Genomic DNA, 288,358 nt, shown 5'->3' with positions numbered 1-288,358 from the left:
TATTGAGATTGAACCTGATTGGGGCTGACTTTCCCGGTCGCAATTGACTTTCCCGTCGCAATCTTTTGGTCGCCATTGCGACCAAAAGATTCGATCCTGATCAGGCTCACTGCAATGGAAAGTGTGCCATGTCACACCCGTATTAGTCGTTTAAATGGCCGATCATCATATGTCGGCAACAAGTAATCCAAACAGAATGTTATCAAGTTTCATTATTCTAACAGACTTCCTGTTGAAAGTGGTCGTCGTCGTTTCTCGTTTGTCCCAGGATCAACTGCCTCTTTTGTGGTGCTTGGTGCTCTGACGCCTCACATTCCCGTCTTTCTCGGTCCTTACCCTCCAGCCGCTGCATTGATCGGTGGCTGCCGACATTACCAGGTGCTATTCTGCTTGCAGAATAACAGTGCATTTCCATTCACGTGTAACTCCATCAAGACCGAATTGTGCAGAAACCATCGACAATGATTGTCAATGTAAACGAATAGCCCGAACGAGACGGCAAAAGAGAGAGCAAGTGAGAGAGCGCACAAATGTTTTTCTTGCCAAATCCAACCATCACCAGCAACCACAAAAATGGCCAAAAGAGCCAAGGAAAGTTATTTACTTTAAAATGCCTTCAGTGCAAATCAGATCACACAGCTTACATGAGTCTTGCGCGCTGCATGGTCTTTCTGCCAAGGCACAGATATAGCGTGCAGTGGTGTTGTTAAATCTGAATTGTCATGTAAAAATCCAACCTGGTAGGGGTCAGGGTCAGATTCGTTATGGCTGTCCATGGGAATCTTAAATGCCCTTAATGAAAAGTTGTGGTATTCAAAGCTCATCTTCAGTTCGAAATCACATGTCTGGAGCTACTCAATAAAAGGTTGAGCGTCATTCACGCCTCCTTGTAGGATGCGTAATCGGACTAGGAGGTTGTTTACATCCTTAAAGCAGCGTGGTGATCTGCTTTCGCTGATAGCGAATGGCCACAGTTTGCACGATTGAGCCATCCTTCTGTGCAGCGAGCAAATCTTAGATGCACACCATGCTTTTTTCTTCATTACGTGTCAACCCATCGGATTCAATGTCATGTTTGACACCATTTGCCGCAATAGTGGCATTTCAAATTTGCCATAATTGAATACTTATGATAGCATAAGAAGTGATTGTATACTCTTTAGGAGAAGTGCACTTGCTGGGGCATGGTGCAGTGTACAATAGATTAAGGCGTTGAACGGGAGTTTGATATATGCATAGTACAGTGCTGTACTTTTGCATGGGCTTTCCAAGGGGATGTTACAACTGTTTGATATAGGCATTAACTCGCTATACTTGGGTTCAACATGACTGCATTCGACCGTACACACATGTCAGATATCTATTCTAGCTACATATACACGGAAAACAGCACTTGTCTGCAGTGCCTTGGTACCTAATTAGCAGAGCACTAAAATAGTCTGACAGTCATGCGACGCAGCAGAAGCTGCCCCGACGTGGCTCAAGAAGACGCCGCTGTTGCAACTCCATTGAGATGAAGACATCGGCTTCCATCGCTGTTGCTTCACGGTGCTGGTTTCCAACTTGTGAATTCATGACCCGTGTGGCATAGCACATGACCGGTAGTGTGCCAGGCCACATCAGTATCATGGCAGTTGGCTCTGTAGCTTAGAAGGGTGGTGGTTTTCCATAAGGCTAAATGGCGCAGCGCGAAGCAGGGCAGAGGGACACAAAAAAAGACGAAGACGAGCACTTACTGCCAACTGAAAATTAATTCTTTGATACAGAGGTTTATACAGAAGGACAGAAGAAATAAAAGTTATACCAACTGCGAAATAAAACAGAGATATCGTCATCGCCCACTGTTCACGCCGATTTTGTCATGAAATGCCAACTCAATTTGGGATAAAGTCAGGGATGGCTTACTTATGCATGGACATCATTATCGAACGAGCCATGCTAGCTCCTTCGTTAATGAAGCGCATGCGGTTGTCCTTGTGCGTAAAAATTACTTTTGTTTGCTCGAATGCCGGGATGCATCCACATGCACTATAAAGCAGGGCTATAAAACCTTTCCTTCCGTTTCTAACATTGTTGGCGTTCTCTCGCAGGTGATCATATAAACACCTGTTAGTCTGGCCCACATGCACCACAGCTCAAGGGAATTCTGTACATGACCCTTCCGCACACATTCCACATATCGGTTACTAATTAGCACAAGTGCCTCTGTGGCACTCGATGGTGTCTGGTGATGGTTGCTGAGGACTGGAATGGGACCGTGGAGCAGTGTCACAGTGCTGGGTAGCGTTGCTCAGGAGCTGGAACTGTCATCATCTCCTGGTTGGCCCCTCTTTGATCGAGATCTCCTACGCTGCTCGTTCATGTCCCAGAGCACAGATGTAAGTGTGCAAGTCCACACCAGCAGTGCCAGCTCAGCAACCATCGCCTTCTTTTCTCCTCCTCTCTCCTTGGCAGTAAGGTAGCGGCAGCATGGCATCCCGATAATCGTCGTTTCCGGCTAGAGTTACTGTACATGCTACCAAAGGTAGTATATACACCGTTTTTTCATGGGCGCCACCATATTGCTACGCAGTGGCGTCATCTATGGGCAGTCTGCATGCTGGCTTGGGCGAGCGCTCCGTTTTTGCATAGCAGGTATACGTTCGGCAATAGTTTCTGGTGTTTGTTTTTGCACTCGCTTGGTCTATTTAGCATGACGCGCATCATCTACGCACTAAACAGTTCTGTGAGACGTACTGAAGTGGTTTAAGTCGGTATGGCCGGACTTTCTGCTGGCGTTGAGGCGGACGGAGCACGCAGCGCAATGTGTGCGCGCATATATTTGAGCGCACAATCAGTCTCGGAGATCAATTGCATATTTCTTAATGTACCATTCGCTAATGGGACCTTATTACAGTATTATGCTCTAGTTCTAAGCTGCGGTTTAGGAGAAATGAAACATATGCGACAATTGTAACAGCGTGGGTACTGTTCTGCTACAATAGGAGCTGTGCTGTTATACTTTGACAAGTGTTCAAACTGTTCGCTGCAGGCTACATTGCGTGACTACTTGGTTCGATGGATGAGGTTTCCACCCATGAATAAAATAGTTTTGGCTGGTAATAGCAGCATACCTTACAGTCTGAATTAAGCTTGTCCAGCAAAGCGACCGTTTATGAACTGTGCGAGCGTCCTAAGCAGTGGTAGGTGCTAGATTACCTATATCTTTGTTCTATATAGAGCATGTCCAAGCATACGGCATCAGCGGTTATGTATCTATAAACATTGTGCGCCATGACTATGCGAGGTCGTATTGCGGCGTTAGCCCGTTTTCTCTTGCTTTCTCGAGAAAGAGGATAACCGAATTTTTTTTTTTTTTTCGGTTGTGTTCGTTCCGTTCTCTACGACGCACTCACACGTAATACGGAAATTTCGTCCTCAAAAATAGCCATCGCATTCTCTTTACGCGATCCCTTTCATATATTATGGCTGTATACAGGCCAAAAAGGCAATGCCGAAGCACTCGGCTTATGTATCATGCTCGTTCACCAACCGCAGTGATCACTGTGTTGAGCAGTGCCATCGGCCTCATGCAGGAAGGCTAGCGTAGACATATAGTAATTTCGAGCCTACTGGACTTTAAATGCGTGAGAACGATGCCGGTGTATCACAAATATTTGATAGCGCTTGCCGCTTAGATGTATCGTGGTTGCCTTAGGTTCGCCGTGCACGAGCATGCACTATTATGTTTTATGTTTTACTACCTACGCCAAGCGATCAGGCAGTGAGCTGATTTACCATTTAATGCTGTTAATACAGAGACGCCGGTTTTCTTTGTTGAATTAAAACCGATATAAGCAAAATAGTTCACATGCACACACCACGACTGATTATGCGCGTCACATTTTTGCGCCCCCAAGACATATTTCTGCCTACTGTAGTTACCGATGCACCGAAAGGCTTCACTGATGACCTTATATAAACGGACATGGCATAGATTTCACAAAATACAATCTAAAACATTCCGAAATCGTTCCTCAGCACGCGACAGCAATACTTTAAAGGGACACTAAAGTGAAAAATGATTTCTTCTGCATCAATAAATTACCGTTCTACAGCACCAAAAACATCACTCTTACAACGATAAGACATTTGGTAAGCCAGAAAAAGTGCAAGAACGAAATACAGGTGGCGATGCCTACTTAAGTTCCCGCACCTGGGGGTTGTGATGTCTTGGGTTTTGATGGCATCTTCTAGGGCCTACTAATTATATATAGCGGTACAGATTGACTACATTGTGTTCTAAAGGAACCAAATGTTAAACATGGCAAGTTTCGGGAACCTTTATTCAGCCAACGCGGCCCAAATGCGAAAACATACTTTGGAATCCCTGACGTCACGCTGACGTACCGGCGCTTGGGTTTCGGCGCGCAATTCAAATACTGATACTTGGACCTTCCTTTTCTCATCTAATAATCAAACTATTTTTTTTTAAATGACTGCCTGCAGGGTTCTCAAACAATGCTTCATTAATCTAAACTGATTTATTGTTCCGCTTAGTGCCGCGCCGGATCGCCCAAGCCAGAGAGAAGGAAAGGCTCGCCGCGCGCCCTACACTCCTCGCCCGATGAAAAGGAGTGGGAGCAAAAATGGAGCAAAAGCCCCCAGATTTTCTCTCTCGCACCCGCTCTTACTCGCGCCTGCGCACAAACGACTGGCGATCCCTCAAACGAACGTCTCGTCATGTCTCGTGTAAATTGGCGCTTGCTCGAAGTGAAGGTGGATCTGTATGCGAAGCGGGGACGTGAGGCTGAGGCTACAGCCACATCAGAAACAGTATTTTTCTATCGTTCTTGCGAGTTTTACTACTTATCCAGCACCTACGAAGATGGTCAACGAAGGCGGCAAGCCGGTGTACCGTCCCAGACCTCATCAGTGCGTGCTATCGCCACGAGAAACGAGACGGAGCGCAGTGTGTTGTGTTTACAGGAGCGCCGGAAGAAATTTGAAGCCGTCGACTTCGTGATTTTTGTGTCTAGCTTCGTATGTGCATTGCAAGCGAGAAGTCCATCACATACACGTGCATTCTAAGCATGTTCAGGGCGTGGCTAAATGAAGTTTCCGATCGGCGCACCCAGCATACGCGGCTTGGGTGCGTTCTTTGTCTGCGGTTCGTTGCCGCGAAGTGGCGAGTGCCAGTCCTTCACGACTTTCAGAAGTGTTGACACTGTCAGTAGCGATAAGTTTTACTGCCTCGTGATCGCTGTCATTCCCTGTGGGCTATACTGCGTGTGAGCCGTTTCGCCGGCTGCGATGCGCCGTGGTGGTCGCGACGTTCTTGCTGGTACGAGTTGTGTTCGCAAGATCGTGATATATATGTGCGGTGTGTCGCAGCTGTGCTGGACGTAAAAGTGCTCGTTTTGTGCCATGTGCGTGTGCTCAGAAGTGAACTCTGCAGAAGTGTTGCCGATCACGTTTTCTTATGTACCCCGAGAGAGAAGCCCTACCACACCGGCAATTCCTGCTTCGTGCATAATCAAAGGTAAACATTCGACACGTGCATACAGGTGCCTGCTTGGGCACCTGTATGCACGCCTGTCAAAGCGCCGAACACGCATAGAAGCACTGCTGCGCCTCACTCCGTCTCGCCTCTGAAGAAGCCGGTTGGGCTCCAAAACGTCGGGTCTTTAAAATAGGCAACGGCTATAGTCTGCCGGCAGCCGGGAGTAATATGCAGCATTTGCCGACAACTGCTTAGATGACACCGACTTATCCCGACAGTCAAGTCAATGAATGATGTGTTAATATTGCGGAGTTCGGTTGACTGACGGAGCGAGCCACGATCCCAATCGGGCGTTTGTACGCAGTCACTTTCCGAGTCTCAATCCGTATTCAGTCAATCGCGATCCGCGCGTTGCACACTTGGAAGCGCGAGCAAGTGCCTGAGTGACTAGAAATTAGGTGGGGGGAGGAACGAAGATCCTTGCGTTCCGATGGCACCCCCGAATGTAAAGCTTTGTAAAAGTGGCGGTTAGCGTTGCTGTGAGGTGCGTTGTCCTGGCTACAGTGCTCCGGTGGCCACCGTAATTTTACAACTCGAATGAGTAGCAATGTTACTAAAAAAGCACCTTATCACACGAAGATGGCTGATGTGTCAACGCAGTGTGCACTCTGCCCGTAGTAAATTTGGACTAGCAGTTATCTTGCAAGAAATGCTGGTACCATAACGTATTGTTTAGACTACATACAAGACCTCCGGGATTCCTGCCGACAGCCACACTTTAGGAAAAATACACTTTCTCCCCAAGCTGCGTTCTCGTACATGCCTTGATAAACTTGCACAATAAAGTGGTGCGAACATTCACGGAAGCTTAGGTACAACTAATGCAGAGCAAAACCAACGAAGAAAAGAACTTAAACATATCTTTGGTGGGATTTACATTAGCATCGTGCCACTTTTCCTTTGCAACATAACGAGCACTCTTTTTTTTTTAACTTATCAACATTTGCTTTCCACTTATTTTGTCCATGTCTAGCTCAGTAATTTTGCCCCTTGTGAGGTTTCTAGAGTGATTTCACCAGTACACAAAGGGTTGCCTAAACACATATGGTACAGGCACCTGCTTTTAGGAGGCACTTTAAATCGGGCATGACAATTAGTGGCAGTGAATGACTGCAGTCCGGTCACGTATCAACTTTGTTTTTGTTTTTTTTTTTCAACTAAGCATGTAGGCTCATCAAACTGTACACAGTTTGATGAGCCTGCATGCTTAGTAGAAAAAAACAAAAACAAACTTGATGCGTGACCAGACTATATAGTAAATATTTGCACAGGGAATCTCAAGGCACTTTTGTAGATGTTAAACACTCACGAAACAAGTAGGCAAGCTCATCAAACTGGAGTAAACACTTTTACAACATATGTCAATGCACTTTGCATATTTTATACACGAAACAAACAAACAAAGGCATGCATACAGCAACATAAGGACAAGGACTCTTAGAAGTTTAAGTGGCAATACAACGTTAAGACTTCGAATGTTTGGTTTTTGGAGTTTGCTTAACCCTTTCAGGCGTGTACACAATTGTGTACAGCAAGATAGTGCATCAACAGCCAAAGCATTGAGAAAATTAACAATATTTAAAATGTGTTTCATACATCTTGAAACACTTAAGATTGGAATTGTACTGCAATTTCGAATAACATGCAGATTGTTTTAGCAAAATGGGTGGGTGCGACCGTGGTTGGGTATTTTTCTTCCGTGTCGGTATCTTGTATGCAGCGGTTTTACTTCTTTCATTGTTTTTCACCATTTCATGCACCAGGTATAATTTTCAAGTGGCTTCATAAGTGCTTGTCAAGCTTTTCAAAACAATATGGTTTATGTTTTGGTAGTGAGTTTTCTCATCAAGTCCACATTCTCTAAACTTGACACAACTCTCAAAACAATTGAAAATTCTTAAGATTTTCTGCAGCTGTACACTTTCTGTGATTCTGAAGATGCAAGAAAGGTTGTGAAAGCATGTTGTCAATCAACGGGATAAAGTGGCGCCTTAAAAGGGTTGACACATGGCGGATGGCTCCAGCCCATGTGCCGTTAACAGAAAATCAAGTCATGGTGGTTTTCCAAGTTTGTTACATTTGCAGTGGTGGAACAGCTGCGCCGAGAGCGGTTCTTTGTGCCATCCTGCGCCAAAGCATGTATAAGAGCGGAACCCTCCTTCGGTCTGGGCTTTGCAGCAAGAAAACCTGAAATCAAAACCAACAGCACGCTATTGTCATCATCATCATATTGAGAAACTTTGTGGGCTTGTCGGAGTCTCCTGGTTCGTCGTTCGTGCATTTTTCTCTTACGGACATATACAGTGTAGTGCTGCCGTACCGTCTTGCTGGTGCTTTATTGCGGTATTTGTCGAACCTGCCCGCGTGATACTGCGAAGTTTGCCGAAGGAGGATGTTGCATTTTAGGATTAAAGGTGAGCTTTCCCAATGTTTATAGGTGATAGCGGGGCTTTGCAAAACAGCTGCTGCCATCAGAATCGCATGTGGTGAATAGTTAAGAATGGTATTAGCGAATAAGGTCGAATGTGGTACACTACCAGAGCCGCCACTATGATGGGTGCCACCGTGTGTGGTGAGGCAAAACTTTTTGTGTCAAGCTTGGGTCACTGTGATATTTCGGTGAAATAGCGTTGCTGATGCAAACACAAAACCTTATTTGTGTCTCGCACATACGCAGAGGCACGGGCTTTTTCTTTTCGTTTTATATTTCTTTCTTTTTGTGGCAGCAGAACCTTCGCGGCCCCTATTCGTAAGCTCCCTAATGTGCTTGGCATGACATCAGTATATTGCATGATGTCATGTACATTGCAGTCGCACATACTCGATCGGTCTTGCGGTGAGCCTTTGCCCACAAGCCATAACTGTTGCACTGTGTTGCATCCTGGGCTAATAAACATGCATTTGTTAACAATCTGTGCCTCTCTGCGCCATATCGAGGAACCCGGTTGTAGCGCCCTTTGCATCACAGTGTGGAGGGGCGTCGCTTCCTTACCTGACCGCTCTTGCAGGGTAAGCCTCGCGCAAACCTGTCTCCACAACATATCAACTATATCGGTTAAAATTTGCATGGTATATGGGATGCAGATGAGCATTAAACCCAGCGCCAAAAGTGCTTGCTGCTGCGCCAAATCGGCCTTTTGCCTCCACCAGGAACTGCACCGAAAAGTGAAATGGCTGTCCCACCACAGCATTCGTAACAAGTATTTATTTGCAGTGGGGTATACAACCACAGGCATGGCGGATGCACAACTAGAGGTTTTGGTTGTGCTGGAGTCCTCACGCTTGGGGTTGCTAGGTGACACACCACAGTTCACGATAACATTGACATTACACCTCCCCATACTTGCATGAAAACCGCTCCTACAGTTCTAACCAATTCAGAAGTTGGTGAGACTGTAGTGGTCAGTTATTCATGGCTGGTTGGTACTGCTTTTGTGGTACTTTCACTGGGACTGAAGCGTTTTGCTCTGGTTTCTCTAGTTGCTAATTAGGGAAGAATTCCTGTGCTGGGTCTTCATTTGGCTCTGCCTGGGAGCTTATTGGGTCTGCTGCATGTCTCCGACGTACCTGGTCCAGATGTTGCCTAAGAACTCCTTTCCTAGTTTTTACCACCATAAGCCAATTTCCTTGCAGTTCAACCACCTCTCCCGGCAGCCAACGTTCACCAGCGCCAAAATTTTTGCAGAACACTGGATCACCTATTTGGTAGTCACTTGACTTTACTGGTAATGATGCTTCTGGTATCCTTATGGCCAAACCTAGCTTGGTTCTTGGTATGAGTGAGAGCATCAGTTCTGCTGGTGAATGTGTCCGTTGCCCTGATGGTGTTCTGCGGTGAATGTGCAGCCAGCTGGCCAATCTTGTGGTTAAAAGGCCCCTGAAACGGTTTGGACAAACTTTGTAGACGCGTAGGGTACAACTAAAGTTAATCATTCGCACCACAATTTGTGTGAAACGTCTCATATTAAGAGAGCTATGGACGATTACAAGTTACCCTCCTCCATAGTCATGTATTTTTTCCTAAAGTCATTCGACGAGTGATCGGGGCTAAGCTCCGCCTTCACTAGCTCTGCATCATAATGGCATGTCGTGTCGTCGACCTCTGGTTCTATAGGAACGAGCGCGTGAAGCCTCTCCAAACTCAACGCCAGCTGCTTGGCAGTCGACCCAAAGCGAGAGCTATCGAAGCAGCGTGCATTGCGAGCATTCTTTCGCAGCGTCGAACGTGTCTGGTATTCCGGTAACCACAGGCGAGCTGGGTGTTTCGATGGATGGCCAGAGGCATAAACTCAAGCTGATGAAGGAACTTTAGCGCAGACATACGTGAGCTGCCTGATCGGTCTCCACGATCCAGCCACCCGTTGGCGCAGAGCTCAACCAGCCAAACAAAAAGGTACTATTGCTCTAACCAAGTGTAAAACATTTTAAACATTTACAAAACAATGTGTTAACGATTACACTCCTGCGAAAAATTTACACCTGCAGCAGAGAAGAATACATTTCGTTACTGCTACTGTGTGTGGTTGAGCTCTGCGCCACTAGGTGGCTGCACCTTGCAGACCATTCACATTTGTGCTTCTGCTCAACCCGTGAGATGATATGGCCAAGCAGCCAGGTCCTGTCCCCTGCACCTGCGTTTACCCTAATACCGGACTCGCGAAACGCTATGGCGTTAGTAATCTTCCGGTGTAAAGGGACGGCCGCAAACGTGCAAATCCTGGCGCCGATCGGATAGCGGCAGCCCAATGCACTGCAGCCAGTCCACTCATCTGCTGCCTTGCAGAGGGACACGATGTCGCAGCTTGGCATATTGCCAGTCGCTACGTTTGCATGCAGTCCACAACGCAACAAAGTCTAAATGTAGTGCTCGCGAAAGACTGAGACCGACTCTGACCGCGGAGCTCTCGTCAAAATGGAGCATGTTCTAACACAAGCAGATTACGCTTGCTGTGTGCTGGAAGTACTTAAGTGTAGTAAGAAATTGTTCTTGTGCATTCTCTTTTTGTTACTTTCTTTTTATAGAAACAAATTAACTAACACTCCAACTGTTACATACATCATTTGTTCACCATAAAGGTGGAAAAATTATCGATGATGCGCCCTGGGCAGCCAATCGGTTAGCTCGCCCTAATGAAGTCAATTGGGTGATTTACATCATATGGGTAGGGGCGGCTGAAGCTTCCGCCGAGCAGTCTGCTGCAATCGGCAGTGATATACATTTTTGAAACCTTATAATAAATTACACGCCTTACACGGAGCACTTAGATGCATCAATTAATGATCAGAAGGACCTACTCTAACGACTCAGTACGTTTGTACAAAATCGTTTCAGGGTCCCTTTAAGCTTTCCCCAGCAACATGTTTCAGCCTTTCCTTCAGGGAATCATCAGCTCTTTCAGCGAACCCATTTGATTGTTTCATGTAAGGTGCTGTGCAAATGTGTCGGATGCCATTTTGCTGCAGTTTTAGAATTCGTCTTCCGTGAATGATGCCCCATTGTCCGTCACCAAGCACACAGGTAGCCCAAAACATGCAAAATCAATTCGTAACTGTGCTACTGTTGCTGTTACTGTAGATGAAGGGGTTGGAATGGCTTCTATCCATCCCGAATAGCTGTCCACAATCAACAGGATCATTTTGCCTTCTACTAGGCCTGCATAGTTAACATGGATGTGCGGCACCATGGCTGCACACTAGCTGGCCAACTCAATGGTTCTTTCCATGCAGGCATCGCTCCCTACTTGTTGACACACATTGCATTCATGCAAGAGCTTTTCCACATCCGAGTCATTGCCAGGCCACCACATGAGTGCCCCTGTGAGAGCCTATCGTAAATTCCAAAACATGTATTATGTAGTTCTAACAGGAAAGCTTTCCTTGCCTGCTGCGGAATCACAACGCAGTCACCTAGACGGATTTCCAATGTGAGTTCTTGTTGTAGTTTCCAGAAAAGTTGCAACTTTATTTCGTCCCTGTCAAGATATGCGCTCTTCTGTTTAAAATGGCTTACCAACTCGCCCAACCGTCTGTTTTAACGGTTTCAACTTGTTGCCTTTAACTTTCCTTGGCCATCCTTGTTAGATTCAGTGACACAGGGTCTTCCCGGGTGAACTCCTCAAGCTGTTGATGTGACAGTGGGCTGTTGTCCAGAGGACTTGCAGAAAGTACTTGCTCATTCTGACTATCAGAGTCTTCCGCTTCTGCACGAAGTTGAATGCATCGGCATTCTCATTCTGATGCCCTGATTTTTATTTAATTGCGTACTGATGCACTCCAAAGATGAGTCCCCATCACTGGATTCTGGCTGCTGCCACCGCAGATACCACCTCAGTTTTACAGCAAAGCTGTTCATGCAGACCCTGTGCTGTCGTTGGAGTTAGCTGAAACTGTTGTCATCAGCAATGGCTCGAGCGTTGTCTGCTTCCACAGCTGGCTCACTGGCAACCCGCAGCACTACCGTGCAAACATGCTCATGACACTGCTCCAAAGTTCGTCGTCTTCTTCCACAGCTGGCGCTGTTGCCGCTCATCATTCCAGAATATAATTTCACTTCTGTTGTCATGGGGAGGCCGCGTTTAGAGGGGTGTGAGCCATTGCTTAAGGGGGTATGAGCCATTCATTGTCTTATGGGACGGGCAGATTTAATTTTGAAGCAATTTTGAAGAATCGCAAGCAGCAATGCCGGGCGGTTGTGCTAACCATGCCACCAAGCAAACTTGAGACATCGAACGCAAGCAAAAACAGTGTACTGCAGGCATACCGTCACTGACGTCATTCTCTCCATCGCAGCCAAATGTATGTGTAACGTCATTAAGAAACATAAAGACGTCAATCGTCAAAACAATTGCAGCACCCGCATCTACAGTGGTGGGCCTTGCACCCAATATATGGCGCTTTGGATTAGTGGTTATGCACATTCCATCTCGACTACAACAATGGGAGGACCACAAGTAGTGCTTCTTCCTGAGGAAGAAGTCACTTACCATGAGCATCAGAACGAGTTGGCTCGTGAATGGGCTCGTCGTTGTAGGGCCTGTATCATGCGCAAACACACAAAAGCACACACTGGAAAAACCGCAAAAAAAAACTCCTAAAGCATGCTCGCCATGTGAAGCTCGCAAAGGCGAAAATGAGGTGAAAGAATGGTGAAACAAAGCATTTACAATATAGACTGCTTGCAAAGTTTGACTTGCATGGTGTAACACTCGGTATAACTAACACGGCTTTGCTGTTCGACCATCTTCACGGACTGGAAGGGGCCGTAATTTTTTTTTCAACAATCCAACGAAAGGCTCATGATCATTCTTCAGAATACATGATTAACCTAACAGATAGTCTCTGAACTTTGTGACTGCAAAGACAAGTGCTAAGGCTTCCCATTTAAGTTGCAAGTAGTTCTCTGCCTTTGTAGGTGTTCGGGAATGAAAAGCAATGGGCCGTTCCACACCACCGATGATGTTTGAAAGTGCTGCTCCAACCCTCTTGGGTGATGCGCCACATTACAAGATGACTTGTTTGTTTGGGTCAGTTTTACTTAAAGGTTAGAACTTCGCAGTGTTTGCTTGACTTTTCTAAATGCTGCCATTTATTCTTGGCCCCATTTCCGTTTTGAGTCCTTCCTTGGAAGCTCACACTGTGGCAAAAACATTGTGGACATATTTGGCAAGAAACTCCTGAAGTAGGAGATGAGGCACAAGATATTAACAAAGTTCCTGTATGTTACGTGGCTCGGGTGCCTTCATGATGGCTTCCATTTTCTTTTCACAAGGATGACCTTTCCTATCAATTCCCTTCCCTAGGTAATTCACTCCTTCTTCATCAAATACCCATTTCTCCTCCTAGAGCTTGATACCATTGTCCCGAAGAGCTGACAAAAGCTTCTTTAGGGTTGTGCCAAACTCATGCTGGCATTCAGCTACCAGAATGTCATCCAGAAACACTTGTGTACCTGGACTGTCTTTGAGTACTGTCTTTGTTTTCCTCTGGAAAATTGCGGGCGCTGATGCTATTCCATAGGATAAACAGTTGTATGAAAACAGTCCTTTGTGGGCATTTATCACTGTTGCCTTCTTTGTCTCTTCGTCCAAGGGGACATGGCAGTATGCCTACCTCAAGTTTCATAAACCAATAGCTAGCCACCTTTCAACGTGGTGAACATGTCCTCCACTTTAGGCAGTGGGTACTGATCTACATCGCATGCTGTGTTCAATGTGACTTTGAAATCTCCACACAAGCTCCAACTACCATCACTTTTAAGCAGCGGGACCACTGGCAAGACCCACTCACTGTGGGTGAATGGTGACAGAATTCCTCCCTCACACAGCCTGTCCAACTCTATAGCCACCTTCATAAGAAGCCAACAAAGACACCAAGGACAGCATAGGAGAAATTACTTGTACTTGATAATTTAATTAAAGGAATTATAAATAATGGAAATGAAAGTGGATGAAAAAACTGGCCATAGGTGGCATACAAACCCACATCTTCGCATTGGGCATGTGATGCTCTTGCCTAATATTTACTAATAAAAATCGGGCCCCTCAGTTCCCTTTCTTCTCATTCATAGCCACTTTGTCACGTATGGCATACGGCAGTGGACATGCTTTCAAGAATGTCAGGTTTGCATCCTTCAAGTAATGTGTGCTGGTGGACAGTCCCTTCATCAAACCAGTCCTAGGTTGGAAGAAGTAACTGAATTCCCTCTTCAGCTTTGCCTGTTTCCTGGACGGAACTGTCCACCTGCACAAAAGTGATGTTTTGCCTGAGAATGTTCAGTTTCTGTATGAGGTCACAATCACAGAGCAATGGACCTGGGCACTTGTAGTGCTCCCCCTCCATTTCACCAATTTGTTTATTAAAGCACCACTTTTCTTGCCTTGTCCTTCGACTTTCCCACTGCTTGTACTGCTGCTGCTGTTGCTGTCCAGCACACTGCTTCGGGGCGGGAGGGGGGGAAGGGGGTTCAGAGCATGTATATACATGGAAGGAGCGTGGTAGAGAAGAAAAGAGACTCAAGGAACTCGTTTAGATTACACCACTTCGAATGTGCACAATGCCCTCAAGAGCTCTCGGGTTGTCGCCACATTAGCCTCTTGACAACTGTAATTATCCGTGGCTCCCCGTAAGCGCTTACCTTTCCACCAACGTGCAAGTCCAGAGGGAAGCTAGATAGAATGGAAGAGAGGAGGGGGAGAGGAGGCAGAGCATGGGTAGAACTGACACAGTTGTAAAACGAGGGATGTGGAGTGTAAGAAAGGCTTGTATAAATGCATTTCGCGTACTGCATGACAGGGTTCTGGAAAAAGCTTCTTACAGGCTAAATCAAGGTTTATAAATGGTGGGACACTCTGTGTAGATATTTCATATCGTAAATCTCTGTGCTAGTCTTTATTTAAAGAATAAAACATCTGTTCCTGAAGGCTATAAGCTTTCATAACCAGCTGTTCTTGCAGTTGCATTTAATCAGGCCATCACAAGATCTGAATGGGACTTTTGGTAGTACTTCATGTACTTGAATTTTCTTATTGTGCTATCTTGTACATTCCAAAAGATACCCAACTTTATTGATACCTGTAATGAGTGCAGTGCACAAGTGAATACAATAAGTGGCGTAGTAAAGAAGAGAAAGAAGACAACAAAGAGTACACGTGCGTACGTAAGTGCTATGCCCAGAAAAAGCCAATGACAGCAAAGAGACAGGCACGAGAACATGTGGTGCAAGTAAGAAATAAAACAAAAAGGAGCTGATTGCGGATGTCCACGAAGCCCCAACAAACCTATTGGTGAAACACACAACGTTAAAAAAAAACAGTTGTGTGGACGCACGAGGCCCAAGGAGAAGAAAAAGACTAAGCACATTGTAGATTGGGGTGGAGTTCCAGGAAGCGATGCAGGAAGAAGGCCGACCACCGGACTGGGAATGGAAGATGGGCCACTGGGATCCGGAACCGAGCCAATAAGGCTTCACCCCGTTGGGGCTTCCTGTCAGCCTGTTCCTGTGCTTCGTGACTTCGCCAGGCCACAGAACTCTACCACGGGGCCTGTGGATGCCAGTGCATGCAGGTGGAACGAAAGTGGTTGGTCTATGGGCCCGGGCTTGCGTGCAACTGCCTTTCCAGGACGTCCCAGTCGCCTGCCACTTCCATCCTCAAGGTTTCCATTGCGTCACATCCTTATCCTCAGCTGACTGGGCGCAACGGCACTCCAGCCATCACCAACACACCCCTCAGCCTCATCCCTAGTTTGGTGAGAACACCACTGCTACTCATCACTTCGCCTCGCCCTCTTATGCAGCACTGAACTGCTTTGTTGGACTGTATCGTGTTGGTCCCGCTGGCTGCACTGCATATCACTTCTTATTTATTCTCTCTTGTTAATGTTAGTTTCTCGCTGTTAAATGTTTTGTTGATGTTAGTCACCCACATCCCCTATATTTTTTTTTCTCGTGTGCATTAAACATCTTGTGTGTCAGTATGATCAAAACAGCTTTGTCCTTGATTGAATACACTAAGGTTCTGCCTCGGGAACCTGTTTGAAGCCTTAAAAAGATGCTTCATCACAATACTTTTCTTTTTTTGCAGATGGATCGGAAGTTCAGTATGATCACTGTTCCTCTGCATTGTGCTTATGGTGGCCTGCGTATCGAAGATTGCAGTGTTTGAACTTCCTTTGCTGCGTATTATGAGTTATGCATGTGTCCAACACTGAAAGTTTCTTTTGCAGGCATATGAACAAACACACAAGAGACGAAGAAAGATATTTGAACAGAGCCATGAGTATTGGACCAAAAGAAAGGTTAAAGGAGCCCTGAAAAATTTTTCTATCTAATCATAGCATGGCCTTATTATTAAGAAATGTCACCTCAGAAATCAGTTGCAATAATTTTTTTAACCTTCATGTACAAGTGAAGTTAAGGTAGTTATTGCAATGATGTGCAGCTTTCTCCCCTTTCGTCTTCACTAGCGCACTGGAGGATAGGCAGGGCAGAGACAAAGGCCGGGCCAAAAGTAGGGCATTTTCACTTTTTTTTTATTGCCATGGCCATTATATATACACTTCTGCCAACGCCGTCAGCATCGCTGTGGTGTTCTGCATAAGGTCCCCACTACACTGTATCATGTGCGCTATACACATGCTGTTTCTTTGTTTAATTACTGTCATGGTGCAATAGAGGTACGACCACCTTCCAATTGTTTCTCATTTACAAACTCCATTTCAGCTTAAATTAAGGTGGTAACGGCATTGCATGTATCAGATAACTAAACTAATCCTTTTGTTGCCATACAGACGCCACCAAAATCCTTATATTTCACTGTGTTTAGAAATTGGAAATATTTGGTACTTGATTCGGTGTTCGGAGGCAGTTTCTGTCGCATATGTGTGCTTGATTAGATTTGAAAACTTCATTTTTCTAGCTTCTCCATTGTGAAGAAAGTGGTGTCCAGGTGGCTGATATGGTTATGTTTTCTTAACTCTTGTCACAGGAAGATGTCATTACTGCCGAGCAACAGTCAAGAATAACGTGTAGTTGCAGCAGAAGCACTTTGATCAGTTGTCGAGATCGTTGCGACTACGTTATTACCGTGAGAGCTGTCGGCTCTCATCACACACAAGTGCAAGCAGACGGGTGGGAAGTTGCTTCGCTGCAACTAGTGCTGCCCTTGGAACTTTTTGCAGGAGAGCCACTCCAAGTCGCACCTCTGCACACACACAGTCGAGCGACGTTTTCTCTACACTTATTGATGCTCTTTGATTGTCTGAGCAGCCACTTGATTGAACACACACTGCCTGAATAGGCACTACGGGAACTTGGCACCTTGCAGAGTAGGCAACTAGTAGTCTAGGTGCACCTCGTAGAACAAGCAGAATTGGACTGACGACTGTGCAGTGACGTTCGAAATGAGCTGCAACGTGGTGTCCATGGTCTATAGGGCTTCAAAACTGCACAGCAGCACCAACATATGAAAAATTGAACTAAAGACAGTCTCAGTTACTGGTATTTATTAGACCAATTTTTCGTATGTCGGTGCCACCATGCAGTGCAGTTTTGTAGCCCCTTTGACCATGGGCACCGTGATGCAGCTCACATTGAATGCAGCCGTACAAACCCTATAGACTCGTGCAAAAGCCGCACGTTCTTTTCCACAATTTTCATGAGTTGCAGGCCTTACATGGGACCGAACCTTTTGGTTCGGTCCCATGTGAGAGTCACGACTAGATCACTTTAGGTACTAGATGTCACAACTAGATGGCTCTCACCAGCTAGCTAGTAGCGGCACGCAGAAGTACGCAGTGTGCGAAAATTTGCCGACGTGCGCATGCAGCATTGGGGCACCAAATGTAATTGCTTCTCCGTTGTAAATTATTTTTTTCCAGATTTTGGGCTGCCAAGTTAGGGATGCGGCCCTTACACGGGTGCTGGTTTTACACGAGTCTGTATGGTTTATAGGGTGTCCTGGCTGACTTCAGTCTAGCTGTTCAACAATTGAAAAAAGAAAACACTGTGCAAGACACGATTTTAAGGCCTATGGTGCTCACTTATCAGAGGTCCGACGACTGAACACCATAGGTTTTATAATTGTATCTTGCACCACATTTTTTTAACCTATTTTTTCATTGAACAGTTAGGCATAAGTTAGCTGGGACACCCTGTATGTGTGATAAGCTGCATGAGCATGTTCACATTCTTGTGCATCGAGAAGGACAAGTGTGACTATGTGCTGTCATAAACTGAACCGTAAAGTCTCTTCAAAGGATATTCCAGCAGGAGTTGATAAGGTGTTTCATCACGTTAGAATGCAGCTGTGACTGGCTGCAGTGAAGGTTACATATGCACTTGTTTTAATAAGATTATGTGTGTATAATGAAAGAAACTGTGCTCATGTGATATTCATGTGATGTAATGACAAAGAAGTGTTCATTTGTTGTGTTCATGTAGCAATGCAGGACAGCAAGGGTCTAAAAAGACTTCTGTTGATCTACCACACCTCACATAGTGACTTTTCACATCGGGTGGCAGTCAGAGTTGCAGAGTGGGAACTCTGCAGTTGGTATGATTCTGGAATCATTCCACATGTTCAGACACCCAGAATGTAATGGGAGTCTGAGATTACGCAGTAGAGTTGGAATGTAATGGGCACATAGTTCTGGAGTGCTATCTTAAGTGATACTATGAAACCATTAAATTTTCCAGTTAGGCTACACTACATTAGACTTGGCCAATTTTTTAAATTTATTAATTTGTACTCAATATGGCTATTTCAGTATCGACCCATAGGTGACTACCTCTCTAGTGATAATTATGAACAACATGGTGTTCTACACATTCTTGCCATCTGATGACTCGAGAAGCTTTTCTTACTATATTGTTATATTGTTGAAGTGCATTTAAAGGCAGCAACTTTTGTCAAGTCTTTAGTTTTAGTGAACTCCTTAACGTACAGTGATGGAGTTAAGTTGCCAAGAATTATTATATCTAGCAAGAGCATGCTTGACATTCTAAACAGGGATGCAGACCAAAAACAACCATGTAGGAAACTGTTCCACAAAAACGCAAGTAGTGAACAATTTATAGAAGAAGTGCTTCACCTACTTGAATTGGAGGAATGGCTGAATCATTTCAGTCACTCCAGGAGTGGAAATAGTCCAACTCTGACCATTCTAAGGAGTTAAAAGGAGTGGAATTGTGAGGATCTCCACTCTCCGGAATGAAGTGGAATGGAGCACTGCACTCTGGGTTGTGATTGGAGATTGTTGTTCGGAGTGTGTGTTCAGTTAAGCCGTGTGCGATGGGTCTGAGCCGCACCGACATTGTCAACCGCGGGGTGCAGCCACGTTTTTGGTGACATCAAAATTACTACATGCTCCTCTGAATCATTTCGAAGCCGAGCACGTCATCTGCTGGGATCAAAATGCGACAAGATATGTGAAGTTTGCACGGTCATGCACTCGTTACGAGACCGGCTTCGCATAGCACGTCTGGTGGATTGAGTTGGATCCACACGGTGGCTGCGGCTACGGAATGCCATGTTCAGATCCAATCCATAGTCTAATTTGAGAAAATGGTGCTTGAAATGAGGCTTCGGTTATTGCATTGGCTTTGCTTGAGGAGGAAGCAGGTTGGTTGGAGGTGTGAAATTCGTTTGAAGAGATGGGAGAAAGTGAATTCTGGCGTCACTTTTGTTTCCAGAAACAAACAGGGCGTTGGCTGTGCAGTGAACTCGACCCCATCATGGGGTGCCAGTGAAATGTTCTTGTTGTCGCTTGAAAGCGCGCCTGTGTTGCCGTCGTTTATTTTTCTTTTTCTTTTTGTGCTGTGTGCAGTACCACCTAGCGACCACGCAGAACAACTTATAGTTATAAATTGTAGTAGCCATACGTATTGCTATTTAAAAATGTGTTTAAGCTTGAGGAGAAAAAATACATTCTTATATATAAATATTTTATTCATTGGAAGGCGCGAAACATTTTGTTTTGTACATTGTTTGCAAGCAGATGACAAACAAGGCATGTATACTTCCAGGGAGTTCACCGCTTGCTGACTGGTCTCCCTTCCGTCCTCACAAGTTGTGCATTCTTCTTACTTTGTGACGATGCGGCAACTGAACAGAACGCATTTCAAACAAAAATCTCCGAGCCCCCGAGGTGGCAGTTTAGGCATGTACGTATTTCATGAGGAACTGAAAAAAGAAGTGTGAACTGGACATGGTCAGAAAAAGGACTCATAAGTGCATGCGTGCCTGTATGTGCTTTGCCTTCTGTCCGCAAGCACTCTGCACTTCCTTGTTCTTCCATATAACAAAGGCTGCGCCTGCAGTATTGTGTCTTAGCCAGACAAGTTCATTGTTGATAAAAACCTTTGTTTTCCTCTTTCTCTACCTGCATGTGTGTCACTGGTATATGGAAAATATTATATCTGCACTCCTACTAAACAACATATTTACAACTTGGTATATTAGTTCTTGGTTAGCGGCTGCAGCTTTGTAAGTTTTCCACAACCTGTGTGACTGGTCCATCAGTTGTTTGGTTCATGACGTGGTGCAGTCTTTTTATGCTAGTCTCTTCTTTGTCTTCTCTCTAAGTTCAGGTACTTCTTGGATATATGTTTATCAATCAATCAATCAATCAATCAATCAACTTTATTTCCCGTGGAATAGGAGGAGTATGGGACTAAAAGCTTGAGCAGCTCGACGAGGTCCCGACACCCTTTACAGCTGGCAAAACAGCAGCATGGCGGTCAGTCATGCACAGAGAGTTCACATAAATCAACGAATATTACATAACATCGAGAAGCACAAAATTTTGTAACAAAGTGCAGAAACAATACATAGGCTTGAAATGGCATCAACATGAAAAGCAGCGATCGACAAGTAGAGGGACAAAAAAAAAAATTCGAAAGGATGTACTATTCCTGAAAATAAATGGACTGGGTGAAACGTTTAATGAGACAATTTTGATTATGCAAAGGATCAAAATCTTCATGGTTTAATAGGTTTAGAAAGGAAGGTAGCTTGTAGGACAAAGATCGCTCATCATAAGTTCTAGGGGTGGGTACAGTTGTGTACTTGTACTTGTTGGTGGGTACACTTGTGTTTGCTTTTAACTGAGCAAGATTAATTATAGTATCGGTACCATACTTAACAATGGCTTTATAACACAACATAAGCCAATAATTATATAAACAGAACACTGGAAGGATTTCGTACTTTGTAAAAAGAAGTTTTGTAGAATAAGCAATATGTCGTATGGCTCTTTTCTGTAGCAAATACAGCTTGCGCAAATTTATTACACCAGCGGTACACCACACTATGCTGTAGTACTGCAACATAGAGGACACTAATGCATTGTAGATCATAATCTTCACCTTTGTAGGAAGAATACATCACACACGTGCAAGGACACCAATGGCAGATGATATATTTAAATGGAGGTTTTTAACATGTACATTCCATTGGAGCAGTTAGCATACTATTCTATTCAAACCTTCTCATTGTCTTCAAAGGCATAAGGGTTTTGTTACAACAGAGGAGTGTTTAACTTTGATTAAGGCTTCAGTTAGTACAGCTTGTTTTACAGTGCTAAATAATAAATGTATAGTAAATGTGAATTGTTAATTCTTGTTGGTATTTTAATGCTTGCACTAATAACGTCTAATCTTCTTTCAGTACCGTTAACTAGTTTTAGAGCTGAATCCACTTGCAACAATATTCATGTGCCAAGAGAGTTTTATTGTTATAGCTTGGTTGCACAAAAAAAAACAAAGGACAGACGTCAAAGCATTTTATGCAAACAGAGATAAGTACTGTCAAATCACTACAACATGACCAACTTTAACAACACCCAGATGTAACAGGGACCAGCTGCAGCACTGTGTGAAATTTTGTGCTTGTTCTGTGGCAAAATAAACCACTTATATTAATGTTTCCATACTGCATTTTCGGTTATAACAATTAAGTCTCCCTACTGGGTGTCTGAAGCCAAAAAGAAAAGGAATGCAAAATCTTGGAAAATAAGAACGAAAACCCATGAGCTGCCACCTCTTCCTGTGAGGTGTGCACTTTCGCAGCAGCCACCTGTGTGCTGCATCGCTAGCCTCACGTGCCTCTCTCCCATCTCCATTCCACCTCTTTGAAACACTAGTCGGCATCGCCGATGCCTGCTGACACAATCGACTCATGTTTCGGAGGGGTGGAAGGGAGGTGGGAAAGAGGCACGCAAGGCTAATGATTTGAAGAAAGTGCGGCATGAAAATAGGTGCAGCAGTTCGCATTTTTTAATTGGATTATCATTCTTTGCCTACTTCAGCCATTCTGAACCTATCAATCATCTATCTAGCCTCTTACGCTGGCCCACTGACCCGAGTTGTCTGCCGGCTTGGGCCTTTAGGCATGTGCTAGTGGTCGTGATTTTATCCCGGTTGTTCTATCATTGTGATTTCATCTTTATCATGGGACTCCTCATGTCGTCATCATGACGCCTTCTACGCCGACTCTGACTCTAGTTGTCTAATAGCCAGGGCCACTAGGGATGCACTTGTGGTCATTGCATTGTTGTCATTTTAGCTGTGTTGTTCAACACTCTTCGTGCTGTCGCTGTCATGACATCGTCGTCATACAGTCATGCATTCGTTGTCATACCATTGTGAGATCGTCGCTGTCATTCCATCCTCCTCACTACAGCCTTGTTATTTGACTCTTGTCATGCTGTCACGGTCATGCCAACTTCTTCAGGCAGTCTTCGTGATACAGTTCTCATTATGCTATCATCATAATACATTCATCATCATACCTTTGTCCTCATACCGTTGTCATGCCATCGGCGTTATTCTGTTGTGGTCATGCATTTGTTATCATACCTTCGTCACGATTGTTCTATTGTTGTCCTTCTGACTTCGTCATCTGATTCTCCCCATGCCGCCATCATCACACTGTCAATTAATCATCATCATCACTTTAGAAACATGATCTCATTGTCATCGTAGCGCCTTCTGCATTTCTTCATCATTCCATTGTAAGCATGTTGTCTTCATTCAGTTGTGATTATGCTGCCATTGTTGTGATTCCTTCATCATCAGACAGTCACTGTCACGCATTCATTGTCATAGCATCATTGTCATGCTGTCATCGTTGTCACAGAGTAGTCATCATACCAGTGTCGTCATGCTGTCATAGTCAGGCCTTTGTTGTCATGCCATTGTTGTCGTTACAGCTTCATCATCCGGATGTCGTTATACTGTTGTCACGCCATCGTTGTCATACATCCGTCGTCATCTTATTGTTCTCGTGCCCTTGGGGCGAAATGCGAAAACACCCGTGTGCTTAGATTTAGGTGCACGTTTAAGAACCCCAGGTAGTCTAAATTTCCGGAGTCCTCCACTACGGTGTGCCTCATAATCAGAAAGTGGTTTTGGCACGTAAAACCCCAAATATTATTATTATTATTGTTCTCGTGCCCTTGTCATTGTGTTGTCATTGTTATACTATCGTCGTCATTTCAGAAAGGTCATATCGTTGTTGTCATGCCATCGTCTCATTATTATCTTTCTTGTTTCATTGACATCATTTTTTCTTTGTCATTTCATTTTCATCACTGGGTCGTCATCAAGCACTCGTGACACCGTCATATTCATGACCGATCTTGGCATGCAAGTGTCATAGCAAAGTGAGCCTATACCTAATTAGGGAATGCATGTCACACATTCATGAAGCAACAGAAGTTTCATAATCACAAGTACAGATCTTAAATAAACATATCTTCAGCTATACTGTGTGTCGCTACCTTGCCTGAATACCTGCCGCGGTAGCTTAGCAGCTGTAGTGTTGCTCTGCTAAGCACGAAGTCGTGGGGTCAAATCCTGGCCACATTTCGATGGGGGCGAAATGCGAAAACACACGTGTCCTATGCATTGGGGGCACATTAAAGATCCCATGGTGGTTAAAATTAATGCAAATTCCCCCACTATGGTGTGCCTCTTATTCAAATTGTGGTTTTGGCATGTTAAACTCCATAATTCAATCCAATCCTATGTTGTCCGAATGCTAATTGCTTTAGTGTCGACAGTCATTGTGAAATGGGCTCTGCCAAACTTCTTTTCATTTTCCAGGATCTCGCGTTCCTTTTCCTTTCAGTTCAAACAACCAGTAGCCATATTTAATTGTTATAACCAGTAATTTGCCATGGGAACATTGTAGTAAGTGGTTTAATTTACCGTACAACTCAAATTCATTGTGCCATGGCTGCTCTTTGGCAATTCGATACATTATTAAAACCGCTATTGTTATAAGTGGGTTTCACTGTAATTGAGTTGCATGCTTCAAGAGCTATTTCATTATTGCCATTCAGTTAATGCACACTGTATGAAATATTTATCAGGAATGAAAATTTTGAGTGGAATGTTATGATGGAGCCACTGATTGCAAAGTTCCCAAACACTAGAATCACTTCACAGCACGTGCTTTCTTGTTCATAAACTCCAAGAATTAGTTGTGCTTTGCCTACTATGTTCATACCGTGCAGTAAGCACCTGTTTGAGCAAAATAACCATGGGAGCACGTGAGCACTATAAGACCACTGGCCCATTTAGGTACTGTACGGAGTACTACAAAGAAGGATACCTCTCACAAGTTATTTTATGCTGTGCGATGACTGTTGTGTTGTATTCTTTTGTCTTCTAGGGACGATCGTATACTATGGCACATTGTTAGTTGTATTCTCCACATTGGACATGACTGCAGAGTTCATTGATAGAGTGCATTGCTTGTTCTCTGTTAAGCTAGCCCTTGCATTGCGAGATGACATGCCTAGTTTACATTTTTACAAAGTGTGCATCATCTTATTGTTAAGCATATGTTATTGATCCATGTACTTCTTTCTTGGTTGTTGATGTCTTTCATGCTTAGAAACACAAACACCGACGGTGCTAAAACAACTCGAGTGATGAAAATAAATGGGTAAATGGTAAAACTATGCAGAGGCAATAATTATGGCATATTGCTGGTGTTCTAGGTATTATGTATGTATTGAATAGCTCAGGTGACAATGTGCCAGAAAATACTTGTAATAAAGCACTTTGGACCAAGGGCATCTGGTCTCATTTCAAGACTTCACCTTGCAAGCTTGCCTCTTGTCATCTCAGTAACCATATGGTGATGCATTCATTCGAAGAAAAAAAAGGCTCATACTTTTGTATAGTCAGTGTAAAGGTGTGGCCTCGCGTTTATAATTTTGTGTTGCAAACAACTGTGTTTGGAGAGGTTATACTTGACCAAGAGAATGGATAGTTTGGCATTTCACTGTTAACACCAGATGCTCAGTATTTGAAATATTTTGACAATTGCACTTTCACTTATCTTGCAAGTGTTACTGGTGCATAGGCTATGGTAAAAGGCACAGGCTTGAATAAGAATGCCGACATGGTCACAATGCGTAACACACACAAATACCATGGTGTACAAATGTCTGTACAACAAGTGTATCATTTAGGCAGAAAGTATCCCAAATAGCCGGCAGTGACAATTTTTTTTCTGCTCGGTTGTACATTTATTGTTTCTATGTGATAAATATCGAGGGTAGATGATGGCTGAAAACATTGTTATTTCATCTGTTTGAAGTGGCAGCATATGCAAGTGCCACTTCATCTCTCAGTTTGATCAGTTTTATAACACACTTTTTTTTTTAAAGTGTGCTCATATTTGAGAAACATGGTCATTAAGCAACCGCATATTCCCTTCAGGTGCTGTTGTACATACCAAAATGTAGCATAATAAGCAAAAGCGCTGATGAAAATAATATTTAAAACATGTTGCATACATCATGATATGCTTCTGATAGGCCCTGTGCAGCAACTTTGAATATTAGGTAGAATGTGTAAAGTGTTTAGTAAAACAAGTTAGGTAGACTGGGTGCTTGCTTTCAGTGATAGTATGTCATCATGTAGCTCGCACTGCTTCTTTCATTGTTTTTCGACAGTATTTTGCATCAGGCTTATTTTTCAAGTAGCTAGGTGGGGGTCTTCAAATTATGCTTTACAGGAAATAACTGATGTTCTCATATCTGACACACCTGTAGAGAGATCCCACATGTAGCCCATTCTGTAACCTTGATTAAACTGGCTGAGTTGAAAATTCTAAAGCCATTCTGTAGCCGTAGGTTTTTTAATGATTATTAAAATGCAATAAAGGCACTGAAATTCTATTTTCAGTGGAGAAAACAATAGATGCCTGAAAAGAATGTATAAACATTGAGCAAATCAGAAATGTGGACCAACACTGCTTTGTTTTGTGTTTTCTGAGGTCACCCTCGAAAACTGCTGGATGAGCAAAAGGCTCATCATTAGCACCAGCATCTGTGTGTTTCTGTTTTTGGCATTTGGTAAGCGCACCTTTGTTTTCATTGTCCAGGATCAAGGCATTCTACCTCTCCCACAACATCTGAGGATGACAGGTCGCAGCTGGAACATCTCCACCGCTGCGACTTCTGCGACTATGAAACTAGAAGAGTGTTCGACTTGAAAATACACATCAGGGTCCACACAGGCGAGCGCCCATTTCAGTGCCATTTGTGCCCTCAGAGCTTCTCACAGAGATCCACCCTGAATGGTCATTTGCGCATTCACTCGGGCGAGAAGCCATTTCAGTGCCCTTCGTGCCCTCAGAGCTTCTCAAGAAAGGGCACTCTTAACCGACACCTGCGCGTCCACACTGGTGAACGGCCCTTTCAATGCCATTTGTGCCCTCAGAGCTTCTCGCACAGATCCACCCTGAATTATCACTTAAGCGTCCACTCAGGCGAGCAGCCATATCGGTACCATAAAAACACAGCATCATGACAGCCCTGAGTAAGTTACCAGCCTTGTAGGTGTGCATTATGTATTAGGCAGAGCCTAAATTATAAATTTACTACCTACGCTGTATGCGGCACGACATTCTGGTGCATCAGGAAATGAGTGTTATGCTCTAATATGTTAAACTGCCAAGCGACTTCCCAAGATGTTTCATCATAATCTATCATGTTGCAGGGAGAGTGTGCTGATATTCCTTTCATTATACTAACCATATTGCTGTGATATGCCTTCATGTGCAGGCATAACAAATTCAGCAGCGATCATCCCTCAACTATGCCTTCAAAACACTCCTGTTTGCTGTAAAATAGGCATGATAAATTCTGAATGCTTGGCCAATCGTTGAGACTTGTTGATGCCCTCAAAATATACCACTGCCTAAACGAAGTCTTGAGTTGGAGAGCCCTTCTCCACGTTTGGGCATTTCTGACAAGCGTGTTGCATAGGCCACATGACGACTTTTTATTCAGCAAACCGTGCTTGAGAGAATACCATGCTTTCTGCTGCAGAATCAAGGTCACATGCATTAACGCACTGTCTGCCAGATCAATTATCGCATGTGACTTTGACAAAGCGTCGAATGCAGAATGCGCCAAACCACCATGGGGGATGCACAGTGCTCTGAAACGCAAAGAAGAAAAATAAGAAATGAAGCTGGGCTTGTGACGTACATGTGGTGCAGTTCCTTGTCTCCAGTATTGGAAATTGCAGGAAAGGAATCTGACTTGCGGGCACTATTCGTGGTAAGGAAGATGTTTATGTTGACAGCGAAGCTTGCCTCCCGACGACGGGGTAACAGGACATTTCAATTCCTTCTATTTCCTTTAATAATGAATCAGTTTGAAAAATGCTTCTTGCTCCCCATGCTCCCCAGACGGTACTTTACAAGTTGAAGTGGAAGATCGAAATTTTGGATTGGGCCTGGTGGGGTGCCTTTCAAAAGGTGCTTATATGTGTATTAGAAAAGGTAACTGCATATCGTTTTCATTGGGTGTTATTGCTCCCAGACATAAATAAACCTTGTGTTCTGAGGTACGACTTGTATGTGGGTGCCTTGTTGTTTTAGAGCCTAACAGTATTCCATTTTTGTCAAGAACTTACAGAAGGATGTATTTTGTCATCTTGTTGGCATCTTTTTCTCAGCATTGACCACTCCTTTGCTGCACACAATAATTTGAAAGTTTGAAATGACCAGCAATCTTGCAAGATTTTTTTAATGAATTTTCTCAATAATCGACACTTTGAAGCACTCATTTATCACTTCAGCTTGCATATGTACTTCTCTTGTTTTCCTCTCGTATAATCTGCCAGATTGCTCCATGTCTTAGGATTCAGACTAGTGAAGCTGAACTGATATGAAAAGGTCAAATCGAATCGTGGTCCTCTGGTCCAATACCGTGTGGCACCTTGTTCATAGCAACCCTTATTTGAGACTTTATTCCGGATAATACCCGTAAACATTTCTTCCATTCATTATTTAGTCATAGAATTTTATTGACTCGTTACTTTGAATGCTAACTTTAGGCACTTACTCTCTGCCTTGCTTTTGGGGGAAACTGAACTTTGTCACTTTTTCTGCAGGTGTACCAATGAATCTCCTGTTCTTCAGCTTCAGGGTATCTTAATCCATTTGTGCTTACCTATATGGATTATGACGCACTCAAGATGAAATACATCGGATTTATAGGTTCATGCTGTCATGCTATGTAGTGCTCCCTTTTTTTTTCTTGCTGTGGATTGCGTGAGGACATTGTGGTAGCATGTGGAACTCTGTCGAGTCATGTGAATCCTACTGTGACAAAGTTTCGTAACATATTCAACGTACAGCTTTTGTCAAAAGAAATGAAGCCAACAGGAGCGCAAGTGATGCTTTGTTCTTGAGTAATTCTTGGTGCTAGAATTCGGCGACAAATGAGTGAGTACTTTTGGATGCTTTGACAAACACAGAAGGAAGCCGACAAGACATTTCATATTCAGCTGCTATCAACAACATACTGGCTCTGTTCCTTTGGACAAAGGCTGCATATTTAGTGTTGTGCAATTATTAATTAATAAATTTATTTATTTATATGGGGTCTTATGTGCCAAAACCACAATCTGATTATGAGGCATGCCATAGTGCGGGACTCCGGGTTAACTTTGACCACTAGGTGTTCTTTAACATGCACCTAAATCTAAGTACACGCGTGCTTTTGCATTTTGCCACCATTGAAATGTGGCCGCCATGGCCGGGATGTGATCCCGCGACCTCGTGCTTAGCAGCCCAACACGAGAGCCACTAAGCAACCACGGCGGGTGGCCGGTGTAAGATATATTAATTCTTGACGGCACTGCTGTTCTCCACTTTCTCCGCCGGCTTGTGTGCGAATAAAAGATGAAGAACACTGCATTCTCAACTCCACTGTGTAGCATTTGAGGAGTGTGTGATAGCTTTTTTTAGTGACTGTACATGTGCGAATTTTCTTTAATCTGTGAGACTAGTTTCTTCCATATTTTTACTGGGGGCATGATAAGATTTGTGTTTCCCATCTATCTCACACTTTTATTGCCTGTTGGATCTAATACGTGTACTCATTCTAGGAGCATTTTTCTTAATGGCTCTGAGCCACATCGTCGTTTTGCATGTAAACATTCCTTTACAAAAATTAATTTATCTGTATTTATTATGAATTGAGAGTGTCTGTTGCGGAATACTTATGTGAGCTTACTGAAGGCATTGGCAGTTGTTGTTTATATGTTTTCTATTTGCTTGGACTTATAGAAATAGCCTTCCTCGTAATTGTGTGTGAATTCATAGTGCTCCTTTTTGCTCCAATGCTCCTTTTTCTTACTTTTGCTATGTTTTACATTTCATTGTGTTGGGTGTTCAGAGAAGTTGAGTGACAGCACTTGGAAGTTATCTTTTTTTCTTCACTTAATACAAGTCTTGTGAAATACTCAACAGCAATTAAAGTTTTGATCAGAGCGTTGTAATTCATGTCATTCATTGTTTATTCAGATAATGAAAAAAATATTTGCCTTGTCTAGGAGGCTGATAAAAAGGCATGAATGCCCGACAGAGTATCTAACCTCTTTCAAATATACACATCGCTCAGTCAACACAGTAGTTTAACATGAGGTCAAAACAGGACTATATCCAACCATTGATTGGAAAGAATGTACACATAATATGCACTTCAAGATACAATTTGCATATATAAAGAAACAGAAAATACATGCACATACCGCATCGACTCATGCAACGGCCAAGCTTTTTTTCCGCAATTTTCGACGAGGCGCGGCCCTTACACAGGACCGAACCATTTGGTTCAGTCACATCTGAGAGCCGCTACTAGATGGTTCTAAATACTATATGTTGCTACTAGATGACTCACCATCTAGTAGTGGTAGAGTCTTTTTTTTCAGTGACTCAAAGTAGTGGCACGCTGAAGTGTGCAGCGCATGAAAATTTGCCGATGTACACACGGGGCATCGAACGCGATTGCTTCTCCCCTGGAAATGTCTTTTACAAATTTTGGGCTGCCAAGTTGGGGGTGCGGTCTTTACAAGAGTCTATACGGTATGCACACTTATGCATAGAGTGACCCATAAAAACTAACTATACAGCAATAATATTTCAATAAAAAAGTAAAAGGCATAGGTGAGGCTGAACAAACAGCAACAGACATAATTTAAAAGGGAAGTTTTGCCAGGTACAAAAATAGATTTGTTCCCGAAGTGACAAAAGGTAAGTGTTTATGGTTTCGCTAAAACATTTGAAGTGAATCCATTTTTGTACCATAACAATGACAACAGAGTGACGGTTTACAAAATCTGCCATTATGGTGGCATGCTTCTGCATGCCATAGTTGGTACACATAACACCTCTGTCACAAAATACTTTCCTCGTGTTGTGTGTCCCTTCAGTGAGTCAGTCAACAAACTTTATTAAGGTCCTAAGGAACTACTAAATCGTAGTTGCGGGCCGCTCCCACGTTGGGGCAGGAAGACCATGGTCCTCCGCCCGTTCGCGGGCTCTTTGGATAGCCTTTAGTTGGTCCTGAGAATCGCCGCTTTTAAGGGCCTCTTCCCAGTCCTTTTGTTTATTAAAAGATGCGTTTTGTAACGCGGAGCATTGCCAGAGCATGTGTGCTAACGAGCAATACTCTTCATTGCACTTGGGGCAGTGTGGGTCGATGCCCGGAGCAAAGCGGCTAAACTTTCCTCTCGAAGGGAAAGTTTAGCCGCTTTGTTCAGAAATATTTTTGCAAGAATTGATTTTCGATTCGTTTGATTTTGTGAAGTATGGTAATTGCTGCTTTTTTATTTATTTATTGCTGCATCGTTAATACATTATTCGCTTTGAAGAGTGGTGCTGGGCGAGTACGATAAGTTAAGTTTTCAGTCACTCGCATTATTCGTTTTTGTACGATATAGAGCTTGTTGGCATTCGTTTTTGTTCACCACATAATGAGGCAGTATTGCAAACGTGATTGGACTAGTGCGTAATATAGTTTGAGCTATACTGACAAAAGCTGCCTTAGCCTGCTATTGATGCTGACTGAACATGAAATATGGCTTCCGACATTGTCAACATGATATAGTACCAGTTGAGATTTTCTTCAATAAAGAAAGAAACATGCCGATAAATTTATGCAGTGTAACATGCTCGATCACTTCACTGAGGAATTTCACGTGCGTCTTGTTCTGGGTGCGCTCGCTTTGAGGCTGGAAAACAATGTGCTTAGTTCTTTTAGTTTTTTAGCTCAAGTTTATTTAAGCTAAGTCATGATGATAAATTATCGAGCCATTTATTAGCGTGTAGCTAAATATTATCTAGTTTCTGCTCCGAGTAAAATACATTTGTATCATTGGCTTACATTAATATATCTGGTATAAGTGAAATGTTAATAATATAATTTATGGATATTATTAACGTTTTTCTTAGCTTTTTATTGAAACTAAAAAATAATTGTATTCCCCAACAGGGTTTGTCAAGCAATGAAATTCGGTCCATGTCCCACTGCTGACATATCTTTCAAAAGCTACGATATTGCTTTTATTATTCACTCATTTTAGATGTATGACTGACATGTTGGTGTACTTTTGACAGGTGCAAAGAATGTGAAGATGGGCATGTGATTGCTAACATCGGACATTAAAGAGCCTGCGTCTATTACATTTGCTTGTGTCATATAAAATAAATCAAATAGTGTTTCGGACATTTCTGTTACCCTTGTCAGTACACTAATTGCATTTTCTTGGCTAAACGATAGGGAGAGGTGAGTAATTGCTTATTGAATTCTAAAGATAAAATGTGAATATCAAAATCACCCATAATAACAAGTCAGACCAAGAATAACAAGTCAGACAAAGATAAGTATAAGATTTCTGCATATGTTCAAGGAAATTAAATGCATCTATGGCACCAGATGGCAGTCTGTAGATTGCCACAACTGCACTGCTCTGGCATTTTGTCATGAGGGATTCGTAGTACAGGTTTGTAAGAAAAACTCTACGTCTTTCCATGCAACTCATTTTTTTATGAGAAACTGTCTGTAGTATGCATATTGTTTTTATGTGACTGTTATCAATAACATCAAGAAAACCCTTTTTTCACCATGTCAGGTTATGAAAATTTTGCCGTTTTTATTTGGCTGAAAAATTAGCTGCATGTGTCAGTGCTACACTCAAACCCAGTTTAATAAATTTTAATGAGCAAAAGTTCATGCTGTAAAAGTTTGTTCGTATATCACTAACCTGGTTATTAACCAATCACATATATAATTGATTGGTTATTAAGCAAGTGAGAAAGGTCGACCAGCTTTGCTTTATTTGATCTTTTCCGAGACCAACCTTAAGAATTAATGGATCAACAAAGTGCTCATCATTAGCACTAGCATCTGTGTGTTTCTGTTTTGGCATTTGGCAAGTGCGTCTTTGTTTTTATTGTGCAGGATCAAGGCACTCTACCTCTCCAACAGCCAAGGATGACAAGTTGAAGTCGGAGCAAGGACACCTCCACTGCTGTGATCTCTGTCACTATGAAACTAGAGAACTGCATCGTCTCAAAACGCACATGAGGGCCCACGCAGGCAAGCAGCCATTTCAATGCCATTTGTGCCCTCAGAGGTGCTCGCAGAGGTCCAACCTGAATAAGCATTTGCGCATTCACTCTGGCGAGAAGCCATTTCAATGCCATTTTTGCCCTCAGAGCTTCACACAGAGGTCCACCTTGAATGGTCATTTGCGCATTCACTCGGGCGAGAAGCCATTTCAGTGCCCTTCGTGCCCTCAGAGCTTCTCAAAAAAGGGCAATCTTAATAGACACCTGCGTGTCCACACTGGTTAACGGCCGTTTAAATGCCATTTGTGCTCTCAGAGCTTCTCGCACAGATCCAGCCTGAATAGTCACTTGCATGTCGACTCAGACTAGCGGCCATATCAGTGCCCCTTGTGCCCTCACGCTTTTGTGAAAAGGAGCAACCTGAAAAATTACCTTCGCATACACACAGACGAGTGAACATACAGCTGCACTGTCTGCTCCAAGTCCCTTGTGCAGGCTGAAAAAGTCGTATGAAAACACGCTACTGTGACAGTACCGAGTAGGTGGACTGACATGCAGGTGTGAATTATGTGTTTCGTAGAGTAAATTTTGAAACTACATACCTTTGCAGTATGCTGCGTGGCATTCTGGTGCATCAAGATGGAAGTGTTGGTACATTATTGTATGTTGAACTGCCAAGCGACATTGCAAGATGTTCTGGCATGACCAAACAAGCTTCAAGGAAATTTATTGCAGCGATATTACTTGCATTACACTACGTTCATGTGGCATGCTTTCATGTGAATGCATACTACATGAGCATACCAGAGTTGGAAGTGATCATACTTCAACTATCCTTCAAAACACGTGTGTTTGTGATAATATAGTTGTGAGAAATCATTGGGACTTGTTGGTGTGCTCCAAGTGTACTGCTGCCTAAATGAACACGCTTGTGAGTTAAATTACCTTTCGCCAGGTTTTGCGCATTGTCAAAAGACAAGCATGGCCACAGGATGACAATTATTTAGCGAACCATAAAACAGTTCCACAACGCGAGAACTTAAATTTCAAACAAACAGATGCGTGCTCTTGCCCTTGGGGGAGCCCGGCTTTCTCCAGAGTAATCAGTCACACGCATAAATGCTTCTATAGTTAAACACTTTTGTCTGCCCCATCACCATTGTTCAGATGTGACATTGGGGAAAAATTGGATGCATAACACGCTAAACCACCACTGGTAGTGTAATGTGCTGTGAAAAACAAGAAGGACGAGGGAAAATAATACAGGAGGCTGCACTTCTAAGATAGATGTGATGCGCTCCCTAGTCTCCTGTATCGAAGAAAGCAGGGCAGCGATGTCACATGCGGGTGTTAGTCTTAGTGAAGGTAAGCTTGCTTCCTGCAGCATGGCAACACAACATTCCAATTTCTTCTGTCTCTGTAATAATAAACTACTTTCATATTATTTTGGGAATACATACCGTAGAGTGCACTATACAAGTTCCAGTTCATGACCGGAATTTCAGATTGGGCCTGGTGAGAAACCCTTCAAGAAATGCTTACATGTGTACTAGAAAAGCTAACCCCATATTGCTTTTCTGAAGCGTTAATGTGTTCAATTATACAAAAGACCTCTGTGCTCCAATACAATGAGTATGTGGGTGCCTTGTGCTTGAGCTAAACGGTATTTTGAAGTTGTCGTGATTTGAAACAGTACGGCTGCACTAATAGAACAACCCATTTCATCATATTGTGGGTGTCTTCTCATTGACCAAGCCTATGCTGCATACCATAATTTGTGATGCAACCAGCGATCCTGTCTCGTGTTTACTACATTTTGTCATTTACGAACATTCTCAATAAAGGACAGCTTACACTCGTATGTTACTTTAGCTTGATTATGTACTTGTCCTTTTTTTTTCCTACGCAGAGGCACCTGTGTCAACAGGTGTTTGGCGTTGCGACACCATGTACCCGAGCGTATAGGGGTAGGACGCTCCTGTACTTAGCCGTGTGCTGCTTAGCTCTGTCATGGGATAAGGGGACTTTCCGAGCTGTTGATGAGTGCTAGGACCTTTAAGGTACCTTGGCAGAGTCAACATACCATTTGGACTTTGCTTCATGTAGACGGCAAACTAACCCAGACTAACCTATATCTGAGGAACATAGGTAGTTGTCTTTTCCTGTCCGCCTGTTCAACATTTGTCTTTTTATTTTGTTCTCGATCTTTTCTGTCTTCTGTACCACTTCCTTTCCTTTCCAATTTTCCAGGCAGCAGGAGTTACCCTTGTGTGGCATAAGCACTGTAGATATTCATATTAGGTTATAGTAGTCACCTACAGTTGGCGTTTACAAGACTCGACATTTACAGGTATTGCAGCGCACTGTTGCAGGTCGAGGAAGTGCTTAGGCCAGGAATACTGCAGGCACAGGGATGAGTACATCCGGGAGTAGGAGCGAAAGAAAAAGGGTTTGTTTTACATATTTACACTAGTTCCAGATAGGAGAACTTTAGATGTCTGGGCTCACTACATATGTCTGACCACTCGTCAGGATATGTCAGGACGCGACCTCACTGCACCAAAGCCATCCGCTTTTTAAAGCAGTTCATTTCCTTAAGTGACTAGACCAGGGAATCTGATGACTGTGTCTTGACCAATCACAATTGTCAAATCGTTCCGCCAGACTCCGCCTGCAATGTCGTGCGCAATTGCCCCTGCATATGGCGCAACCACGTGGCAATCTGGAAACCTGAAGTCGACACCATTCCCACAGAAGACGTTGGCCTCTTGCATTAATTAGTGGGCTCTGCATGATGATCAGCTTGCAGCGACCAGGGAAGCCTGGCCTCCAGGATGGTTATTGCATTTACAAAATCCAGTGGTCATTGTCACCTTGAAGGGAGCTTTGTTAACCCGTAAACAGTCGGCACCGAAGGCGCTCCGAGTTTTCCCCTAAGTGTGAAACAGACTGTACATTATCCTAGTTCACTGTACCGGTGGCAATGCCATCCACCCCCTCAGTGGCTACAGCGAGCATTGCCTTGTCTTCCAAGAAGAGTCCATCAACTCTTGGGTTAGTGGCCTCCAAGGGAAACAAATTGCTCACTAGAGGTGATGGACACAACTCTCTGTAAGATAGCGCAGCCAGTCCCCAAGGAGTGGGAATGGCACGATTCTGTTGACTGCTAAAAAAAAAAAGAAAAAAAAACTCGTAACGAGGCTCGGAACGTCAGCAATCTTCTTCAGTGTCTTAATGGTGTTAGAGAAGTATTTCGTACATTTATTTTCGTGGTGTTGTGTTCAGTAAACAAACCTCAAATCTACACATTTTCTGCAGCCTTGTGTCACTTTTCGTAAAGACGTGATGGCATTGTTGTATTGTTTGGCTGTGTGGCTATAATAGCCATTAAAGATCTTGTCTGCCAGGAATTGCAGCTCTGAAAGCCCCTAGAGGTAGTTGCCATCCAAGCGCTGCTGTTCAATAAGCTACTAGTCGCCATCAGCTCTGTGTATATACATCCCTCTTATTTATTAACGTCATGAAACAGAATTTCAAAACTACATTAAAGGGACTGACAACCAATTTTTATCGTAAGGTACGGTATGGTACTTGTCGCCACACTTTTCGGCGACAAGGTAGCCTAGCCGCCTGCGGGATTATCTTACTGAGCTATGTCTTATGCTCGGTTGCGGTAGTCGGAAGTTTAAATCCCCCCTCCTTGTTTTTCTAAATCTACAATGGTGTATCTGCGTATGACATCCTCCAGTGCACTACATCTGCAGGCTTGGAATGGTGCCTGACACCCGTGAAAAATGTCGAGAGCGAATGGGGCTATACTAATCCAGGCACATCCAAATTAGGAAGGCCCACTAAGCTTGAACAAAGACACTCCCTCACCAGAACATGAATTGGCTTCAATGGTGCAGTATTTGGCCACAACCTCCCTAATGATATCTACAATTAACTCACGGCCCTCAGTCCCCAGCAGCTGCGGAGCACCTGTCCCATGTGGCGGTCAGACCTTAACGCAGCAGAGGGTGCTAAGGATCTCTGGATCCGGACAGGCTGCCAATGGAAACTGACCCTATGAACCTTTAATTTACGAACTCCGTCGACTGAGGCTAGCTTAGCAGTACTGTTCGAGGAACTATCAGACATTTTTGGCGATATCATGGCCTTTGTGAGATTAGAAGAACTGGTGAGGCTTATGCGTTGCTGAATAACAGCCGTGCCCTCTACTATAAAGGTCTCCCTGATAAGAAGCAATACGGAGTACGATTCTTAATCCATAAGACATAGCAGGCAACATTGACGAATTATACAGCATGAATGATAGGGTAGCCGTAGTCGTAATCAAACTTAATAAGAAGTATCGATTAAAGGTAGTACAAGCCTACGCTCCAACATCCAGCCACGATGATGAGGAAGTAGATCAGTTTTATGAAGATGTTGAATTAGCGATGAGAAAAGTGCAAGCTCAGTATACTGTAGTAATGGGAGACTTCAATGCAAAAGTGGGGAAAAAGCAGGCTGGGAAACAAGCATTCGGCAACTACGGTGTCGATTCTAGAAATGCTAGAGGAGAGATGTTGATAGAATTAGCAGAAAGAAATAAGCTTCGAATAATGAATACCTTTTTCAGGAAGCGTAGCAACCGCAAGTGGACCTGGAAAAGCCCTAATGGTGAAACAAGAAATGAAATTGCTTTCATACTTTCTGCCGATCTCAGCATAGGGCAGGATGTCGAAGTGATAGGTAGTGTAAAGTGCAGTGATCATAGACTAGTGAGGGCTAGGATTCACCTCAATTTGAAGAAAGAGTAATTGGTCAAGAAGAATTGCAACAAGAATTGGTAAGAAATTGGTCAAGAAGAAACAGGGCAACCTAGAGAAGCAGTAAGGGTAAAAGCAGACAAATTCAGGCTGGTACTTGCCAACAAATATGCAGCTTTACAACAGCGAGATGAAGATGACATAGAGGTAATGAATGAAACCGTAACTAGACTGGTTTCAGAGGCAACAATTGAAGTAGGAGGCAAGGCACCAAGGTAACCAGTAGGCAAGCTCTCCCAAGTAACAAAGGAAGTAATAAAGAAATGACAAAGAGTGAAAGTGTCCAACTCAAGAGATAAGATAGAACACGCGGAACTGTCAAAACTGATCGACAAGGCGAAAATAAGCGATATTCGAAACTAATGTGAGAAAGAGTGAAGAAGCTGTAAAAAAGTGGACGCAGCCTGAAATCAGTGAGAAAGCAACTTGACATAGGACAAACCAAGATGTATGCACTGAAAGATAAGCAGGGTAATCTCTTCAGCAATCTCAGAGGTACAGTAAAAGCAGCGGAAGAATTGTATACTGACTTGTACAGTACCCAGAGGATCCACGAAACCTCCATTCGAAGCAGCAATGAACAGGTTGCAGAGACTCCTCCTATAGCTAGCGATGAGGTCAGAAGGGCCTTGCAAGACATGAAATGGGGAAATCGGCAGGAGAAGATGTAATAACACTAGATTTAATCAAAGAGATGAGGAGACATAATGCTTGGAGAACTGGCAGCTCTCTATACAACGTGTCTATCGACTGCAAGGGTCCCAGAAAACTGGAAGAATGCATACATTATACTAACCCACAAGAAGGGAGACATTAAAGAATTGAAAAACAATAGGCCCATTAGCTTACTCCCAGTATTATATAAAATATTAACCAAAATAACCTCACCCGCCGTGGTTGCTCAGTGGCTATGGTGTTGGGCTGCTGAGCACGAGGTCGCGGGATCGAATCCCGGCCACGGCGGCCGCTTTCGATGGGGGCGAAATGCGAAAACACCCGTGTGCTTAGATTTAGGTGCACGTTAAAGAACCCCAGGTGGTCAAAATTTCCGGAGTCCTCCACTACGGCGTGCCTCATAATCAGAAAGTGATTTTGGCACGTAAAACCCCAAATATTATTATTATTAAAATAACCTCAAATAGAATAAAGCCAATATTGGACTTTAGTCAACCAAGGGAGCAGGCTGGCTTCAGGAAGGGATACTCTTTAATGGGTCATATCCATGCCATTAATCAGATAATCGAGAAATCCGCAAAGTATAATAAACCTCTCTATATGGCTTTCATAGATTACAAAAAGGCATTTGATTCAGTAGAGATACCAGCAGTCATAAAGGTATTATGCAATCAAGGAGTACAGGCTGCTTACATAAATGCCTTGGAAAATATGTAGAGATTTCACAGCCACCTTAATTCTACACAAAAAAAGTAGGAAGATACTTATAAAGAAAGAGGTCAGACAGGGAGACACAATCTCTCCAATGCTACTCACGGTGTGCTTGGAAGAAGTATTCAAGCTATTAAACTGGGAAGGCTTAGGAGTAAGGATCGACGGCGAACATTTCAGCAACCTTCAGTTTGCTGATGACATTGTTATATTTAGCAACAAGGCAGACGAGTTACAACAAATGATTGAGGACCTTAACAGAGAGTGTAAGAGTGGGGCTGAAGATTAATATGCAGAAGACAAAGATAATGATAAATAACCGGGCAAGAGAACAAGAGTCCAAGATCGCCAGTCAGCCTCTAGAGTCGGTGATGGAGTATGTTTACCTAGGTCAATCAATCACAGGAAACCCTGATCATAAAAAGGAAATTCATAGAAGAATAAAAATGGGTTGGGTCACATAAAGCAGACATTGTCAGCTCCTGACTGGAAGCTTGCCATTATCATTGAAAAGGAAGGTATACAATCAGCGCATTTTACCGGTGATGACATATTGGGCAAAGACTTTGAGGCTGACAAAGAAGCTTGAGAACAAGTTAAGGACTGTGCAAAAAGCAATGGAACGAAGGATTATAGGCATAACTTTAAGAGACAGAAAGAAAGCAACTTGGATCAGAGAGCAAACGGGTATAGACGATATAGTGCACATCAAGAGGACAAAATGGAGCTGGGCAGGTAATGTAATGCGCCGGTTAGATAACCGTTGGACCATTAGGGTGACAGAATGGGTACCAAGTGAAGGGAAGCGCAGTAGGCTGCTGATGATGATGACGGTAACACTTTATTGAATTTTTATGGTACCCGTTCTTTTTTAGTGCAACAGAAGGCTTACTGTTTTGAGTGTCCAATCATACAGTGGTAATGTGTAAAACATCATGGAACACTTTATTGCAATTATGCGATCTGCATTGAGGATATACAGTCGTGTTCAAGAAACATGCTGGAAACAGTGACAGGTGAGCTCGTAGCAACTGTACTAGGGCCCCTAGAATATTGGGCAATATTCTAGGGACCATTATAGGGGCACGAAACTGTACAGGCTTTATGAAACTTGCTCATGACGATGCGTGCCGAGATATGCCGAGATTGTGTTACTGTATGCAACACTGTAATGTCTTCGAAATGCTCTTATGTGTAGCCAAAAAGATGTCGTAGTTGCGCCTGAAAGGCGGAATGTAAATTGCGGTAGCAAATTGTAGACAGCTATATGAAGCAACGATAGTAGTTTTATCAGCCGTATAAACTCCTACACATTTGATTACTAACTAAATCAACAAGTATGGTGTCATGCGTGCACAGGTAATCATGAACACATCTCACTCGATGACCGCAGAAACTGGCTGTCAAAATGCTGGAATGAGGAAGAGCGGAAGCAGCAGTGAGCAACTAGACCATCGTGCTGCCTCTTGCTTCAATGCAAACTAAGCGTTGAAAGCACAGTGCCTACGAAGCTACCAGCACTCTGCGCCCTTGGTCCACATAGCAGATCACTTTGAAGATAAATGAGTAAATGAATTCTATGGTTTTACGTGCCAAAGCCACAACTTAATTATGAGGCACGCCATAATGAAGGACTCCAGAGGAATTTTGACTACCTGGGGATCTTTAATGTGCCCCCAATGTGCTTGACATGGGCATTTTCGCATTTTGCCACCATCAAAATGCGGCTGACGTGACCGGAATTCGATCCCACGACCTCATCCTTAGCAGCGCAACATCAAAGTTGCTAAGCCACTACGGCGGGTTCTTGAAGATGAGGCCCACACGACTGTGCACTTTGTCCACATTTATATAGTTACTTTACCTTTACCCACAGCGCCGATTTGGCATTACAGTGGATGAGGGGGGGGGGGGGGGAACATAGCACATACATGCACGCATATGGCAACAGAAAAATAGAGAAAAAAAGATCAGAAAGAAAAACAGCATGGTCATCAACAATATAACTGAAAAGAATGACATACATCAAGCAGTACACAAGTGTGCTTTAAAATCCAAAAGTGTGTTTTAAAGCAAAAGAAAACAAACACATATATATGTAAAATCAGAAATACAGTTACATAACTTCAAACGGGTATTACACACAAGAAATCTTTGCAAAGATAAGCACAAACAGGGTGCACTGTGAAACGCATGAAGCATGGCAGCTGCAATAACAGCTTTGAATCTAACGATCAAATAATTTGGCATGGCTCAGAGCAGAATGAAACGATTCATTTGATGAGATAGCACTAATAGCAGCCAGGTTTCATTGACGAATGATTTTTGGAAAAAAAGAATAGTTGCTGTATGCTACCGTCCTGCATTTATATTCACGTACCTTTTGAGCAGGGTCAAGGCATGCGGATACGCACTATGGTTTGAAAATATATGTTTTGCATAAAATGCCAATGTAGGAATAGTGTATAGTATTATGGAAAAGTTGGAGCCTTCGCATGTTTCTGCAGTGGCCTAATGATTCCCATGCCAGAACTTTCTTGGCTATTGTTGCAGTGAAGTTAGTACGTTTAAATGATTTCCGAAGTATGTATCAAACCACCAAAGTTTGAACTTTCTAAAGTTCTTCTTTATTAGTTACGGTTGGCGGATCCTATACAGTACTAGCATACTGTAGTACTGACTGTACGTAAGTTTTGTAAAGGAGCTCGCAGGTAGCTTGCGGAAAGGAACCCATATTTCGACCGAGAAATCCTAAGGATTTGCAGGCCTTTCCAACTGTGTAACCTACAGGGGCAATGCCAGCAGAGCGATGACGTGAAATAGACACCTAAATACTTATATTCTCGCATTATTTTCAGACAAGTATTATTGTGTATGTGGATACTAGCTTTGTATGCTTCCTTGAAAACACCATGCACACAGTTTTAAGCTCCATTTTCTATTTTGCGCACCACTCATAGTGTCAAGATCATTTTGAAGCACATCGTGGTGAGTATCGCATTATGTTTTATACAGGATACAATCATGTCCAAAGATTCTCATTTGGGACACTATATTTTCATCGATATCATTAATGTAGAGTAAAAAAGGAAGAGGACTTAAAACCGAACCCTGGGGGACACCTGACATCACATTGATGACACTGGATTCAGCTCCATGCATGATCACAAATTGGCGTCTCGCCTGCAGATGGTCTGCAATCCAGGCAATTTGGCAATGATTAGTGTTATATAAATACAGCTATTGTATAAGCAAATTATGCAGAACAGTATCGAAAATTTAGAACGACAGAAAGCTGAGCTAGTTGGTAAGTATTCATTATGCAAAATAGAAGTGAGGTTTTGAACTTCCGATAGGACGACACGATTACGACTAAACCACGACATGGTTCTAGCGCGGAACAAACATATCGCAATTAGGGAAGCTAACGAAGCAGGATTGTGCAGATAAGTAGGGGAACAAGGAAAAGGGCTGAGAGTACTAGAAATGAAGCTTAGAACGACAGAAAGCTGAGCTAGTTGGTAAGTATTCATTATGCAAATAGAAATAGGGCCCCCTTCAGTTGATAGTCGGCGTTCGTGTTGTCCACTTCTCTACTCTTGTGTCCTGTCTGCACGCCTCACTTCTATTTTGCATAATGAGTATCGAAAACCTTACGAAAAACCTTACAAAAAAATGCAGTCAACAGTAGTGCTGTTATCTAAAGGCTGCGGCAACATCACGGGCGAATTCGGTCAATTGAGCGACATGCAGCCCCTTTCGGAATCCGCGAGCATTAAGAAATTTTATAACATATGAATACAAAAAAGTTCACAGGAAACTGAGGTAAGTGAAATAGGATGGTAGTTTGACACTTTGTTTCAAGGGCCGGACTTATGTATTGGAACTACTGAAGCGGCTTTCCAATCATCAAGAAGAGAACTATTTGCTAGCGATTTTTCAAATATTATTTTCAAGAATGGAGCTTGGGAGTGCTGTGTGTTGCAGTCTTCAGAGACTGCAATGAATGTTCCTGTTGAGACTGGGCTTGTGTTTTCAGACCTGCCAAGTTGCAATTTCCATATTCCCAGTTTTCCAGGTTTTCCCTGAGTGCCTTTGCAAAACTTCCCAAGTGACACAGAAATTTGTTTTAATACAAGATGGGCTGACACCATGTCACGCGATGTTGTCACTCACTAGTAAGCCTGGTAAGACATAAAGAAGCACCACTTAATCCAGTTTAAGCAATAAGGAGTAGTGTTTATTTTATTCCAAAGGAAAATGAAAGGAAGAGGCTAGAAAAATGCTCAGCGAATAAAATATCCTCGAAAAACATGGTAAAGCTAGCTCATTGCAAATCGATTCGAACATTTTCAAATAGGAATAAAAACGGATGCATGCAGAAGAAAATATTGTCGGATACATCAGCCACTAGCTACTCAGATAATACTACTCAATAGCAAGCTCATTTGCATCAAGTGAGATTCTCTCTCAGCAGCTGGAAAGTCAACCACAACTGTCCTAGACATGCTCTCAGCTCAAGCACAACGCCCCAGTGTTGCGTACCACTACGTTGAAGAGTTTATTCTGGTTTGGATCAACACCTGCATCTCGGCGTCAGCCGGCACTTTGTTTTTTGTGCTCAGGTCTTTCAAAGAAGCGGCGGCGTGCGTAGGTTCCTTGTGTTCTTGTCCTCCTCTCGCCGCTCGTTCGCCCCGCGGACCATTTGAAGCATCCTCTTGGTCAGTTGCACATTCAACGTTCGATTTTTTCGGACTCCCTAGGGGCTGCGAAAATGTTCGAAGAAGACTGCATGCACTGCCCTTAAGGGCTCAAATCGCCACAAGGACATAAAAAAAAGAAAAACTCTGAAGGCCTGTCAGTACGCTTATTACGCATATCGGTACTCGTACTGCGACAGGAGATGGCGGGTGCACGCGTGTATAATTAAGAAACGTGCCGTGAAAATTGCCCCTTCCCACGTTTATGTTTCACCGCAATACTTTCGAGTATGATTCACAGCGTAACATTGTTCTATTGAGGCGAAGCTTACTTCCGGAAACTGACATTATGCAACGCGCCGTGCTTTCCGCGCTTGGAAGCCAATCGCGTGGATTACAAAGGCGGAGTCGGTGCCGCTGCTGACAGCGGCGGATTCTTTCAATGAAAAACACGGCACTGAACAGCAAGAAGCTTAACAGCGAAAGTCGAAGCAGCTAGGCCACCGCTGCCGCGGTGGTGGGTACGGCTGCCAGCGGATGTGCGTGCGAGCATGCGCGAGGGCGCCGGTTGGAGGCGGCGAGGTAATCAAAACGGCGACGGTGGCGGCTGTGATTAATGTCGCTTCGGATATGGTGGCCACCATACTTCGGACCTGCGGTGATGGCAGGAAGTATGAAATTTCAGACGTTCTTATACAATGACTATATGAGGTACGTGGTGGCGGTGCCGCGAAGCCGTCCGAATGATCGGGCGTTCGGTAAGTCTGTTGTCACGATCCGCCCGAGTTCGTGAACAAGGGAGGGCTCGAGGCACCCTCCGTTAGACGGACGCTCCGCAGCGTGGTGGTGATGAACGATGAGTGACCCAAGCACGGACCCAATTGACCGCCGAGCAGCTGTTCTCGACGGTGTTTAATGGGTGCGGTGACCGATGTTGCCTACCGAGCCTGGCAGGCCAACGAAGATTAGACCCGAGGAGGCGCGTCACATGCTTGTTACAACCCCCTTACCCCCGGTTTGTTTGTCGACAACAAACGTCCAAGTTAAAAGTACCGGGCTCTGCCTCTGCCCTAGCCGGGTCGACGGTGCCTGCTACCTAGGCGAGTATTAACCGTCCGGTGGCCTCCTTCGTCGAGTACTCCGCCTGGGCACTCCATGGTGTTGACGGGCCGGGTGTGGCAAGGCCAGGTGCTGCCTGAGCCCGCCTCGCTCCATCCGGAGGATCCTCAGTGGTCGGCCTTGTAAATGGTGACGGGCTCGACACCAGCCCAACGGGCGCCGTACCACTGGCAACACCTGCCTCCTCCGCGGTGGGCGGTGCTCCGCTGGAAGCGACTGGTGCTGCCGCTAGTCCTCCTGCGGGCTGGAACTCGGAAGTGGCAGTCGAGGGTGCTGGTCAGGTCCCGAGGCGAGGCCTAACATGGTCGGCGTGTCTGTGCCACGTGGCCCCGTCTGGTATGCGGACGAGCAGCGATGAGGCGCTGGCATGAGGCACCACCTGTCCGGCAGACCAGGGTGGGCCAGGACGGAAATTCCTGGCGAAAACTGGAGCTCCCGACACCGGCAAAGGCCTGGGACGGCATCCTTGGTCAGCAGCCAGCTTCTGCTTCAGCTGCTTCAGGAGTACTGTGGATCGGAGGTCCGCATGCAAGACGTCCAAGGGTGTCTTGACCATGAGACCCAGCAGAAGCTCACAGGGGGCACAGCCAGTGACATCGTGGCGCATAGTCCGGTAGTGGAACAGTATCCGGGCAATCGGCGTCTGGAAATCCCCAGTCTGGCTCTTCTTGAGCTTGTCCTTGATGGTTTGCACCACCCGTTCGGCTGCACCGTTTGAAGCAGGGTCGTCGGCGGAACCATCATCCGGCGGATTCCATTCTTCGTCAGCCAGGTCAGGTACTCTGTGCTGGCGAAAGCAGGACCACTGTCAGACACGATGACGTCTGGCAACTACTGGGCAATGAAGACCTGTCGTAGCGCTGCAATGGTCGCACCCAGCTGCTGATGTAGTGGTGACAGGTAGAACCTCCACCCACTTCGTAAAAGCGTCCACCGCCACCACCAGGAAGTAATGACCCTTGAAGGGCCCCCCAAAATCCACATGTAGGCGGGACCAGGGTCTGTGTTGGAACGGCCAGGGGGTGATTTCCACATGACGTGAGGCCCACTGATGCTCCTGGCAGATTTGGCAGCTCTGCACCATGTGAGCGATGTCCTGGTCCAGACCAGGCCACCAAACACGGGACCAGGCCACCATCTTGGTATTTTCCATGCCAGGATGACTCGCGTGCAGCAACTGCAGGACCCTGGACCGGAGACTTTGTGGGATCACCAGCCTGGAACCCCACAGTAGGCAGCCCTGCTGCAAGCTCAGCGGCCTTGTGGCTATAGGCCTGCTGAACCAATTCCTCCCCACGGGACACCGCCTTGACCATCTGAGACAGGACTGGGTCCCGGCTGGTCGATTGCGATACATCAGATCTGGAGGGTACCTCCGGGTACGCATGCTCCAGCATGAACACTTCAGCAGGTTCCGGAACAGCATCAGGCACCTCTGACAGGGGCAGGCGGCTCAGGGTATCAGCAGGTCCCAGGTCCTTTTCCGGACGGTAAACCAACTGGTAACTGTAAGCTGCCAGCCTCAAGGCCCAGCGTACCACTCGAGGTGATGCCTGCACAGGAACTGCCTTGTCGGGCCCCAGCAACCCCAACAGCGGCTTGTGGTCCGTGACCGCCTCGAACTTCCGGCTCCACAGATGCTGGTGGAAGCGTTCGACACCGAACATGAGGACCCAGCCTTCCTTGTCCAGCTGGCTGTAGCGTTGCTCTGCAGCATGAAGCCGACGAGAAGCAAACGACAACAGGGCGTTCCTGGCCATCCTTGTCCCTGTGCACCAAGACGGGTCCCACGCCGTACGGCGACACATTTACGGCCAGTACGACAGGCTTAGTGGGATCGAATTGTACCAGCACTGGAGCCTTGATTAGTTCCTTGCTTTGCTGGAAGACTCGGTCCTGTTCCTTATGACAGACCCATTGCTGACCATCTCGCAGCAGAAGATGGAGCGGCTGTAGATGCTCCGATAGGTTTGACAGGAAACTCCTGTAGAAGTTGTTGAGGCCGAGGTAGCTCTGAAGCTCCTATAGAAATAAAAATTGATAGACTCCAGAAAACAGTTGACAGATACAAATCAGAATTATAAAAGGTCAAGGAAGACTGCAACTTTGCGGATATGTCATACATAATGCAGCAAGTCAAGCAAAAAGACACATCGGCTGTCTTCCTTTGGAATCAAATAATTAATTTCAGACGAAAAAAACCAACGTGGTTGGAATATGTTGTGCGTCACTGCACTATATTCAGGCACCTGTCCACCAAGGCCTATCAGCATGCTAGGAAAGGACTGCTCAAGCTGCCCGGCAGTACCACCCTTCAAGAATTCCTCGGGGGCACGAGTGGTGAAGCAGGCTTTATATCATTTATAAAGCTCGCTTAAAAGCAGAGAGTGAGAAACTGACGTCGCCTGCTTCAAGGCATTGCTCCCTCATCATGGATGAAATGCGCATAAAGCCAAAGCTGCAGTACAACAAACAACAATATTGTTTTGTTGGCCATGCTGACGTAGGCGAAGTGGACGACCCAGCGAATGAGCCCTTGCTGGCAAATTCGTTGTTGTTTTCTCATAAATGGCCTGTCAACATATTACAGGATTAGTCTTATTTCTTCACGAAGAGTTTCTCTGCTTCTCAGCTGTCGCAGCTGTGTGATCAGTTATCAAGAACGTTGAAGAATATGGCTTCAGAGTAGATGGACTCATGGCTGACAACCACAAGATAAACGTGAGTGCCTATAGGGACCTCTGCGGCGGATTTCTGACTTACAGAATTGAACACCCGGTTGATCCCGCCAGACTTTGATTTCGCAGCTTCAACTGCTGCCACGTCCTGAAAAATGTAAGATCTCAATTTTTAGAAAGAGAAATTGGCCCGGACGGAGAGATATCTTTTCGTTCCTTGAAGAAAATATACGACTTGCAGAAAGAACTGATCTTAAACCCGTGAGAAAACTTACTAGAAAACATGTCTTCCCGAACAACATCAAAAATATGATTGCCAAAAAATTTTTTCTCCAAGGGTAACGGCGGCCTTGGAATTTTTAAGAGTCACAGCTATGACTACTCTGCTGCAGCATGCAGGGCCAACAACCACTTTCAGGACCAACTTTCATGAACATCTACCGTTGTTCACACTTCACGGCACCAGCAACACGGCGCAATACATCCACCAAAACAATCCCGATGTCAGACGCTATGATGACCCCGACGATAGCCGCCTCGAATGGCTTGAACTACCTTTTCCCATGTATGTGGAAGAATTGAAAAACAGATCGCCTTCCGCGCACAACTTTCTCACGGCAGAAACCTACGAGGCGCTTCTCCTGACGACCTACTCCACGGTCGCTTGCGTTCGGCACTTGCTTGCAAAAGAAAAAAATATTGCTTTGTGCTGAGAAGGAAATTTAATAGCGACCCCATCGAATCTCTTTTTGGCACGTTGAGGCGATCGATCCTTGGGCTCTAATGACCAATTGGAGGTGCGCTTCGCGATGAGTGGCCTTGAGAAACTGCTCAAAACAGGCATCGTAGCCGTGCCTGAATGTAGCAACATCCTACACGAGCAAGAGCTCGTACAAAGCAAGGCGCTCCCCGCTGCAGTTCGCACACACAAGGAACCGTCCATTCTGCTTTCAGCTGCCATTAACGTCCTGGAGCGCTTCTAAATGCAAACCGTGCCAGCAAGTTTGCCGACCCTGCATGCAGGCACGTACCCAAGGGGGGCCCTCCCCCGAAATTAAGCGGCATAACCCCCCCCCCCCTCCATCAACCCACGCCACCACTCCTCAGACACATTCCTAAAGCGCCGACAAATCAATCTACTTGGCGGTCAACATTTTACAGTCTTTTACTGCGGAAGCAGTGTATGACTACCTTCTGTAGTTTTTTTCGGCGTCCGTTCACAGAAAGAAATTATCATGTGGGCCGATCCTGCATGGTGATAGTGAAGAAAGGGTCCAAGATCGGTGGCACATACCCCTTTGGACTCGGGAACCTACAACGCGCCCTTTGGAATCTTTGGGACGGGCCCATGTATGGGGAGCTCTTAACGCCTGCTTCGCCTCCGCCGCGGGTGGGCCTGGTATTGCAATATCTTCGGGATCGGCCTACGTGTGGGGAGTTCTTAATACCTGCTTCACCTTGCCCGTGGGTAGTTCCGGCATTGCACTACCTTTGGGGTCGACCCACGTATGGCGAGCGCTTAACGCCTGCTTCACCTCCGCCGGGGGTCGACCCGATATTGCATTATCTTCAGGCCGACCTGCAGCGGAGGTGAAACACTTTGCTTTTCGTTTCAGAGCTTTGACTGTCGTCACCTTTCGCTGCCATTCCAATCTTCACAGAGTGGAATGGTTGTCAGTTTTTAGTTATCTTTAGGCGGTAGTTATCGGCATCTCTTGGGGTGTGGAGACCAGTCTTCTGATCGATTCGGTGCCCGCACTGCTATCTCAAGATTAATTCAGGCAGGGCGTAGTTTATTGTTTTAATTATATTTTATTTTGTTTATAATGCCCAACAAAATTTTTATCTGACCATCTATTCAACGATCACGCGCATCGCTGTTGCTTCCTTAGTTCAACCTTCCTTATTTAGACTGATCCAGGGGCCAGGAAAGGGATTCGGTTCATAGTAAGCTGTTCTGTATGATCGTGGAACGAGTTGTTGACGGAGAAACTGTCAGTTGCATATAACTTTTTTTTTGCTTCATTATTTCCTCAAGTCACAGCTCGCCGCGACGCTGGTAGATCTTCGGAACCATATATCCGCGATATGGGTTAGATAAGATAGCAAATTAGGTATTGAGAAACAGCGTCCATCATCAGAGCCCGCAATAACCGTTAAACCCATAAGCAATATATGACTGTCACCCGTTCCCTCGTCTCGTTTTTCCCTAATTGTACAGCACTTTTCGTGCAAAATTGGCAACTGGAAACAAGAGTCGCAAGGAGATGAGAAATTAAGCGATCTACTAAGGGAAAAAGCCACGGCAACAGCCAAACAGGGAGGAAAAGCGAAAATTGTTCGTGAAAATATTTATGGATCAATATCTTTTTATTTAAAAAGGAAGTAGAGAAAACGACACTGGAAGTTGAGAACGATTCCGCGTGTTGAATGACGCTTCTGCAGTTATGAATCGAGCCAATTGACGTATCCACTTCCCTGCTGTGCTAATAGGGGTGTTTTTCTAACCTTCCGCGGTGGCCTCAGTACGTCTAGAACCCCACAGCGTCATGTGCTCTACGTGGTTGTACGGGGCTCGGGACCACGAATCGTTACGCAACTTCCCAAATAACAGCACGAATCGGTTTTGGAACTTGGTAGAGCAGTAAACGAGGGATGCAAAAGAACTGTGCTTGTTCCGCAAATATACACTTCTCTATAATTCTTCCAGAGCTAATTAAAAAAAACGCTACTAGAAATCTTTATTTGGCACTTTCGCTTGTTAACTTGTTCGTGGCAAGGTTCTTCCTGCGCATCTTTCATGCGCGAGTCCATTTGATGTGGTTCTTTGTTTGCCAAGTAAAGAAGAGTTGTATCTCACAGGTGTACCTGTGAAATACACGTGATTTCAATTCTCTTTTGCGGGTTTACGCGTCTTTATGGCGAATGGTGGGCATTATCCACATTTGTACTAGTGAAAGTACCCTCCCCCTCATTTGCATAGAAATATTACCTTGGGTTGCCCCCCCCCCCCCTCCCGAAAAAAAAAAAATCCTGCGTACGTGCCTACATGCAAGTAACAGCAACGGTCTACATGGGCGGATACATAGCATGAGTGGTAAGAGAGCACATGGAATGTGATAACTGCGGTGGACTAACAAGCAAAGTTCCGAGCAGCCAGCCACTTCAACAGCTCACCAAGAATCAGGACAGAGACGGACTGCTGTACCCCTCAGACGAACTTCTTTGCGTCCTAGAGACGCTAAGAATGTTCACCAACAGTGCACTGACGGAGACACCGAATCTCCGAAGGCCCCTGGCATCGCTCTTAATGTAGCTGTACCAGCGCTGATAGATTCAGCCCTTCTGCGATGCACGATTGGTGACGACCAGCACCGCCAAAAATTGGATGAACTTGTGTGCTCCCGATTCATGAAGCCCCTGCTCGGAAACTACGCCTCCGCTGTGACCGACAAAAGCGATGTATGCAAAAACTTCGCTCGGAAACCGCTGTCGAGAAAGTACCTGAAGTTGTAAATCGAGCGGGCACAGTGAACACGGCCGGGCGTCCGTCGTGCGAAGTGAGCAACTTCGACGATCGACCTTGTAATAAAGTATTCTTTGTACAAATGGTCAAGTCAATTTATTTCTTCATTAATATGACGAGCGGCGAGTTTTTAATTAGTATGTAACAGTGAATAAATATGTTTCAAAGCTTCAGAAGTAGACGACGCACTCACGTGGTACATCTGTCCAATATCACAGTTAAATACTAAGGAGGATATATGGGGAGCTCATGTGCAAAATCCACGACATGATTGTAAGGGATGCAGTATGGTGGGTCTCAGGATTATATTTGACCGCCTGGTGTTCTACACCATGTACCTAAATTTAAGTTCACGTATATTTTAAAAATTTCTCCCCAGTTGAAATGCACGCGTGCTGCCGAGAACCGGATTGCTTACGGAGCCGTTTTTCTTTTCTGATGAAATTCTGACCGACGAAAAAAAAAAAAAGATTTCATCTTCATGCCAAGCACGACAATCACTTATAATTTGTTTTAATAGAGAAGCGCGACGAGCGCTCAGTTCGCAAACTTTCAAAAAGCGCGCCTTAGACGAATACGTAAGTGGCGTCCCCATCACAAGTTTCGACGACGACCACTTTATATTGCTATATTATTACCACACTAACATATATATGTACTTACACAATTTGATTCACTTTTACCTTTGTTTTGTCATCTATGAGCACCAAAAACGTAAAAAGTTCGCACGATACAACCCTACGTAAGTGTCGCCACCGCCATACTTCCGACGGTGGCCGCTATCTATGGTATCGCCGATAATCCGGCAGGCATAGAATATATATTGGCCCCTCCTTTTTTTTGTTTCGTTTTTTTTTCTCTCTCTCCGCTAAGTAATAGGTTTTTTTTTCATTTTTGCTTGTTAGTTTTGGGTTTATATGCTCTCTTATTTTTAACCGGATTATTCTAATGAGTGCCAGATCCGAACGCTTGTTGATCACCGATGCAAAGAGGAAGGCCTTGGAAAAGGCCGCGTAGCTCATCATCATCATGGTTGCCCTCCTTCATCCACGATTGTTTTGTTACGGTAGTCGGAGGCATGCGTTTTACACGTGCTTCCCCTATCCTATCCGCATTCTGTGTCAGTCCCCTGGTACGCAGTTGTGGAGAGTTGTAGCTGTGATTGGACCATATTGAACTATGTCACCCGCCGGGTTGCAGCCGTTGGTGAAAGCTTTCGACGCCATTCTCAACACGGGCATCACAGTACACCTGAGCCACTCCTGCAACACGCGCGGTGCCGGTGAGTGGCGGTGCTGTTTTGAAACGTGGTTTTCGCTGAGTGTTATATTCGTAAATCGATGTGAGCGCTGCTGTGATAGCGCGTAAGCACGCCGTTACGGCACAATCAAGCCCCAGCCACAATGACGACGGCGGGAATCGCGAAACTTCGTGGCGGCATGCCGACAGCACGATTCTTTTTTTCGTTAACATTGGTATGGCTGTCGTCTTGCGTATGCCATTCCATTGTGTTCATTGCCTGTCATCAATTTCATGCGAAGGTAACTACGCCTTAGTATTTCAGCGTCATTCAGTAAGGATGCTTTTGTCTTTAGTCAGCCTACGAATCTGTCGAGGCTAAGACAAAGGAATCTCACCGCATTGCGAAGGGGGCGAAATGCAAAAATGCCCTTGTCCAGTGCATAGATGGGTGGATGGATGATTGTGGCTCAACCCTTTGAATCGGGCGGCGGCGGCGCGCGCCACCTAGCCTTTAATGGTTCTATTCGCACTTTCCAGCGACTATAGGGGGCGCGGAGAACGTTTCAATATGGCGGGGATAGAGGTGATGGGGCCGACACGAAAGCGTGCGCGTCTCCAGGTGCAGGCGGCTCACGGGCCTCTAGTATCTCTAAGCGCGATCCTTGACCTTGCAAAGGAAACGCAGAGATGTGTTGTAGAAGGAGAGGCTGCGTTTAACGCTGGCCATATAATATGCTGCGGTATACGAGCGACGACAAGCGCGGCTGTCGAGGTCGAGTTACTATGCCTGCAGACAAGCGCCGTGAGAGGCCCCCCGCATACTATAAAAGTTCAAGTCTGCAATGAAACCGGCGCCGTAAAGGTCAGTATTTCACCTTACGTTTTTTTTAAAGATATACGTGATGTACGAGAATTGACACCAAGCAGTTAATTGGTGGCGCTCGGATGTAAACAAAGCGCAGTACCCCTCATGCCGCTGCATAAAATAAACGTTGTGTATATTGATGACGTTATGTGCATTCATGGCTCCCTGCAATGGCTTATTTGTGGAATGCTTGTTAAAAATGCCAGGTAACACGGAAACGTTTCAGTAGTGCCGATTTAGAAGCTATGAGCGTGAGGTGTGCCAGCGCGCCCCGTTTCCAGCATGATTAGCGTTTTCGCGTGCTGTACGGCGATTTCGCCAAAGTGCAACGCGTTAAATGCAATTATTTTTTTACTTACTTCTCGGGCTTAAACACGCAATTTCGTCGTTCTAGTGTCAAAGCACCAATGTGTTGTTTTCGGCTTCCAGAATTCAATGTGCATGTGGGAGCCTACGCATTTGCCCTGTAAATAATTAGCGCGGTTTTAAGGTCGTTTGCGTGCTTAACATTGGTTTGATTGTTTTCAGGTTGAATGCACGTGCAAGGCCGGTCTCTCTGGTCAATGCAAACATTTGTTTGCCACTTTGATATATTTGAACAGGTAAAACTTTATACATCATGTGTTTATTTATTTTCATTAGTTGGCTTGCCTGTAATGTGCATCAAGTGACAGCGAATATGTTTACCTTATGTCGAACTAAGAGCCACATTGTAAAAGGCGAACATAGAAGTCAGTGGCAATGATGCCTTTTCAATGCCATCTGGGGCTTGTTGTTGCACTAGGAACCGAGTTCCAAGAACATGCACACAGCAATCAATTGAGTATGTGTTGCTTCAGTCACTTCAGGTGGGCACAGGCTGTATTAATAACCACAGAATGCCCAGAAATGTTTTAAACGTTCTGGGCTTTTTTATTTGTTTACTGTAGGATTTTGATTCTGAATCTGCTGTAAAATATTGTTGATGTAACTTACTAACACGGAAACAAAGGATGAAACAAAATGGAACCAATGTACACAAGCGCTAACTCAAAACTGAAATGGTTCCCGTCTGTCTCATTTTTTTTTCCGCACTACCAAGTTGCATCATAGAATTCCAACTAGCCCCATCGCGACACTGTTAGGAAACATTTTCTTGAATCATATGAAAGATGCAGAAAAAAGCCAATACACAGAGTATTTCAGCAAGGTATGTTTATTTTGATGTACAGGACAAGTGCCACTTCCCTGGATTCATTGTCATGCACGGATGTGCAACAACAGTGGGGACTTGCCAGTGCTGCCAGCATCTACAAACCAAGGCCAATTAGTTTGTTTTGCCACGTCGAGCAGCTTCAACCAATAAGTGTCCCTGAAGATGTTCAAGCCCTGATTAGGAAAGAACTTATCGATGCAGTACCAAATTCTGCACTGGCAAAACACAAAACTCGTGCAAGAAAGTCAATCCCTTTCACTAGCAATTTGAACATAGTCCGCGCCATCGACAATTTTCACACAAGGTTGCTACTTGAGAGAGCACACAAAATTTTCGTTTTTTGAATCGGTGCTAGATGGTGAAAAAACAGTACTGAAAAGGTTTACTCTTGAACATCTCAATGAAAATGAAAAGAGTTTCTATCTTCAAAATGTGTGCCTCTCCTATGCCAAAGCTAGGGAAATATGCCGCGAGACAACTGATCAGTCATCCACTCTGTGGCACAGCGAAAGAAAAAAAAGAATTACTGGAAGCATCTGCAGAGAACTCTACACGTTTGAAGAAAGAGGTACACGCAGTTGGGAAGCAAAGCTGGACAGGCTGTACTGCAGGGAGCCTTTCAAGGGAAATGAAGCCACAATGTATGGAAAAGACAACGAGCCTCTTGCACTTGAAGAGTACGAGAAGACTCATAACGAAAGCGTGAGCAAGCTGGGACTCGTCGTCATTCCAGATGTTCCTTGGCTTGGCTACAGCCCGGATGGAATAAGTGAGCAGAGGGGAACGAACATCTTGCTGGAAGTGAAGTGTCCTGTTCTAGACAAGCACTCTAGCATACAAGACCTTGTAAATGCTAAGAAGCTGGCATTTATTGTGTGTGATGGAGAAAATTATGCATTGAGACGTGCTCACAAGTATTATTCCCACGTTCAACTGGGCATGCTCCTCCTTAACATGAATCTGTGTCATTTTATAGTATATTCGAAAGTTGAGAGCCTTGTCATTCATGTGCCGAGAGACACCGAGCATATTCAGGCACTTGTAGACAGGCTGCAGTATGTCTACTTCAAAAGGGTACTACCTAAGCTTGTGCAGATTAGCAAGGCTTGAAAGTATGTTGGTGTTCATAGGTTTTTTTCGTTGTTGATCACTTCCATTCAGTGGGAGGGGGGATACTTAGAAGAAAAGCTATTCAGTACTTTGTAATATTTACGAATTGCAATATATTAAAAAATTAAATTATGGGGTTTTACGTGTCAAAACCACTTTCTGATTACGAGGCACGCCATACTGGAGGACTCCGGAAATTTCAACCACCTGGGGTTCTTTAACGTACACGAAAATCTAAGTACACGGGTGCTTTCGCATTTCGCTTCCATCGAAATGCGGCCGCCGTGAATTGCAATATATGTAGCAGCAATTAAGCAATTGTTAATTATATTTACTGTTCAATGTCTGATAAGGAAAGAAAACAAATTGTGAGAACTGAAATGGCAAGAGTTTTTGAAGCATCGAAGAAGCAAAATGAGGAGTTCAAGTTTGGTTCTAGGTTTTGCAGCATATGCATAAATGGCCAGCTGCAAATTTTGCTTGTATTCTGTCATTTAGTGCTTTTGGATGTCTAGTCATGGAGTTTAATTTTTTACTCTACAACCTGTGATGTTTTCTCTGCAAATGACACCTTTACAAGTGTCTACAGTGCACATGTTGCAAAAAAGAGAAGAAAGCTGTTGATCCTTTTTTTAAGCAACTATTTATTTTGCATTCTTCGAAAAGCTAGTCACACAGCAGCTCATAATTCCTGAAGAGCTTGTTTGCAGTCACTCTAAAGTACTTGAGCGAATACAAGTACTTTTTTACTTGAAAATTAGTGCTTCTGTGTTTATAACTGGTCCTTTGTACCTGATATACTTGGCTGCTTTTTTTTTTACTTGTCAGTACACGTATCACACCTATAAACATACCACAATAAACATTCCTCCTGTAAATGTGTGTCTGCGTTTTGCTATGTGATATTCAATATTTACTATTTGTTAGAAAATGTTGATATTCGCCCTCCTCTCAACTTTCATATGTCTCTTAACTGAATGTGTACACATCACTTCCATTTGTATAGGTTGTCTGCAAATAAATGTATGCCACATGCGAGGCTCTCGCATGCTCGTATATTTGCCACCTGCTCTCGGTTCACATTCTTCACGTCTTTGTGGTTGCAATGCCCACAAGTTCACAACTGTACTTAGTCACACATTGCAATGTACACGACAAAGTGATGAAAAAATAAAAAAAATAACCATCACGCCTATTTGACCCAACAGCGCATACTATAGACAGTATGTATAATTGAACAGCTGATGATGTCGCACAAATTAAGTGGAAAATACACCAAAAGAGATTGTTCTGTTAAAGTAACATTAACATTCGCCAGTTTGTGTTCCGTTAACCATAGCAATATGTGTCTGATCAACACTGATAGGTTAGTGAGGGCTAGGATTCACCTCAATTTGAACAGGGAAAGATTAAAATTGGTCAAGAAGAAACAAGCCAATCTAGATGCAGTAAGGGTAAAAGCAGACCAATTCAGGCTGGTAGTTGCAAACAAATATGCAGCCTTAGAACAGAGATGAAGATGACATAGAGCTAATGAATGAAACCGTTACGAGGATGGCTTCAGAGGCAGCAATTGAAGTGGGAGGCAAGGCACCAAGGCAACCAGTAGGCAAGCTCTCCCAAGTAACAAAGGGCCTAATAAAGAAGCGACAAAGAATGAAAGTGTCCAACTCAAGAGATAAGATAGAATTTGCGAAACTGTCAAAACTGATCAACAAGGCGAAAATAAGTGATTCGAAATTATAACGCGATAAAGACTGAAAAAAGCCGTAAAAGATGGACGCAGCATGAAATCGGTGAAGGAAGCTTGGCGTAGGTCAAACCAAGATGTATGCACTAAAAGATAAGCAGGGTAATGGCACCAGCAATCTCGAAGTTATAGTAAAAGCGGCAAAAGAATACAAATGGGTTGGAGCACATGCCAGATCCTGGCTGGAAGCTTACCATTATCATTAAAAAGAAAGGTATACAATCAGCGCATTCTACCGGTGCTAACATATGGGCAGAAACGTGAAGACTGACAAGCTTGCGAACAAGTTGAGGAACGCGCAAAGAGCGATGGAACGAAGAATGTTAGGCATATAGTTAAGAGACAGGAAGATAGTGGTGTGGATCAGAGAGCAAACAAAGATACCGAATATACTTATTGACATTATTAGAAAAATTTGAGCTGGGCACATCATGTAATGCGTAGGTTAGAAAACCGGTAGACCATTAGGGTTGCAGAATGGGTGCGAAGAGAAAGGAAGCGCAGTCAAGTACGGGAGAAGTATAGCTGGGGTGATGAAATTAAGAAATTCGCAGGCACTAGTTGAAATCGGCTGGCACAGGACAGGGATAATTGGAAAGTCGCAGGGATAGACCTTCGTCCTGCAGTGGACATAATATAGGATTGCAATGATGAGGATGAATTGTGTCAGCTTTGCAAGCGTGCTTACTGAAATTTATCATCAGCCAGTATTGGTGCGCACAAGTTAGTTAGCCCACACGCAACTGTGAACAGCTCATTGATATAAGGCAGCATTTCCCAGGACAGAGTTGAGTTGAAGAGCTTAAATATTTTAACTCGTTGTATTGCTCGTTCTACATGAACCCGTGCCCTAGCAATATCAGCTGTCCTAAGGGCATCATTGCGGTCAAACTGGCAGTCCTTTTTAGCAAAAGGTGGCCGAATTACGCCAATTGCACGGGCAGTGCACAAGTCATCAATGAAAAAACCCCTATCGACCATAATGTCATCTGTGAATGACTCGAACTTCTCCAGTATTGCACACTCAGCTGTAATGGCTTTGTCTGAGGCTCGTCCACCAAATGCTTCACTGATGAATGTTATTGTGCCAGCTGGACTTACACATATGAGAAATTTTACAGTGTAAGTCGACTTGTATTGTGAATATGTCAGTAGCTGACATTTCACACAGCGAGATCTTTCAACTGGGATTTCTGTGCAATCTACAACACCTCGCACTCTCGGATACTGTTTAAAGTGCGAAGGCATATTGTTTAAAATTTCCTCCTTTGAAGGCCACTCAATGGCAGCTTTCAGCACTGCAGCAACAAGAGGCAGTGTGTGCGCAAAATATCTGTGTATGGACGAAATGCTGCATTGAAAAAGTACACTGAGACAGGAAAATGACATAGCCTGTTTCAGAACTATGAACACCAAAATAACTCTGTCCCTCACAGAAGCTTCCATCCTATTTGCCGCCTCATACTTCTCTACGAGTGAAACAATCTTGTTTAGAAGTGCATGAGAAGGTACGCCAGTCAAAGTGTTTAGGTGAGCATCAGAAAGAAGCACGTCCGAAATCCAAAATTTTTGTGTGAAGTCCAGTGAGTTCACTTTAACGGATTTGTTTAGCTCAGGTGTGTGGCCCAGCTCTTGAAGTTCAACAAGTGCCCTTGCAGCGTCTCGTTCTGTAACGCAAGAAAAAATTTAGAGCGAAATTGGTACAGTTTTAAGCAAAAAGTTACCTGCTGTTGTTCGTGAGCAAGAGCTTGAAAGGGGGGGAAGCCAATCCTGCACAGGTGGGTCTGCAATACAATGATGGTGAACTAAATCCTTCATAAAACCATGTGAATGAAGTGTCCTACAACACGGTGTATTCAGTCCTACGGCAAAATAAAACAAGATGCATTGCACTGGCTTGCCTTTGCTCTAAAATTCAAGAGCAGAGAGAGAAAGTATCAGATGCGAAAGGCGGGGAGGTTGGCAGGGAGGTTACCTGGAAGGTAAACATCCACTTTGCTAACCTGGTGCACAGGTGAAAGGGTAAGGGGGGTGCCGAAATATTACAAAGAAAAGCACAAAAAGTGAGAAAGATCATAGAAAAAAAAACATTCACACACACAGAACACTATTGCATCAGAGTCACTCCAGTAGGTTACTTGCCTAAGGTGACATTAGAAAAGCCTTAGTCTCTTAATAGTAGAACGTGTATTTATCTAGGTGCCCAAAATCTTTCGGCGATACCACTCTCGATATATTGCCCTTTGCAGTTGCACAACCGGACTCGCCTTGTTTGGTGAAACGGCAAACTTAAACATGCGGTAACGCCTATGCATCATCAAAACTTGGGTGCGAGGGTCGGAAAAAAAATTCTCACCATTGTATTCACTTTCTTCCAAATTATCAGGAAGCTCGCATGCGCAATCTTCATTAATGACGACTTCAGATACGTCGTCCTGTTGGCCCTCGTTTCCTGCAACATTGTTAGGTCAATAGAAGAGATGCTTTAAGACCAAGCAAAACAAATACAAGATCACAAACGCTTGCGCAGTACCTCCGATCGGTACACAACTTTCACTACAGCCAAAAAAAGTAGCGAACGCCTTGCACATTGACCGCCTGTTTGATTTTCACACAGAACGACTAAGAACAGATGCAGAATACGTTCGCTAGTGTGAAATGCTCACTACGCAGCGTCAGGCACCGTCGAGGAATATTTACCGAAACAGCGCGAGTGCAGGCAGAACATTTAATAAACGGTGACACTTGCGTACTTAAACTTACCTTGAGAATCTGTGGGGGGCTTTCTTCGGGGAACCCTAGGCCTCACACTTGCTTCGTGGGAGCGCATAGGGATCTTTTGCGAAGGCACGGCGTTTCTTTTCAGCCGCTTTCGTAAGGGCTTCAACCCGTCTTTAAGGCAAAATTTCACAATCAGCTCACCACAAGAATAAAATGAAATCATTGAGAGCATCGCAACAGTCACTTACTCACCAAGGTGGCCCCAAAAGAAGTCGTCTTTGTTAAAATGATCGCTACATACGACCATTTCTTCGCTCACTTGCTTCCCGATGCGGAGCTTGATCGCCCACAACTTCCTCCGTTTTTTATCTTTTGGAAAGTGGTGCAGGCTCACTTTTCCGGAAATTGCACGATTTGTGCATTGTGGCACACTGCACATGCGGTTGCTCTTCGCTCGTCGACTGTTTTCTTCCATGACGAAGAGCACAAGTACGCCAACGCAGCTGCAGAAACCGCGTGAGCGAGAAATCCATCACCCCCTCCCGGCTTCCGAAAAGATCCGCGCGGCGGCGCTAGCGTTTCTGGAAAGCGCGAATATGCATGCATACCTATGTATTTACTCCTTTACTTTTGCGTTGATATTGTCCACCAATCAGATAGCCTCCGTTTAGTTATTTCTACCTGTTCAAAGTCTATTCTACTTTCACTGTCTTTAAAACCCAAGGCTTTGAATAGTTCCCCGTTAGATTCAACTGCAGGGTGAAGTTGTTTACAAGCAAGTATCAGGTGTTCCGCCGTTTCCTCCTCCTCTCTACACGCCTCGCACACCAAATCTATCTCCTGGTATCTGGCTCGGTACGTTTTAGTCCTCAGTACACCTGTCCTGGCTTCGAACAACAATGAGCTTCCCTTAGAGTTATCGTAAATATTTTCTTTGGCCATTTCTTGCTTAAACGTCCTGTATGTCTCCAATGCCGATTTGGTTTGCATCTCTGTACTCCACATACCCTTCTCTGCCTCCTTAACCTTTTTCTTGACAGATGATTCCTTACTTGTTCCCCCGCTACTGCCCAAGTATTTGCTTGTCAATTTTCTAGTTCGCTTCCTCCACTTCGTGTCAACATTCCTCGTGTATAAGTAACTGAAAACCTTCCTAGCCCACCGAATTTCCCCCATTTTTCTCAATCGCTCCTCAAATGCTATCTTGCTACTAGCCTCTCTGCCCTCGAAAGAAGACCATCCCAGATCCCCCTGCACTCCAAGATTTGGTGTCTTGCTATGTGCTCCCAGAGCGAGCCTACCCACACCACGTTGCCTAATTTCCAACTGTTGCCGGGTCTCTGTTCTAATACATAGAACTGCATTGGCAAAAGTCAGGCCTGGTACCATTACCCCCTTCCATATCCCTCGTACTACCTCGTACCTATTGTGGTTCCACAGTGCCCTACTCTTCATAATCGCTGCACTTCTGTTACCTTTAGTCGTTAGATATTTTTCGTACTCTGTCAGATACTCAATGCCATTATTTATCCACACCCCAAGGTACTTGTATTTTTCGACTATCTCCAGCGTGGCCTCCTGTATCTTATGCTCGCCGTAAATGTTATCATTAAAAATCATGACTGCTGATTTTTCTTTGCTAAATTAACTTCAAGCCTAACCTGTCTCCTTCTGTACCACATATGTCCATTAATTCCTGCAGATCTTCTGCACTGTCAGCCATTAATACAATATCATCCGCGTACATCAGTCCTGGTAATGACTGTTCAATCAATTTTCCTTGCTTGAGAAATGATAGGTTGAAGCCGAGTCCGCTTTGCTGTATTTTGGCCTCTAGACCTTGTAGGTACAGCATAAACATCAGAGGTGACAATGGGCACCCCTGCCTAAGCCCCCGCCGAATCATCACAGGCTCCGAAACCTGCTTTTCCCATTGTATAATCACCCGGTTACCTTTGTAGATATCTTTTAAGAAATTGGTTACTCCATCTTGCACTCCTAAAGTTTCCAGAATGCCCCACAAGCCCTCTTGAAGTACACTTTCATAGGCTCCCTTGATGTCCAAAAAAGCCAGCCATAGGGGTCTGTGTTCCTTTTGAGCTATTTCAATGCACTGTGTTAGCGAGAACAGATTGTCTTCTAGCCTCCTATGCTTCCGGAACCCATTTTGTAGCTCACCAAGTACCCCCTCGTTCTCTACGCATGCCTGCAGTCTGTCCTTTATAATCTGCATAACCACCCTGTAAACCACTGACGTCACTGTTATAGGCCGGTAGTTATTTATGTCAGCTTTGTCCCCCTTTCCCTTATATATCATTCTCATCCTACTTAGCCTCCATTCGTCAGGTACTTTACCATCCACTAGCATTTTGCTCACCACCTCCCTCAATGCTTTCTTAGATTTCGGGCCCAATTTCTTTATTAACATAATTGGAATACCATCGGGGCCTGCCGATGTGCTACTTGGTACCCTCTTCTCCGCACTTTCCCACTCTTTTTGTCCAAGCGAAAGCAGTGGGTTGACCGGGCTATCCCTCTCCGACTGCATGTACCATTTGTCTGTTTTGTAAATTTTTCCCTCATCATGGTTCCTATATGCTTCATTGCCGCCTCTCCTTCTAACCGAGTACCTTGAGCTGTTACTATATACCTCTGCTCTAGGCTTGTCCTATTACCCAAGGAGTTCAGATGTTGCCAGAATTTTCTAGCTGCCTGTTTATCTTTTTTATTGCTTATTTTTGACAGCCATTGGGACCCTTTTGTCTTGATTTTCTCGTTGATCAAATAAGATGCTTCCCTTTTGCATTTTATGTAGTTTACCCATTTCCTCTCTACTTCTGCTTCAGGTTCTCCCTTACTTTTGGAATACCTGTGTTCCCTGGAGGCTTCCTGACGTTTCTTTATGGCCTTCTTAACCTCTTCATCCCACCAGCTCTTTAGTTTTCGTATCCCTTGCCTTGTTTTCCTGACTCGCGCCTTACCTAGCTCACGCTCAAATAGTCTCATTAACTTTGGGTAAGTCCAATCAGTTTCAGTACTCTCTGATATTTCCTCTTCAATTTGTTTGGCCGCTATTTCCACTTCGTCTTCTGAGTAAAAAATCACATCTGGCGTTTCCTCGCGCGTCGTTCGTGCTTTAGTTTCCCTCTTAAAACTCAACTTGATATGTTTGTGGTCGCTACCTATACTTCTGGAGCCCTGTTCATCTATAATCATGGCTCCTAATCTATCGTACATCCTATGTGACATCAACGCATAATCTATTGTCGAGTGTTGACCCCCTACCTCCCATGTTATGATCCCGTCACACTTTTCAGTAGAGTTACAGACAACTAAGTTAAGCCTCTCACACATATCCAGCAGCATGTTACCTGTGGAGTCTGTGTACCCATCCATATCTTCAACATGCGCATTCATGTCTCCTAATACAATTACTTCACATCCTTTTCCTAGCTCATTGATGTCCGCTGCTATACAGTCCAACATTTTTTTGTTTTCCTCTTTAGCATTTGATCCTGTCCAAAGGTATACAAAGCCCAGAAGTGTTTTCGCCCCTGCTACTTTTCCTTCTAGCCATAAATGCTCCTTGCATTCCTGTTTGACCCTTTGCCAATTTGTATTTTTATGAATGAATGCTCCAATTCCCCCACCCTTTCTGCTACCCTGCACTCTGTTGCAGTATTCCCATGCATAATCAGGGTTACAGGGCGGTTGTTCCATGTCCCTAAGATGTGTCTCTACAAACCCATAAACCATTAAGTTCTCCTGCCTTAGTTGTTCTTCGATTTCCTCCCATTTTAGCCTATTTCTGCCACCTTGCATGTTAATGAACCCTATGTCTGACTTAATTTGGCTCTTGCGCTTATTCCTGTCACCTCTCCTACTGTACCGATGTTCGCGTGTTTGTGGCTCCTGCCTCGAATCGTCCACGCCTACACTGCTTCTTTCAGGGCTCTGGGTCCCCCTAAAAAAGCTGTTGCCTGGCGACCCATCCTGCCCCCTATCCTTTTGCCAGTGGCAACACTGTAGTGAATACCATCCTGCACAAAAGGTCGGAAGCCGGTTCCGTACACGTCCCTGTTGACCTCCATCACGCTGTACCCGAGTCGTCCGCTCAGACTCCTAATGACCCGATTGGCCTCAACCACCCTCCTTTCTACCTGGTAAGCCTGGCCCTGGACCTCTGGGATAGTGCATATGGTCACATGCACCCTCCCGGAGGCCTCTCTAAGCTTACTCAGCCCAGTCTCAATGTGCCTCTCAAGGTCCTGGCTTCTCCCCTTAAGCACGTCATTGAGCCCAGCATGCATAATGACCAAGCTGTCGCTCTCCGTGCTGACCCCAATTACTTCCCGCGCCTTGGTCATTGCTTCCGCCATGCCCTTGCCCGCTTGCACCTCCACCTGTACTCACCCGTCCGCCTTCACTCTCGCCATCACGCCCTGCTCGGCCCTCCCCACATTGGAGTCCCCTATCACCAGGACCCTTCTACGTGCAAACCGTTCGACTGCAGCCTGTGCCTGCTGCCCCTCCCTTTGCGGCCCGCTGGCGCCCCTGTGGCTGCAGCGTCGCCTCACTCGGGGCGCGTTGTGCAGCTTCACTATAACTACGCCGTTTCACCGGCGGCGAGCTGACGACGGCTTGCTTTGGCTCCCTGCCTCCCACTTCGCCTGTAGGGTCTACCCTACTTTCCGAGTTTTTGCCAACACTTTGTTGTCCTGACCCGACCTTCTCCGCTGCCCGCGTCTCCAGCGCGTCGAGCCGCCTTTCCAGTTCGGCGCTCCTTTCTTTTTCTGCCTCAAGCTCGGCCACGGTCCGTACTAACTGCGCGGCCTGGGCCGCCTCCACCTTGACAAAATTGTCAACTTTCGCCTGCAGTGCTACCCGCTTCTCCTGTTCCTCCCTCAGTTCTGCCTTAAGCTCGTCGAACTTAGCCGCCCAATTCCCTTCCAGTTTTTGGACGGCTTCCCTGACGCCCTCGCACGACCTGCACGTGAAGCTAGACCCCTCCGCGTCTGCTAAATTCTGGAACTTAGTTTCGTCGAGGAAGCACCATCGCAGGCACTCGTCGCACTGCACTTGCTCCCCGTCCCCCGCGGCCTTCGCGTTCTTCGATTTCATCGCTAGGCCTACGTCCCGAGGCCCAACGAGGAACTTCGCCAAATCACTCAAGCAAAGCCGACCTCGACCGCTATCCCAAACTAAAATAAAGAATTGTCACTCCCTACCCCATGCAAGAATCTGAGGAGCTAGCTGAAATAATTAACGAAGCCTATCAATAGGTCCCTCCTACCAACTAGGCCTAAGGGGAGAGTCGCCAGACCTAGACAAAGCCGGTGCGTTTGCTACTCTTACCAAGAATTCAAAATTTGCGCCCCTACTCCATGCAACAGAAAATACTTCAAAACACTAGCTAATAAAGATAAAAAGGTACTTAGCTACGAACGAAGTCGCTGAAGCCTCGACCACAGGAGCGTCCGTACCGCCGTCCGCGCGATGAGACGAGATGCAGCTAGGCGGCACACGCCACCTACACGCCGCCTAGCCGCGACTATACCCAGGTGAAAATATCTCAAGTGGTCCCACTTGATTCCAGCTGTTCCCCATTGAACTGGCTTATGGTGAAATTCCCAGTTGGTTGTGGTCCCAGCTGGATTCAGTTCAGCTGCCCAGGTGAAAATTCGTAACTGGGATGCTACGTGTCCCAGTTCTAATGGTTTATTAGCCAATTCCCAGCAGGCCTAGTGGGACCAGGAGCTAGTGGGACCAGTAGCTACTGGAACCAGTAGGTACGTATGCCGAGCTGTTAGTGCCAAGCTGGCCTCAGCAGCCAACTGGCCATGGCCTCAATATATCAAGAGATGCATAATCGACAATGTCGGACAGCTTGCCAGGTTTTATTGAAATTTGAGCCTGCGCTTTGATTTTAGGACGTCCTGGATCTTTTCCGACAGCAGGTGGCCCAGGTTCAGGAGTGTTGCTTCCACATCTATGTTCTTCTCTGCACCCCAGTGCTTCAGTGTGGCTGTGAAAAGAGCAAATGTAGAAACAGAAACAGATTAAAAAGCTCCAGTGACAGCTGCCACAGCACAACTCAGAAGAAGCTTGAATGGAAGCTGCAATTAAGCTAGTGTATGTGAATTAAACCACTGGCACTGTTTGTGGCAGCCGTCAATACATTGCAACTTGGCAATAGTTCGACGTTTTCTAAATATTTTTTTCAATTCACCTGCAACAACAGCAACCTTCTCAGGTGTTAGAGGCTCTTTAGCCACTTCGCCCAGGGATTTCTTCCGTGGTGCCACCATCCCTGTGACGCTTTTCTTTTCCAAGACGTCCTTCCCCCACACAGCTTCAGCCGTGTCCTTCACGACAAGTGTTGGCTTCAGATTCCGCATGATTTTGAAGGCAGCTTCGGGACGCACAACAACTCCCTTGGCAAGGTGGAACTGCGAGAAAAAGCAATATAATACATACAAAGTCATAATGAGGCAGCAGACCGTGAGGAAAGTGAAAGAAAATATAAAATAATAGAAGGCATCGGCTTTCTGCCTAAGGTCAGAGGTGTACCTAGCTGGAATTGTGGTAATGGCTTATAGACTAATCTGCTTGTACTCACAGTGCCATTGTCCAAGTACGAGAAGTTAGCAACTGTTGTAGCGTTGCTGATTTGGCCTGTAAAATAAAGGTCACTTGATTACGTTTTGTTTTTGTTGCATTCTGCAAATTAGTGCAATGAAGTAATGTCAGTCCTATTAATACAATTTTGGCCTGTGCCAAAATTGTAATGGGCCAATAAAAAGAAAAATTGCTTTCTAGATAGAAACACCAGGTGAACACCTACTGGCATTTCCATTTAAGAAGTAATTTTCAGCTTTTATTGCTCGATTTATTTGCTTGAAAAAGCTATAGTTATGCAATATGTTGCGTCTTCATTTGATCAGCACAGAAAACTGTGTCCCTGATTTTGCTTTTAGCACTGTCAACACTTTTACAAATAAGGAAATAGCAACATAATAGGTGGCTGCTCATTGCATGAGAATATGCATTCACCACGTGTTCCCAGCGACACGGATAAATGTTAAAATGTGGCAAGGCGTTTAAGGTTCATGTACTGTAGACATCCAAAACTGCAAAAGGCAAACGAGAAAACATGGAAGTGCATGGATGGGTACTGACAATGTCTGACCCTTAGCAAGAACCTTTAATTAATGATAATGGAATGGCAAGCAGTGCTTCACCTGTCTGTTTCACATGTTATATTTATTTACCAAGGTGTTATGCTCAATGCATCTGCACTATATCTTAAAACTTCTCAGCTTTAGCAATGTTGATAGCCAACGAGGAAGCCCCACTCTAAGTAACACGGTGGTACATGATGAAAGTGAACAGAGACTAATATCTTGCTTTAGGTGGGCACAAATGTGAGAATGCAGAGGAAGCGCAGCTGTTGCTGCATTGGTATTCAAGAGGGTGCACGCTGATTGAGGTCGTCATTTAAATTAAAATGTACAATTGCCTTCCATTTAATTTTTACTGTATTTAACTGAGAATACTGAACCCTATTCGGCATGAACAAGGATAAGCATACTTGGTGGTGGAGGCAACATTGGCTGCTGCGAAGCACGGGGAGCCGTGGATCCAGGGGAACCTAAACAGAGAGCCAAACGTGGTTTAGAAAAGCACATGAAATAATTGGTTCTTATTCACCCTGCCTTTGGATGTGCCAGCCAGAGAAGGAAAAGAGACTCACCACAAGCCAACTCGTCACCCAGTGAGGTTTCTGCAGTAAAACCAAATGTAATACAACGTAAATTTTCAGACATGTTATATCAGTGCTCTCAGCAGCAATATTTCTTAACTTTGGCTACAGCTGAGCTCTGCTCCATGATCTCACAAGTTAAAAATGCATACACAGCTAGGTGAGACGATTGTGAAGTGATTATACAGTTTACAGTTAGTACCAACAAATGTAGGATATAAAACAAAAGGTCAAACCTCTGTCACTGCTTTCTACTTCCTTAGGCATTTTGGCAGCAGCTTCAAGTCTGCCCACTGTCACAGATGGCGCCGGGGCTGAAAGGCATAAATTTTTGTAGCATCAGCACTTCTCTTAAGGAGCAACTGCCCTGCATAGCGGTATGTGCTAAACACCGGTAACAGAAAAAATTACCACATACTTCTAAGTATATGCATGGTAATAATTCAAATGGCCATATACATTCACTTCATTAGAAGTAATAATAAAATATGAAACCTTTGCTGCTGCTGCAGCCTTGAAAGAGCTGCTGGGGAAGTGTGCCTTCCACTATAAGAAAAGCAGTTAAAGGGTAAGCAATAGTGCGCCGCTGCCGCATCTCAGGGCACTTATAGAACGAATTAGTAATAAAATATGTCACACTTACACTGAAAAATCTTGCTCTCCAGGCACTTCTCTAGAGAAATCACTCGCTCCCTGAGATAATCCCTCTCTTCCCTGTACTCCATGGCCCTCGCCTTCCACACCTGCGCTTTTTCTTGCGCTGCCTTCAGCTCGCTCAGCGCGCACAATGAATCTGAGTCGCTGTCCGAGCTCCCCGACTCGCTCACAGTGCTTGCGCTGCAGTCAGTAAAGTGGGTCATCGATTACACTAGCAGCGCACAGTTCTCAACTTTTTTAGCCTAGCGTGAGTTCATTCACGTGACTTAGATGTTGGCGAGTGCGCGCAACTTTGCCTTGGGGGCGCTGCGCCGCTTGCTGCAAATTCGCATGTGCGTCTTCCAGGTTCTTGGTTACGATGCTTTCATACATCGAATCCCTCGCCGTCTCCCGGTTTTTTTTCTGTGTCTATGAGGTATAAACAATTCACGTGAACTCAGTCAATGTGTGAAATTAAACACACAAACTGTTTTGGTAAAATTAGGACTATCGCATGCATCTTTGTTTTCACACATATTTCTGATAAGCACTAACTATACCGCAGTCCTGCATATTTATATGGCAGGCACTAACCTTTTTCTCCGCTTTTTTTCTTTGCGTTGTACTCTTGGCCGTCTCGGCCCCTTCGTCCGAGCTGCTGTTGAGGTCCGGCCGAATCTTTGGCTTTTGCAGCCGTTTAGTGTCCATTCTTCGACGGACCTCGGCTTCGGTTTCTAAAGAATGCATAGTAACGGTAATAATGATTAACAAGAACTCACATTGGATTCAAAGCACATACCTGCCAGCATCAGGACTTGGGCGTTGTAGTAGCCGGTGTTTTCACCGTCTATCGGGTCCCGCCAAAATACTGAATAAACAGACTTTTTATCAAAATATAAATTGTTCTTCGGCGTAAAATTTTTTACGTCTGAAGCAGGAATTACGTGAAGCTTTCCGTCGAAATCGCTCGTGTACCTTACGACGGCAAACATCCTTAACGTAAGCTCGACCGATGCAAACGCACGCACAACTCAAGGCGTAGTTCTCACGTGGGTCGACTCACCGAAAACTTGCCCAGATCGGATCGGATTGCATTGAATTTAAGCGCTCGGTAAAGTAAAATAAGTTGTAGTAATAAATATAAAAATCTACATATATAAAAGTGACAAAACAAATGTTAGAGTAACAAAAATACTTACATGTCAATAAAAGTAACAAATATTAGTGCAGTTGTTTCAACAAAGATATTTCTTTTCGCAACTACCATCCAGTGCGATCCAGTCCGATCCAATCATCCAGCTCCCGCTGTTGTGTTAGCCGTGTTGGCCAGTTGGCCATTGCTAGCTCAGATTTTCGCGACCATGGGTCCTCGGAAGCAGTATTTAGGGCCCATGAACAATGCTCACGACCTTCCGAGATCCACAAGAACGTATCTTCAAAGACGTACAATGTCACAGTGCGATTCCTATCAAGCCATGTCGCAAGACAACGATGCAAACGGTGATGCGGTGTCGGCGCCAGGTAAGCCGTGTACCGGCAGCGACTCGGACATTGAGCAAATGATGCAGGACAATAGCTTTTACATGGGTGTTTTTGCACTTTGCCCCCACTGAAATGCGGCCGCCGTGGCCGGGATTCGATCCCACAACCTCGTGCTTGGCAGCCCAACACCATAGCCACTAAGCAACGGCGGTGGGTCGTTTCAGTGACTGAAACATCAGGGAATAAACTTCAATATGATAAGTAAGGTTAAAACTACTGCCATACAAAATGGGTGAATAAGGTTTAGGCAGCTTCAATTTTTCCCATCTCGTTAGGACAGTGACAACCTTATGGGCTGTTTGAAAGGCTAGCATGCCAATATTACCTTTTGAAGCTCTAAACATGAAAAGAATGTGAAAATAATGTGCAATGGTACTCACTGATCTATCAGGGAGATGTACGAAGTCTTTCTCAGGCACTAGATAAGAATAAAAACTCTTTGCGACACCTTTAATGCCGCTGTGTGTGCAAATAAGTGTTTTAAAACAAGCTTAGCATTGAAGTAATGCTATCTAGACACAATTACATCACATTCGACGCAAGAAAATTGCATGGCTGCTATAAGAAACAAGCTGAGCTATACAACATTTAGAGAGCAGAGAAAAAAATTCTGGCAATTACTTCGGCATAAAAACTAAACATTTGATCAGTTGCTTTATGAATGGTGGTATGGGTGGCTCAAGGCATTTACATTTATTTGTTAGATACAAAGTGCATGTGAGCACTCAGGTAAGAGTAAAGCAGATGTACTTGTCCCACAGCAAATAGCAACAGAAGCAGGATTAAATGAGCGTGATGGAATTCGCTAGCACAGTTTAAAGCATACTAATATTTTCGCATTCACGAAAGCATTGTTCAGAGAGAATGGGAATAAAAGAAGGTACTCTGTATGCCAGATGTGTCATCCCCCTGGGCGTTGTCATTAGGAAGACGCCAGTAATCATCTGTAATCCCAGAGTGCATGCTAGTTAATTAAAAATCACACTATGAAACTGGTGTTAAAAATACTTAAAATTGAAGGGTTTAACAGAGAGTGTTAGATTAGGGGGACGCAAGTGTCAGGGCCCCTAACTGTAAAATGGGTAATGAGGGATGCTGTAGTAGTGGAGGGCTCTGGATTAATTTTGGTCGCATGGCCATTATTTAGTATGTATCCAAGCACGGTACACGAGCATTTTTACTGTCCGAACTGGAGTGCGACCACTATGGCCAGGAGTCGAAGTTGTGAACTTGTGCTCAGCAGCAGAATTCCATATCCACTGAGCCTCTGCAATGGTTAATGTGTTTATATGCTCTCTACCTTTCTTCAGAATCATTTTTCAAAGGCCTTTGGCTCAATAGTGCCCATATTACACAGGTACACATCTCTGCAAATAGTTTACTGAAAATTCATATGCCTTAAAATGCTTTTAGCTGAATGTAAGAGGAACTGAAAGCACTTGCCTTCTGTCATAGGACTTTGTCCTACGTGATCTGCTTCTGCAGGAAAAGCATCGAATTATTGTCGTTAGGTATTAGAACTTTGGGTCATTATGAAAAGTTTATCTGCCCAGTAATTAAGGCTATAATCACACAAAGAGAAGGAAAAAGATCTTTTCTGCCAAACCACAGCTCTCCATGTACTAACCTTGTCTGGTGCAAATGGCTTGTTCTGGAATGAAGTGCAGTAAAACACTTAGTAAAACACTAAAGAAAACGGAGTCGCTTTGAAATAATACAACTATTCCAGAAATGATCCCAGAAGTATAGAAGAAATGAAACAGCTCACCCATCCTGCCATGGCCTTTGGCATTATGATCGTGCTTGGCATGAATGCCTTCCACTATAACAGACAGGTTTAAATATTAGCATAACACGTAACACACAGTTAATCATGAAAACTACTAAAACAAGTCACCAATAAGGCGTGTATCTGATAAGGAATGTAGGCTTTAGCCTTTCAACTTGATTGCTAGATGGAAGAACTTACCTTCCAATGGAAGGTAAGTGCTTTCTATGGTTCTTGATATATGGTCCCATCTCTGGAGAGAAGCTTTCACTAAAACAAAATGTACATGCCAATTACACCCATATACTTAATGCACAACCTATGAACACACTATGAGCATGCCTGTGTCAAAGTATATACGATTCTTGTAGCGCGTCTCTCTTACACACTCCTGGCAGTATGTATTATTCAGTGTGTTCAAGCCAAGGTGATTACGCTTACCTTGAAATATTTTGCTTTCTAGGCACCGCTGGAGCGATGCCACTTGCTCCAGCAAGATTTGATTTTCTTTTTCTAATCTTTGAGCTTTTTCCTTCCACATTTTTTTTAGCTATTTCTTTTTGCAGCTCTGACTCGGATATCAGGGATTCATCCTCGTATGATGAACTGTTGCACTCCCAATGGGATTTCGGGCTCGGAAAAATTGAATCAATTAGAAGATTATCAATTGCAAATACACAGTGTACAGACATACTTACATGGTTTTGTTGATTGGGCTAGCTGCATGACTCACCCCTGGCTTTTTTTTTGCATTTTGAAGATGCCTTGCCAGAATTCTACTATAGTTTGCAGTTTTGCATTTGTTTGCACAATTTTGCGCTTTTGTGATACCTAGTAAAAACAGTAAAAAATACTGAGTTGGTAAAGCTTTAGGTCACGAAATAATAGGAAACTGCACCCTAAGCTCATGGCGTACCTGCTTGTCTTGCTTCTTGGCACTAGGCCTTTCATCCTCACTGTCGTCTTCCATTTGTATTTTAGGCATGGGCACTCTTTTGCTTGTCTTCTTATTTTCCAGCTCCTCCCGGGATTCTGAGTACGGCATATAAAGGGGATTACATGAACAGTAAAATGAAAGCAGTAGTATTAATTAAATGCAGGCACAAGTAGTACAATTAAAGAATCAAGTTGCCTGCCAAAACAGTGCGACATTAGAGCAAGCATTATTGCTAATATAGTTGGGAATAATTTTGTGTAGTTGCACGTCGCGATGGTAACGTGTCCGTGCACTGACATAATACGTCAACTTGTTTCTAACGTACATTTTGACTACACCCGAAAAAAATAAATTATCCTGCTGAATTAATATGTTGGTTGCATGTGCAGGCGCAGTCAAATTAACTGCCTCGTGCATTGATTTAATATTTTGCTGATTAATCTCGAAAACACATATGCGCTTGTGGCCTGCCACACCGCTCGCCATACGTATTGCACGAACTGAAGTACTATAGCGCCAAACAGACGACACAAGAAGAGACACGGACGAGCACTTACTAACAACTGATGCTTTATTGACAGAAACACACAATATATATACGCAAATTTGGCGGTGCAACTCGCGCATTGTCAAAACATCACATGGTAACTAGGCAAAAAGCAATAGAACGATTGTGAAGGTGACATCCGTGTCTCTTCTTCTTGTGTCGTCTGTTTGGCGCTATAGTACTTCAGTAATATGCACCAACTAGCCCAACAAAAAGTTCTGCTGGTATTGCACGAAGTCGTCCGTACACGATTACTCATTCGAAATCGCATGCTACTGCAAAAATTATTTCGTAGTTTTCAGATTACATCTGTATTACATGCCAGTAGTTCATGGTCTATGATTTAAACAAATATGCAGTAGAAGAAGTTGTGGGGCTAGATGGTTCATAGCTTTCAATAGGTGAAGCGCTAACAGAGACAGCACACTAAGAAAAAACAATGACAGAACAAGGCGCTTGTCCTGTCCTTGTTCTTTCTTAGTGTGCTGTCTATGTTAGCGCTTCATCTTTTGTAAACAAATTTAAACGCTTAATTTGAGCAAGGTGTGAGCATGTGCGCGCAAGCTCCACGTGTGCAGAACTTACCAGCCAGCAGCAGAACTTGGGCTTCGTAGGCCCGCATATTCTCGTGGTTCTCTTCGTCAACCCAGAATACAGAGGGCACAGTCTTGTTGTTAAAATCCTCTGTGCTGCGAGGATGAAAGTCCAAAATCGAACTGGGAGTTACAACGTACAGCCGGTTCTTGTCGAATTCTTTGAGAAACTTCACTAAAGCAAACATATCGCAATACAAAACAAGAGCTACTCACTGCACCGGCGCACGTTGTAAAATGCGTTGCAGCGGCTATGTGGTGGATCGAGTCGGATTTTTATACATCCGTATTGGATTGGATACAATGACCGGCCGCAGCCGTTGAATAAAAAAAGAATGAGCAAACATGACTGCACTTTTTGGAATTTATTCTACAATTTTATAACTGTAAATTTAATTTCAGCATGCTGAAACATTTTTCAAAAGTTTGATGATGCAAAATAACATGGCATGATCACCGTGTTGGCCCCGTGTTTTAGATCAGCTAGCCAAGCCTAACCACAGCTTAGCCGGTGGCCTTGTTTCTTTATGACTGAGACAGACAACAGTTTATGACTCGTTGGTGGATAGTATGTGCGCGACATTCTGTATATTCAAATGAGGCCCTGGAAACGATGTCTCGATACTGGAGGGGATGGCACGGACCTTCCCTACACTACAAGGAAAAGGTTACTTGAAATTCGATCTGTGCCACAGACTGCAGACACAGCGACGCAGCAGGCAGCCGTTCAACATCACGCATGTACCGTCTCTTCAGCGACTTGTAACCCCGCGCATTTGGAGTCTGACGAAGATTCCAACGTGCCTTCAGCATTGCCTTCGTGCGAAGAGAGTGAACCAAGTTCTTGCGGCGCGCTGCCACCAGAACCAGCCCAGGAGGAGGAGCCAAAGCTGAGTCCTGACGACTTGTTAGCACTGGCTGTGAACTTCGCGATCGAATACACGTTTCCGTGGAAAGCGGTGGGAGCACTGCAGAGGTTACTTGCATATGTCTTGCGAAGATGTGATTTACCGGTGACAAAGTATCTGTTCAGAAAGAACGCTGGTATCAGCATCGACGCCGCCAAGTTTCGTTTTTATTGCAATGATTGTAAGTCTCCCATAGCTGAGACGTCGGGACTCCTGGCTGAGCGAAATGTAACTCGGGGCAGCTGCAGTGTGTGCACTAAAGGGTACTGCGGGCGAGAGATGATGCTTGACGGACATTTCTTTGTCAGCCTCCCATTGCGCCAACAGTTGGCGCCCCTACTTTCAACACAAGAACTTGCAGTTGCCCTCCGAGAAAGGCTGGACCATATCGAAGACCGCTGCAAAAGTAGCGTAACAAATGAAATGATGGACATAACAGATGGCAAAGCCTACCGAGCCATGCGCCAGAAATTAAACAAATACGACCTCAGTCTGACCGTTAACTCCGACGGAAGTCCACTGTTTAAGTCTTCAACGTACTCTATTTGGCCAGTTCAGGTGACAGTCAATGAACTGCCACCACATACCCGCGGCAAACGTGTTTTCACCACCACGCTTCGGTATGGGCAGTCACATCCTGACATGGGACTGCTAATGGGCAGTTTTGTTCAAGAAATGGAGGACCTCATGCAGGGCGGCATCACCTTGACGGATGGCACAAACTCCATCTCATCGAAGGTATGTACAGCATTAAAAACAAGTAGTGCTCATTCAACCGTGGTGGCATTGTATTGATGTAAAATATTACATGGGAAATGTTATATGCAGATTTTGTGAGTGCATGTGACATTCAGTAACAAAACCTGAGGGAGTAAAGCCTGATACCAAATTTTTTTGGCCGGCTAGTTTGTATTTTCTGTTCTTTTACATAATATAAAACTTACTGCACACTACCAATTAAAGCATTTCATCTGCACTAGTGCACCCCGGTTTACGCAATGGACCTTTTCACAAATTCCGCCGCGCCACCAAGCGGCCGCGCAAAGCACTCTGGGAAAACGGAGCGCCGCCGCGCTGCGCTCACGTCTTTCCCTCCGCCTCTTTGACTGCGCCCGGCCACCGAAAAGGCTTTCTCAGCCATGTCGTCGTCTTCGCTGTTTCTTGGTCTTCCTGTTGTGTCTGCTGTTCCTTTGCATGGCATGACACAGTTGGATGTTGCGTTCTCCCACCATGGATCACCAGCCGAGCACGGTAAGTAGATGCAAAGACCGGCGTTTGCCCACTGCATGTTACGTCGAGCCCTCGCCGCACATTTGCGCATTGCTCCGCTGCTGTACACGGGGCAATTTTCTATTTTCTATGTCAATGAAAATTATCAGTTGTTGACTGTGGTATTCATCAAATGCACTACAAGCACTGGACATATTCTGAAAACTGCGATTGATAAATACTGCAGAGGAAAACTTGCGTTACTTTCTTAGGTAGCTGCAGTACTCCATTCTCTATTAAGGGATGGCTCATTGGTAAAATTGTTTAGATAACAGCAAATCTTCCACAATTTGTTCAGTTTATGAGCCATAACATTGGGGAAAATGCTCTTCAGTATGCGAAACTTCTTCACTTCTCTGATGACGCATTCAACGTGTACTCTCAGATTGGCAATCTCCCTTGTTTTGGTCTCTTCAGCGACTGAAAACTGCTGCTTTCCATTCAGCATAGGTGGCACATTTAGGCTAACACCAATTTCATTTAGATCATCACTGATGAGAAACCCTCCGTCTACCATCACGCTATCTCCGGGTTCAAGGAGATCATATAACCCACTTTTCCTTGTAATCTCTTTGTCTGATATCCTGCCAGGAGACAGGTCAGAGACAAAGGAGATAAACCCATTGGGTGTTATTCCCAGCAGGCCTTTTGCTGTATTGTGACTTTTGTAGGCACTGAATGTGTCACTCTGCACAGTGTAATCAGATGGGGTCTCAATAAAAAGTTCTGTACAGTCCAGTATCGCACGAGTTGGACAGAAAGCCCTGAAAGACTGTGGCATGTACGAAGACACAGTTTCACGTGATGGCCACACTGGGATCTGAACTAGCACATCACTCAGGAAATCTACCCAGTAAAAGAATATGCTGCTTACCAATGATGTGCTTATGGCAAAACGGAATGCTATATCCTGCTCTAGGAGACTCGACTCTTAACCTGCACAAGCAGATAATCAGCTGCTCCTCCACACTAAGCATAGGTCATCGGCCAGCTGGCGAGTTCGTTGTTCTGTGCTTGGAACAGATAAATGCAACGAAGCATTCAAAGCGCTTCAGTGAGGAGAAGCCAGTATAAAACCTAAGCTGCTTCTCATCCTTGACTAAGTCTTCAATATGAGAACTTCGCTTAGTTGTCTGCTTATCTCTAGCCCTCTCAGTCTTTTCCTTGTGCAGCAAAGAACGCAGTTTAGCTACTTCTTCAAGGAAACTGGTATTCTGTCTCAGCTTTTCATTCTCTTGCTGTAGTTGTTGACACCTAGTTACAAGCTCTGCAGCCCTTGCTTGGTAACGATGTGCTGCCTCTGATGCTGGTCCCGTGGAAAACGTATGGTCGTAGTCTGGAATGAAGCAATCTAAAACAAATATGGTAGGCTGCATTTAGCAAACAGTTTTTATATGATAGCAAGGTCAGGTGGGAAAAGTGAAGCCAGATTTATATGAAATTGTTTATAGTAAAAATAAACATGCAAAATAAAATAAAATGACAGAAACAAGCCATAGGCAAGAGCTTAACAGCAGGTGCAAAACACAATGCCAGGATTATATCTTCATGCTCTCATTTCCAATTCCTCAATCTATTCCATTCTAGTTGCATTCTTCAATAGGTCTTGCTGTACATATACACTACATTTCACTGCGAGGTTACCTGCTAGTAGCTGGGGATGGATGCTTGATGGAGAAGCAGCTGGAAGAAGCACAGGTGAAGTAGCTGAGAGGTTGTCTGCAAAGATAATTTCAAAATACTTTAACAGCACGGCTGTAGCTGCAAGACAGTACCTGAATTACAGCACCTGTAGACAGTACCTGTAGCTGCAAGACAGTACCTGACAGTACCTGAATTTAAATAACCTGAATGAGTGGAATAACGTTCTCTGGAAAACGAACTTTTTAGTAACAGCTGTAGCAGAGCCAGCTCATAAAGAGAGGTATAAATGTACAATCACTAATAGCGAGAAAGCCTACTGCCACCCCCCCCCCCCCCCCTGAAAAAAAAAGTCATTGCGTCTGCTGGTCACGGCGAAACGAATCCAAACAAAAAGACAATGATAAGACAGCACTCCGTTTGTAATGCCGACCAAATCCCATCTGTGTGTGTCTCCCTTTTCACTTGCGCCTGTTATGCAGTGTCAAACTTCAACAAGTCCGTTTACTTACCGACCATTAAACCCGCTCCCTTCCTTCTAGCGAAAGAAAGTAAAGCACTATAGCAGCGACTGGTTCGCTTTCCACATTCGAAGCACATTAAGCTTAAATGCAAAAGAAAAAAGGCTGTTACGTACGTTGCTGAGATTCCACATCAACCGTGCCGCAGATGCAGAGTTCGTCCTGGATATAGGCCTCCTGCAACATCGCCACGACGCGCTTTATACGGCGTCGTTTCCCAGCGCCTGGCAAACATAGGGAAGCATTAGCAGCAGGCAACCATCTCCTCTCAAAGTGGCAGTCTTACCCGTAACCACAGCAGGTGTCCGTTCTGCATACACTCGGTGTGGAAAGATCGTGGGGAGACGATCCGTGTATCCCTTGCGCCCGCTAGTGTTGAAATGCGCACCACATATTTTGTGGTGCTTTGAAGGCTTCCACAAGGTGAATCGCCCTTCCGAGCCTTGCCGATTTATTCTGCGCACCCATTCTTGCTTCAGCTTGTTGTCCTTGGGGAATCCGTGGAATGATATGTTTTCGTCCTTTCTTGTGTTGTTGCTACAGCCGGGCACGCTACATGTTTGACCGCCACCGCGATTCTCCTTTGCGGACATGTCGAACGTCTAAAAAGCACCACAAAACTGCAGAAAGATTAACAGCTAACCACCGCTACAGTCCACTGCTAGATATTACTAAGAAACACCAACAACATGCACGAGAAGACGCACAAGGCCAGAAAACTGCGGCAGAACAACGCAACACCTGACAGCAGCTGGCAGGCGAGCATAGAAAAAGGGGGAGATGATCGCTCCGTTCTCCCATCGTGCTTTGCTCGGATCCGCCAGGGGATGGTGCGGCGCTGCAATTTGGGGAAAGGTCTATTGCCCTTCACTATTTCTGACTCGACAAACCTGTGCATGACAACTGTGATAAGTGTTTTAATTAAGGTGCACATGAATTTGCATGGCGTCATTTTTTATTATCGCAGTGCAACATTGTCTGTCATTTTCAAAAATCTCATAATTAATCCCACTTTTCCCAACTTTTTCTTGGACACAGTACATAAGTAGTACTGTTGTCACGCCAGTCAGCTTGGATTTCATACATGCCATAGTGTCGCAAACCGAGGGGTTGCAGCAGAGCACCAGAACTATAGGACCAGTGTAGCAGGCTCTTAGAACGAACTAGTGCGTGTCGTGCTTGCGCCATGAGCACGCATCGCCCAACTTTATTTTCCTCATCTTTTGCAGTGCCGACCTTTAGCGTCCGTGTGCACTTTACTAAGTATCTATAGGCATCTAGTTGCTGGCGCTGAGAATATCTGGTTTGGGTCTGTAGTCTCACCTGATCTTGATGTGGTGACGCCATGAGGTGCTTCTCCACGTGTGAGTAGTAAGGGTGAGTCTGCAGGCACAGCAATTGAAACTCATTAGTGAATATTCACCCAAGGTATGGCAGCCTCTTTTTAGCAAGGATAGCATCAGCATGCTCTGCTGTTTACTTACGAGAACATATGCTAGAGACGGCATTTGCTTTGAATAATTTATTCCCATTCCGTCTTTTGTCAAGAAGCTGATCAGGTGTGAAGTGATCCTGCATGCAAGCAATCACTGTGAGCGACCACATATCATTTGTGGCACAAAATGTAAATGACTGGCACCACTATACAGTAAGTTTACAGGGTGTCTACCAACCGGGAAAACTGGGAATTCTGAGGGAATTGGAATAGTCCGGAAATACTCAGGAGAACTCAGAGAATTTGTGCTTCTATCAGGGAAAATTAGCTGTAACATTATTGAAAGGGAACAAAAGCCGTGTTAATGCTGGCTCCAGTAACAGAGGAATTGCAAAGAATCGTCATTGACGTCGTGTCATTGGCACGATGTATTGCCAGAGTAAACGCCCGATTTTTCGGGCAAGCCCGATAATTCGCACGGCTTTGTGGCACCACCACTTACTTCTATAGTCAGTGCATATTGCTCTGACTGTAGGTCTGAAACGGCATTAATAGAGAGCTTTAGAATAGGGGCCCCAATAGTTCGGGGCCCAAAGAGCTTTGCGGGTGTTAGCGTTGGGGCATGCAGGAGTGAAGAGTTTAGAATAGGGTTTTACGCATGGAGGAAGGAAACTCAGGAGAGGCCCTGATGGCACTCTTCGTGAAGCTAAAGTGAAGCCGGAAGGTGGCGTTGCTCATGGCATTTCTCCGCCTATCGGGCCAGCTCTCCTCTCTTGTTTACATTTCTCGCGAAACCACGCCACGCTGTGCATAACCGGGCTGCCCGGACGTGCATGCTCCGCAGCAATACTAAACAATCGCGATGTCTCATTGCATTACCGTTGCCGAAGTCATGTTAAAAGAAGTTCATAATGAACTTCGCAAATTGGGCCGTGAGGTCGAATTGGCTGCTTTTACTGGCTTTTATGAAAATAAACATGCCTTATAAGGCCAGCCAACTGAACTATTCTCATCAACTGCAGGTACCGGCCGCTGCCCAGTTTTCGCATGTTTCTAAAAAAAAAAAAAAAAGGTCACCTTTATCGCTGCCTCCTGTTTGCTTTTCTCTGCTTGGGCTATAGGTCTTGCGAGCTGGACGTCTGGCAACACGAAAAAAATTATGCATTCTCACTGCACTGCAAGAACGCACTGGAAAGACGTACGTACGATACACCGACCCATTTGCGATCCATTTGGAGTTTATGAGCACTAAACACATTCTCGCTTGAGGAATCGTCATGCTTTATTGAACAAACTTCAGGGGACGCGCATCACTGACAGTGCGCTGGCGAGGACGCAGAAAGTCATTTCTGACTCCGCGTTTTAATTCATTGACTGCGGACTTGCCTTAATTTTCTTCCCACGGTAAATGAAGCTTCATGCAACCAAAGTTTTGCGATAGCTGGCGCACGGTGCAGAACAGTTTGTGCGTAGAACCGGCCTACATGCGACCATATGGAACAGCCGTTTGATGTGTTCGCAGGCGTGCATTCTATGGAGCCTTGCCGACTCTTGCAGCGCATCCACCAACCTTCACTTCCCTGCGCTTCTCGCGCACTTCAGATAAGATATGCCTGTAGTAGGGAAGATTCCTTCCTTAAGTCAAAGCAGCCGCTTCTTTCCCATCTTCCAGGATGAAGCATCGGCTGGCAGGCGCGCAGTGCCGAGGGCAGCAAAATGCACATATATTCTGCGTAACGTACGCTTTATCAGCACGTGTATTGAGGTGCACCTGTGCGGGTGTGCACGAACCTCGAACGTGCTCTGCTTAAAAGACTTCGCGCTGTCGTGAGTACTGTGAGGAACAAGCAACAGTTAAGCAACATATGTTTTAACATGCACAAAAGCAAGTTGTTACTGAACACAAACTATGCATTCATAACATATGTTCTACGTTGCCGCAAATGCACCATATGTGCTGTCAAATGCAGGAATCACTGACCTGCAAGGCATTCATTGTACAGATTCTGAAACACATTGGTTTCGGCCTGCGATAGCACGTTAGCATAATTCCCCCAAAGAGGGCAAAATCTCCCGCAGATATTTCTTCGTCCATTGCCATTGCCGTGGCGCGGTACATTGCGTACAGCGTTGCATGCGCATTCATTTCACGAACTTTAGTTCCTCCTGTCCCACTTTGCCACAGCAACATCCGGGAGAGCACGGTCCAGATAACGCAGCGCAACAGAACATGGAGACCAACACAAACCTGCCCGCGGAGGCTGATAGCATAAAATTTTCAGCCTCCTCATTGAAATAGTGCTGCAACCAGTCGAACAAGGAGTGTAGGGCTCACTCCACTGTCCACACTAATGGCCTGGCAAATCAAGTCAAGCGACTTCTTTGCCTTTAACTCTTTCGGGACTGCCCAAAAAAAGGCAATTCTGATACATGCTTGAAAATATCTTTTTATTCAATGAAATTTTTGCACTATCTTGTTGAAACATGCATCAAAATGAAGCTAAGTGATTGGACTTTTATTGTAGAAAAATTGAAATGACTAAATAGTAAACATAACAGAAAAAAAATCTCAAAATGCAAATTTTTTCTGCAAGTAAACACAAAAAAAGTTGGAAATTGTTGCATATGAAAGTAAAAAGCAGCACTAAAAAAATTCCAGGATATACAAAATGTGCTAAAATACCTCTATGACAACTTTGAGGCAAAAAAAATTTGCAGGCTTATGTACATTTTTTTTTGTGTGTGTGGTTTCTCACACCACTGTTCACCCCTCACTTCTGTGCACCCTCTCGGTGCCACTCGAGGAAGCAGTTCCACGAAGCATTGAAGCACAAATGTGCGTTGCAGTCACTGCAGAAAACAGTAGTCTTGACCTCATTCTTGGTTTGTCGATAGCAAAGTTTACAATTTTTGCATCTCTCCACTTTTTGGGGCTTGTGAAGTGGAGGCTTTGCTGGTGGTGGTGGAGGAGCACGAGTTTGCTTGGCTCCTTCAAGATCAAGAAGCTGTTGCACCAGTTCCTCCCTGAAAGCTAAATGGTCAAAGGAAGCATTTCTGGCCAGCTCAGGGACGTCTGGATGTCAAAGGTTACAAAAGTGGACTCAAGATAAAATTCTAGTAGCTTCATGAAATTGTCCACGGTTAGGCCGCTAGTATTCTGAAAATCTACTACACCCTTTTCGTCAATGCAAGACCTAACTGCACAAAATAGGTCATCATGCGGTATCGAAAAGAACAGGTTTTCTATGTCAAAAGAGACAGCGTAACCTAAAATTTTTTCATGATATTCGCTTACCCTGTCCCCTTAATGTAAACCACATAACATGGGGCAAGATACCCCAAAACGTGTCAAGCTGAGGAGACACTAATGCCCATTGCATCACAAGCTTCAGTATAATGGCACATTTCAATACATATGTTTGTGAACATGACACTGTTGCGCAACAAAATTTACAGTGAACAAGGCAAGAATGCAAAATACATAATATGGTGGAAAGCACCTAAAAAACAGCAAGCTATGAAGTAGTTTAAAATAGAAAAATGAACATGGTTGACATATTAGTGAATGAAAAGAGGAAAATGCATTTTTACAATTACCTACCGCATTGAGAAAAAGCAGTGAAAAAAGAAACTGCTGCTTGTTTGCATGGCTGAAGCCGTTAAATGGCCCATCAGCGGCCCCATAGCAAATTTCGGTTATACGCTGAAAGTTCTTACGTGTCCTCTAGGGAGCGTTCTGCCGCAAAAATTTTTCAAATGTGTTCATTAATAGCCGAGATAGAAATATTTCAGTGCCGCGAACCCATGATTTCAGCAGGCGGGCTCCACTGTCAAGCAACACACTCATTCGCTCGCCTCATCTAGCCCTCGCAAGCAAAATTCCTTCTCTGCGTTTTCCCATACCAGGCCTCGAGGATCGTGTGATGCATACGTCACAGGCCCCGCCTTCATTTTTTTTTTCTCCTCGCTTTTTTTTTTTCCTGCGCTACGCATTTCCGCTGACCGCACCGCGCGCGAGCTGTTGTCTCGTTTGTGCAGCGCACAGTTTTTCCAACTGTGCACAAGGAAACATGACTAGTGGTATAATTCAGTGCTACACGAATACTGATGCAGAACAAGCAGATTGCAGAGCATGATCATGCGCTGGAACACGTTAGAAAATGGCATAGTTTCGGTACCTGCGCGCGTGACCGCACGACCGTGGGAACAAGGTAGACGAAGTGGAAGCACATCTCTCTTGCTGCGGTGCGAAGTAAAACAAAAAACACGCCAACATTCCGTTTGTGGGTTTTATTGTTTCTCTAAACTTCAATTCGTCAATTCAAGCAACACATCGCACAGATAACAGGCGTTGTCTTGAATAATTCTCGAAGTCACGTGTCACCACGAGTGACGTCACACTGTGGACACGATTACGTAGGCGCAGGAGCCCGACTGCGTCACCGTCCCCCTCCGGGCGGATTCACCACGAGTGAAGAGGGAAACTGCATTCAGATTGAAATTTCAGGCCTTTCCGTGGTGTGTAGCAAAGTAATTCTTTGCAAACACGATCGTTGGCAAGCTTTGCACTTGTCAGCTCAAAATGGCAAGACCTGGTGAGGGGCCCTTTAAGGAAGCAATTCAGCACATCACTTTCTTGCCCCCACCAGCTGGGCATGCTGCGCGCTTACTTGCCCGTGCAAGTTTGTTGTTTTCCCTTGTGAAGAAGTGCAGACGGCACCTGAAAAAAAAAAGCACAATTTCTGCGGTGGTGCCTACATAGTGGGAGCCACAACCTACAGCAGCAGCTGAAGTGCGATTATCCAACAGAACTCTCTCCACAATCTTCATGTAGATGTCTGCATAAGCTACTCTATTAACAGTGAGCTCTTTGACATAGCCCTCTACTATCTGCAAGGGGCTGAGCAGTTGGCATGGCGGCACCTGCAGGATACCTCTTGGCAAGTATTATGGTGCTTGCTTGCCGAGACAAGCCCTTCAGAGAGTAACTTTTTGGTCACATATCCTGCGAGGTAGTCCACTATGCACTCTTTTGGTGACAGCACTTGGCTTGAAGCAAAGGCACTTTGAACGCTGTCTGGTGGCTCCAATAAAACGTCGTCGAAGAGGACGGCCAGGGCATCAACCTGAAACACACATTTGAATGAGAAGTGCTCAGGGTAGGCTGCCCTCCATCGCCAGCAACGTGCCTCACTATCCCAAAGAAGCACTGGAAGAAGAAACCAATTTATAGCAAACACATTAGCTTGAAATGTAAAATACAGTTACCTCCAAAGGATCTTGTCCGAAGTTCCCTACGAGCACATAGCGGAAACCAGAGCTCGGGAGGCTCTCGACTAGTGCTACTGTACTGCGCAGTCTTATTCTAAGCGCTGCACACATTGGCTTGGTCAGAAAACGTGCTCGCCTCTCCACAGGCAATGACTCAATGTACATCTGCCAATCGTCCATCCAAGCTATATTCTCCTTCAATGTCTGAAATTCAATAATATTTTCAGCATAAGCAAAAAGACTTTTTAATACAGTAATAATATCAATTACCTACAGCAATGTATTCAGGTTCATTGCATTTTACATGCTCTGGCCTGAAAGAATTGAGGCCGTCAAACTGCTTGTTTGTGTGTCTTGTGAAGTCTGACATTGCTGACATTGTGAAGTCTAACAGTGGCGAGAGCAGAAGCCAGAGAGATCTCGTCGGCATCGCGCCAACGCCTCGACAGACGATTGGGCCTGCGATACACAGTGCAAACGGCAATGCCGGGCTGATCCTGTGGCTCGTGCAGCTGAGCTAGTTCGCGAAGCAGAGTTAAAGCAGCATTGACGTCAACATAAATGCTGGGGTCTCAAATTTCAGCTTCGCTGGTTTACCATCTGTACAGGGTGCATGGGCAGTATCTTTTTTTTTCAGTGTGCTTGAATGAACTTTAGACTTGTTAGGCTTTTGTGCAAAAAGCCAACACTTGCAAAAGTTCAGCAGCTCTTTTATGAGTGCAGGATTTGCCATTTCATAGATACTTTTGTCTCCGTTATGACAGTGCTGGGCATTCAGCCCACATTTGCCATGTTCCAAAATTGGTGCAGCAATTGACCAGAGCATGGTGTAGTACACAGGCTCTGTGGACTGTGGACTGGAAGCAGAGAGTTGACTGTGCACCATGAAACTCTGCCTCAAAACCTACACACGGGCACAGAATGCAGGCACAGAGACGCTTGCAGTCAGCGAAAAGGTTGGACCAACTGGACAAGGTTGCAGGCATGCGGACCATCTCCAAAATGTCTTAAGGCTCTATGTTTCATTGAAAATTGGGGGAGTCCTATCATGGTGACAGCACCTTTCTTTTGCATTTGAGAAATTGTATCTACCCATTTCCTCATGCATACTCACACACATGCCCTGACCAAACATAGTAAGCCTACACCTTTTGCTTTCCCATTTTGGTCAGAGCATCGCTTATGAAGCCTTCTTGTTTCAAAAGTTCTCGCTACATCCACCTACCTATCTAGCTCTTGAAAGGGGCCAGTGAAGCATGCTGAGTTGTGATGGGGCGCACTGTGCCTTGAAGTGTTGTCTTAGGTGGCTGCACATTTCTCCTACAGACCGAAATGCCCCTGACAAGAATTGATGCAAGGGCCTGGGCAGTAAAGTAAACCGGCGAGATCAATTTCTGAACTCTGCACATTCTATCAATCAACTGCCATCACCAGTGTATACGGGTATTATACTCAAATTTGCATGTGCGTACCTGACCCTTCTCTGGATTGCGGCAGTCACTCGCTAGCATTTTCGCAGCAGCCCGAACATTCATCACCTCTAACCCTCAGCTCGTAGTGAGTTGCGACTTCGATGGGTTCAGGCTAGGGGGACAGAAGGAGTCTTTAACTTACGCATTCATCCACCTTAGTTATGTACACCAAGAGTGGCATCGAGAACAAACAAACCATGATGGCGGAGTGGTCCGCGTGGCTGAGACAAAAACTGCAAAATGGGCGAAATGCTAGAGGCTGATAATGGCCCAGCTCACCTTTCGTGGATCCATGCTTGGCCCCTGGTGCGGTCAGTTGATCACAAAGGACAGGTGCTGCAGGGAGACGGCATGTGGCAGTCTCTGTGACTGGGTTGAGTTGTGGACAGTCGCAAGCTTGTCAGCTGAAAGATATAAATGTATTGGGAGAACTGTGTTTCTCTGAGCATTGAAGTCTTCCTGGTTGAAAGAAAGGGGAAGAAGGGAACGGTGTTCCTTGGCTGCACTGCCGCGGCCAAGGGCAAAAAGCCGTGGGATAAGCAAAAGTGGCTTTATTATGCATTCGTCCATGCATGATAAAATGTCGGAATATTTAACTGTCAGGAGCAGGCACTGTCTGGAGCCTTGGACCGAGTGGCAGCATCCATTCAGCATAAGAGGTTAAAGAGGTGAGAAGGCTAGCCAATCAACTGCTGTCTACAGCTCTGATCCAGAAGTGCTGGTTGTGTTATGTGCATGATAGATTGATTCTTGTACACTGTAGAGGGGCAATTCCACCAAGGCACTAAAAGCTTGATGAATGTAGTGCCTGAATGCGAGCTGAAGTATTTGCACTTCAGATGTACCAATAATCCTAGGTGCACCAATCCCTAGGCAAAAAGTCGCCATGTTTATGGGCCGTATGCAGTGGTATGTGATACCAAGTTCAAATTTGTAGGAAACAGTGGCCATGTTCATGGCTCATGTGCAAGTCGTAATTTCGATTCTCTGCTAGTTCGGCTGACTGTTGTAACAATTATCAATTGGTCTATAGACCTTTGCACTGGAAGCCTTGAACCAGAGTCGGAAATGGATATCAGGCCCCCAGTAGCGAGAGTAGCTAGTGTCTTATAGTTGCCTTCTCTTGCTGGACTGTCAAGTGCGCAGTTCTCGCATTGACTGCATGACCTTTTCACGATTTCAAGCTTATCCGCACAGGCTATGCGAACGTCTGGGCAGTTGTAGCGTAGCCTTTTGACACAGCCATTTCTATTCTCCATAACAGTGTGCCGACGTGGCTACAGGCTTTTCCTTGTCCTGCCATGCAAGTACATCCAGCTGTTACAACTTCTCCGTGTAGTTTTACGCACACCCAAGCAGTCCTTGGTGTTTCATTCAGAGACTGAGATGGGCTTACTGTGCCCTTCACGTAACACAGGTCACTGGATATCTTGCGAGTGAGAACTTTCCCCAGCCACCCACTTTGCAAGTAGTTATAAGACTCGAGGGCCCTGAAGTTTTTCATCTGCTGAAAATCACGTCTTAGAGTTCACAAGGTAGAATATGATGTCTGCAGCATTCACACTTGGCCATTCCCCCATGTCTTCAGACCAAGCAGTGACTACATTTGGGTGGCTGTATGTGCTATTGTCTGAAATAAACCGTAACAAATGTATGCAATTTTAATCAGTTTCAGTCTTTAATACAAAAATACACAAAAATGTGCTCACAGGGAACCAAATTTGGATGCAGGGAAGCATGCACACGTGCACACTAGAACACAAAAACAATCTGGGGATAATTCGGCTGACGTTAACATCTAAGAATCTCACCTGCGTGCCCTTAAAAGTAACAGTACCTCATGCCTTATAAAGGAAGGCATATACGCCAGGTAACTACTGTTTCCCTGCGTTCGTGGTTTACCTTGAGTAAGCGCGTATGCTATATCCGGACAGTGGTGTTCGGGAGAACTTGCATCCACAGTCCGAATGCATTTCCGTGCGCTCTCTGCACATAAGCTAGGAAGGGACGGCTGAAATTAAACGCATTATAAGTGTGTTTTCATAGCTTTGGTGAAGTACCTTACCGCATGGAAATGCATCCAGTACATAATGTACATAATCGGCTACCTAGAACCCAAGCACTTATCGTGTAGGCACAAGCTAGCGTTTTCGCTAGCGAAAGCACCCCTTTGCTTTTTCCTGTATTTAAACCATCAAGTAATTTGTAACCTAGAACAAATTAAAGCAGTTTCCTTAAGCGTCACACACACTGGGCGAAACAGGATCCTGATCATTTTTTGCGAGCATGGATTCAGCAGCTCATCGCGAATGAGTATCGTGCAATGACACAAAGCTTTGAAAGCCAGTTGTTACTGTCTCGCACAAATTTAACAGATCCTCGGTGCACTATCCGCATTTCAAATAATGGTGCCATTGCACCGCACGATGTTGACTGCATTCAACGTCATGAATTCCGCACACTTAGACATGACTAGGTGGCCTAAACAGTTACTTACCTTCGATATTGGTGGGTGCCTCAGAATCAGGCGGCAAGCTGACAGTGGCTGACGTCGACACCATTCCGCCATCGCACAGACTGATTCGCAGCCACAGGCGCTCAAAACAGGAAAGTGTTCGCCTTAATGTGTAAAGCGACATCTCTCATCACTGGTGATACTTGCACTAAAGGTCCAAAACGACGCTGAGGAGACTTAAGACACGGAGAATCATAGGTGAAAGCAGCTGCAGCGCTGAACTGACGCTTGCCGGCGCTATCCGGCAGTCGCGCGCAGTCGTAGGCCGCTGCCAGCAGGAAAGTTTCCGTCTTGATGCATAGCCAATGCCTCTCGACACTGGTGAGAATAGCATGAAAGTGGCAATATGACTGTGAAGAATATGACTGTGAAGGCCGAAGATACGGAGAAACGCAGATGCAGATAGCAACCAACGTTTTTAGGTCTGTTTGTTGATATCAACACCTGCACTGAGCCGGCTGAGGCTGAGCAACGACAGTCCAGTATGGCATAGCTGCCAAGCAGACGCTAGGCGGCGGCGGTAGTCCAAATATGGGGTGTGATCGCGCAAACAGCTCGCTTTTCCGTTCTCTTGCTTGCCCTCTCGTGATTCGTTGGCGCCCGCGCGTTTCGTCGCGGCGACCATTGCGCCGGGGCGAGACCACAAAATGCGCTTACGTCACACTCCTGTCAATCATTCCAAAAGCGAGGGGAAACGGCCACTTTCGTGGAACGGTCGACAAGGGCATTTGTTTCGAAGAATGAATGGCCGTTGCCATAGCAGCGCTAGTAGCAGACGATGCGCCTGTCGTCTGCTCATAATGTCGTCGCTCGCCGAACATGGCTGGCCCTGGCGGGGGTCGAGTTTTTCGAGATTAAAACGCGATCCGCCATCGCCGAACGTTAGCGATGTTAATTATTGAAAACAACTGTGATCACAGTGAAATTAAATGTTGCACCTGCGCTGTGATAAATATAAATAGTGCTGTTTTAATTTTGATTGATCCGAGTGCATTTGTCGAGAATGCTCGCCGTTTCACGTTGTGCTCAGAGAATCGCGTTCATTGTTCGGCGGTTTGTTTGGCGCTCACGAGTCGCGATGGCCGCTCCTATCGTCGCGCTTTTGGAGTCGCTCGGGCAGCCTCGGCAACGCTTCTTTCGGGACGCATTTGACGAGCTTACCGAGGAAGAGTTCTGCGACCACTTCAGGCTCTCGAAGCGCACTGTGCGCTGGCTCTGCGAGCAACTGGAAGACGCCATCGGTGGCCTTCGGACCGGTGGCATCACGACGCAAGACAGGGTGCTTTGTGCTCTCCGTTTCTTCGCAACGGGGAGCTTCCAAAGATCCAACGGCAGCGAAGAATTCGTATCCATGGGGCAAGCTTCCGTGAGCGAAAGCATTCACGCAGTTGCGGAAGCAATAACCGTGGTGGGCCGGCAACAGGGCTGGGTGAGCTTCCCGTTGACAACGGCCGGCAAGGCTAGTGCAAAGGCGGCCTTTGCGGATCGGGGCCGCATTCCTGGTTTAGTGGCCTGTGTCGACGGGACACTCATAGCGATCAAACAGCCCGAAGGACTCAGCCCGGGCGAGACCGCGGGCTTCATGTCAAGAAAAGGCTTCTACGCCTTGAATACCATGATTGTAAGTACTCACGATCTGACATTTTTTTTGCACGCTGTCATCTTTTATTAGGTTATCGGTTTTATGTAATGCCGTCGTAGTGTGTACAGTACGGGTACCACGTAAAGCAATATCGATTGTGATCGAGCCCGTTCGGAATTTAATTTCTCGGTCCAGATTGACTCATTTGCTTAAGCTGCGGGAGGCAGGTAATCGCGGTTGATAATTTCGAACCGAATCAAATCAATCGATAGTGCCCTTGGGGTACGGGTATAAGAGTACGCATTGAACAACCAAGGCGGCTATGATGAGCGTTAATTCACAAATGTCTCGTGAATGTAGCTTTTTGCACATTTCTTGCAATAATTAAAGAAGACCATTTCGGAGATTGCTTTTTACTCCTGGCTGCTGCAGTGCTCCTATATTGGTTATAGAGGGTACATTCACTCAACGGTTAGAGTAGAAATAGTTTGCGTTCCTTATATACGAAACAGATTCCACAAACAGGAAGGCAACAGGGAAGAGCAAAAGCTTACCTTCACGTGAAAGGCCGCTTGTTCCAGCGGTGGTGCCCACAGATTGCGTTTGCACGGTCACCTCCATGGTGGGCTGCATTATGTATAAGATGCGAAGAAGCAGTTTTGTCAAGTTTGCTTAATCTGCTCCTCCCAATATGCAACTAACGTAGAGTTATGACAGCAGAAAAAAATCTCTTGAAATCCCAGTAGTAAACCATCTTGTGCTTGCCAGCAGCAAACACATGCACATAAAGGAAGAAAAACTATATCTGTTATACCAGTGTCACGCAGGCACTTTTGATCTGAATAGATCCCGATCGGGGCAAAATTTCTCTATTTCTATTGCCTCCCTTCGCGGAATGAAGAAAGGAGCCAGTGGCTGTCGAGAAATTCTATCTAAACTGGGCGCGATCGCGAATGAAGCAGCCTGCGTGACTGGGGTATAACACTGCTTACGCGATGCAGTATACACGGCGCAACTACTGTAAATTACTGCCGCGTCCTCCCGTTTTTTTGTGCGTTTGTCAATGGCTTACCTCGTCGAGCGGTTGGTAGAAGGGCTCGCACACTCCGGTCACCGTGGAGGTGCCCACTAAGGCGATGACACGGCCACGAAGGCCGGGCAGACGGCCTCCACCCGTGCCGCTGCAATTACGGACAGCATTGTAAATATCGCGAGCAACAGAACCACTCCTCGCACTCACCTTTGATTTGTGGAAGCTGCGGCGGCATCTCGGCGGGAAAGAAATACTTCCTTCCGCCAAAACACCTGCCACTGTTCGGCTGTCTTGGCGGCCGGGCCCTCTGTGTTCAGCAGGGCGGCGAGCTCACTCCAAAGCTGCCGCCTCCGCTCCACCGTGCACTCCTGTGTGAGTGCGCACGATGTCCGCACAAGGTACGAATGGCCCTCCATGAACGCCACCAACAGTTCACGTTGGTGTGGCGGCACGTGAGGGCCAAGCCTGACGTTCTTGTGAGACGACATTTTGCAACCGACGAACAGCGATTTTGCAATTGAACTGCGCGCTCCCGTCAATTTGTTTTGGCGTGCGCAATACCACCTAGCGGACTAAACCAAAATATATGCCGCTTAAATTAGTTTTCTGCTCTCGCATGAGATTTCCGAGGCAGATTATATGTTGCAACAGTAAGAATTTTTTTCTTATATTACGTGTTTAATTATTAAAGCATCACAAACATTCTGCACTTAATGTATCGTCCCCGATCGAAGCTCAAACTGGTGACGCAAACTTCCGGGGCTGGGCTCGCTCGTTTATTGGCTGTGCTCTCCCTCCCGTTCTCACAAATCTTGCGGACGGCCTACTTTGTGACGTCGCAGCCAGACCGAACGAACGGAAAAGCGAGCTGTTTGCGCGATCGCACCAATGGTGGCGCTTATGGAAGCCTCAGTGCAAACTCGTATCAATTCTCAAGTGCAGCTGAGTAACATGGCGTAGCAGCATGTGCCTCTTTGAAACTTGCGTTAATGCACTAAGATGGAGCAGGGCCTTTCATTTGTACTTGTCATACACAGCAATTCACTAAGGTTTCGTAGCATTGTAACTGCATGCATAAAGGTATGTGGATAAGCAGCCTTCTTTTTATTTTTTAATAAACATGCAACAGTGACACCAAATGTGAAGAAAATATTAATTGTCAAAGCCGATAGAGCCCACTTAGCCATTTGCACTTGCTTCAATGCTCGGCCATGTTCACCACTCTCCCATTGGTGGCTGGTGTGACTGTCACAACCCGTTAGCACTGTCGGCGAGAAATGCAGCAACAACTATAAACTGTTTTCACGCCCTCCACTTTATAGCAGCACAACTTTGCCAGCGTTGCAAGGGCTTTAAAATCTTCCCTATTCCCTGGTGTTTCTCCTTACACAGTACATATGTGGTGGTGAAGGTTGGAGTGCTAAGGTACCAGTGGCAGTGGTCTGCGAAATGTCCCCATGCTACCTGAAAATGCTTACACTGGTAGCCTTGTCTTTCTAAAGTCAGGCTTCATGAAAGGCAGTGCTTTGACTCTAGAGTGAAATAGAAATTGGCCATCTTCACTCCCATCCTGGGCGCTATACTCTGGGGCTCTCGCAAGGCATTCGAATACATGCGCAGCTATAGCAGGGGGCCTACACTGGCACTGTATCGTGATACATGCCGTAAACTGGGGACACCTCACTTTGCGGAGAATGCGTAGAGCAGGGTCCACCTGGAATTCCCTGCAAATAGCCGCTCCCCACGATACAATATAGCTCAGACCAACCTATTTACTTTTCTGCTAATAAATTCTCGCTCACAACTGTGCATCACTTTCGTTGTGTCAGCACACATTTCGTTTATGTAGGTGGTCTCATGCACAGTGCACCAATAACAGTGCTGCTGGAGCAGGTGCTGCCGTATTGTTTTCCTTGATGTTGCTGTCAAAGGTTATATCAAGGCACTTGTCATTGTTATGGCTACGTGAGGATGACAGTGGCTAGTTACTTTAGTCAGAGCAGTGTTGCAAGTATTGCTTGGAAAAGCGTATAACAACTATATGGGACTGTTGCGCACCTTGTCCATCTACTTGTATCACTTGACACCCAGAAAGGTTAGAATGCATGTGCAGTATGTGGGAGTTTGCTGCCAACACCCTTTGCCATCTTGTAAAAGCTGGATACCACATTTGAAAAACCTCTAAGATGTGCAGATCCTTTATAACAGGAACTTGTCATAATTTGAGAGTACGGTAAATCTGTAAATAAAATAGAGTATGTGAGCTGCTTCTATGTGCTTCTGTCAATGAGCTTTGAAACAGGTCCTAGAAAGGGTACTGTCAAGTGTCTTGTCACAGTCAACTGAAGACTGCTACTTAGTACAGTCACTTGGTCAGATCCTTTCTCAAGGAGTTTTCAGGTACATTGCAGTATCATGAGCCACTGAGGTTGTTGTTACTTCCTGGAGTGGTGCTTTCTCTTGAAGAGGCAAGATTCTGTTACCCATGTAATTGCATGTGATCCCACTGTGCCCATTTAATCTGCACTGCTGTACTTGTGCAATAAAACAAAGGTCTACAGTATTTGTGGTAAGAAATGACGGCCATGACAAACATGGGACTTTTATATGCAGCTTTACAAAATGCTGATAAATGCAGAAAACAAGTCACTTGAAGCAAGTTTCACAACCTCTCGTAACCCTTCAAGTGCTGGCAAAAAAAGAAACTGTTAAAAAATGATTTTTTAAAGCAATTTTCTTGCAGGTTTGAATATGAGATGGGGGGGGGGGTGTAGTAAACTTGCAACTTCTCCGTAAATATACAAATGTAAAATTGTAAAATGAGGAGATGCTGGCAGAAGGTTCTGTCCATTAACTTTGTTCACTGTCACGCTCATGCCGTATCAAAAGTATTGTGAAGAAAGCAAAATGGTAAATGGTGAAACTAGCGTTGTCCACAAAAGCAAGTTACACTCAAAGGACAGCAATAGCGGTGAACACGATCAGTGCTCGTCGAAATGTGGTCAGCCGGTCAAGCGCATCTGCTTTTATACGTCAGTCGTTGAATGTTCCAGAGTAATCGCTGGGATCTGCATGTCTTCCACAAAGTTCTGCACTATTCGCGTCGCGCATACATGCAATCAGATTACACAAGGTTCGGTGATAGACAGCGGATGGAACCATTGATAACACTCCTGAAATGTCCGATACATGCAGGCGCGTCTGTACCGTGCGATAACCTTTGTTAGGTGGTGAAACGTGGTCGCCCGATAAAAATAAACAAGTACACATGTGAATAGCCCCCTCTTAAAAAGCATTGACCCGATGCTGAAAACAAACGAAAGTAATAAACAAAAACACCAATAGCAAAGAAACAACAAAATAAGGAAGTTCATCAGCGTGCGTAAAAGGGCTTAAGGCACACCAACTGAACCATTTCAGATCGTGGTGCCGCTGTGAATACGATATGCCGTCTGGCACGACCTCATAGTCCAATTCGCCAATACGTCGGATGAACTTGTAGGGTCCGGAGTAGCTGTCGCAATAGTTTCTTACTGAGTCCTCGTCAGCTTATCGGGGTCCGAACCCAAACACGGTCGCCAGGCTGGTACTCGCTGTAGCGTCATTGGAGGTTGTAGTGTCGGTTGTCGGTACACTGCTGGTTCTTGATACGTAGGCAGGCAAGGTGTTGGGCTTCTTTGGCGCACTGGAGATAGATGGCGACGTCAAGGTTCTCTTCATCGGTGACATGTAGCAGCGTGGCGTTGAGAGTCGTCGTCGGGTTCCTGCTGTAAACTGGCTTGAACGACATGATCTGTGTTTCTTGCACCACCGTTTTGTAAGCGAAGGTTACGTACTGCAGGACAGCATCCCAGGTCTTGTGTTCGACGTCGACGTACATTGCTAGCATGTCGGCGAGGGTCTTATTCAGGCCATTCGTCATTCAGGCCATTCGTCATTCAGGCCATTCGTAAGACCATTCGTCTGTGAGTGGTAGGCAGTTATCCTCCTGTGCCTTGTCTGACTGTACTGCAGAATTGCTTGGGTGAGCTCCACTATAAAGGCCGTTCCTCTGTCGGTGATGAGGACTTCTGGGGCGCCATGTTGCAGCAGGATGTTTTCGACGAATTTCGCCACTTCAGCTGTGCTATCTTTTGGCAGTTTCATGAGTTTCAGCGAAGCGGGTGAGGCAGTTCGTCGCCTCGACGATCCACTTATTTCCGGTTGTCGACGTTAGAAAGGGTCCCAACAAATCCATCCCGATCTGCTGAAATGGTCGGCAAGAAGGTTCGCTCGGCTGTAGTGATTCTGCTTGCCTTGTCAGTGGTGTCTTGCTTCGCTGACAGTCTTGGCATGTCTTCATGTAACGGACAATGTTGGCCATCAGGCGCGGCCAGTGATACCTCCCTGTATCCTCGATAGCATCCTGGGGACGTATTCTGAAACGTTCGCCGCCGCGAAAGTTTCGCCCTGGCCACGCCTCCGCCGTTGCGGCGCGCTCTGAATGGCTGCTTTGACAAAACCGGAAATTCAGGTAGCGCAAGTGAATTTCCGGTTTTGTCAAAGCAGCCATTCAGCGCGCGCCGCAACGGCTGAGGCGTGGCCAGGGCGAAACTGTCGCGGCGGCGAACGTTTCAGAATACGTCCCCTGGAGAATCTGAGGTGCCCAGTGGTTGGATCGTCATGCAGGGAGTGCATGTCACGACTCGGGAGTCTACATGCTAGCTCCTCCTGAGTAGTGGCGTAAGTGGGGGGGAGTTTGGTACCTGGCTTTCGCCAATTGCCATTGTGAACAAGACAAAGAAGTCAAGCAAAGGGCAGTAATTTAATGCAATTTCTCAGCAACAAAACAAACTGGCGTTATTAAGTGAATGTGAATATGTTAGAAAGAAAAAGTATGAAAAGTGACAATTCCAAAGAACAGGTGTAACAATGTTGAACAATTATGATGTGCAAACGCAATGTGAACAATGAGCATCAGTTCAAACTACATTTCTAAACAATACCGTATTTAGACGATTGTAAGTCGACTCCAATGTAAGTCGACCCCTCCATATTGCGTGACAGGAAAAAAAAAAGAAAGGAGAGCATACTGCAGGGCGCATTCGATAACGAAAATTTATTAGTAGCTGACATGGTCACTGGACTACTCTTCTTCACTAGTGCTGCCATCGTCATCGTTGCTACGGTCCCACAGCGCGTCGTCTAGAGAAATTTCACCTTTGGCAAATGACCGCACCACGACATCTTGTGGAACAGCAGCCCACGCCGAATGCACCTAGCCACGCCCATTCGTCAGGGAGGCTCTTTTGACAGGTCCGGTCGGTGTAATTTCACGGTCTTCTGCCGTCAGCCACTCGTACTCACGGCAGAGCAGGTCCTTAAAAGGCGAAGATCCAGGCTTGTTTCATGACCATGTCACACTTCAGTGGCAGGGACCGATCACGCATTTCAGCAATGTACGACGCAAGCTTAGCCTACAGCTCCGGAAAACGTCCAGACTTCGGCACTTGGGAAATTCCTCACTTGCTGTCCCAAATGAAATTTTCGCTTCGCTGCAGTTGCCACACTCGCACCACCCATTCAGAAACATCGAACTTGCGGCCCGCTGCGCAGTGATTTGTTTCTTCGGCGTAAAGGATGGCAGCCCTCTTGAACGCTGCTGTGAACGAGTGCCAAATGATTAGTGGGCCTGGAGCACTCATGACGACTGAGGAAGCATAGAAGTAGCACGTAGCTGGCAGTCAAGTGGAACGCGCCAAACCAATGCCTTTCGTCAAACAATGGGGAAAGCTAAGCGCAACAGGGAAAGAGAAACCCGCGAGCGGTGTCTGCTCTTCCATGAACTACCAATACTCCCTGCAAGCGCCATTCTTCTGAGAGTGCCACCACGAATGGAACAGCGGCGCTTCCATCAATTATCGACACGCCCCACGAGTGTTGTGTGCACTGCAAAACTCAAAAATGTTGAAAAACCCTTCCGAAAAGCGAACAAACATGCGGGATAGCGAAAAGCTACGGGTAGAGCCATAGAGCAAACATAAAATTGTAACTGCGTTGTAGCTCCCGTTGGTCTCGCTTTTTGGGCGGTGCCATGTTTTGGTTTTGATTGTAAGTCGACCCCCCCCCCCCCCACTTCAGATTTTCAAGTTTAGAAAAAGTGGTTGACTTACAATCGTGTAAATACAGTAATCGGGAAAGCAAATATTTAGAGTCCACAGTCCACAGAATCAAAAGTGACATACAGCAAACTGGGCGTGCCGACAGTCCGTCCCAATTGATGCGGCCCATAAGTGACCCTCAAAGTCGGTGCCTCGGCGTTAGTGGCTGGCTTCCATGGCGGCTGACGGTGTTCGGTGCCGGGGCATGATGTCGGCAGCTTATTCTCCCGGGAGTTGCTCAGTATTCATTTAACGTCCCTGGAGCAGACTGGCGAAGTGTCGGATCGGTGCGTTTTTATAAACCTATCAAGGCATTGTAAAAGGCGTCATTGAAGAAAATGGGTGCTCATGTTTTCATTTTGTTTAGAAGTTCCTGTCGCTGTGTCGCAGTCAGGCGGAGCGCGAGCTTCACGTCTTTCGAGGTCTCATTTCCCACAAATTCTGGCACTGGGATGCTTTTCCCTTCTGTGATGCTAAATATTGCATTACTCTGTTTTGATGGCTGCGTGCTGTCTCTGTTCTCGTATGTTTTTAACAGGTTGGCATGAAAAACTTTGTGCCATCCTGCAGTCTCGATGGTATAGTCGACGTCGCCTTTCTTTTCTTCTGCTTCGAAAGGTCCCTTCCACTGCAGGAGCAGTTTGTTTTGTTCTGTTGGTAACAGGACTAGGAGTTTGTCTCCCGGCTGAAGCGATCTTTTTGGCAGTTGTACAGCTTTGTGTAGCGAGCCCCGGCCCTCTCAAGCTCTTGTGTGCCAGTCGACACATTTCTTCCAAATGACTGCGAAGGTCAATCACTTGCTGGTATGTAGTCTTTGCTTCTTGATCAAGGGCATGGTTTGTCCAAACCTCCTTTAGAATGGCTAGGGTCCCCTTGATGTGTCGACCATACAAGAAAGAGCTCTTAAGGGAGAAAACCCAAGGCTTGCTTGAGGTACCTCCCTGTAGGCAAATAACGAAGGTGCCAGGTAGTGGTCCCATTCTCTCGGCATCTCTGCACACATTCGTTTTAACATAAGCTTTAAGGTCCCATTAAATTTCTCCACCAAGCTGTTGGCCATGGGATGGTACGGGGTTGTGTGTAACTGTCGGACGAGGCTTTTTAGCTCCGAGTCTGCTTGTTGCTGTTCAGCAAAGTCTTCTGCGCTTATTATTCCAAGGAAGTGCCATCATCCTCGTCATTTTGCGGCGGCAGGTCAATGGTGGCACGTGATAGGCAATCGGCATCAGATTGTTTTTGTCCGGATTTGTAGGTCACAGTGATGTATTCTTGTAGCCTGAGGGTCCACTGCACCAGCCGTCCTGAAGGATCCTTTAAGTTCACTACCTGACACAATGCATGGTAGTCGCTGACGACATTGAATGGCCTGCCATAACCTCTTCAGTCACAAATTAAAACAACTGGCAGGAAAATTATCTGACATGGTTTTAACGCGACAGCGTTAAGGAGCTCGTGTTGCAGAAAAGCCAGTGTCGTCAGCGTCGGCGACGTTGGCCATGAGCAATAAATCCCGGGAGGCACTTCATGAATAAAAAACAACTTGCAAGATGGGCCGGGTGGGAATCGAACCAGGGTCTCCGCAGTGTGAGACGGAGACGCTACCACTCAGCCACAAGTTCGATCCTTCAAAGCGATACAAAAGCGCCTCTAGTGAGTGCGGTGTTGCCTTAGAAACGAGCCGTAGAAAGTTATACTGCGGTGTATATCGGTAATTATGAACATGTGACTTACAGAAGTCGCAGTTACACAAGTAGCGAAGTGCGTTTCCGCTGCATTTCTTCTGCGCTTTCCGCACACGCAGAGCCATCTTGCGGCAAACACAGAAGGCCCCCTCCTCTCAATGTACGGCGCTGCCCTGATAGGTGGCGCTGTACATTGTGGCACCGATGAAAAAAAAAATCAAATCTCACTTCTTTTGAAACTTATAGAAACAGTCATTTGTGGCTGAAAGACAGAGAAACACATTGCATTTCCTGCATCGGACTCGTATTCTTGAATTGCAGCCCTCCAGCTTGCAACGCTGAGCAAAGCTATTGCCTGTTTGGGTTGGCCAGTGGTGCAGGCCATCGTACCGGGCAGCATTTACTGGCCGCGACTCGGCATTTGTGCACTTTCCATGGGGGCTTCTTGGCGTCGTTGCTTGGACGACTCCGTTTCCTGGTACCATTCTTGTTGGACATGAGTAATGCCAACCCAACTTATGGAAAGGCTAGAAAATCAAGAACTTTCTTGCGTGGGATGGAGTTATCATTCGCGTCAGTCAAGTATTCTTGCCAGCCGTTCACTAGTGCGAATGATGTAAAATGGAAAATTACATGTACAGGCCATTTCCTTGTTCTTTGTTTTAACAAGTACAACGACCGCAAGAAATCCATTTTGTTACTCCGCCCATTGATTCATTGTATTTGTTGACAATTTCAGGGCACAGGATGTCAACATGCTTGTTTGTTGATTCACTCCACTGTTTCTCAGTAGTCTGCTCCCCATGTTGATATGACATTCACAATACCGTCTGGCTCTGTGTCCTGCCACCTCACAACTGTTATGTCGCCGCCTGCAGTGACCCTGGCATCCATACTTCCACGTCCTTCTTCTTTCAGCACTTTTTCTGACTTCAGTGGACATCCTTGTAGTCTGTTGCTGCGAACGGTGCCAATGGCCCAAATGTCTGTTTCTTTTAGCTTGTAGAGTAGCAATATTGACGTAAAATAGTTGTCAAAGTTACCTTGTTTGGGGACATATTCGATCAACCTCATTACAATGGAGCCACCAAGCCCAAGATGCTTGTGCTCCACAGCCGTGTCCGTATCTTTTCCTTGATAAATCTCAGTCATGTGCGACACCACTGGAGCTGCATCGAAGAAACACCTCCACCCCTTCGAGGTTTGGTTTGTTTCGAACAAATTGCTTGGCCGCAGCTCTTCCTGTAAAAGAGATCATCTGTTTGTCATTGATATTTTTTTCAGGAGGCAGTAGCTCAAGGCACCTCTTTCTCACAGCATCAAGGAGTGATCGTACCTTCCAGAACTTGTCAGTTCCATTGGGATTCCGTGTCTGGCTCTGTGACGTGCAATGCAGAGCGTAACCTGAAAAATTTATTTGCACTCATTGCTTTTGCCACACTAGGAATTTGCGTGGCACGGTTCCAATACATCCTGATGCGTGGGAATTTCAATGTTCCCATTATCATTAACATTCCAAAAAATGTTTTGATTTCTTCTGGTGTTCCCAGAATAACTACTGAAGTCTGTAGCGCGTAAATGTTTGTGCAACATGCGATTTCTTCAAAAAGGTCATCCGTGAAGTACCTGAAGAAGTACTTTGGTGGTTCGCTCACAACATTGACATCACAGTCTGTGAGATAATGGAATGTGGTGTCAGGCAGGTCACATTCCGAAGTGGCCCAAACAGCCTTCCTCTTTTGTTGGCCGATGGCTTCTTGGTCATTAGTGTGTGGCAGATGAAGATGCTGTGCTACTCCAGACGTATGAGCTTCATTGTCTGGGTGGTCACCCTGCAAGACGATATATTTTTTTTTATTACTGCCCTGAGAAACAGGACGGAATCACATTCCCGGGTTTTGCCTCACCCAATTGGTGAATACCAACTGAGGGGGATTGGATAAGGTGAACTTGGATCATTTAATTAGGAAGTCCAATTACACAGCACCAAAACGGGAAAATGCAAGGCAAGGTAAACACTAAATGGTAAGCAAAAAAGGAGATGGAAACGGAAAGAGAGAGAGAGGAAAAAAGCCTGACCAGAATAGTTCCACACTCACAAGTTGATTTGGGTGTCGTCTTTCCCCTTCCTTGTCGTCAGAAAGGCCAATGTCCGATGTGTTGCCATCGGCAATTCTGGACAGTAGTCTCTTTGCCCGGTCAGCATCAAGCCTAGTTTTATTTCTCGCATGATTTTTCAAGTCTGAAATGTGAAAACACCAAAATTCTGATTGGTAAAGCGCGAACTACGAGAAATGTCATCACTTGATTTGTGCCGCTAGAGTCGCACCTTACACATTTGTGTACGCAGAAATTCGTGCGCAATTTCCTGGTGCGCAAGAATACCTCTAGCGGTTTTCACACGTTCTTTATGTATTTAGGAGCATAAAAAACCTTCACACGCGCCTCCCAACAGTGTTAGCATTTTAGAAAAATTCAATTCTGTAAAGCACTTACCATTGTCACTGTAGAAAGTGGCGGCGTTCATTTTGGAAGTGCCTGTTTACGACTCTATTTCTTGTTAACGATGACAGGTGCTGCTAGTGGTCTTTCCCAAAGCCCACACAGTGCTGTGCAGCAAAAATAGCACGGGAAATTCAAATTCGAGGAGGAGAAAAAATTTTAAGAATCGCATATACCTATGTGTACGCCGTGACTGAAGGGGATTTAGGTAAGGGCGAAATTTTGCTGTAGCCCAAACGATGGCAAGCCATTCCTTTTCGTTCGTAGAATAATTGCCTTCCGCTTTTGACAGCGACCGGCTAGCATAAGCAATTACCCGTTCAAGTCCGTTTTTTCTCTGGACTAGAGCAGCACCGAGGCCTAGGCTACTGGCGTCAGTATGGATTTCTGTATCGGCATACTCGTCGAAGTGCGCAAGTACCAGTGGCGACTGCATGCGTCGTTTGAGTTCTTCAAATGCGTCGGCCTGCGACGTTTCCCACTTGAACTCAACATCACATTTGGTTAGATGTGTTAGTGGCTCAGAGATGCGTGAGAGGTTCTTGACAAAGCACCTGTAGTAGGCAGACATACCAAGGAATCTACGCACTGCCTTCTTGTCAGTGGGCTGCTGGAACTTTGCGATGGCAGCTGTCTTCTGTGGGTCAGGGCAAACTCCAGATTTGCTGATGATGTGGCCCAGGAACAGAAGCTCATCATAAGCAAAGCGGCACTTTTCTGGCTTAGAGTGATCCCTGATGATTTGATGGCCTCTAGTACTGTCGCAAGCTACCTAAGGTGATCGTCGAAATTTCTGGCGAAGACGACGATGTCCTCCAAGTAAAGAAGACAGGTCTGCCGCTTCAACCCTGCTAACACCGTGTCCATGACGCACTGGGACGTTGCAGGCACCGAGCACAGTCCGAATGGCATGACCTTGAACTCGTAGAGGCCGTCCGGGGTGATGAAGGCGGTCTTTTCGCGATTTTTCTTGTCGACTTCTATTTGCCAGTAGTCAGACTTGAGATCCATCGACAAGAATTATTTAGCGTTGCGGAGCCGATCCAATGCGACGTCTATCCGTGGGAGATGGTATACGTCCTTCTTAGTGATCTTGTTCAGTCGATGATAATCGGCAAAAAAATGTAGGCTGCTGTCCTTTTTCTTCACTAAGGGCCATATTCACAAAGCAACCTTATACTTTTGCCTTCCTTACCTTTTCGGCACCTTACTGCGTTTCATAAACAAACCTTATGCTTAAGTCGAACCTTTCCTTAACCTTACCGGCTTGGAAAAGGAATGTCCCTCAAGTTAGCTTGGCAGCTACTTAAGGGGGGATGCTAGGCTCAAGAGTCAACTTTTGAACTACTGCATCAATTTTTATCAAATTTTCAGCGACTGTTTATAATCTGCTCATTAGAATATATTCAAAGTTTCAATGCGCTAGCTCAAACAGACAAAAAGTTATAGCTCTCATATTCAGCAATCATGTGTCTCAGCTTAGGAAAACTATCATTTCAAAAATAATGGAGATATATCAACTGTTTGTAATTAGATATCTTCTAGATGGTTCATAGTGCAAGATAAGACCGCTCGCATGCTTTTTATGCAATTTTTGTAAAAATGTCATCAATCTAAAAACAAAGTTCAATTTTTTTGTTGTCATTACATGTCAGACATCTCAAAATATTTTCTGTTAGAAACTATTTAGCACCCTAAAAAGTATCTTGAGAAAAAGTTCCTGAGAAAATTTCAGTCTAGAAACCACCTTGAAAGCATCTTTTGGCAATGTAGTTTAGAAATGATTGTTTTCCTAACGGTTTTGTTTCCCCAAAAAGTGCAAACTCAGAAAAATGAGTTCAAAGATTTGAGAACATGCTATTTTATTTTGTGGTAAAAAAAAATTAATCAAAGTGCCCTGCTCCATAGGTCGGGCCCTCATCTTCAACGCGACGCTGTTCTGTGGCAATTGCTTCAAGCCTTCTTTTCTTTTTCTCAACTTTAGAGCTGTCCATCGCCCTTGCCTTCGCTCTGGCAATGCTTTGATGGGTTGCTTGTTGGACGTGTTTCATCGTCTGGACTCCATGTTCTAGTTCCAGCTTGTCAAATACTCTCTTGATGCCACGTGCACCCTCATTAAATTCTAGTACAGCCAAGGCTGCTGCAGTCTCCACGGTTCTCAGGGATGCGAATTGGGTCTTCGGGCACTTCTTCCACACTAGCGCATTGAAAGACTCGTTTGCATTCTGTGTCTGCATTCTTGAGCATCGTGCAAGGAGCTCTGGCTTACTAAGCCGGTTGTAGAGAGGCACAAGCTCTTTGGCAACGTCTCTGCTGAAAGCTGGACGATGGGGTCTTGGCACTGATGGCTTACCAGCTTCAACTAGGGCTTTGCGCCGATTGTAGTGGCACCATGAGTCCTCACCATGTGGACAAGCGTCATGTCGTGGGACTTCGTCCGTCGAGTAGGAATGAAAAAGTGTCGCAAATACTCCTCGTTGCATTTTTGTCACATCTGGAGCATTTTCTTTCAGGGCAGATGCATAGTAAGCAGTGAGTTTTTTTACCACGCTTTGCGTCAGCTTCCCCTTGCCTCCTAGACCTTTCGTCGTTTTCTTTAGTTTTTCAATTCCAGCATAAACACGTTTTGCGACATGATTTATGCAGTCTTCCTTCACAATCTCTTTATCATACAGCTGCAGGCTGGAGACATGCAGGAATGATTTGCTGTCGCCATCACAGAGCACTGTGGTGTATTGCATGTTGTGAAGCTCCTTAGAGCGACTGAATATTATGCCTGCAGCTTCAACTTCCATGGCATTCGACGATCCACTGAAGTTCTTCTGGCAGACCTCACTGTGTGCTTTTTTCCAATCTTGATGTCCATCCTCACCTTCTTTGGGACCATAGTTGCAGCCATGGCAATAGTTGCATTGCACAGCAAAATCCAGCACCAACCCAGTTTCCAGCTCGATAGCAATGCCGAGCCCAAAGTGTGAGGTGTGGCCGCGTTTATGCCAAGTTCGGTCATAACTTGCACACCCGTCCAAAAGTTGAGTGGAGCCAGCAACGGAGTTGATTGCCCTCACAGCGGCTCCGGCTTCGCGCATGGCATCAGACGCAGCTTCCATAGCGGCTCTGTGCACCTTCTCCGCTACTGTCTGGTATGTTTTGTGGTGCATGGGCATTGGCGCGTCCATACCCGCAAAAAAAGTTTGCCATGGTTTTGTAGTTCATGCCGCAGTTACGGCTTGCAACCACGAGGCGCAATGAAAGCTCAGGCTGCCGACTGGACTTCACAGGTGGAGCATGCGCGGCCTTCTTGACTTCACCACACCATCTACACATCACGACAAACTCCAGATTCACACCCGCACCGATTTCTTCCAAGTCCAACGACTGTCCGTGACAATGCGGGCACAGAAGCGATGTTACCACCGCCTTGATGGCTGTAACTTTTACAAAACGGTAGCCGCTGGGCTCCGGCGTTTCCTCGCTTTCGTCGGCAGGACCCTGGCAAAGTAGCGCGACCTTCCTTTCAAATGTCATCAATTGGCACTCACCACCATCAGCAGAACCAGTAGACATTTCCATAGGTGACGAACCACCATCGGAGCTTGTAGGGTTCGCATCAGCCGCCGGCAGCAGGCTTGGGCTTGGCGAACGCACAGGCAGACGCTCACTTGCTGGCGGTCGCCCAGTGCTGTTTAGGCCTCTCGCTTTCGTCGTGCGTTTTCGCTTCCCGAAGCTTTTCCGTGTCGAAGCCTTCGTTGCGGGCATCTTCGGGTCACACCACCGGCCACCCGGTGATCGCAATAAGCTCACAGAAGGAAGATATAGCAACACATAGCAAGCGTCGAGCGCAACCAAAGCAGGAACGACTCCAAATGGCGCGAAAACAGCGTTGGGTGGTCGCGTGGTACATTTCCGCCAATCCGAGCTCCTGTTTCGGTTTCTGCGGCCAGTAATATGCCTTTCTTTTTTAGTTCTTCGATAGTTGCCTTGCATAGTCTCGATGGAAAGTATTCCGTCACTAAACAGCACGAAAAACAAACTTTCTATCACAGGCATTCACTTCACGTTCGGTTTTTTGCCCGCACCGCGGCCGCGTCTTGAAAAGAGCGTTCACAGACGCCTTCGACGGCAAATGCGCCCCACCGCGTCGTGAAAAAAATTCATTTTCTTCTTTTCTACTTCTCCGATAACAACCAAACCTGGTGAGAATATTCTTCATTAAACCAGCAATCCAAAACAACTCAAGCTTTAAAACACATTTTTCTTCCGAAAATCGGTATTTTAGCCCCGCATCCCCCCTTAAGGGGCCGCTCATGGCCGACCACGCAAGCAGCTTTTTGGAACTTATCGATTTTGTTGCCCTTTTAAGGGAAGCAGATGTTCGCGATGCGCTTCCTTATGTAAAGCTCACCCGGCCTGTATTCGGGGACCGTCAGAATGCCATAGGGATGTACAACGACGGCGAGTTTCTTGGCAGGTTCCACTTTTCAATACTAGCGGTGGTACACCTCTCCTTCCTGCCACTTGCTTCGAGCCCAGATGAGCGCGGTTTGCCCATGCTGCCACTTCTACAGCTCCTCGTGACCCTCCGTTTCTACAGCGTCAGGACTTTTCAAGAGGTAACTGGTGACTTGGTCAGCATATCCCAGCCTACAGTGTCTCTCATCATTGAACATGTGACGACTGTGATCGCAGCTACGTTGTTCCCAGCACTCGTGAAGCTCCTCGATCTCTCACAAGCATCTGGAGTGATGGACGAATTTTATTGCATAGCGAAGTTTCTTGGTGTCACAGGGTGCATGGACTGCATGCACATCAGGATCAAGAGCCCTGGAGGTAAAGACGCAGAAGTCTTTCGCTGCAGGAAAGGATATTTTTCTTTTAATGTGAAAGTATGTGGAGAGTTCATGTTACAATTATTAGTCGTCAAAATGCATTCACAAGCTAAATACGGGTCATCGTGCGGCTTCTAAACACAGTTTGAGCATTATTTAAAGCCATTCTGTGCACAAAAAACATATGGCATATCGCCTTGAGCACTAACCACAATTTCCCGAATCCGTTTATTTGCAGCTACTGTCCCCGAATGAGGGCTGAATTTTTTAAATTTTATTAGGGTTTTTTTCTTTTCAATTTATGGATTTATTATACTGCATGGCTTCACAAAAGCACGTTAAAAGGCTAAGGAGTGAAAGTATGCCTTGTATGCCAGTATGTTATTTTATCATGGCAAATATGTTTAGCTCCCCAGAATGATTACTGACCCGTTGCAGTGATGTTGCACTCTCACATCACAGCAAGGGTATTTTGGGACGTACCGTATTTACTCGCGTATAACCCGCCCTTGCATATAACCCGCACCCCTAACTTTGAACCCCATGAAATAAAAAAAAATATCCTCGCGTATAACCCGCACACTTACCTGAAAAAATGAGGACTAGGAAGTTACAACTGAGCAAACAGTCACCATTTTAGTTTTCAAAACAAATATATTTGAAAACGACTGCCGCAACGTTGTCAGTGCTGTCGTTCAATTGTCAATCGTCGCCACTCTCACTGCTGCCGTCTGAGGCTTCATCGCCGCTCTCAAAGACGTAATCATCTTCGGTACCATCTAGGCTGTTGCTTATGGCACACTTCTTGAAACTCTTGCGTACCATGTCGGCCGGGATCATCCCCCATGCATCTACGATCCACTGGCACAGCAGTGCAATATCTGGCCTTCGCACGCGTCCCGTCGGCGTAAGGGCGTAAAGGCCATCGGCCATCCACTGGGCATATAGCCGCTTCACGTGAGCCTTGAAAGGCTTATTGATGCACACGTCGAGTGGTTGGAGCATGGAAGTCATGCCGCCAGGTATTACGACAAGGTCTGTGCCGTTGTCAGCGAGGCGAGCTTTCACCGCGTCAGTGCAGTGGCCTCGGAACGAATCCAGCACCAGCATCGAACGGCGTGCCAACAAGGCACCTGGTCTTTTTTCCCAGATTGCTTGAATCCAGTCAATGACGAGGTCACTGTTCATCCACGAGTTATCTTCCACTCGCACAACAATTCCTGGGGGAAGTGGTGTACTCGGTAGAGTCTTGCGCTTGAATATTACATACGGGCGCAGTTTGGTGCCGTCGGCCAAAGCACACAACATCACTGTGCAGCGCAGCTTGGTGTTGCCGCCAGTCAGCACACTAACAGATTTTGCGCCCTTTTTTTCCAGGGTCGTGTCCATAGGCATCTCGAAATATACTGGCGTTTGGTCAGCATTTCCCAGCTGAGATAGCAAGTAGTTGCGCTCTTTCCTCAGTCCGATGACGTAACGTTGAAAGTTGAGCAGCTTCTCCTCGTAAGCGTCGGGAAGCCGCTGGCACATGGTAGTTCGCCGCCGCATCGAAAATCCATGCCTGGCCATAAAGCGCTGCAGCCATCCGCGGCTCGCATGAAACTCGCGTGGAATGTGCATTTCCCGGGCCAGCTTCAGGGCTTGCATCTGCGCCATCTCTGTAGACACAGCGTGGCCACGACTCCTCTGCTCCTCGATGAATTTTGCAAGCTGCGTCTCGAGGTGAGGGTACGCGCCAGTCTTCGGGCCGCGAAACGCTCGCCTGTCCTTGTTCGCAGCTTCGAGAGAGTCTTTTTTCTTCCGCCAGTCGCGAATGCAAGATTCGTCGACATCGTTCTTTCTCGCAGCAGCTCTGTTGCCGATTTGTTCAGCAGCGGCGACGATCCTGAGTTTCTCCTTCGCCGTGAATGATTGCCGCCGAGACACACTCATGATGCCTAGACAAGGCTGGCGAACTGTGCAAACTGGGCGTACAAGAAACGGCACCTTACTCAAGGCCCATCAACGTCTGAACAAAGCGTATGCAAAGCATGCGAAACGCGTGGCTGGCGTGGGACTAAACAGACTATGGATGTGGATCTGGCTGTGACCTGCGTTGGCCTCTTGTTGGCTGGATGGATGGATCATAGTGGCTTAGCCCTTTGTAACGGTGGTGGCTTGTGCCCCCTAGCCTAGGATTCCCCCCTTTTTTTTCCCCCGTAATTTTGTTCGTATTGTGAACTGTAATTTGTCCCTCTTTTATAGACTCACTCGTCCCTAGCCCCTTTTGCACCAATCTTCCAACCTACTCTTTGTCACCACTACCCTTCTCTCATCCACACGTCCGTCCTCCCCTGCAAATCCCAGGGCACCCTCTATATCTATCGCCGCGTCTTCGGCAATGTCCGGACGAAGTGTTCTGCACCGCAAAACGATATGCTCCATGGTCTCCGCTTCCACGTGGTCTTCTTTCAGTCCATACTGGCCTTCGGTGGTCAAAAGGTTGGTGCAATATTAATATGCACTGCAACACACGTTGATGTCGATGGGGATGCGGACTCTGCACGGCAGGCCGCGCGTTGCCGTGAAGCCGACCCGCCGAGCCCCCCTTCTCCGGAATATTCGCGTATTACCCGCACCCCCACTTTTTAAACACATTTTTTCAATTTTTGGTGCGGGTTATATGCGAGTAAATACGGTAGCTTGTGGGGCTTCGGGCTAACGTGCCCGGGCCCGGCTAGCTAAGGTCTAAGGAGACACGTAGCTCGTCCCCACTCCGCAGCGCACGCAAAGAGGCGCCGCGGCGGGTTTGCTGACTCACCGGCAAGGCGTAGAGGTTACTCCAGCCGTGGGGGTTTATTCCCTGTTATGTACAAAATGCGCGTACAGTACAGGAATACGGCACTGGGGTAGCAGTCGTAGACTACAAGTGAAAGCTCCCGGGAAACCTGCTCCGCCACGCTGGCTCTTCTGAGTAGGTTCGCCACACAGAAGGGGGCCGCCTTGCTCAGAGGGGCGCGGGACCAAGTGGGTCCGCACGTCCGACAGCCAAGAGCACCGAAAGTCAATCTGTCCGGGCGAAAGCTCCTGCTCACCTCCGATGCTGAAGGAGAGAGAAGCCGAGAGAGGGCAAGAGGGGCCCGCTCCTCAGGCACTGTTCTTACGCGCGGCGCACGGCGTAACGTGAGCCACGCGCGCAAGCAGGAGGCTCCGCGTCGCGCCGGTGCCAGCGGCCGCGGGGAATGTACGCTATCCAAAATAAGGCTTGGAACTGCGTGTTCCCAGCGATAGCACGGGCGAATGGCCTAAGTCGCGCATGAACAGGAGACAGGGGTCCAAAAGGGAACCCCCCTGAAGACTCGGGCCGTCCCATGAGGAAGCCGACCGGAATCAATGGCGAAGCTGACGTTTGACCTGTTTTATTTTCTCGCGAAAATATCGAAGTCGGGACTCTCTCCCGCAGGGTCAGTGCCTCCGGCTTCCGGCGAAAGGACAGAGCTGTGGAGAGGCGCCAGCGCCGTTGCCTGCTGGACAGCTGCAGCGATGGTTGCCGCGAACACAGGGTCCGAGGCAAGAGCACCGACAATGGAACGCAGCAGGGCAGGGTTGACGTCTGGGTCTGTGTTCTGCAGCACCTGTGTGGCTGGATCCACCCGAGCTTCCTGGCAGCTGGCTCTATCCCCCTCACGTGAAGCTTGTGCACCCCACTGGAGTCATGGGACCGGCACAGCCGCAGCACACTGCAGACGCCGCAGTACACTGCCGAAGGTCAGGGGCCATGACTGCTCCGCCCGAGGCCTCGACCATGGCTGATACCGTGCGGCTGTGGAAGATGCGTGGGATCTCTCGCCCGTTCATGTCATTCTCCACCTTTCTTTGTTCCTTCCCTTTCGTCGACACGAAGCAAAGTGGCGCTTCGGAGCCGGATTGGAAAGTCCATGTAGCGACATGGTGGCGTGAAGGCAAACGGGAACCTGGCTGTGGAGACGCAGGCAGCGACCGCACCTGGAAGGATGTGGAGATGGTAGAAGCGCGAGATTGGACCACGGGTCATGCTGTGGTCTCAGGAGCGAGCGCGACTGCAGTGGCTTCCCGAACGGCTTGTGACTGGAGGTGCCTGTGGCAGCGGCGACGGCTCCCATGAGACCTGGACGAGTCGGTCGATGTCTTTGAGGCATGTTGGGACGGGTTCATTGTAGGCGTCTGTGTAGCACCAGCCTGACAATTAACACTTCACACAACTAATCCGCACTCCGATGATAATAACACACCAACAGCAAATCTCACAGTACGATGACAATGTTCATACACAGAACACGAAGCTCACACTGCGTCCGTCAGCTTGCCAATCACGCATCATTCTGGCGCATTCACCTTTGCAGGCGGCTGCCAGAGAGAAAGAGGAGGCTCACGGAAAGGGGCATATTGGGCTTATGGTAGCCTCATGCGTCCCTCCGGCCAGTGCTGAAATGCTAACCGTGCCTTTCATGTCACTCGAGCGCCACAGGAGGATAATGTTCCCCAGGCGCGAGCAGTAAGCCAGCGGCTAGGTCCGCTTTCACAGCTCACACTGGCGGGCTCGCGGATCACTTTGGTTTACCGCAGCCCTCAGCAGAAGCTGCGCACTACAAAAAAGCGTCTTATTCGTCTTATTCGGCTAATGAGTGCCTTTTTTTCCTCTTTAACGCGTACGTTCACGCTATATTCACACCTCTCTGCTTGCCAGCTCGGCAGGGAATAAAGTCCCTCTGCCTACCAGCGAGTAGCGGTGACTAAGAGCGTTTTTGCAAGTATACCGGCGAGTGAGCGGATTAAGATCAGCCGTCTTGCTCGGTTGCGCTTGCTATGTCTCTTCCTCTTCCCAGTTGCTACTTCTGGCAACGAAAGGTTTGAGGTCAGAAACTTTTACTGGACCGCCGGATGACCTACTGCTTGAGTCCACCAGCTTATGCACAAGAGGTGACATTTTGGTCTCCACTCGGTATGGGCCCGACCACTTGGCTGACAGAGAGGCTGAGATGCCCTTTGTTGCTTCACTCAGCACATGATTGCGCCTGAGGACGAGGTCACCTACTTGATAATGTACCTCTCTATGCGACCGGTCGTATTGTGCCTTTTATCCAGTGCATGCTTTCGCCAGGTTGCTGCGGGCATGAGATTCTTAATCACAGGGTCGTGGGTTCGGCCCCACGTTGGGCACCAGATGTGGGGCTTCGGGCTAACGTGCTGGGACCCGGCTAGCTAAGTTCTAAGGAGACACGTAGCTCGTCCCCACCCCGCAGCGCATGTAAAGGGGCGCCGCGGCGGGTTCGCTGGCTCACCGGCAAGGCGTAGAGACCACTCCAGCCATGGCACCAACGAATGGGGGTTTATTCCCTGTTATGTACAAAATGTGCGTACAGTACAGGAATACGGCTCTGGGGTAGCAGTTGCAGACTACGGGTGAAAACTCGGGAAGCCTGCTCCACCACGCTGGCTCTTCTGAGTAGGTTCGCCACACAGAAGGGGGCCGCCTTGCTCAGAGGGGCGCGGGACCAAGTGGGTCTGCCCATCCGACAGCCAAGAGCACCGAAAGTCAATCTGTCCAGGCGAAAGCGCCCGCATACCTCCGATGCTGAAGGAGAGAGAAGCTGAAGAGAGGGCGAAAGAGGCCCGCTCCTCAGGCACTGTTCTTACGCGCGGCGCGCGGCGTAACGTGAGATGCGCGCGCAAGCAGCAGGCTCCGCGTCGCGCCAGCGGCCGTGGGGAGTGTATGCTATCCAAAATAAGGCTTGGAACTGCGTGTCCCTAGCAATCGCAAAGGCGAATGGCCCAAGTCGCACGTGAACAGTAGACAGGGGTCCAAAAGGGGTCCCCACAAGCTACAATGCATGCCAATATGAAAGCATTTAATGCGAGCTGCATATTCTGTTATTGCAGGCAATCACAGTGCCTCGTTTGCAGTTTTTTAATCTTGTCGCCAGTTGGCCAAGCTCCAATCATGACAGCCGTATGTTCGATAACAGCCATGCCAGAGCACGCTATGAGAATGGGGAAGTTCAAGGTGTGCTTCTGGGAGACATGGGATGTGCTTGCAGGCATTATGTAATGACTCCACTTAAGGAACCTAAAAGCTCAGCGGAGTGTAGGTGCGCATGTAGCTGAACAGTAATGGCAAAATAATGATTAGGGATTGAATTTTTATCATTCATCATAAAATGCATTCCTCCAAAGGTACGACAGCTCCCAGAAAACAACAAGGTGCACCATCAAGAGGGTCTTCGGTATTTGGAAAAGAAGGTTTCCGTGCCTCGACATGAAATTGCAGATAAATACATCATCTGTTCTGGTCATAACAGCGTGTGCTGCACTGCGCACAATCTCAGCCGCCACCTGAATGACCCCGTCCCTCCGGACATTCACCCAGCTCCTGTTGCACCTCCTCCTACTGCCACACAACGGTCTAGCCGCACAGCCAGGTCCATTAATGCCACCTGATGAGCCACAGCAACCAGACACTGAAGGTGGGTTCAGAGCCCACAGACATATTATTCACGACTATTTTTCTTGCTAAGAACAAATAAACAACACTGCTTCCAAAGAACAAAATATTTTTATTCCAACTGCTTTTTCAGTAGCTGCATTTTCAATTTCAGAAGTGCTGCCTTCGCTTCGGCGTTTTTCAGTTTTTGCGCATTGCTGGCCTTGCGTTTCTTTTTCTCTCAGCCCTCGCAATTCGCATACGCAGCAGGTGCTCCTTCCACCTATTAACTCGTTCATCTGCAACAGCTTCTAGCCGTGCATGAATTTTCTTATTGAGTTGCGAAGTTCTTGCTGTGCTGCCGTGTTTCCGAACAAGTGGAGGCAGTGGCCGTCTGGGTCTGTTCACTCTCTGCTGGCTCACAGGCACTTGTGGAGCTTCAGGTGCTTCTGGTTCGCCTAAACATTCCGTCTCTGTGCAAGAGGTATCAGCGTTCAAAGGGCTCAATGGTTCCAATTCCCAGATTGGTTCATCCTGGTTGGCGTGATGGTCTGCAATATAAGTACCTGCAAAACAGCATACCAACCCGCCGTGGTTGCTCAGTGGCTATGGTGTTGGGCTGCTGAGCACGAGGTTGCGGGATCGATTCCCGGCCACGGCAGCCGCATTTCGATGGAGGCGAAATGCGAAAACACCCGTGTACTTAGATTTAGGCGCACGTTAAAGAACCCCAGGTGGTCGAAATTTCTGGAGTCCTCCACTACGGCGTGCCTCATAATCAGAAAGTGGTTTTGGCACGTAAAACCTCATAATTAAATTTTTAAAACAGTATACCATTGCCACGTTTAAGGCATGCATATATGTCATGATAATTGTCGCTAGATAATTTTTCATGTGCATCCTGTGAAATTGAGTATTTGGACAGTGCCTAACAATAACATCACAGTATGCACACATCTGCAGAAACTTGCCACTTGTTTACTTATTATGTGCCTTTATTGCCAAATATGTCATGAACCTCTTCCAATAAATTTCTTGCAGCACAGGCTGGTGCCCAAACATAGCCACGTCTTGCCATTATAATTACCTAGCAGCCAATTAGTGGAAGCTTCCAAGCTGAGGAGCAGTAACTCCCATCAACTGGAGTATTTACAGTGCGTTTTTAGAAAATTGGTAGCTGAAAAATTGCTTCACTCTGAGTTACATACAATTCTGGTTTACATCCGCACCGCCATAAAAGACGCTCACATAACATACTTGATATGTAAGGTAAGGAATTCCACTGACGAACATGTTGGTCATGTTAAATCCAAAATATGCTTTGTGTATACTATGTAATCACCTTATCACAAAAACAAACCATGTTTGTACACCATCACTCATTTTTGAATCATATAGGCAGCGTGCAACAGAAACAACATGCACTTCTCGTTTAAAGACAAAACGCTTATAATTTTACCGTCGCCTTCAGGGATCGCTGCTGGCTGCATGGATGACAACAGCATAGCAAGTACTGCGGTGGCCTCACTGGTATCAACGTCGTGTCGCGCACGGTCGCTGTCGAAAGCGTTCTCAATTCGTATTGACATATGCGATGCCACAGCGCCGACTCGCTGTAGCTCTTCTGTGGGCACCGAATCGGCTGCTTTGCCGCCCCCTGAAAAGCAGGAAGTCAAGGAAATACATATTGGAATACCACGCCGATGAAAATATAACATGGTCCTTAGAGAATCAGTTCACTCTAACTACTGCCGCTTGTTGTAAGGTTTGTAGTAGCGCAAACAAGACACAGACAATAGGAAGGAAAACGACAACACGGCTCGTCGTTCTTTGCTTCCAATTGTCCGTATCTTGTGTTGCGCTATTACGAACCTTACGATGAATCCTAACCAACGGGCCCGACTTGCCGTCTTGATATACTATCGCTTAGCCAGCGTTTCTCACGTGAAGCAAAAGCTTGGCGTACCACTCCTTTCTACCTGACACCGTATTCCCCCTTATGCGTGTTTGACAAAATATATTACATCACTTGAAAATCGGACTTCTTCACCTCGATCTGTTGGCACTGTTTTGTCGTTGGCTGGCATGGCTGCGCCAGCCAGAGGAGCCTACATGCAACAAAAGAGCGTTGTATGGCAGACACGGGTGACACCACAGATGCGCCGGAACGCTCTGTGCGTGTCTTAGGCGAGCCATTTGGGCTGAATGGGTGCGGCGCTCACGGATTATGCGACGACACCCGGTACTCCATAATTGCTCCCTTAACGTCTTTTTGAGACACAATAGATGAGACGAAATATAACTCACCAGTTCAAAACAGCTTCTTTGTGTCAGTGGCTTTTGCCCTGCACCACTTCTCTTTCAGGTTGTCCCAACACTTGCGTAGCTGATGCTCCGTGCGTGGGCGGACTCCGTTCTTACTGTTGAACTGTACTTCTATCTGCTGCCATTTCTTTTTCTCCTCGCTTAGGGACACCGCATCAGTATGCTTGTTTTCCAGCACGTTGCTCTCTCTCGTCACCAGGTCGATCAAATTTCCCTTCTCCGTAAAGTTGATTTTTTTCCTCTCAGTGGCCATTCCCACAACAAATCTTACAATAAGCAAACAAACACTTCAATAAATAAATAAATAAATAAATAAGCAAACAAATAAATAGATACACGCAATATTTACAGCATCTAAAACTACAAAGTGCAAATTATAGCTAACACACAAGAGAAAAAGTGAAGAAATTGCGCTCGAGCACCACAAAATGGAAATGGCAAAAAAAAAAAAAAACTGCAAGATGTGTTGCCAGATGAGAGATGCAAAACAGCTACAACTCTCACTTTTCACACTGCTTTTTCACAACGCGTAATAATGCGCCATCCCTTTTTTATATTTATTGTTCTCAGTGACAGAAATTATTTCTTTTTTAATAACTGATTGGTTGAAGGCACAAGGGTTGTGACCTTGCCTTGTGTTATGCTGGGAAGGCATGGAAACCTTTTAGTATTTTATGTGAGATTCTCTTTACAAGTTTGGTACATCAAGTTGTGTACAAGTATGTGCACATCGCCCTTGTTTTCAGGTTTACCTTTGCAGCTAGCAAATATGTGCATATGCTGCCAATGATAGTATATGTCAGAAATATTCGTTTAGGAACATTCAGCAGCCTCGCAATTTGTTCGTAGAAATGGGTAGCAATAAGTTGTGCTCTCAATGTTCAATGAAATCTCTTATTTTGCAATTCTAATTTGATTCTTATGGACTCTTGAATACAATGCTCGTACTTTTGAGTGCATGCAAGTGGCTAAAAGCCACCAGGAATGTAGTCATTTTGACTACGGCCACCCAAATGGCGTTTCCTGAAAGAATTCTGCATGTCCGCAGATGCAACTGCTCGACGGCGGTCCTTCTCCACCATGCGTTTCATGCTGGGTATACCAGGGTTGAGGTGCGGCTCTTTCAATATTGCTGCAGAGGTCGTCTCACAGCCAGCATTGAATTTCATGACTGCCTCAGCTACTGCGGCTTCCACGGTGAACAGTGAAGCATGCTGTTCCTTTGGAGCCAGTGCCCATATCAGGGAGTGGAGAGACTCATTGCTGTTCTGAGTACTGCCCCGTAGGCACCGCTCAAGGAGCTTTTCATCAGACAGGCGCTCATAAATGGGCAACAGGGCTTCACAGACATGAGGAGGCAAATTGTAGCGGTGCTTAAGGGCTGCCTCACCCTTAGCGCTTGCTGCATTTTGCCGGCACCATGAGCTTGGTCCTGGTGGACAGTAGCTGTGGTCCGATATCAAGTCATTTGATGTTGTGTATAAGTTGCCATCACAGCCCTTTTCATTCCTTGCACATCACCCTTGTGAGTCTTTAGGGCCCAGCCATAATATCGTGTCAGCTTTGTGACTAAGTCGTTAGTTAGTTTGCCTTTACCACCAAGGCTCTCCAATCCAGGTCCCTTATGCTTTGCAATAAGGTTTCGCAAGCTTGTGCCCATACGTTTCTGTACGTGGTTTATACAGTCTTCCTTTTCCACTGAAATGTATCCATACACTCTGGCTTCCTGCAGCGCAAGGAAAGCGTGACTGTCACCATCTGAGAGTAGGGTGGTGTACCTCAGGTTATGCCGTTGCAGTGACCTTCGGAAAAGGATGAGGGCAGCTTCAACTTCCATTTCGCCGGCCTTCATGGAGGTGTTTTTCTGACAGGCATGGCTCTCCTTCCAAGCTTTAAAACTCGGGTCATTATCCTTTGGCCCACGCTCGCAACCAGCGCAGAAGTTGCTGAGCACCACATAGTCGATGACTAGCCCCGTAAACAGCTCTGACGGCGCCTACGCCAATGTGAGACGAGTGGCCGCGCATCATCCAGGAACCGTCGTATGACATGGCAATATTTCCCGGATTTCCAAGGTCCAATTCGTCGTACAGTTGCCGAACCAATTGCGCGCACAGTGCCGTCTTCTGCTCGGCAGCAAGTGCCGCCGCGGGTGCCAACTTCCTTTTCACATACCGCTGCCACGTTTTCGTATGAAGACCACGGTGGGAGATGTTCATTGTGGGAAAAACATCTTTCAGCGCCGTTCGCCGATTCCCGGTGGCTTGCATCTCGCGCACGGCAAGAACGTTCACAACAAACGGGTTGCACTTCAGGTTACCGTTCACGCGGGGCGAGCTCCCCGCCGACGCGATATCACCGCAACATGCACACGTGATAACAATCTTTATGCAAGGCCATATTCTCGTTCGCGTTTGCCTACTGTGACGCTACCGCCGCGCACCTTGCACTTCACAAACGACATCAGTTCGTTCACGGCGTCCAAACAAACGATAGCGAAGCCTACCTCCACGTCGACTGGTGCGGCTGCAACGTCGTCGGCGTGAGTGAGGGAATCCAACTTCCGTTTTGTTGCTGGCGTTGAAGCAAGGACTTGAAGTTTTCTTTTGGCATTCATATCCCTCTGCAGCAAATCCGCATGTTGCAACATTGCAGTGTCATGCCGAACGCGGCCGCTGTCCGTAACAACTTCACTCGTTGGTGAGCTGGCTAGGCCTACTTCGGCGTCGTCGGCGGGCTATTCTCGATGTTTTCCGAAGAAACAGAGCGCTTCTGAAAGTTATAAGTTGTTCGCTTCTTCTTTTTGCCGAACTTGTTCCTCGTGGCGAACTTCCCCGGTGGATTGGACATAGTTCCGCACTTGTCACAAACGTACGACTGAGAACAACGAGACGCACCGTCGCGTCGCCTGCGGAGTGGAGCAGACGACGGGAACCTCGCGCAGCCAACTACAGCACGCGTTTTTGGTCATGTGCGCTAGTCAACGAATCGGATCGCGCGTTCGGACTTCTTTTTCTCCCCGGTTTTTAACGTCACTGGCGAACCGACGGAGTCACTTTTGGCGGGAAATTAAAGAAGGAAAGCTCCTCTTTCCGACGATACCAAGATGGCTGCGATCGCGCGCATAGAAAGAGCTACGCGCCGCGATAAAAAGGGCTGTTTTTGCGTGGAATTCAGCTCACAGTGATGTTATAAATTGATATTTTGGACGAAATACTCTTCCCTGGGATTCGAAACTTAGCGAATTAAAGAAATATTAGCTGTAGATATTGAAAATCTCATTTTCAAAAATCGATTTTTTCGCTATTTTTTCGCTGCAAAGAGCCGTGTCCCCCCTTAATTGCCTACAACCCGGTACTCTGAACAGCTGGCCAACCTATATAGGACTATTGCAACTCTCTTGTCTATAGGCACAGGTGGCCTAACACAGCCTGATTTGGGTGACACATAAGGCACCATAAGAGCCACAAGCTCGTAGAATGAGGCCCTTGTCATCCTAAAATTCTCCCCAATTTTCATCAGTGAATTTTGTAAGCACTATGCGATTCAACCAATTAGGAGATCGTGATTTTGACCACATGGTACATTTACTCACTGGTGAAAAACCTGTAAAACAAATATGTTTCAGTTACAAACATCAGCATACCACTGTATAAGAAAGGGGAGAGAAAGATAAGTACATAGAGTTGGAACCAGCAAGTTTTAAATTGCCTGTACGATCGCACGTGTCTTTTGCTGGTGTCAACTCAAACTACACACTCAAAATAATAGCATACTGGCCACTGAACTAGCACAAGAAACTTTATTTACAATGTTGTGTGTCTGTTCCAGTACACAGAAAGCAAAAGAAAGTTGAAGAGTATGGTAAAGTGGCTCTTCCACAGACAGTAAACCTATGAACAATGTTCCAAGTCTAAAGCTCAACTTTTGCCAAGAAATTTCCACTGCTCTGTACTGCGACTGCCCTACAGCAGGCCAGGACTGTACGCCGAGTCCCTTGCTGGCTTGTCTCGTTTTGCGAGCCTTGCCTTTGTCGAACTGCTCTCCATGTGCTTTTTCTTTCACTTCTCAAGCCTGCTGTTGTCCTTTTCGAGACTGCGGAGCACAGAGCGACTTCCTGGGCTGTAGCGTAGTTTCACGGCGATTTCCACAGTGCTCTTTGTGACACCTTGGTTGAAGCGGCTGATAGCTTCAGCCACTGCCCTTACAGCATGCCTCATTACACGGCGTTGAGTCTTTGAGACTTGCTGCCAAATCACAGAGTGCAAGCTTTCGCTTGGGTTTTGAGTGATCCCGTCACAGCACCTCTCCAAAAGGGCTTTGTCGCTAAGCCGCATAAACACAGGCTACAATGCCTCGCAGACAAAGGCGGGCAGGCTTCGCTTGTGTGGTGGTGGCTCCTCATTGTTGGCCATGGCCCTGTTAAATTTACACCACGACTCAGGGCCTTCAGGGGAGAGGTAATGCCTGGGTGTTTAGTCAGTGCATGTGCTTTAGTGTGGCCAGCACAGCCTTTTGCATGCCTGGCACATCATGCTTGTGACTGCGCAAGGCATAACCATAGTAGGAGGCGATCTTGACTTTTTCCTAAGTCAGTCTACCCTTACCACCAAGTGACCCACCTTGAGCTTTTTTTTTTGTCGATGAGGGTACATAAGCAGGCAAACATTTGTTTATGCACATCGTTTATGCAGTCTTTTTTTGAAACCTTGATGTAGCCGTAGACTGCATTTTCAGTGAGGGCGTGGTAGTGTCACCATCTGAAAGCATTGTAGTATACCGAAGCTTACGCATCTCGAGTGACCGCTGGAATAATTGTAGGGCTGCTTCTACTTCCATCTGGCCAGCCTTACAATCAACATTTTTTGGCACGCAAGTGAATGCTCGATGAGCCAGGCAGCGTGTCCTTCGTCGTCTTCTTTAGGTCCCAAGGTACACCCTAGGCAAAAGTTAGACAACACAACATGGTCTATTGCTAAGCCTGTATACATTTCAATTATACAGCCGACACATATATGCGAACTGGGCCCGTGGGTCAACCAGGTGTCGTCGTAGATAACATTGACGTTCCCGGGTGCATTGCCCAACTCCGCATACAAATCCTTGACGCGAGCAACACTAGCAGCTTCGCATTCCGCGGCAGTCGCACTGCAAGCTTACTACATAGTCTTCATGTGGTTTTGGTAAGTCTTGTGGTGAAGGCCTCGATGTGAAACATTCATGGCTGCGAAAAAGTCCGATAAAGCTGTTGCCTCTTTACCGATACTGTTGATAGCTTTCATGGCACGCATATTTACTTCAAAAGGCCTTGTCTTGGCGTCACTATCACTGGATGATCTTGGAGACGAAAAACTTCCCTTAAGGAAGTTGCAGTCGTTGCACGAGAGCACAAGCTTTGAACACAGCCCATAGCCCTTTTTTTCCCCTTCGAGAAAGCCATGCTTCTCACGGCCACACTCCGAGCAGACAAGTAAAAAAAAATGACTTAATCACAGCCATATCAATAATAGAGAATTCTTTGCCGTAGCTCTCCAGCTGAACGTCCAGTAGCTTGAACTTATGTTCAGTTGCACACTGCGGTGCCAAGGACTCTTTCAAGTCCGCCACATTTGTGATGTGCTCGGCTGTCTCCTCTGCAGTAAAAAATACCATGTCGACGCGGTCTTGAATGTCGCTGGAAGTGCCAGATGATCCGATGACGGGATTATCCAAGAAGGTGCTGCAGCTAGGACCAGGAGAGAGCAGCACCACTGGCACCGCTTCGGTTCCAACAGGTGGTTGCGGCAGCACGCCGTCGTCGGAATGAACTGCCTCGGTTGCCTCAGACGATCTTGGCAGCACGATGTCATCCGCTTTCTTTCGCTGCACGTTCCATGCACGCTTTCGTTTCTTGCCGTACGCTTGACAAGTCTTCGAGGCGAGTGTCTCCGCTCGCTCCTCGCTCCCGCAGCTTGAGCAAATGGGTCAACCGAGAAATTCAATTTCGAATGGGCTCGATCACGACCAATAGTGCGTTACGTGATACCCGTATTGTACACACTACCTTACATTGTAATCTAACCTTACATGAAACCGGTAAGCTACTATAAAAGATAAAAGCGTGCAAAAAATGGCAGATCGCGAGTGCTTATGATCATGGTATTCAATGCGTAGAACCCTTTTCTCGACATGAAGCTTGCAGTCTCGCCTGAATTGAGTTCTTCAGGCTGTTTTATGGCTGAGTGTCCTGTCGACACAGGCCACTACACCGGGAATGCGGCCGCAATCTGCAAAAGCTGCCTTTGCGCTAGCCTTGCCGGCCAGTGTCAACGGGAAGCTCACCCAACCCAGTTGCCGGCCCACCACAGTAATTGCTTCTGCGTGAATGCTCTCGCTCACGGAAGCCTGCCCCATGGATATGAATTCTTCACTGCTGAAGGATCTTTGGAAGCTCCCTGTCGCAAAGAAACGGAGAGTGCAAAGTACCTTGTCTTGTGTCGTGATACTACCGGTTCAAAGGCCACTGATGGCGACTTCCAATTGTTCGCAGAGCCACGGCACAGTGCTTTTCGAGAGCCTGAAGTGCTCGCGGAACTCTTCCTCTGTTAGCTCGTCAAATGCGTCCTGAAGTCGCTGAGTCTGCCCAAGAGACTCCAAAAGCTCGACAATAGAAGTGGGTATTATAACTCGGGAGCGCCAAACTGCCAAACAATGAACGTGGTTCTCTGAGCACAATGTGAAATGGCGAGCACTCTCAACAAATGCGCTCATATCATTCAACATTAAAAGAAGAACACCATTTACATTTATCACAGTGCAGGCACAACATTTAATTTCACTGTGATCACAGTTGTTTTCAATAATTGACATTGCCAACGTTCTGCGATGGCAGATCGTGTTTTAATGTAGAAAAATGGGACCCTGCCAGGGCCACCCATGTTCAGCGAGCGATGACATTACGAGCAGAAGACAGGCGCATTGTCTGCTACTATCGCTGCTATGGCAACAGCCATTCATTCTTCGAAACGAAAGATCTTTGTCGACCGTTCCACACTAGCGGATGATTTCACTCGGTTTTCGAATGACTGACAGGAGCGTGACGTATATGCATTTTGTGGTCCCGCCCCGGCGCAGTGGTGGATATGACGAAATGCGCAGGCACCAACGAATCACGAGAGAGCAACCGAACGAATGGAAAAGCGAGCTGTTTGCACGATCGCAGCCGTGAAGCCCGGTCCTTGAGCGGCAAACCAACAACATGACAATGCCGATCTTCGTGGAAAAACTTGTTGCAGCTGGGCTATACCGCTTGTGCTCTTGCGCCAAGGACAGAATGATCGCCTACCTCTTTGGAATAGGTTGCTCCACTGTGAATGTCTTGCATCTCGCCGTGGTGGACCTAATTAAAGGGGAATGGTTACAAATGATACATCCCAACAAAATAAGTGCCCACATGTGTGAGTTCTATGCCTTGACAGGCTTCCCGCAAGCCATCGGCGCCTTGAATGGCTGCCACTTTCCTGTCTCGTTGCCAAAAGAGCATGCAACATACTTTTATAATTGCAAAGGCTGGCAGGTGCCTTTTCCCCCTGACAAACTAAATGTTGCACTTAGCGTGATTGTATATCATTATAATAATGAAATCAATGGCGGTTTTTTCGCAGTGAAGGTTTCATGAGGGATTCTTTATTGTATATATACATATCAGACATTGTATATGTAAATATGCAAAAGTTGCCTTCTACCTAGTAGCATACTTAATAGTATGAACGCCTGTTTATGATGGAAAATTAAGAGCAATGGCAGATGACGTGCATATAACTCAATACTGCACTTACATCACCACCGTTTCTGACTGATGTACTGTTTGTATAAATGAAACACTACATTTCTCCATTTCACTACACTGCATTTCTCCTCCACTACATTTCAAGTTTGCAGCGGTTATCCCAATAACATTGTTTTACTTTATGTAGCAAATTAGTCACCACACTTGTCTACAGTGTTGAAGCAGTGAGCTTCAGTTCAGAGCAAGTTAAATTCCGCTTGGCTACTGTATAATCACTACAGTGCAAGTCCCATGGCAGTTTGTATGCCTATGCACTTTCAATACTGAGTTCCTGCCAAAAATTGCAATACCTCTAGGCAACAGGGAGTCATTTCAGCATTCTAGACAACTGTGGTGAAAACTATCATGCGTATCTTCATAGCAATTGCTGATGAACCCACATTTGCTTTCCCACACAGGTACAGCGTCATACTCCTGGCAGTAGTGGATCACAAATATTTTCGGTTATAAACGGAAGTCCCGGAAGGTGCCATGATACCAGTGTTTATGGCCAATTGAAGCTGTATACACTAATCGAGAATGGGACCTTCTACTCTCCTATCGCAATGATAGAGGGCACCAATGTTCTGCCCATTATTCTGTGTGATCAGGAATTCCCATGCCACCAAGCCTGCAAAAGCCATTTCTAAATTCGCAGCCTGGAAGCAGTGTTCAGTGAGGAGCCAGCCTTTTTTTCTTTGCAGCTGTTGCTGTAGGGGCTGCAGGTTCGTCTTCAGTAGCAGAATCGAGTGGTGAGGCTTCCACCTCGTGACACTCTAAGCTTCGCTCAGAAAGTGAATCAGTAGGTGTGTCTGGGGGCTGGCCCGCTCCACCGCACACCATGCCATTGAACAGCTGAAAAAAGAATAAAAATACATTGTTGTGTGCGAAAAAGTGCAAGCATAAACAAACATCTGCGAACAAAATATGCATTCATGGAGTGATGGTAACAATAAACAAATACGGCAGGTCAATTAGGTTTGGCTGGGTACCAAGCCATGTTGTTATACCGGGCAACGAAGTAGTGGATAGATGCACATCAATGGCAGCGCACAAAGACATAATGAACACAACACTTCCATATAAAGATAGTATCTGTGCCATTAGGAAAGCCTTAAGGGAGGAGGCTACCTTCGAACACCAACTTTTTTGTTTCTTGAGATAACTGAATGAAATTTTCAGGGTACACTCATGGCATAGACATATGAATAACTACAAAGTTTCATGGAGCTACGTACACTGGTACTCAAGTTACAGGAGTATATCAGAATGGTTCACATAGGTTCCTTATGACATGCCTGGAGAACTTGCAAAATGTGTTAGCACTGTCAAATTCAATATGAAGATTCCTGAATAGGTACCACAGGGCAAGACAGAGCCCTTTTTTTTTATTTCCTTGCTGAAAAGCTTTAGCACAACATTGAATTTAGTGTTACTAATTAGACTTGCATTAGCCTAATTTTGATTGCTTATAATAAATTCCAGACTCAATAACTTGAAAAAGTGGGCCTGTCTTGCCCTCATAAATTTATTCAGGCACACAATAAAAAAAACCTGGTGGGAATCTGATTAGCGGTTCCAGAGATACTGCTTGCATAAGCAGCCACACCAGGAAAAAAATTCATTTCGAGAAAACGGCCCTTGAAGTTTTGACACATTTCTGGGTCTAAAATGACCCCGCAGAATAGTTTGCGGTGTCTTTGCAGGCTTTCTTTCTCTGCCGCCTCTCAGTCTTCGCTTGACCTCGCTTCTCAGCCTTTCCCATGCGCAGGGCATCTTTTTCCACGGCTCGATGGATGGCTAGGTGGCCAGGTGTGAGCCCCGCAGACAGAGAAATTTCTTTGGTGGCCCTTTGGTTTCCAGCATTATACTGCATCACTGCATCATTCAGTGCTGTCTCCACTGCAATCAGGGATGCATGCTGCTCCTTGGGCATCAGTGACCACAGAACAGAATGAAATGATTCCGATGCATTTTGAGTCTTCGCTCCAAGGCACCGCTGAAGAAGGGAAGGCTCGGAGAGGCGCTGATAAACAGGCAGCATAGCCTCAGCGACATAGCCTGGCAGATTGTACCTGTGCCTTGGTTGTGGTAAGCCATTTGCCTCAGCAGCCTTGTGGCGGCACCATGAGCCAGCGCCCTCTGGGCATAGGTCATGGTGAGGCTCCGCATCGGTGGATGTGATGTGATGGTAGGACGCCATCACTGCACGCTGCATTGCTGCCGCGTCATTCGAGTTGTTTCTCAAAGCCCAGCCATAGTAATCCGTCAGCTTGTCGATCAGAGCCTTTGTCAGCCTTCCTTTCCCTCCCAATGCCTTATCACTCTTTTGCACTAGGTTGCGCAGTGCAGCCCCCATCCTTTTCTGCACGTGATTGAGGCATTCTTCTTTGACAACTGGGACTAGCCCATAAACATTCTCCTTCGCAAGGGCAGAGTAGGTGGCACTGTCTCCATCGGACACAATCGTTGTGTAACAGAGGTTGTGCTTTGTCAGTGAACGGGCGAAAAGGATCAAGGCTGCCTCGACCTCCATCCTTCCAGACTTCGCATCAGTGTTTCTTTGGCAGATGTGCTGCTCACGCCAGCTTGAGTACTCGGAGTCTTCTGGTTTGGGTCCTGTTTGACACCCGAGGCACTGGTTTGAGAGGACAACTGCATCCAAGATGAGGCCAGTGTGATACTCTATCACTGCCCCAACTCCAATGTGGGATGTGTGTCCACGCTTGTGCCAGGTGCCATCATAGACCACAGTAATGTCTCTGGTAAATCCTGGGTCCATTCCCTGGTAAACCTTTTTCACAGCAGCTGCTGATTCTGAATAGAAACTCTCCATGCGTTGAGTCTCTGGGCCCCTGAATGTCTTCTTCAGATGTTCCTGGTACGTCTTGTGATGAAGTCCTCTGTGAGATACATTCATAGCAGCCCAAAAGTCATTTACAGCTGTCTGCCCCTTACCAATTTGCTTCATAGCCATAATGGCTCGGATGTTCACCTCAAAAGCATTTCCTGCGTTCTGGCGTGGTGAACTCCAAGAATTAGCAATAATCCCACAATGTGGGCATACCAACTCAAGCTTTGTAGCCAGTCCGAACTGGGTACCTTGTTGAATTGTCAGTCCAGTTGAAAGGCAGCGCTGGCACAAGGTTTTGGAGAGCAGGTGGCCGAACACACACATTTGCACAAGGCAAAATACCTCATCTACGGTAGTAGCAGTGGCAGGTGCGGGATCGGGCGACATCGCTTGAAATTTTCGTAGCGTCGCGGGCGTGGCACCAAGTTTGTTTTTCACAGCATTACGTTGTGCCTCCGCCGCCTCTATCTCCTCCGGCGTCAGAAAGTGCGTTTTCACGCGCACGGTCGACGATGCGTCTTTGCTCACGGCGACAGACGCGAGAGAGGGTGCCGCGATCGCCGAGGTTGATGCGGTCAGGACAGCAGGCACACTTGAAACGCCGTCTCCTTGCATTGCTGACTCGGAAGGTATTAAGGTACTCGGTCTCCATATCCAGAAAGATGGAGGTCCCGCTGCGACGGTGCATCACCTGCTCAGACAAGAACAGGTGCTGCACATGATGCGTAGGGTCTCCAACCGAGCAAATGGAGTGAAAGAGGCGGATATGCTTCAACTAAGAAACGCACTAATTATGTCGCGCCTGCGCTATCACCTGCCCTATACCAATCTCCGCAAGCAAGATATCAATCGCCTTGATGCGCTCATCAGGAAGGCGACAAAGCTGGCCATCGGCATCCCGTTTAGTGCCAGCACTAAGCTCCTACTTGACATCGGTTGCCATAACACGGTGGAGAAACTAGTCAGCATTCATCGTCGTTCCCAAGAACTGCGTTTGCAGCGCACGTGTCAAGGTACGCACATCCTCCACAGCATCGGCCATCATCCTGAAGCTGCGCCCCTTCTGAACACGCGCCCACTACCCCCGAAACAACGCGAACTTCTAACTATAGCTCCACTGCCGCGCCACATGAATCCAGAACGAGGCAAGGAGAGGCGACGACAGCGAGTTGCCTACTTCAAGAGGTACACGGCAAGATACCCTGACGGCATATACTTGTACGCTGATGCTAGCGTTGGTGCACGGGGCTCCGCTATAGCAGTCGTGAATAACAACCTCCAAACTCTACATACTGAGTTACTCCCAGAGACAGATCCGACCTTAGCGGAACTGACAGCCATCGCAACTGCGATCAAACACATGCCCCTTAGTAACTCAGCCTACCCAAGAATCACATTTACCGACTCCATGGCGGCTTGCAGGAAATTGTTGCACAACGATCTCCCTGCCCACACTTCGACATTTATTCAAGAGCACCTTCAGGGTCCTCTGGAAATCATCTGGATACCTGGTCATGACGGACTGCCGGGAAATGAAAGAGCTAATCAGCTCGCCTGCGAGACTTTGCACCAGGCACCCTGCATTCCGCGACCAGCCCAGACGAAAAGGTGGGCTCCCCTGCTTCTGCGGCCATATCAAGAGGCAAGACGCAAGTTCCCCAAGCTCAGCAAAGTGCTCACCCGTGAACAAGGTGTACTGATTCGTCAGGCCCAGACTGAAACACTCCCTACACCAGCAAGAAAGCACCTCCTCCGCGGCCTCTTACCTGAAGATCCCCCACCCTGCCGATACTGTGGCGAACACCCGAACACATCCCATATCCTCTGGTCCTGTGGACCACCCCCACCTCCCCTTCCTGCCCCCACAAATCTTTCCCCTAAACCCCATGCCGGGTGGCTGACAGAAGCAGCCAGCGCCGACGACCAACGGTACCTTGCGGCGTTTATCAGTGCTGCATTGAAGAATGCCGCAAGCAAGGCTCTGGACTGAGGGCCTTTCCACGTTACCACCGAACATGAAAATAAAGTTTTTTCTCTCTCTCTCTCTCGGAAGGTACGGCGCTGGAAGTGGCAACGCAGACTTCTTCTAGCGGTGTAGCAGAGGCAGCACTGCAGGAAGCGTCTCCGCAATCGCCGGCAACGCGCTTTGCCAACTTCGCCATGCGGACGGCATTCATAGAACGACGCCGCGCACCGAACGCATGTTGCGTTTTGAATTTCCGCTTAGGGACCATCGTGAACGGACGCGCGACGATCCGTAGGGTGCACAAAACCGTTCAAAACACGCCACAAGAATCCCGACGGTAGCGAAGACAGCGATCTCGAAAATGGTGAAGAGTAAAGCCCAGACCACACGTACGCTTGCGGACGCGCGCAAGCTCGCGTTCACGCGCCCACGCATGCGCACACGGTGCAGCATGGCTCGTACGCGTCGAAACGCGGCGTTATCTCGGGGAACAGCTCCTCTCTGTTATCGCGCGCTTGGGTTGCCTCGCGTCGGCGCGCCTGGCTACGCAGCTACGGCGCGGAGCGTTCAACTCTCAGTGAAGTAGATTTATATCGTGCAAGAATGTGGTTCTTCCTTCCTTTTTGCACTGATCTAACAGATATAAAAATATAACAATTACGTTTATAAATATCGAAGCATCTTGAAACGCTGTCAGTAACAAAGTACGAAGCAGCGCCTGCCGAGGCGTCTGTGAGTGAGCCCAGTGAGCGCGCGCTGTCGCGCGCCTTTGTCGATGCAAACCACCATTACTCGCGAGGCGCGGCAGGCGCTAGGCGCGCGGACGCGAGCTAGCGCGCGTCCGCAAGCGTACGTGTGGTCTCGGCTTAAAGCGAGCGCACAAAGAACGCCGTCAACGGAGCGAGCAGCCGCAGACGACGCGCCGGGGGAGAGACCACGTGTCAGCGTGCCCAGCAGCCAATAGCAGCCACGCTCTCCCCCGCGTTCTCCAGGAGCGCGCGCTTCGTCCAATCACAGCTCGAATTCGAGACGCGGGAACCTCAAACACTGCTTCGAGGCCTCCAATCTCGTGCAAGCCATGCTTCTACCATGCCGCGGCCGCCGCCGGCGAAGGCAACACGGGAAAGGGCAAGCATTCACAAGCAAAACAAGACCAAGATGGCGGCGCTCGGTTCAGCGGCATGGAAATGGCGCGCGCGCGATGTTTGGTTATTTTCGCCGTTCGCTCGCGGCTCGGGGGCTGCCGTGGCCTGTTGTATATCGAATTAGAAGCATTTCCACGGTGAATTAGGCGTTAATAATTACAGGAAAGGTAGTTTACAACACGTATAGCCGAAATATATACTTTTTGAAAAATCGGTTTTTTCGCGATTTTTCGACTTTCGATAGCCAATGGTCCCATTAGGCAAGCAGATGTGGATCGACACGAGCGCAGCGAGCGACGACGGTAGAGAAAGCGGCGTGCTGAGGCTGAGGCAACCAAGCCGGCCACGCCAGCACAGCCGTGCAGTGTTGCCGCAGCCGTGCCTGATCCCCCATCATCACAAGCCGAGGAGGCTGACGCCACAGAAGAAATTGGTGAGTCAGCCTTGTACCATGCCTTTATGGCCTTAACTAGCTGCTGTCTTATACCCCTGTCAAGCGGGCAAGTTAAGTGCACTTACGGGGAGTGCACTTCAGGACCTTGAGTCACACTTTAGGCAACGCACATCTTAACAGGAAAACAGAGTGCACTCGCAGTAAAAAAAAAATGGTGACAGACTAAGAGCGCGTTCTTTAAAGATGTAAATTAACAAGAGAAAGCTACTAAAAAGCAATTGTTTTAAGTAGAATTATGTATAAAAACAAACTTCATCTATTTGTCTCAACAAAAAACGAAAGTTGTTTTTATTATAAGTGTGTTGCAAGTCAATGCTGGCCAAGACGAATGCCTAGCCAATCCAAAACAACATGGCGGAAAGGCAAAACAACATGGCGGAAAGGCGGCAGTTGATCCTGCTCATGATCCTGCTAGAACAGAATATGAGCAAGTTCTAGGCTATTACCTGTGCGCGAGAGCCTGGTGTCAACGGCAAGAACAACTAGACGATGACCTTGAAGACGCAGTAGCAACTTTCAGGTACTTGTAGGATCAGCTCGTGGCGAACAATTTCGCCATCCTGACTGTCCGGCAGAGTATTATCCTTCCACCCATCGGGAACGGAGGCGCTTTGTGCGGAGTGACACATGGGTTGAGGACACCTTACCCAGCCTAAGCGAATTTCATTTCAGACAAGCGCTACGTGTGCCTCCCTCCACCTTTCGGTACATAGTCGAATCATGCCGCCCGCTCCTTGAGCGGAAAACCACCAACATGATGACGCCGATCTCTGTTAAAAACGTGTCACAGTGGGGCTATACCGCTTGTGCTCTAACGATGAGGTCAGAACGATTGCCCACCTCTTTGGTATAGGTCGCTCCAATGTGAATGTTCTACATCAAGAATTCTGTGCCGCCGTGGTGGACCTGCTTGAAGGGGAATGGTTACAAATGATAGATCCCAACAAAATCAGTGCCCACATGCATGAATTCTACGCCTTCGCAGGCTTCCCGCAAGCCATCGGCGCCTTGGATGGCTGCCACTTTCCTTTCTCGCCGCCGAAACAGCATGCCACGGACTATTATAACTACAAAGGCTGGTAGGTCCCTTCGCCTCTGGCAGACTAAATTTTGCAATTAGTGCGATTGTATATCATGACGTAGAGATGAATGGCAGTTTTCTTCGTAGTTAAGGGTTCATGTGGGATTCTATATGGGATGATATATACATACCAGGCATTCTATATGTAAAGATGCAAAATTTGCCTACTACCTAGCAGCATGCATACTTAATGGTATGAACGTGTTTATGATGGAATATTAAGAGCCATGGCAGATGACGTGCGTGTAACTCAATACTGCACATTGTTAGATACGGGACCATTTCCTGAGGCTACTTCGAGTTCCCCAGACCACATCGAATCGCACCACTGCTAAGTAAGGAATGCAGGAGCACGGATGCCACATTCCTGAGGCACGACACGTGCAAACAAGTTGGCGGGCCCCACAGCCGGTGGAGCTATTCACTGCTTGACTCTTCCAGAAAGTGAGGGGATAGCCCGGCACTGTTCCAGGTAACGTGAGTCCCAAAGCCAGACGGCTGTGATGTGCCGGGAAGGCCTGGCAGCGTCGCCCCGGCCGCCTTTGAAGAGGGCATTTGCAAGCCAGGGAGGCCATACCGCCGGGAGTAGGGGGCCCTCGGACAATTGGGGCCCACGCGTCGCCCCCGTCCGCCTTTGAAGAGCCCATTGCAAGTCAGCAAGGCAAGACCGCAGGGAGCCGCCGGGTGTGACACCACCGCACGGGCGCCTACCATTGGCCGAAAATGGCGTCATCTGAGCGGACTCTCCCATTGGCCGAACATGACGCGTCTTCCAGACATTGAAGGGCTTAAAAGAGAGACTGGGAGCAGCAAGAGCATTCCAGAAATTCCTGGAGCATTCCCTGATTCACCTCTCTCAAACTTCTTGCCGCGGGCCGCAGCGTCCGAGTTGTTGCCGGCCCATAATGACTGTACGACTGTTCATTGACGTCTCACTGTAAATAATGTAAAATAAACCTCCCAAGCTTTTCATCCCGACGTCCTCCTCAACCCCTACAACATACATCTGCACCGTTTCTGACAGATATACGATTTGCATAATTTGTAATACTATGTGTCTCCTGTTGTATGTGTGCATTTGTATGTGCCAGTTTAAAATGTTCCCTGTTGAATGCTTTCAGTATAAATATTGCTCGCAGGAGTCATCCTAATAATATTCTGTTTTACATTATGCAGCAAATTACAGTCAACACACTTGTCTACAGTGCTGAAGCAGTGAGCTTCAGTTCAGAGAAAGTTAACTTCTAGCTTGGCTACAGCATAATCACTACAGTGCAAGTCACATGGCAGTTTGTATGCCTGTGCACCTTCCGTACTGATTGCCTGCCTAAAAATTGCAATTCCTGTAGGCAACAGGGAGTCATTTCAGTGCTCTCGACAACTGTGGTGAAGACTACTTCCATGCGTATCTTCATAGCAATTGCTGATGAACCCACATTTGCTTTCCCACACAGGTACAGCGTCATACTCCTGGCAGTAGTGGATCACAAATACCATTTTCAGTATATAAACGTTGGAAGTCCCGGAAGGTGCCATGATGCCACTGTTTATGGCCGGTCGAAGCTGCATACGCTAATCGAGAATGGGACCTTCATCTCTCCCATGGCAATGATAGAGGGCACCAATGTTCCACTGATTCTTTTGTGTGATCAGAATTTCCCATGTCACCGAACCTGCAAAAGTCATTTCCAAATGCTCAGCCTGGAAGCCATGAAGCAGTGTTCAACTACAATCTTTCAAAGACTAGGAGGATTGTTGAGAGAGAGAGAGAGAGATAGCACTTTATTTACACCCGTCAGAGAGTATGGGTGATCGGGTGAGACGCAGCTCTCCCTATCACCGTCTACCTCCCCCCTAGACGTCGGCCGGAATCAGTTGGCTTCCGGCGGCGGCCTGGGCTTGACGGATGGCCTGTTTTTGGGCTTGCTCTTCCTGGCTATGGAGGGAGGATTCCCATGACTCTCTGTTTCCATGTAGGCCGTTTAGTGCTGGGCAAGCCCAAAGCATGTGATTTAGCGTTGCTGTGCCTTCACAGTTTTTACATTTTGGAGAGTGCACCTCAGGATGCCATTTGTGCAGAATATACGGGTTTGGGAAGGTACCTGTCTGCAGTTTTCGCCATATTACCTCTTCCTGCTTTGTGAGAGATCTATGGGGGGGAGGCAGAGTTCTCCTCCCCATTCTGTAGTGTTCTAGAATTTCTCTGTATGTGGTTAACTCTCGCTTTTTGGACAGGAAGTAATCTGCCTGCGCTGGGGCCCGGTGTGTGAGTCCTCGGGCGACCTCATTGGCGATCTCGTTCCCTGTGAGTCCACTATGAGCGGGTGCCCATATTATCCTAATTAGGTCGTTAGGTACGTTCTCCTTGCCTGCTTGCAGGATTTTGCCGGCCTCTTTGGAAACCTTACCTTTGACATAGGCTTTGATTGCAGTTTTAGAATCGGTGATGACTATTCTAGTTGATGGGTGTGTGATTGCCAGGGCAATCGCCGCCATCTCTGCCTCATCTGGTGAAGAGTGTCGTACGCTACAGCTAGAGACTAGCTCGCCTTTGTCGCTCACTACTACTGCAGCATAATGCCCTTCTGGGTATTCTGCCGCATCGGTGTACACTACCCCTTGTGTTTGGAGGAGGGAGCCTTGGAGTCTTTGGACCCTGCTTCTCCTGCGTTCCTTGTTGTGTATGGGGTGCATGTTTCTTGGGATAGGGGTTATTCTTAACTTGTTAGCAATTTCTTTGGGGATGACGGTTATCCTATCACGTGATTCTGGGTTTTGATAGCCCAGGTTTCTGAGGATGGATCGGCCCGTTTTGCTGCCAGTTAGTCTGATATATTGTGCCGTGAGTTTCGCCTCGCACATTTCCTCTAGGGTGTTCGACACTCCTAGGTTCAGAATCATCTCGGTTGATGTGCATGCTGGTAAACCTAGTGCTGTTTTGACACCTTTCCTGATGAGAATGTCTACCTTGTCTCTCTCTGCTTTAGTTGTTTTTAAACGGAAGACTAGCGACTCGAGAGTCATAGTCGGACTGGACGTCAGCAAAGCATTTGACAACGTCAAACACAGAGCGATCCTGTCACACCTCAGTCACCTAAATGTTGGAAGCAAGCTATACAACTATATCAAAAGCTTCCTCACGGACCGAACGGTGAACATAGAAATTGGGGGCACAATAAGGAGGATTGTTGAGAACGGTTTCGAGAGGCTAAAGGCACGCTTTCACTTTGTGATGAAGAGCATGGAGTGCCAGCTGAACAAGGCCAAGCTGGCTATTCGAGCTGCTTGTGTACTTCAAAATATCTGTGAGGCAACGAAAGACAGTGGGAAAGTGAGGCACGTGCGTTGGACTTGTATGCACAGCCATCACGCAACACAGAAGAGTGCAGTGGGGGAGCGCAAAAGGTGAACGATGCCCTAGCAAATAATTTTTGGAAGAAGGCCCAGTACGTGCCAGCGCAATAGCAACCAGACTGAAGCAAAGCAGGCATTTTTGACTGCGTCTTTGACTGAAATTTTTAAGACCGGCTAGATTTTGTTGGACTAATGTGGCAGTTTTGGTGCGACATGACTTCAAAAATAAAGCCCAGCCCAAGGCACAGACAGAGGACAGTAAAGAAGGATACAAGGATGTCAACGAGAGCAGAGCTCTCTCTTTACCTGGAAAACGAACTGTAGCACAACAGAATGGCAACACGCAATGAGAGCACTCGTGCGGCGGGTCTGCATTCTATTGTCTCGTTCTCTGCTGGGCTAGTTTGCTTTTCAGACCATCAACCAACAAGCTTAAAAAGCCATGTTGCCATTATTTGGCTAAGAAATATTTAAAATGTATATTTGAGTTGTCACGCCAATAAAAAAGGTCTGCAAGGGCGCAAATCATGTCTGGCATCATTTATTTGTTTATACATCTTTTGCATTATTTCGAGCAGCTTGTCCTCCCGAGCTTCGCTCCGCTTCAATATTTCGAGCCGCTCCCTTTGTATTGCCACAGTCTCGGTTCTGTGGCGCTCTAGTGAGCAGTGCAGTTGACGTTGCTCTTCTAACAATTCTGAAAGCAGTCTTGTTGGAGGAGCCAGCCTTTTTTTCTTTGCAGCTGTTGCTGTAGGGGCTGCAGGTTCGAGTGGTGAGGCTTCCACCTCGTGACACTCTGAGCTTCGCTCAGAAAGTGAATCAGTAGGTGTGTCTGGGGGCTGGCCCACTCCACCGCACACTATGCCATTGAACAGCTGAAGAAAGAATAAAAATGTTGTGTGCAAAAAAAAGTGCAAGCATAAAGAAACATCTGCGAACAAAATATGTGTTCATGGAGTGATGGCTTCTGCTATTCTGCTGACAATAAATCTAACATTTGTCATTTTACTCGGTGTTCCTAGTTCATCCATTTTTATAATGTTTTCAAACGTATAAGAGCATGAACCAACTCACCAAACCCTGAATTTTGAGCCAACAAAATATATGTTGCACTGAATGGGAATATGACTGCCATTGTATCATACTATATCAACTCGACTGGCTCACACCTGCACCAGTTACTACCGAACGATGTTACGGTGGATACCTCCTCTGGAGAGGTGCCATCAATGGCACTACACCCACTTTCTTCCATGAGGGTGGAATGATTGGCTGGCGTTGAGCCAAGGAAACGGTGGAGGTCCCAGTAAAACTTCCATTGCATTCCTCCAGATCCGGTCTTTGTTCCAGTCCTGGTCAGTAGCCTGAAATAGAATTTTAAAAAATGATGCCACAGTTTGCAGCAATGTACAACCACAATACTTTCTTTGTAGTTAAGAGAAATAAAGCAGACTGAAAATGTTAATTCTGTGGCGTAACTGCTGCGACGAGCAATTTTTGACTCTCTGCTTTGGCTTTTGGCTGCTGAGCCACAATCGAATCCTGTCAGCTACGCCTGCTTTTATATGGCGAACTGCAAAAACGTGCGAGTGCTGTACAACGCCATTGCACGTTAGGGAACCCCAGGTGGTCAAAATTAATCCGGAACTGTTCACAATGCCTTCTTTAGTGGCCCACGTGCAGCTTTGGGACAAACACAAATGCCAGCAAAAGAGTCCGACATAATAAGAGACGACGAATACATGAAATAATTCAGCTGCCTCAAGTAAAACAGATGTACAATGACGCTATTAAGTAGAATATAAATCAGCTTTTACCTGTATTTGTTGCTCATATTCTGGATCTTCTTTTTTTTCTCTTCGTGCTTTTCATGATGCCCACTGCACGGAGCCGTTCAGAAATGGCCATGTACACCTTGAGGTTTCTTTTGGCACCGCGCAGATTTGGCAAGACGTCTTCCCATATATTGATCACCGCACGCGTCTCCTCATCTGTCCAAGTTGTGCGCTCTTTGCCTTGGCAGCTCTCCAGATCATTTTGAGCTGCCATGTTCGACACACTTGGTGCACAATTTCAGAGGACAGGCGACGGCGAGCTTCCAAGAGCGGTCACCCAAAGCAGCGCAAAGACGGCAAGTTCGATATGTAGCTATGTAGCTACACTGCAAAATGCCACGCACACATCTCAAAGCGCGACCGGTGTGGTCAGCATGCTTTCACACCAAAACAAACACGAACTGAATGAACATGGCGGCACCGCAGTGCCGCATCATTCTGGCAGCGTTAGTTGCGTACATGATAAATTCGTTTATTGTGCTGTTTTCCTTCTCACTAAACAAATTATATTGTTAAAAGCTGCTCAATAACTAAAATTAACTTCTTTGTCCTTTTTCTATGCATTACATTTTGCGTCGTTGAAAGCGTTGGCAGCGAGGCTAGGCACTCCTTCAAACCGTTGGCGGCGGGCTACGCACTCAGCCAGCAAAGTGCGTTCTGTGAACGTACTCCGACTTGAGTGCACTCATCTGAGAGTACACTCCGCTGCAACGTTAAGATTTGGAAAAGTGCACTTAAAAACTGAGTGCACTTAACTTGCCCGCTTGACAGGGGTATTACATTCCGGCCCTTCGCCGGCCTCCTTCATTCACACACCTAAATGAGGAACATTCTCTTGCAGGTGTTTATGTACAGACCAACTATGTTGCAACTTGTACTGTTTTTGGCTCCTCGAAAACATGCACAGCTCTGCGCCCGCGTCGCGAGCGAGGGTACGAGGAGCAGCTGCACCAATAAACACGGAAAGCAGTTTGTAAAGTGCTGCACTGGTGTGGTATATGAAATGCCTTTGACCTGTGGGAAAACCTATGTGGGCCAAACGGGTAGATGCGTGAATAACCGCGCAGCTGAACATGGTGCGGTCGCTGAAAGAAGGAGGTGCGCATCTTTCGCAACATTGTGCAACTTGCACTGCGTGTGACTGAGCAGCAGAACATTCGCCATGATAACAATGCCAGTACAGCAAGAAGTGCGAACCATGGTTCGGAGAGATAAAGATTCTTGGCAGGAGCAGGGAAACAAAGGCACGTGAGGTTTTGAAAGCATTCCATATAAAGGAAAGAGCAAAAAACTGTGTTAGTGATGCTTCCGTGACCCTCTTCAAAAGCGAAATCTAGAACGGTTTGGCAGATGATGCATTATGGTCATTGTGCGCATGTCTGTGATTTTCCTTGTATTTGCAGATTTTTCGGTGAATGAAGATAGATGAAGTTGGTGCTTGTCCTGTGTTGTTCTCCCTCTCGTGATTGCTTAGTTGGCGCTGTTCCTTCCTAATTCAAGTATGCACCACCTAGCCCAAATGAATGTTGTCTTGAACTGTGTTTGCCATGCTGTCTTTATCTTCATCTGTAGTCGTGAGGTGTTAATGTCCCTATCCCTCAAAAGATTGGGATCTTCATAGCTGTTCTTTTTGGCCTGCGTCGTACAGGTGTTAGCCGCATCCTTTTTTTTTCGTTTCGAGGAATCTTCTTTACTCAATGCAACACTTTGTTCCTGAACCGTCACTAGCCGCTGTCAAGGCAACTATTCCAGCATGAGAACTTCAATTTGGCCTACTTGCTTTTTACTGCATATCGTATCGACCGCAAATAAAGAACACAGAAAGAAGGGCCATCTGTACAAGATATATGCTTCAGAAGAACTTCAGTTTGGCCTAGTTGGTGTTTACTGCATATCATGTTGACCACCTGTGTCATTTATGTGTTCTCTTCCACTGTCCCCATCTTTATTTGCGGTCAATATGATATGCAGTATTCCAGCATGCTTTTAGGTACACTACCCTAAGTGCCGTTTTATTATAGACTGCACTGAAGTGAGAATGCAAGAGCCACCTACTGTAGAACAGCATCGAGCTCTTTTTTCACACTACAAGGGATGCTATACACTGAAGTTTTTCATTGGAATCTTGCCCGATGGTGCAGTGACTTGTATCGGAGGCTTACGGAGGTCGAGCTTCAGACATGCACATAACTTTAGAGTCAGGCTTTCTCAATAGAATTGAGCCAGGGGATGTTGTGTTAGCCGTCAAAGGTTTTCCAGGCATAAAAACACCAGTGGAAGGAAACAATGGCATTGTTGTCTTGCCCCATTTCTCTAAAGGAAACATGCAATTTACATGAGCTCCAGCAAACTTGCCACATTTCTCAGGTATGCATCCATGTTGAAAGAGCTATTCAATGTATAAAAATGTTTACTATTAATTTTCGAGTACCTAATGACCTCATTCCTTATGAGTGATATCACGCGAATGTGTTGCATCCTGGTGAATCTGCAACTGCCAATTCTAACCACACAAAAGCTTGAACTAACATAGACAAATTCCGTAGAGCATCACCCGCCGTGGTTGCTCAGTGGCTATGGTGTTGGGCTGCTGAGCACGAGGTCGCGGGATCGAATCCCGGCCACAGCGGCCGCATTTCGATGGGGGCGAAATGCGAAAACACCCGTGTGCTTAGATTTAGGTGCACGTTAAAGAACCCCAGGTGGTCAAAATTTCCGGAGTCCTCCACTACGGTGTGCCTCATAATCACAAAGTGGTTTTGGCACGTAAAACCCCAAATATTATTATTATTATCCGTAGAGCATCGTGCTACTCATTCTGAATTAGGAAATGAACCTTTTCACACTTTCAGCCTATATTATATGTTATGTACATGTTATGATAAATTAAGAAATTTCACGAAAATTTACTGCTTCAAATTGAAACTATGGCATGGAAAGGTTCACCTTCACTGTTGTATTATATGCATTTGCAGGTAATCCAGCACAGCATTAGTCGTTTTACCAGCATTTATTATGTAAGGAACCATTGCATGTGTGAGTGGCCTCAGGCGTGTATTGCAAGTATGTAATTGTGAGAGCTAGGCCCATCATTCTTTTTGTGTACAGATTTTATGGGAATTGTGTTGAGTTTGAGGATTTTCACTTTCATATTAAAGGGACACTAAAGGTTACTATTAAGTCAACGTGGACTGTTGAAATACCATCCCAGAAACCTCGAAACGCTTGTTTCGTGCCAAGGAGAGACTTATTTTAAGAGAAAATGCGTTCTGAAGCGTCCGCGTACCTCTAGCGCAGTTCAAATCGCCCGCCCTCCGATCGAAGAGAACTGACATCATGGTCTCATAGTGACGTTACGCCATCGGTGAGTAGAACGGCGTCCGCAGACGGCGCTACGGCTTTTCTGCGCAAAACGCGAACGCGCGGCCAGAAACAGAGCCAAGACAGAGCCGACAGCAGAGCGAAAGCGGGAGTATGGTGGCTAGCGGAAGGAGAAACGAATTACGTCCCACGTTACGTCCCACGGCACACGGAGAGTCCGTTTTCGTTAAACTATAGGCTGCAGCGAGCTCGCAGCGTGGTCGGCGTGGTCTATGAGAAGCGACGAGCCTTTTCGCACTCGCAACAGGGCATAAAAATGTGCGAATCGACGCAAAACTCGGCCTAGAAATGTGCTTCGCCACAGCCAGGGCTCAATACCAGGCCCCGCACACTCTCAAGTTCAACAAATGGCCACAGAGGGCGAAAAATCAATCGAGGCGCGTTTCAGCGTAAGCGCGCAAGTGGAGCTACTGTAATTTGGTCGAATACTTTAATTTGTGCTTTCTCTGCTAGGGGCGCTGAACATGCTGAATGTTTTACTTTACACAAACCATTGACATAAACAATCGAGGTGTCTAAGGATGCTTTTTTACCTTAGGCAAATAGGCAGTTGATTTTTTTTAAATTTGATTGTTGAAGCTGCTTTTTAGTCATAGCGTCAAGGTTTTTGTACTTGATTAACCACCGACAGCCGACAGCCTATTGGTATCGATGTGTTTTCCTGGCCGTTGGCGTTCGAATACTACGGCGGTAAAACATTCTCGAAAGCATGCTGGTTTCGTCTGCGAGTCACTACATAGACTTGCTGTAAAGAGGTCTACTCTTGGCAAAAAATAGTGCCTCATTTTGTTTAGGCGTTGATTATCATAATGAATGCGGCGGAGGTTGAGGGAGTACGCTTGAAGGTACGTTTTTATGCCGTTGATCTCCATAACACCGTAAGTACGCAAACCGATGTCACAGAACACTCGATGCATCATTGTGTGTTCTCCGTCATCGCTTGTTTGCTGTACGCCTACTAATTCTTCATTTCTTCTTCAAGTGTTGTATTCTCCTTTTGTCCTTGTTCTCTTGTGCTTCACTTACAGTATGTCGTTCCGTCAGCTGTAATGCGCATTTGCAAAACCAATACCTTTGATAAGACGCAGTGGTTATCATAATTTCACTTCACATGTATTAAGCTGGCACATATGGTTCAGATACAGATACCTGTATGCGGACTTGCACGACGTTGATGCGGAGATTAGGATAATTATGACACCCGTAAGGAAGAGGCAGCTGACGGCCGTAAGCTGTTGCGTTCTTTCCGCCAAACTACCCGGCCTGGTAGTGCTGTAAAGATGCTGTATAAAAGTGACACGCGGTGACAGGGAAATTATTATACTTAGCAGCCGACCATACGTTTTGTAGCTTGGGTCTTCTTTCTTGTGCGTTTGTGCTACCCTTATTAATGAGCCATTTCTTGACTATGTTCTTGACTATGTAACCGCGTTTGTGTGGATGCGTAGACGTGTGCTTTTCGTTGTACTTGTAAACTGCAAATAAAATATTTTCAGGCTTACTCAATCTTTGGTGTCGTGAGCGTTTATTCCAGTCGAGGCCATCGTGCCACCTGGAAACCGCATTCTGTCAGTAGCCCTACACGAAATGCAACAGCTGGAGCGCGGCGGCACAACTCGGGGTAACGGCGGCGTAATAAACGAAAAACCGCTCGGGATGCCCCTAAAAGTCAGTTGAGGGTGTGCCTTAACTCGATATGACTCAGTGCTACATGTATTCTGCTGCGCCTCGATCGTGCTCCCGCCAGTTTGGTTGCTGTGTGGCAAACGTAGCGCCTACATACATATGTAGGCGTTACGTTTGCCACACGGCAACTAAACTCGCGGGAGCACGATCAAGGCGCAGCAGCCAGAAACCCAGTAAAGCCACAGAACACCTGGTAAACTGTGCAAAACCCCGTTTCCGTTTCCTGTTGTACAGCGCCACCCGTGGTCGCATACTTTAGTTCACGACGCCACCGCTACGCTTATTTCCGTAGCACTGTGGAAGGTACAGTTTCCCTTCTCTAAGTTTGTATAGGTGTTCTGTGTCAATACGACCCAAGCTGGCGCGACCCAGATGTCGTTTCCCGCACCGCCACCAGGCGCCGCTACTATACCTCACACTCCAGCGCAAGACGCCCATAAGCTGGTACTCCATTCTATGACGCTAACTTCGACGCTCGTCGCAATGGACCCTGACACCGACAGATTGGCTCGCGATGGTGGGCTCAACTTCAGCGATTTGAGCACCGACGAGCGCGACCTGCTTCTGAGGGCTCGCACTGCCGGCGTCGTTGCGTACTACGACGGCGGCCTCGACACCGGCTCTCCGGAGCGGGAAAGCAACGAGGGCTTCCCACGACATCACATGGACGTGGCATTCTCGCTGCTTGTTCCAAATGAAAGTTTCGCGAGCAGAACCCTCACAGCACGACGCGATAACGAAACTACTGAAACTGCAAAGCGTGCGCGGCGCAGAGTCGAGCGAAAACGAAACCTTTCGAACACCCATATTACTGAAGGGTAACGTCAAAATGTTATTTTTTCCTAGAATCGAATAGACGTAGACAAGTAGCATTTTTTCCGGCTTATAATCGAATGAAATGATATTTTTAATACGAGTAGTTGAGTATTAGTAACACAAATTATGAGGAGACCTTTCGTCATCGGGCTAGTACCGGAATGTCGCTGGGGGGTCTCAAATCGTGTCATGCATTTACCTCAATTTCTCGGTTACTAAAGCTCTGTTCGCGATTATATTGACGCCTTAGACGTTCTAGAACATTGCTCTACCACTTTAACTTGAGTTTCTGGTAACCTTTAGTGTCCCTTTAACAATGGAACAAGCTATAGCCTTGGGTAGAAATGCAAAAGACCTGTGTATGTAAATTTAATGCACATTAGAAAACCCAGGCAGTCAAAATTAATGCAAAGCCCTCTACCATGGTGTCTCATAGCTCTAACAGAGCTTCAATAATCATGCTTTAGAGCTGAAAAGTAAATAAAACTGCCGCAACATGTTCATCTGTGTTGTGTGTAAAATAGCAAAATTTGACTTGACATAGTGCACATGATGCTGTGTACAGTACTTCCTTTGATATGATTTCGCTAAAGTGGAACTCAGTGAATGCAAGCTGCATCATTTCAATCAATCAATCAATCAATCAATATTTATTTTTGACAAAACAAATACAAGATGGGTATAAGTACACATTCGGATGTCCCGAAGTAACAACTGTCGGGGGGACCTCCTAACAAAACATGAAAAGGGGATAGTAAGATAGTGGCAAACAGTGAGTCAATGTCATATATTATACAGTTTCTACATCGGAAATAAACGATAAGATAGGAAAAAAAAATCTGTTAGCAATATCACAGGTATATTCACATAGTTAAAAAGAAGAAAAATAATTGAATAAATCTTAAAAATAACATGCAACAATTTAAACGAGGATAAATGGCACGTAAAGCTAACAACGAGGAGAAGTATCAATTAAGGCAAAATTTAGTAACACGGTAATTGAAAAGTACATTGCGTAATGTTAAAGTGAACAATATACTAATTAATTCAAGGTTTGTTAAGTTATGCTACGCGTCAGTTAAAGTGTTCATGAAATGCTCCTTCGTTCTACGCTTGAATGATAATAATGTAGATGTCTTCATGTCAGATGGTATAGAATTCCAAACAGAAATGCCTGAAAACGCGACGGTAAATTTCCCATAGTTAGTTCTTGCTTTTGGAAGAAGAAGATTGAGTTGAGCTGAAAATCTTGTGTTGTTATAATTGATAAGGCTAGAGCGATTAAAACCTGGAATATTAAACTCGGTATTTATAAGACGAAACATAAGTAGCGACAGCTTATGATTGAATAACATGCGTAAAGGTAAAACATTTAGGGAACGGAATATTGGAGCAGAGGGAGATGTATGCGATTGGAATGCAATTAATCGTAATGCCTGCTTTTGCAAAACTTCTAACTGATGAAGATGTGTGGTATATGTATTACCCCAAGATGACAGGCAGTATGAGAGATGACTGTGTATATACGCGTAATATAAAGACATGAGAATGGTTTGCTGGAAAAAAGAGAGAGTTTTTATTATGATGTGAATACCAAATGAGATTTTTTGAATAAGTGATTGAATATGGCACTGGAACTTTAGGTTTTCATCTAGTACTACACCAAGAAATTTAGTAGACGTGGATCTTGCAAATACATTATTATTTAGAGACACTACAATAGAGTCAATGTGCAAAGATTTAGAAGAATGGAATACCATAAATGTTGTCTTAGATGGGTTGATGGTTAGCTTGTTTTTTACACACCATGAATGAACATTCGTTAGGTCGGCGTTAAGTTTATCCTGCAATGCAAATAAATTTTTATCAGATGCGAAAATGGTGGTGCCATCAGCGTAAAGAAGGCAGTGCGCATGTGTTAATATTTCTGGCAAGTCATTAATGAATATGAGAAATAAAAGTGGCCCAAGTATTGATCCCTGAGGGACACCTGTATTTACAGATTTGATGAGGACAAGACACCATTAAGTTCGACTATATATTGTCGGTCAATTAGGTAGTTGCGAATTATTTGTAAAGGCGGTCCAGAAATGCCATATGATTCAAGTTTACTTAAAAGAATACGATGGTTAATTGTATCAAACGCCTTGGTGAAATCAATAAAGAGAGCACCAACTAAGAGGCCTTGATCGATGGCTAATTTGACCCTCTCAGTAAATGTAATAAGCGCTAATTCAGTTGAAAAATTGTCACGAAAACCAAATTGATCAGGAGTTAAAAGATTAAATTTGGATAAGTATTTAGTTAAGCGATTATGTATAAGTTTTTCGATGACCTTACTAAAGAAAGACAAAATGCAGATAGGACGATAATTGCTCGTGCACTTATGGTCACCTTTTTTAAATACTGGGATTATTTTACCTGTCTTGAGGCGATTAGGAAAGTTGCCATCTATAAATAGTCTATTTGCTATATGTGCTAACGCAGGTGAGATTTCGTTAGACACAAGCTTAATACTAGAGGGGCGTATCAAGTCGAGGCCCGGACCGGTTGTTTTAAGAGAATTGATAATGTTACATACTTCCAGCGATGTTGTGGAGAACAGGTAAAATGAATGGGAACAGCGCGGAAAACTAAGCAACGTTGAATCAGGCTGACTACCGTCTGCAATACTAAAATGGTCACTGAAAACATTAGCTATGTCTTGAGGGTCAGTAATATTAGCAGAATTGTGGTTCATACACGATATGCGATTTTTAGTTGTACTGATGTTTAAAAATTCTTTAATAACCTGCCAGTTTCGTCTGGTATCACTTCCATTTTTTCTCATTTTATTTTCGTAGTAATTACGCTTGACATTTTTTAAAGTGGCTGTTAGAACATTTGAATATGTGTGGAAGCGCAATCGCAACGCATTATTGAATGGCTGAACTTTAAGTTTCTTACGAAGATTATCTCTTTTTTTAATGGACCGCAATAAAGAATCACTAATCCAAGGCTTTCTTGGCGAGCTAAACCACCGCGTCACCGTAGTGTTACTTGTACATAAGTTAGAGCATTCAGATATTTTTGCAAAAAAACATTCAAAAGCCCTTTCTCAACCAGGCAGCCTTATGCATAAGCGCCTTATGCGCCTCCTTTGATTAACTTTGGTGTTTTACCTGTTCAAACTAATACTCCTCTAAGTCCTACATCATCCTTTGCAGCAGTATGTGGGATTTGGGAAATTGAGTGCGAATTGGAAGTAGAATTCCATTTCAGTTATGATTATGTTAACCAATCTATTCATCCTGCTAAAGACTTACTTTCAACCTGCTCATGCACCTTACCCAGGTGGTATGCATACAGGACGTACACAACGTTGCTATGGTGGATTGCAATCTACTGTAGCAAAAACTAAAACTAAGCGCTCATTGAATGAGTTTTTGCCCCTTATACGAAAGACAGACGGTACTGCCAAATCAACTGAAGAAGAAACATTTTATGGTATTAAAGACCAACACTATATTACTTCTGGCCGATCGGATGAGCGAGCCACCACCTCTACCCGAGAAAGAAATACCCAGTACAGAGCGGCTGATTCGACTACAGAAATGGAAGAAAGAAGAAGAGACGAATTACGTCGTGCCCTCGAAATACAAAAGGAATATGGGACAGCACAAGACGAAGTAGCCAAGAGCAGACGGCGTGGATATGATCCTGCCAATCCGTCTCGGAATCCAAGAGATGCTGAATAAATACTGTTGAAAAACATATTTATTGACCAGTTCTTTCCATACAAAGGGATGTGGCTTTGCCACATTGTCTTGCCAGATATCAAGACGTTGCCACTTATAGAAAAAGCACCGGTCCGTCCATACAGGAGCACGAGGTAACACTTCATTATTAGTTAACATAATGATGGGAGTTCTGTATATTTCAACATAGTCTTCGTACTTTTTGTTAACTGACAAAGTATCACCACCAAGCAACATTTTCACTGTCTCGTAAGAACAGGGTTCAATGTTGGGCTCATTCCATAAGATTACGCGACGACTGTCACAATCTTGGAATGGAAAGCTAGTGTTGCGGTTAAAGTTGCCCATCTGACCAGTATTCAAGTAGAAAGTTCTGATAGCATCAAAAACATAATTTTTACCAGAACTTGGCTCAGATATAACATAGATACAGTTTTTCTTTGGCAACTGTTTTTCCATTACTTGGTAGACTTCCTGAACAAACTGCTTTACATTGTTATTTGTTTGAATCTCAAGGATACGTTCTACCATCACAAGACTTTCTGGGACAGACAAATAAGTAGTCATTGGTACAAACACTGGGTTAGGTTGGACTGTGTCATAGTGATGACAAAAATCACCAAAAGTCCAATAGCATAACTCAGTTTTCCAACGCCTAACAGCTAGATTATATTCTCCATCCACAGCAGAATATCCAGCTACAGGGCTTTGAACCCATTCAAGAACACGACAACTGCTCTTTGGTGGTGATACACAAATAATTTTCAAAAACTTATAAATACTATTTACAGTACTGTCTTGCGACCTTTTTTTTTGGCTGATCTAAGATATCTGGTTCATTGTCACTTCGTTCAAAGCTTGCAGTAGCGCTTGCAAGGCTTGTAGGTCCGTCTTGCTTCCAATCTCCACAAAGTACTTGAGAAGCAGCTGGCCATACTGGTTCCCAGGTGTTGTCGATTGAGAGTCCCACATCTTGACCTGCAATACATATATATTTAGATACGATGACACGAATAATATATATATAACTTACCTCTAGGTAATGTGATGTCGACTGGAGCACAGGCGATTTCAAATAAACACAGCTGCCGGGGACTACGCAGCAAATATTCAATGATGTTTTTGAAGTGTTGTTCTGACAACACTCTCCAAGCTCTTGAGGGTCTGTTTCGTCTCTTGATTCCCACTCCTTGCAATGGCTTACATCTGCAGGAATTGCTGGCCCAAGGGCAGATGTGCACGATGTGAGCATGTCGGTCTGGACTGCATCCGTACTCTTCGCTAATGATTCTTGCCGCCTCGATAGCTTCAGATCTGCTGGGTAATGTGCCAGGTAACTCCAACTCGTGAGCAGGACCATCGCGTCTATGAAGGGTAATGAGCCACAGTCCGTTTGGCTTTCTTGTATTTGCGAGGTGGTCCAAAAGCATATTAATTCTGTGGTTGCCGTTCCAGCTTAAGGCTCTCGAGTGTTTACGTCTTGAGTCGTCTTATCGTTATCACTGTCCTTGAGTAGCTCACGCCACGTCGGTATCAGCGAACGGTTGGGACGGTCGCAACGGTCGGTCGGTGAGAGCTCGTTTATATATAAGATAGTGCACAACGCCACCTATAAAAAATGGAGACCGACTGGGAAACGGACGGTTTAGACGAAGCGTTAGCGTCTCTATGCAACGCATTGGAGAATCGTAATAACGAACGACCCGATTTTGTTTCTCCTACACCAGAGGAATATCAAAATTGGAACGAAGAGTTTAATACTCCTGTGGAAAGAAATGGCTTACTTACTTCCGACACCGAAAGACAGCTGGTGGATGACAGCCAATCAAGGGAATCACTGGATGCAGCAACAACTTCTCAACGACGAAGCTGTGAGTCTGACCGATTTTCAACTTTGCAAAGATCCCTTGACGTCGCTATGGAACTTCCTAGCAAAATGGCCAGACGAGATGTTGAAGTACAACAAGATTCCAGTCAAAGCTCTTGTATCGTTCTTGACAGTCCTCCGAAAAGGAAGCGACGAGGAATTTTGGAAGACGTTACTAATGAAAACAAGTCTGTTCATAAAAGAGATAGTAAAAAGGAAGTTTCACCGCAAAAAGAAAATGTGGGCAGAAATGCTGAAAATAGTTTATTACTGTCTTTACGAACTACTGGAATGCACTGGCGCAATGGAATCTGGAATGGAAGAAGCTTACGAGAGTTGTACAGCCACTGTAACTCAATCGTTAGTGGCACACAACGTCTTATTCATGACATACTGCCAGACCCGGATGGTCGAAGAATTAATATGCTTTTGGACCACCTCGCAAATACAAGAAAGTCAAACGGACTGTGGCTCATTACCCTTCATAGACGCGATGGTCCTGCTCACGAGTTGGAGTTACCTGGCACATTACCCAGCAGATCTGAAGCTATAAGCATAAGCATAAGCAGACCAAGCTCAGCCAGGCAGTCCTACGTCCAACTCCTTGATCCAGTACATAACCTTGGATTGCGACTGGCAAGTGGTGCCTACAGAACGTCACCCATTCAAAGTTTATATGTTGAGTGTAATGAACCCTCATTACAGCAGCGCAGAGCATTATTAACATTCTCTTACCTACTCAGAATTCAGTCATCACCGCAACACATATGCTACAACATCCTCACACAGTGCAACTCACGCTTACACTACACAAATAAACCGAACATGATTAGGCCACTTCTCCTGCGGTATGAGAAATACTGTCACGATTATGACATCCCCCACGAAGTCCTCCAGGTCGCCAAGAAACCACAACGGTTGGCCCCATGGTACAATTTCACGCAGTTGTGTGACTGGACATTAACACATTTAAAGAAAAGAAACACTCCACACGAACACATCATGCAAGAATTCCGTGCTCTTCAAGACAAGTATCAAAATCACATGGAATTCTACACGGATGGCTCCAAAACAAAAGAACACGTGGATGTAGGGGCCGTAACAGAAAATTGGGAAACAAGTGTCCGTCTACCAATACATGCTTCTGTTTTCACTGCTGAAGTTTATATGCTGTATGGGTTGCAGTTAAAAGGATTATCACTGGCAAGCACAAAAACACAGTCATATACACGGATTCCTTAAGTACACTGAAGGCTCTACATATGAAATCTGAGTGTGAACCCCTGATAGGAGACATTTTAAACATGTTGATGCTTAACGAATACGGGAGGTCAATTCGTTTCTGCTGGGTCCCAAGCCATGTTGGGATACCAGGTAACGAAGCAGCTGATAGATGTGCATTGATGGCAGCACACAAAGATATTACAAACACGGCACTCCCATATAATGATAGCATCCGTGCAATTAGAAAAGCCTTCACGGTAAAATGGCAACGCGAATGGGACCGTTGTGCTGACAACAAGCTACATCTCACGAAACCCATAGTTGGCGAGTGGAAGTCGTGTTATAATGAAGAGCGGTTCATCGAAGTAGTTTTATGCCGGCTACGCATTGGGCACACACACCTCACACACAATTACTTACTTACGAAAGAAGACACACCAACATGCGAGAAATGTCAACAGCCACTAACAGTTATGCACATATTACTCACATGTACGCAGATTGAAACACACAGACGAGTGGCTGTTACTGCTGTTAAATTAACTGCTGTTAAAGATGCTTCCTGCATTAACCGGAGACGGCATGAATGGAATGAAGCTTTCATTCTTCTACTTTCTTTGGCACAGGCTCGGTGAAATGTTCCGCTAAAATGCCGTATTGTAGCAGGGTGGCAGCACAGAGGACTGCTCTTGCTGCAAATATCTTACCACTATGATTATTATATAAGTACTTTGTTGTCGTAGCAAGATCAAATGCCTGAGGATGCAGAAAACAAAAAATAACAACTGACCAGAATATATTATCACTGGATAAATGAACAAAGGCGTGTACTTTACAGGTAACACAGAAGCCAGACTATAGATTTCAAAAGCTATATAGCATAACCACTGTCACATAACAAATAGGCCTGTACTATATATACAGTAGCCGACTTTCCCCGCAGGGGCGTCTGCGTCAGCAGGCGTTTGGTGTGTTGCGACACCACGTACCCGAGCACACGAGGGTTGGACCCTCCCGCGCGTAGCCGTGCGCGGCTTAGCCGTGTCCGGGGAAAGGGGGATCCTGGGGGTTGAGCCGATGCCGGGTGTTCGGACCTTTAAGGCCCCCCGGCGGAGGCAACACGCCTCTTTGGCCTCTGCTTCACGTAGACGGCACCCCCGGACTGACCCACCCGGGGGAAATCGGTAGTCGCCTTTTCCTGTCTCTCTCTTCTCAAACCTTCGTCTTTATCTCTCACTTTACATCTTTCCTGTCTTCTTCTCTCTTCCATTTACTTCCTTTCTCCACGGCGGCAAGGGTTAACCTTGTGTGGATATCCTACCTTGGGTACACCATATTGGGTTATAGTGATGGCGTACGGCTGGCGTCGTGCAGGCTTGTACACAAGCTCTGCCGCGTCCCCTCGTTGGGCTCCGTGGTGGGCGGTCGGCGCTGTTGCCGAATCTTATATATTCTCATGGAAACTCCCTTCCCCAAACTTCCTGATCGCCCTCCGAAACGAGGGCGCACCGAAGATGTTTTTCAGTTTTTCGGACACCAAATCCAGAATTTTCCCCGGTTCCACGTCATTCACTCTGAAAAGCCAAATAAAGCAGTGCGAAACATATCACCATTCCTTGTCTCAAAGTCCTTGACTGATGTTTTTGGACCAGGTTACAAGGTGTCCAGGATGGCAAGCGGTGACCTCCTCTTGGAGCTCCGCGACCAGAAGCAATATGAGCAACTACAGAAACTAGTGTCATTCGGGGAGACCCACATAACAGTAACGCCACACCGTACAATGAACACCACCCGCGGTGTTGTTTCCGATGATGATCTGCTTGAGCTGACTGAGGCGGAGCTCCTGGAGGGCTTCAGTGAGCAAAATGTTATCAATGTTAGAAGAATAAAGATAAGGCGAGATGGTAAAGAGATTCAAACGAAGCACTTAATAATCACCTTTGGTTCAAGTGTCCTGCCCGAGTCAATCGAGGCCGGGTACATCAAGCTCCGCGTTAGGCCGTACGTGCCCAACCCACTCCGCTGCTTCAAGTGCCAGCGCTTCGGCCACAGTTCGCAGAGTTGCCGAGGCTGTCAAACTTGTGCTAAATGTAGTGCCCAAGAACACACCACTGAAACGTGAGAACGCTCCCCACTGTGTAAACTGTGATGGGGAGCACGCCGCGTACTCGCGGTCGTGCCCCTCCTGGAAAAAGGAAAAAGAAATAGTAACGATCAAAGTGAAAGAGAATATATCGTTCAAAGAGGCACGAAGGCGGGTAGCACACCTGCCAAAGAAAACCTTTGCCGAAGTGGCGCGTCAGGGGGCAGCGTCACAACGGCCTCCGGCGGCTGTCCGACCCTCAATCAGTGAGTCGGCAGCTAAGCCATCTGCCCCCGCGGCGGTTGCAGCTAGCGCTGCTCCGTCAACCGAGGAGAGGGGACCACCGACCCCGAAGGTGGGCGCAGCCGAGGCTGCCTCAACCTCCCAGCTCCCTTCCAGCGCTGGCAACGGCCAGCGCAGCCAAATCCCCCAGGGAGCCCCATCGACCTCCGGGCTGGGGGGCGCAGGGGTTTTGCCTTCCGGGGCAGGACTCTCGCAGAAAGCATCTCGCTCGCAAGAGCGCTTGTCCGGCGTCTCACAGGAGGCAATGGACACTACACCTGTCCTCAAGGCGCACCAAACGCCTAAGGAGCGCCGAGGTTCGCTCGAACGCTTCAGAAAGAGCAAAACCCCTATTACAGGGCCTCGAAAGGGTTCTGTAATCTAAGACATCCCTTCCCTTTCCGTAAACACAGCACAAATTTAATTTAAAATATGGATACACAAATCATTCAATGGAATGTCAGAGGTCTACTTAGGAATCTTGATGACGTTCAAGAACCCATCCATAAACACAATCCAAAAGTGCTGTGTTTACAGGAAACACACTTGAAATCAAAATACACAAACTTTCTTCCACAGTATGTCACATTTCGCAAAGATCGCGATGATGCTGTCGCGTCATCGGGTGGTGTTGCAATTATAATTAAAAAAAGCATAGCCTGTCAACGTGTACAGCTACGAACGGCCCTTGAGGCAGTGGCGGTTCGGGCTATTCTGCTGAAGAAACTTATCACTATTTCCTCGCTTTATATTCCCCCACATTATAAACTAAGCAAACATGAATTTCAGTCCTTTATCGATGAATTGCCAGAACCCTATGTTGTTCTTGGCGATTTCAATGCGCATAACTACCTGTGGGGCGACCCTCATATAGATGCGCGAGGACGTCTTGTCGAACAATTCCTTTTTTCTTCTGGTGCGTGTCTGTTGAATAAGAAGCAACACACATATTACTCTCTCGCAAACAGAACCTATTCTTCCATAGATCTTAGCATAGTCTCCCCGTCTGTACTGCCTGAACTTGAATGGGAAGTTGCCGACAACCCTTACGGCAGCGACCACTTTCCTATACTGCTAAGATCACCTAAAGAAAATGAATATCCACCACATGCTCCTAGGTGGAATATTGACACAGCAGACTGGGAGAGGTTCCGAAACTTAACTAGTATATCATGGGACGACATGTCTTCTTTAGAAATCGATGCTGCTGTGGAGTACTTCACAGCCTTTATAATAGATGCCGCATCTAAATGCATACGTGAATTAAGCGGCTCGGCATGCAAACGGCATGTCCCGTGGTGGAACAGTGAATGCAGAATTGCACGTAGGAATCAGAACAAAGCGTGGGAGATGCTACGCGCTTCGCCCACTGCAGAAAATCTTGCCAACTTTAAAAAAGTAAAATCCCAAGGTAGGAGAACCCGCCGACAGGCCAGAAGAGAAAGCTGGCAAAAGTATCTATCGAGTATTAACTCGTTTAGGGATGAGGCCAAAGCCTGGAACAGAGTTAATAGGATTAGAGGTAGGCAAACATACTCAGTCCCCTTGGTAAACACACAGGGCGATACACTGCAAGACCAGGCCAACTCACTTGGGGAGCACTTTGAGAGTGTATCAAGCTCAAATCATTATTCGCAATCCTTCCTAAAATATAAACAAATGGAAGAATGCAAGCCACTCATCAATAAATGCCGACAGAATGAACCGTACAATTGCCCTTTTAGTGCTGCCGAGTTAAAAGCTGCCTTGAGCGCATGCAAGAGTTCCGCACCAGGATCTGATAGAATCATGTATGAAATGCTCAAAAACTTACACAATGACACGCAACTTACACTACTCACACTTTTCAACACCATCTGGGATGCAGGGTACCTTCCAACCGCCTGGAAGGAAGCCATTGTAGTCCCTGTTTTGAATCAAGGCAAAGACCCTTCCTCAGTGGCAAGTTACCGCCCGATAGCCCTCACAAGTTGCATTTGTAAGGTGTTCGAAAAAATGATAAATCGGCGACTCATTCATTTCCTTGAACAGAGCAAAATGCTTGATCCTTATCAGTGCGGCTTCCGAGAAGGGCGCTCCACAACCGATCATCTCGTGCGTGTTGAAGGGAATATCCGGGACGCATTTATACATAAACAGTTCTTCCTATCGATATTTCTCGATATGGAAAAGGCGTATGACACTACGTGGCGTTACGGAATCTTAAGAGACCTGTCAGAAATGGGCATCCACGGTAATATGTTTAATATAATAAAAAGCTATCTGTCAAATCGTACCTTCCGGGTAAAAGTCGGCAATGCACTCTCACGTCCTTTTACGCAAGAAACGGGTGTACCCCAAGGAGGCGTGCTCAGCTGCACGCTATTTATCGTGAAGATGAACACGCTTCGTGCTTCACTACCACCCGCCATCTTTTACTCTGTCTACGTGGACGACATTCAAATAGCTTTCAAATCTTGCAACCTCGCAGTCTGCGAGAGACAGGTACAGCATGGCCTGAACAAAGTGTCAATGTGGGCAGACAAGAATGGGTTTAAGATCAATCCTAACAAAAGCTCTTGTGTTCTTTTTACAAGAAAGAGAGGACTTATCCCAGATCCTTGCATAGAACTGCGTGGACAACAGATACCTGTAAACAAAGAACACAAATTTCTAGGTGTCATACTTGACTACAGACTCACCTTCGTCCCCCACATTAAACATCTCAAAGAAAAGTGTCTAAAAACAATGAACATAATCAAACTTCTATCCCAGACTACGTGGGGTAGTGACAGGAAGTGCTTAATGAATCTCTATAAAAGCCTCATTCGATCACGACTAGACTATGGCGCCGTGATTTACCACTCTGCTGCCCCGAGCGCACTAAGGATGCTAGACCCAGTCCACCATCTAGGAATCCGACTGGCCACTGGCGCTTTCAGAACGAGTCCCATACAAAGTTTATATGCAGAATCAAATGAGTGGTCACTTCAGCTGCAGAGAACATACATCAGCCATACATATTTTTTGAAAGTCCACTCAAACCCCCAACATCCCTGTTTTAGTACCATTAATGACATGACATGTGCTACACTCTTTCACAATCGTCCGTCCGTAAGACAGCCTTTCTCGCTGCGTGTGAGGGAGCTTAGCGAAGAAATGCACGTTCCACTCCTCGAGCTGCGCCTAATGCATCCAGCCAAGCTGCTACCTCCTTGGGAGTGGCAGCTCATACAATGTGATATATCGTTCGTGGAAGTCACAAAGCATGCCCCAGAGATTGAAATCAAGATGCATTTCCGGGAACTCCAGCACAAATACTCCTGCACGGAGTTCTACACAGACGCATCAAAGTCACACGACGGGGTATCCTATGCAGCCGTCGGTCCATCCTTCTCGGAATCCGACGTACTGCACCCGGAAACTAGTATCTTTACGGCTGAGGCCTACGCACTGCTGTCAGCCGTAAAGCATATAAATAAATCACAACTCCAGAAATCAATTATATATACGGACTCCCTCAGTGTTGTGAAGGCCTTGATGTCTTTCTGTAATCACAAAAATCCAGTATTTAATGAGCTCTACTCCGCACTGTGCAAAGCATATATTTCTAACCAACATGTGATCATATGCTGGGTGCCTGGACATAGGGGCATCGAGGGAAACGTTCTAGCCGACCAGATGGCCACATCAATCTCATTGCATGCAGTTAATCCTACTGCTTCGGTCCCTGTCACAGACCTGAAGCCTTTCTTAAGAAGGAAACTACGAAGCCACTGGCAACGCATGTGGGACGAAGAAATAAATAATAAACTGCATGTAATAAAGCCACAATTAGGTTTCTGGCCTCTTGTAACAAAATGCCGTCGGACAGATGTGCTATTCTGCCGCCTAAGAATAGGACACACTTTTGGCACACATAACTTTTTACTCACGGGAAACGAGCCTCCAACCTGTGGTAGATGCGGGGAGAGGCTGACCGTCCTCCACGTCCTACTTGAGTGTCGGGAAGCCGAACCCGAAAGAAAAAAAACATTTTCTCTTAGCATACAGGCACCACATCCCCCTTCATCCTGTTATGTTACTTGGTCCAGAACCACTCTTTGACACCAACGCCGTCTTAGGTTTTTTGAAAGATGTTGTGTTGCATGTTATTAGCCCCACACGTTCGTAGCGCTTCCTCTCTTCTGAGGATGTCGCTGCGATAATTATTTTGAATAAGCACATGCCTCTAGGCCCTTGTGGTTCAAGGGCTCTGGCGAGGCTGTAGTGCTGTAAGCAATTTAACGTCTCGCATATTTTAAACAATGCATCATTCTTTTACGATGGATTTTATTCTTCACAGTCTTCGTCATTAATCATCGCCACAATTTTATAGCACGTAGATTTTACGCACTGTACAGCGACTATTTTTAGGCCACTTTACAGCCATGTCACATCTTCCATAATACATCGTTAACACTACCATTTGTCATGGCGCTCTTTGGCCATACCTGGCCCTTGCGCCATAAAACACTACACATCATCATCATCACAGTAGCCGACTTTAACAAAGGTGCGGCAGACAACAGAGGGGATCACAAAAACATACATATAGTCAGGCAGCCTGGAAAAAAACTTGTTAACAGGCCGGTTTGTTAATTGCCACCTGCTTGCTCAAAAATAGCCAGCCTTTCCGAGACACTTTATTCCTGTTAAGGAACTTCTATATCACAGCAAGGTTTGGGTAAGGGCTAGTTCGTATTCCATGGTATCAATCGTCACTTACAGCGCATACATAGACGAGGTCCCTCGTCTATGTATGCGCTGTAAGTGACGATTCTATACCACAACCAGTTGTGGCCAGTTAGAAGAGATGCAACAGTATCTTTTGGTAATAAATAAATAAATAAATAAAATTAATAAATCCTTCCCACACTTGCATTGACCACACCTCTGGTTGGTGCAGCTTTAGCACAGTCCGTTTTATTTGTAGAACGGATGTTGCAGTTGCAACAAAACAGCACAGACAGAAGAGTAAAAGGGCAAGAACAAAACAAGGACACAATGGGTAACACACACTTGTGCTTGAGTGTGTCCCATCCCATGTCATCTTGTTGGTGCTCTATTACTCTTTCTGGGCAACAAGCAACAGGAGGGTCAAATGCAACAAAATTGCACATTACAGCCTTCATGTTCAGCACTGTAGCGTCTGTCACACTCCCGAGACAATAGCTCAAGTACTTTGTGTGTGCCCTCACTAAGCGGGCGAACGAAGAACACTTAAGTCCAGTGTTGACTGCTTGGACTATCGCCCCTTTTAGGAAGAAAAGATTCTGGGCATGTGGTGAAGAGTTGACTGTGCCCAACGTGCCATGAAGTCTCTTGAACTTTCTACATTAGACTGGTTTAGACGATTGCCTCTAGAACCTGCGAGACATGCAGACAGTGCAAAATGGGTTTGCATGATAATTTATTCTGTGGACAAGATTACTCTTGCGCGTATTGCGTCTACAGTGCGCCTCCGCATATTGGATGTGTATATATTAGCTCATTGTACCATAACATAATCACATGCCACCTACCCTTCTTTGTATTTACCGTTTCCCCTTTCCCCAGGGAAGAGTAGCAGGCTAGAGGCAGGCTCTCCAGGCCGACCTCTCCTCCTTTCTCTTCATTAAATTGTACTTTTCCTCCATGGCATGAGAGTATGCATGGCTGTGACATCTGGGAACCTGAAGGCTCTGACTAATACATTTATTCAAGACGCTTGTGACACACAATTGAACGCCGCTGCACGTCGCCAAGCTTCTGCGACAGATGTTTACGGACCATCTTCATTCGCTTGTCCGCCACCTCCTTTGTAACATCACCCATGTAGATGGCAAGCATCGCTGCATAAAAAAGTGAACTATTAACCTCATAAAGGAAACACAGAACTAAGCACAGTTCTTTACTACTCCATGGGTACATTCAAGAAGTCACTGAAGCACAGTATGTAGGCAAAGACAAATTTAGTTTACAAAGGAAGCCACTACTGCTTGTGAATGCATGAATTAATTTCCTTAGAAAATATGTGCACTATAATTGTTAGGCACGGTCATGTGTAATAGTGGTGTGCTTGATTACTTCATATTTAATATGAAGCTATGAATCATCAATGCATCAAAGCTGTTACACTACTGCTAGTGAGGTACTATCGACATGAAATGAAATGCGAATGGAGCTCCTAACTGAAAGTAAAGTCTGCGCCCGTACAGTCGACACCATTGACGTGCACATGCTTCCGGTTTGACTGTCCTACGCAATGATGTTCCCTCTATACTGCAATATTTTAGGTTCTGTTCTGTTTCTCTTTTATTTGAAAGCGAAAGGTTATGGCGGAGTAATGACGACAGTGCAAACTGTACCACTGCGTTTCATTTGACACCAATGGCAGATACGGTATCACCGCACTGGGCAATAATACTCACCCTGTACTTTGATATTTTAGCTTCTGTTTTCTTCTATTTTTCTTCTGTCACATTCAAATAAAAGAGAGCCAGAACAGAAACGAAAAGGGGGAGCATCATCATGCAGTATATTCAAACCGGATGAGCCCGCCTGCCAATTGTAATGACCGGACGGTGCAAACTAAACCTTCATTTATGCTCTCCACTGTTCACGTTTTATTTGACGACGATGGTACCATGTTTTGCTCCATATGACTTGCAATGCATGAGCACTGTTAACACCTGACCATAATGATCATCTTAATATACCTACAGTGATGAGAAATAAAGATATGGCTAACTATGCGAGTGCAGCAAGTTTCTGCCCTAATTTCAGTAATTCACCGGTGATGGCAGCTTGCGTTCTTGTGCAAAATTGTAGTCAGAAATCTAGCGTAGTACAACCTCGTTAAACCGTACCCACTTAAACAGTAGTTTCGTTTTAAAAGTAGTACAGTGAAATCGCCGGCTCAGTGCCCATTGAAAATAATGTTTTGTATCCGCATAAACCGTACCAGCTTATTGCGTGCACATCGGTTAACACGTGGCGTTTCCACTTTTCATCGCACAATCGCAGCAGTGCTTCGTCTCCATCGAGCAGCCCAGCAGAGCAACAAGCCTCAGAAATCAGAACGGCCTCCAAGCATCCCGTGCGTTTGCGCGAGAAGCCACATCAACATCATTTCGGCGCCATGCTAGAGAGTGTTGTGGCATCGTGCAAAGGACTTGCGTGATGCCGAAGCTCGGATAAAAAAGACGCCGAGGGCTCAGCATAGAAGAAAAAATAGGCATCGTTCGTGCTATCGAACGGGATACGAAGAAGTCGGCACTGGCACACGTCAAGGATCTACTGTTGGCTATGGTGTGTGGCATTTAGAATGCGAAGTTGCTCGGCAGCGCTGCTGCGACCGCGAAGAGATGTCGGCTACAAGGTTCGACTTTTCGCCATTGTTGCCTTTGTTGTTGCCAAAGTGTAAACCAGCGACAGTGACGAAGACGACATGAAAAGCGACAGTACGGACGATTCAGGCCCGACAGTGGCAGAAGCTGCGCGTTACGTCAGCCTCATGAATGCAATCGCCGCTATGAGAACAGCACCCGGCAATGAAAAAGGCGCCCCGCGACTTCTGCAGCGCTACCGCCTGCATGCACGGAGAACATGCAATGTCAATGAGAAGTTTGTCATGCGAGTGCTTGGCGAGAAGAGGGGGCTGGCTGAAAAGCTGGCTCGCAGCTTCAGTAACACCAGTGAACACTTTTGATCACGATCAAGCCCGATGCGGATCAGAATTCTCGACTGCGATTGGCTGCCTCACGCATCTTGCGCAAATGAGCAAATTATGAGTGAGCCGACGACAGGCCGCTGTTGTTGCTGCTAGGCCGCCACGGCATCAAACGAAAGTGACACTTTTGTTGCGCAAAGTGAATAAATACTGCTTGTTCTTTCCCCCTTTCATCGCACTCTCTCAGAGTTCAGTTTTTGACAGGTAAGTGGGCGATCTCATGCTATTTCGGTTAAGCAGTACTGCTGTTTTTAGTAAGTACTTTTCCCGAGCTCCGGCCAACTACGGTTTAACGAGGTTTCACTGTAAGAGCAAAATATGGCAAACAGTTGCTAGACAAGTACAGTTAAAGCTCATTAATTCGAACTTCAATAATTCGAATTTATGGATAATTCGAACTGTACGATTTTGTCTGGTGAAGCTCCCCAGAAGTCTGTGTATAAAAAAAGCCCATTAATTCAAACGCGAGAAGGTTCCGCCACGGATAATTCGAACTACGCGCCACCGTGCCGGCGGCATGGCGCCTGGCACGCTGCCAGAGAAGCGCACCTACTGCATACACACAAGGCTGCATCGCCTCCGGAACAAAGAGAACGGCGAGAGAAAGCAAAATCGGCAAAAGATCTAACTGGCGCGGTGTCAGCCAGAAGGCAGCAGCGGCTGCCTCCTCTCCGTTCTACGTTGACCGCCCAGATCCCGTCCCTCCCGGTGGACTACGCGGCCAACAGAAAGGCATAGATGACGGGGGAACTGTTCGGACAATGGCTAGCGAAGATGGACAAAAAGTTTGAGCGTTGTGGACGGAAAGTCCTCCTGCTCGTTGACAATTGTTGGGCTCATAAGGTCAACATTGAGACGAAGGCCATTGAGCTAGCCTTCCTTCCACCTAACACTACAGCGGCGCTGCAGCCCATGGACCAAGGTATCATTCAAAATTTTAAATCATTTTACCGGCGCCATCTGTTGGAACAAATTATTTTGTGCAATAATTATGAGGTGACGCTCCTAAGTGCGCTACACATGCATGTGCGTGCTTGGGAGCAAGTAACTGCAGTTACGATAGCAACTTGCTATCGCCACTGTGGCTTCGGCGCACAAGCTCTACAAGGAGGAAACCAGCCACCTGCGCCCGAAGACGGCGTCACCGCTCCCATGGCGGACGTTTTGGACAACATCTCCTTTGCTGACTTTGTCGACGTGGACGAGATGAGGACATAATTTCTCAGGTCAGAAGCGCTGAACCTGTCGCTGCCAGTGAGGCCCTCCGCTGCGGAGGTCATGGCTGGATTGAATGCTGCCCGTCTCTTCTTCAGTTTTAAAGAAGGCAAAGAGGAGGCCTTCCGCCACATTCGCTCATTAGAGCAAGAAGTGCTAGCTGTCACCTTCAAGGAAAAAAGGCAGGCTACGATCACGGACTTTTTAAAGCATTAAATTTCTGGCATGCCCTACTACTTCCAAATCGCCGTGTACTGTTGTTCTCCTTCACTTTCGTTAGTTCGAACTGAAGCGGCTTCCCCTTGCGGTTCGAATTAACGAGCTTTTACTGTACTATCGGCTGAAAGACCATGGTAACAATAACTCAAATAAACAAGCCTTCAACTTTCTTTTTGCTGCACAAAAACTGAATTGGCCATCACATGCACAAATAATAGAGCTAAAATATTTTGTTTCCATTATTCAATGGTAGAACATAACACAAGGCAATTAATCAAAATTGATGTGCCAGTTTTATGTAGAATAAACCACATTATAATAAAAATATAAAACATGCACAAGATCAATATGTAAACTTTCTAAAGGCCACAGGAAAAAGATATATACCCTTTAGAGACGAGATTTTTTCCGGCGTGAGCGGCGGCTTTGCCTCGGTGTAACCCAGCGAACGTGCTTTGTTCGAAAGTGTACCCGTGACACTCCTCGTCTTTAACTGGTCTGCAGTCCACAACACAGTAGCAGCGCTTCTGCAGAACATAGAGTCCGTGGAGGCACTAAACAAGCAGTCCCAGGCTTTCTGGTCCAACCAGAAGCCACTGCCTGCATAAACCTGCATTACACAAAGAAATAATCACTCACAAATTAGAAGCACTGACAGGTCTATATCACTTTTTTTTTTGTTTTATCAGAGGGCTAGCTGTAACTCCATAACTAGTGTCATGCCAGATTTCCTCGAATGCACAATATATCACTTATGCACACAAAATGGAGAGTGTGGCTTCTCCATAGAGTTTCTTTAAAAGTTATCTCACAAAAACTGAAAATTACAAAAATTGGACTTAGTGGTCGCAAACTGCTGGTGCATGTGCTGGTCTGGCTGACCAGCACACTGTTTACTGCGTGGCTTGCAACCACTGAGTCAGGCTGTGTAGTAGTTGAAAATCGCCCAACGACTGTCTTGCCGAAAGGCAGGTACAGGTAGGACTTTCATATGCATGCCTGCGAGCTGTCACAGAATAAATTCAGCTCATTCAAGCTGCAGCTCAATTGATCACTTTGTGACAACATTCAGGCAATATCTGCAGCTAATAAATTTGGTGTGATTACCTTTCCGTCATCTCTTCTGGAGCCTATCACGAACTCTGAGGTGGCGTGCTCAAAATCTACAGCCTCCTCACAATGAAGATCGCCTGCACAACAAAATGAGGTTTCTAACGCACAAATTACAAACAGTGTAAGCAAGAACAAAGAAATTGGTATAATAGAATTCCTAGGACTAAATAATATATTCCATAGAACGAATAACTAGCACCTTGTTATAGTAACAGAAAGGGTGGTAAGAAAATGGAAACAGTCACAGTCAGCAGAGTATTTACCCTACCAAGTGTACATTTTTTTAATGAACATTAAACGAACAAACTGAAGCTAAAAATTATTCAAGAAATAAGGAAATGAAAATTGCACATCACTTCAGGGCCTAAGTGATAAATAAATTCATAAAGCTTGCCTTTAATAAAACCAAGGATGCTGCTCAAGTACATAAACTTCGTGTCCTTTGTGTCCTAATCTTTATAGCCCTCTGAGGCAGCCAATTATGCAGATCCCACACATTGTGGGAATCAATGTTAGGCAAAGCATTACACAGCTAGGTAACTAGCCGTCTAGCATATAGGGACACTAATGTAGCGCAAATAGAACAAAGAACACACTGGAGAGCGTAGGCGCCACCCACAACCAATTCATCACAGCCCCTACAAGACTGAAAAAGAACATGCCAGCAAGACTGCAATAAATCAGGCAGCCATATGGTGAGCAGCCCATGCTGCCCCACCATATGTTCTTTGCATTTTATTTGCCATGCAATGCCATGCCACCTTCCTCAAGTATAAAAGAAAACTAGGTTGTAGTGTTTTTACATGCCAAAACCACGATCAGATTATGAGGCACGCCATAGTGGGAGACTGGGTTCATTTTGACTTCCTGGGGTTCTTCAACATGCACCCAATGCTTGGTACATGGGTGTTTTTGCCTTTTGCCCTCATCAAGATGCAGCTTCCGCCCTCGGATTTGATCCCACAACCTCGGAATTAGCAGCCCAACACCAAAGCCACAACGCCACCGTGGCAGGTTTCACGTATCAACCAACTTGCCCAACAACTTCAGCGCCGCATAGCATCATTTGGGGTTCCATGAAAATGGCGCAACATGCTTGTATAGGGTGTGTGTTTGTGGCAACAGCAAAGGATGGCAAGGCAACTGATTTCTTGTTCACCAGAGATGAAACATTCAACTTATTCCGGTATGACCAAGGCTAACCTCACAGGCGGATGAATTGCGGCAATCACAAAAGTGGTGCATGCTTGCATGATGGAGCAAACTTGCTATGCAATGCGATGTATGTCAAGCATTTTAAAGCAGTAGCTTGCACATGTGAGGAATTGTGGTGGGCTGCTATTCTCTAATGACCTGTCGTTGCTCAGTGGCTATGGTGTCTGGCTGCTGAGCACGAGGCCGCGGGATCGAATCTCGGCCCCGGCGGCCGCATTCCAATGGGGGCAAAATGCGAAAACACCCGTGTGCTTAGATTTTAAGTGCACGTTAAAGAACCCCAGGTGGTCGAAATTTCCGGAGTCCTCCACTATGGTGTGGCTCATAAACAGAAAGTGGTTTTAGCACGTCAAACCCCAGGATTTAATTATTCTCTAATGCCATGCATGCGCCTGTGGCATAATGGATATTCCATCAGGCTGTTGCACTGGGTAACCCTAGTGGGTAACCACCACCAGACAATTTTTGTGAAAGAGGCCCCCCAACAAAGCAAGACAGAAACTTCCAGAAATGTACCTTGTAGAAGCACAGAATGGTTTGTATTGAAATGTGCTTTTAAGGTGACATATAATGCAATTTGGCCATTCCCTTATTGGTGGCAGGGTGTCCAGATCAGTGTTACTGCCTCATCATTTCTTATTCTCCCAAGTGCTATGGATTGGAGCAATAATATTCGCAAATATTCAAGCATAAAATGGGTTTGGCTGAGGTGGGACAAGTGTAAACTGGGCACCAGTACGAAAGGTGGTCCACGTGTACAATCTGAATAAGCTGATCATGACGATGATGACTAACATGTGTTTCCTATTCGCACGAGGAAGATAAAGCTGTTAAATCTTCTGCACTGAGCTAGGTTCTACACAAGATATAAAATTGAACAATGTTTTTCCTTCACAACATTACCAGTAGCACACTATTTCTTACCTATATCTTCCAATGGTAATGGTGCCAAGGTTTCCACAGACTCTGCAGAATAACCACAAATTTATCACATATACTGAGTGACCTAAGCAGCTTCAGACATTAAAGGAGTACCGACACAAAATTTCGAAGTCGGGTTAACATGCAAGATTCATTTGTGGGCACACATACATCGTCTGCAAAATATCAACGGCAAATACAGCTTAGAACATATTTAAAATCAATTTTACAGTATGTGTGCGCAGCCAATTGCAAAACGCAGCACCTCGCGACATCGACATCTAGGAAGGATCGTAAACAACCGAGAAAATGCTACGTTATGGATTTGCGATGTCATCGCAACGGGTACAGCGAACAAGTTTCTCGCCTCTCTGAACATCCCAGTCTTCTTTTTTTCCCTGGTCACGACACTGACATCTCTCGCCGCTGACAGCGGCACAAAAATCAGCTAAAATTTCTTTCCAACACAAAGTAACTCGAGCAGTAAAGCGACTTCAGAAGTGTGCATGTTATAAAATGATGCGCAATATAGTAAATCACTGGAGTGATTTTGACTCGCAAGCAGTCAGCGCAGCCCCCACAGCAATCGTCTCTGTGAAGCAGCTCGCCTGGCCAGCGTGTTTTCTCATCGCTACCAATGGCATCGGGAAAACCAATAATATTGTCACTTATGAGCGACATAAATGTGCAGGCATTGATTCTGTTGACGAATATAGGTGCTTTATTACAAGCTGCGGGGGGGTCGCAAGGGCCATCGGCCTCGGATCCTACATCCAGCGAGCTAGGCCTATATGCCGTTTGCCAGCGGTCGCCAGCTCACCTGGCTTGCTCGTTCGCTATACCATTGTTGTGATAAGTGGCAGAAGTGGGCCGAGTTTGTGCGTGCCACTGGATGCTTAGAATGTACCCCACTGAAGAGCAGCCAGATTTGCGCGTTTCATTTCGAACATGCCTGGTATAAACAAAACCAAAGCTGTTCGATGATCTTCCCCCAAGACTATGTTCCCAAGCCTGATGCTGTGCCAACTTTTATCCTGTCTTGTCTCGTGCTCCGGAATATGCTTCATTCCCAAAGCGCCCTCGACGAATGCTTCGTACTTCTTGTAGCAGTGCGTATGCATAATGATAGCTGTCGCTAGCCACACTTTCCAAGTCGCTGTTTTGTAGTGGAGCTAGGGTGGCTAGAAGGGGAGGCGTGAATACCGGTGGCGCTTTCCTTCGGGCGCGCGTGACTCCCTTGCGCACCGATGCCACCAGGGGGAATGTGGCGCTGCCGCTCGCGGCGGGGGACTCGTAGCCGTGCTGGCCTGCGCCTCCGCTGTCAGTTGGTCTCGGCGACCCTTTGGGAGTGTTCCTCGCGACAATCCGTAATTCGAGGGCGAGATGCAGTCGGCAGCGAAAAAGAAGACGGAGCTTTGTGCCCGGATGTGATACTGGGTGCAAGAAAACCACAGGAAAGGTATCTCTTCCGTGCCCCTGCCTGCAAACGCAAGCGTGTTACACTGAATGAACGAGTGAGTTTCTTTTCAGGGGCATTTACCAGCTTATAGGACGCCGAGGTTCCCTGCAGAAGTCATGAGGTTATCTTAACATAGTTTTTCTCTCAAAACGGTGCATGATTGTTCTCTTTGGTATTTCAGACGGGGCAGCAAGAAAGAGGCCACCCTTGATGAAACTCTTCCGTTTCTTGATGAATGGGAGGCTCACTCCAATGGGCTCGGCTTTCTTAGTAACAGTACTTCTAAGGGGCTGACGATGACCATCCATTCAACAAAACACCTTCTAAAGTACCTTACCGACAATGCTGACATCATGTACATGATGACTTCGAAACTGAGCCAAGACCGCCTGGAGCAATGTTTTGGCGTTGTGAGACAAGCGAGTGGGGCAAACAATCATCCTACCCCACCTCAATTCATTCTAGTCATAAGGTATGTATACGTGCAAGCTTGGTAAATAGTACCAATGTTTTGCAGAAGTTCGGCATGCTTAAGTAACTAATGTTGCTTGTGCACATCCAGGTGTCTTAGCTTCTAGAGCCTCACAAGGAGCCCCAAGGACGGCGATGTGTCTTCGGATGTCCTGGAGTTATCTGTTGAAGAGGTGCTGGCTGAACAAGAAAGCCACAGTGAAGACAGCGTGAAGGCTGTGCCAACAGATGCCGTGCAAGTGGCTGTGGACCACCAAAATTATGTAGAGCACCGCAGCGACGCACGGCTTAAGGTTTATTACATTGCAGGTTATGTGGCGAGAAGGCGTGTTTTGCCCACACATTGTGAAGACTGCAGAGCAGCATGTCTTAGTTATAAAGGCAATATCCCCAGAGAACTTCCATCAGAGGCATCCAAAGAGCGGGACCTTGGGGGCATTTTATATCCCCCAGAATCGTCCTATAAGCTGGTTAATGCCCCTGAAAAGAAACTCACTCGTTCATTCAATGTAACACGCTTGCATAGCCAAGGCTGTGGCCGAAATATTGCAGTCAATTCGTGATATGCCAAAAATTGGTTGCCTGGACCATTGTGCTACCCTGACAGCCTCAGTTACACGTTTTTATTGCCTCACAAGGATTCACTTTTTGCTTAAAGGTGTCAATCAGCAGGGCAGTGAGAAGAAATGGAAAACACTGAAACCTTGTGTGTTGTAAAGTTTTAACTATTTTTTTCCTCACTTGTAAATAAACGATTTCATGACCAGATCTGTTGCTTCACTGTCTGCAGTCATGGGAAATTGCTTATATGAGCGCCAAAATAACATGCTACAGGTGTGCAAGTGCAGACAGAAAGTGGCTTGTAAATACATCGAGACGAATTATCAGGTAATGTCTCTTAATCTGGAGACATTACCTGATACGCATAGGGTGATTGACTACTGTGCGTGACTACGTCATAGGGTGATTGCATAGGGTGAATGAGTACTATGCGTGCGTCACGCATAAGGTGATTGACTGCGCTGATCTAGAGGACGACGGTCGCATTTTCAGGGAGGCGAAATGAAGGCGCCCGTGTGCCGTATGATGCGAGTGCGCGTTAAAGAACCCGAAGTGGTCGAAATTATTTCGAAGCCCCCCACTAGCCCTTAACACCATGAGCCGCTTCACGAAATGTGCACAGACAAAACGCGCTTGAATCTCGATACAGTGCGATGGGCCCGTAAAATTTCACAGGAGTAATGATGTGGTCTGACGTAAGATCGTTTTCATGATAAATATTTATTCTTTGACGCTCGCAGAAAGCCCGGGATATCTGAAACGGGCTCACTTTCACTTCGGTTCTAGAGATGCAGCCGACGCGAGGCTGGCGAGGCGCTCATTTCGTCTGGCTGCTTCCCCCGCCTCGGTCAACAGCGCCGCCCCGCGGCATCGGTGCGCTGTGGGGTCACGTTTTCGCCGCCGGTATTCACACCTCCCCTTCTAGCCACCCTAGTGGAGCCAATCAAAAGTGGTTGACCACGTCTAATACGGTGACGACTCGCGCAACCAGGAAATAGTCATCGCTGGACAATGAAAATGAGAACAACAATGATGGCGAGGGCATCGCAAAGCATGTGCAGGCGTAGCAGACCAACTAGCATCACGAATCTCGCACGCCCGCGAGCACGTCACAGTTTTTTGCGATCACGTGTGCAACTGTTTTTACATTCCTTGTTTGTCCTATCTTGCAGCTCTCTGAAACCAAAAATTGGACTGGTCACTACAGACAAGACTCCAAATATTTGCTTGTCGCGCTCTGAAGCCAATGATGTTTCGTGCCGTGATGACTGGGTCATTAGCTACTTATTGCACCAGAAAAAGCAGGATAGAAAATTTTTGTGTGAGTACTCCTTTAAGGCTTTAAAAAAATCCACCAGGCTGTAAACGTGCCACAAATTTTCATCTCCTTTCACTCCACAGCCTGCATGTACAACAAAAGTTTGATGCATACTCTAATGACTGTCTCACTCATTCAAACAGATTTAAATAGTGGAGAGATTGCTGTGGTGGCTGCATCTTCAGAAGAATGAATGCATGACTCAGTCACATTATGATCTCTATCAAATCAACTGCTTCCAGTGCTATTTACTTATTTTCTTTAGAAGGCTGGCAGTGAAAACGCCTACTCGCAAGCACCTGTGACAGAAGGATGCAGCAGATTCACCACTACTGAGTGTGAGAGCTCTGTAAAATAAGGCAAAGTACATGAAAATTACCTCAATTACATCCCAGAAAAAATGAGTTCCCATGAACCATGCTTGAAAAGCAGTGGCTTCTTTATTTCATACTGGTTAAAAATTAGGTTATTCATTCAAGAGCCATATGCCAACTGCTTTATGCACAAGCATCTCTGTAACAGTGCTTAGATAAGCAAACATAGTAAAGCTAAGCCAAACACAAGACCAATGCATGGTAGCATGGATTGTAATATCGCTAGCACCTCATACACATGAATATGCTACTGGAAGCATGTAACGTACATGAAAGCTGCTTAGAACCTTTTTTCAAAAAGCTAGCAGTTGCATGAGTGCTCTCTTGGTGTAGTGCAACTAGTGCACAGACAACAAAAAGAACCCACAAGCAGTCAGTCTTATTCTTCCTCTACATCCATGTACTAATTGCGCTACACCAAAAAAAACCTTCATGATGACATACCAATAAGCCCATATCTCAGCACTAATCAACTTAAATGAGTAAAACCTACAAATCGCATAAAGAATTTGAATTCCAGCTTTCTAGGATAAATAAATGAATGAATATTTATCTTAGTACCCCTTATCCTTTGCTTCCCTGTATGAACCTAAGCCACCAATAAATCTTGATAAACACCTTGCAACTCCCTTCTACAAGTTCACACTGTTTGTAAAATTTGCCCTAACAAATATGATGACAATGCCACAAACACCCAATTTCATCAAACGAAAAGGTACCCATACACCAGAAGACAGATCAAGTGAAAACAAATCATTTAACGTATACATATTCCTTACCCAACTCCTCTAATCTGTCAAAATTTGATGCTGCAGCATCATAGTTCTGAGAAGTTCCACATTCTGGAGAATCAGCAGCAGCAGCATCCTTTTGGACAGTTGCAGATTCTGAGGAATAAAAATATTCGCATAATTACTGCACTTATATTCAACAACTACACACACCTGCCACTTAGCTGATGGTTGCCTATTTTCCTTAGTTTCTCTACTCACCTGACATTAAACATATCACCGAATTTCTTGATGGCTTTTACTTGCCTATTCACACTAAGCTACCTCTACTATATTTACTTTCTTAGCTGGGAAAGTTAGGCACTGAATATGGGAAATTTCAAGCACTTTCTTGGCGTACCTTACAGATGTTTCTAATTACAAGGTTATTAGATGTTTTTGCCATGATCAATTATGGTTTGACTTGCAAAAGTGAAAGAGTGCATTGAAAGTGAGACTGCTGCGCTTTAAATAAGCAAGCACCTCTTACAAACATCATCAAGCATGCAAAACATCAATGCACAAGTGCATCAGTGTTTCACACTGCCAACAGTTTCCTTCAGGTTTGGCAATGGTGCTGCTGTTGTGCTCAGCTGTAACATGAGGTGGCATATGCTGCCAAACTTATTTCAGAAACACCTAGCACCATTACAGGTATAAATATAAAAAGAATATGTACTGCACAGTAGTTTTCTTTTCACACAAGAGAATGTTGAATTTTCAGCCATAGCTTCATCACTACTGTTTATGTGAAATATATTCCTGATATTTATATTTTGTACAGTACAGCTAAACCATGCAGCTCGATCTTAGTTGAAGGAAAAAAAAGTAACAAAACACAAAGGACAAGAAGAGAGGTTCATACCACAATGGTTGGACTATCAACTGAGCTTTATTAGAAATGGCATAGTCCCAGTAAGGCCAGCAGGGCATGCACAACAACAGGATCACTAATCACAGAGCATGAAAAGTCAAGTTCGCGCATCTATCGTAACCGACCCAAAAAGGCACATTCTTTGTTACGTATGCGCTCCGAGGTTGTACTAATGCAGCCGTCATTAGTACAACGTCGGTGCGCTTACTTGAAAAAGAATTAGCCTTTTTAGGTCGGTCACGATAGATGCGATAACTTGACTTTTCATGCTCTGTGATTAGTGATACTGTTGTGCATGCCCTACTGGCCTTACTGGGACTACGCCATTTCTAATAAAGCTTAGTTGATAGTCCAGCCATTGTGGTGTGAACCTCTCTTCTTGTCCTTCATGTTTTGTGACTGTTTTTTTCCTTCAACTATGTACCAACTCGCCCAAATTTCAACCTTCTGCATCTTAGTAAAAGCCGTACGAAGAAAGTATACAGATAACTTATGAAATTCAGAACTGAAAAGCAAAGTTAAAATAAAGGGGAAGCCTTTGTTACAATATTCATCTCCTTAAAAAAAGAACGAAATGAAAGTCGAAAAATTGCCACCAATGGAAGAAAAATACACAACCTGAGCATCACTTGTACAAGGCTATACAAATTGAAGTTGTGCATGGCAGCTGTCCTTTATAGAAAATTAGGCAGAGTTGGCAGGTAGGCATCCACAGTTCTTTCAAGTGCCCCGAATTGCAAGTACTATATGTGTCCCTCCAGGGAAGGAAAAGTAACCACTGAAAACTAACATATAGCACACTACAGTGCGAACTTGCTGCAAATAGCATGTGCCCCTCATTCCTCATTCCTCAACTGCCTCCCACTCGGGTTCCGCCTTTGTGCTCGCAGTCAGGAAAATCAAGTAACCTTACACAAGAGCAGAACAGTAACGGATGCACAACAAAGAATAAATGTGCACAAGTTGAGACTGCGACACACAAAAGTTGGAAAAAAGTAGTAAACAGCTGCCTGTTTGGTCTGCCATGTTGACGTACCACTTCAGCATTGCATAATACAATGTAAGCTCCAAGCTAAAACATGGACGTTACTTACCTCTCTGGGCCAACTCCTCTGGGACGGTGGTCCTCTGAAGTGGGAGTCTTGCACGTCCTACAGAAAGGAAATACTTGTGAGTTACGTCAAGAAATTAGACGCCCGTGGGAAAAAAAAACCTTCGTCTGCAGTAGCTTAGGTACCATCAGTGTGCTGGGCATGCATGGCTTGAGTGAACACTACATAACAGGATGAGTACTGCATAATGCAAATCGCCTGTATTATTAGACAATGACTTACCCGTCTGACAGTGCATCCTTGGTGCTGGCACAACACGGGTTGTGGACCCTAGAATATCAAAATAACACAAACTGCTGAAAGACCATATAGGAACAAACACTGTTATTACAAATACATTCCTGCAATGCGAAATCATTACTCAAGTGATCACAAAGCAAGTGCCTTTATTGTATTTAACGTTACAGTGCTTGCGAAGATAAAGTGCAGATTAATAAATACCTTACACAAGCTACCCAAATGTTTGCAGAAGAGGTTTGTATGGTTCACAGCAGACACAATTTCAGCAAACCAATACATAGTTAACGAAAGTTTGTAAACTTTTTTTATTTTGCAACTGTGTTACATACTTATGTTAAAAATTTCAAGTCAATTGTATGTGAAGGGAACTTCACTTTGATTCTACTAAAGCGCTTGTGTTCCCGGATATCAATTTCATACTCAGTACGCTAATCTTACCTTCAGGGGCAGAGATAATCTTAATAGATAGGGAAAAGAGTGCATATGATGTAGCTTGACGCAAAAACCTCTTTTGCGTTCCCCCCCCCGCAGGGGCGTCTGCGTCAGCAGACGTTTGGTGTGTTGCGACACCACGTACCCGAGCACACGAGGGTTAGACCCTCCCGCGTGTAGCCGTGCGCGGCTTAGCCGTGTCCGGGGAAAGGGGGATCCTGGCGGTTGAGCCGATGCCGGGTGTTCGGACCTTTAAGGCCCCCCGGCGGAGGCAACACACCTCTTTGGCCTCTGCTTCACGTAGACGGCACCCCCGGACTGACCCACCCGGGGGAAATCGGTAGTTGCCTTTTCCTGTCTCTATTTCCCTCCAACCTTCGTCTTTCTCTCGCTTTCCACCTTTCCTGTCTTCTCCTAGCTTCCGTTTACTTCCAATTTTTCCAGGCAGCAAGGGTTAACCTTGTGTGAATAACCAACCTAGGTTATCTCATATTTGGTTATAGTGATAACGTACAGCTGGCGTTTGCAGGACCTGTTTTTTACAGTCCTTGTAACGTCCCCTTGTAGGGCTCCACGGTGGGTGGTTGGCGTTATCGCCGAAAATTACATTATTCTATGGCTAGTTCCTTCCCTTCCCTTCTTGATCGCCCTCAGAAAAGAGGGCGCACCGAAGATGTATTCAAGTTCTTTGGTCGTGAAAGACCCAACTTCCCACGATTCCATGTGATTCACTCGGAAAAGTCAGAAACACAAGTGCGTGCAATCTCCCCATTTCTAGTATCAAAGTCTTTAACTGAGGCCCTTGGACCAGGTTACAAGGCGACAAGGATGGCAAGTGGTGATCTCCTTTTAGAACTTCATAATCAGAAACAATATGAAAAATTGCCCAGTTTAGTGTCATTTGGGGATGTTCCCGTGACAGTAATTCCACACCGTACTCTGAACACCACCCGCGGCGTTGTCTCGGATGATGATCTGCTCCAGCTGACAGAGGCTGAGCTCCTGGACGGCTTTAGTGAACAGAATGTTGTCAATGTCAAGAGAATTAAGCTGAGGCGGGATGGCAAAGAAATTGCGACCAAGCACCTAATACTCACATTCGGTTCAAGTATTTTGCCTGAGTCTGTAGAGGCCGGGTACATCAAGCTCCGTGTCAGACCATATGTACCGAATCCCCTAAGATGTTTCAAATGCCAGCGTTTCGGCCACAGTTCGCAGAGCTGCCGGGGCCGCCAAACATGTGCGAAATGCAGTGCCCTTGAACACGCCACTGAAGCTTGTAAGAACTCTCTCCACTGTGTGAACTGTGACGGGGATCACGCCGCGTACTCGCGGTCGTGCCCCTCCTGGAAGAAGGAAAAAGAAATTGTAACCATAAAAGTAAAAGAGAATATATCGTTCAAAGAGGCACGAAGGCGGGTAGCAAACCCGCCAAGGAAAAGCTTTGCCGATGTGGCGCGTCAGGGGGCAGCGCCACAACGGCCTCCGGCGGCTGTCCGACCCACAAGCAGTGAGTCGGCAGTTACGCCATCTGCCCCCATGGTGGTCGCAGCTAGCGCTGCCCCACCACCCGAGCAGAGGGGACCATCAACCCCGAAGGTGGGCGCAGCCGAGGCTGCCCCAACCTCCCCGGCCTCTTCCAGCGCTAGCAACAGCCGGCGCAGCCAAATCCCTCAGGGAGCCCCATCGACCTCCGGGCTGGTGGGCACAGGGGTCTTGCCCCCCAAGGCGGGACCTTCCCTGGTAACTTCTCGCTCACAAGAGCACGTGTCCGGCGCCTCACAAGAGGCAATGGACACTACACCTATCCCCACGGCGCGCCAAGCGCCTAAGGAGCGGCGAGGCTCCCTCGAACGCTCCAGAAAGGGCAGAACTCCCGTTACAGGGCCTCGAAAGAGCCCTGTAACCTAAAGCATCACCTCCATTTCCATACACACAGCACATATTTACTTTCAATATGGATACACAAATTATTCAATGGAACGTCAGAGGTCTGCTTAGGAACCTTGATGACGTGCAAGAGCTCATTCAAAAACACAATCCAAAAGTGCTGTGTCTACAGGAAACACACTTAAAACCAAAACACACAAATTTTCTTCGACAGCACATAACTTTCCGCAAAGATCGCGATGATGCTATGGCATCATCTGGCGGTGTTGCCATTGTAATTCAAAAAAGCATAGCGTGTCAATGTTTACAGCTACGAACGGCCCTCGAAGCAGTAGCGGTTCGAGTTGTCCTACTGAACAAACTCATCACTATTTGTTCGATTTACGTACCCCCGCATTACCAACTAAACAAACATGAATTTCAGTCCTTGATAGATCAATTGCCAGAACCTTATCTTGTTCTTGGCGATTTCAATGCACACAGCAGCTTGTGGGGAGACTCCCGTATTGATGCGCGAGGTCGTCTCGTTGAGCAGTTCCTTTTTTCTTCTGGAGCGTGCCTTCTCAATAAGAAAGAACCCACATATTACTCTCTTGCAAACAGAACCTTTTCGTCAATAGATCTTAGTATAGTCTCCGCGTCTATACTGCCCGAACTCGAATGGGAAGTTACGAGCAATCCTTACGGGAGCGATCACTTCCCCGTACTGCTAAGAACATCTAAAGAAAATGAATTTCCTCCACAAGCTCCTAGGTGGAAGATACATACAGCCGACTGGGAGAAATTTCGAACCCTTACTAACATCTCGCTGGCTGATATGTCTTCTTTAGAAATCGATGCAGCTGTGGCGTACTTCACAGCCTTCATCATAGATGCCGCAACTAAATGTATATCACAAGTAAATGGATTGGCAGGCAAACGGCGTGTCCCCTGGTGGAACGACGATTGTAGGATCGCTCGTAAGAAACAAAATAAAGCGTGGGGGTTGCTACGCGCCTCCCCCACTGCTGAGAATCTTATCAATTTTAAAAAAGCAAAATCCCAAGGCAGGCGAACCCGCCGACAGGCCAGAAGAGAGAGCTGGCAGAACTTTTTAACAGGTATCAACTCGTATACAGATGAGGCCAAGGTCTGGAACAGGGTTAGTAGAATAAGAGGGCGACAAACATACTCCCTCCCTTTAGTAAACACACAAGGCGAAACCCTGCAAGACCAGGCAGATTCACTTGGGGAGCACTTTGAGCGTGTGTCAAGCTCAATCAATTATTCCCAGTCCTTTCTTAAACATAAAGAAATAATAGAACGTAAGCCAATCATACGAAAATCCAGGCAGAATGAACCGTATAACCGGCCTTTCGGTATTGCCGAGTTGAGCGCTGCCTTGAACACATGTAAAAGCACTGAACCGGGACCAGACAGAGTCATGTATGACATGATCAGACACCTACATACTGACGCACAAGTTACACTTCTTACACTATACAATACTATTTGGGCTTCGGGATACCTCCCATCCACATGGAAAGAAGCGATTGTGGTTCCTGTCCTAAAGCAGGGAAAAGACCCTTCCTTGGCGGCTAGTTACCGTCCGATAGCTCTAACTAATTGTCTGTGTAAGCTTCTTGAAAAAATGGTAAATCGCAGACTTATACATTTCCTTGAGCTCAACAATATACTCGATCCTTATCAGTGTGGATTCCGAGAAGGGCGGTCCACAACCGATCACCTTGTGCGCATGGAAGGAAATATCCGCGATGCCTCTATACATAAACAGTTTTTTCTATCGATATTCCTCGATATGGAGAAGGCATATGACACGGCATGGCGTTACGGGATCTTGCGAGACCTGTCGGAAATTGGCATCCGTGGAAATATGCTGAACACAATTGAAAGCTATTTGTCAAATCGTACCTTCCGTGTAAAAGTCGGCAATGAACTCTCACGTCCCTTTACGCAGGAAACTGGTGTACCCCAGGGAGGCGTGCTCAGCTGCACTCTCTTTATCGTCAAGATGAACACGCTAAGTGCTTCACTACGACCTGCCATTTTTTATTCCGTATACGTAGATGATATACAAATAGGCTTCAAATCCTGCAACCTCACAGTATGCGAAAGACAGGTACAGCAGGGCTTGAACAAGGTTTCCAAGTGGGCAGACGAAAACGGATTTAAGGTCAACCCCCACAAAAGTTCTTGTGTTCTCTTCACAAGAAAGAGAGGCCTGGTCCCAGATCCTTGTGTAGAACTGGGCGGACACCAAATTCCTGTCAGCAAAGAACACAAATTCCTTGGTGTTATTCTTGACTCTAGGCTCACATTCATTCCTCACATAAAACATCTTAAAGAAAAATGTCTAAAAACAATGAACCTACTTAAAATCCTATCCCACACAACATGGGGTAGCGACAGGAAGTGCCTGTTAAATCTTTACAGGAGCCTAGTTCGGTCGCGAATAGACTATGGAGCCGCAGTTTATCACTCTGCCGCACCGAGCGCACTTAAGATGTTAGACCCCGTTCACCATCTCGGAATCCGTCTGGCCACTGGTGCATTTAGAACAAGCCCTGTTGAAAGTTTGTATGTTGAGTCCGATGAGTGGTCACTCCATTTTCGGAGAACTTACATCAGCTTCAACTATTTTCTCAAAGTGCGCTCTAATAAGGAACATCCGTGTTTCACAACCGTTAACGACTTGACATGTGAAACACTTTTTCATAACAGACCCTCTATGAGACTTCCTTTCTCACTGCGTACAAGAGAACTTAGCACGGAAATGGATGTCCCAGTTCTCGACCAACGCCTAATGCCTCCAGCTAAGATAGTACCACCCTGGGACTGGCAGCTGATAGAGTGTGACACATCCTTTGTACAGGTCACTAAACATGCGTCAGAGACACATATCAAAATGCACTTCTTGGAGCTCCAGTACAAGTACTCGTGCACAGAGTTTTATACAGACGCTTCTAAGTCGCATGCCGGGGTGTCCTACGCAGCCATTGGGCCATCCTTCTCGGAATCCGGTGTACTGCACCCTGAAACAAGCATATTTACGGCTGAGGCCCATGCACTATTGTCGGCTGTGAAACATATCAGAAAATCAAATATTCAAAAAACAATTTTATTTACAGACTCCTTAAGCGTCGTAAAAGCCTTGAAGTCACACTGTAAACACAGAAACCCCGTAATTACTGAGCTCTATTCCGTCCTCTGTAGAGCGTATATGTCTAACCAGCATGTCATTATATGCTGGGTGCCTGGACATAGGGGCATCGAGGGTAACGTTCTAGCAGACCAGATGGCCACATCAATTTCATTGCATACAGTCAGCCCTACTGCTTCGGTCCCTGTCACGGATCTGAAGCCTTTTTTAAGAAGGAAACTGCGAAACCACTGGCAACGTAAGTGGGACGCAGAAGTAAATAACAAACTGCACGTGATAAAGCCACAGTTAGGTTCTTGGCCCTCCGTAACAAAATCACGGCGAACAGATGTCCTATTCTGTCGCCTCAGAATAGGACACACATTTGGCACACACAACTTCTTACTCACTGAAAATGATCCTCCAACCTGCGGTAGATGCGGGGAGAGGCTGACCGTCCTCCACGTCCTCCTGGAGTGTCGGGCAGCCGAATCTGAAAGAAGAAAACATTTTTCGCTAGCATACCGGCAGCACATCCCCCTACATCCCGTAATGCTACTCGGCCCAGAACCGTTATTTGACACCAACACAGTACTAAATTTCCTGAAAGATGTCGCCCTGCATGTTTTTAGCCCCACATGTTCGTAGCGGGTCCTCTCTTCAGAGGATGCCGCTGCGATATCTCTTTAGTATAGCACATGCCTCTAGGCCCTTGTCTTTCAAGGGCTCTGGCGAGGCAGCAGTGCTCCAAGTAATTTTAACATCCTACATATTTTTGATTTTGCATCATTCTTCTACGATGGATTTTAATGTTCTTAGTAATCGTCATTAGTCATCGCCATAATTTTATAGCACGTAGATTTTACGCACTTTACAGCGACAATTTTTAGGCCACTTTACAGCCAAGTTACATCTCCATAATACATCGATAACACTACCATTTGTCATGGCGCTCTTTGGCCAAACCTGGCCCTTGCGCCATTAAACACTACATATCATCATCATCTTTTGCGTTCCGGGACCAGGAGCACAGCTGTTATCAGCTTTGCCTGGCTTTTACACTGGCATGATATACGCAATAAGCTATGTCACATGATGGGTTTGCCTTGTGTCGACTCCTCCCTCTCCTTTAAATGTGAAATTCACACAGAGAGAGCCAAATGTTATTATGAATATAACGGAACAGAAGTACTTGATAAGAACCAAACAAAATGTAGTTGTCCTCAAATATGACCGTCTTCAAATTTCCAATGTAAATGTACACAACGAACGTGAAAAAAATCTAATCAACAAATTTTCGTTAATTATGCATCTCCAGACTCTGTTCCAAATACAGTCGCCGACTGATTTCCCGGACTCCAAAAATTCGGACATGCTCGATTATTCGGTCTGCTTCGCGGCACTACCATCCTCCCCATAGACCATAATGTATAACAATTGCCAAAAGTTTGGACACCTTGCAACCTCTCGTCTGATTTTTCGGACACTCCTTGAGCATATCAGTGTCATAGCCGCTAAGTCTCATTACTTTCATCTTCACAAAAAACCAGCATGAAAAAGACATGGACAAGCTAAGAAACAACAAACACAGGACTGTTTTGGAACTCTTGTTTCTTTGCTTGTCCGTGTCTTTCACATACTGGTTTTTTGTTAAGATGAAACCATACCAACTCACCCAGCTATTAGTCTTGATGAAAAAACCCGTTACCCTCAATTTGTTTTGAATATTGAACTAGCCTTGGACCATATTAAACTTAGAGTCAGACCCCACGTACGTTTGCCAGCGCGTGCTCACTCCTGGCCGCTCCTGGCTAGATGCCTTGGCAGACATCGCTTCCTACTGAGCTATTGATAGTGCTCAATTAAAAATGCAGAAGTTCGATGTGGTACTATTATTCGGTCAAGCTGTTTCAGGACAAAGCCGGTCCACGCGACATTGCACAGCCAGATTGGAGAACATGAGCACAAGTGCACATTCCAGCCAGTGTTGTACATGCAGCAAATGCTGCATATATGCATTACAGTTACATGTTGCTGGGTCTACTACATAGCGTAGATACTGCGGCTGCCCCAGGGTACTGCAATGAGCCCACTAGCTGAGCTCACTGCTGCTCGCTGAGCACAAGTGTGCTTGGCATAGCCTTAGCAGTGCATGGCATTGAAGGAGCACAAGGACCACGAAGCGGATTAATAGTGATTTTTGAATGGCGATAGGTCTGCTTCTACTGAACGCATTGAAGCACTCTTTCAATGCAAAGTATTCATGAAATAGACTATATTAATTTCAAGTGCATTTCCCGAATTCTATACAAAGTTTTTCGCGGTCTCTTTAACAGTACATATGCACAGGGTATAAAATAAGGCTGAATGATGCTTTGAAGATGTGATAATTGCATGCTATACAAGCACTCCAGTTGGAATGTTATAGTCCAATATAATGATACCTAATGGCCCTTATGCTACATCAAATACAGAAAAAAATACTTTCTTGAGTCATTTGTTCTTTTTTCAATACACTTTACTGTAAGAAACAACATAGCGCTTGTAATGAAGATTAAACTAGATCGCACAGCAGAAGATAGAACTTGCCTCCAATGTTCAAAGGGGTGACAGGGTCCGGCTGCGCCCGTACCGACACATCAAACGATGTGGCGTAGACAACTCTGCTTTCTGAAAGGTTTTTGAAGGAGGCATCTGAGCTGTCAACAATTTACCAGTACCTAAATATCATAACTTATCATGACTGGCACCAGTAAATGACAAATGATAACTTCTGTATGAAATAGTATGTTCCCCACAAAGACATATAATGTTTAATTAACCCATTGACAAGAAAGCACAAGTCAAAAACAGAGAATGGAGTAGAAAACTAAGACAACATAGCAACACATGCTGCCAGCTGTTCCTGCTTGTCGTTTCGCCAATGCTAGCAATGAACACAGATATTTCTCCTGCTGCAATTTTTGCGTTCGGGAAGCACAGTTGATCCCTTATGTTTCTTTGTTTAAGCAGTATTGACATTAGTCAAGGAAATAACATATCTGCAGAGCAATAACCTCCAATAACAGTGACTGTGCTTGCGCAACAGTGTCAAAACCCATTAGAAGTTCTTATACTGAAGTGGTGGCAACACGAACATTTCTAGCATTTGTAGCAATCAGCATTAAAGCTCAAAACAATTTCGCTTTTTCTCTTAGCATAGTTTGTTTCATGGAGGTAAAGTTTCTGGTCAGAAAATATTAATCCTTCATAATTCAAATAAATTTGCCCCTACAGTGCCGTTTTGGTGTAAGTGCAATGCTTTGAAAAGTACATTCTTAACTGAAGCACTTATTTATTGCAGTTCATCTATATGCTTTTTCTCTGCAAAGGCACCTACTCTAGATGATATATTCTTACAACCACTTGCAATTGCCTTTATGAGACACCAAGAAAACTGAAGAAGAAAACGACCTCTACTTTTCTTTTCGTTCAGATTTGCACTTGGGGAACAAACAATGAAAGAAATTAGACTTGAAAAGGCAATGAACACTGCAAATGCCAACAAGCTCGACTTCTGTGTAAAGAGCATGGCTGGTGCAACATGTGCATAGCAGATGCACCAAATTTCACAGCTATACTACAAATTTGCTGCATTTAGCTTCTTTGTAGAAGGCATATCGCCTTACCATTGTGCTCTGTATTGTTCATCTATCTAGCACTCTAAACAAGAGAGAGGTTCACAGAAAGATTAAGTCGTAAGAAGAAACTTTAGCTTGTGGCCAACACCAAGTTCTTTATTGAAATACATGCAAAATGCAAATATGTTTTGATGACACATCTGCTCGGCTAATTTTAATAAAATTCGCTGCACTTAAGAGAGTTAAAATTCTAATGATTATAGGAAACAAATTTTGATTTAGGAATATAATGTTTGACAAATATTGCCAACAACAGAAGCACGAACTTTACAAATCCATAACTCAGCACCAAAAGCAGACATCACAGTTCTGTAAACTTCATCCATTAGAGCCATCTAAATCAGACAAATTTATTAAGATTTTACAACCTACATGAATTCGTTAAATGTTTACAGGGGTTCTGCAAAAGTCCAACCCATAAATTAAAGGCACATCATACATCAACTTTGTCCCATTTATGTGTCATAAGGTGAAATTTACAGAATTGTGAAATTATTTTTTTGTTGTCGAGTTAAAAAGTTGTAAGCTTGATAGTGTCATCTTCTCAAATTCTGCAATATTTAACAATTCATATGAAAAATTGATGGCGTAATAAAAATACCCTTCCTGCAGTCCCTAGACAAACCTTTCTTATTAAATGCAGTAAACCTAATCAAACTTGGAGCAATGGTTACCGAGAAAAACGATTTTTCTGTTCCTATGCATGTTGAAGCCACATACATAAACTTCCACTAATCATTAGCAGCATTTAAACAACAGATGTCTCAGGCTGGAGACAATGCTTCAAGAATGAATAAGAGCTTTTGTGCGACTTTTGTTGATCACATAGCAAAAGGATCTCAAGCATTTCCTTCGTGTTTCCACATAACCAAAATTCCAAGCATTGCTTCAGTGCTTCTTGCTGCATTAGCGTGATCAGATGTCAGTTCCGAGAATTTGCAGGACTGTCCCGAATATCAATTACAATTCCTGTGTTCCAACTTTCCCTCAGGAGTAAGCACTAGGTCCACATAGAGGTTTGACGATACTGCTTGGGGGGTGGGGTATTCTCTAAGTGTCCAATTAGAGATGTCCGTTGTGTCTACTGTTCAAGTTCTGATTGTCTGGGCTGGGCTATGCATCAAAAGGAGACAGGCGCCCCCTGGCCAATCAGAACTTCAGCAGCAGAAGAAATGGACATGTCCAATAGGTGGACACTTACAGAATATCTCCCCCCAGGTCACTCTATGCACAATGAAAGTCCTCCAAATTGATCAAGCCTGCCTTTTTTTAAAAGTATTTTTCAGGAATTTCGCAATGGAAAGAATATTTCATAGAAAAATCAAATGAGTGCAAAACTACCCATGGCAAAGTCTGTCATACGAATTTCCACCTAAAATGCAATATTTTACACCTTAAAGCATGGTCCAGTCTTGAAAGCAGTAACGTTGGTGCAATGTCATGTACTGCTACAAAACTCCAGACCTAAATATTCATCCCTAAGCCATGTCTGCCATCCTGAGCTGCCCATACTACTCACACCCAACACTACGCTTAACCAAGTAGCCTAGTCGATAGCCTTTTCTAATACACTCGACCCTGGGCACATGGCAAACCGACATTGCTCAGGATGATATGCCACCAGACAGCTGCTACCAGTAAAGCATGAAAAACAATAATACAGGGAAAATATAACTGAAGTGAACCAGGCAACATAGACAGGAACCAATAGCCTCAACTAAACCAGAATTATGAAATATCCTGCATTTGTTTATGCTGGATGTCACATAGGGCCCTAAACATTTTCATGGTATCAACTTCATCCTTGGTGTGGGAACTTCCCAACAGTACAGTAATGATCCAAAATGCAAGAAATGAAAACACTCACCACTTTGAAAAAGCTTGTAGGAGAGCGTCTTTTGCAGCTCCATGTTCATCGCACGAAGCTGCCGCATCTCTTCCTTCAGCTCCTTATAGTGCTCCTCGGCACATATGCAAGTGCCTCTTAGCAAGGCAATGCTTTGATCTTGAGGAACCTGCTGCGCCGAGGAGACTACATGAGTATTTTCCCTCAATTGTCCTCGCAAGCTGTCAAGCTCACTCTGCACAGCTTGCAGCTCCAGCTGTAAAGCTGTATAAGCACTTCTGGGGACGAAGTCGGACTCGCCGTCCTGCAGGACTTCGTCCGCCAGCTCCAGCTCCGACCTCTTGCGTACATCAGTCCTCAACTTTTTTTGGGACTGCTCCACCTGCAGTTCAATGAGGCACAATAGATGTCCTGGCAACATGAACGCACACCACTTTCTGCACAGAATGTAACAGTTAAGTGTAATGCAGCACATGACTTTATTTACCTTCATACTGCAGAATAGAAGTAAAACACAAACAAAGCTATATACAAAAATCAACCCAATGTGAAAAGCAATAAAGACAAAGCTGGAATGATATTTCTGTAGATGTGGTGCAGATGTTGTTACACTCACAAACAGAAGAAAGCAAGAATTTGCAGTCCATATTTCTGCTGCATGCTCGTTAAAGATGCTCATATTATTATGATGACGATTTGGGATTTCAATGGCACACTCATAACACCAATAATAACTAACCAATTCACATACACGAGGTGTTTCCATTACTATACAAAAAAATTTATTTAAACCGTGCGTGGCAGATAGCAAAGTTGTAGTCCACGAACCCGATTGCTCGCAACGACTGCCAAAATGGGCACCAACACAAAATAATTTCTGCAAATCATTGAGGGCTAACGGTAGATTTGGAATAAACAGAGTGAGCATGCTACTGGGTGATGACTTCGAAAAGGTACTTCATAATATATTTATCGGTTATCTAATATATACCGGTTATCTGCACTACGCATCATATTGCCAGCCCAGCTACACCTATTTTTACAGCACAACCTTAGACCAGCGAGATGTAGATGACTTGGAGGTAATGAATGAGACCGTAACTAGGCTGGCTTCAGAAGCAACAATTGAAGTGGGAGGCAACGCACTAAGCCAATCAATAGGTAAGCTCTCCCAAGCAACGAAGGACCTAATAAAAGAATGACAAAGAATGAAACAGTCCAACTCAAGAGATCAGATAGAATTTGCGGAATTGTCAAGACTGATCAACAAGGAAAAGCATATTCGAAATTAGAACGTAAGAAAGGCTGAAGAAGCAGGAATAAATGGACTCAGCTGGAAATCAGTGAGAAGAAAACTCGGCATAGGACAAGCCAAGATGTATGCACTGAAAGATAAGCAGGGTAATATCATCGGCAATATCGAAGATATAGTAAATGCAGCGGAATAATTCTATGCCGACCTATACAATACCCAGAGCAGCCAAGATACTCCCATTGAAAGTAGTAATGATCAGGTTACAGAGGCTCCTTCTATAACTTGCGAGGAAGGTAGAAGGGCCTTGCAAGACATGGAACGGGGGAAAGTGGCAGTAGGAATTGGAATATCAGTTCATTTAATCAAAGATGGAGGAGACATGCTTGAAAAGTTTTTGGCCCTTTATACGAAATGTCTCACAATTTCAAGGGTCCCATATAACTGGAAGAATGCCAACATTATACTAATCCACAAAAAAGGAGACGTTAAAGAATTGAAATATTACAGGCCCATTAGCTTACTTCCAGTATTATATAAAATATTAACCAAGATAATTTCCAATAGAATAAGGGCAACACTTCAGTCAACCAAGGGAATAGGCTGGCTTCAGGGAGGGATCCTGTACAATGGATCACATCCATGTAATCAATCAGGTAATCGAGAAATGTGCAAATTACAGTCAGCCTCTCTACATGGCTTTCATAGATTACGAAGAGGCACTTGATTCGGTAGAGATACCAGGAGCCATAGAGGCATTACTTAATCAAGGAGTAAAGCAGGCTTACGTAAATATCTTGAAAAATATCTACAAAAATTCCACAGCTACCCTAATTCTCCACAAGAAGAGTAGGAAGATACCTATAAAGAAAGAGGTCAGAAAAGGCGACACAATCTCTCCAATGCTGTTCACTGCATGCTTAGAAGTATTCATGCTAGTAAATTGGGACGGCTTAGGAGTAACGATCAACGGCAAACATTTCGGCAACCTTCGGCTCGCAGATGACATTGTCCTGTTCAGCAACACTGGGGACGTGTTACAACAAATGACTGAGGACCTTAACAGCGAGTTTGCAATAGTGGGGTTGAAAATTAATATGCAGAAAACAAAGATAATCATCAATAGCCTGGCAAAGAAACAAGATTTCAGTATCGCCAGTCAGCCTGTAGAGTCCACGAAGGAATATGTTTACCTAGGACAATTACTCCCAGGGGACTCCGATCATAAGAAAGAAATTCACAGAAGAATACAATTGCATTGGAGCGCATATGGCCGACATACTCAGATCCTTGCTGGAAGCTTACCTTCATCACTAAAAAGAAAGATGTACAATCAGTGCATTCTACTGGTGCTAGCATATGGGGCAGAAACTTGGAGACTGACAAAGAAGCTCGAAAACAATTAAGGACCGTACAAAGAGCGATAGAACAAAGAATCATAGGTGTAGCGTTAAGAGACAGGAAGACAGCAGTGTGGATCAGTGAGCAAATGGGCGTAGCCAATATTTTAATTTACATTAAGAGAAAAAAAATGGAGCTGGGTGGGGCATGTAATGTACAGGTTAGATAACCGGTGGGCCATTAGGGTTACAGAATGGGTGCCAAGAGAAGGGAAATGCAATTGAGGACGACAAAAGACTAGGTGGGGTAATGAAATTAACAAATTTGCAGGTGCAAGTTGGAATCAGCACAGCACAGGGGCAATTGAGATCGGAGAGAGAGGCCTTCGTCCTGCAGTGGACTTAAAATAGGTTAATGATGATGATGTATATACATATATATAAAGCACTTTACACGTTACTGAAACTTGCAGCACAGATTCAACCAGAACTGTTTTAAGATGCATGTGGCGCATCTTAAATATCATTATTTTCATCACTGCTTTTGCTTTTGATATACCTGTGCATGCACCAGCTTATGTGGTAGAACTTGCATGGACCATAACATGAAACCTTTTTTTACTATTTAGACAACTATTTGGTAATATGGAGTATGTCATGTATGCACAATGCTATATATAAGGCTTCAATTACAAAAAGGCTTGCAGTTTACATAGTAAAATTATTCTGTGAAGGCTTTGGACTGTGACCTACCATGAAAAAAGTTCTAATCTCAGCTGCCGAAGCAACTAAAACGTTATTAAGAATAAAATTGTGTTTGCATTCTGTTCTTTCTCCTACAGACGTCACAATTAAGATTTTGAATCAGTTATAAGTCCAGAGTGAGCACCCCACCCTGTCGCTTTCATCCCCGCAGGGGCGTCTGCGTAAGCAGGCGTTTGGTGTGTTGCGACACCACGTACCCGAGCACACGAGGGTTGGACCCTCCCGCGCGTAGCCGTGCGCGGCTTAGCCGTGTCCGGGGAAAAGGGGATCCTGGGGGTTGAGCCAATGCCGGGTGTTTGGACCTTTATGGCCCCTCGGTGGCGGCAACACACCTCTTTGGCCTCCGCTTCACGTAGACGGCACCCCCGGACTGACCCTCCCGGGGGAAATCGGCAGTCACCTTTTCCTGTCTTCTTCCTCCACACGCTTTTTCTTTACCCTCTTCTTTCACACCTGTCCTGTCTTCTTGTATCTTCTATTCACTTCAATTTTTCGTAGGTGGCAAGGGTTAACCTTGTGGGGCTAACCTACCTTGGTTATGTCGTATTAGGTTATAGCCTCGATGTACAGCTGGCGTGTGCAGGACGTGTTCGCATGTTCCTGTCGCGTCCCCTCGTTGGGCTCCATGGTGGGCGGCTGGCACCGCGGCTGAACAATATATTTTTTCCTATGGCTCCTCCTTTCCCCCAAAATGATCGCCCCTCTCATAAAAGAGGGCGGACCGAAGCAAGTGAATTTTTCCAGAAAAAGAAAGTTACCTTCCCGAAATATCATGTAATACATAGCGAAGTACAAGAAAAGCCAGCAAGAATCTTGTCCCCATTCACAGTATCCAAGTCCTTGACAGAAGCCCTCGGCCCTGGCTACAAGCTTTCAAAAATGTCTAGTGGCGATTTGCTGCTTGAACTTCGTGACAATGTGCAACACACAAAACTGTCAAACCTCGCGTCCATTGGGGACACACCTGTCTCCATTACATCCCACAGATCCCTCAACACTGTCCGCGGTGTAATATCAGAAATCGACTTCGTTCACCTAACAGAACAAGAAATGCTTGATGGGCTCACCGACCAAGATGTCATAGACGTTCACCGGATCAAAATCCGGAAGGACAACAAAGAAATCAACACAAAACACCTGATCCTCACGTTCAGCAGCAGCACACTTCCTGAACAAATAGAAGTCGGCTACTTAAAGATACCTGTAAGGCACTACATTCCCAACCCCCGCAGATGCTTCAATTGTCAGAGGTTCGGCCATGGCTCACAGAGTTGCCGGGGCCGCAGAACTTGTGCAAAATGTGCTTCTAAAGAACATACTTCTGAAAACTGTGACGGTGCAGCGCATTGCGTAAACTGTGAAGGAGAACATGCCGCGTACTCCAGGGCGTGTCCGTCCTGGAAAAAAGAAAAAGAAATCATCACGTTGAAAACCAAAGAAAACATTTCATTCAAAGAAGCAAGAAGGCGCATCACACTGACGAACACATTCTCTTTCAATGGAAGAAGCAACTTCGCTGATGTGGTGCGACGGGGCGTAGCGCCACACCAACCTTCGGCACCTGCTGAGGCCACAGTTACCGAGCCTCCGGCAGAGCCACCCACGCCCCAGGCAGAGACAGCACAAGCTGTCCTGCCACCTACAAAACAGAGCCCGCCGGCCCTCAAATCGGCGGCCCGCAAAGTCTCTCCCCAACGGGAGAGGCCTGATACACGCACACCCGCGGTGTCGCGGACCTCCAGTGCCTCAGGAGAGGCTATGGAGACAACTTCTAGTCCGCCCCCGCAACTGCGGAGGCACAACTCCCTTGAAAAAAAGAAAAAAGAAAGAACCCCAATAACGGGTCCTCAAAGACGAGGAACCTAATCCTTCATAGCCACACCCCTACAAAATAATTAAACATGACGTTCCTAGTACATTGGAATTGTCGTGGACTCCTTAAAAACTACAGCGACATAAAAGATATCCTTAACTCATTTTCTCCTGTGGCTTTATGTTTACAAGAGACTAACTTAGGACCACAACATAACAACATCTTAAAAAACTACAAAGTATTTCGTTGTGATAGAGAGCAAGCCAGTAGGCTCTCAGGAGGTGTTGCGATAATAGTAAAAAATGGTACTGCTACTCATGAAATCAGGCTTCAAACGAAATATGAAGCTGCAGCAGTCACCGTCCTTGATTTTAAAACAATTACAATATGTACTGTGTATCTGGAACCACATATAAATGTTACACTTCATGATTTAGAAGCATTTTTTAAACAACTACCAGAGCCATATGTAGTAGTAGGGGATTTTAATGCTCACTCATCTTTTTGGGGGAGTGACCAAACAGACACTAGAGGCCGTATCTTAGAAGATTTTATTCTATCAAATAATGTCTGCCTGCTCAATACAGGAAAGCACACATATTGCTCTCCGAGCTCAGGCAAGATGAGCTGCTTAGATTTATCTTTTAGTTCCCCATCGCTTTTTACAGATTTTAAATGGGATGTTGTTGACAACCCTTACGGAAGTGATCACCTTCCTGTAAAAATTAACCTATCATCCCCACCACAAATCATCCCAAGCAAACCACGTCGTTGGAAGCTACACTTGGCAAACTGGGCACTATTTCAAGAGCAGGCCACCCTGGAAAAAGTTTTCTCAAGTAATCTAAATGTCGATGATCAAAACAAACTGTTCACAACCTGCATTATTAATGCCGCGCGGCTAGCTATCCCTCAGTCCTCGGGAGTGGTTCGACATAATCAAAAAACCTGGTACACACAAGAATGTAAGGAAGCAAAAAAGAAACAAAACAAAGCCTGGGGCATCTTCCGTAGATACCCAACCAATGAAAATCTTGTAAATTTTAAAAAGGCGAAAGCCAACGCACGCCGCATCCGTCGAGATGCTGAGAAAACTTCCTGGAAGAACTACATATCTTCTATTAACAGCTCAACCACATCCAAAAAAATGTGGGAACAAGTCCACAAATTAAATGGCAACTTCTCCCCTTTCACAATCCCGTTTTTAACAGCTCCTGGCACACAAACAAGTATAGAGGAACAGGCAGACGTACTAGGGGAACATTTTTCTAATGTTTCAAGTTCCTCACACTACACTCAATCGTTCCTAAAGCACAAACATACAACCGAAAAACAAAAACTTCCTACAATTGGCTGTACAAATGAGCCCTATAATACATTAATCACATTTCACGAAATCCAAAAAGTACTGTCCGCAGGTAAACAGACGGCACCCGGCCCTGATGAAATACATTATGAAATGCTGGCTCACCTCTCAGACGCTGCTGTGAACGCACTTTTACAATTCTTCAACAAAATATGGGTATCGGGAAAAATACCGGAGGCCTGGAAAAAATCCGTGATTGTACCGTTTCTGAAGCCTGCAAAGCCACCAACCAGCCCTGGCAGTTACAGGCCTATAGCTCTCACAAGTTGTCTCGCAAAATCCTTTGAAAGTATCTTGAACATGAGGCTGATGTTCACTCTTGAATCACGTGAACTCCTTGACATCCACCAGTGCGGATTTAAAAAAGCGTGTTCAACAACTGATCATCTCGTCCGCCTTGAAAATACAGTCCGAGAAGCATTCGTACACAAGCAACACTGTTTAGCAGTCTTTTTCGATATCGATAAGGCTTACGATACCACCTGGAGGTTTGGTATTCTCCGCGACCTAGCAGAACTTGGTATTCGTGGTAGGATGCTGAACTGCCTGAAAGATTTCATGTCCGACCGTTCATTTCATGTGCGCCTGGGTGCAACCCTTTCGAAGAAATTTGTCCAGGAGAATGGAGTGCCGCAGGGTTGTATTTTAAGTACGACACTTTTCATAGTAAAAATGAACTCCATAGCAAAAATCATTCCTAGATCCATTATGTATTCTGTATACGTCGATGACCTTCAAATAGCATGCACATCCTCCAGCTTACCAACATGCGAGAGACAGATACAACTTACATTGAATAAACTCGGGATCTGGGCAGACAAAAATGGGTTTAAATTTTCACCCCAAAAAACAGTCGTTGTCCTCTTCTCACTCAAAAGAGGCCTACAGGTTGACCCCACCCTACACCTAAATGAAACCGTACTTCCAGTAAAGAATGAACAAAAATTTCTAGGTCTAACTTTCGATAAAAAGCTCACATTCCTACCACACATAACCACTCTCAAAAAGAAAGCTTCCCAGTCACTAAATATACTCAAAGTACTGTCATATAAACATTGGGGGTCTGATAGAACATGCCTACTACACATTTACCGTTACTTAGTACGTTCCTCCTTAGACTATGGCTGCATAGTGTATGGTTCAGCAAGACCGACATACCTAAAAAAACTTGACCCAGTACATAACTCAGGCTTGCGTATTTCATGCGGTGCATACCGAACGTCTCCTATAACCAGCCTTTACGTAGAAACAAACGAACCCCCACTAGAAACTAGAAGAGCGGCTCTAACCTGTGCATATATTCTTAAGATACAATCTCTACCAAAACACATTTGCTACCCACTTGTAACAGAATGCCCTTCACGAGTAATTTTCAACAACAAACCACAAACTACAAGACCACTGCTCCTGCGATTTGAAGAGATGTGTCGGAATCTTGGCATAGTGGACACATTACCTGGCATTACCCACAGACAAAATCCACTACCCCCATGGTTCATCTTTCCCACAGTTTGCGATCTCACTTTAACACAGTTCAGTAAAGCACAAACTCCGCCACAACACATAATTCAGGAATTCCTTGCACTAGAAGAAAAATACAGCAGCTTCACAAACTTTTATACTGATGGTTCAAAAACGAACGAACATGTTGGAAGCGCAATTGTACAAGGGAACTGGGAAAAAACAGTAAGACTTCCGCAGTGCACATCCATTTTCACTGCTGAATGTTACGCCATTTCTGTAGCCATAGATAAAATAATAAAGGAGAACCTCGCAAACAGTATCATATATACAGACTCCCTAAGTGCACTCACAGCTCTTCATGCCAGAAATGCAGTCACACCATTATTAGGAGGCATTATACACAATTTAATAAACGCCACCACACAAGGACTGAACATTAAATTATGCTGGGTTCCGAGCCACGTCGGAATCAGTGGCAATGAGAGAGCAGATGCATGCGCGGCACAAGCCCGGCACAAAGAAATCACAAAAGTAAAGATACCTCCTAATGACTGCATGAAGTTAATACATTATAAACTAAGGCAAAAATGGCAGTCTGCTTGGAACAATGAAGCAAACAACAAATTACACCTTTTAAAACCCGTGTTAGGTGAATGGAAATCTTGCACACACCAGGAACGTTTCAAAGAAGTGATTCTGTGCCGTCTTCGCATAGGACACACACACCTAACACACAACTTCATTCTAACAAAGCAAGACAAACCCCAATGTGAACTATGTGGAGATGAACTAACAGTAAACCATATCCTATTTTCATGCAGAAAACTTGAACCATTGAGGAAGACGTTTTTTACCATATTTTACAAAGAACACATCCCTTTTCACCCAGCTTTGATTTTAGGAGAAGATGCGCTTGTTGATGTATCATGTGTTTTTAGCTTTTTAAAAGAAGCAGGAGTTCTCATAAAACTTTAAAACATCACAGAGCGTTAAACTACATAATACAGAACACCTCATCCACCTTCTCATCCCTGAGAAGAAGGCCGAGGTCTTTAGCTAATTTGTTGGGACCCTCCGGGCTCTTGCCCAGACAAGGACTCACTGAGGTGCCCCAACTTTTTCAAAAGAATCTATGCCTAGTGTTTGGCGCATGATAGCCTAAGTTGCTTATGTGCCACTAAACTCAACTCAACTCAACTCAACTGTCGCTTTCATCGCATTTTTCTCTTCTAGCTGTTTCTTTTGTCACCATGCAAACTTGCCCAACTGTCTGCTTTTGCCTTATCAGCACACTGTTGTCTTAGAGGTGATGTGAAGCTTTTGAAATTGGCTTGCAGTACATCTACAGGGTGTTATGAAGGTGGAAAGTGCTTGGTTTAAGTGAGTGGTGGTGCATCACTTACTGACTCATTCCACTATCACTAATTAGCACGCGGAATGCTTGCAGGTGTTCCTAAATTCTTTTACTATTCTTTTCACTGTAGTATGTGCGATCCAATCACATTGACTTCTGTGCAGGTTGGACATCACTGTCATTACTTTTTGAGACGTAAGGCAGTTCAGCACATAACATAAAGTGCTCTAGCCTTCTGCCTTGCATGCAGCAAATGCAATTATCAACAAGGCATTACCTTTTCTTTGTTCCTTTTCCGTCCTTTTGGAAAATCCACCACAACCTTCCTGGGGCGCTTTTCCATGTATGCTTCGATCTCCTCCATCGGTTCTGCAGATAATATAACGATGTGGGATGCAACCCAAGCACTCGCAGACACAAATATCCTACAAGGCCTATTGCATAATGTTCCCGCAAGCACGACAACGCCGTTACAATCCAAGAAAAGACGCCGCCTTTTGGAGACTCTACAGCCGTTTTGAAGCTCGCCTACATGAAATGCTCATGATGCAATTATTGTGCGATAGCGTATATTGAAAATTAAAGGCTCCAAGTGAATGCACATACAGGTAATGCTACCGCCATTTCCGAGGCGTAACACACTATGTGAAAAGGTCTAGATAAGCTGCTTCCCGACTTAAATTATGTCGCTACGGCCGCTGCCTATACACAACGCACGCTCTTTGATCCATGACATCATGGTGAAAGGGTACGAATGGAGCTTGACGTGTCACTTACCAGTGAGATGCAGGATCCGCGCTTCATAGAAATCGCCGTCTGTGTTGTCGTCTCCAGGCCAGTAAACGCTGTAACATTTGGTTGGCTGGAAATCGGCAACGTTCTTGGGCTTGAAGTCGCTTATGGCGCAGTGCTTCACGACAGCCGTCTTGCCATCGAATATGTATTGCACGTACGCAAACATCGTCACGCAGCTTAGACAAACGATCATCGTATGCTGGGTACCTGGCCACTGTGGCATAAAGGGCAACGAAGCTGCTGACCAGAAAGCTACTTCAGTAGCTTTTACTGATACGGATATAAACATACCCATCCCAGCCACAGATCTTAAAGCATACCTGCGTCATAACCTCAAAATCCATTGGCAGCAACAGTGGAATGCTGAGATATCAAATAAACTGCACTTGATAAAACCTAAATTAGGATATTGGGTATCGGAGAGAATGTCACGATATAACGAAGTCCTCCTTTGCCGATTAAGAATAGGACACACTTACGGCACTCACTCTTACCTCTTGACTGGGGGGGATCCTCCCACTTGCAGTAAGTGCGGCCAAAACCTCACAGTCCTGCACGTTCTTATTCAATGCCCTGCAATAGAAACACAGAGGAAAAAGTATTTCATTTCTGCATATCGCGAAAATATTCCTCTTCACCCGAAATTTTTTCTCGGCAATGAACCGCTTTTTAATCCGAATCTAGTTTTAGCGTTTTTAGCTGAAACAGACAGTCTCGAAATCATTTGGCCAGGACATCTTTAGCTCACGTATACCAGCCTTGTATTCAAAGGCTTTCTTGAATCTTAAGTGTCAGTGCTATGTTTTATTGCATCATGCTTTTAACGAAACCCCATTACCATAGCCCACAGCTTTACTTAGAGTCATTATTTTAGCGACTATATATTTTACGCCATCCAGAGCGACCGATTTTAGGCCTTTTTACAGCCATGTCACATACACCATGAAAAATTCATTGTCTAATTCATTGCCTGCATCATTCACGATGCACTGTTAACATTACCTTTGTCATGGTGCTCTTTGGCCATCCCTGGCCCTTGCACCATAAAACACTACACATCAACATCGTCACGCAGCTTAGATCAGTGGCGGCTAGCTAGGAGGCACGAGCGAACCAAGGGAACTGTCACTGAGAGAGTAGCACTTGTCAAATCCACGTGTTCACTTATACCACGTGCTTGAGATGTGCCGTCGTATTGACGACATTACCCAATGTCATGTGATCTAAGGCGCGAACATACGAAAGTGCCACACTGCTTTCGTGCTAGTGTAACTGTTTGCAGGACGCACAATAGAGCCTTTTCATTCAAAACGCGTGCTAAATACAGTGAAGCAGGTGCCCCCACTAAATGAGCCACCATGATGCCGTTATAAGGTTAGGAAATGTTGGCTGCACTTTTTTAATCTTTCTTTTTTAATGCAGACTTTCGTTACATCTGCGTCAAAAGTTAATTTTGCACAACGAACGGGAAGTTTCCGAGAATTACATGCAAGATAGATTAAAACGGCAAGGTGAGCGGGTGTAATAAAAGCGAGATGAATTTTTTTTTCTAAATTCGGTATTCGTATCATATTGCATAACGGGTCACTCTGTATATATGGCATTGTATATATCCCATGATTTTCTTATACATTTAAGTTTATCTCAATTGACAACAGCGACAATAGCTACTAATAATAGGGAAAATGCAATTATTCTGTGGAAGTGGAATTGCCACGTCGTGAAATTACTCCTTTGAAAGCTGGCAGTGAACACTTTTTAGGACGCTGCGCGTGTACACTGATGCAGCTGGACACAAAAGTGAAGGCAACTTTTATGCTTGGCACACATTTGCAGTCACAACTTGCTTGCTCTTTTCTGCATTATTTCACCTTTAGTAAGCTGCATGGTGTTTCGATCGTGAGTCGTCGAAATATATTAAATGTGAAGCGTTCAGCGCTTGAAGCACGATTGACTGTCGACCTACGCCCCCCGCAGGGGCGTCTGCGTCAGCAGGCGTTTGGTGTGTTGCGACACCACGTACCCGAGCACACGAGGGTTGGACCCTCCCGCGTGTAGCCGTGCGCGGCTTAGCCGTGTCTGGGGAAAAGGGGATCCTGGGGGTTGAGCCGAAGCTGGGTGTTTGGACCTTTAAGGCCCCCCGGCGGAGGCAACACACCTCTTCGGCCTCGGCTTCACATAGACGGCACCCCCGGACTGACCCACCCGGGGGAAATCGGCAGTCGCCTTTTCCTGTCCTCCTCTCCAATCTTCGTCTTTCTCTCTCGCCTTTTTCATCTTTCCTGTCTTCTCTTCACTTCTGCTAACTTCCTAGTCTCCCGGCGGCAAGGGTTAACCTTGTGTAGCTAGCCAGCCTTGGTTATGCTGTATTTGGTTATAGCAGCGATGTACGGCTGGCGTTGGCAGGGTTCCTCTAGCAGAAACTCCTGTCACGTCCCCCTGTTGGGCTCCATGGTGGGTGGTCGGCATCGCGGCCGAAAACCCTACTGTACTCATGGAAAACTCTTTTCCTAAACTCCCTGATCGCCCTCACAAACGAGGGCGCACCGAAGATCTCTTTCAGTTTTTCGGACGACAAGTCCAGAACTTTCCTAGATATCATGTAATCCACTCAGAAAACCCAGACAAACTAGTGCGTAACATTTCACCGTTCCTTGTTTCGAAGTCTTTAACTGAAGTTTTTGGAACAGGATATAAGGCGTCGAGAATGACAAGTGGTGATTTTCTCTTGGAGCTCCACGATAAGAATCAGTACGAGAAACTGCCGAAACTTGTCTCATTTGGGGAGACCCAAATAACAGTTACTCCGCACCGAACCATGAACACCACACGCGGCGTTGTCTCGGACGATGACATGCTAGAGCTCACTGAAGCTGAACTCTTGGAGGGTTTCAGTGAACAGAATATCATAAATGTAAAGCGAATTAAGATCAGGCGAGACGGTAAAGAGATCAATACGAAACACCTGATACTCACTTTCGGTTCAAGTGTCCTCCCCGAGTCCGTCGAGGCCGGTTATATCAAACTCCGTGTTAGGCCATACGTGCCCAATCCTCTCAGATGCTTTAAGTGTCAAAGGTTCGGCCACAGTTCACAGAACTGTCGAGGCCGGCTGACATGTGCCTAGTGCAGTGACAAAGAACATTCCTCCGAAACGTGCCAGAACACTCCACATTGTGTCAACTGTGAGGGCGAGCATGCCGCATACTCGCGGTCCTGCCCGTCCTGGAAAAGAGAAAAAGAGATTGTCACAATCAAAGTCAAAGAAAATATATCTTTCAAGGAGGCACGTAGGCGGGTGTCATACCTGTCTAAGAGCAGCTTTGCCGATGTGGCGCGTAAGGGGGCAGCGTCACAACGGCCTCCGGCGGCTGTCCGACCCACAGGCAGTGAGTCGGCAGTTACGCCATCTGCCCCCGCGGCGGTTGCAGCTAGCGCTGCTCCGTCAACCGAGGAGAAGGGACCATCCACCCCGAAGGTGGGTGCAGCCTCGGCTGCCCCGACCTCCGAGGCCCTTTCCAGCGCTGGCAACGGCCAGCGCAGCCAAATCGCTCAGGGAGCCCCATCGGCCTCCGGGCTGGTGGGCGCAGGGGTCTTGCCCTCCAAGGCGGGACTCCCCCTGAAAACCTCTCGCTCGCAAGAGCGCTTGTCCGGCGCCTCACACGAGGCAATGGACACTACACCTGTCCCCAAGGCGCACCAAACGCCTAAGGAGCGTCGAGAATCGCTCGAACGCTTCAGAAAGAACAAAACACCTATTACAGGGCCTCGAAAGGGCTCTGTAATATAAGGCATCCACTCCGTTTCCGTAAACACAGCACCAATTTACTTTAAAAATGAATACACAAATAATTCAGTGGAATGTCCGAGGTCTTCTTAGAAACCTTGATGATTTGCAAGAACTCATCCACAAACATAATCGAAAAGTGCTGTGTTTACAGGAAACACACTTAAAATCCAAACACACAAACTTTCTCCCTACGTATGTTACGTTTCGCAAAGATCGCGATGATGCCGTCGCATCATCGGGTGGTGTTGCGATTCTTACTCATAGAAGTATTGCGTGTCAACCTTTACAGCTACAAACGCCCCTTGAAGCAGTGGCGGTTCGAGTTGTCCTACTAAACAAACTCATCACCATTTGCTCCCTTTACATACCCCCGCATTACCAACTGAACAAACATGAATTTCACTCCTTGATCGATCAATTGCCAGAACCTTATGCTGTTCTTGGCGATTTCAATGCGCACAGCTCCCTGTGGGGCGACTCTCGTATAGATGCGCGAGGTCGCCTTATTGAACAGTTCCTTTTTTCTTCCGGAGCGTGCCTTCTTAACAAGAAAGAACCCACGTATTACTCTCTTGCAAACCGATCCTTTTCGTCAATAGATCTTAGTATAGTCTCCCCGTCTGTACTGCCTGAACTTGAATGGGAAGTTACCGACAACCCTTACGGTAGCGACCACTTCCCTATACTGCTAAGATCATATAAAGAAAACGAATATCCACCACACGCTCCTAGGTGGAATATTGACACAGCAGACTGGGAGAGGTTCCGAAACTTAACTAGTATACCATGGGACGACATGTCTTCTTTAGAAATCGATGCTGCTGTGGAGTACTTCGGAGCCTTTATAATAGATGCCGCATCTAAATGCATACGTGAATTAAGCGGCTCGGCATGCAAACGGCATGTCCCGTGGTGGAACAGTGAATGCAGAATCGCACGTAGGAATCAGAACAAAGCGTGGGAGATGCTACGCGCTTCGCCCACTGCAGAAAATCTTGTCAACTTTAAAAAAGTAAAATCCCAAGGTAGGAGAACCCACCGACAGGCCAGAAGAGAAAGCTGGCAAAAGTATCTATCGAGTATTAACTCGTTTAGGGATGAGGCCAAAGCCTGGAACAGAGTTAATAGGATTAGAGGTAGGCAAACATACTCAGTCCCCCTGGTAAATACACAGGGCGATACACTGCAAGATCAGGCCAACTCACTTGGGGAGCACTTTGAGAGTGTATCAAGCTCAAATCATTATTCGCAATCCTTCCTAAAATATAAACAAATAGAAGAATGCAAGCCACTCATCAATAAATGCCGACAGAATGAACCGTACAATTGCCCTTTTAGTGCTGCCGTGTTGAAAGCTGCCTTGAGCGCATGCAAGAGTTCCGCACCAGGATCTGATAGAATCATGTATGAAATGCTCAAAAACTTACACAATGACACGCAACTTACACTACTCACACTTTTCAACACCATCTGGGATGCAGGGTACCTTCCAACCGCGTGGAAGGAAGCCATTGTAGTCCCTGTTTTGAAACAAGGCAAAGACCCTTCCTCAGTGGCAAGTTACCGCCCGATAGCCCTCACAAGTTGCATTTGTAAGGTGTTCGAAAAAATGATAAATCGGCGACTCATTCATTTCCTTGAACAGAGCAAAATGCTTGATCCTTATCAGTGCGGCTTCCGAGAAGGGCGCTCCACAACCGATCATCTCGTGCGTGTTGAAGGGAATATCCGGGACGCATTTATACATAAACAGTTCTTCCTATCGGTATTTCTCGATATGGAAAAGGCGTATGACACAACGTGGCGTTACGGAATCTTAAGAGACCTGTCAGAAATGGGCATCCACGGTAATATGTTTAATATAATAAAAAGCTATCTGTCAAATCGTACCTTCCGGGTAAAAGTCGGCAATGCACTCTCACTTCCTTTTACTCAAGAAACGGGTGTACCCCAAGGAGGCGTGCTCAGCTGCACGCTATTTATCGTGAAGATGAACACGCTTCGTGCTTCACTACCGCCCGCCATCTTTTACTCTGTCTACGTGGACGACATTCAAATAGCTTTCAAATCTTGTAACCTCGCAGTCTGCGAGAGACAGGTACAGCATGGCCTGAACAAAGTGTCAATTTGGGCAGACAAGAATGGGTTTAAGATCAATCCTAACAAAAGCTCTTGTGTTCTTTTTACAAGAAAGAGAGGACTTATCCCAGATCCTTGCATAGAACTGCGTGGACAACAGATACCTGTAAACAAAGAACACAAATTTCTAGGTGTCATACTTGACTACAGACTCACTTTCGTCCCCCACATTAAACATCTTAAAGAAAAATGTCTGAAAACAATGAACATAATGAAACTCCTGTCCCAGACTACGTGGGGTAGTGACAGGAAGTGTTTAATGAATCTATATAAAAGGCTCATTCGTTCGCGACTAGACTATGGTGCCGTGATTTATCACTCTGCCGCCCCGAGCGCACTAAAGATGCTAGACCCAGTGCACCATCTAGGAATCCGACTGGCCACTGGCGCTTTCAGAACGAGTCCCATACAAAGTTTATATGTAGAATCAAATGAGTGGTCACTTCATCTGCAGAGAACTTACATCAGCCATACATATTTTCTGAAAGTCCACTCAAATCCTCAGCATCCCTGTTTTAATACCATTAATGACATGACATATGCTACACTCTTTCGCAATCGTCCCTCTGTAAGACAGCCTTTCTCGCTGCGTGTGAGGGAGCTTAGTGAAGAAATGCACGTTCCACTCCTCGAGCTTCGCCTAATGCATCCAGCCAAGCTGCTACCTCCTTGGGAGTGGCAGCTCATACAATGTGATATATCTTTCGTGAAAGTCACAAAGCATGCTCCAGAGATTGAAATCCTAATGCATTTCCGGGAACTCCAGCACAAATACTCCTGCACGGAGTTCTACACAGACGCATCAAAGTCACACGATGGGGTGTCCTATGCAGCCGTCGGTCCATCCTTCTCGGAATCCGACGTACTGCATCCAGAAACTAGCATCTTTACGGCTGAGGCCTACGCACTCCTGTCGGCCGTAAAACATATAAATAAATCACAACTCCCGAAATCAGTTATATATACGGACTCCCTCAGTGTTGTGAAGGCCTTGATGTCTTTCCGTAATCACAAAAATCCAGTATTTAATGAACTCTACTCCGCACTGTGCAAATCATATATATCTAACCAACATGTGATCATATGCTGGGTGCCTGGACATAGGGGCATCGAGGGAAACGTTTTAGCCGACCAGATGGCCACATCAATCTCATTGCATGCAGTTAACTCTACTGCTTCGGTCCCTGTCACAGACCTGAAGCCTTTCTTAAGAAGGAAACTACGAAACCACTGGCAACGCATGTGGGACAAAGAAATAAATAATAAACTGCATGTAATAAAGCCACAATTAGGTTTCTGGCCTCCTGTAACAAAATCCCGCCGGACAGATGTCCTATTCTGCCGTCTAAGAATAGGACACACTTTTGGCACACATAACTTTTTACTCACGGGAAACGAGCCTCCAACCTGTGGTAGATGCGGGGAAAGGCTGACCGTCCTCCACGTCCTACTGGAGTGTCGGGAAGCCGAATCCGAAAGAAAAAAACATTTTCTCTTAGCATACCGCCACCACATCCCCCTTCATCCTGTTATGTTACTTGGTCCAGAACCACTCTTTGACACCAGCGCCGTCCTAGGTTTTTTGAAAGATGTTGTGTTGCATGTTATTAGCCCCGCACGTTCGTAGCGCTTCCTCTCTCCAGAGGATGCCGCTGCGATAAGTATTTTGAGTAGCACATGCCTCTAGGCCCTTGTGGTTCAAGGGCTCGGGTGAGGCAGTAGTGCTGTAACCAATTTAACATCTCGCATATTTTAAACAATGCATCATTCTTTTACGATGGATTTTAATGTTCATAGTCATCGCCATAATTTTATAACACGTAGATTTTACGCACTTTACAGCGACTATTTTTAGGCCACTCTACAGCCAAGTCACATCTTTCATAATACGTCGTTAACGCTACCACTTGTCATGGCGCTCTTTGGCCAAACCTGGCCCTTGCGCCACAAAATAACACACATCATCATCGACCTACGCCGCATTGGATGCGCCCAGTTACCATCCTCAAACACATCTTTTCTTCCTGCTTCCCTTCCTTTCTTTGTTGTTCCTGCATTTTTTCTTATATTTTTTAATTTCCTTAATTGATAAGCCAGTATTTTTTCGGGAGGACAACGAACTAGAAGACCGCAATAATTCCCAGTCCCGCGGTTGTAGTTATAGCGCACGGGCTAGTCTAGCTTCGGGGTTTTGACCGTTGTTATAATCTGTAACTTTTCCATATATGGTCCTGCACAAGCTTCTAGAGCGATTCCTTAAAACTGATGGTAGCGCTAAAAAGGACGGACACAAGGTGAAAAGACGACACGACGACGAGGAAACGCTACTAACAACTGGTTTATTTTTTGAAAAGGGTTCAATATTTAAGAGATATTCAATATTCAGAGCGAACAACTAACATTTCAAAATATGAACCAAGCTTAATTCTTGCAAGCCAAGAGCAATAATGCATAGTGATTTATGCTTGAGTGTTTGCACAAAACATGCGAATACTTATGTGTGATACGGAGGTATATGTCCTACGACTTATACAAGTGGACATTCAGGAAGCTGTTTATACACGGGATATAGCAATGCATATACTGCTGTGCCGGACCGACTCCCCCTATTTCTTTAATGATGGAACTTGTGTTGGGGAGAATTGCTTATACGAGTGTGCGCTGTAGTTATATGTATGTATTAGAGTGCTGCAACTTATGACGATCGGCAAAAGTGGTGGAAAGCGTTTAGAGTACCCTGCACATGTATCTTGACTTCTGGGATTTCCGCCAACATCGTATAATCTACAGAGCGCAGATCAAAAGTCATGTAAAAAACTATAAAGGATGACTTATAATTTCGGTATAGTGTGGATAATTGCACCGATATCCACAAGTGTGCTGAATCGGGCTGGTTCATCCCACGCACTGTGGGAATCAATGGCATGCGAAACATTTGCATGTAGCGGGCGCGTTTGGGATTACGCAAAGCGTTACCAGGTACATATTTGTGTTATACGAATAGCTCTGTGTCTGACAGGAGCGTGCGTATTACGACATCAGCAAGACGACGGTGACGACCATCGCGTGCCGACAACGGCATGATTTCTATTCCGGCTGTTGAGTCGACGTGAGCTTATACGACATGCCGATTGTTGGTTTCAACACAGGTATACTGGACGATCGTAAGAGAGAGAAACGCCTATTTTAATTGGCCTCATCAGCCTAAGTACAGGGTCCTGAATATTTCGCTGCGCGTGTTCTCAAAAAGGTTTTGCGCTCACTCTTGCACTGTTCTTGCTCAAATTTTGCAGAGCGATCGCATTTTTGCATCGAATTCATTTAGTATAACACTTCGCACATTTACTTATTTGGTTTTCATGAAAAAAGTGCAAATATACTGCGCATATGAGAATGCAAGCTGCTGACGTGACTGTGCAAGCATAAACTTGTGTCACCGCCTGCCGTCAGCTGCAGAAAACAGCTTTTCAAGGAGGGCATTCCCCTGTCCTAGGAGCGGGCAACATGCGGAAGCCCTCCCTGAAACGCTGCTTTCTAGAGCTGACGGCAGGCGGCGACACATGTTCATGTTTAACATCAAAGAAAAAAAAGCAGCAGCCATGTGGCGACCACCAATGTTTTCCATCTCACAAGACACAATATATATCCATTGCTCACGCATAGCTCCATAAGCTTGGATAGTCGGCCTCGCGGTTTGCTTTGTTCATGCCTCCTTTTGGGGTTTCGACTAAGGTTTGTGGTATTCCCAAGGTGAAGCTAGCTCTTAGTTGTGTTTGCCCGCAAGTATTTGCAGCAGCATTAATAAGCGTGCCTCAGGCCCAGCCTGCTCTCTGCTACTGTTTGCGCGCTCAGCATGTCGCAGAAGACGCGAGGCCGCTACAGGCGGTACTTGGAACCGAACTCAACTCATCAAGTACCAAAGCAGACCCTCAGCAGCATTGCCAAGCGAACGAAAACACGGAGCGCTAGCAAGGTACGTACAATGCTGATAATTCAGTGATTATAACAAGTTCGCCACCACGTACCCGAGCACACGAGGGTTGGACCCTCCCGCGTGTAGCCGTGCGCGGCTTAGCCGTGTCTGGGGAAAAGGGGATCCTGGAGGTTGAGCCGATGCCGGGCGTTTGGACCTTTAAGGCCCCCCGGCGGAAGCAACACACCTCTTCGGCCTCGGCTTCACATAGACGGCACCTCCAGGCTGACCCACCTAGAGGACATCGGCAGTCGCATTTTCCTGTCTCTCCCTCCTCGAATCTTCGTCTTTATCTCTCACTTTTTGACCTTTCCTGTCTCCTTCTCTCTTCTTTTTACTTCCTTTCTCCTGGCGGCAAGGGTTAACCCTGTGTGGCTATCCAACCTTGGGTACACCATATTCGGTTATAGTGACGGCGTACGACTGGCGTCGAGCAGACTTGCATGCAAGCTCTGCCGCGTCCCCTCGTTGGGCTCCGTGGTGGGCGGTCGGCGCTGTTGCCGAATGTATACATTTTTTCCATGGAGACTTCTTTCCCCAAACCTCCTGATCGCCCTCAGAAACGAGGGCGCACCGAAGATTTATTCCAGTTTTTCGGACGCCAAATTCAAAACTTCCCCCGCTTTCATGTTATTCACTCTGAAAAGACAGACAAACCAGTGCGAACCATTTCCCCGTTCCTTGTGTCAAAGACCTTGACTGATGTTTTTGGTCCAGGTTACAAGGCGTCGAGGATGGCAAGCGGCGACCTCCTCTTGGAGCTCCGCGACCAGAAGCAATATGACAAACTACCGAAGCTAGTGTCATTTGGGGAGACCAACATAATAGTAACCCCGCACCGTACAATGAACACCACCCGCGGTGTTGTGTCGGATGACGATTTGCTTGAGCTAACCGAAGCGGAACTCCTGGAGGGCTTCAGCGAACAAAATGTGATCAATGTCAGAAGAATTAAGATGAGGCGAGAAGGTAAAGAGATTCAGACGAAGCACTTAATAATCACCTTTGGCTCAAGTGTCTTGCCCGAGTCAATCGAGGCCGGGTATATCAAGCTCCGTGTCAGGCCGTACGTCCCAAACCCACTCCGTTGTTTCAAATGCCAGCGCTTCGGCCACAGCTTGCAGAGCTGCCGCGGCCGCCAAACTTGTGCTAAATGCAGTGCCCAAGAACACACCACTGAAACTTGTGAGAACGCTCTCCACTGTGTAAACTGTGATGGGGAGCACGCCGCGTACTCGCGGTCGTGCCCCTCCTGGAAGAAGGAAAAAGAAATAGTAACGATCAGAGTAAAAGAGAACATATCGTTCAAGGAGGCACGAAGGCGGGTTGCATACCTGCCAAAGAAAAGCTTTGCCGAAGTGGCGCGTCAGGGGGCAGCGTCACAACGGCCTCCGGCGGCTGTCCGACCCACAAACAGTGAGTCGGCAGTTACGCCATCTGCCCCCGCGGCGGTTGTAGCTAGCGCTGCTCCGCCAACCCAGCAGACGGGGCCATCGAACCCGAAGATGGGCGCAGCCGAGGCTGCCCCAACCTCCGAGGCCCCTTCCAGCGCTGGCAACGGCCGGCGCAGCCAAATCCCTCAGGGAGCCCCATCGACCTCCGGGCTGGGGGGCGCAGGGGTTTAGCCTTCCGGGGCAGGACTCTCACAGAAAACATCTCGCTCGCAAGAGCGCTTGTCCGGCGTCTCACAGGAGGCAATGGACACTACACCTGTCCTCAAGGCGCACCAAACGCCTAAGGAGCGCCGACGTTCGCTCGAACGCTTCAAAAAGAGCAAAACCCCTATTACAGGGCCTCGAAAGGGTTCTGTAATCTAAGACGTCCCTTCCCTTTCCGTAAACACAGCACTAATTAAATTTAAAAGATGGATACACAAATCATTCAATGGAATGTCAGAGGTCTACTTAGGAATCTTGATGATGTTCAAGAACTCATCCATAAACACAATCCAAAAGTGCTGTGTTTACAGGAAACACACTTGAAATCAAAACACAGAAACTTTCTTGGACAGTATGTTACATTTCGCAAAGATCGCGATGATGCTGTCGCATCATCGGGCGGTGTTGCCATTTCTATCCAAAAGAGCATTGCATGTCAACTTTTACAGCTACAAACGCCTCTCGAAGCAGTGGCGGTTCGAGCTGTACTCCTAAACAAGCTCATCACCATTAGCTCTCTTTACATACCCCCACATTACAAATTAACGAAGCATGAATTCCAATCCTTTATTGATCAATTGCCAGAACCTTACGTTGTTCTTGGCGATTTCAATGCGCACAGCTCCCTGTGGGGCGACTCTCGCATAGATGCGCGAGGTCATCTTGTTGAACAGTTCCTTTTTTCTTCAGGTGCGTGCTTGCTGAATAGGAAGGAACCCACGTATTACTCCCTAGCAAACAGAACCTTTTCTTCTATTGATCTGAGCATAGTTTCCTCGTCCATTCTGCCTGAACTCGAATGGGAAGCTATGAACAATCCTTACGGAAGCGACCACTTCCCCATACTATTAAGAACACTTAAAGAAAACGAATATCCGCCACAGGCTCCCAGGTGGAAGATTGACACAGCAGACTGGGAGAGCTTCCGAAACTTAACTAGTATATCATGGGATGACATGTCTTCTTTAGAAATCAATGCTGCTGCGGAGTACTTCACAGCCTTCGTAATAGATGCCGCATCTAAATGCATACGTGAATTCAGCGGCTCGGCATGCAAACGGCGTGTCCCGTGGTGGAACAATGAATGCAGAATCGCACGTAGGAATCAGAACAAAGCGTGGGGGTTGCTACGCGCTTCGCCCACTGCAGAAAATCTTGTCAACTTTAAAAAAGTAAAATCCCAAGGTAGGAGAACCCGCCGACAGGCCAGAAGAGAAAGCTGGCAAAACTATCTAGCGAGTATTAACTCGTTTAGGGATGAGGCCAAAGCCTGGAACAGAGTTAATAGGATTAGAGGACGGCAAACATATTCAGTCCCCCTGGTAAACACACAGGGCGATACACGGCAAGACCAGGCAGACTCACTTGGGGTATATTTTGAGAGCGTGTCAAGCCCAACAAATTATACACAATCTTTTCTCAAATACAAACAAACAGAAGAACGTAAGCCATTAACAAGAAAAAGTCGAGAGAATGAGCCTTACAACCGTCCTTTTAGTATTGCCGAATTGAGAGCTGCATTGAGCGCATGCAAGAGCTCCGCACCAGGATCTGATAGAATCATGTACAAAATGCTGAAAAACTTGCGCAATGACACGCAAGTGACACTACTTACACTTTTCAACACTATCTGGGACGCAGGGTACCTTCCGACCGCATGGAATGAAGCCATTGTGGTCCCTGTTTTAAAACAAAGGAAAGACCCTTCCTCAGTGGCAAGCTACCTCGCGATAGCCCTCACAAGTTGCATGTGCAAGGTATTTGAAAAAATGATAAATCGGCGACTGATCCATTTCCTTGAACAGAACAAAATGCTTGATCCCTGTCAGTGTGGCTTCCGAGATGGGCGCTCCACAACCGACCATCTTGTGCGTATTGAAGGAAATATCCGGGACGCATTTATACATAAACAGTTCTTCCTCTCGATATTTCTCGATATGGAAAAGGCGTGTGACTCAACGTGGCGATACGGGATCTTGCGAGACTTATCTGAAATGGGCATTCATGGTAATATGTTAAACATAATAAAAAGCTACTTGTCCAATCGTACCTTCCGGGTGAAAGCCGGCAATGTGCTGTCACGTCCTTTTACACAAGAAACTGGTGTACCCCAGGGGGGCGTGCTCAGCTGCACACTTTTTATTGTTAAAATGAAACGCTTCGTGCTTCCTTACCACCAGCCATTTTGTATTCCGTCTATGTGGACGACATTCAAATAGGCTTCAAATCCTGTAAACTCGCAGTATGCGAGAGAGATGGTACACCATGGGTTGAACAAGGTGTCTTGGTGGGCAGAGAAAAACGGTTTTAAAATCAATCCTCAAAAGAGTTCTTGTGTGCTGTTTACAAGGAAGAGAGGCCTAGTTCCGGATCCTTGCTTACAAATGTGTGGACAGCAGATACCTGTAAACAAAGAGCACAAATTTCTAGGTGTTATACTTGATAATAGACTCACTTTCGTCCCACACATTAAACAACTCAAGGAAAAGTGTCTGAAAACAATGAACCTAATGAAACTTCTATCCCAGACTACGTGGGGTAGTGACAGGAAGTGCCTAATGAATCTGTATAAGAGCCTCATCCGGTCACGATTAGATTATGGTGCCGTGGTATATAACTCTGCCGCCCCAAGCGCGCTAAAGATGCTAGACCCGGTTCACCATCTAGGCATCCGTTTAGCCACGGGCGCTTTCAGAACAAGCCCGATTGAAAGTTTATATGCCGAATCAAATGAATGGTCTCTCCACCTACAGAGATCATACAACAGCTTTACATATTTCCTTAAAGTACGCTCAAATCCTGAACATCCATGTTTTGACACCGTTACCGATATGACGTGCGCTACACTTTTCAGCAATCGCCCCGCTATAAGACAGCCTTTCTCGGTGCTTGTGAAGGACCTTAGCAATGAAATGCTTGTCCCACTCGTCGAGCATCGCTTAATCCACACAATCGAGCTCTTACCTCCTTGGGAGTGGCAGGTGATACAATGTGACATATCCTTTATAAAAGTTACAAAGCACGCTCCTGAGGCCGAAATCAGAATGCATTTCCTAGAACTTCAGTACAAACACTCCTGCGCAGATTTCTACACAGATGCTTCAAAGTCAAATGCCGGGGTATCCTATGCAGCCGTCGGCCCATCCTTCTCGGAATCTGATGTACGACATCCGCAAACAAGCATCTTTACGGCCGAGGCCTACGCATTACTCTCTGCCGTGAAGCACATAAGAAGATCAAAACTTTCAAAAGCAGCGATCTATACAGACTCTCTAAGCGTCGTGAAGGCCTTAATGTCACCCTACAAACATAAAAATCCCGTATTCAATGAACTGTATTCGGTATTATGTAAAGCGTACTCATCTAACCAGAATATCATAATATGCTGGGTCCCTGGCCATAGGGGAATCGAAGGTAACGTTCTCGCGGACGAGATGGCCACGTCTATCACATCGCAAGCTGTAAACCCTACCGCTGATGTGCCTGTCACAGACCTGAGGCCTTTCTTACGAAATAAACTGCGAAATCACTGGCAGTGCACGTGGGACGCGCAAACAAATAGCAAACTGCTATTTTAATAGATACATATTTTACACCATTTAAAGCGAATATTTTAGGCCAATATACAGCCACTCGATTACCGCCATATTCATCGATATTCATTGCCATTCATCACCAAATGTCATGGCGCTCTTTGGCCATTTCTGGCCCTTGCGCCAAGAAACGATATCCATCAATCAATTAATCCCAATTCTAAAGCACGGAAAGGATCCTTCCTCCGTATCAAGTTACAGACCCATAGCATTAACAAGTTGCCTCTGCAAAGTTTTCGAAAAAATGGTAAACTGTCGCTTACTACACTTCCTCGAAACAAACAAATTGCTCGACCCATACCGGTGCGGGTTTCGGGAGGGTCGATCCACCAATGACCATCTCATACGTATCGAGGCACGTATCCGTGAAGCTTTTGTTCATAAGCAGTTTTTCGTATCAATATTCCTAGATATGGAGAAAGCATATGACACTACGTGGCGGTTTGGGATATTGAGAGACCTCTCACAGTTAGGTATACACGGTAATATGTTCAATGTTATCGAAAGTTATCTGTCCAAAAGCACATTCCGTGTTCGAGTGGGCAACGTTCTGTCACGAAAATTTGTACAGGAAACTGGAGTGCCGCAGGGCGGGGTGCTCAGCTGCACGCTCTTTATAGTAAAAATGAATTCTCTTCGTCTACACATACCACGTAACATCTTCTATTCAACATATGTTGACGATGTGCAGATAGGATTTCAATCAAGTTCTCTCGCAATCTGCGAGCGACAGGTCCAGCTTGCTCTTAACAATGTCTCCAAATGGGCGGATGAGAACGGGTTCAGACTGAACCCACAAAAAAGCTCCTGTGTCGTTTTCTCTAGAAAAAGAGGCCTGCATCCTGATTCTGAAATTGTGTTGCATGATGAGCGTCTGCCTGTAAACAAGGAACATAAATTTTTAGGCATAATTTTAGACGCGAAATTAACCTTTATACAGCACATAAAGTATCTTAAAAACAAATGTATGAAAACAATGAATATCTGAAAGCTGCTGTCACGCACAACCTGGGGCAGTGATAGAAAATGTCTTATGAACTTATATAAAAGCCTCATACGCACACGGCTAGACTATGGAGCCATAGTTTACCAGTCGGCTACACCAACTGCTCTGAAGATGCTAGACCCTGTCCACCACTTAGGAATTCGCCTGTCCACAGGCGCCTTCAGAACAAGCCCAGTGGAAAGCCTGTACGTTGAATCGGATGAATGGTCACTTCAACTGCAGAGAACATATTCGTCTTTTATGTATTTTCTGAGAGTGAACGCAAACAGTGAGCACCCCGCGTATTCCACTATAAATGTTTTGTTCAGTTCTCAACTTTTCCGCAACCGGCCCACAGTGGCAAAACCTTTCTCAGTACGTATTAGAGACATAGCTGAAGAAACAAGGGTTGCACTGCTTGAATACCACCTTATGCCCCCGGTTATACGGCCCCCGCCCTGGCAGTGGCAACCTATACACTGTGATACATCTTTCGTAGCTGTCACAAAGCGCGCACCTGTCGCGCATATCCGAATGCACTTCCTCGAATTGCAGCACAAATACTCCTGTCCTGAATTCTTTACAGACGCATCGAAGTGTTATTCTGGCGTGTCTTACGCAGCGGTCGGTCCATCCTTTTCGGATTCCGGTGTACTGAATCCTAGCACAAGTATTTTCACAGCAGAGGCCTACGCGATATTGGCCGCCGTTAAACACATTAAAGAATTTAATATCCAAAATTCAGTTATATACACAGATTCTTTGAGCGTCGTAAACGCTTTGAAAAGTGTCAAAAAATATCAAAACCCTGTCATTGTATCTCTTTACTCAGCATTACTAACCACCTATGCGTCCAAGCAGCATATCGTCGTATGCTGGGTGCCGGGGCACCGAGAGATAGAGGGAAACGTGTTGGCTGACCAGCTAGCCACATCCGTCCACACGAACGCTTCCAACACTTCCACGACTGTCCCTGTAATGGGCCTCAAGCCATCAATAAGAAAAAAGCTAAGGGCTTTCTGGCAGCGCTTGTGGGACAAGGAAACAGGAAATAAACTACACGTTATCAAGCCGTATCTTGGCAACTGGCCCCCGGTATCAAAGAACCGCCACACAGAAGTAACACTTTGCAGACTCAGGATAGGACACACATACAGCACACACGCATACCTCTTGTCCAGTGGCGATCCGCCCACGTGTGATAAATGTGGTGAGCCACTTACCGTGCTTCACATCCTGATACAATGCAGGGAACTAGACACAAATAGGAAAAAGCATTTTCCATTCCCACATCGGCAGCGAATTCCACTTCATCCTCAAATGTTCATAGGTATAGAACCTTTTTTTAAATATCAGTCGTTGTTCGAATTTTTAAAAGATGTACGTAGTTTTCATGTTATATCACCAGAAAATCCGTAGCACAGCCTCTTGACTGAGGTTTCTGCTGCGGTGACTGCATTAATAGAAAGCGCCTGCCTCCCAGCCTTTGGGCTCAAAGGCCTTCCGGAGGCATAGGAGCTATTTCCATGTTCTTGCATTTTAGCGTCATGATCACTTATCAAGCGTACTATACCCATAGACAACTACATATGTCACATATCATATCACATATCATAATTTTATACTATATATCATTTTACGCTTCTATGATACGCATTGATTTTAGGCCACTTTACAGCCATGTTACATCCCACCATCGAAACTCACAAATCAGCGCTTAACAACACATAATTAGTCATGGCGCTCTTTGGCCATCCCTGGCCCTTGCGCCACTAAACAATACACATTCATTCATTCATTCATTCATGAGAGGGGGTTGTACTGCGAAGGTTGACAGCTCGACGTCACGGTTCCTCCTTTCACTGATGGTATATATGGAGGTGCCGCACAAGGACATCTTCCTGTTTCCCCGCAGGGGCGTCTGCGTAAGCAGGCGTTTGGTGTGTTGCGACACCACGTACCCGAGCACACGAGGGTTGGACCCTCCCGCGTGTAGCCGTGCGCGGCTTAGCCGTGTCTGGGGAAAAGGGGATCCTGGGGGTTGAGCCGATGCTGGGTGTCTGGACCTTTAAGGCCCCCCGGCGGAGGCAACACACCTCTTCGGCCTCGGCTTCACATAGACGGCACCTCCAGGCTGACCCACCTGGAGGACATCGGCAGTCGCCTTTTCCTGTCTCTCCCTCCTCGAATCTTCGTCTTTATCTCTCACTTTTTGACCTTTCCTGTCTCCTTCTCTCTTCTTTTTACTTCCTTCTTCTTGGCGGCAAGGGTTAACCCTGTGTGGCTATCCAACCTTGGGTACACCATATTTGGTTATAGTGGCGGCGTACGGCTGGCGTCGTGCAGACTTGCATGCAAGCTCTGCCGCGTCCCCTCGTTGGGCTCCGTGGTGGGTGGTCGGCGCTGTTGCCGAATTTTTATATATTTCATGGAAACTTCTTTTCCCAAACTTCCTGATCGCCCTCAGAAACGAGGGCGCACCGAAGATCTCTTCCAATTTTTCGGACGACAAGTCCACAACTTTCCGCGATTCCATGTGATTCACTCAGAAAAGCCAGACAAACTAGTGCGATCCATTTCACCGTTCCTTGTATCCAAGTCTTTGACCGAAGTTTTCGGTACAGGATATAAGGTGTCGAGAATGTCAAGTGGGGATCTCCTTTTGGAGCTCCAAAACCAGAAGCAGTATGAGAAGCTGCCGAAACTTGTGTCATTTGGAGAGACCCAAGTAACAGTAACCCCGCACCGTACCATGAACACAAGCCGCGGTGTTGTCTCAGACGATGACTTGCTGGAGCTCACTGAGGATGAACTCTTGGAGGGGTTCAGTGATCAGAATGTTATCAATGTTAAAAGAATTAAGATCAGGCGTGACAGCAAAGAAATCAAAACCAAACACCTTATACTGACTTTCGGCTCAAGTATTCTGCCCGAATCTGTAGAGGCCGGGTACATCAAGCTCCGTGTTAGGCCATATGTCCCAAATCCCCTTAGATGTTTCAAATGCCAACGCTTCGGCCACAGTTCGCAGAGCTGCCGAGGCCGTCAAACCTGTGCGAAGTGCAGTGCCCACGAGCATAATTCTGAAGCTTGCAAGAACACTCCCCATTGTGTAAACTGTGAAGGCGAGCACGCCGCATACTCGCGGTCGTGCCCGTCATGGAAAAAAGAGAAAGACATAGTCACAATCAAAGTTAAGGAAAACATATCGTTCAAAGAGGCACGCAGGCGGGTGTCCTTCCTGCCAAAGAACACCTTTGCCGAAGTGGCGCGTCAGGGGGCAGCGCCACAACGGTCTCCGGCGGCTGTCCGACCCACAGGCAGTGAGTCGGCAGTTACGCCATCTGCCCCCACGGTGGTTGCAGCTAGCGCTGCTCCGCCTACTCAGCAAACGGGGCCATCGACCCCGAAGGTGGGCGCAGCCGAGGTTGCCCCAACCTCCCCGGCCCCTTCCAGCGCTGGCAACAGCCGGCGCAGCCAAATCCCGCAGGGTGCCCCATCGACCTCCGGGCTGGTGGGCGCAGGGGTCTTGCCCTCCAAGGCAGGACTCTCCCTTGTAACTTCTCGCTCGCAAGAGCACGTGTCCGGCGCCTCACAAGAGGCAATGGACACTACACCTATCCCCAAGGCGCACCAAACGCCTAAGGAGCGTCGAGACTCCCTCGAACGCTCCAGAAAGGGCAGAACTCCCGTTACAGGGCCTCGAAAGAGCTCTGTAACCTAACGCAACACCTCCCTTTCCATACACACAGCACTTCTTTCCTTCCAATATGGCTACACAAATAATTCAATGGAATGTCAGAGGTCTCCTTAGGAACCTTGATGACGTACAAGAGCTTATCCAAAAACACAATCCAAAAGTGCTGTGTCTACAGGAAACACACTTAACACCACAACACACAAACTTTCTCCGACCGTATGTCAAGTTCCGCAAAGATCGCGATGATGCTGTCGTATCATCAGGCGGTGTTGCCATTTTAATTCATAAAAGTATCTCCTGTCAGCGTTTACAGCTACAAACGCCCCTCGAAGCAGTGGCGGTTCGAGCTGTCCTTCTAAATAAACTCGTCACCATTTGCTCCCTTTACGTACCCCCAAACTACAAATTAACGAAACATGAATTCCAATCCTTTATAGATCAATTGGCAGAACCTTATGTTCTTCTTGGCGATTTCAATGCGCACAGCTCCCTCTGGGGCGATTCTCGTATAGATGCGCGAGGTCGTCTTGTTGAACAGTTCCTTCTTTCTTCTGGTGCGTGCCTTCTGAATAAGAAGAAACCCACATATTACTGTCTTGCAAACAATACCTTTTCTTCAATTGATCTGAGCATAGTCTCCCCGTCCATACTGCCTGAACTCGAATGGGAAGTTGCGAACAATCCTTACGGAAGCGACCATTTCCCCATAGTATTAAGAACACTTAAAGAAGACGAATATCCACCACAGGCTCCTAGGTGGAAGACTGACACAGCAGATTGGGAGAAATTCCGAAACTTAACTAGCATATCATGGGATGACATGTCCGCGTTAGGAATTGATGCTGCTGTGGAATATTTTACAGCCTTCATAATAGATGCCGCAACTAAATGTATATCACAAGTAAATGGATTGGCATGTAAACGGCGTGTCCCGTGGTGGAACGACGATTGCAGGATCGCTCGTAAGAAACAAAACAAAGCGTGGGGGTTGCTACGCGCCTCCCCCACTGCGGAGAATCTTATCAATTTTAAACAAGTAAAATCCCAAGGCAGGCGAACCCGCCGACAGGCCAGAAGAGAGAGTTGGCAGAAGTTTTTATCTGGTATCAACTCCTATACAGATGAGGCCAAAGTCTGGAACAGGGTTAATAGGATAAAAGGGCGACAAACATATTCACTTCCTTTGGTGAACACACAAGGTGAAACACTGAAAGATCAGGCAGACTCACTTGGAGAACACTTTGAGAGCGTGTCGAGTTCAAACCATTATTCGCAATCCTTTTTGAAATACAAACAAATAGAAGAATGTAAGCCAATAATACGAAAATCCAGACAGAATGAACCTTATAACCAGCCGTTCAGTATTGCTGAGTTGAGAGCTGCCTTGACCACATGCAAAAGTTCTGCACCGGGACCTGATAGAGTCATGTACGAAATGATCAGAAACTTACATACTGACACACAACTTACACTTCTCACACTTTTCAACACTATTTGGGCTGCGGGATACCTCCCATCCACATGGAAAGAAGCAATTGTGGTCCCTGTTCTTAAGCAGGGTAAAGACCCTTCCTTGGCGGCAAGTTACCGCCCGATAGCTCTTACAAATTGTCTTTGTAAGCTTTTTGAAAAAATGGTTAACCGCAGACTTGTACATTTCCTGGAACTCAACAATATGCTCGATCCCTTTCAGTGTGGCTTCAGAAAAGGGCGGTCCACAACCGATCACCTTGTGCGCATTGAGGGAAACATTCGCGACGCCTTTCTACATAAACAATATTTCTTATCCGTATTCCTCGATATGGAGAAGGCGTACGACACTACGTGGCGCTATGGAATCTTGAGGGACTTGTCGGGAATTGGCATCCGTGGCAATATGCTCGTACTAATAGAAAGCTATTTGTCCAACCGTACATTCCGCGTGAAAGTCGGCAATGTATTGTCGCGACCTTTTATACAGGAAACTGGTGTACCTCAAGGAGGTGTACTTAGCTGCACGCTCTTCATCGTGAAAATGAACACCCTTCGTGCTTCATTACCGCCAGCCATTTCTTATTCTGTTTACGTAGACGACATACAGATAGGTTTCAAATCCTGCAACCTTACAGTATGTGAGAGGCAAGTTCAACAGGGCTTGAACAAAGTGTCCAAATGGGCAGAAGAAAATGGATTTAAAGTTAACCCCAACAAAAGTTCGTGTGTGCTTTTCACAAGAAAGAGAGGCCTCATTGCAGAACCCAGTATCGAAATGTATGGTCAGCAAATTCCTGTGAACAAAGAACACAAGTTCTTAGGCATCATACTTGATTCGAAATTAACTTTTATCCCACACATAAAGTACCTCAAGGTCAAATGCTTAAAAACAATGAACTTACTTAAAGTGTTATCCCACACTACATGGGGCAGCGACAGGAAATGCTTAATGAATCTTTACAAGAGCCTCATTCGATCACGCTTGGACTACGGTGCAGTGATCTATCATTCTGCTGCCCCCAGCGCGCTAAAGATGCTAGATCCGGTCCACCATCTAGGAATCCGACTGGCAACTGGAGCTTTCAGAACAAGTCCTGTTGAAAGCTTATATGCAGAATCAAATGAGTGGTCACTTCATCTGCAGAGAACATACATCAGCCAAACATATTTTTTGAAAGTCCACTCTAATCCTCAACATCCATGTTTTAATACCATTAACGATACGACATATGCTACACTCTTTCATAATCGTCCCTCCGTAAGACAGCCTTTCTCGCTGCGTGTGAGGGAGCTTAGTGATGAAATGCGTGTCCCAATCCTTGAGCTTCGCCCAATGCATCCAGCCCAGCTGCTACCTCCTTGGGAGTGGCAGCTGATACAATGTGATATATCCTTCATGCAAGTTACAAAACACGCTCCAGAGATTGAAATCCAAATGTATTTCCGGGAACTCCAGCACAAATACTCCTGCACGGAGTTCTACACAGACGCATCGAAGTCACACGACGGGGTGTCCTATGCAGCCGTCGGTCCATCCTTCTCGGAAACCGATGTACTGCATCCGGAAACTAGTATCTTTACGGCTGAGGCTTACGCACTGCTGTCGGTCGTAAAGCATATAAATAAATCAAAACTCCAGAAATCAGTTATATATACGGACTCCCTTAGTGTTGTGAAGGCCTTGATGTCTTTCTGTAGCCACGAAAATCCGGTAATTAATGAACTCTACTCCGTACTGTGTAAAGCGTATACAGGAAACCTGCATGTCATCATATGCTGGGTGCCAGGTCATAGGGGCATCGAAGGCAATGTTCTGGCGGACCAGATGGCCACGTCAGTTGCATCGTATTCTGTTAATTCCACCGCCGCAGTCCCTGTGACAGATCTGAAGCCCTTCTTACGGAGGAAACTACGGAACCACTGGCAACGCCTATGGGACGCGGAAACAAATAATAAGCTCCATGTGATAAAGCCACTGTTAGGATTCTGGCCCTCCGTAGCAAAATCACGCCGGACAGATGTCCTATTCTGTCGTCTAAGGATAGGACACACATTCGGCACACACAACTTTTTACTCACCGGAAACGAGCCTCCAACCTGTGGTAGATGCGGGGAGAGGCTGACCGTTCTCCACGTCCTTCTGGAGTGTCGGAAAGCCGAATCTGAAAGAAAGAAACATTTTCCCCTAGCATACCGGCAGCACATCCCCCTTCATCCAGTATTGTTACTCGGCCCAGAACCACTGTTTGACACCAACGCAGTCCTGGGCTTCCTGAAAGATGTCGTAATACATATTATTAGCCCCACACACTCGTAGCGTCTCCTCTCTTTAGAGGATGCCGCTGCGATAGCTGTTTCATATAGCACATGCCTCTAGGCCCTTGTGCTTCAAGGGCTCTGGCGAGGCAGTGGTGCTACAGGTAATTTCACCATCCTATATATTTTCTGTATTGCATCGCTCTTTCACGATGAATTTTATTGCACATTGAACACGTCATTTGTCATCGACATAATCTTATTACAGATATATTTTACGCACTCTAGAGCGACAATTTTTTAAGGCCCCTTTACAGCCAATTTTCATTAACCCCATAGAACTCATAACTACATTGCAAACTTATCACCACTGCCTTGGCGCTCTTTGGCCAAACTTGGCCCTTGCGCCAAAAAACACTACATATCATCATCATCATCATCATCTTCCTGTTTTTCCCTGAACATGGATGCTTTTAGCAACTTATCAGAGAGCGACATGTCGGCTTCTCAAACCTCGCAAGTTTGGACTAACGATGTCATAGAGGAATTAATTTCGCTTGTTCGGTCGCAGCCTCACTTGTACGACATGATGCATGTCGATTGGGCACAGTCACGTGGGACGCGATTGGGAAACGCCTTGGCTTCACAGGTAAGCATCGAAATCTGACCACTTATTAAGTTCAGTGTGATAACGAAGACATGTGCATGCCTTTTATCCAGCTCATTTATTACTGCGATTTAATTATCTTAAGCGCGCATTCTTGAGAGCATTGCGCGGAGCGAGGCCATGTGCACGTGTAATTGTGATGTACGTGCAGGCATGGTACACGTGTGCGAAGGCCTGATGTTTAGCCCTGACATTACGAAAAACGAAATTCAGATAAATATATAACAGAGGAATGTTTCCATGAACGAATATTAATGTACTGGCACTTTGAATGCGTTTGCTTGAAAAGTGGTACGTCGCGCAGAATTTGTTTTCGCAGCGGGCGACGTAATTGTGTGCGGCGTGGATCATTCGGTTGTCGTAATAAGTTTCTCTGACAGCAGGCAATAGTAACAAAGAGGCAGCTTTTAAACGTTACGCGCATGTCCGCTCCCGACACAAATCTGATACTTTGAAGTTCGCGCTCTTTCCTAAACCGCACGCGCCAGCACCCGTACGAAACAAAGAAGCGGAGCTTTCGCGCCGCGTTTTCCGGGTTGCCAGACGACCTAACTCCCAGCGACATGAATTGTCGTTTTTTACTGCATATGTTATATGCCCTTAAACTTACAAAACATTACAATAAAAATAGTCCTCTGGTAATTGGACAGCGACAATTTTTCCGAAGTGTATTTATCAAGCTTCATTTCAAACAGCAAGATTTAGAATTGTGTGCGAAACTGCGAGTATGTACCTTCCGCATCGCGGTCGCACGTGTTTCCTGCGACGTGCCCGCCAGTTATGCCGAAAAAAAAAATTCGCAGAGGGCAGGGCCATCTGGTGGCAAAACCGAAATGCCACGTGACTTACCTGAACTATTACTGGCGGACGCGCCGCGCGACGCGTTTTTTTTTTTTTTTTCGAGCAGCAGCACGCTGCGGCGCGATTTCGTGATGGGTCATGCTGGGCAAGCGTCAAAATGCGCCTGAAATTGCGCCATGCGGTTCCGTTTTACGCCAGTCACTCGCTGTTGTGTACGATCGTAGCGTCACATCCGTGCCGCAGCACCGCGGCCAAGGCTAGAGCACAAAATAACATTTGCACATATAAGAACAGAATAACCGGGGACGATGAGCGAAACTGTGTAGAAGGGTGAAATCCCGTCCTACCAATGCGGCCATGCAGTGGCACACTTCCATACATGGTTTGATTGCCACTGGGGCTTCTGTATTAATGGGCAGCCCGAGTGAAATATCGCAGCATTGTATGCTGTTGCCACGTAGCCAACTCGAACCGTCGTTGACACGCAGAACGTTCATGCGCTCGTGTACACGCGTGATTATTGCATACACTGATCGAGGAAACTGTGCCCTTTGCATGTGACCGTGCAGCGGCACGTTTATTTTTGGTGTATTTCTTCTCGGGCAGACATTGCACGACACGTCATTTCTACATGACCTGAAACACTTGTTGCATAGGCTGTGATATGCTCTTATCCCCTGATAATTTCCCATCTTATTTCTCTCCTTGAAGGTGTGGAATGCAAAAAAAAAAAAAAATGGCAGTATTTAAGAGAAGTTCCACAAGGAACTGAACAAAGTGGAAAAGACGAAGAGTGGCTCCGCAGCTACGAAGACAAGGCTGTGGGTTTTTTATGATGTATTGTCATTTCTGCGAGGCTATGTGTCGGGTCGCAGGTAAGTTCATCGCCATGTGCATATATGCATTTTATTTCCTGCGCCTTCTGAAAATAAGAACATAAGAGCACGAAATTCATTACGCCAACTGAAACGATTACAGAGAAAACACAGGACATAGCAGTCATCGCTACTTCGTGTATAATTGTCTGTTTGCACATGAAATACGGGTGTCAAAGCGACCTTTCAGTTGCCGTGACGTCACGGATGTTGAGGACGTGTGCTAGGACCCATCGTTAGTGCTTTATCGTTAAAGATAGACCACACTGTGTTTCTAAGGGGCCAAACACTAAATATGGCAAGTTTCGTGAAATTTTACTGAGCCAGCGCCACCCAAACACTTTGGAAGCCATGACGTCACAGCAACGGCGTTAGGTTTTCGGCGCGAAATTTAAAAAAGATTAGGCGACCTCCATTTTCTTTTGGAATAACCAACATATTTTAGGAGTGGCTTGTTGCGCTCATTGGAAACGTGGTATTGCGTAAATCTATTATTGCGAGATTAACGACAACACATTTTTTTTTTGCAAAATACTTTGTCACTCGTAGTTGTTGTGGTGTTTCTCTTTATAGCGTTGCTTCAAGAGTGTACTTCGGGGTTCATGTAATGTTAATTGTGAGCCACTGTGCATGTAGAAACAAAATTACCAGTTCTCATGGCCCATTCACAATGTCCTAAATATTTTGCTCACTTGGTATATAATTTGGCATCTCCTGCAGGAGGGCTCAATATGACAGCAGGGCTGCTGCTTCCAATGTCGAAGCTGTTGCAGAGGCAACCGCGTATGCCAGAGAGACTGCAGCAGGTAAATAGCTGTTGCATGATGCATTTCCTGTTACCCGTCTGAATATTTGCGACTTGGGAAAACAAATCCTCTGCCACTCAATCATGCTGTGCAGGCATCCTCAACAACATCACTGAGGGCTGCACTGAGCAGCAACGTGACGTGGAAGGTGACCAGCATTCTGTAGAGCGGCCCTACAGTCCAGGCGATGTTGTGTATGGTCTCGGCAATGACCGTGATTCATTGTTAGAGCTTACTAGTGAGGGGCGGGAGGATTCGTCTCCCTCTTCTCAAATGGTAAGCCCGTCTTTACAAATGTACATAATTTACTTATGGTTTCAACCCATATGAATATGTACTTATTCAAATAATTATCTGTAAACAATTCGCCTACAGGTCAGCCCACAACGCTCGTATGTCACAAGTGCCCGAAAAAGGCAGCTCAGTGGGGGCCATGGTGATCCACAAGGGTCCAGCAGGAGACGGCGGCACAGAGAACTGCCTGCCAACAAGGCCGACGTCCTGCTGGCAGTGTGTGCAACACAACTGACGACCCAGAGAGGGACATCACCGTGCCCTCATAGACATGTCCATGAGCTTTTCCAGAGCGAATCTCTACTTCTAAGTTTCGGTCACCTGCTTGATAACGTACCAAGAGAAGGGCGCAATTCCACAGTAGCTAAAATAACTAATTTTTTGGCAGCAGAAACAAAATGACTTGCAGCAGCCCGCAGCTAAAATGTTACCTCAGAAATGCTGTATGTTAAGAAATTCAGTGTCGTCCCTCGTTATGGTAGCAGCTAAGTGTTGGGATTCAATAACTGCCACCAGCCATTGCACGGGCTGATTACTCCTCCAATTCTCATTGTTGTCTGTGTTCTACAGCATCTCACCGGGTCACTGCCTGTGCCAACATCCATGTATCCACAGGCTCATTGCATGTGGATGCATAGGTGTTGGTACACCTCATTCACAAACATTTCATTCCCTGGAAATGCTGCTGAGCCACACCACTGCTGTGTGAATAATGTGTCTCTCTCGGGTGTGTGTTCTGGTCGGGAACTCGAGAGGCCTCCCTCGTTATGGTGGCAGCACGGCACTAGGCTGCGATAGCTGCTGTTATCCGTAACTCGGGTTCCTCGCTCCTCGAATTGCCAACAGTGTCTGTGTCCTGCAGCCTCTCACCGGGCCACTGCCCGCGCCAGCATCCGTGTATCCACAGGCTCATTGCATGCGGTTGCACAGGTGCTGGTACAGCCTAGTCGCAAACATTTCATGCCCCGACAAAGCTGCGGAGCCGCGCCACTTTGCTGTAAATAGCTATTCTCTCTCAGTGTGTTCTGGTCAGTAGCTCGAGAGGCCTCCCCCGTTGTGGTGGCAGCATGGCACTAGGATGCGATAGCTGCTGTCACCCGTAACTCGGGTTCCTCGCTCCTCGAATTCCCAACAGTGTCTGTGTTCTGCAGCCTCTCACCGGGCCACTGCCTGCGCCAGCATCCATGTATCCACAGGCTCATTGCTTGCGGTTGCACAGTTGCTGGTACAGCCCAGTCGCAAATATTTAGTTTTAGGATCAGGCTGCACAATCTTTCCATGCTGCAAAAGAGAAGTTCCTCCATTGTCTGACCCTTGCATGAATGTTTCATGTGTATTGGTTATTCTTTGTTGTCCCCGCAGGGGCGTCTGCGCAAGCAGGCGTTTGGTGTGTTGCGACACCACGTACCCGAGCACACGAGGGTTGGACCCTCCCGCGTGTTGCCGTGCGCGGCTTAGCCGTGTCTGGGGAAAAGGGGATCCTGGGGGTTGAGTCGATGCTGGGTGTTTGGACCTTTAAGGCCCCCCGGCGGAGGCAACACACTTCTTCGGCCTCAGCTTCACATAGACGGCACCTCCAGACTGACCCACCTGGAGGAAATCGGCAGTCGCCTTTTCCTGTCTCTCTCTTCCTACAACCTTCGTCTTTCCCTTACTTTCCACCTTTCCTGTCTCCTTCTCTCTTCTATTCACTTCCTTCTTCTTGGCGGCAAGGGTTAACCCTGTGTGGCTATCCAACCTTGGGTGCACCATATTTGGTTATAGTGGCGGCGTACGACTGGCGTCGTGCAGACTTGCATGCAAGCTCTGCCGCGTCCCCTCGTTGGGCTCCGTGGTGGGCGGTCGGCGCTGTTGCCGAATGTATACATTTTTCATGGAAACTTCTTTCCCCTCCCTTGCTGATCGCCCTCAAAAACGAGGGCGCACCGAAGATGTTTTCAAGTTTTTTGGACGCCAAACCCAGAATTTTCCCCGCTTCCACGTTATTCATTCCGAAAAGCCAAACAAAGCAGTGCGAAACATTTCACCATTCCTTGTTTCAAAGTCCCTGACTGATGTTTTTGGTCCAGGATACAAGGTGTCGAGGATGGCAAGCGGCGACCTCCTCTTGGAGCTCCGCGATGTAAAACAATATGAAAAACTACAGCAACTAGTGTCATTTGGAGAGACCCCCATAACAGTAACCCCGCACCGTACAATGAACACCACCCGCGGCGTTGTGTCAGACGATGACTTGCTGGAGCTCACTGGGCTTCAGCGAGCAAAATGTTATCAATGTCAAAAGAATAAAGATGAGGCGAGATGGTAAAGAGATCCAAACCAAGCACCTAATAATCACCTTTGGTTCAAGTGTCCTGCCCGAGTCAATCGAGGCCGGGTACATCAAGCTTCGTGTCAGGCCATACGTGCCCAATCCACTGCGATGTTTCAAATGCCAGCGCTTCGGCCACAGTTCGCAGAGCTGCCGAGGCCGCCAAACATGTGCGAAGTGCAGTGCCCACGAACACACCTCTGAAGCTTGTGACAATGCTCTCCACTGTGTAAACTGTGATGGGGAGCACGCCGCGTACTCGCGATCGTGCCCATCCTGGAAAAAAGAAAAGGAAATAGTAACAGTTAAAGTAAAAGAAAATATAAGCTTCAAAGAGGCACGCAGGCGGGTATCTTACCTGCCCAAGAAAACATTTGCCGATGTGGCGCGTAAGGGGGCAGCGTTACAACGGCCTCCGGTGGCTGTCCGACCCACAGGCAGTGAGTCGGCAGTTGCGCCATCTGCCCCCGCGACGGTTGCAGTTAGCGCTGCTCCGCCAACCGAGGAGAGGGGACCATGGACCCCGAAGGTGGGCGCAGCCGAGGCTGCCTGAACCTCCCAGGTCCCTTCCAGCGCTGGCAACGGCCGGCGCAGCCAAATTCCCCAGGGAGCCCCATCGACCTCCGGGCTGGTGGGCGCAGGGGTCTTGCCCTCCAAGGCGGGACCCTCGCTGGTAACTTCCCGCTCGCAAGAGCGCGTGTCCGGCGCCTCGCAAGAGGCAATGGACACTACACATGTCCTCAAGGCGCAACAAACGCCTAAGGAGCGGCGAGGCTCCCTCGAACGCTCCAGAAAGGCCAGAACCCCCGTTACAGGGCCTCGAAAGAGCTCTGTAACCTAAATCACCTCCCTTTCCGTACACACAGCACTTATTTACTTTCAACATGGATACACAAATCATTCAATGGAATGTCAGAGGTCTTCTTACGAGCCTTGATGATGTGCAAGAGATTATACACAAACACAATCCAAAAGTGCTGTGTCTACAGGAAACACACCTAAAAACACAACACACAAGCTTTCTCCGACAGCATGTTACTTTTCGCAAAGTTCGCGATCATGCAATCGCATCATCGGGAGGTGTTGCAATTGTAATCCAAAAGAGCATAGCATGTCAACATTTACAGCTACGAACGGCCCTTGAAGCACTGGCGGTTCGAATAGTTTTGCTTAACAAACTTATCACTATTTGCTCGATTTATATACCCCCACACTACAAACTAAACAAACATGAATTTCAGTCCTTCATAGATGAATTGCCAGAACCCTATGTTGTTCTTGGCGATTTCAATGCACACAGCACCTTGTGGGGGAGACTCTCGTATCGATGCGCGAGGGCGTCTCGTTGAACAGTTCCTTTACTCTTCTGGAGCGTGCCTTCTAAATAAGAATGAACCCACATATTACTCTCTTGCGAACAGAACCTTTTCGTCAATAGATCTTAGTATAGTTTCCGCCTCTTTACTGCTCGAACTCGAATGGGAAGTTACGAGCAATCCTTACGGGAGCGATGACTTCCCCATATTGCTAAGAACATCTAAAGAAAATGAATTTCCTCCACAAGCTCCTAGGTGGAAGATTGATACAGCAGACTGGGAGAAATTCCGAACTTTAAGTAGTATTTCATGGGATGACGTGTCCTCGTTAGGAATTGATGCTGCCGTGGAATATTTTACAGCCATCATAATAGATGCCGCAGCTAAATGTATATCACAAGTAAATGGATTGGCATGCAAACGGCGTGTCCCGTGGTGGAACGACGATTGTAGGATCGCTCGTAAGAAACAAAACAGAGCGTGGGCGTTGCTGCGCACCTCCCCCACTGCGGAGAATCTTATCAGTTTTAAAAAAGTAAAATCCCAAGGCAGGCGCATCCGCCGACAGGCCAGAAGAGAGAGTTGGCAGAAGTTTTTATCCGGAATCAACTCCTATACAGATGAGGCCAAAGCCTGGAACAGGGTTAATAGGATAAAAGGGCGACAAACATATTCGCTTCCTTTGGTGAACACACAAGGTGAAACACTGAAAGATGAGGCAGACTCACTTGCAGAACACTTTGAGAACGTGTCGGGTTCAAACCATTATTCGCAATCCTTTTTGAAATACAAGCAAATAGAAGAATGCAAGCCAATAATACGAAAATCCGGACAGAATGAACCTTATAACCGGCCGTTCAGTATTGCTGAGTTGAGAGCTGCCTTGACCACATGCAAAAGCTCTGCACCGCGACCTGATAGAGTCATGTACGAAATGATCAGAAACTTACACACTGACACCAAACTTACACTACTCACGCTTTTCAACGCTATTTGGGCTACGGGATACCTCCCATCCACATGGAAAGATGCGATTGTGGTCCCTGTTCTTAAGCAGGGTAAGGACCCTTCCTTGGCTGCAAGTTACCGTCCGATAGCTCTTACAAATTGTCTTTGTAAGCTTTTAGAAAAAATGGTTAACCGCAGACTTGTGCATTTCCTTGAACTCAACAATATCCTCGATCCCTTTCAGTGTGGCTTCAGAGAAGGGCGGTCCACAACCGATCACCTTGTGCGCATTGAGGGAAACATTCGCGACGCCTTTCTACATAAACAATATTTCCTATCCGTATTCCTCGATATGGAGAAGGCGTACGACACTACGTGGCGCTATGGAATCTTGAGAGACTTGTCGGGAATTGGCATCTGTGGCAATATGCTCGTCCTAATAGAAAGCTATTTAGTTAGTTAATTCGGGTTTAATGGCGCAAAAGCAACTAAGGCCATGCTGCGCCAGCCACAAGATATTAAGAATTCAAATGTTAAAGCAGTGGAAGGTGCGTTATATTAGAGTCTGTGTAAAAAACCGGTTTCTTCTAGAAAGCTGAACAAGTCAGCGAAAGGCACTAGCGGTTCATCTCCGAGTATTGAGGCGGGGTGTAAAGGTATGTGTAAGTTATAAAGGTTCTGTAAGAGCTTTTGCCTCTGTGTTTCAATATTTGGACATGTCATAATAATGTGCCTTACGGTGAGTGGTTCATGGCACTTCTCGCAAGTTGGCGGGTTTTCGTTTTGGAGTAGAATATTGTGTGTCAGGTGTGTATGCCCGATTCGGAGTCTACATAGGATCACCTCATAGAAGCGTTGCTGGTGACAGCACGACTTCCATTCTTAAGCACGGGTTTTATTGTGTGTAACTTGTTATTTGTGCAAGAGTGCCATTCTAGTTGCCACTTTAATGTCAGGGCCTTTTGAATAGCTCGGATACTGTCTTTGTATGGAAGTGTTGTTTGCGTTATACCTTTGTGTGCTGCCATGAACGCGCATCTATCTGCAGCTTCATTCCCTGGTATCCCGACATGGCTTGGGACCCAGCAGAATCGTATGGTTCTTCCGTATTCATTATAAGCCAACATGTTTAGGATGTCACCAAGTAGGGGTTCGGACGCGGAGTTAAGGTTTAGAGCTCTGAGTGCGCTTAACGAATCGGTATATATGATAGTATTCGTCTTCTTGTCACTGGTAATTTTTTTAACGGCCGTCCATATTGCGAAAACTTCGGCAGTAAACACTGAAGAAAAACTATTTATCCGAATGCTATTTTGCCAATTTTTTGTAATTATTCCGACACCTACGTATTCTTGTGTTTTGGAGCCGTCGGTGTAAAATTCCGTGTAATGTTTATATTTTTCTTGTATAGCTCGAAACTCTTGTATTATGTGTTCTTGTGGAATGTCTTTTTTTTTTAGATGTGTTAGTGTCCAGTCACATAGCTGTGAAAAGTTGTACCATGGTGGCAATCTTGGTGGCCTTTCCGCAACCTGCAGGGCCTCGTGAGGAACATCATAAGCCTGACAGTATTCTTCGTATCGTAAGATTAGTGGCCGAATCATGTTCGGTTTGCTTGTGTAGTGTATCCTTGATTTGCACTGTGTAACGATGTTGTAGCATATATGTTGTGGTGATGATCGAATTCGTAGTGCATAGAAAAGTGTAAGCAGTGCTCTGCGTTGCTGTAAGGACGGCTCATTGCAGTCAACATATAAACTTTGGACAGGCGATGTTCTGTAGGCACCGCTTGCCAGTCGTAGGCCGAGATTATGAACTGGATCGAGTCGCTTGATGTATGACTGCCTAGCTTCACCATAAACTACGCTACCGTAGTCGAGGATGCTACGTACGAGGGAACGGTATATACGTAGTAGACAAGTTCGGTCAGATCCCCAGTGCTTGTGTGATAGCACCTTGAGGATATATTCAATGCTTTATTTGCTTTAATTTTAGTTGTGTTAATGTGGGCCAGGAAGTTCAGCTTTTTGTCAAACGTTACGCCTAAAAATTTGTAGTCTTCTTTGACCGGCAAGGTTGTACCATGCAATGTGAGAACTGGATTGACGTGTAACCCTCGTTTCTGGGAGAAGAGAACTGTAACAGTTTTGTCTGCTGAAAACCGGAATCCATTTTTATCAGCCCATTGTGTAAGATTATTTATGGTTATTTGTAGTTGTCTTTCGCAAGTAGGTAGATTTGAGGCGCAGCAAGCCAGTTGCAAATCGTCGACATATATTGAGTGCATCACAGAGGATGGTATGATCTTATTAACAGAGTTCATTTTGATTATGAAGAGTGTCGTGGTCAGAATACAACCCTGTGGAACCCCATTTTCCTGTGTAAATGTGCGTGAAAGTGTTGTGCCGAGACGCACCTGAAATGTTCTATTTGCCATAAAATCAGATAGACAGTTTAGCATTCTGCCACGGACTCCCAAGCCAGCCGGGTCTCTTAAAATTCCATACCTCCACGTGGTATCATACGCTTTCTCTAGATCGAAAAATACTGTGAGACAGTGTTGTTTGTGTAGAAACGCTTTACGTATTTCATGTTCTAGTCGTACGAGGTGGTCAGTTGTCGAGCAGCCCTTTTTGTATCCGCACTGGTGCACGTCTATTAAGTTCCTTGATTCAAGGATGAATGTGAGCCTTATGTTGATGATGATTTCGTAGGATTTGGCTAGGCAGCTTGTTAAGGCAATGGGCCTGTAGCTACTTGGGAACGTTGCGGGTTTACCTGATTTCAAAAAAGGCACTATTACTGCATTTTTCCAGTCTGTAGGCATTACTCCAGATTCCCAGATCTTGTTGAAAAATTTAAGAAGTGTTTCTGCTGATGCTTGAGATAGGTGTGCCAACATTGTGTAGTGGACACGGTCAAGACCTGTTGCTGTTTTTTTTACCGGCCGAGAGAACCCTGTTCAGTTCTTGCAGTGTGAGGACGTTATTATAAGGTTCCTTTGAAGCCCCAGTGGTGGGCAGTCTCTGTTTCTCCGCCGATTCTTTATATTTTAAGAATGAATTTGAATAGTGTGCTGAGCTGGAAATGTTGTAAAAGTGTTCACCTAATAAGTTGGCCTGGTCCTGTAGTGTTGTTTGTGTGCCTGGACATGTAAGTAGTGGTATAGTGTATGATGAGTACTCTCCTCTAAATTTCCTCACCTGGTCCCACATTCGTTTTGATGTGACGGTACCATTGATTGAACTTATGTATTTTCGCCATGATCATTTCTCCGCATTTCTTCGAATAAAACGTGCTTTCGCTTTGGCCTGTTTGAAATATAAAAGGTTGCTATAAGTGGGGTACCTGCGTAGGATTCCCCAGGCCTTATTTTGCTTCTTTCTGGCTTCGGTACACTCGTTAGTCCACCAGGGAGTTAGCCTTTTGTGTACAATACCGGATGACTGCGGTATTGCTTTTTCTGCTGCAGAGACTATGACCTGAGTGATTTTTTTGTTAAGTTCCTCAATGTTTTGTTCTTCTGAAAAGACAACTTCCAGTTCCGCGTTTTCCATAAAAAGCGGCCAGTCAGCAAGCTGCAATTTCCACTGGCGTGGCCTAGTGACTAAGGTTGGAGGTGATGATAAATATTTGATGATTGCGGGCAAGTGATCACTGCCATAAGACTTGTCGAGGGTTTCCCATTTAAGATCATTAAAAAGAGATGGTGAGCAAAAAGCTAAATCTATACAACTAAAAGTGCGGGAAGTCGGTGAAAAGTGTGTCGGTGCACCTGAATTTAAAAGGCAGGTATCATTTGACAGAATAAAACCTTCAACCATTTGCCCTCTTTGGTCAGTTTTGATACTGCCCCAAAGAGTACCGTGAGCATTAAAATCCCCCACTAAAACAAATGGCTCCGGTAATTGACCTGTTATATTTCCTAAGTCTTTAGTGGTAAAATGGGTGTGGGGTGGGATATACAGCGAGCAAATGGTGATGGTTTTGTGAGTTATAATAGTGACAGCAACGGCTTCTATGTGACTGGTAATGGGAACTTCTCTAGCTGCAATACCGCCCTGCACAACAATGGCTACTCCACCCGAAAGCCGGTTCATCTGAGTACGGTCGCGCCGTACAACAGTGAAACCTTTTAAGATATGTTTGTGTTTTTCGCCTAAGTTTGTTTCCTGTAAGTATAAGGCCACACGAGAGAAGTTAAATAACAGGTCTTTAATGTCACCTAAGTTACGTAAAAGACCTCTACAGTTCCAGTGAATAATAAAAGCCATTGTGAAATTGAAGGGTAAAAAATGGCGTTAACAGTTCAATAGGAGATAGGAAAGATGTTAGGTGACGTAGGTCTCAAGAAGTGTGATACAAAGGAGCATAACCTTCCGGTTATCGCCTTCTTATTTTGCGTGGTTATTGGGATCTTGTCCCTCTTACCGCGCTCAAGAGAGCGCTTGTCCTTCGGTGTCAATGACACCGGTGTTCTTGTGTCGATCTCCATCGCTCTTTCTGAAGCGCTGGAAGACCGAGAGTTGGGCGCCGAGACACGTGCCTCGGGCCTTGGGGTTCGCTTTATCTTAGCGCCTTGCGGGACTGGTGTTTGCAGGGCCTTGGAAGAGGATGGAGCAGCGTCGGCTGCTTCCATCACAGGGGCCGGAGGAGTCACTGCAGCACCACTGCGCGTGGGCTCGGAGGACTCCGGAGGCCTCTGTGACGCTGCCCCCGACTGCGTCACATCGGCGTAACTTCTTCGCGGAAGGTATGATAGCCGCTTTCTGGCTTCAAAGAACGAAATTTTTTCTTTTACAGTTAGAGCAATGACTTCTTTTTCTTTTTTCCAGCAAGGGCAGGACCGTGAATAAGCTGGGTGATCTCCCTTGCAGTTAACACAATGTGGGGAAGAGGTGCAATTCTCAGATTGGTGTTTGTTGGAGCTGCATTTAGCACAAGTTGTTTGTCCTCGGCATGCATGTGAAGCATGTCCGAACCTTTGGCACTTAAAACATCGTATAGGGTTCGGGATATATGCTCTGACATTGACTTTAACATAACCTGCATCGAGTGAAGTAGGCATTTCGCTTGTTCCAAAGGTGAGTATAACATGTTTGGTGGGGACTTCTTAATTGTTTCTGCGGATTACTATTCTTTGTACTTTTGTCACATTTTGTTCTTGGAAACCCTCAAGGAGTTCCTCATCGCTCAATCCAATAAAGTCTTCTTCAGAAATCACTCCCCGGCTTGTGTTCAGTGTTCTATGTGGTGAAATCGTAACTGTGACGTCGCCAATACTGGTAAGGTCAGTGAGCTTCTCTATTTGGTCTTTATCATTCAGTTCTAGGAGGAGGTCCCCGCTAGACATTTTGGAGGCTTTGTACGTCGGTCCGATTTTTTCTTTCGGGCATTTGGCTACAAGGAATGGTGAGAGTTTTCTTACCGGCATGTTGCTTTCGCTGTGTACTACATAGAACTTGGGGAAGGATGGAGCGTTGCTCCGAAAGGAGAAATGGAATGGTACTTCGGTGCGGCATCTTTTCAGACGCCGATCATAGACGACAGAGGTTTGTGCTGCCATAGAAAATGAGTATGTTCGGCAACAGCGCCGACCGCCCACCACGGAGCCCAACGAAGGGACGCGGCAGAGCTTGTGTACAAGCCTGCACGACGCCAGCCGTACGCCATCACTATAACCCAATATGGTGTACCCAAGGCAGGATATCCACACAAGGTTAACCCTTGCCGCCGTGGAGAAAGGAAGTAAATGGAAGAGAGAAGAAGACAGGAAAGATATAAAGTGAGAGATAAAGACGAAGGTTTGAGAAGAGAGAGACAGGAAAAGGAGACTACCGATTTCCCCCGGGTGGGTCAGTCCGGGGGTGCCGTCTACGTGAAGCAGAGGCCAAAGAGGTGTGTTGCCTCCGCGGGGGGGCCTTAAAGGTCCGAACACCCGGCATCAGCTCAACCTCCAGGATCCCCCTTTCCCCGGACACGGCTGAGCCGCGCACGGCTACACGCGGGAGGGTCCAACCCTCGTGTGCTCGGGTACGTGGTGTCGCAACACACCAAACGCCTGCTTACGCAGACGCCCCTGCGTGGTAGAAAGCTATTTGTCCAACCGTACATTCCGCGTGAAAGTCGGCAATTCATTGTCGCGACCTTTTATACAGGAAACTGGTGTACCTCAAGGTGGTGTACTTAGCTGCACGCTCTTCATCGTGAAAATGAACTCCCTTCGTGCTTCATTACCGCCAGCCATTTTTTATTCTGTTTACGTAGACGACATACAGATAGGCTTCAAATCCTGCAACCTTACTGTATGTGAGAGGCAAGTTCAACAGGGCTTGAACAAAGTGTCCAAATGGGCAGAAGAAAACGGATTTAAAGTTAACCCCAACAAAAGTTCTTGTGTGCTTTTCACAAGAAAGAGAGGGCTCATTGCAGAACCCAGTATCGAAATGAATGGTCAGCGAATTCCTGTGAACAAAGAACACAAATTCTTAGGCATCATACTTGATTAGAAATTAACTTTTATTCCACACATAAAGTACCTCAAGGTCAAATGTTTAAAAACAATGAACTTACTCAAAGTGTTATCCCACACAACATGGGGCAGCGACAGGAAATGTTTAATGAATCTTTACAAGAGCCTCATCCGATCACGGTTGGACTACGGTGCCGTGATCTATCATTCTGCAGCCTTGAGCGCGCTAAAGATGCTAGATCCGGTCCACCATCTAGGAATCCGACTGGCCACTGGAGCTTTCAGAACAAGTCCTATTGAAAGCTTATATGCAGAATCGAATGAGTGGTCACTTCATATCCAGAGAACGTACATCAGCCAAACATATTTTTTGAAAGTCCACTCTAATCCTGAACATCCCTGTTTTAACACCATTAATGATATGACATATGCTACACTGTTTCGTAACCGTCCTTCCGTAAGACAGCCTTTCTCGCTGCGTGTGAGGGAGCTTAGTCATGAAATGCGTGTTCCACTCCTCGAACTTCGCCTAATGCATCCAGCCAAGCTGCTACCTCCTTGGGAGTGGCAGCTCATACAATGCGATATATCTTTCATGCAAGTTACGAAACACGCTTCAGACATTGAAATCCAAATGCATTTCCGGGAACTCCAGCACAAACACTCCTGCACGGAGTTCTACACAGACGCATCGAAGTCACACGACGGCGTGTCCTACGCAGCCGTCGGGCCATCCTTCTCGGAAACCGATGTACTACATGCGGAAACTAGTATCTTTACGGCTGAGGCCTACGCACTATTGTCGGCTGTGAAACATATCAGAAAATCAAAACTCCAGAAAGAAGTCATATATACGGATTCCCTTAGTGTTGTGAAGGCCTTGATGGCATTCTCTAACCACAAAAATCCGGTAATTAACGAACTCTATTCTGCTCTGTGTAATGCGTATATAGGTAATCAGCATGTCATCATATGCTGGGTGCCAGGTCATAGGGGCATCAAAAGTAACGTTGTGGCGGACCAGATGGCCACGTCAGTTGCATCACATTCTGCTAATCACACCGCTGCAGTTCCTGTCACAGACCTGAAGCCCTTCTTACGGAGGAAACTACGGAACCAGTGGCAACGCCTATGGGACGCGGAAACAAATAATAAGCTCCACGTTATGAAGCCACAGTTAGGATTCTGGCCTTCCATAAAAAAATCACGCCGGACAGATGTCCTATTCTGTCGTCTAAGAATAGGACACACATTTGGCACACATAACTTTTTACTCACCGGAAACGAGCCTCCAACCTGCGATAGATGCGGGGAGAGGCTCACCGTCCTCCACGTCCTTCTGGAGTGTCGGAAAGCCGAATATGAAAGAAAGAAACATTTTCCCATAGCATACCGGCAGCAGATCCCCCTTCATCCAGTAATGTTACTCGGCCCAGAACCGCTATTTGACACCAACGCGGTCCTAAGTTATCTGAAAGATGTTGTCTTTCATGTTTTTAGCCCCACATGTTCGTAGCGTCTCCTCTCTTCAGAGGATGGCGTTGTGATAACTATTTTGAATAGCACATGCCTCTAGGCCCTTGTGGTTCAAGGGCTCTGGCGAGGCAGCAGTGCTCCAAGAAATTTTACCATCTTATATATTTTATATTTTACATCATCCTTCTACGATGGATTTTAATGTTCATAGTACTCGTCATTAATCATCGCCATAATTTTATAGCACATAGATTTTACGCACTTTACAGCGACTATTTTTAGGCCACTTTACAGCCAAGTCACATCTTTGTCACAGAACTCATCATTCCACCGCGAAATCACTAACACTGTCTTGGCGCTCTTTGGCCATATCTGGCCCTTGCGCCACTAAACCACATACATTCATTCTTTGTTGTGTGTTTGTTCTTTGCTTGCTTTCTTGTTTGTGTTTTGTTTTTCTTATGTTGCAGGCTCAAGTATACGGAATCCTGGAGTTGCTGCTCAATTGACCGACTCTTTTGCATATGCTTTGGTTTTTGTCGGCTTTACAACTGTTGTATTGGTGCTGTCTTACTCGCATGTACTTCCTTCGATGAAACGGCTGGAAAACCAGACCATTGCAGCGGCACTCTCGGCAGCACCTGCCTGCTAGAGACGCGGTCCCCAGGTGGCGGATGGGGGACCTGCTATTGCGCATTACTGCAACGGCAGTGGTGCTTGCACCTCGCGGACCAACAGGCCTTTCTTTTCTTCCCAGATTCCTTTAGGTAGCCCAGCTGAACTTTGGGTTGCAGAACCAGCGTAAATTGCGGAGCTGAATGAACCTGCTGCAGTCGTGTTCCCTGAACTTGTGTTCTGTTTCTTGCGACATTGCCATGCGGCTACAGCACACCTCGCGAAAACCAATAAAATTGTCTGTGCACTACGCTAATGACGTCTTGCCTGCACTCCTTTGATCTCTCCAATACATATCTTTATTTCACCCCCGCAGGGGCGTCTGCGTCAGCAGGCGTTTGGTGTGTTGCGACACCACGTACCCGAGCACACGAGGGTTGGACCCTCCCGCGTGTAGCCGTGCGCGGCTTAGCCGTGTCTGGGGAAAAGGGGATCCTGGGGGTTGAGCCGATGCTGGGTGTCTGGACCTGTAAGGCCCCCCGGCGGAGGCAACACACCTCTTCGGCCTTGGCTTCACATAGACGGCACCCCCGGACTGACCCACCCGGGGGAAATCGGCAGTCGCCTTTTCCTGTCCTCCTCTCCAATCTTCGTCTTTCTCTCTCGCCTTTTTTATCTTTCCTGTCTTCTCATCACTTCTCCTCACTTCCTAGTTTCCCGGCGGCAAGGGTTAACCTTGTGTAGCTAGCCAGCCTTGGTTATGCTGTATTTGGTTATAGCAGCGATGTACGGCTGGCGTTGGCAGGGTTTCTCTAGCAGGAACTCCTGTCACGTCCCCCTGTTGGGCTCCATGGTGGGTGGTCGGCATCGCGGCCGAAAACCCTACTGTACTCATGGAAAACGCTTTTCCTAAACTCCCTGATCGCCCTCACAAACGAGGGCGCACCGAAGATCTCTTTCAGTTTTTCGGACGACAAGTCCAGAACTTTCCCAGTTATCATGTAATCCACTCAGAAAACCCAGACAAACTAGTGCGTAACATTTCACCGTTCCTTGTTTCGAAGTCTTTAACTGAAGCTTTTGGAACAGGATATAAGGCGTCGAGAATGACAAGTGGTGATCTTCTCTTGGAGCTCCACGATAAGAATCAGTACGAGAAACTGCCGAAACTTGTCTCATTTGGGGAGACCCAAATAACAGTTACTCCGCACCGAACCATGAACACCACACGCGGCGTTGTCTCGGACGATGACATGCTAGAGCTCACTGAAGCTGAACTCTTGGAGGGTTTCAGTGAACAGAATGTCATAAATGTAAAGCGAATTAAGATCAGGCGAGACGGTAAAGAGATCAATACGAAACACCTGATACTCACTTTCGGTTCAAGTGTCCTCCCCGAGTCCGTCGAGGCCGGTTATATCAAACTTCGTGTTAGGCCATACGTACCCAATCCTCTCAGATGCTTTAAGTGCCAAAGGTTCGGCCACAGTTCACAGAACTGTCGAGGCCGGCTGACATGTGCCAAGTGCAGTGACAAAGAACATTCCTCCGAAACGTGCCAGAACACTCCACATTGTGTCAACTGTGAGGGCGAGCATGCCGCATACTCGCGGTCCTGCCCGTCCTGGAAAAGAGAAAAAGAGATTGTCACAATCAAAGTCAAAGAAAATATATCTTTCAAGGAGGCACGTAGGCGGGTGTCATACCTGTCTAAGAGCAGCTTTGCCTATGTGGCGCGTAAGGGGGCAGCGTCACAACGGCCTCCGGCGGCTGTCCGACCCACAGGCAGTGAGTCGGCAGTTACGCCATCTGCCCCCGCGGCGGTTGCAGCTAGCGCTGCTCCGTCAACCGAGGAGAAGGGACCATCCACCCCGAAGGTGGGTGCAGCCGAGGCTGCCCCAACCTCCGAGGCCCCTTCCAGCGCTGGCAACGGCCAGCGCAGCCAAATCCCTCAGGGAGCCCCATCGACCTCCGGGCTGGTGGGCGCAGGGGTCTTGCCCTCCAAGGCGGGACTCCCTCTGAAAACCTCTCGCTCGCAAGAGCGCTTGTCCGGTGCCTCACACGAGGCAATGGACACTACACCTGTCCCCAAGGCGCACCAAACGCCTAAGGAGCGTCGAGAATCGCTCGAACGCTTCAGAAAGAACAAAACACCTATTACAGGGCCTCGAAAGGGCTCTGTAATATAAGGCATCCACTCCGTTTCCGTAAACACAGCACCAATTTACCTTAAACATGGATACACAAATAATTCAATGGAACATCAGAGGTCTCCTTAGAAACCTTGATGATTTGCAAGAACTCATCCACAAACATAATCCAAAAGTGCTGTGTTTACAGGAAACACACTTAAAATCTAAACACACAAACTTTCTCCGTACTTATGTTACGTTTCGGAAAGATCGCGATGATGCCGTCGCATCATCGGGTGGTGTTGCGATTCTTACTCATAGAAGTATTGCGTGTCAACCTTTACAGCTACAAACGCCCCTTGAAGCAGTGGCGGTTCGAGTTGTCCTACTAAACAAACTCATCACCATTTGCTCCCTTTACATACCCCCGCATTACCAACTGAACAAACATGAATTTCACTCCTTGATCGATCAATTGCCAGAACCTTATGCTGTTCTTGGCGATTTCAATGCGCACAGCTCCCTGTGGGGCGACTCTCGTATAGATGCGCGAGGTCGCCTTATTGAACAGTTCCTTTTTTCTTCCGGAGCGTGCCTTCTCAACAAGAAAGAACCCGCGTATTACTCTCTTGCAAACCGATCCTTTTCGTCAATAGATCTTAGTATAGTCTCCCCGTCTGTACTGCCTGAACTTGAATGGGAAGTTACCGACAACCCTTACGGTAGCGACCACTTCCCTATACTGCTAAGATCATATAAAGAAAACGAATATCCACCATACGCTCCTAGGTGGAAGATTGAGACAGGTGATTGGGAGAAATTTCGATCTCTATCTAGTATCTCATGGGCTGACCTGTCTTCGTTAGGAATTGACGCTGCAGTCGAGTTTTTTACAGCATTCATAATAGATGTCGCATTTAAATGCATATCAGAAGTAAAAGGCTTGGCCTGCAAACGGCGTGTCCCATGGTGGAACGCCGATTGTAGGATCGCTCGTAAAAAACAGAACAGGGCGTGGGGGTTGCTACGCGCTTCTCCCACTGCAGAGAATCTAGTCAACTTTAAAAAAGCAAAATCCGAAGGCAGGCGAACCCGCCGACAGGCCAGACGAGAAAGTTGGCAGAAATTTCTATCGAGTATTAACTCGTTCAGAGATGAGGCGAAAGCCTGGAACAGGGTCAATAGGATAAGAGGGCGACAAGCACATGCACTCCCTTTGGTAAACACAGAAGGCGATACCCTACAAGATCAGGCAGACTCACTTGGGGAATATTTTGAGAGCGTGTCAAGTGCAACAAATTATACACAATCCTTTCTGAAATACAAACAAACAGAAGAACGTAAGCCATTAACAAGAAAAGGTCGAGAGAATGAGCCTTACAACTGTCCTTTTAGTATTGCTGAATTGAGAGCTGCCTTGAGCGCATGCAAGAGCTCCGCACCAGGATCGGATCGAATCATGTATGAAATGCTCAAAAATTTACACACGGATACGCAAGTTACACTACTCACACTTTTCAACACCATCTGGGATGCAGGGTACCTTCCAATCGCGTGGAAGGAAGCCATTGTGATCCCTGTTTTGAAGCAAGGAAAAGACCCTTCCTCAGTGGCAAGTTACCGCCCAATAGCCCTCACAAGTTGCATTTGTAAGGAGTTTGAAAAAATGATAAATCGGCGACTCATCTTTTTCCTTGAACAGAGCAAAATGCTTGATCCTTATCAGTGCGGCTTCCGAGAAGGGCGCTCAACAACTGACCATCTTGTACGTGTAGAAGCAAATATCCGGGACGCATTTGTACACAAGCAGTTTTTCTTATCCATATTCCTCGACATGGAGAAGGCCTATGACACTACGTGGCGCTACGGCATCTTAAGAGACTTGTCAGAAATGGGCATTCATGGCAATATGCTAAACATAAAAAACTACTTGTCCAATCGTACATTCCGGGTAAAAGTCGGCAATGTACTGTCACGTCCTTTCATACAAGAAACTGGTGTACCCCAGGGAGGCGTGCTTAGCTGCACGCTCTTTATCGTGAAGATGAACACGCTTCGTGCTTCACTACCACCCGCCATCTTTCACTCTGTTTACGTGGACGACATTCAAATAGCTTTCAAATCTTGTAACCTCGCAGTCTGCGAGAGACAGGTACAGCATGGCCTGAACAAAGTGTCAATGTTTGCAGACAGGAATGGATTTAGGATCAATCCTAACAAAAGCTCTTGTGTTCTTTTTACAAGAAAGAGAGGACTTATCCCAGATCCTTGCATAGAACTGCATGGACAACAGATACCTGTTAACAAAGAACACAAATTTCTAGGTGTCATACTTGACTACAGACTCACTTTCGTCCCCCACATTAAAAATCTTAAAGAAAAATGTCTAAAAACAATGAACATAATCAAACTTCTATCCCAGACTACATGGGGTAGTGACAGGAAGTGCTTAATGAATCTCTATAAAAGCCTGATTCGATCGCGACTAGACTATGGCGCCGTTATTTATCACTCTTCCGCTCCGAGCGCGCTAAAGATACTAGATCCTGTTCACCATCTAGGTATCCGGTTAGCCACTGGCGCTTTCAGAACGAGCCCGATTCAAAGCTTATACGCGGAATCAAATGAATGGGCCCTGCATCTACAGAGAACTTATATCAGCCTTACATATTTCCTTAAAATACAATCCAATCATCAACATCCATGTTTTAACACTGTTAACGATATGACCTGCACTACACTTTTCCATAATCGCCCCTCTGTAAGAAAGCCTTTCTCGCTTCGAGTGAGGGAGCTTAGTGAAGAAATGCACGTTCCACTCCTCGAGCTTCGCCTAATGCATCTAGCCAAGCTGCTACCTCCTTGGGAGTGGCAGCTCATACAGTGTGATATATCTTTCGTGAAAGTCACAAAGCATGCTCCAGAGATTGAAATCAAGATGCATTTCCGGGAACTCCAGCACAAATACTCCTGCACGGAGTTCTACACAGACGCATCAAAGTCACACGACGGGGTATCCTATGCAGCCGTCGGTCCATCCTTCTCGGAATCCGACGTACTGCATCCGGAAACTAGCATCTTTACGGCTGAGGCCTACGTACTCCTGTCGGCCGTAAAACATATAAATAAATCACAACTCCCGAAATCAGTTATATATACGGACTCCCTCAGTGTTGTGAAGGCCTTGATGTCTTTCCGTAATCACAAAAATCCAGTATTTAATGAACTCTACTCCGCACTGTGCAAAGCATATATATCTAACCAACATGTGATGATATGCTGGGTGCCTGGACATAGGGGCATCGAGGGAAACGTTCTAGCCGACCAGATGGCCACATCAATCTCATCGCATGCAGTTAACTCTACTGCTTTGGTCCCTGTCACAGACCTGAAGGCTTTCTTAAGAAGGAAACTCCGAAACCACTGGCAACGCATGTGGGACGAAGAAATAAATAATAAACTGCATGTAATAAAGCGACAATTAGGTTTCTGGCCTCCTGTAACAAAATCCCGCCGGACAGATGTCCTATTCTGCCGTCTAAGAATAGGACACACTTTTGGCACACATAACTTCTTACTCACGGGAAACGAGCCTCCAACCTGTGGTAGATGCGGGGAGAGGCTGACCGTCCTCCACGTCCTACTGGAGTGTCGGGAAGCCGAACCCGAAAGGAAAAAACATTTTCTTTTAGCATACAGGCACCACATCCCCCTTCATCCTGTTATGTTACTTGGTCCAGAACCAATCTTTGACACCAACGCCGTCTTAGGTTTTTTGAAAGATGTTGTGTTGCATGTTATTAGCCCCACATGTTCGTAGCGCCTCCTCTCTTCAGAGGATGCCGCTGCGATAATCATTTTGAATAAGCACATGCATCTAGGCCCTTGTGGTTCAAGGGCTCTGGCGAGGCTGTAGTGCTGTAAGCAATTTAACGTCTCGCATATTTTAAACAATGCATCATTCTTTTACGATGGATTTTAATCTTCACAGTATTCGTCATTAGTCATCGCCATAATTTTATATCACTTAGATTTTATGCACTTTACAGCAACTATTTTTAGGCCACTTTACAGCCAAGTCACATGTCCATAATACATCGTCAACATCACCACTTGTCATGGCGCTCTTTGGCCACACCTGGCCCTTGCGCCATTAAACACCACATATCATCATCATCATCCCTAAGTGTTGTGAAGGCTTTGATATCGTCCTGTAAGCACAAAAATCCTGTTATAATTGAACTCTATTCCATCTTATGTAACGCATATATATCTAACCAGCATGTGATTATATGCTGGGTGCCAGGACATAGGGCCATCGAAGGTAATGTTCTGGCGGACCAGATGGCCATGTCAGTTGCATGCCATTCTGCTAATCCCACCGCTGCAGTTCCTGTCACAGATCTGAAGCCCTTCTTGCGGAGGAAACTACGAAATCACTGGCAACGCCTATGGGACGCGGAAATAAATAATAAGCTCCACGTGATAAAGCCACAGTTAGGATTCTGGCCTTCCGTAACAAAATCACGCCGGACAGATGTCCTATTCTGTCGTCTAAGAATAGGACACACATTTGGCACACATAACTTTTTACTCACCGGAAACGAGCCTCCAACCTGCGGTAGATGCGGGGAGAGGCTCACCGTCCTCCACGTCCTTCTGGAGTGTCGGAAAGCCGAATATGAAAGAAAGAAACATTTTCCCATAGCATACCGGCAGCAGATCCCCCTTCATCCAGTAATGTTACTCGGCCCAGAACCGCTATTTGACACCAACGCGGTCCTAAGTTATCTGAAAGATGTTGTGTTTCATGTTTTTAGCCCCACATGTTCGTAGCGTCTCCTCTGTTCAGAGGATGGCGCTGTGATAATTATATTGAATAGCACATGCCTCTAGGCCCTTGTGGTTCAAGGGCTCTGGCGAGGCAGCAGTGCTCCAAGAAATTTTACCATCTTATATATTTTATATTTTGCATCATCCTTCTACGATGGATTTTAATGTTCATAGTACTCGTCATTAATCATCGCCATAATTTTATAGCACATAGATTTTACGCACTTTACAGCGACTATGTTTAGGCCACTTTACAGCCAAGTCACATCTTCGTCACAGAACTCATCATTCCACCGCGAAATCACTAACACTGTCTTGGCGCTCTTTGGCCATATCTGGCCCTTGCGCCACTAAACCACATACATTCATTCATTCATTTATTTCACGACAGTACTTATCTGCATAATAATTGTGAGGACACATATGCTGTATGAGCCCACCTGTGTTTTTTTTTCTGGTTTGTTTTTTGTACTGTGATAAATAGCTGCTTGGCCCGAATGTTTACTAGGGGTATCTGACACTGCTAACCACATGAGACAGGTCTAAGAACACATCGCAGTTGCTGAGAAACGGACATACTGGTACGAGGCACTGCTATGCCAAAAGTACATTTTATTGCGTTCGGGGCAATGTTTTGCAACATGCTAATACTATGTCAGTGAAGAATGTCCTTTATATTGCAGCTCTGCCACTGACAGTCAAACATTTAGTTTGGAAAATATACTTGGCTATGCTCTGCCATGTCCAGGAGCAACTACCACACTCTCGCTTAGCACTTTGCTTTTGAAAATTTTTGCAGCGTGTACTGGACATGAATGCTTGTGAAAAATGTAGGGTTGACGGGAGTGGCAGCGGAGCGGTTCGATAGCTGTTTCACTGTGGGAGGGATATATCTCCTGGGTTTCCAATAATTTGTGGTTTATATCATGCAGTGGCAGTGTGCTTAGTTCTTTTGTTGTTACCTTAGCGTGTAGGACTGTTTGATTCGTCTGCACCACTCCGAACCAGTTAATGAACTCACGGTGGTGCACGAGATGGTCGGACATTGTGCACCTTTCCAGCGCCTTTTCAAACAAACTGTGCACAAGATGCATTAGCACAATAGCTGGGTAATGAACACTGTGCAGAAATGTTAATGCACATTCGCGAGCAAGTAATTTTTCCAACCAAATAACCTTTACCAGATGTTCGCAAAATTAACTATTATTTTCCATTCCGCTCTCGTTCCTGCCTTTCCTTTATTTCGTTTCTCCCTTTGTCTTTGCGCAATGTGGACCTTACAATGGGGTGGGACATTCCCACAGAACTTTTTTGAAAAGCCTTCGTGGTGACCGTGCGCCGTCGCTCCAATGTGCGCGGTTGAGAGTATCTACAATGAGAAAAGCAGTCTGTGAACGCGAGTTTTCGTTGGGAAAAGGTTTGCAGGAAAGCCAATTTGCTGATTTTTGCAAACTTTAATCATTGCCATCGACATGAGTAATGTTTCACGTGGCCTCCGCCAGTTTGCGACAGAGAGAGAGAGAGAGAGATCCGAAAAAGTATCATTCGCCATCTTGCGACGGGGCGAGAGAGAGAGAGATCCGAAAAGGTATCCCGGGAGTGGTGTGGCAGTCCACTGCACACTGCAGCAAGCGCATGATGGCCGTCGCCTGTTCTTCGGACCTGAATGGACACTTGCTCCGCGGCTGCCTCATTGGCGATAGCCAACTTAAATTCCTAAATGACTCGAGGTTATACATCGGAGTAAATTGTGCCACGTGCACATTTACTTTTGGGGGTGCTCGCGCGCCACGTTTAATGCAGGCGCTGGAGCGGCTGAAATCCGGCCAAGATTTCATCGCCGTCTACGTCGGCGGCAATGATGTAGCGACACATCAAGCGGCAGACGATATAGCTGACAACATCAAGGTAAGTTAATTCGTTGCATATCATTTGTTTCACTAACTGTACGACGTATGTCGCGCCAATGAAATCTCTTGTTTCAATTGCGTGTTTGTTATGGTGTGTAGAGTGCACGTGTGCGCGCCTTTATTAACTGTCTTGTTAATGATGCATTGACTATTGAAATACTTCCATCAGCGTGTGAAGAAAATCCGCCTTGCAATTTAGATGAGCTGCAGCTAGGCTTCATTGTGACGTGCGACATCGGCAATGCCGCTTTCTGCGTGCGCGCATTGTTCGGTACGCATCATGGTTCCACGAACGTGTGCGCGCACTCGCATATTTTTTATGGGGGAAATGCAAATTTATGAGGGAAACGCAAATTGAAAGCATTGTTTGAGCCAATGCACGTGTGGCCCGCGTTCATGTTTCATTGTGCAGTGGGAGGCATGTGCCACCTTCCACATACAGCACCGTTTTAAACCACGGTGTTTTCAGTGCAGTACTTTTTACCGTACATACCCTTTGATCACAAGCATGCCAAGAAGAATGTGCAATGCTGGTGCCATCATGTTCTGCGACATTTTTTTATTATTATTATGCAGCATGTCCTGGAATGTGCGGCCGCCATAGCCAGGAAGGTTTTCTGGTTCGCCATACCCCCTCGGCTCAATGAAGGAGAAAACGGGAAGAAGAGGATGCGTGTCAACGCAATCACAAGGAAGCATGTGGCAGCAATGACAAACGTCATCTGCATAAATTTGGAAGTAAGTCATGTATATGTCTGTTATATGTATGATCGCATTACTGTGGGTGTGCAAAAATTGGAAATTGCAAATTCAGATTGAGTAGACCTGGCTAGTAATTTATGTTATATATAGTCAAATTATAGAGATAATGACACACATTTGTGTCATTTGCATATTAGCTTCTGGCATCTAGACAGCCTTGAATATGAACTGGTGTGGATGACTTAATATCACTTTGATCACGTGTCATGCATTCGTATACCCCAGTCAGATGAGCAAATTTTGCGACACTTCTCTTCGCTGAGTCACTTCGGCGGTGTAGTGCTAGACGACAAAACAAAGTGTCATTTGGAATTTATCACAGTGATGGTCTATGAAGCCATAAAGGTTGATACAATTCTCAGCATTTTGAGTTTTAAGAATGGTTACTGTTTTATCACAAAAAGATGCTCATGTACAAGAAATTCTGCCATGAGAGAAAAAAATGCTGTAATCCCATTAACACAGTTCATTTGTTTTGAGCAAATGCAATCAAGGAACATGTTCAAAATTCTGAGTCAAAATGTGCTGAAAACAAACATTTGAAGCATTTTTGGCTTCGGTGATGTCTGAAAGACGCTCGTAACATTAAGAATCAGGAAACATTGATCTTACTATTAGTGCCAATACTTCTGTGAGCATTTATTTATTTCTTCTTGACAAATTGCTATTCAGGCTACAACAAGAACCCAAGCGAAGCGAGTTCCTAAAACACACTTGCTGGCAGGTGCATTCCACAGCATCAATAAATCTTTCCATCTGGCAGCCTGCGAGTGACACTAATGCCGAAGTGCACTCACTCAAAATTTGCACATCTAACAGAGGTATTAGTGAGATCTCTCACATTAGTGTGGTCCCACTCACGGAAGAGTGAATTAATTTGCTAGTGCATTTGGAAAACATCACTGTCTACCTCCATTAAACAGTGTGGTTTTAACAAAATCAATTGTAATAGGAATAATTATGTGACAAACTCTATAGATGTATGACGCTGCCTTTACTTCAGTGAACAAAATCACTCTAGTGCTTACAATGGAAACACAATTTCAGTAGTTGCTGCCACCACTTTCCACTTAAAGCATTTATCTCACTGAGGTGCATAATTACCCAAATGTGCAGTGGTGCTGCAGCCCTGTAGACATTCTTTAAAGCTTATTTTGTTTATAATCATGCACCAGTGTTAGTGACCCTTTTGTGAACACCAAGAAACCCCTGCATATATTTTCTTCTTGATACTTTAATGTACTAATTGTTCTTTTTGTTCTACGGCTTAGTCTTCATCAAAGTGAAATGTTGCTTTTGTATTATACTAGCACGGTTTTTACATACTCAGATGTTTAAAAGGAAATAGAAGGCGCATAACAACAATGTTACTACACATGACACAGAATTACATTTTGGCAAGTTTATAATTTCTGTGAATTGTGCAAACTAAGTTTTTCGAAATGATAGGCGCACAGTTCCATGCATATTGACTATGAAACTATCCTTACGAACAACGTCTCCAAGTGCTAATCCATTCACATTCCTTGCGGCGAGGATTCTAGGTAACCTTAAAGTGGGCTAACAAGGAAAGCCTCAGCATGGTGCCAAGGTTTTGACAAAGGAACTTAATGCTGTCTTGAAGAAGCCAGTTACCATTAGTGTAAAGCTGCCACCACTGACAAACATTCCTTGTTTGCTGTTGACCAGCTCAAGTCAGCATGTTTGATTCATTTTGTTGAGTAGGATTAACTTCAAAATGTTCATGTGCTAACAGAAGTGCTAATAAAAACTGTTTACAATTACAGGACAGGTTCCTTGGAAAAGCCAGGGCCATGAAGCCAGCATTCTACGGCGCTGACGGATACCATGTGTCCCGGGGAGCTGGCATAAAGGCCCTGGCCAGGGCACTGAGCCTTGCCGTCAGGTCTGCTTTCAGAGCAGAATGGCAGCCATGTGGCAGGAAGACTGCCACTCAGAATTGGAAAATTCTGTATTGTGCAGTCTGCCAGGCCAAAGGTCATGTCAGCCCTCAGTGTGAAACTTTCTTGCAAAATGCACAGCCTTAGAGTGCAAAGCGACAAGGACGGACGCAGACTTGCAACTTAGTTGCAAGTCTGCGCCCGTCCCTGGCCATGCTGTCTCTGTGGTCCGTTTGTTCGCACAGTTAAACAATGTTCGCTAATATGTACCAACTCGCCCAACAACAAGTCCTTCTAAACTACTTAAGAGTGCAAAGCTTGAGAGGAAGCTTTAGCTAGGAGCGACCTCCAGTTTCACTATTCAAATACATGTAAAACACAGAAATGCTTTGTTGAGATAACCATTGGATGCATTTGAATGATATTTGTTGCATGTGAGAAACATGCGTAAATTGTAATGAAAGAGCTTGTTGGGTTCTTAAAATGTAGGTAAATTGTAGTGGCTCGAGCAGGCAAAATTTTTATTCCTCTCGAATTTTTGCAGGAATTTCCAAAAACTGGTTTAGTTTGAAAACAATTGAAACACAAGGTTAACAAGCATGTATTTTTGCACAAATAACAGACATCGCAGTTCTGTGATGTCTGATCACATCTGTCAGAGCTCCTAGCACAGACAAATTTGAATATGCTGCTCCTGCTGCTTAAGGGGAAATGTTACAATGTTTACGAGGTTTTCGTGAAATTCCTACTCACTAGTTACAGGTTTATCTGAGAGCAGTGTATAATAAGTAAATTTTCTCATCACTAGATGTCTTATCAGATAGATTATAAAAAAAAATGCGATATCAGGTTGTATTGCCGAGTGAGAGTTGTAAACTCTATACTCAAGCTTTTTTCAGTTTCCTACCATTTTGCATCAAGTTCATGTCCTACATAAAAAAGCAGCTTCTTACTGTCAGTCGATATTTATGCTTTTTTATTGGCAACAAAACTATGCAGTGGTTGTTGAGAAAAATTTCTTTGTTCCTATGTATTTGGATAGGTGCCCCTGAACTAAAGCTTCCTAGAACGCCAACTGCAGTGAAATTTTTTATTGCTAAAACGCCTACTTTGAGATAGTGCATATACAGAGCAACCTTCTTGGAAAATTAAAAATTTGAAGAAAGATGGAAGAAGACGGAGGTCTTGCATAAACAGATGTGACTGATAGTGCAGGCAGTTGAGCATACCTCAGAATGTTGAGAGACTGCATAGGTCGTTGGCATATCTGCCTAGATTAGGTATGCCTGCTCTAGGACGAAAAGTCTTGAAGGCAATATGCTTATATTTAGGTCATGTCTGCTAACCATGAGGTGCACACATTGTCTGCACAGGTACTATTTCAAAGCTGCTTATGAGTAAGCTGGACCATTACTAGGACCGCAGGTTTGCCAAGATTGCTTTAACGCTATATACCGATTACCGCTAATACACGATTACTGTAGCGAAGTGAAATTTTGTTGCAGTTGGTCTTTAATGGAGTACGAGATGTTGACGAATGCTTTCAACTTCGGTTGCCTGTAACTTCACTGTGCTTTATGCAAACGAGCCTAAATTGCTTTTTAACAGCTCTGTCTGGGTCAACTATTACATTGAAACAGTGAAATTTCTTTAAGGTCAGGTCAGGTCAGTTTATTTCCTTTAAGGCCCCTTTATCAGGGGTGTTACATAAGGGGTGGTGTACATCTTGTAACAAAAATTCAACATGATAAGAAACGAAACATATGTCTTGTAAAGATGTTTTGCTTTTATTAAGAAACATTGGCGAGACAGTTCCTTTAGCTTGGCAGCTTAGTTTCGTTTTGCTCAACTCAAACATAACAGGCTTTCTTGTGAATGAAAACATTAAATGAAGCTGTCATTGTTCATTGGAAGAAAATTTTAGAAAATCGAAGTTTAAATTCTGTTTCTTCACAAATTCTAAAAAACATTCTAAAGGAAACATGTTTATTTTGCTTCAGCAAACGTGACAGACATTCAGCTGTGACACACAAAAAATGCTGCTTTTGATTTATTGCTTAATGTATTATATGACACTGCTTATGTTGGTATGTGCTTTTTATTGTGTATTGGCTTATGATAGCATGTTGCTTTTATTCTGTATTTGCATGCATGAAGCACAGCCTTACGTTTTGCTATTTCGTTAATAAAACTGGAATAATGTCGATTTCAAAGAACATTTTATGCGCGTGTTCTTTTCTTCTGTTTGTCACCACTGTTGGAAATTACAGTGGGCTGTACCGCTGAGCCAAGGAACTGCACATAGAAGTTGGTTTGTGAACTTGATTCGTGTCTGTAATTACTACTGCTGGGCTGCTGTGCATAAGTACAGCGTTTTCAATGAAACCTCGAGCTGCTTCAGCTGGTGCACTCCGCTGCATAGCTTCAGTCTCCGCATAGGGAGTGAGGACAGCACTTATTGTCCCGAACTCCCCTTCAATGAAACAATAAAATGGGCTAAAACACAGTTGAAACTTTGTATTTGTGTGATTTGACAAATCTACAAAGGGCTTGCCATACTCTCACGTAGTCTACTATTGCTCAGAAAGTGGCTCACTCCTGCCTCATAAGAGACCTATTGTTCAAATACCAAAATTCAGTTCACTTGTGACATTGCGAAACCATGCGACACTGGAAACTGTTGATGCCTATACCAGCCCTCCATTGCCCTGGCATACAAAAAAAAAGAACACTGGGCTTACAAAAAAGTGCAAGCAGAGCATGGCATTTCTGGTATTCTATGATGCTGGGGCGTACTATTTCTAGGCCTCACTAAAATTATGTGCCATTACACCAACTGCTGTGTGTAACGGCATAGATGCATGCCTTTCAATTGGCCAGTCAACGAGAAAATCTATGTTCAAAATAATGTACCTCAGAGGATGGCAAAACTACCAAATACATTGCGAATATCTGCCATTCAACTACAATGAGTTATATTTGTTTTCTATAACAGAGCTCGACTTATAAAGAAATCATTTACAAGCTCTAATACTATGAGGTACTTTTGCAAGAAATGCATAGCCTACCCTTGCTGTCATGTAGGATAGCAAGTTACGTCAGTGGGCAAGCATGGACATTAAAATACACTTCTGAAGAAGATGCGCAAGCTACAATGTGGAATGCATGACTGAAGTTAGCGCAAGGCTTGTACACTGCATTAAATGTTGCGAAACATCGCCCCGAGTGCAATAAAAAAATGTTCTTGGCATAGCAGTGCCTGGTACCAGTATGTGCATTTCACGGCAACTGTGGTGTGTTGATAGAAGTGCCTTTCAAGGGGTTGCCAGTTTAGGATACCCCTTTTAAACATTCGGGACTTGCAGCATTTTATCCCACCACACAAGAAAGAGAGATGGGCTGACAACACCTGCTACGTGTGGATAACACATTAAGTGTAGTTATGCCGCAGGCGTGCTGCAGCATTTCCACAGAAAACAAAAATGCCACAAATGTTTCCCGTTTCTTTTTTAATGTCTCGGCATGGTAACTACATTAAACAGAAAAGGTGACCGACGTAAACAGCTTCCAGCAAAACAATGCACAGCAAAATAAGCTGAGATGCAGGCAGCTAAGGTGAAGCAGGGTACATACCAGCTGTCAAGGTGTAGAGATGCTCTAAAAAGCAAGCAGAAACCTTAACTGGCAGTTATCTTTGCTTCCTTGTGTCATGTAATATTCCATGCAATGGCACATACTCGTCACAATTATTATGCAGATAAGTACTGTCTTGAAATAAAAATATGTATTGGAAAGATCAAAGGAGTGCAGGCAAGACATCATTAGCGTAGTGCACAGACAATTTTATTGGTTTTCGTGACGTGTGCTGTAGCCGCATGGCAATGTCGCAAGAAACAGAACACAAGTTCAGGGAACACGACTGCAGCAGGTTTATTCAGCTCCGCAATTTACGCTGGTTCTGCAACCCAAAGTTCAGCTGGGCTACCTAAAGAAATCTGGGAAAAAAAGAAAGGCCTGTTGGTCCGCGAGGTGCAAGCACCACTGCCGTTGCAGTAATGCGCAATAGCAGGTCCCCCATCCGGCACCTGGGGACCGCGCTCTCTAGCAGGCAGGTGCTGCCGAGAGTGCTGCTGCAATGGTCTGGTTTTCCAGCCGTTTCATCGAAGGAAGTACATGCGAGTAAGACAGCACCAACACAACAGTTGTAAAGCCGACAAAAACCAAAGGATATGCAAAAGAATCGGTCAATTGAGCAGCAACTCCAGGATTCCGTATACTTGAGCCTGCAACATAAAGAAAGCAAAACACAAACAAGAAAGCAAGCAAAGAACAAACACACAAAAAGAATAACCAATACACATGAAACATTGATGCAAGGGTCAGACAATGGAGGAACTTCTCTTTTGCAGCATGGAAGGATTCTGCAGCCTGATCCTAAAACAAAATATTTGCGACTGGGCTGTACCAGCACCTGTGCAACCCCATGCAATGAGCCTGTGGATACAGGGATGCTGGCGCAGGCAGTGGCCCGGTGAGAGGCTGCAGAACACAGACACTGTTGGGAATTCGAGGAGCGAGGAAACCGAGTTACGGGTGACAGCAGCTATCGCATCCTAGTGCCATGCTGCCACCACAACGGGGGAGGCCTCTCGAGCTACTGACCAGAAAACACAGAGAGAGACTAGCTATTTACACCAAAGTGGCGCGGCTCTGCAGCTTTGTCGGGGCATGAAATGTTTGCGACTAGGCTGTACCAGCACCTGTGCAACCGCATGCAATGAGGCTGTGGATACATGGATGCTGGCGCAGGCAGTGGCCCGGTGAGAGCACGCAGAACACAGACACTAATGGGAATTCGAGGAGCGAGGAACCCGAGTTACGGGTGACAGCAGCTATCGCATCCTAGTGCCATGCTGCCACCACAACGGGGGAGGCCTCTCGAGCTACTGACCAGAACACACTGAGAGAGACTAGCTATTTACACCAACGTGGCGCGGCTCTGCAGCTTTGTCGGGGCATGAAATATTTGCGACTAGGCTGTACCAGCACCTGTGCAACGACATGCAATGAGCCTGTGGATACACGGATGCTGGCGCAGGCAGTGGCCCGGTGAGAGGCTGCAGAACACAGACACTGTTGGCAATTCGAGGAGCGAGGAAACCGAGTTACGGGTGACAGCAGCTATCGCATCCTAGTGCCGTGCTGCCACCATAACGAGGGAGGCCTCTCGAGTTCTTGACCAGAATGCACACTAAGAGAGACGAGCTATTTACACCAAAGTGGCGCGGCTCTGCAGCTTTGTCGGGGCATGAAATGTTTGCGACTAGCCTGTACCTGCACCTGTGCAACCGCATGCAATGAGCCTGTGGATACACGGATGTTGGCGCAGGCAGTGGCCCGGTGAGAGGCTGCAGAACACAGACACTGTTGGCAATTCGAGGAGCGAGGAACTCGAGTTACGGGTGACAGCAGCTATCGCATCCTAGTGCCGTGCTAACACTACAACGAGGGAGGCCTCTCGAGTTCTTGACCATAATGCACTCTGAGAGAGACGAGCTATTTACACCAAAGTGGCGCGGCTCTGCAGCTTTGTCGGGGCATGAAATGTTTGCGACTGGGCTGTACCAGCACCTGTGCAACCGCATGCAATGAGCCTGTGGATACACGGATGCTGGCGCAGGCAGTGGCCCGGTGAGAGCACGCAGAATGGACTATTTTCTGCGCAAATTTGGAAAATCACTATGCAGCATCCATTTTGTCCTTGCATCATGCTATATATGGCACTTCACAAATATCCAGAAGCACCAAATTGTATTAAGCACTGCGTGCCTCTGCCATGGCAAGCAGAATGTGCTGAAAAGCCCGTTCCTTGGCTTTTGCATTGGTTTTTATGGGTAAAGAGATTCCAAAGCTGTAATTCTGAAGGTAATATAACAAACGGCAGCATTGCCGTAAGGTCCTCTCAATGCCTGACACTTGGGAGCACACTACGGATTCTGCTCACTTTCACAAATCTGCCCTCAGCACGTTCCCTTGCCATGGCACACGCCCCTCAGGAGAGTCGAAGGTCGCCTTGGAGGCATCTCGCACTAATTTTGCATGGCCAGTGTAAATGCGATTCCCATGCGAGATATCTGTAAGAATACCTTGGTTGCCTTGAAGGTCTGATCTCCACTTGCCAGGAATGAATTGACCATCCGGTCCAACTCTATAAACGTCATTGTCAGAACAGTACTTAAAACAACTCAGGTCTTCATCATCAAGTGTCCTGAGGTAGTTGTGCAGAAGTACTGTTGCCCACACAATGAGGTCGACTGTGTGTGCAGATGCACGGATATCCTGACGGAGAATTCTCCATCTGTTAGCAAGGATGCCGAAGGTGTTCTCAATGGTGCGCCTTGCTCGGCTCAACCTGTAGTTGAACACCCTACGTTCAGCATCAAGGCCAGAACCAGGGTATGGTCGCATGAGGTTTTTCAGTAAAGGAAATGCCTCATCACCAACAAATACGTATGGCAACTTCATTGGTGCACCTGGCACCTTGCTGTCTGGTGGAATACTGAGCTGTCCGTTGTTTAGCTTTTGCCCTATATGTCATTCGCCAAATAGGCCAGTATCACCACGTGAACCACACTCCCCAATGTCCACCATTGTAAAACGATACCTGGCATCACACACTGCAAGGAGGATCGTACTAAAATGACCTTTGTAATTGTGGAACAATGTACCAGAGTTTCCTGGAGTTTCTATACACACATGCTTTCCATCAATAGCGCCAATGCAATTAGGAAATTGCCACAATGTCTCAAAATCATTGGCTATTTCCTTCCATTGGGCTGTTGTTGGTTAGCAAGGTAGATAGGCTGCAGCACATTACGTAAGGCTAGGCAGGTTTGCTTAACAATTTGGCTGGCTGCAGAGCTGGATATGCCATACGACTTGGCAATAATTTTCATATTAGGCCCATGTGCAAGGTACCTGTAAAGAAAAGAAGTGCAACATGAAAAAATATGGATAAATGTTTAACGCCAACAAAACCGGGCACGATTCACACTTACAAGAGGCAACTAAAGGTCTGGCTAGTAACCACAGAAAGTGGAGACACCAGGATGCAAGGAAATGTGAAGATTTTAACACAGTGAAGTGGTTTAAATGTAAAATTTTTAGAAACTGTGAAAGAAAAAGTAAACTATGAAAAAAGCAAGTTTTGCTTTGGAAGTCTTTTTGTGAATGAGAAAATTGAGTTACCTTCCATACTGTAATACCGAGCCAGCCAGGCCAGTGCATGGCACCTTTAGGCTCAAGTTGGAAACTTCCCAGAAAAGAAAGCCTGTGCAGTGCCCGAATTTGACGCCAAGAAATGGAAGTACGGTGTAGCTATTGAACAATTTTGTACAAATTTGTCAATGTGTCTTATCGCAGCCACGTTCCCATGTCACATGTTTAATGTGTTGGCCCATGCATCCACAGTGAATAGCCTCGGCATCTGCCATGGTTTTTGCCACCACGTTTTCCAGATCAATGCAAGAGAAAACTGTGATAGGCTGCAGTCCCCGTTTTTTTAGTCCATAGGTTTGACCCTACTTCCCAAAATGACTGATGAGTGTCAACATTTGGTTTTTGAGAAAGCGACGACAGAGAAGTTCCAGTGTTATTAAGGCTTTCGCCTTAATAACACTGGAACTAACACTGGAAGGCGAAAGTCTCATGGTGAAGTTTGTGTCTACAGGCAGACCTGACCGCCGGAGTGTCCGCCGAAGCGTCATCACCCATATGAAGGCGGATGAAACACAGATTAAAAAATGAAAAATGATTAATAGTGAGAGTTAGTGAATGATAATGCTATAACAGAGATCGGCAGAGGTTAATAATGACTACTAATGACTTGAAATGACCACAATTGATCCGAAATGTCTAGTAATGGGTAGTAATGAGTAAACTGACAACTAATGAACGTTTGTAATGAGCAAAATTGATTACAAATGACTAAAAATGCTTACTAGTGAGCAGTAATGACTAATAATGACTGAAATGACTTGCAATGACCAATATTTCTCACAACTTATAATGACTACAATTGATTAGAAATGATGGAAAATGCTTAGCAATGACCAGTAACGACAACGAAATGACCAATATGCCTAACGACTAATTGCAACAACTACAATTTATTAGAAATGACTTGTCACGACTACTGATGACTATGATATCACCCCCCGCAGGGGCGTCTGCGTCAGCAGGCGTTTGGTGTGTTGCGACACCACGTACCCGAGCACACGAGGGTTGGACCGTCCTGCGTGTTGCCGTGCGCGGCTTAGCCGTGTCTGGGGAAAGGGGGATCCTGGAGGTTGAGCCGATGCTGGGTGTTTGGACCTTTAAGGCCCCCCGGCGGAGGCAACACACCTCTTCGGCCTCTGCTTCACATAGACGGCACCCCCGGACTGATCCACCCGGGGGAAATCGGTAGTCGCCTCTTCCTGTCTCTCTCTTCCTACAACCTTCGTCTTTCCCTTACTTTCCACCTTTCCTGTCTCCTTCTCTCTTCTATTTACTTCCTTCTTCTTGGTGGCAAGGGTTAACCCTGTGTGGCTATCAAACCTTGGGTACACCATATTTGGTTATAGTGGCGGCGTACGACTGGCGTCGTGCAGACTTGTATGCAAGCTCTGCCGCGTCCCTTCGTTGGGCTCCGTGGTGGGCGGTCGGCGCTGCTGCCGAATTTTCTATATTTTCATGGAAACTGCTTTCCCCAAACTTCCTGATCGCCCTCAGAAACGAGGGCGCACCGAAGATCTCTTTCAATTTTTCGGACGACAAGTCCACAACTTTCCCCGATTCCACGTGATTCACTCAGAAAAGCCAGACAAACTAGTGCGTAACATTTCACCGTTCCTTGTTTCGAAGTGTTTGACTGATGTTTTTGGAACAGGATATAAGGCGTCGAGAATGACAAGTGGTGATCTCCTCTTGGAGCTCCACGATCAGAAGCAGTACGAGAAACTGCCGAAACTTGTGTCATTTGGGGAGACCCAAGTAACAGTAACCCCGCACCGTACCATGAACACCACTCACGGCGTCATCTCGGACGATGACTTGCTAGAGCTCACTGAAGCTGAACTCTTGGAGGGCTTCAGTGAACAGAATGTCATAAATGTTAAGCGAATTAAGATGACGCGAGACGGTAAAGAGATCAAGACGAAACACCTTATACTCACCTTTGGTTCGAGTGTCCTCCCCGAGTCCATCGATGCCGGTTATATCAAACTTCATGTTAGGCCATACGTGCCCAATCCTCTTAGATGCCTTAAGTGCCAAAGGTTCGGCCACAGCTCACAGAACTGTCGAGGCCGGATGACTTGTGCCAAGTGTAGTGAAAACGAACACTCCTCTGAAACATGCCAGAATACCCCACACTGTGTCAACTGTGATGGCGAGCATGCCGCATACTCGCGGTCATGCCCGTCTTGGAAGAAAGAAAAAGAAATAGTCACAATCAAAGTAAAAGAAAATATCACCTTCAAAGAGGCACGCAGGTGGGTTGCATACCTTCCTAAGGCCAGCTTTGCCGAAGTGGCGCGTCAGGGGGCAGCGTCACGACGGCCTCCGGCGGCTGTCGGATCCACAAACCGTGAGTCGGCAGTTACGCCATCTGCCCCCGCGACGGCTGCAGCTGGCGCTGCTCCGTCAACCGAGGAGAAGCGACCATCGACCCCGAAGGTGGGCGCAGCCGAGGCTGCTCCAACCCCCTCGGCCCCTTCCAGCGCTGGCAACGGCCGGCGCAGCCAAATCCCTCAGGGAGCCCCATCGACCTCCGGGCTGGTGGGCGCAGGGGTCTTGCCCTCCAAGGCGGGACTCCCCTTGAAAACCTCTCGCTCGCAAGAGCACGTGTCCGGAGCTTCACTAGAGGCAATGGACACAACCCCTATCCTCAAGGCGCACCAAGCGCCTAAAGAGCGCCGAGGCTCCCTCGAACGCTCCAGAAAGGGCAGAACTCCCGTTACAGGGCCTCGAAAGGGCTCTGTAATTTAATCTCTGTAATTTACATAATCACTACTTCTGTTTCTGTACACACAGCACCTATTGACCTCCAATATGGGTACAAAAATCATACAATGGAACGTCAGAGGTCTTTTTAGGAACCTTGATGATGTTCAAGAGATAATCCACAAACACAATCCAATAGTGCTGTGTCTACAGGAAACACACCTAAAATCACAACACACGAACTTTCTCCGACAGCATGTTACTTTTCGCAAAGATCGCGATGATGCAATCGCATCATCGGGCGGTGTTGCAATTGTAATTCAAAAGAGCATAGCGTGTCAACATTTACAGCTACGAACGGCCCTTGAAGCAGTGGCCGTTCGAGTTGTTTTGCTAAACAAACTTATCACTATTTGCTCGTTTTTTATACCCCCACACTACAAACTCAGCAAACATGAATTTCAGTCGTTCATAGATGAATTGCCAGAACCTTATGCTGTTCTTGGGGATTTCAATGCGCATAACTGCCTGTGGGGCGACTCTCGTGTAGACGCGCGAGGTCGTCTTGTCGAACAGTTCCTTTTCTCTTCTGGTGCGTGTCTGCTGAATAAGAAGGCACCCACATATTATTCTCTAGCAAAGAGAACCTTTTCTTCAATAGATCTTAGTATAGTTTCCCGGTCCATACTGCCTGAACTCGAATGGGAAGTTACGAACAATCCTTACGGAAGCGACCACTTCCCTATACTATTAAGAACACTTAAAGAAAACGTATATACACCACAGGCTCCCAGGTGGAAGATTGACACAGCAGACTGGGAGAAATTCGGAAACTTAGCTAGTATCTCATCGGCTGAGATGTCTCCGTTAGGAATTGATGCTGCTGTGGAGTTTTTCACAGCCTTCATAACAGGTGCCGCATATAAATGCATATCACAAGTAAATTGCTTGGCATGTAAACGGCGTGCCCCGTGGTGGAACAACGATTGTAGGATCGCTCGAAAGAATCAAAACAGGGCGTGGGGGTTGCTGCGCGCCTCCCCCACTGCGGAAAATCTTATCAACTTTAAAAAAGTAAAATCACAGGGCAGGCCAACCCGCCGACAGGCTAGAAGAGAGAGCTGGCAGAAGTTTCTATCCGGTATCAACTCGTATACAGACGAGGCCAAAGTCTGGAACAGGGTTAATAGAATAAAAGGGCGACAAACATATTCACTTCCTTTGGTAAACACACAAGGTGAAACACTGAAAGATCAGGCAGACTCACTTGGGCAACACTTTGAGAGCGTGTCGAGTTCAAACCATTATTCGCAATCCTTCTTGAAATACAAACAAATAGAAGAATGTAAGCCAATAATACGAAAATCTAGACATAATGAACCTTATAACCGGCCTTTCAATATTGCTGAGTTGACAGCTGCCCTGAACACATGCAAAAGCACTGCACCGGGACCTGATAGAGTCATGTATGACAGGATCAGAAACTTACACAGTGACACAAAACTTACACTACTCACACTTTTCAACGCTATTTGGGCTACGGGATACCTCCCATCCACATGGAAAGAAGCGATTGGGGTCCCTGTTCTTAAGCAGGGTAAAGACCCGTCCTTGGCGGCAAGTTATCTCCGATACCTCTAACAAGCTGTCTGTGTAAGATTTTTGAAAAAATGGTTAACCGCAGACTTTTACATTTCTTTGAACTCAGCAATATGCTCGATCCCTTTCAGTGTGGCTTTAGAGAAGGGCGGTCCACAATCGATCACCTTGTGCGCATTGAGGGAAACATTCGCGACGCCTTTCTACATAAACAATATTTCTTATCGATCTTCCTTGACATGGAAAAAGCGTATGACATGGCATGGCGTTACGGGATGTTGCGAGACCTGTCGGAAATGGGCATCCGTGGAAATATGCTGAACATAATTGAAAGCTATTTGTCAAACCGTACTTTCCGTGTAAAAGTCGGTAATGCACTGTCACGTCCTTTTACCCAGGAAACTGGTGTACCCCAGGGAGGCGTGCTCAGCTGCACTCTCTTCATCGTTAAGATGAACGCACTACGTGCTTCACTACCACCTGCCATTTTTTATTCCGTATACGTAGACGATGTACAAATAGGCTTCAAATCCTGCAACCTCACAGTATGCGAAAGACAGGTACAGCAGGGCTTAAACAAAGTGTCCAAATGGGCAGATCCAAACGGATTTAAGGTCAACCCCCACAAAAGTTCTTGTGTTCTCTTCACATGAAAGAGAGGCCTGGTCCCAGATCCTTGTGTAGAACTGGGCGGACAACAAATTCCTGTCAACAAAGAACACAAATTCCTTGGTGTTATTCTTGACTCCAGGCTCACTTTTATTCCTCACCTAAAACATCTTAAAGAAAAATGTCTTAGAACAATGAACTTACTTAAAATCCTATCCCACACAACGTGGGGTAGCGACAGACAGTGTTTATTGAATATTTACAAGAGCCTAGTTCGATGACGGTTAGATTATGGTGCCGTAGTATATCACTCTGCCGCACCGAGCGCGCTGAAGATGTTAGATCCCGTTCACCATCTGGGTATCCGTCTGGCCACTAGCGCATTTAGAACAAGCCCTGTTGAAAGTCTATATGTAGAGTCAGATGAGTGGCCACTCCATCTTCAGTGAACAAATATCAGCTTAACGTATTTTCTCAAGGTTTGCTCTAATAAGGAACATCCGTGTTTCGCTACTGTTAACGACTTGACGTGTGAAACACTTTTTCATAACAGACCCTCTATGAGACTTCCTTTTTCACTGCGTGCAAGAGAACTTAGCACGGAAATGGATGTCCCAGTTCTCGAACAACGCCTAATGCCTCCAGCTAAGCTAGTACCGGCCTGGGAGTGGCAACTGATAGAGTGTGACACATCCTTTATAGAGGTCACTAAACATGCGCCAGAGACACATATAAAAATGCACTTCTGGGAGCTCCAGTACAAGTACTCGTGCACAGACTTTTACACAGACGCTTCTAAGTCGCACGCCGGGGTGTCCTACGCAGCCATTGGCCCATCCTTCTCGGAATCCGGTGTACTGCACCCTGAAACAAGCATATTTACGGCTGAGGCCCATGCACTGTTGTCGGCTGTGAAACATATCAGAAAATCAAATCTTCAAAAAACAATTTTATTTACAGATTCCCTAAGCGTCGTAAAAGCCTTGAAGTCACACTGTAAACACAGAAACCCCGTAATTACTGAGCTCTATTCCATTCTCTGTAGAGCGTATATGTCTAACCAGCATGTCATTATATGCTGGGTGCCTGGACATAGGGGCATCGAGGGTAACGTTCTGGCAGACCAGATGGCCACATCAATTTCATTGCATACAGTTAATCCTACAGCTTCGGTCCCTGTCGCAGACCTGAAGCCTTTCTTAAGAAAGAAACTGCGAAACCACTGGCAACGTAAGTGGGACACAGAAGTAAATAACAAACTCCACGTGATAAAGCCACAGTTACGTTCTTGGCCCTCCGTAACAAAATCACGGCTAACAGATGTCCTATTCTGTCGCCTCAGAATAGGACACACATTTGGCACACATAACTTTTTACTCACTGAAAGTGATCCTCCAACCTGCGGTAGATGCGGGGAGAGGCTGACCGTCCTCCACGTCCTCCTGGAGTGTCGGGCAGCCGAATCTGAGAGAAGGAAACATTTTTCCCTAGCATACCGGCAGCACATCCCCCTTCATCCTGTTATGTTGCTTGGTCCAGAACCACTCTTTGACACCAACGCCGTCCTAGGTTTTTTGAAAGATGTTGTGTTGCATGTTCTTAGCCCCACACGTTCGTAGCGGGTCCTCTCTTCAGAGGATGCCGCTGTGATAGCTCTTTGGTATAGCACATGCCTCTAGACCCTTGTGTTTCAAGGGCTCTGGCGAGGCAGCAGTGCTCCAAGTAATTATACCATCTTATATATTTTATATTTTGCATCATTCTTCTACGATGGATTTTAAATGATCATAGTATTCGTCATTAGTCATCGCCATAATTTTATAGCACGTAGATTTTACGCACTTTACAGCGAATATTTTTAGGCCACTTTACAGCCAAGCCACATCTTCCATAATACATCGTCAACATTACCACGTGTCATGGCGCTCTTTGGCCAAACCTGGCCCTTGCGCCACAAAACTCCACACATCATCATATGATATCACCAACATGTCTAACGACGCCTTGTAATGACCACAATTGATTACAAATGAGAAAATATGCTTAGTAGTGAGCAGTAATGACTAAAGGAAAGAAGAGAAAGAGAAGAGGCAAATGATAAGAGGAGGATGAGTACGCTTTTCCCGTTAGCCACTTAGGAGTGATCTTAAGAGACCGTGTCATTTGTTTTTATTCACGCATGGGTAGCCATGTTGAAAGGAGCCTCGATCCTTATATCAACTGCACTTTTAGTGTTGCCCCCCTGGTTGGTTTTTATCTATCATCATTTTGACAGATTATGTCCAAATTACTACGAGCTATCTTTTCTATCATGTGGTGCTTTCACACACAAGAGAATGCAGTGAATTTCCTAGCAACCTTCGAGTGACGCTTGACTAGCAGTCTAATGTTTTAGATTTTGAACACTGCCTGTGCAAGTGCCCTTATTCATTATTTTATAATGAAGTGCAAGACACTACATTATTGCACACTACTCTACAGAAGCTGAACAAAGTATGTGGATACTCCAGCGCCGGTTGAACATGCACTAGACTTGCACGCACAGGAAAGCTGATCGAATGCAGTCATCAAGTATGAGAAGGCTCCTGCATGCTCCCTGACGCGACTATTTCTTCACGCACATAACAATGAACCAGATGCCTGCTGGAATGAGTAAAAACAAATGCTTCCTGCACAATAGGAACTTACCCAATTTCTTTTGCAACGCTTTTGATTTCCCACATGGCATGGGTATCACTATGGCAAGTATTGATGCCAATAAGTATGCGTAATTTTTATATAAAAAATTTTACAACTTACGACTTACAAAATTTGCGAACTACGAGCCCAGGTGCATATTTTGTATATATCAGATTTCTTTTTACACTCTGTACTTATACATAAAACAGCACTTTATTACTTTCTCTCATTTTACTTGAGATATTTCTTTGCAGTTCCACACACCAATTCTCAGAAATCTTGTCCGAGCTATTACTGCTTTGCATCCATTCAATGCAACCGTGATCAGGCTATAATTTTATGTATCGCGGTATATGATGCGACCACTAAGTCTTGAAATGAAGCGTTAAAACATTAAAGGGCCAAAAATGAGCATGTTCCTATTGGTAAGGATAGATTTCAGTCTCATGCTCTACTGACTGAGCTAGTCTGTACCCACAAAAAAACTCTTGTAGTGCATGCCAGTAATACTGATAGCGGCAACATGTCGAACAAACATTCTTGAAGACTACAATTTCAATGAGGCAGTGAATCTGGCAGTCATGGTCATGACACCGTTATACCATTTCTAGATAGAACAAAATGCTGAAGTTATTATGGAATGACGGTGTGCCAGAGTAAGCAGTTTGCACATAATTTTTAGCCAATAAGGCAGCACTTCTGTGCCTTTTTGTTTATCGGTAGTTTCAAAAAGAAAGCCGCGTTACAGTGTTCTTACATAGCAAATACATTTTCTGTAACAAGTGTTCGTTACATCCACAATGAAATTGACAATCTTATTAAGTTGCCTACAGTTGCATTAACCGCTAGACTACAGCTGCGCTTCACGGAGATTGCAACATGTCTGTCGGACGTGCACATATTTGCGATTTTTCTGCCCAGAGAACAAAACATTCACTTTTTCCTACAAAAAATAATGTCTTGACGCTTTCGCAATTATTCCACTTGTTGATTGCAAAGGAGAAACATACCATGAGTTCCCCGCAGGGGTGTCTGCGTCAGCAGGCGTTTGGTGTGTTGCGACACCACGTACACGAGCACACGAGGGTTGGACCCTCCCGCGCGTAGCCGTGCGCGGCTTAGCCGTGTCCGGGGAAAAGGAGATCCTGGGGGTTGAGCCAATGCCGGGTGTTTGGACCTTTACGGCCCCCCGGCGGCGGCAACACACCTCTTTGGCCTCGGCTTCACGTAGACGGCACCCACGGACTGACCCACCCGGGGGAAATCGGTAGTTGCCTTTTCCTGTCCTCCTCTCCATTCTTCGTCTTTCTCTCCTATTTTCCATCTTTCCTGTGTTCGGTACATTTCTTTTAACTTCCTATTTCCTGGCGGCAAGGCTTAACCTTGTGTAATATATCCAGTCTTGGGTGCATATATATTAGGTTATAGCGGGAACGTGCCGCTGGCGTACGCAGAATAGAATTTGTCTAATCCTGTGACGTCCCCAGGTTGGGCTCCGAGGTGGGCGGCGGGCATTCCTGCCGAATACAGTAATCCTACATATGGCTTCAAGTTTCCCCACACTCCCTGATCGCTCCCTGAAGAGGGGGCGCACGGATGCAACCTTCAACTTTCTCTTAAAACCAAAAGAAATATTTCCCAAGTACAATGAAATACATAGTCAACACGAAACCAAGACAGTCCGTACAATATCCCCATTTGTGGTCGCAAAATGTCTGACAGAAGCAATCGGTTCTGGTTACGAAGTAACTAAGATGGGAAGCGGCGACCTTCTTCTGGAAGTGCGTGACAAGCTCCAGTACAGCAAACTGACTAAACTTGTTGCGTTTGGTGACATTCCTGTATCTGTGGGCCCCCACCGGTCTATGAATACTGTACGTGGTGTCATTTCTGATGACGACCTCCTTGAACTTAGTGAGAGCGAGCTGTTGGAAGGATGGCAAGACCAAAACGTGCTAAAGGTGCAACGAATTAAGTTAAGGCGCGACGACAAGGAGATACCAACACGGGATCTAATAATAACATTTGGAACAAGTGAACTACCTGATTCATTAGAGACGGGATATTGTAAACTACGCATACGACCGTACATTCCCAATCCGCGCCGATGCTTCAAGTGTCAGCGTTTGCGCATGGGTCCCAGAGCTGCCGAGGGCGTGCTACTTGTGGAAAATGTGCATCTAAAGACCACACTTCAGACAACTGTTCTTCCACAACCCACTGCGCTAACTGTGACGGAGACCACCCCGCCTATTCGCGATCGTGCCCGTCATGGAAGAAAGAAAAACAAATAATCGAACTGGAGGTAAAACTAAACATCTCTTTTCCAGAAGCGCGCAAGCGTTTTAATGTACACAACCAATCGAATCCGTCCCACAGTGATGTGACGCGCCGGGGGGCAGCGCCACATCTTCTGGCGGCCGCGCAAGCCACACGGAGTGTGACGGCGGTTACGCCATCAGCCCCCCTGGCGGGAGCAGCCACTGCTCTTCCGCCCCCTACCACGAAGGGCAAGCATACCCCCGAGCCTGCCGGTCCCACGGCCACTGCTCGTGCAGAGAGGCCCGAAAAACACCCGCGCGTGCCCGCTGAACGGGCGTCATCTAGCGCCTCCGACGAGGCGATGGATGTAAGAAAAACCTCTCCGGCGTCTCAGACGCCGAAGAAACGGCGTTGCTCCCTGGAGCGCGCCAACAAAAAAGAAATACCTCGCATCAAGGGGCCTGGAAAGGTCCCTTGAGCCAACCTTATTGATATCTCTAGACACACGCCACAAAACACTTCCAATATGGCCACACAGGTAATGCACTGGAATGTGAGAGGTCTAATACACAATCTTGATGACATTAAGGAACTCCTTCGCAAGTTTAATCCAAGGGTGCTGTGTGTGCAAGAGACACACCTCACTCCTTTCACATATTAACTTTCTCAAACCATATGCGATCGCACCTAACCAAGCTCTTACCTCCTTGGAAGTGGCATGTGATACAGTGACATATCCTTTATAAAAGTTACAAAGCACGCTCCTGAGGCCGAAATCAGAATGCATTTCCTAGAACTTCAGTACAAACACTCCTGCGCAGAGTTCTACACACACGCTTCGAAGTCAAATTCCGGGGTATCGTATGCAGCCGTCGGCCCATCCCTCTCGGAATCCGATGTACTGCATCCGGAAACAAGCATCTTTACGGCCGAGGCCTACGCATTACTCTCTGCTGTGAAGCATATAAGAAGATCAAAACTTTCAAAAGCAGCGATCTGTACAGACTCTCTAAGCGTCGTGAAGGCGTTAATATCACTCTACAAACATAAAAATCCCGTATTCAATGAACCGTATTCGGTATTGTGTAAAGCGTACTTATCTAATCAGAATATCATAATATGCTGGGTCCCTGGCCATAGGGGAATCGAAGGTAACGTTCTCACGAACAAGATGGCCACGTCAATCACATCGCAAGCTGTTAACCCTACCGCTGATGTGCCTGTGACAGATCTGAGGCCTTTCCTACGAAATAAACTCTGAAATCACTGGCAGTGCACGTGGGACGCGCAAACAAATAACAAAGTGCACGTTATAAAGCCCCAGTTAGGTTCTTGGCCCTCCCCAACAACATCTCGGCGAACAGATGTCCTATTCTGTAGCCTCAGAATAGGACACACATTTGGCAGCCATAATTATCTGCTTCCTGGAACTGAACCACCAACCTGGGGTAGACGCGGGGAGAGGCTCACCGTGCTCCACGTCCTTCTGGAGTGTCGGGAAGCCGAATCTGAAAGAATGAGACATTTTTCCTTAGCATACAGGCAGCACATTCCTCTTCATCCTGTAATGTTCTTCGGTCCAGAACCGTTTTTTTAATACAGACACAGTCCTAGGTTTCCTAAGAGATGTGGTCTTACATGTTATTAGTCCCATGCATTCGTACCCCGCAGGGGCGTCTGCGTCAGCAGGCGTTTGGTGTGTTGCGACACCACGTACCCGAGCACACGAGGGTTGGACCCTCCCGCGTGTAGCCGTGCGCGGCTTAGCCGTGTCCGGGGAAAGGGGGATCCTGGAGGTTGAGCCGATGCCGGGTGTTCGGACCTTTAAGGCCCCCCGGCGGAGGCAACACACCTCTTTGACCTCGGCTTCACGTAGATGGCACCCCCGGACTGACCCACCCGGGGGAAATCGGTAGTTGCCTTTTCCTGTCTCTCTCTTCCTCTAATCTTCGTCTTTCTCTCACTGTTTATCTTTCCTGTCTTCTCCTAGCTTCCACTTACTTCCAATTTTTCCAGGCAGCAAGGGTTAACCTTGTGTGAATAGCCAACCTAGGTAATTTCGTATTTGGTTATGGTGGTAACGTACTGCTGGCGTTTGCAGGCCGTGTTTTACGGATCCTGCAGCGTCCCCTTGTAGGACTCCACGGTGGGTGGCTGGCGTTACTGCCGAAATTACAATCTCTTATGGCTTGTTCTTTCCCCCCATTACCTGATCGCTCCCTCAAGAGGGGGCACACCGATGATGTCTTTGAATTTTTTGCCCGCCAAAAAGAAACTTTTCCTCGTTTCCATGTAGTGCACTCTGAAACGCCAGGCAAACCTGTGCGAACAATCTCTCCATTCCTCGTGTCCAAGTCTCTTACCCAAGTTTTGGTACAGGTTATAAAGCATCCAGGATGGCAAGCGGCGATCTGCTCTTGGAGCTCCGCAACCAGAAACAATATGAAAATCTACCCAATCTAATTTCATTTGGTGACGCCAAAGTAACAGCAACTCCTCATCGTACCATGAATACCACCCGTGGCGCAGTCTCCGATGATGATTTATTGGAGCTGACTGAGGCTGAGCTCTTGGAGGGCTTCAGCGAACAGAATGTCATAAATGTCAGCAGAATCAAGATGAGGCGAGACGGAAAAGAAATTGCGACCAAACACCTAATACTCACCTTCAACTCCAGTGTCCTGCCCGAGTCAATCGAGGCCGGGTACATGAAGCTTCGTATAAGACAGTATGTGCCGAATCCCTTGAGATGTTTCAAATGCCAACATTTTGGCCACAGCTCGCAGAGCTGCCGAGGCCGCCAAACATGCGCCAAATGCAGTGCCCTTGAACACGCCACTGAAGCATGTAAGAACCTTCTACACTGTGTAAACTGTGACGGGGACCACGCCGCGTACTCGCGGTCGTGCCCCTCCTGGAAGAAGGAAAAAGAAATTGTGACTATAAAAGTAAAAGAGAATATATCGTTCAAAGAGGCACGAAGGCGGGTAGCATACCTGCCAAAGAAAACCTTTGCCGATTTGGCGCGTCAGGGGGCAGCGTCACAACGGCCTCCGGCAGCTGTCCGACCCACAGTCAGTGAGTCGGCAGTCACGCCATCTGCCCCCACGGTGGTTGCAGCTAGCGCTGCTTCGCCAACCGAGCAGACGGAACCATCGACCCCGAAGGTGGGCGCAGCCGAGGCTGCCCCAACCTCCGAGGCCCCCTCCAGCGCTGGCAACGGCCAGCGCAGCCAAATCCCTCGGGGAGCCCCATCGACCTCCGGGCTGGTGGGCGCAGGGGTCTTGCCCTCCAAGGCGGGACTCCCCCTGAAAACCTCTCGCTCGCAAGAGCACGTGTCCGGAGCCTCACAAGAGGCAATGGACACTACACCTGTCCCCAAGGCGCACCAAACGCCTAAGGAGCGTCGAGAATCGCTCGAACGCTTCAGAAAGAACAAAACACCTATTACAGGGCCTCGAAAGGGCTCTGTAACCTAAGGCATCTTTCAGTTTCCGTACACACAGCACTAATTTACATTAAATATGGATACACAAATCATACAATGGAACGTCAGAGGTCTCCTTAGAAACCTTGATGATGTACAAGAACTAATCCACCAACACAATCCAAATGTGTTGTGTTTACAGGAAACACACTTAAAATCCAAACACACAAACTTTCTCCGACAGTACATAACTTTTCGCAAAGATCGCGATGATGCTGTTGCATCATCGGGCGGTGTCGCCATTGTTATCCATAAGAGCATTGCGTGTCAACTTTTACAGCTACAAACGCCTCTCGAAGCAGTGGCGGTACGAGCTGTTCTCTTAAACAAACTCATCACCATTAGCTCTCTTTACATACCCCCACATTACAAATTAACGAAACAAGAATTTCAATCCTATATAGATCAATTGCCAGAACCTTATGTTGTTCTCGGCGATTTCAATGCGCACAGCTCCCTGTGGGGCGACTCTCGTACAGACGCGCGAGGTCGTCTCGTTGAACAGTTCCTCTTTTCTTCAGGTGCGTGCTTACTGAATAAGAAGGAACCCACGTATTACTCCCTAGCAAACAGAACCTTTTCTTCAATAGATCTTAGCATAGTTTCCCCGTCCATACTGCCCGAACTCGAATGGGAAGTAACGAACAATCCTTACGGGAGCGACCACTTCCCTATACTGATAAGAACATCTAAAGAAAACGAATATCCTCCGCAAGCTCCTAGGTGGAAGATAGACACAGCCGACTGGGAGAAATTTCGAACTCTCACTAACATCTCATGGGCCGACATGTCTTCTTTAGAAATTGATGCTGCTGTGGAATATCTTACATCATTCATAATAGATGCCGCATCAAAATTCATATCCGAAGTGAGTGGTCTGGCATGCAAACGACGTGTGCCGAGGTGGAACAGCGAATGTAGGATCGCCCGTAAGAATCACAACAAGGCGTGGGGGTTGCTACGCGCTTCTCCCACTGCAGAGAATCTTATGAACTTTAAAAAAATAAAGTCCCAAGGCAGGCGAACCCGCCGACAGGCCAGAAGAGAAAGCTGGCACAAGTTTTTATCAAGTATTAACTCGTTTAGGGATGAGGCCAAAGCCTGGAACAGAGTAAATAGGATTAGAGGGCGGCAAACACATTCACTCCCCCTGGTAAACACGCAGGGAGATACACTGGAAGACCAGGCAGACTCACTTGGGGAATATTTTGAGAGCGTGTCAAGTCCAACAAATTACACACAATCCTTCCTCAAATACAAAGAAACAGAAGAACGTAAGCCATTAACAAGAAAAGGTCGAGAGAATGAGCCTTACAACCGTCCCTTTAGCATTGCCGAGCTAAGAGCTGCCTTGATCACATGCAAGAGCTCTGCACCAGGATCTGACAGAATTATGTACGACATAATTAAGAACGTACACACTGATACACAACTGACTTTACTTGCACTTTGTAACACTATGTGGGCTGCTGGATATCTTCCACTTGCATGGAGAGAAGCGATTGTGATTCCCATTCTGAAGCAAGGTAAAGATCCTTCGTTGGCGTCAAGTTACCGCCCGATAGCCCTCACAAGTTGCATATGCAAGCTGTTTGAGAAAATGATTAATCGGCGACTCATACATTTCCTGGAAATAAACCAAATGCTTGATCCCTTTCAGTGTGGCTTCAGGGAAGGGCGGTCCACAATTGATCACCTTGTGCGCATTGATGGAAACATTCGCGACGCCTTTCTACATAAGCAATATTTCCTATCCGTGTTCCTCGATATGGAGAAGGCGTACGACACAACGTGGCGCTACGGAATCTTGAGAGACTTGTCGGAAATGGGCATCCGTGGCAATATGCTCGCCCTAATAGAAAGTTATTTGTCCACCCGTACCTTCCGAGTAAAAGTCGGTAATGCACTGTCACGTCCTTTTACGCAGGAAACTGGTGTACCCCAGGGAGGTGTGCTCAGCTGCACTCTTTTTATTGTTAAGATGAACACACTACGTGCTTTACTGCCACCGGCCATTTTTTATTCCGTATACGTCGACGATATACAAATAGGCTTTAAATCCTGCAACCTCGCAGTATGCGAGAGACAGGTACAGCAGGGCCTGAACAAGGTTTCCAAGTGGGCTGACGAAAACGGATTTAAGATCAACCCCCACAAAAGCTCTTGTGTTCCTTTTACTAGAAAGAGAGGCCTGGTTCCAGATCCTTGTGTTCAACTGTGTGGACATCAAATACCCATTAACAAGGAACACAACTTTTTAGGTATTATACTTGACTCCAAGCTTACTTTTATACACCACATTAAATATCTTAAAGAAAAATGTCTAAGGACAATGAACTTACTTAAAATTCTATCCCACTCAACATGGGGTAGCGACTGGAAGTGTCTGATGAATGTTTATAAGAGCCTAATTCGATCACGATTGGACTATGGTGCCGTCGTATATAACTCTGCCGCTCCGAGCGCACTAAAGATCCTAGATCCTATCCACCATCTAGGTATCCTCTTAGCCACTGGTGCTTTCAGAACAAGCCTGATTGAAAGCTTATACGCGGAATCAAATGAGTGGTCGCTCCATCTACAGAGAAGTTACATCAGCTTTACATATTTCCTAAAAATACACTCCAACCATCAACATCCATGTTTTAACACTGTTAACGATATGACCTGCTCTACACTATTCCATAATCGTCCTTCTGTAAAAAAGCCTTTCTCGCTTCGAGTGAAGGAGCTTAGTGATGAGATAAATGTCCCACTCCTCGAGCTTCGCCTAATGCATCCAACCAAGTTGTTACCACCTTGGGAGTGGCAGGTCATAGAATGTGACATATCCTTTTTAGAAATAACAAAACACGCACCAGAGATCGAAATACGAACTCATTTCCTAGAACTCCAGCACAAGCACTCCTGCGCAGAGTTCTACAGAGACGCTTCGAAGTCTAATTCCGTGTTGTCGTATGCTGCCGTCGGCCCATCCTTCGCAGAATCTGATGTACACCCGGAAACAAGTATATTTACGGCCGAGGCCTACGCATTACTGTCTGCCGTGAAGCATATAAGAAAATCAAAACTCCAAAGGTCAGCGATATACACAGACTCCCTAAGTGTCGTGAAGGGCCTGATGTCACTTTATACACACAAAAATCCAGTACTTAATGAACTATATTCGGTCTTGTGTAAAGCGTACAGATCTAACCAGCATATCATAATATGCTGGGTGCCTGGCCATAGGAGTATCGAGGGTAACGTTCTGGCGGACGAGATGGCCACGTCAATCGCTTCGCAAGCTGTTAACCCTACCGCTGCGGTGCCTGTCACAGATCTGAGACCTTTCTTGCGAAGGAGATTGCGAGACCACTGGCAACGCATGTGGGACGCGGAAACGGATAATAAGCTCCACATGATAAAACCACAGTTAGGATTCTGGCCCTCTACTGCAAAATCACGCCGAACAGATGTCCTATTCTGTCGTCTCAGAATAGGACACATGTTTGGCACCCATAATTTTCTACTCACCGGAAGTGAGCCTCCAACCTGTGGTAGATGCGGGGAGAGGCTGACCGTACTCCACGTCCTCCTGGAGTGTCGGGAAGCCGAATCTGAGAGAAAGAGACATTTTTCATTAGCATACCGACAGCACATTCCTCTTCATCCTGCAATGCTCCTTGGTCCAGAACCGCTTTTTAATACAGACACAGTGCTACGTTATCTTAGAGATGTGGTCTTACATGTTATTAGTCCCATGAATTCGTAGCGCCTCCTCTCTCGAGAGGATGCCACTGCGATAATTGTTTTGAATAGCACATGCCTCCAGGCCCTTGTGTTTCAAGGGCTCTAAGGAGGAAGTAGTGCTCTGGCATTTCTCATAATCTGATATATTTTACCTATCGTATCATTCATTTTATATGCATCTAAATGTTCATAGTACAAGTCATACGTCATCGCCATAATTTTATTACACAGATTTTACGCGCTTTAGAGCGTATATTTTAAGGCCCCTTTACAGCCACGACACACCAATTTCATAGTAATCATTGTTACACCGCACACCCACTACCACAGGCATGGCGCTCTTTGGCCATTCCTGGCCCTTGCGCCATGAAACCCCATACATCATCATCATCATCATCATGCATTCGTAGCGCTTCCTCTCTTTAGAGGATGCTGCTGCGATAATTGTTTTGCATAGCACATGCCTCCAGGCCCTTGTGTTTCAAGGGCTCTAAGGAGGCAGTAGTGCTCTAGGATTTCGTATAATCAGATATATTTTACCTATCGTATCATTCTTTTTAAATGCATCTAAATGTTCATAGTACAAGTCATACGTCATCGCTATAATTTTATTTTACAGATTTTATGCACTTTAGAGCGTATATTTTAAGGCCCCTTTACAGCCGTGTCTCACCAATTTCATAGTAACCATAACTACACTGCGAACCCACTACCACAGACATGGCGCTCTTTGGTCATAGCTGGCCCTTGCACCATAAAACCCCATACATCATCATCATCAATATGCCGTTTACCGCAAAGATCGCAGTGACGCCTCCGCCTCGTCAGGCGGTGTTGCTATCATAATGGATAAGGGTATCGCCAGTAAGCATTTACATCTGCAAACGAGGCAGTGGCAATAAGAGCCGTGCTATTTGATAAGCTAGTTACAGTTAGCTCTCTCTACATTCATCCGAGCCATCAACTTTCCAGAACAGAATTCGAGAGCTTTATCGCAGAACTCCCCTAACCTTACATTGCAGTAGGCGATTTAAATGCACACAACACCATCTGGCGAGGTTCTCGTTGTGTACGAGAGGGCGCTTATTAGAAAACTTCCTTTTATCTTCCAATGCATGCTTACTAAACAAGAAAGAAGCCACATTCTACAGCGTGGCGAACAAAACGTTTTCATCTATTGAGTTAAGCATAACATCAAGTACACTAGTGCCATACCTGGAGTGGAACGTGATCAAAAGTCCACGTGGGAGTGACCATTTCCCAATTGTCTTAAAATTACCAAAAAGCGATAAGTTTTCTCCACATCTGCCCCGTTGTAAGGTCGACTGTGCTGACTGGAAACAATATAGAGAGATGACACATTTTACCTGGGATGATATCTGTACTCTCTCAATCGATGATAGAGTGTCATATTTGACGGCATTTATAAGTGATGCTGCATCAATATGTATCCCTCAAACGAATGAATCACCCTCTAAACGACGTATTCCTTGGTGGAATGAGCATTGTAAGGAAGCCCGAAAAAATCAAAATAAGGCTTGTAGTCGCCTTCGCGACTGCCCAACTACCGAGAACTTGATCAGCTTCAAGAAAATAAAATCAGAAGGTAGAAGAACGCGCCGCCTTGCCAAAAGGGAAAACTGGCAAAAATACATCTCTAGTGTTACTTCATATATAGAAGAAAGAAAACCCTGGAACAGAGTAAACAAAATAAAAGGCCGCGAAACTTATTCTCTACCATTAGTAAACAAGCAAACAGATACTCTTGAGTACCAGGCTGACTGTCCAGGAGCACATTTCGAGCACATTTCCAGTATATCTCATTACACAGTTACATTCCTAAAATTCCGGCGACAAGCAGAACAGATGGCTCTGGGTGGGAAAGGCACATCCAATGATGTATACAATCGTCCATTTGGAATGGCTGAGTTCCAAGCCTCACTGAACTGCTGCAACAATTCCGCTCCAGGACGGGACAGAATAATGTATGAGATGATCAGACACTTACACCCTGAAACCCAAAAAACACCACTGTCACTCTTCAATTCCATGTTCTCTGCAGGCTACATTCCTTCTGCCTGGAAAGAAGCAATCGTAATCCCTCTTCTCAAAGAGGGCAAGTACCCTTCCTCACCCAACAGTTATAGCCCTATAGCTCTGACTAGTTGTCTATGCAAATTATTTGAGAAGATGATTAACCGTCGTCTCATCCATTTTCTTGAAAGCAACAAGATACTCGATCCCTTTCAGTGCGGTTTTAGGGAGCGTAGATACACAACAGATCACCTTGTCCGTATCGAGACAAATATCCGTCATGCCTTTGTCCACAAAAAGATCTTCCTGTCAGTATTTTTAGATATGGAAAAGGCACACGACACAACCTGGCGCTTTGGAATCTTCCGTGACCTGTCTGAAATGGGAGTTCGAGGCAACTTGCTGAACGTGATTCAGAGTTACCTCTCCAATCGCACGTTCCGTGTTAGAGTTGGTAACGTCTTGTCTCGTCCATTTACGCAAGAGGCTGGTGTTCCACAAGGTGGTGTGCTGAGCTGCACTCTTTTTATTGTCAAAATGAACGCTATCCAGACTGCCATACCACATACTATATTTTATTCCGTATATGTGGATGACATCCAGATAGGTTTCAAATCATGTAACTTAAGTATCTGCGAGCGACAAGTACAGCTTTGCATAAATAAATTATCTAAGTGGGCGGACCAGAACGGTTTCAAACTAAACCCACAAAAAAGTACATGCGTCCTATTTTCTAACAAGAGAGGCATAATGGCGGACCCCGCAATAGATCTAAATGGAGAACGGCTATCTGTGAGCCATGAACACAAATTTCTAGGAATCCTTTTAGACAGTAAGCTAAGTTTTGTACCACACTTGAGGTATCTGAAATCAAGGTGCCTCAGGTCTATGAACTTGCTGAAGCTCTTGTCACGTACATCTTGGGGAAGCGACAGGCGGTTCATTTTAAAGCTGTACAAAAGTCTAATATTAACACGCCATGACTAAGGAGCAATAGTCTATATTTCTGCCGGACCTAGTGCTCTGAAAATGCTTGATCCTATTCACCACTTAGGTATCCTCCTTGCTACAGGCGCCTTTAGGACTAGCCCTGTGCAAAGCCTCTACGTCGAATCAAACGAATGGTCACTGCACTACCAAAGGACATATTTAACTTTCTCCTACGCCCTAAAAGTTAACTCAGATGTTAAACATCCTTGTCATTCTACTATATGCCACTTGTCCACTGCTAGGCTGTTTCGTAACCGCCCAGCCACTAGGCCTGCTCTGTCCCTCCGGTTGGAAGCACTATCAGAAAAAACAGGAGTCCCTCTTTTACACAATGTCCTAAAGGCTGCTACACGGCTTCCACCGCCTTGGGAGTGGCAGACTATCCAATGTGACATCTCTTTCTTAGAAATATCGAAACGAGCCCCAGAGGCACACATATATTCGCATTTTCTGGAATTCAAGGAGAAGTACTCATGTAATAAATTTTACACAAATGCTTCGAAGTCTCCAGCTGGTGTTGCTTACGCAGCTCTGGGACCCTCACTTTCGACATCTGGACCACTAAACCCATACACCAGTATCTTTACAGCGGAAGCATACGCCATTCTTAAGGCTATTCAACACATACGGCTCACAGATATCGCTAAGGATATTGTTTTCAGAGACTCATTAAGTGTAGTGAGAGCCCTAATTAGCTTACGAAAGCATAAGAATTCGGTTTTAGTGAGCTGTATAGCTTGTTATGCTCCGCATATATGTGCAACCAAGCGGTTATTCTATGCTGGGTACCTGGCCATAAAGGTATAAAAGGCAACGTAGCTGCTGATGAAAACGCTACGTCAGTGAGTTTTAGCGACACAGATGGAAATATCCCCATTCCTACCACAGACGTAAAGCCCTTTATGCGCCGTAAATTGAGGAATCATTGGCAAGCAAAGTGGGATAAGTTACACATTATAAAACCAAAATTGCGGAATTGGATAAGTGACAAAACAGCACGGTACAAGGAAGTACTTCTGTGCCGATTAAGAATAGGACACACTTACAGTACTCACTCCTACCTCTTGACTGGCGGGGGTCCTCCTACTTGGAGTAGGTGCGGCGATAGCCTGACAGTCCTCCGTGTTCTTATCCAGTGCCCTGCAATAGAAACAGAGAGGAAAAAGTATTTCCCTTCTGCATATCAGGAAAATGTACCTCTCCATCCTGCATTTTTCTTAGTGACGAAGAATTTTTTGAACTGCAAATAGTCTTAGATTTTTTAGCCGAAACCGACACCCTGAAAATCATTTGGCCAGGCAATTTTTAGCACATGACTAACAGCCCTGCATTCAAGGGCTCTCTTGAAACGCTGGTGTCAGTGTTATGTTTCATTGCATAATGTTTTAAAGAAAGCCCATTGCCATAGCCCACATCACTGCCCAGTCACCGTCAATATTTTAGCAACTATATATGCTACCCCACTTACAGCTAAAGGTTTTAGGCCCTTTTACAGCCATGTGACATCTACCATGAGGAATTCATTGTGCACGCCATCGATAATACATCGCCAACATTACCACTTGTCATGGCGCTCTTTGGCCAAACCTGCCCTTGCGCCATCAAACACCACACTTCATCATTGTTCAAAGAATTTTTATTCGCGATTAGCATTCTTAGATACTTCCCGCACTTTCGGAGGGTTGACTATCTATCTATCTATCTATCTATCTATCTATCTATCTATCTATCTATCTATCTATCTATCTATCTATCTATCTATCTATCTATCTATCTATCTATCTATCTATCTATCTATCTATCTATCTATCTATCTATCTATCTATCTATCTATCTATGATCTCGTGAACCTCGGTATATGACTAGCCTATAGTCGCATGGATAATGGATCTCGGTCTGCTGCGGAAAGGAACAGGGTTCAAAATCAAGCGTCGGTCCGACCTGGGTAACTGGACATGTGTACCTATGTCCCACTCTTCAACGAATGTTTGATGCCGACATGGGTACTGGGATGATGTGCCACTGGGTATGCACCGCTTTTCAATGAATATGCTAGACGCTGACTTGGAGCACTGGTCATGTGCCACTGGGTCTTTGCTGCTCTCGAACAAACATCTTTGCTATCGACTGGCTGACTGGTCATGTGATAGTAGCAGTGTGCCGCCCTTGAATAAACGCAGTTCAGTGCAACTGGGTTAACTGAGTGATTCGCCTAGAAATTTGCGGCTGTGAAATGACAAGACAGATCCTTTCTTTTCTCCGATGCTCAGTGGAATGGGACCCGCGCCGAGCGCGGGCGGAATGGCGGTGCCACTAGGTGGTGCAGTGTGTGCACTAGAAAGCGCGGGAGAGGAAGGCGGCTGCATTTAGACTAACCGAATCTAAACTTAGAAAACCTTTAAAAAATTCTGCTGTGCGGGGCAGAATCGGAACCACTTGCACGGGTTCCTCAAAAACAGCATCCCGACGCTTTGGCAAGCTGCGCCACATATGCACGGGGGATGTGCCATTTGTCAATTAACCTTTTTCACGTAAACGCTTTCCCGAGCTACACCACATATGCACTGGGTGCGTGAAACTATTCAAAGAACATATTGTGAACATGGTCCGCTGAGCACCTGCCACTGGGCGTGTAGCCAGCGGGGGAACAATCCTCAGCGTTCGCACGCACCGCCGCACCACGCGTCTTGTCTCGGATACCGCACTCGCACTGGTGGCACTAGATGGGGAGCGTGTCCAGAAAAAATCGCGGCACAACCCATCTTTAAATGAATGCTGTCGACCCTAATCGTTAGCACTGAATCAATATAACAACGTATTGCCACCATCGGAAAAAGTTATCTACGAGGCGTGTACTGCAGCATCGCCGCTGTCGCGAAGCCTGCACGTGGTCTCCGAAATACATGGCGCGCCAATGCGTGCGAACACTGAGAAACACGTCATGCGGCGACCGGTATCTTCTGTCGCGATTCATTGTTCAGACGTTGCACCATCTGGCGGCACTGCCCAGAAATCCGTGCGTGGCCTCTGGCAGAAGAACCATGCAATGCCGGGGTTTGCGAAGGCTTAGAATTGTTCCCTCGCTTGCCACACACTCAGTGGCACGTACTCAGTGGCCCAGTGAGCGAGACGTTCATTGAATAGCGGTACATATCCAGTGAATCACGTGGCGCAACTCGCCAAAGCGTAAGCGAGAAAGGCGTTCGTTGAAAAGTGGCGCATACCTCGTGCATTAGTGGTGCATCTGCTAATGCGTCGGATTGGTGTCTTTCAGGAACCTTTGTCATGCGGCTTCGATTCCGTGCACCGTCGGATAAATGTAAGGGATATCTTTCGTCATTGGAAAACGGCACATTTCCTGTGGCAGAATCCTACTGGCACACGTCCAGTGACCCAAGTGAGCATCAAAGTTGTTTATTGCAGACCATCCACAGACCAAGTAGTACTTGCCCAGTACTCGAAGTCGGCCTTACGAAGTTTCCTCGAACAACTCTAACTACCCATTCATGCGTCTACATTGACCCAAGTCGGCTTAATAGAGGTTCCTTGAAGAGCGGTACCTCTGTACACGTTGCCGAATAGTCATTGAACCAATTTGGTTGAAGGGTTGGTTTCGAACCCTGTTACCTCAGCACGGCAACCCGATACGCAACTCATTCAACCACTGACTACCTAGTGACCCCGGTACGCGGGAAAACGATTAGGTGCATAGACACAAACACATAGCGAAAACCCGGAATGTGCGTGACGTACCCTAAAATGCTTCCACATTATTAGGCACGGTAGAGGAGCCTGGCTGCTGGCCATGATGCGTTTCTCAGCACTCTCGTGAAATGGCATGTCACCTATTTTGGAGAAGACGCGCAAGCTTCGCGGCGGCTCTGCTAGATGGCGCAGAGTGTTTATGGAAGCACGAGGGACAAGTCCTGCTGCAGTACACGGCTCATACAAACGGCATTTTGGCTGTGGTAATATATTGTGTCGCTAAACGCTTTACTGCCGACAGTCACCAGCAGACGAGTGATGCTGCATTTTTTTTTTGTGTTGGAAGAGCAGCACATAACCAGTGCCGCACACTCAGTTACCAAAGTTAGAGTGAACAATTTTCGTTCAAGAGCTGGACGTACCCAGTGGGCCTGAAATAGGTTCATTAGAGAGGCGCATTCCTGTGTCAAACACACGGTGACACAAGTTGGTCCTCCGACCTTTAGTTTCGAGTCCGGTTCCCTAAGCAGAGAAGCCCGATGCTTTACCCATAAGATCACAGATGAATCGCAGAGTCTGCAGTGTACGAATTCCCGCCCCGCTCCCCATTTCTCGTCAGCATCATCTAACTCTACCGCACTGAGAGTCACTAATGAGGGTCATCTGTGGGTCACTGCTTCTCCCTAGAACGCAGAATTCGGGCTGGTAAAGGGGAATTGATTTTCCACACTCACAGACAATTAACTTCTCATTTTCTTCCAGCAGAGGACGAATAGTTCGAAGCATAATTACTCTTTGAAAACATAGTAAAGAGGATTTAAAGGCTATACTGCCTAGTTAGGCATAGCGTATATAACATTTAGGGCTTGCAAAGATTTTCGAGAAAACGTTGTTGAGTTAGCTGGTCAATGACTGCAATTTTTCCTTCATTTCGGTGGCAGTTTCATATTCATTATTTTCTACAGCTTTGGGGAAAACATTAAGCTCGCTGAGAAAAAAGCCTGAATCACCCATCAATTGCCCGACTGTTCCCTGTAACTTTTTGTTTCAAGACATTTGCGTCCCGTATCTACACCAGGCGGCCAATGGTGGTATTTTCTACTTAAACTCGTTCAGCATAGTTATTTCCGTGCTCTTGAAGGGCAGACACACCACTAGGAAAACAACTTTTGGCTCGAGATTTAGCACACCATCGACCACTTGCTGTCTATTGGACGAAAATTGAAAAAAAAAATGTTTCCTTTTTGCAGAAATGCATTCGTATTATTCATGTGTATTATAGTATTATTGCGCTTAGTGTACGTTCTTCTCTTACGTCCGTGTATTTTTTGCTGCGCAATAATACTTGAGTAATTGATTACCAGCTTCCCCGGAATGCGGCTCACATTTTGAGAATTGTAGTATACAAATATGTGTTTCCTGCAGCGACATCGACTAAGTGTCATAGTGCATCTGGAGAGACTAAGCGGCTGGCGGGATGGTTTCCTGGCCTCTGTGGCTGCATTTCAGTTGGGCGAACTGCAAAGTTGCTCATTAGCAGTGCATTGATCGTAAGCTGATAACTCCAAATGGTGCAAATTATTATGGAGTTCACCGCTACTGCGTGCGTGATAATTGTGTCCTGTTTATGGCATGAAAAACTCTTTAATTTAGTTTTTTCCCTGTATAGGCTCCTAACTATGTAGAAAACAAGCAGGGACCCGTAGCGTATGCTGCGTCGAAGGCAACGTTGTGGCGGTATAAGTGTGTCATCAGGCACCACTCAGTTTTCCAATGAGTGCTGTTACTTGAGGGAGCGGCTAGGCTGCACCCCAAATTTACGGTAGGACCTCGACCAGCCAAAGACTGGCCTTCATTGCCAACACGTTTACTTGTAAGAGATGGGGTTAGCGAGAAGGAAGAAACGAAAGTGCAAGTTCCGTGCTCTGTGCTACATTGGACAATCAAAGGAAAACAGGGGCAACGCGGGCGATAGATATATGACCAACCAGGTCATAACTTAGATGAACTTACAGCCAAATTTCCACTCTCAACGAGAAAGAAAATACAGAGAATCATACCGTATCTTGAAGTTCAACAGATTGCAACCAGTAGACATAAAAGTTTCAAAGAGAGCTTTAGAATCCGTTTGCTATGCTAAATTTCAAGCTATAGGCAACAGCACATAGTTTGGTTTCTTAATGTGTTTTTGTTTTCTGGGGGTTTCTTCGATTTATTTCCATTTTTTCCCTGTATTTATTGATTTATTTCTTGCATTTAAATATTTTCTTTTGCATTTTTTTAACGAGCGCCAATTTTGCCGCTGTTTCTTTTATCACTTTCAGAGACACGATAGCGCACGACCACCAGCGAAATAGAGGGCTGTTGTGCATGCCATTGACACGCCGGTTGGCACACGGCTGCTGACACGTGGCTGATAAGACTGCCCTGTCACCAGCCTTGTACACAGCACTCTTTCATACTCAATTCTACACCCTCGCCGCTAACACTCCTTCGCTCGTTGCCGCACCCTTACCCCCACTCCCCTTTAGAAGAACCCTATGTATATATACTGTGGCGAGGAAAGCGTATGTCGTGTCGAAAAAGATAAATCCACTTATCGAGACGTTGGCTCTCGCTTTCACCTTGCTCTCGTTTTGCTCATAGGGCAGTCAAGGCTCGTTAGTGAGCGGCTGACTTTGCAGGCTACGGATAGTGTAAAATTTAGGTGGTAGGTACATGTTATAGTGTATGGGGGCGGCACAAATGGAAGGAGCGGGCACAAATTCGTCCATTCTTTCCCTTTGTGCTGTTCCATGCCCTCTTGCTCAGTTTTGTTGTGGTTGGAGACAACACATTGTAAAAAAAAAGTCCGTTCCTGAAAGGTGCTTCCGCTTTAATCACGACTGCACTTTGGAATCTCGTTCCAGTCGGCCTCCCGTTATTCAGTAAACTAAGCAGAGTATTTATACAAGAAAGCAAGGAGAGGACCAAAGTTGGCTAAGTTGTATAGCCAATGGCGAAATTTGTAGAAGTTTCTGGAATCGAGGCACAAGTTTCAAGGAAACTGAGCATAAGGAATTGCTTTATTGGCCTACCAAATACCGCATAAAGGACGTAGAATCGTGCAAGCAAGAGACGAAGGGAAAAAAAGAACGAACATTCAAAACAATCCTGAAAAATTTAGTCCCAGCCTCCTGTTTCCTTAGTACATCCTGAAGTGTAATGCCCATGTCGATTAACAGCCACTTTGAGTGAATTGAAGTATTGCTTGGCATGAAGAATTGTAGATTGTCACATTCTTAAGGAGTCTGTACTGAGGCTTCCTTCGGTAGTACTCATACGATTTTAGAAAATAGCGCAAACAGGTAGAGTCGGGTCCCTTCTCTATCGAAGAATTCTTCACTCGTAGGTCAAGTCTCAGGACTGCAAAAGAAAATGAAAAAAGCAAACAAAGAAAGAAACCGAGTGAGGAAACCATGTATCACTGTGACGGGCTTTTTGCACGTTTGCCAACAAATCAAGCGAGAATGCAGCACATTTTTTTATACAAGGGTAAATCACTTTTTGAAATGATAGTCGAGCGTCAAGAAAGCAGAAAGTTGGGCCTTCTCGGTATAAGTTCAGGGCATGGCTACGACTGGCTCCTCCGTGTTCCTTCGTGAAGTAATTGAACTTTCAGCTCGTAAGGACAAGACGAATAAGGAGCTAGTGCTATGTGGGTCCGCTGTTCGCTTCGTCTATTATTTCTACGATTTAGGCGCTATTTGCATCTACTTCTTTTGCTTTTAAAGTGGTGCTCAGAGCTCATGATGAATGTTCCCTGCAGATCCTAATTTCCTCTTAGATACCTACTAATAATGAATTATAGACGACACATTAATAATGAAAAAGTATAATCATGTACCAACTAGCCCAACAAGCCATCCTCCTAAACGATGACTTGATTTCTACAGGAATATAAAAAATAGCGTAGTACCAGAACAATATTTTACAGATGCCACACCGCTTCATTGGAGCTTACGTGCGGCACGCCTTTGACAGCTGACTGGCTGACCTCGCACGCAGGCGATATTGGAGCCCTTGTGGACGACGAGGAGCAGAGTACATCGATTGGTGAACAAGTGGATGGACACTTTGCAGGTTTAAGGTGAAGAATGAAACAGCGATTTCATATTTTCTGCTTTGGCCTGATACAGGACCATTCTAAAACACTGTTCTGCAACAAAAATGCGATATTATAAGCAGGGCTCCGCCTTATCGGTTTGTACTTTCGCTAAGTTCAGTGCAATTTTTGAAGTTATCATCGCCTTACGTTCGTTTTTTTAAAGTTTATTTTCAAAGTCGGCGTTTCAACATACCTTTAGGTGGTTAATCTTTGGGGGTATCCTTACCGTTTTTCTTTCGTTCCGGAAATATCTGGATCATTAATTTTGCTGAGGCAGAAACGTGTTGCATCGAGGTACATTCTACTGCTCAACACTGCAGTTGTATGCGTATCAACCGCCCAGTAAGTGAGGGCTGCAAGGCCTGCGATATATGCAAGACTACAGAACACGTGTTGTGCATCTGCCCGCTATGATGTGGATAAGCAAATACTGGCAGAGCGCTTGTCCAAGTTCATCGGTCAACCTTTGAAAAGGTTCTCTTAAAGGTTCTCTCGGGACCTTTGTCAGACCCATGCCATCGGCATGATGTTTTAAAGGCCATCATCAAGTTGTATTACAACAGTAGTCTTGATTAACGTTCGAAGAGACTTCGCTAGTCAAGCATAACTATTCACCCTCATTTTCATCCTCACTACCACAACGTTTTCTTTGTCTTTTTCTACTGATTCCTTTTTACAATGCTCAGTCAGCGTAAATAAATTTTATTCAAGCCGACCTCTCAGCTTTCTTGCATAAGAAAGCTGAGAGGTCTGTATTGCAATACGTCTGTATTGTATCAAATATACAGAATATACGTATATACAATACGTTTTCAAAACACAGCCTACAGTAAGAGCACAACGCCATACGGCGATGCGGCTATGAAACAATTAAAAAGGAGCATTTGATATTGGAACACAAGCAGAATAAGGCCTCATTTATGACATTACGGGGTTACAGACATTCAACACTTGCATTATAAGATTTTTCTTGTTTCAGTTACGTTGCCGCTGCGTTTGAAAGTGACGTTGCACACAACGTCATATTAATTGTATAAATAATCGCCTAGCGTAGAAAAGTTATCAGTTTTTTTATGCTGTGCCCGAGCAATTGTAATATGATATCGTGATAAGCTCCTGTGATGCGCTAACGGCGCACCGATTTTCATATCAATTCACTATCGACCCATTGTGCTTGCTTCACATATTTAGTATTCTTCTACTGGTGCATTCTACCCTTGTAATGTTTCACTATATACATTTAATTTCTTTTATCTGTGGTTCTCTTCGCCGTTTTCGGTCTGTCAGTAACACTGCTGCTGTAGACGTGTTGAACGTGTAATTCAAGGTAATAATTTTCATGCTCTGCCCTATGTTTGTCTAAATCGAAATGCACAACTGCTATTTGAATCTCTTTATCCACAATAATTGAAAATAAACATACAACGGTCTATGAAGTGCGATCCTGTCTGTATCTGTGTAGTTTCCAAAGCCACCCGACCTTCACCAAACACTTAATATTCTGAAATGCGCGGGTGTTAGCCAAGAGCTGTCCCATGTTAGGCCTCAACTACACCAGTTCGCACAACAATCCGACGCAAGTAGACTTGATGTGCAAACTAGAAAAATAACATGAACGAAAGGACAGACCTTCGTGCTTCAACACTAAATGGGATAGAATACCAACTAGCCTACTCTCAAGCCTTGCTGAACGTGTATCAACTTTTCCGAGGGAAAATGCATGCGAATTGCTGATTTGCAGTTTGGAAGATTTGTGAGACATTACTCGTTTATTGTTGCGAAGCGTAATAAGGCTCGCTAATGCTGCAGCTGTCCGTCGCCTTGTCCTCGAGCTTCCGATGCTTGTCATGGCGTTGATTCTGGCATATTTTTATTGTTATAGTTTAATACTCACTTCTCGCGCATATTGAGGATTGCACATGTATAACAACCCCGAAGCAGCCTCTGACTAGGAATCAACTTTCTTGTTCACTATTCAATACTCACTGAATGCTTGGAAGAGGTATTCAAGATATTAAATGGGGGCGGCTTAGGAGTAAGCATCAACGGCGAATATCTCGGCAACCTTCGATTTGCAGATGACAATGTCCTGTTCAGCAACACAGGGTACGAGTTACACCAAATGATTGAGGACCTTAGCACAGAGAGTGTAAGGGTGAAGTTGAAGATTCATACCCAGAAAACAAAGATTATGATCAATAGCCTATCAAGATAACAAGAGTTCAGAATACCCAGTCAGCCTCTAGAGTCTCTGAAGGAATATGTTAACCTAAGTCAATTACTCAGGGGAGGCTGATCATGAGATGGAAAATTAGAGATTAAAAATTGGTTGAAGCGCTTACGGCAGATATTATCAAATCCTTACTGGAAGCTTACCATTATTACTAGAAAGAAAAGCATACAATCAGTGCATTCCACCGGTGCTACCATATAGGGAAAAAACTTCGAGACGGGACAAGGAAGCTCGAGAACAAGATAAGGACCGGACAAACAGCGATGGAACGAAGAGCGTTAGATGTATCGTTAAGATACAAGAGAGCGGTGTGGATTAGAAAGCAAATAGGGAGAGGCCTTCGTCCTGCAGTAGACATAAAATGACTCTTTTTTCTTTACGAAGCATAATAAGGCTCGCTAATGCTGCAGGAGCCCGTCGCGTTGGCCTGCAGCTTTTGATGATTTTTGTGATTTCATGGCGTTGATTGTAGCCTATTTTTATCGTTGTATCGTTAATGCGCCCTTCTCGCGCATTTGGAACATTGCTCATGTAGCCTCTGACTAGAAATTAACTTTCTTGTTCCAGGGCATCTCGGTGACGGTCAAGGTGACGGCGTGCCATTGATTCTTAAGATTATAGGTCTTAGCTGACTTCACACGGGTTAGGCTTAACTGGTGTCTCGGTGCCTGGCAAACACTTCCAGAAAACGGCCGTTTCGGGAATCCGGAGCGTTGTGGCGAGCGGCAGGAGGTGCTAAAATGTAGGTCTCAGGGAGACAATACTTGTCAATTACTTGCAGAGTAGGTACAATTCTACCACTGAACCACCGATTTTGGATTTGTCCGTGAGCGAAAGTTTCCGTATGTGTTTAGGTATATGTATGCGCGAGTGCACCTTAGTGACACTGGACGGCTCGGCCTTGGACGTGGCACGAGATTTGTTCTGGTAATTATTTCATCGCGTCTCTCTTGGATAAATCAAGGTAGGTCTTAGACACGTAGGATACTCTACGCTGGCCTTCTCCGCCATAAGGTGGCCTCGCCACCTACGGGGTTATCTGACCCAGTTATCTCAGTTACTCGGTTCACATAGTCAGAAGTTCAGATGCTCGCGTTTCCTTTCTTTTTTTTTAATCTGAAGGTACCAAGCCCACATTCACCTCCAGTACACTACGTGTCCGGGTCTGGAGTGGCGCCTGACACCGGCCAAATACCTATAGCCTGTGGGACTTTACTAATCCAGGTACAACCAAATTAGAAAGGCCCACTAAGCTCTAAAAGAAAGGACGCTTCCTCACCAGAATAGGAATTGGCCTCCTTGGTGCAGTATTTAACCACTAACGCCCTTATAACTCCTTTAGTCAACCAATGGTCCTCAGTGCGCAGCTGCAGAGCACCTGACCAAGGCAGCGGTCAGGCCTGTAACGCAGCAGAGAGTGCTAAGAATATCTGGGACCCGGACAGGCCGCCAGTGGAAACTTACCCTGGCAACATTTAACATCCGAACTTTCTCAAGTGAAGCTGGCGTAGCAGGATTATTTGAGAAACTATCAGACATTGTTTGGTGTATCGTTGGCCTTAGTTAGGTTAGATGAACGGGTGACGCTTATGCAGTGCTGACTAATGGCCACGTGCTCTGCCATGAAATATACAGAAATCTAGAGTACAATGAACCTCTCTACACGGCTTTCATATAATACGAAAAGGCACTTGATTCAGTACAGATACCAGCAGTCACAGAGGTACTGCGTAATCAAAGAGTACAGGATGCTTACGTAAATATCGTGAAAAATATCACCAAAGATTCCACAGCTACCTTAATTATCCAAAAAGAAAAAGCAGAAGGATAAATATAAAGAAATGGGTTAGGTAAGGAGACACAATTGGAAAAAGTATTCAGGCTATTAAACTGAGATGGCTTGAAGTGAGGAGCAGTGGCGAATATCTTAGCAACCTTCGGTCTGCAGATTATATTGCCCTGTTCAAGAACACTCGGAACCAGTTACAAATAATGATTGAGGACTTTAACAGATAGAGTGTAAGAGTGGGGTGGAAGATTATTATTCAGAAGGCAAGGATAATGATAAATAGCCTGTCAGAGGAAGAAGAGTTCAGGTTCTTTAGTCAGCCTCTAGAGTCTGGGAAGGAGTAAGCTTACCTAGGTCAAGTACTCACAGTGGACTGTGATCACGAGAAAGAAATTTAGAGAATAAAAATGGCTTGGAGTGCATATGGCAGATATTGTCAGATCCTGACTGGAAGCTTACGACTATGATTAAAAAGGAAGGTGTACAATCAATGCATTTTACTGGTGCTAACACATGGGGCAGAAACTTGGAAATTGACAACGAAGCTGGATAAAAAGCTGGAGACCATGAAAAAGCGATGGAAAGAAGACTGCTTAGGGGTAACGTGAAGAGACAGGAAGCGAGCGGTGTGGATAGGAGAGCAAATGGGGATAGCCGATATTCTAATTGACATTAAGAGAAAAAAATGGAGCTAGGCAGGCCATGTAATGCTCAGGTTAGATAAGCGTTGAACCATGAAGGTTACAGAATGGGTGCCAAGCGAACGGAAGCGCAGTCGAGGATGGCAGGAGACTACGTGGGATGATGAAATTAGGAAATTCGCAGGTGCTATTTGGAATGAGTTCGCGCAAGACAGGGGTAATTGGTGATTGCAGGGAGAGGCCTTCGCCCTGTAGTGGACATAAAATAGGCTGATGATGATGATCAGGTTCAATGAACGGTACGGGCGTAAAAGCACCAGTATAGTCTAAACAACCGTTTTTGAACAATCGTCTATGTCGACCTTTTCTTCTTTAGCGTCTACACTTCGTTCAAGCTTTCCGTTTAGTTAAGGCTGTTAGTTATGTTAAGGTTAAGGACAACGAGGGGCCCGCTGCAGTAGTTTTACTTTGGGACCCTTGCCTGTGCACTTCACACAACCAACTAGGTATCTTGAATGAATAATAATTTGAAACCTGAACTGGAATTTAGAAGACATGGTGTCATACTGGCGGCCGATAACGCAAGTTGATCGGCTGTCGGAATGCGGAACCGGTGGAACGCAATTTTTACGACGCGGCGCACACAAATAATCCGTGGAGTGGTTTTACAGTTTTCATAAGCATTTAAAGGGACCCTGAAACGATTTTGACGATTTTCTACAAACGTACTGAGTCGTTAAAATGGTACTGCAGTAAAACACGTTGTGGGGCTAGTTGGTGCATAGCTTTCAATAGGTGAAGCGCCAATAGTGACGGCACACAAGAAGAAATACAGACAGGACAAGGCGCTTCCTGTCACACAACCAACTAAGTATCTTGAATGAACAATAATTTGAAACCTGAACCGAAATTTAGAATTTAGAAATTTGTCCTGTCTGTATTTCTTCTTGTGTGCCGTCACTATTGGCGCTTCACCTATTGAAAATGAGTCGTTAGAGTAGGTCCTTCTGATCATTAAAGGGCACATCTAAGTGCTCCGCGTAAAGCGTGTAATTTAATATAAGGTTTTAAAAATGCACATCGCTGCCGATCGCAGCACACTGCTCGGCGGAATTTTAAGCCGCCCGTACCCATATGACCGAAATCACTCATATGACGTCAGTGGGGCGAGCTATCCAATTGGCTGACCAGGGCGCGTGATCAATAGTTTTTCCAACTTTATGATAAACAAATAATGTTCGTAATAGTTGGAATGTTAGTTTATTTGTTCTTATAAAAAGAACGTAAGATAAAGAGAATGCACAAAAACAATTTTTCAGTGCACTGAAGCACTTCCGGCACACAGCAAGTGTCGTCTGCTTGTGTTACAACGTGCCCTGTCTTTGACGAGAGCTCCGCCGTCAGTGTCGGTTTGTCTTTTCGCGAGCTCTATTATTCGACTTTGTTGCGTTGTGGACAGCAAACTAAGCGACTGGCAATATGTCAAGCTGCGACATCGTGTCCCTCTGCAAGCCAGTAGGCGAGCGGACTGGCTGCAGCGCATCGGACTGCCGCTATCCGATCGGCGCCAGGATTTGCGCGGTTGTGGCCGTCATTTTACACCGGAAGATTACTAACGCAATAGCGTTTTGCGAGTCCCGTATTAGGGTAAATGCAAGCGCAAGGGGAGAGGGCCTGGCCGTGTCCCCTTGCGTGTCGTTTCAGGGGATGAAGGAAGGTAGGAAGAAAGGAAGGAAGGAAGGAAGGAAGGAAGGAAGGAAGAAAAGAAACTTTATTTTCGAAAAAGAAAAGTAGGCGAGCGTGGTTGGGCCCTTAGACCAGGGCTCCACTGGCGCGAGCGGCTCGCTGGGCTTGGTCCAGGAGAGCCACTTGGCTCTCCTTTCCCTCGTCCGCAAGCCATGCCTCCCACTGCCTATTTAACATAAATGGATGTGCAGTTATGTATGAGCTATTATTGTGTGAAGGCCGTTCCAAGCACTCTCATGTGATATGTTGTAGTGTGGGTTTGTTGAAACACTATGGACAGACGTCCAGAAATCTAGTTGGGTTTATTTTACTGAGTTGATGCAGGTTGGGGAAGCTGTTTGTTCGAATGCGTCGCCAGTCCCTACTCTGATGTCTGAACAGAAGCGCAAATGTGAATGGTCTGCACGGTGCAGCCACCTGGTGGCATAGAGATTAACCACACACAGTAGCAGTAACAAAATGCATTCTTCTTTGCTGCTGGTGTAAATTTTTCGCAGGAGTGTAATCGTTAACACGTTGTTTTTGTATATGTTTAAAATGTTTTACACTTTGTTAGAGCAATATTAGCTCTTTCTTTGGCTGGTTAAGCTCTGCGCCAACGGGTGGCTGGACCGTGGAGACCGATCAGGCAGCTCGCGTACGTCTACGCTAAAGTTGCTTCATCAGCTTGAGTTTATGTCTCCACCGTCCCGTCGAAACGTTCGGCGCTACGACGGAATGCTCGCAACGCACACTGCTTCGATAGCTTTCGCTTGGGGTCGACGGCCAAGCGGCTAGCGGAGAGGTTTCTCGCGGGCGGGGGCGGGCTCCAAAACAACCGGAAGTGGACGATGTGACGTCATATCGTGACGCAGAACCAGTGAAGGCGGAGCTTAGCCCGATCGCTCGGCGAACGAGTTGAGGAGGAAAAGCATGGCTAGGGAGGAGGGTAACTTGTAATCGCTTGTAGCTCCATTAATACGTAACGCTTCACTTAAATTGTAGTGCGAATGTTGTACTTATGCTGTACCCTACGCGTCTACAAAATTTGTCCGAACCGTTTCAGGGGCCCTTTAAGCGTTTTGGGTTGCTGTCGAAGGTTGGTAGGCAAAGCCGAGGGTGGCTGCTGTCGTCCAAGTGAACGCATCGGTATTCTGGTCGATGCGCTGCGACGGATTGTTTCTTGATAGCCTGACCGTGCCTGTCACCGAGTATAGGATTCACTGGAAGGGACAGATCTTGTGAGGGATCGCGAAGTATAACGGTACTATTTCATGGCGAGATCTTGAGCAAGGTTTTAGATCACGTGGTTTTAAACTCCTCACAGATGGTTTTTCATTCACGTTTCTATTCCGTAATCTTCAGCAAGGTTCTAGATTACGTGGTTTTAAACTCCTTACGGATGGTTTTCTATTCACGTTTTTCTTCCGTACGTCGTAAAGGCGGCTAATCATTGGCGTATCTACTGGGCAGGCAAGGGGGACGCTTGCCCCCCCCCCCCCCACTCTCAGGAATGGGGGACAAAGTAGGTCATTTGCCGCCCCCCGCCGCACTTTTGAATCCCGGAAGTATGTGCGCCTGGAAACCCAACCAAGATCACTCGGTCCTGCAGAAAGCGGCTTGATGCCCTGATAATGGGGGTCTGGTCTCTGCACCAGCTGCACCTGGAGTCTCGCCCACATTGGTTCTTCAGGGCACTCATCACTGGTGTGTTTGTAGCACACAGGTTCTACTCAGTAACAACTAGTAAATTTCCCCAGCTCTGCAAGTCTGCCGTAGTCTTCCAAGTCTGGATCTAGACGTTGATTCGGGCTACTTGATCGGTCAATAGTGCAATTGAACCTCAATAGTGCAATTGAGGTTCCGAGAAGTTTCAAGACTGCTTTCACTTATTTGGTCATGAATGCTGTTCTCGCGGTGAAAGTTAGGTAGCACGATGCGTCCGCTTCTCGCTGCCGGCGCTCTTCATCACGTCAGCGTTGTGACAGCGAGTGCTCGTGTTCATCGAGTGAAATGTGTTTATATTTGCCTGTACGTGCGTGACACCATGCGTGTCATAGGTGTATCTACTGGTCCGGGGGGAGGTATGGCCCTCCCCCCACAGTCAGGATTGAAAAGGGAAAGTGGGGCGTCTATCCCCTCCTCCCCTACGCATACACACTTGTGAAAGCGGGTACTGCCGGCTGCACAGTGCACAAACACAACAAAAGAACAGCAGATGTCGAGTTTTCTGTCAGAACTGGGCACACATAGATACGATTTATTTATTACGTATCCCCTGCTTTCGGGCCTCGCCTCCACGTGCTGTAGCAGATGACGATCGTTCGGCCTACGCGGTACTTTGTGGCGCGAGACGCCTTCGGGACGTTCCTTACAAGCCTGCATTGCTGAGAAAGTTACCATTACCCAGGTAGCACAAAAGAGATACGTAACGTTTTCGTAGCGTTTATCCAAGACGATAAAAACGGGTTAAAGAAGACACGAATGAGAGAACTTCGGCGGGAAAACGTCGGATATCTCTGCTAATGTCCGGCTTAATTACTTTCTTGAGACGATCTAGAACAGGTCTGCAAGACGTATTCGAAAAGCTGGTCTAGAAATAGGATTGGGAAAGACACAAGTAATCCCTTTGCCAAAACTATTCGTAACCAATTTCTAAACGTTTTTAGGACGTTATCAAAAAGCTGGTCTAGAAGCGGTCTTGAAAGGTTTACGATCATCTGAAGCTAATTTTCGCGGGTGACGGGCGCGATCAGACATCGTTGTTCAAGACACGCGTTTAGTTTCGCCTCACGCGACTGGCCTATGCCGCGCAGACGTCGTCAGCCGCACCCGTTGGCACGGCCTAGGCCACTCGCGTGAGGTGAAACTGATCGGGCGTTTCGAACAACGATCTCCAATCGCGCCCCAGATGAGTAGAAGCGTCGGTGTTGACTGTAAGAGCCATGGCGCAGTGCCAAGCACTGTTCCCCGCATGGCCGGCGCATCGTCTACCAAGTCGCACGAAAATGCGCCTGTTAGGAATAATAAATCCTTAATACCGCCTTTAGTAAGCTACGATGCTTACAACCACAATGGGAATGACATCCTGCAAAGAACAAATGGCCACGTCTTGGCAGGTGGCCAGACCAAGCCCTTCATGCCAAGAGTGCATGAAATGAGAACATTGTGACAAAGCAAGAACACTTTATTAAAATGTAATGCTTATGCAAGGTTCGAACAAACTGTGTGAGAAATGCAAATAGAAATAAAAGTACATCAACAATGACAAAAGTCGCAGAAAGGATTCGTAATGAACTCGAAAGTGAACATTCACTAGCACATAAACAAAATTCCAAGTACACATACAAAAATGAACAGAAAAACCTGGAGTG

General features: G+C 45.9%; 6 protein-coding genes, 3 long non-coding RNA genes and 1 pseudogene across 12 annotated transcripts; 3 read left to right on the top strand and 7 right to left on the bottom strand.

The window, feature by feature from the left end:
* Positions 1–52,097: 52,097 nt before the first annotated feature.
* Positions 52,098–244,564, top strand: LOC142587473 (uncharacterized). The gene is made up of 3 exons (XR_012829549.1): positions 52,098–52,430; positions 241,282–241,443; positions 243,255–244,564. It is a non-coding gene; the product is annotated as an uncharacterized LOC142587473 (long non-coding RNA).
* LOC142588140 (uncharacterized) lies at positions 58,603–60,449 on the bottom strand. The gene is made up of 6 exons (XM_075699627.1): positions 60,284–60,449; positions 60,074–60,202; positions 59,667–59,762; positions 59,035–59,094; positions 58,904–58,977; positions 58,603–58,608 (listed from the first exon to the last, which is right to left on the bottom strand). Exons 1-6 carry the CDS (start codon positions 60,336–60,338, stop codon positions 58,603–58,605), a joined length of 420 nt encoding a protein of 139 aa, XP_075555742.1. The 5' UTR covers positions 60,339–60,449.
* On the bottom strand, positions 65,828–72,522 carry LOC142587469 (uncharacterized). 2 transcript variants are annotated; one of them, XM_075698514.1, is made up of 13 exons: positions 72,181–72,522; positions 71,941–72,009; positions 71,740–71,793; positions 71,599–71,622; positions 69,024–71,450; positions 68,437–68,858; positions 68,289–68,339; positions 68,030–68,107; positions 67,785–67,814; positions 67,623–67,682; positions 66,651–66,706; positions 66,261–66,480; positions 65,829–66,056 (listed from the first exon to the last, which is right to left on the bottom strand). In XM_075698514.1, the coding sequence occupies exons 6-13, from the start codon at positions 68,651–68,653 to the stop codon at positions 65,929–65,931; spliced, it is 840 nt and encodes a 279-aa protein (XP_075554629.1). In that variant the 5' UTR covers positions 68,654–68,858; positions 69,024–71,450; positions 71,599–71,622; positions 71,740–71,793; positions 71,941–72,009; positions 72,181–72,522; the 3' UTR covers positions 65,829–65,928. The 2 variants fall into 2 exon arrangements, with proteins under 2 accessions (XP_075554630.1, XP_075554629.1); XM_075698515.1 differs by lacking the exon at positions 68,289–68,339 and having other exon boundaries at positions 65,828–66,056.
* On the bottom strand, positions 73,671–79,959 carry LOC142587470 (uncharacterized). The gene is made up of 6 exons (XM_075698516.1): positions 79,640–79,959; positions 79,479–79,538; positions 78,442–78,757; positions 78,272–78,379; positions 77,638–77,712; positions 73,671–73,912 (listed from the first exon to the last, which is right to left on the bottom strand). Exons 1-6 carry the CDS (start codon positions 79,685–79,687, stop codon positions 73,713–73,715), a joined length of 807 nt encoding a protein of 268 aa, XP_075554631.1. The 5' UTR covers positions 79,688–79,959; the 3' UTR covers positions 73,671–73,712.
* Positions 76,202–77,051, bottom strand: LOC142588135 (uncharacterized; annotated as a pseudogene).
* On the bottom strand, positions 83,876–95,404 carry LOC142587467 (uncharacterized). Its single transcript, XM_075698511.1, has 5 exons — positions 91,503–95,404; positions 90,985–91,057; positions 86,613–86,737; positions 84,859–85,065; positions 83,876–84,716 (listed from the first exon to the last, which is right to left on the bottom strand). The coding sequence occupies exons 3-5, from the start codon at positions 86,625–86,627 to the stop codon at positions 84,477–84,479; spliced, it is 462 nt and encodes a 153-aa protein (XP_075554626.1). The 5' UTR covers positions 86,628–86,737; positions 90,985–91,057; positions 91,503–95,404; the 3' UTR covers positions 83,876–84,476.
* LOC142587472 (uncharacterized) lies at positions 110,126–120,316 on the bottom strand. The gene is made up of 3 exons (XR_012829548.1): positions 115,363–120,316; positions 114,515–114,712; positions 110,126–113,621 (listed from the first exon to the last, which is right to left on the bottom strand). It is a non-coding gene; the product is annotated as an uncharacterized LOC142587472 (long non-coding RNA).
* LOC142587468 (uncharacterized) lies at positions 124,678–126,664 on the bottom strand. The gene has a single exon (XM_075698513.1). The coding sequence runs from the start codon at positions 126,654–126,656 to the stop codon at positions 124,854–124,856; it is 1,803 nt and encodes a 600-aa protein (XP_075554628.1). The 5' UTR covers positions 126,657–126,664; the 3' UTR covers positions 124,678–124,853.
* LOC142587471 (uncharacterized) lies at positions 128,881–132,442 on the top strand. 3 transcript variants are annotated; one of them, XM_075698518.1, is made up of 3 exons: positions 128,881–129,585; positions 130,592–130,685; positions 132,142–132,442. In XM_075698518.1, exons 1-3 carry the CDS (start codon positions 129,400–129,402, stop codon positions 132,165–132,167), a joined length of 306 nt encoding a protein of 101 aa, XP_075554633.1. In that variant the 5' UTR covers positions 128,881–129,399; the 3' UTR covers positions 132,168–132,442. The 3 variants fall into 3 exon arrangements, 2 of the variants coding, with proteins under 2 accessions (XP_075554633.1, XP_075554632.1); XM_075698517.1 differs by having other exon boundaries at positions 130,958–132,442; XR_012829547.1 differs by lacking the exon at positions 130,592–130,685.
* On the top strand, positions 218,239–231,889 carry LOC142589078 (uncharacterized). The gene is made up of 3 exons (XR_012829816.1): positions 218,239–218,398; positions 218,493–218,674; positions 231,829–231,889. It is a non-coding gene; the product is annotated as an uncharacterized LOC142589078 (long non-coding RNA).
* Positions 244,565–288,358: the final 43,794 nt, after the last annotated feature.

Source organism: Dermacentor variabilis, chromosome 7, assembly GCF_050947875.1.
Source record: "Dermacentor variabilis isolate Ectoservices chromosome 7, ASM5094787v1, whole genome shotgun sequence".
Classification (NCBI taxonomy): domain Eukaryota; kingdom Metazoa; phylum Arthropoda; class Arachnida; order Ixodida; family Ixodidae; genus Dermacentor; species Dermacentor variabilis.
This window is presented reverse-complemented; position numbering and strand designations above follow the sequence as displayed.

What these genes read in the sequence shown, in the direction of transcription:
- LOC142587468 (XM_075698513.1), bottom strand. Translation starts at nt 126,656, where the DNA reads ATGCAAGGAGACGGCGTTTCAAGTGTGCCTGCTGTCCTGACCGCATCA.
- LOC142587470 (XM_075698516.1), bottom strand. Translation starts at nt 79,687, where the DNA reads ATGGGAATAAATTATTCAAAGCAAATGCCGTCTCTAGCATATGTTCTC. An exon ending in CGTCTCTAGCATATGTTCTC is followed by an intron (nt 79,539 to 79,639) that starts GTAAGTAAACAG and finishes CTGTGCCTGCAG; the next exon opens with ACTCACCCTTACTACTCACA. An exon ending in GACACCTGCTGTGGTTACGG is followed by an intron (nt 78,380 to 78,441) that starts GTAAGACTGCCA and finishes TATGTTTGCCAG; the next exon opens with GCGCTGGGAAACGACGCCGT.
- LOC142587469 (XM_075698514.1), bottom strand. Translation starts at nt 68,653, where the DNA reads ATGACCCACTTTACTGACTGCAGCGCAAGCACTGTGAGCGAGTCGGGG. An exon ending in AGTAGAAAGCAGTGACAGAG is followed by an intron (nt 67,815 to 68,029) that starts GTTTGACCTTTT and finishes GTTTTACTGCAG; the next exon opens with AAACCTCACTGGGTGACGAG. An exon ending in AATGTTGCCTCCACCACCAA is followed by an intron (nt 66,707 to 67,622) that starts GTATGCTTATCC and finishes TTTATTTTACAG; the next exon opens with GCCAAATCAGCAACGCTACA.
- LOC142587467 (XM_075698511.1), bottom strand. An exon ending in TCGGACAAGATCCTTTGGAG is followed by an intron (nt 84,717 to 84,858) that starts GTAACTGTATTT and finishes TGTGTGTTTCAG; the next exon opens with GTTGATGCCCTGGCCGTCCT.
- LOC142588140 (XM_075699627.1), bottom strand. Translation starts at nt 60,338, where the DNA reads ATGGTCGTATGTAGCGATCATTTTAACAAAGACGACTTCTTTTGGGGC. An exon ending in GCCCCCCACAGATTCTCAAG is followed by an intron (nt 59,763 to 60,073) that starts GTAAGTTTAAGT and finishes ACAATGTTGCAG; the next exon opens with GAAACGAGGGCCAACAGGAC. An exon ending in TTGCTCACGAACAACAGCAG is followed by an intron (nt 58,978 to 59,034) that starts GTAACTTTTTGC and finishes CTTGCGTTACAG; the next exon opens with AACGAGACGCTGCAAGGGCA.
- LOC142587471 (XM_075698517.1), top strand. Translation starts at nt 129,400, where the DNA reads ATGGTCCCATTAGGCAAGCAGATGTGGATCGACACGAGCGCAGCGAGC. An exon ending in TGACGCCACAGAAGAAATTG is followed by an intron (nt 129,586 to 130,591) that starts GTGAGTCAGCCT and finishes ACGCCTTCGCAG; the next exon opens with GCTTCCCGCAAGCCATCGGC. An exon ending in TATTATAACTACAAAGGCTG is followed by an intron (nt 130,686 to 130,957) that starts GTAGGTCCCTTC and finishes GCACATTGTTAG; the next exon opens with ATACGGGACCATTTCCTGAG.